Below are 261,814 nucleotides of genomic sequence, written 5' to 3' on the forward strand. Positions count from 1 at the left end.
AGAAAACAAACACCTTGCATTCTGTTGGTGGGAATGTAAATTGGTACAGCCACTATGGAAAACAGTATGGAAAGTCTTCAAAAACTTAGAAGTGGGACTACTATATTATCCAGAATCCCACTTCTGGTATATATCAGAAGAAAATGAAGTCATTATCCTGGGATATCTGTACTTCCATGTTCATTGCAGGATTATTTGTTATAGCCAAGACATGGAAACAACTGAAGCATATGTCAATGGATAACGAAAATGTTCACACAGACACACACACACACACACTGGAATATAGTTCAACCATAAGAGAGAAGGAAACCCTGCCAGTTGTGACAATGTGGATCAACCCGGAAGGCGTTATACTACATAAAATAAGCCAGACAAAAAAAGACAATGCCACAAGATCTCCCTTATATCTTGAATCTAGAAAAGTCAAAGTCATAGAACCAGAAAATGGAAAAGTGGTTATCAAGGGTTGTAGGGGACAGAAAAATTGAGAGAAATGGGTCAGGTCAAAGGGTACAAACGTTTAGTTATAAGATGAATAGTTCTGAGGGTTTAATGTATCACTTGATAACTGTAGTTAATAAAACCATATTGTAAACCTGAATTTTGTTAAGAGAGTAGATCTTAAGTATTTTCACTACACACACAAAAATGGTAACTATGCGAGGTGATGGGTATAGTAATTAACTTGGCTGTGGTAATCATTTCACAATGTACATGCCTATCAAATCAACATGTGGTCCACCATTTTTAAAGACCAATCACTGTAACTATTCAAACAATATTTTTTCCCATGGAAGAGTCATTCCTCTTCCTTTTGAAGTTGCTATTCCTTCTCTTTGAGGAAAATGAGAAAATTCTGATGTCTTGGAGATAAATAGCTACTGTGTGTTGAGTGCCAACTTTATACTAAACATTTTATATACTTCACTTAATCTTGACATCTACTGTGCAATATTATCCTCATTTACAGGAGAGGAAATAGGGACTCAGAAAAGGGTTTCTAGATTCAGGGTATCTGATTAGTAAGTGCTGGAAGCATGATTCACAAGATTGTCTCACTTGCCATTTGTTCATGTTCCTGCAGGCCATTTCCACAGAAACACTTCAGGTAATGGCTACCCCTAAATCCTTGGGAGTAAGATGTGATCATATTAGAACCCTCCCCATCCCCCCCCCCCCAACAAAAAAAAGCATTCTGGGTGGCTCAGTCAGTTAAGGGTGGGACTCAATTTCAGCTCAGGTCATGATCTCAGGGTCATGAGATCAAGCCTCACGTTGGGCTCTGTGCTCCATGCAGAGTCTGCTTGAGGTTCTCCCTCTCCCTCTATTTTCTGCCCCTCCCCATAGGTGCACTCTCTTTTGCTTTCAAAATAAATAAAATCTTTAAAAAGATCATTCAGTCTACAAAAATAAATGGAAATAAAACCAGAATAATAGCTTTCTAGAATATAATTATAATGCAATGCTTACTAATATATCATACAGCATTTTTCTAAATGCTGTTGAAAACGTTGAAGTGTAGAGTTCACTTCCTTGTATGCTTTTCTGCGAACTTTCATATTTATTCTGGAGCGCTTCTAGGACCAACCCCAAAGCTCGGATGTTTGTGACATTCTGAGGAGACTAGCAAGGCCAGCGCTCAGGAGCAGGCTGATTCTTCTGACCCGTTCTCACTGTTTGGCTTTCCTGCCCCCGCTTCCGTTTTTTCCCTGATACATGCTCGACTTCGAACAGAGCACTTCACCTTTTCCACTTTCTGTTTCTAAATTGTAAAAGAGAGTGAAAATTATCTTTAAATTTTCTGTTGCTCTAACATTTGGTAAATTATAACTTAAAGTTCTTTTTTTTTGTTTTTTTGTAAGATAGGTATTTATGTCTTAGTTTGGGTTGAATAACCAGTGATTCTGAAAATTATTAGTGAAGTTCTAGCAATCATGGAGCAAATATGAGGATTTTCAAATTGGTTGTTCATTTCATATTTTAAAAAGTGGTTATTCAAGAATGTAAACTGTATATTATTTAAAAACTAACTTCATAATAACTACATAACATGGGCATTGGGTTCCAAAGTCATTTTCCTAAGGTGAAAATCACATATGGATAAAATTACCTGTGGAAGTCCTTCAGCCCATAAAGAATCATATGCATCATTTTATATATTTAAAAAAATATATATATATATACACAAAGTTAATTTTTAATGTAAAATATACAATAAACAATAGTATACGATATCCATTTCTCAAATTATTAATTACATACAAGGGCACATATTTATGTATTTTAATTTTGTGGGAGAATTCACATTATTTGTATAACAAATACAAACATGATTCTGCTCCTCTGAGTGAATTTCATGACATCCCTTGGGAACTACAGGTTTTTGTAACCCTATATAGTGGGAAAAGAGGTCTGGGGTAGTTTTAAAGCTTATCTGAAGTCTCAAAGCTAATAAGTGACAAAGCTACAATTCAAATCTTTAAAACTCAGGATCCAGTTGTCTTTCTACTGCCTCATAATTAGCTCTATGTTTATCTTACTGTCCTGCTAAACTATATAAACTCTTTTTCAACTTCATGGAATTTTGCAGGGTTTTTTTTTTTTTCACTCCAGTTAATTTTCCCAAACAGAATTCTTTTCTTTGAATTGTCCACTTTGCTGATAATTCTGAATGAGAAAAAGTGGGGGAGGAAGGGAATAAAATGCTATTATATTTGATATGAAAAGTCTGTTCACTAGACTTAGTTGAACTCACCCATGTAGTAGCATTCTAAATTTGCTATTAGGCTACTTTAAATATGGGAGACTTTATTGGGAAGAAGTTTTATCCATTCTGTGTCTACTTCTGAAGAGAGAGAGGGTAAAATAGATATTTAACTGCAAGTAGGGAGGCCATTATTTCCCCTTGTTGACTCTGGCCCAAAAAGAAGTTTAAAATTTCCAAGAGAATTTGGATTAGCTAGTATTAGTAATGGTGATTAACCTCTTGATTCTTGCCTGTGGATACAGGAAGCCTCCTTTCAAGGGCAGCTGTGATTTAGCTTTATACTGGATCTTGTATAATAGCATTTTTTTTCTGGTCATTTGCTTGCTTCTATTGCTGTTTCTCTTAGAAATAACAACAGTTTATGCTTTGGGGGTGCACACTGTACGTAAGGAGATGTCTCATGAGGACAACCAATTTTGATCTGCCCAATGACCAAGACACAGGGTTACAAAACTTGACCTCAATTCTTACCCAATGAGTAGTCTGGATGGGCACCTAGATATAGTCACACCCTAACTTCCTTAGCCATATCTTCTATGTAGGGAATAGCATAATGGCAGACTTGAACATGTAGAATAAATAAAGCAACTGTGAATTATTAATATGGAATTTATAAGTACATCCATTAATTGAGTACATATTAGAAATCAAGAAATTGTTTATGAAATTTTTCCTGTTCCAACAGATTGCATCTTGCTTTTCCAAAGCAGAGAGAACTACATGCTAAAAATAAGCCCTTACTACCTTTTCAACTTCTTCTCTTTTTAAATGTTATCTTTCTACACACTGAACCACCTAGACCATGTTAGACTTGATATTTGTCTCAATTCATTATTTTTTAGAAGAGGAGCTGAAACCTCTCAATGACTTCCCCAGGAACATTCAGAACTGGGACTAGAATGAAATCTTTATTCACTGAATCATAAAACAGTATTAACAACCTATTGCATGTGTTCTTCTCCCCCACATTTCTCCTACAACAGTCAGGTAGGAAGATAGTTTAACTGGAAATGTGAAATAATAAATAAGCATATGGTATAATAGAGTGTAGTGTATCAGAGATTTCAGGTCTTGGTCAATGCAAGATTTGGGTGATTTCCACAAAGAATTTTCAAGAGTTGACTTCCAAGCTGCCAACCTGAGAGGGCAAGGATAGATGGCAAGCAAGGAGATCTGGGCCAAGTAAACCTTCACTGTCTCACCATGTGTTTCCTTTGGAAGAAAAGAGACACTTTCCCAAAAGGTAGGCAATTAAAGGAAAAAGAGAAAAGCATACAATGAGGTACAGGGATGATAAATTGTGTCCTCTAAGGGCTGGCTTCCTAGGCAACTGACCTGTGTAGTTGCACAGGACCAGCATATAAAGGGAGTCCCCATATGCAATTTATCAAATCTGCAGTCGCCATCTTGGAAATCTTCAAAATTTCTCAACAAGAGGCCCCAGATTTCCACTTTTCATTGGGCTGGGTAAATGATGTAGTCTTCTGTGCTCCTACTTTTCCTTGCAAATTCTGTTCTTCTGCCTCCTTCACAACTCTGTTTTCTCACCCTCTCCCTAACCCCTTCCATACAGACTTCACTGCCAGGACCTCTTACTTGTATCTGAACTCATCCTTAATGTAGATTTGGTTTGCAAAATAAATTCTCCCCTTGAAATTTAACTTCTGGTTGAATTTGGAATGAAAGAATGAATAGAAAGAATTTCCTATTTAATAATATTTTGGGGACATGTGTTTATATCAGGAAGTACATCTGCCCTGATCTTTTTTTATACCAGTAAAATCTGTATGTAGCCCAGATGATACCCCCCTCACTGGGGGCTTCCTGGCCCCTAGAGATCTGGTTAAACTTGGTCCAAACACCAATTCCACAGTCCTGTCAGACCAATCCCATGGTTTCTGCTAGTTCCTATACCTACTTCTTCAAGGTCTTCATCCTCATATTATGTCTTGGTGCTACATTCAGGATGAGGGTCTGGTTTTTTCATCAGGCTCACAAGATGTCCAGTAATATATGTTTTGTGATTTGTGTGTGCATTTTACTGAAGATCTGAGGAGACTGGGACTGAGGGCAGAAGTTCATGACAGGGTATGGCAGTTGTTTGCAACCCAGATGATCTCGTGTTCTCTCTCTCTTCTCCCTTTCTCCAAAGTAACAAGTAAAGTTTTGCTCTTGTTTGACATCAAAATTTTCATCAGTATCAGGACCCTGTTAAGGACTTACATTTTCCTTGAAGCACTTTCTCAATTAAATATATTCCCATCCTAAGACAAACATAGGTTAAAAGCTTTTTACAATAAAAAAAAAAAAACACTTTTTACAATAGTTAAAATTGTTAGCAGTGGTTTTCCCAGAAAGGTGAAATTAGAGAGATATTTTCCTGATGATTTACATTTTATGATTTGGGGGATTTTTATACAAAAGGTAAAGTGACATCACAGTGACCTACATTTTTCAAACCAGTCAAGAATATGTATTCCAGATATTACTACCTCATTCTAAGATCCTTTGTTTTCTTTTGATTTTTTTTTTCTCTTCTCAAAATATTTGTTTTCTTAAAAAAAAAAAAAAGCTCTTTTTTTCTAGGTCACAAAGAAACATATTTTTAAATTTATTTTTGTTTTCATTACCAAAATATAGTTGATATACAATGTTATATTAGTTTCAGGATACAACGTAGTGATTCCACAATTTTATACATTAATCAATGTTCACCATAATAAGTGTAGTTACCATCTGTCATCATACAACATTTTTATAATATTATTGACTATGTTCCCTATGCTGTACTTTTCATTTCTGTGACTTATTTTTATAACTTATTTATTTTATAAACTTATTTTTGTTCTTTTAAGAAGAGTGTGAATGAATTTCTGCATTTTTCAATATTAGAAACTTGGTAAAAAAAAAAAATTAAAGTTCAAAACAATATTAGAAAGCCCTTAACTTTAACATGAGTTCTCATCATAACATGTATATTTGTTGAATATATTTCATAAGTGCTTCATATTTTGAAGAGATGCTTTCATGAGCTGACAGTATATTTCCAATTTACTAATCACCTTTGCACTGATTTATTTACATCCCATTGATATATACTACTTAATTAAAAATATGCATTTGATGATGTATGGGTTTGATCTCATTATGCAAATAACTCCCCTAGCACAGTTGTTTAGGAAAGTCAGATGGTCTGTTGAGAGTCAGGAGAAATAATTTACATACTGCTCTGCGTTAACCAATATTTCATGCATGGCCAGTCATTTCCCTCTCTTAATTGGAAACTAGCCAATTAGCCCATAAATAATTAGTTTGCATATCAAGCAAATGAACTATTGAATGAAAACAGTGTATAACAGTACCAATTAAGGATCAATCTGCTGGAGTAAGGGAGTTCACAACCAGCTCCCCACAACTCCAAATAAAAAGGAGAAATAAAATATTTTTTAAAATATGGTTAAAAATATGCAGGAAACTTACACCATATCTAAAAATTAAAATAGATCATAGACTTAAAATTACAAAACTTAAAGGAGAGAAAATCAGGGATTAGTCTAAGATTTCATAGGTATAACAACACAAGCACAATCTACGAAAAAGAAAGTTTAAAAACTGGACTTTGTCAAAATTTTAAAATTCTAATCTTTGAAAGACATTTTTAAGAGAATAAAAAGACAAGCCATAGAGTGGGAGAAAATATTTGCAAACCATGTAGTTGATAATGGACTAGCATTTAGAATATATAAAGAACTCTAAAGTCCCAATAATAAGAAAACAATCTGATTTTTAAAGAAGGGGCAAAAGATTTGATTACTTTACCAAAAACCCAAAAAAGTATACAGAATACAAATAAGCATAAGAAAAAATGCTCAGCATCATTAGTCATTGGGAAAGGCAAACTAAAACCACAACAAACTACTATTACGTACCCATTAAGGATGTCTAAAATTAAAATGCAGCATTTATCTGTGGCAAAACCCTTCAAGAGCATTGTGACTAGTGTGCTGCAAGGAAGTTCAACATCTAGAATTTTTCCACCCACATGAGACAAAAGCAAAATCTCTACCCCAGAGTTCTCAACCTGAGATCTAAATACTCCTGCAGGATGACTGACTGGGCTTTGAGGGGTCTAAAAACTGCCTGAGGTTATCAATAAAATGGTTAAGTGCTTATCTGTGTAAGTATTTCGTGGAGAAAGGAAACAGGGACATTATTTTCAGTGAGGTCATTTAACAAAAACAGCAGCAAGGACAGAAAGTGTTAAGAATCCACTCTAACCAGTAGCCTAATTAGGCCAAACAATACAGAAAGCTGAATAAGGCAACTATAAATCCAGGGGATCTGGAGAGGTGTGGATAAAAGTAAGGTCTTTCGCAATTGAGAAACTTTTGGTAAGTAAATTGATGATTGAAAAATTATAAAGCACACGAGGAAATCCTTACCATGTGAGACAGTCAAAAGATTCATATGTAAGAAGAATTCATGAATGATAAAATGCAAAAAAGACAGCATTCTGCATTTAAAATAAGTATGCTTAAATTTCTCAAAAATATAGAAGTGAAGAACACCCTGGAAATAAGAACATAAAGTTCTCAAAGGAGAGTAGGAACATATGAAAACAGACCAACTATAAATCATAGAAATGAAAGCACAGTTACTGGAAGTAGAAAGGGTCTTAATATGAAGCAAAGAGTAAACTAGATGTAGAAAAACAAAAGGAGTGAGTAAAAAGAGAACAAAAGGAAGCTCCCAGAACACAACACAGGAGGAGAAGGAGATGAAAGTTGTGAGACATACCCCTACCCGCACCTAAAGCTGTTTAACCAATTTGTGATTTATAACTGACATTCCACAGCTTACCTACTCTGTGTAGAGCCTCGGACTAAATAATTGAGTAGGAAGAAGAAAGGAAAATAAGAAGAAATACAACTATGATCATCACTAACCTCTAAGAAGGAACATCTATTCTTTGTCTTGGATTTATTACCTGTCAGAGAGAGCGAGGCCTGACTAGAGCCTATAACTGCTTATCTTTGAGAACTTCCTAACTTTTGTACCTGGTGGTTCTATGCCTAGAATTGACTGATTGGTGTCAAAAATGCAAAATAAACACTCTCCTTTCACCTTCACTGAATAGAAGGGACATCATCCCGGGGATAAAAGAGGATAATTTTTTTTTTTTTAATAAACCCAGGATAATTGTTCTTATAAGCCCAGGAGAGAGAATAACTTTATGATTTTAGCAGTTAAAAGATGGAAAACCAACTCTTTATCCATTTGGGGAGGAAAAAAATCATGATGATTACCTCCTCTGATTTATTTTGAAATCTACCAAAAAATTTAACTTTTTTTTCTTGTGCAGCCCATAGGAGATAAAGCATCAAGCTGCTGGTTGATTGCCCCTCGAAATGCATTTGAGTCTCTGTAGGATGACAAGAAGACTGGTGTCCAGGCGGGGATTGTTATCTGTTTACAAGTCCACTGTCAAATACCTGAAACCTTTGAAGCTGGGAGTGTTTCAGGATGCAGAGTTTGTCATTAATAGGAAGGTGAAATGGGCATATGGTAGACACCTTCTTCCAGATCTGGGGTACCTACCCAAATTAAGCACATTCATATTTCTGTTAAGAACTGAATAAATAATTCACACTGAGTGGGATAAATAAAGATTCTAAACAGCTTCCTATGTATTTAGATCTGATTTTGCTGCCAAGAGAGTTCCGATCGGATATTGCCACCAAATGAGTTCTGAAAAACTTTTGGTTTTCAAAATTGTTGATAAAGAATTGTGAATCTATATTACCTTCAGGGAACTGGGGTTTTGGGTGAAGAGAGCTCACACATTTTTCACTTTGAGCAAAATTAGTCCTTGAAATTCCTGAAATAAATATCAATTTCCTTCTTATCCTAAAATAGGCCCTCAGTGTATTAGTGGAAGAAAGTCAACCAATAATTTAATGATGCTATTTTGTGTCTAGTTTATTATTACAGTTATTATCTAGCCATGAATCACATGTTAGTTCTCTTCTGACTGCTTTCTATTGAGTAACATAAAACGAAAACTAAATATTGGTATCAATCTGCCTTTTCCGTAAGGCTACAGATCCACTTGCCCATAGTATTTGATGTGTGCTCTTCTGACCTGCTTCCCATGTTGGTTTTCCTTTACTGGACGAGGTGGGAGTCACATCCTAGCCAGATTCTTCTGGATCTTCATCACATGCTCCTATGGGCTCAGCAAAGTGTCAGATGGACACAGCTGTGGCATACCTGTGCTCATCAGCTCTTGGTTGATAAGGTAGTGTGAGACCCCAGCCAGACTACCCTCAACTTTACTCCTATCTGCAGTGGGAGGATCTTCTCTAGCCCAAGCTCTTCTCTCTAAGAAGAGCATCAAGTCCAGTCCTTGTCATTGGTCAAGTTTTGAGAATTCTCTTTGTGGCACTGTCTTAGGTCCTAAATAAACTTAAATTACCCTGCACTGTGCAAGCCTTAAATTCCAAATCCCTTGTAGCAGAGAACATGCATCTCTTCCAGCCAGGCATTGTGCTAACAGAGGGGAATGACCCGTAGGTACTTGACAGTTTGTGACAAATCACAGTGGGTTACATAGAATAACACAAGTTTATTTTTATCATGAACTTTTTCATTATATTATCTTTATATATTTTTTGTCTTGCTGGTTGAAGGTCTTAGTAGAGTAAGCGGATTATGAACTCAGCGCTGAACGAGTCTTCCCTAAAATGAATTATTAATGTTTTAAATACCAGATACACTTAAAAGGGTTTTGTTAACATTTACGTTTTTCTTGATAAAACATGTATACGTTAACTTGGTGTATTTATTGTATTAACTCTTATGGGAAATGACATACAGAAGAATAAAACATTGCATGTCCCTCAGGAGATTATTCAATCTAGAGGAGCAAAAGACACAGAAGTCATTATAATGTTTCCACTTAACTGTCTAAAATGGTAGGGCTAGAAGGATGGCATTTGTCCCTAAGGTATAGAAGGGAAGGAAGGGCGTTAGGGACAGGAGGAAGAGTGTGGGCAAAGCACAGAGGCATGGCAGTGCAGTAGGATGGCAGTGGTGGCTGGAACATGGAGGTTGGAAGGCTGCACTTGAGCCTGAAGCTGAGATGAAGAATAAAGGAATCAACTGAACAGGTACACAAGTGTGACCTTAAGCAGCCCGAGGTCATGCGGTTAGAAACTGGCAATTTCACTGTGATTGTCTTTCAGACTTGCAAATAAGCTAAAAGCGGATGAAAATGCTTTGGGTTGACCCAAGTATCTTTAGTGGCCTTTGCAATAAGCACCTGGTTAACCAAGTCTGGGAAGTAGGAAGCATGTGCAACTTATGACTTTAACTGATAACTGAATAGCATTGAGATTATGGGTGAAAGACTCCTGAGCCAGGCTGCTGGTGTTCAAGCCCTGGCCCCCAAATGTATCTACTGTGGGACCAAAGATATTTATTTAACTTTTTTTGTACATAAGTGGGTTCATCTGTAAAATGAGAACAGCAAATACAACTTTTTCAGGGTTAAAATATATAAAGTACTTAGAACTGTGCCTGGTATATAGTAAGCCTGAGAAGGGGAGAGAGACGGGAGGAGGAAAAAGGGAGGGGGGTGTAAAGCCAATGAGTTATTTAAGAAAAAAATATATATATTCCCTGTGAGTGGTCAGATAGGTCTAAAGGGATCACTTACCCTTTTCCCAAGCAAAGCCTGAGAGCTGACCAGGCCATAACAATAGCATCCCGGCTGCCCATGAGCTGTATGGACAGCCAGCATAAGGCAGTGAATCTAACTCAGAATGTAAAAGCTCAGAAGTAAAAAGTAAAAGTAAAAAGCTCAGAATGTAAAAGTAAAAGCTCAGAATGCACGCGGTGACTTGCTCCACGCTCCAGAAGCAACTGCACTTCCTGTGTGTGCCCTAGGCCAGCAGCTCAGTCAGACTGCCCCTTCCTTTTTGGTAGTGCTATTCTTGGAAGTTTCAAAGATTTCCCTTGAAAACATTAGAGGAAAAGAAAGAAAAGAAAGGAACCGTGCATGCCCTTAGTGGCTATGTTGTGTTGTGTTGTGTTGTGTTATGTTATGTTTTAGAGCTAGAAGGCCCAGGAGGGCAATGCCCTCATTTTATACAGAGTAATACTGGGGTGGAAGGACTTGAGTGCTTCTGACCCAGCTGGTGGTGAGGAGATTTGGAACTGTGTCTTTCCCAAATGTTTTTGCTCATATTTATGTTTGGGTTTTATTGAGTCAAACAGAAAGTTAAGCTCTTGTTAACTTGGGAAAAGCCATTGTTCTCTGATCTTTGATGTTTTTAACTCACATAATGAAAAGGAAGTGGAAACAGCATATTGAGATGAAAATTGAGATTTCATTGTTTGGGGCTTTAGTAATCTTTAACAGCTTCACTTCTGGAGTCAGTGTGATTCTGTTGTGTGGACATAACACTTTAGGTCAGAAATCAGGGTTTGATTCCAGGAGCTGCTAATTATTAGTCTGGCCTTGTACAGGCTCCTCAACTTCTTAATTAATAGGTGTAATGATATCTACCTCTGAGGATTTTGTGAAGATTAATCAGTTAACTAGAGGAAATAATGAACATGAAATCCATGGACCATAGTAGGGATTCAGTAAATGCTAGCCTCCACCCATGCCTGCTCTCTCCTCAGAAGTGAGATTTTAATGAGGACACCACTTAATTTTAACAGGCAGGCAATCACTTCTTTCTTAATCATTTCCTCCTAAAGCAAAAGCTGACACAGAGCTCATTTTCGCTCTCTAGATCTGCTTCCTAATTTGTGAAGTGAGGCGGTTGAATTATGTGTCCCCTCCAGTGTCCTTCAGTACCTGGGTATCTATGGCTTCTTCCTAGCCTTCCTTTGTGTAGGAAAATCCAGTTGAGGCCAGCCATCAAATTCTCTGCTTTGTTGAAAGAGAGAATAAGTTGAAATGCTTGTTGAGTGAGTGGAAGGAAAAGGTCTCACAATTTCTCTTCTACAAAAGCATATATTTTTCCACTTTTGTTAGCCATGAAGAATGATACAATCATAAGATTTATTATTAATATTGTTATTGTTTCTTCACTCTCACTATTCTGCTTTCTCCCTCCCCCAAAATCAGATAAGAAAAGTATATACTTTGTAATAGGATAAACATACAGCTAGGTCCTTCAGAAATTAGATGTGTGTATATATATCCCCACCGATTATACTGATCATGGTTTATGTTCCATCACAGCTCTACTCGGCCCTGTATCCTCAGTCTCTTGCTCTTCCATCCGATCAAAGGGGCAGAATTGATGGCTCATATTCTGCCTGTGGTCGGAAATTCTGGCTGCTGTGTCTACCACCACCATAGGTTTGGGAGCCCCATGGGAACTTCTGACTGACAAGGAGAACTCCCTGTCCTGAGGCACTGGCTGGATCTCACTAGAGAAGGATCTGGCTTTCCCAGTGGTCACCTGCAATAGCTGAGGGAACAAATGTAGAAGTATGGAGCAGACTTGGACCTGTAGGAGAGAGGAAGGAGCCAGGAGATAAAGTGCTCTGTCTTCATCTCCTCGCTCCATTTCCATGGTCAATTCTGAGATGCAATTCTTTCATACAGTCTCTCTATTTGTCCTATAAAACTTGAACAACCAGTTATGTTTGGCGATTGATGTCGTAATCTTGGTAATATACATCTTTGTGTTTGATCTCTGTCACAGATTGTGACGGAACAAAATATAGTGTGCTGCATCAGGGAAAACTTTTGGGATCAATGCCTAGAGAAGGGAAGGGAGACATAGTTTGAGCAGAAAAAGAAGCCTGGTTTTTATATAGTCTCAATGAAGACATCAACCATTCCTACAGATAGCTTTGAAGCTTTGATGGCCCACTAGAATTATTCCAAATTGGTGCCAGGGGACTGGGCACTCTTCATCCCGCATCAGCCAGTCATTGGGTGGAGGATGTCCTGGGGTGGGAGCATGACCTTGAGAGAAGCAAATCCTGAAGAAAGTTGACAGTTGAGGGCTCTCTTCTGACACCAGCCCAGCAGTTAAGGGAATAAGTCCACCATTCCTGAACAGGCATGTGAGAGGTGAATCACAGCATCTACTTCAATGTACTCCTATACTACTCAGATCCAATGCTTTGTATAAGTACTGGGAGCAGCTCTTTTAGGACTCTGGTGAGCCTGTTTTTCTGGGAGAAACCTGTAAGAAGAAGGTTAATAGGGTTGATGATAGCCACCATTGCAGCAGCTGGTCTCAGGACCTTGATTGATACTCATTATCTCCCTTTTGGTTCCCCTCACCTTCGGCTTGCACCTCTGCTGGTCTCAATGGTTAACTCAGCAGCATGACTCAGTCCCTCAGCCCTGAGCAATCTGAGCCCCTCTAGCACCATGCCCTTTACCATCTGAAGAGACATCCAGGTGGATAAACTTGAAGGGGAGGGAAAATGTATTTCGTCATATCTCATAGTATAGCATTAGCCTGACTTCAGTTTCGGTTAATCCCTGACAGGATGGTAACGCTGAAGTGCCCCGGCAGCAGCCATAGCTTAGAGGTCAATGTGACCCTTGATGTCCTCTGGTGGAAGTATTCCTTCTTTGGAACCAGAACCCCTAGAAACACAGAGGTCAGAGTTTTGAGGATGGGAAACACAAAATTTCCCCAATGGTTTCTTGAAAGTGATGGTAAACAGGCCACTCCTGCTTCTACTCCTTGGTCCTGGACCCATGTAATCTACTAACTGGGAACATACCATACAAAGTTGTTGACTCCAAGTGTATACTATATCCTGGAGGAAGGTTTTCCTTTCTGGAAAGTTATCACTTCTGAGCTGATGCTTCCATTGTACTTTTGTCAGGCCAATCCATTGCTCTATCAGGCCAGTACCTTCTGAGTGGTAAAGCCCACAGTCGGGTCATGTGCCTATTTTTGTGCACCTTTTGGTGTAAAGTAGGTCCCTTGGTCTGATGCAGTATTATGTGGGATCACATGCTAGTAGATCAAATACTCTGTAAGATCTTTGGTAGTTTCTGTGGGCAGGAAAGGGAAGCCCATGCCTGGAATATGTATTGTAATTGAGTGAATTGCTAGAACATCCAGACTGAAGGAGACTAATGTCAGTTTACCACCAAATGGCTTGTTCAGTGATGATGTTATATCAGGGACATAGAGTTGATGGCAGGTTGGACTTTGGCGATGGCAATAATAGATCAGCCAACATAAGCAGAAGTGAAGACCATTGGGCTCCTATTGTTGGGCCCTGCTACTGTGGTTACTCTAATCATGAACTCACTATGCCAACATTAAGTGGGCAATGACAGAAGGTAGTTGATGTTAACTCTCTGAGTTACTTTCCATACATATGGTTTAGTGCTTCTTCTGTGACAGATGCTCTCTAGCAGATTTTGCATGTAATACAGAAATCTTCGTATATTGTGCCCATTCCTACATGTTAATAATCCTTACAATCTTTCTCCTTCAGGACCCTTTATCAGCTGGACAAGACATTTTCCATTGCCCATGCATGTGGGTATATTATAACCTTGGGCAGGTTCTCTTTGTTCATAGAGTCAGTTAATCAGGGACACCAACCAAAGTGCTGCCCACTGATCAGACTCAAGTCAGGCTGTAAAATAGCCTCCATTCACTTTTGAGTTATACCTACGTACCAAGCCATTCCATCAGTGAACCAAGCTGAGGATTTTCCTCTATCTGCTGGGCATGAGATTCTCCCTTGCTGCTGTAAGAGTGGACTCAGGGAGAGGACCTGGAACAACAGTGGTTGATGACATGACGGGTCTGGGCCACAGGTTAGGCAGCTTGCTTGTAGACTCTGGTCTTGCTTGGGCTCAGGCTGGGATGCAACTCTTCCATCTTGAGGTGGGTTACTATTGCCCTCCTGAACCAAAGGCCTAGTGAGCTGGACAGAGTGTTGCTCATGATGGCAGTCCTGGCCCCACAGTCACTTAATGTCCCATAGTCAGGTATTCAATCCCTACCTAGTGGTAGGATAGAAATTGGTTTTTAATAAGTATGTAATTCTTCTCTACATATGACATGACCTTAGTAGTCTGTATTATCATTCCCGTTGGGGCTTACTATAGACTCCATGTGGTAACTTTCCCACCATTGATGCCTTTAATACTATAGGGTCAGCTCATTTGTGTGGCCCAAACAACAGGCCTGTTGCCTGTACCAGCTGAAGAGCTCTTTCCTATCCTAAGCCCCAGACAGAGCTGGAAGTCTCTCGTGCCCCCTAATATAGAGCAGTATTCCCAACAACTGAATAAGCTACCTCTTAGGTTCTGAGGAGGTCTATTAGACGTAGTGATTCTTTTTTGGTAGTGGGAGATGAAAGATACAATAATTTCCTTTTTCTTTGGAGGAGATTCCTACAGCACAGGACACCTAAAGTCCCACTAATGTAATAGGCCTTTAAGTCTTTGTAAGGGTTATCTCCCACCTGCTAGGGCATTTGTGTCTTACCAAAGCCTGAGAAATATTTACCACTTCTCACTTTTATGGTCCAATTGGCATGACATCCTCAATAAAATGGACTAGTATTATGATCTGCAGATGATCCAGATCTCTTTGGACATCTTATGACAGAGGGGAGGAGGGTTAACATAGGCCTCTTACAAAATGTTAATGCATATTTTTACAAGTCGGGCTCCTGGAGAAGCAGAGTAAGTCAGAGACTAACATGCAAGAGGTTTTTTAGGGAGTGATCTTGCAAAGGGAATGAAACAGAGGTGGGTAAAGAAAGATGGGCTATGATGAGCCATAACAAAGGCATCATCTGACTCTAGGGGGGAACTCTGGAACTGAGATGAGCCTTTGAAATTGTCTCAGATTGGGACAAGAGGGCCAGGATTTTATGTTGCTGCATTGACCAGTCATTGGGAAGAGAGTGTCGCTAAGAGGAGGCATCGCTCTTCAACCAAGGCAATTCCTGAAGAGGGTTGACAGCTAAGGATTACCCCCTAGCAGCAGTTCCAGCAGCAGGGGGAATAACCCTACATTCCTGAAGTGGGATCCAGGTGCCAAATCACAGCATCCACTAAATTTTTTTCCCTTCCCTCCCTCATTTCTTTCTTTCTGTAACTCTTAATTTCCTGGGATACACCCCTAATAAAGTGGTAGCATGTAAGGTTTTGTCTCAGGCTCTGTTTTCTAGAGAACCTGGGCCAAAAGACCAAAGAACTATACGTGTTTGTTTTGGCTTCTATTTCAGAGGCCTAAGTGGACCTACTCCAAAATGGAACTCTCTACTGTGAAAGGAATGTGGAGAATTAATACCACACACATACACACACACACACTTAGGACAAGATGGATTACGAGGCAGGATGCTAGTGGAGCTCAGTTGTTGATTTGTGAATATTAGGAGTGTAGGTTGGTCTCTCAGGTTTCGTTTCTAATTTAATATAACGGACATAATAATGTCTGATGGTCCTAGCCTATAATGATGTCAAGAGTCTGGAAGAACATGATGTATGTCAGAGCACTTTGCAGATATCACAACACAATATCTCTAGTAACAAATTCTTATCCTTCCTATCATATTCTCTAGAAAATGTACTGAACAATGTGGCAGTGATGCCATCCATGAAGAATCATTGCTAGGGCATATGATACACAATCCCATACAAATGTAGTTATACTCAAACACTGGGGAGCTACCAGTTCAAATGTTTCTCTTGTCCCCTGACAAATTTCCTGATGCTCCACTTACTGGAGAGTGAGCTTCTTTGGCCTCAAAGACTTTAACATTTAAGTGGCAGCAACAGAGTCATCGTATTACCCAACTCCAGACACCACAGCCAGTTGAACCTCTAAATGGGGCCTTCTGGGGTTACACTATGTCATGGCATTGTTGATAAGTAACTAAGGGCAAGATAGGTACCTTCTGGGGTACCTGGGTGGCTCAGTGGGTTAAGCCTCTGCCTTCGGCTCAGATCATGATCTCAGGGTCCTGGGATCGAGCCCCACATCAGGCTCTCTGCTCAGCAGGGAGCCTGCTTCCTCCTCTCTCTCTGCCTGCCTCTCTGCCTACTTGTGATCTCTGTCACATAAATAAAATCTTAAAAAAAAAAAAAAGATAGGTACCTTCTCTGTGGGAAGAAGAGCAGAATGGAAGGGGAGACACTGGGAGTCAGGCCAATGAAAAAGGGAACTGAAATAGGATGTCGGGGGAAAGGACTTCTTATATTTTTTTATTTCAGTATAGTCTAGCCCTTGTTAAATCTATAGTCTAGGTCTCTACCAAGGACCACAGGAGTAATACACTTAGGGACACACCTGGGTGGCTCAGTTGGTTAAGTGTCTGACTCTTGATTTCAATTCAAGTCATGATTTCAGGGTCATGGGATAGAGCCCAGCATCTGGCTCTGTGCTCAGCAGGGAGTCTGCTGGAGACTCTCCTTCTCTCTCCCTCTGCCCCTCTTCTCTGCTCTCTCTCTTTCTCCAAAATAAATAATCTTAAAAAAAAAAAAAAAGTTTAACACACTACATGACATAGGATAGCTAACACCAGAGCTGTATCACTTTTGCCTGTGATCCCTTCTTTTTCCCCTTTGCCTCCCATCTCCTTCTCTCTGAAATCATTAATAGCTTCCCTCAATGGGATTTGTACACGTTTCTCTTTTGACCTATGTATGAAAGGGTGATGTTCATAATTATTAAAATAAAAATTTTAGTCCCTTAAGCCTTACAATTAAAAAGACTTTCATTCTGACTGAGAATGAGAAATTAGAACATGACCCACTCTCACTTAATTAGCCCCCTCTTTTTCTGCCAAGATTTAATTCTGCAAATCTTTTGAAATGCAACATGTTAGAAATGAAATAACACAGAATCCTCAAGCACTCTCAGGGGAGGGAGGGTAAAAGTCTTTTCTAAAAAGCAGAAAGTAATGAGAAAATAATTAAAGGAAACATCTCTGACATATTAAGAATAAAACAAACCATATGCTGTGGTAAAAAAAATTATTTCCTGTAGCCCTAGATGAAGGCTTAACGGGGAGGTTCTCCTCTCCCTTTTTGAAGATGGTGCTTTGGCTAGCCCCTCGTGGAATCATGGGGCCTGACTCCCTCTACCCCTAGGGCTCTGGGTAGCTGTCCTGTCCCTCAGTATCTGCCACTAAGCCTGCAACAGAACCAGGAACAATTGCTGAAATGTTGGGCAATGACCTACTTTCTAGTTTTGTGAACCAGTGAAACTAATATAGTGCTCTCTTTTCCAAAGCACAAACTTCATTGATTTTTCAGCAGATCAATGCCAGCCACCCTAGCCCAAGGCAGGATTAAACAGTCCCTAAGCAATCCTGCTGTGGTGAAGTGAATTGCTTAGACAGCTGAATATGCGCATCAACAGTGTATTCTTTATTGGATATACGCCTTTACTCTGAAATGAAATATTTGTAGGTGAATCAACAAAATTACAATGGGCCACTTCCAACACATCAGTTGAAAGGAAATGGCAAGATGCCAAGAAGCTAGGCTGGGTCTTGTCAGTGTTAGCCAATACTTGGCTACAAATCTGAGGTAATTTGAAGAACACCCAAATAATAATTCTGTACAAAATAGAGAATCATAAAGTGTCACAGATGGAAGGGTCCACAGAAATAGTCTACTTCAGTTATCTTCAACTGGTGGGTAGGCTGTAGGAATGGGGGTGGGCCTTGTTCATCAGAATTACAGGAGAGCTTTTTCAAAATATGTACACAGATTGTGTAGAACCTTCTGACTCAACCTGAGAGTATATTGAAGTCTGGGAGGTTTATGAGATGGTTTCACAAATATTTTAAAGTTCTGATAAGTGATTCCCCACTTCCTTAGAGAGCCCACTATTTCTCTAGAAAAAGAAATTGAGTCATATGCTTTAACAAAATAATAAAATGTGCATCTGAGACCACCTACCCAGATTCTAAATCTAAGACACTACAAATTTACTTCATTCTTTTTAGAATATGATTAATCTGTTGTTAAATTTAGAGATGACATGCTATAATCTTTTGTTTCCTTCACCTCAGGGCCCAGCTGAACTCCTTACAGGTGGTACAAATTGACTGTCTTAATTTGAAAACAGAGATCATAAAGTTTCTTCAAATATTAAAATTTTATATTATGTATAAATCACCAATGGCTTCCCTCAGTGAGATTTGTACAAGTATCTCTTTTGACCTATTGTGAGAGGGTTTTACATGTATGAGTGGGTTTCTTAAAGACAGTATACAGTTGGGTTTCCTTTTAATGCAATCTGATAATCTCAACCTGGTAATTGCAGTGGTTATACTATTTAAATTTCATGTAATAATCAGTGTGGTTGGGCTTAGGCATACCATTTGAACTGTTTCTTTGTTTTCTTCTTCTGCCTTTTGAGGAGAGGGATAAGGAGATTAATTAAATAATTTATGTATAATTTTATTTTTCTCCATTTTCTTCTTACCTGTGTCTCTTTGCTGTTGTTTTCATTGCTTTTTAGTGGTTACACTAGGGTTTATTTTTACTTTAGGCAGTCAATTACCTTTTAAAGCAAAACATTTAATTAGAAAAAAGTATTTTATATTTACCCATATATTTTTAATTTCTAGTGTTTTTCATTTATTTATGTAGATACAAATTTTCATCCTTATCATTTTTCTTCTACCTGAAGGAGTTCCTTTAATATTTCTACAGTGCAGGCAATGGTGTGCTGGAGCCAACTCACATAGGCTTACCAGAAAAAAATTATGTGCATTTCTTCCCTACTCTGTGCTCAGAGATGACTGGTTGATAGCTTAAAATTGGCCATTGTTGGGACGCTTCCCCCCACCCCTTGCTGCTCTGCTTACTTGTGATCTCTCTCTCTGTCAAATAAATAAATAAAATCTTTTAAAAACTTGGCCATTCTAGGATTGTTTATTTATTTGTTTGTTTTAAAGATTTTATTTATTTATTTGACAGAAAAAGAAATAGCAAAAGAAGGAACACAAGCAGGGGGAGTGGGAGAGGGAGAAGCAGGCTTCCTACTGAGCAGGGAGCCCAAAGTGGGGCTCAATCCCAGGATGATGGGATCATGACCTGAGCTAAAGGCAAATGCTTAATGACTGAGCCACACAGGCTCATTGTAGGATTATTTAGAACATGGAAATCAGAATATGCAACAAATCTAGAGGGTTTTTCCCTAGAAATCTATTTTATAAACATATGCCATTATATTACATTACATTACAACTTAGAGCAGACCTGGTTGGCAATAGAGTCTGCCAGCTCTAATATGTCTGAAAATCTTTATTTCCTTCTAATTTTTCAAAAAAAAGCAAAAAAAAAAAAAAAAAAAAAAGCTCATGAGCACCTAAAGGAAATAACATCACTGTACATGATATTCAAGCTACTAAAAACTAATGATAAAAGGCAATCTTAAGAGTTCCAAAGAGGGGAAAAAGACATTATATAAAGAGGTGCAAATATAAGAATGACCAGTAGATTTCTCCTCAGAAGCATTATAAGTGAGAAGAAAATGGGGAGACACCTTTAAATTATTGAGAAAAGTAAATTCTCAATCTAGAATTCTATACCTGGCAAAAGTTTCTTTCAAAAAGTGAAATAAAGACTTTTCAAATATACAAGAGCTGAGAAAGTATGCTAGTGTCTGGAGAATTCATAAATGTCCTGGCAAGTTTGGATAATTAAGTCATCCTGCAGTCTGTTTGCAGGAGGGACTGAGACATCTTTGGGTAGGAAAGGCACCTTAAGAAAAATGAGAAGCAGGGCACCTGGGTGTCTCAGTGGGTTAAGCCTCAGCCTTTGGCTCAGGTTATGATCTCAGGGTCCTGGGATCGAATCCTGCATCAGGCTCTCTGCTTGGTGGGGATCCTGCTTCCTCCTCTCTCTCTCTCTCTTCCTGCCTTTCTGCCTACTTTTGATCTCTCTCTGTCAAATAAATAAATAAAATCTTTAAGAAAAAAGAAAAGAAAAATGTGAAGCAGATTGACCCTTTAAGTTCAGTGATAATGGGTGCAGGAACAGTAGTATTTTGAGTGCAGTATATAGTCACTTAGATTTTGCACAGGGCCCAGTACCCATGGGACTCATATCTGAAGCCAGTGATGAAGACATAAACCTAGCTGTAATTAAAAACTAAGACTTGTCTTACATGTGGGCATCTTATCACCTCATATCATCTTAGAAGAAGGCTGGAACAGTGAAATACAAAAATGCTGAACCTTCAAAGCCAGCTCCTGCGGAAGAGAGGACCTGGAAGCTGAGGTGGATGCTTCATAGAAGGTCTATGAATTGCAGACCAAGCAAAGGAGACATGGGCAAACCTGGAACAGAAACCAGCAGGTTCCAGCCATTCTAACAGTACTTGGTGGCCAGAGAATCAGCAGTAGGAAGCATGAAGCAGAAAATGACCTAATCCTTGAGGTCTGATAAAGAAAACAAAGACACAGCCAGGAGAGACTGAAATAGATGCACCTACTTTCAAGCCTAGGCCTTCAGAGAGAGTCAACTTGGCTACATCAAAACCTCAAATCAAGGAGGAGGGAAGATGGTGGAAGAGTAGGGGAACTGTGTTTCATCTGGTCCCTTTAATTCAGCTAGTTATCTACCAAGTCACTCTGAACAACTGTGAATTCAACCTGAGATCTAAGAAAAGAATTGCTGCAGTTCTACAAATAGAAAAGCAACTTTTGGAAGGTGGAAGTTGTGGAGATGTGAACCTGAGGGGATATATCGGTAGAGGAACCTTGGTGGTAGGGAGGCTCTATAAGCGGGCTACTGGAAAGTGATATAGCAGTGGAATGCAAAATCGGAATTTTTTAAAGTCTGCTCCTGTGAGGGACATCCCTGTCTGAAATACACTCAGGTGGCCAATCAGGGTGGTATCCTAGATGGAACAGTGTGGTCAGAGAAAGAACATGGTGCTTCAGTGCAGCATCATTGAAGCTGAGTCACTGACTACAATTAGTGAGCCCCAGAGCAGCCTCTTAGCAAGGTATTGCCATAAATGTTGAACCACCCTCTGACTGAGCTACCACTCTCCAAACAGGGGCCCAGCAAGTGACAACCAAAGAGAAACCCTCCTCCTTCCCCCAGGCAGAATGGTGCAGGTGTGCACACAATCAGGCAACCGTTCCCCAAGCAGGGGCCGAGCGAGCCGCAGAACCATGGTAAACCCCCCATCCCCCATCCACTAGGAGGATTTGTGCAGGTGTGCACCACAGATCTGTGGAGTTTGGTGCACACAAAAGGGATTGACTGCTTTTCCCTGAGGGTACACTGAAGAGTGGGCGTAGCGATCGTTCATCTCCAAGGCTGGAGATCAGGGTGCTGCCATTTTTACTTTTTTCATCCTCTAAATGGGCACAAGAGGCCTTCAGGGAACAAAAGGCACATAGAGCTACCCAAAGCAGCTTACACTGAGCTTGGCCCCTAGAAAGGGGTGGTGCAAATCCACCCAGTCAAAGACACTTGAGAATCAGCACAGCAGGCCCCTCTCCCAGAAGACCAGCAGGAACACTGGGCAAATACCAAGTTTATGGATCATTCAGAACTGAAAAACTCCTGTGCTAGGGGGAAAATAGTATATAGAATTCAAGGTTTATTCTCATGATTCTTTAGTGTTTCAGTTTAAATTTTTCTGTTTTCTATTTTTTTCCTTATCAACTAGTTTCTTATTTTGTCAACTCTTTGTTTTGAAGTCTTTTTTAATTTTCAGTTTTACATTTGCATTTTATAAATATATTCTTCATTTTTTGCTTCCTTTCACTGTATTCAATTTTATTTTTGTGTATATATATATATATATATATATATATATATATATATGTTTTCTTTCTTTATAATTTTGGGATTTAGTGTCTTCTAACAAACAGACCAAAATATAGCAAGGACCAAATGGATCACCCTGTTTTGTTCAAGATTATATTCTCCTTTTTCCTGTCTTTTTTTCTTTTCTTGTTTGGTTACTAACTGCTTCAGATTTATCTAGTGTGTATTTCACTAGGGTTATGGTTGATATTTTTGATTTTGCTCTCTCATTCATCTATTCTTCTCTGGACAAAATGACTAGCAGGAGAAATTCACAGCACAAGAAAGAACCAGAGGCAATACTCTCTGTCATAGATCTAATTGATATGGATATAAGTAAAATGTCAGAACTAGAATTCAGAATAATGATTAAAAAGTAACCATATGGGCTTGAAAAAAAGCATAAAAGACACTGCAGAATCTTTAGTGCAAAAATAAAACCTACTCAGGCCAAAACTGAAAACGTTTTACTGAGATGCAGTCTAAAATGGATGCTCTAACAGGTAGGGTATATGAAGCAGAAAACAGAGTCAGTGACATAGAAGGCAAAGTGATGGAAAGGAAGGAAGCTGAGGAAAAGAGAAAACTAATGGACCATAAAGGGGACCTCGATAAATCAGCAATACCATGAAGCAAAACAATATTAGAATTATTGGGGTCCCAAAGGAAGAAGAAAGAGAGAAAACAGGACAGAAGGTATATATGAGCAAATCACAGCTGAGAACTTCCTAATCTGAGAAAGAAACAGACATTCAAGTCCAGGAGGCACAGAGGACCCCCCTCAAAAATCAATAAAAATAGATCAACACCCCATCATATAATAGTGGAGTTTGTAAATTTCAGAGGTAAAGAGAAAATCCTGAAACCTGCTTGAGACAAGAGGTCCTTAATGTACAAGGGTAGGAACATTAGACTGACAGCAGACCTATCCCCAGAGACCTGGCAGGGCAAAACGGCTGGCCTGATATATTCAGGGTACTAAATGAGGAAAAACATGCAGGCAAGAATATTTTATTCAGCAAGACTGTCATTCAGAATGGAAGGAGAGATAAAGAGACAAACAGGACAAACAGAAACTGAAAGAATTTGTGATCACTAAACCAGCTCTGTAAGAAATATTAAAGGGGATCCTATAAGTGAAGAGAGAGCCCAAAAGTAACATAGACCAGAAAGGAACAGAGACAATACACAGAAACAGTGATTTTACAGGTAATACAATGGCACTAAATTTGTATCTTTTTTTTTTTTTTAATTTTTTTTTTTTATTTGCCAGAAAGAGAGATCACAAGTAGACAGAGAGGCAGGAAGAGAGAGAGGGAAACAGGCTCACCGCTGAGCAGAGAGCCCGATGTGGGACTTGATCCCAGGACCCTGAGATCATGACCTGGGCCGAAGGCAGCGGCTTAACCCACTGAGCCACCCAGGCGCCCCAAATTTGTATCTTTTAATAGTTACTCTGAATGTAAATGGGCTAAATACCTCAATCAAAAGACACAGGATATCAGATTGGATAAAAAAGCAAGACCAATCAATATGCTCTCTGTAAGAAACTCATTTCAGACCCAAAGACTACTCCAAATTTAACGTGAGGGTGCCAAAACCCATTTATCAAGCTAATGGATATCAAAAGAAAACTGGAGTGGCAATCCTTATTTAAGACAAATTAGATTTTAAACTTAATACTGTAATAAGAGATGAGGAAGGACACTACATCATAATTAAAGGGTCTATCCTACACGAAGATCTAACAATTGTGAATATTTATGCCCCAACATGGGATTACCCAATTGTATAAGCCAATTAATAACAAAATTAAAGAAACACATCAATAATGATACAATAATAGTAGAAGACTTTAACAGCCCACTCACAGCAACGAACAGATCATCTAAGCAGAAGCTCAAAAAGGAAGCAAGGGTTTTGAATGACACACTGGATTTGATAGGCTTCACAGATATACTCAGAACATTCCATTCTAATGCAACAAAAAACATATTCTTCTCCAGTGCACATGGAATAGTCTCCAGAATAGATGACATCCTGGGTCACCAATCAGGTCTCAACTGGTACTAAAAGATTGGGATCTTTCCCTGCATATTTTCATACCACAGTGCTTTGAAACTTGATCTCAATCACAAGAGGAAATACAGAAGGAACTCAGATATTTGGAGGTTAAAGAGCATCCTACTAAAGAATGAATGGAGGAAATTAAAGAATTTTAACAACTCATGGAAACAAATGAAACTGAAAACACAACTGTTCAAAACCTTTGGGATGGGGGTGCCTGTATGGCTCAGTGGGTTGGAGCCTCTGCCTTTGGCTCGGGTCATGATCCCAGGGTTCTGGGATCGAGCCCTGCATCAGGCTCTCTGCTCTGCGGACAGCCTGCTTCCTCCTCTCTCTCTGCCTGCCTCTCTGCCTACTTGTGATCTCTGTCTGTCAAATAAATAAATAAAATCTAAAAAAAAAAAAAGTGGTTCCCCCTGCTATCCTCTCTCAGAGCAACTTACACTTTTAAAAAACAAACAAACAAACAAAAAAAACCTTTGGGATGCAGCAAAGGCTGTCCTAAGAGGAAAGTATATAGCAAAACAAGCCTTTCTCAAGAAATTGGAAGTCTCAAATACACAAGCTAATCTTACACCTAAAGGAACCAGAGAAAGTACGCCAAGTAAAGCTTAAACCAAGCAGAAGAAGATAAATAATAAAGATTAGAGCAGAAATCAATGAACTAGAAATCAAAAGAACAGATAACAGATCAACAAAACTAGAAGCTGGTTCTTTGAAAGAATTACAAAGATCAATAAACCCCTAGCCACACTTATCAAAAATAAAAGAGAAAGGATCCAAATCAATAAAATCATGAATGAAAGAGGAGAGATCATGACCAACACCAAGGAAATACAATTTTAAGATCATGTTATGAGCAACTATATGGCAACAAATTAGGCAATCTTTTTTTTTTTTTTCAAATTAGGCAATCTTGAAGAAATAGATGCATTCCTAGAAATGTATAAACTACCAAAACTGAAACAGGAAGAAATAGAAAACCTGAATAGACTCATAACCAGAAAGGAAATTGAAGAAGTAATCAAAAATCTCCCCACAAACTAGAGTCCAGGTCTGGATAGCTTCCAATGGGGAATTCTACCAAACATTAAAGAAGAACTAATATGTATTCTGGAACTGTTTCAAAAAATAGAAATAGAAGGAAAACTTCCAAACTTGTTCTATGAAACCAGCGTTACCTTGATCCCCAAATCAGACAAACACCCCATCAAAAAAGAGAATTACAGACCAATATCCCTAATGAGCATGGATGCAAAAAGGGAAACAAAGGCAAAAATGAATTATTGGGACTTCATCAAGATTAAAAATGGATAAAGAAGTGTGGTATATATACACAATGGAATACTATGCAGCCATCAAAAGAAATGAAATCTTGCCATTTGCGACAATGTGGATGGAACTAGAAGGTATCATGCTTAGTGAAATAAGTCAATCGGAGAAAGACAACTATCATATGATCTCCCTGATATGAGGACGTGGAGATGCAACATGGGGGGTTGGGGGTAGGAGAAGAATAAATGAAACAAGATGGGATTGGGAGGGAGACAAACCATAAGTGACTCTTAATCTCACAATACAAACTGGGGGTTGCTGGGGGGAGGTGGGGTTATGGACATTGGAGAGGGTATGTGCTATGGTGAGTGCTGTGAAGTGTGTAAACCTGGCGATTCACAGACCTGGACCCCTGGGGATAAAAATATATTATATGTTTATAAAAATATAAGAGACAAATAAAAAATTAAAATGTTAAAAAAAAAAAAAAGCTTCTGAGCAGCAAAGGGAACAGTCAACAAAATTAAAAGGTAGCCTAGGGAATGCGAGAAAATATTTGCAAATGACATATCAGAAAAAGGACTATTATCCAAGATCTATCAACAACTTATCAAACTCAACACACACACACACACGAAAAAAAAAATCCTGTCAGAAATGAGCAGAAGACATGAACAGACCTTTCTCCAAAGAAGACATACCAAAGGCCAACAGATGCATGAAAAAATGCTCCATATCATTAGGCATCAGGGAAAAACAAATCAAAACTACAGTGAGATACTACCTCACACCATTCAGAATGGCTAAAATTAACAAGTCAAGAAATAACAAATGTTGGTGAGGATACAGAGCAAGGGGAACCCTCCTACACTGTTGGTAGGAATGCAAGCTGGTACAGCCACTCTGGAAAACAGTATGGAGGTTCCTCAAGAAGTTAAAAATAGAGCTACCCTATGACCCAGAAATTGCACTAGAAGATATTTACCACGAAGATACAAATGTGTTGATCCTCAGGGGCACCTGCACCCCACTGCATATAGCAGTAATGCCCACAAAGGCCAAACTGTGGAAAGAGCTGAGCTCTCCATTGAGAGATGAATGGATAAAGAAGATGCAAGATGGGGTGCCTGGGTGGCTCAGTGGATTAGGCCGCTGCCTTCGGCTCAGGTCATGATCTCAGGGTCCTGGGATCGAGCCCCGCATCAGGCTCTCTGCTCCACAGGGAGCCTGCTTCCTCCTCTCTCTCTGCCTGCCTACTTGTGATCTCTCTCTGTCAAATAAATGGATGAAATCTTTAAAAAAAAAAAAAAAGAAGATGCAAGATATATATGTATACATATGTATATGTATACATATATGTACATATGTATTATCACGCACACACACACACACACACACACACATACACAGTGGGATGTTATTCAGCCATCAGAAAGGATGAATATGAATACTTACCATTTACATCGATGTGGATGAAACTGGAGGGTATTATGCTGAGCGAAATAAGTCAATCAGAGAAAGACAATTATCATATGGTTTCACTGGTGTGGAATATAAGAAGCAGTGCAGAGGATCATAGAGGAAGGGAAGGAAAATGAATGAGAAGTCATAAGAGGGGGAGAAAAACAATGAGAGACTCTTAATTATAAGAAACAAAATGAAGGTTGTTGGAGGGGAGGTGCAGGGTTGGGGAGGGGGTAACTGGGTGATGGGCATTAAGGAGGACACATATGTGATGAGCACTAGGTATTAAACTATTGAATTCTACATCTGAAACTAATGATATACTATATGTTGACTAATTGAATTTAAATATAATAGATGTTTTCTTAAAAGTTCTATGAGAACTTGGGGAGTAATCAAGACCATGTTGACATTCTTTAATAGAGTATAGCATCAGAAGTGTTGAGGACATTATGTCCAAATTTATCCCCATGTGATAATAGTGTAAATTTTATTTATGAGCATGGATGAGATTTATCCAGAAATCCCATGATATATTAAAGGCTTCTTTGCTAGGGGCTGACATCCCACGTTAGCTGAAGGAAAAAGCAAGTAAAGACATTTCAGTTGTTATGAACCTTTGTCATGAATGTGACCAGTATCTTTTTAATGCTTTTTCTATTATTCGAAGTATTTCCCTTATTGCGTCCCATATCCTTAGAGTTGAACCCTCTCCCAGCCTTTCTTGAAGCTAGGGTAAAAATTGTCAGATGTATTAGCTGATATTTCTGTATAGAAAGAACTGAACATGATAAAGCCAGTACCAAAGAGAATCCATTAGAAAGCATAACCACAGAGATAATCTGATTTACAGAGAAGCAGTGACAGAAGTTCTAGAATCAAGTGCCAAGCAACAGTGAGGCAAGTTGTATATCTGTGCTGAGTAGCAACAGCAGTAGGGTCTCTGCTGGATTAACCTCAGTGTATGTTGTGGACATTGTTCTTGACCATTCTCTGACCTCCCAGAGTTTAGGAGCTACCTAATATCCTTTAACACATGCTTTTTACTGTAAACTAGCATGGTAGGGTTCTAGGGTTCTATTGTTTTCACCTAAGAACTCTAGCTGATGTGTTCTCTATTGTATCCTGATTTTCCTAGACATAATCCCAAATGTACCTCCCCAAACATTCCAACATTCTCTTATACTCCACAGAACTGAATTTTCAGAATTCTGACTCTCTAGACTCACATGTAGTCAAATGGTGGATAAAATGCTTTTTCCTAGTGTATTTCTGACACAGCTTTATAGAGCCTTCTAAATCCCACAAGACCTCTTCCTGGAAAGAACTGATATATCTTTCAAGGAGCACTAGAGGAATGTTGAATAAAAGACATATCCTTAGAGGTACCTCGTTGGCTCAGTTGTTAAGCATCCACCTTCAGTTCAGGTCATGCGTCCTGGGATCCAGCCCCATGTCAGGCTCCCCGCTCAGCAAGGAGCCTGCATCTTCCTCTCCAGCTCCCCACTGCTTGTGTTCCCTCTCTCACTGTCTCTCTGTCAAATAAATAAATAAAATCTTAAAAAAAAAAAAGAGAGACATATCCTTAAAAATCCTCTCCTTAACAAAAAGAGGAACCCTGGTGGGAATTATATTGTTCTTTTGTACACTCAAGTTGCATACTCAAAACCCCCATGCTCCAATACGAAGACTCTGCCAAACATACCTGGAGGAACACTGAATGTTTTGGTCACCTAGAAAGCCACTGTCCTGTCTATAATGTACCCTTCACAGAAAGAAGAGCATACTTCATAAATAAATCAACCTGGAGTCTCACTGCATGAACAAGAAGGAATTTTGACCAACCAAGAAAATGTGTTAAAAGAAATTGGCTAGTCAAGTATATGATACCACTTAAACTCCTCCTCTGTTTCTAGAAATAAAACAAAATGCTTGAATATGCAGGTTTTCCCTAGAATATTGTTTTTTTTTTTTTAATATTTATTTATTTATTTTATTTGACAGAGACCACAAGTAGGCAGAGAGGCAGGCAGAGAGGGGGTGGAGTGGGGAAACAGGCTCCCTGCTGAGCAGAGAGCCCAACATGGGGCTCCATCCCAGGACCCTGAGATCATGACCTGAGCCGAAGGCAAAGGTTTTAACCCACTGAGCCACCCAGGCACCCCTCCCTAGAATGTTTACATAAGTTTGTAATTTATCACGAATTAATATATGTAGTTGGTACAATAACTGAAATTAATATAATTCTGGCCTTTAACAGACTTTATCTCCTACTGCTCCCCTGATGGTCTTTCTCCAGGGGCTCCTTGGCTCCACTCATCCTTCTTCCCTTTCCAGCACTTGCTGCACCTTCTGTCCATCACTCTCACTGTCCTACATCAAGAGAACAGCATTTGTATTCACACATACATAGGTGATTGATAATATTTAATGACCAACTCTCTGATGGCTGTTTGCATTTCAGCTTTAAGCCCAAGGATGGATTGATATGAGAGTCTGCTTCTGGCTTTATTGTCACATCTAGATTCATATCCCTTGTGAAGCTGCCAACAGCATTCACAGCCAATATCTAAGGCCTGAATTTACCTCAAGGCTAGGTGGATATTTACAGGCATTCCTCAGCAGAGAAGAGCTGATAGCTAGTCTCTGAGGCCTTCTTGCTAAGCAATATGGGCAGGAAGGAGCAAAGATTGAAAAAAACAAAAATATAAAACCAAGTCTGAGAAGTCATGATAATGCCTATGTGACATGCCATTCTTGCACACAGCCAGGATGTCCCATCACTGTGATGTGACTTGCCTCCTGTAGGAACTGGACCTACTGCAAAGAGCATTTGCCTTCATGAGTGGTCTGATTGCTCTCCTTGATGAGGTCAGTGGAAGACTTGGTGGTCAAGAAGGCTCAGCAAACAGCTTCAGGAGCACAGCCATTTTGTCCATCCTGACTTTCGGTTTGGCCTAACAGGTATTTATATGTGTTATATCACCTGATAATTTGCAAGCACTTTTATATGCAGCAGTTTCAGGAAGATAGCCAGAGAGGAATTATTCCCACTAACACTTGGGTCTCAGAGTTAAGGGAGTTACTCAGGCGACACATCCAGGAATGCTAGGAAAGGGACTCAAAATAAAACGAGCACTCTTTCCACCACATCCATCTCCTTATCATGCAGCTTCAATGGAGGACACACACGTGCGTGCGCACACACACACATGCATGATAAGAGGTTGATGAAGACTGAACTAGCCCTTGTACAAAAAATTTGCTTATAAGGAGCTGCAGAGGTGTCATACTGTGTTGGTAAGACAACAAAACTCTTCTACTAGTTGGGAAAAGATTCAACCCTTTATCCCACAAATATGTATTGAACACCTACTATGCTAGGCACTGGACTAGGGACTGAGATGCAACAGTACATAGGGTTGATAGGGTCTTGGCCCTCCTGGAGTTAATCTAACCATTAAGAAAATGGGAACAGTTGATGATTTTAACACCTAAAGTTTAGGTTCATGATTGTTTCTGAGAGGAGCTGTTGCAGCCATCCCATTCTGTCTTATGCTGTAATGTTCTTATTAAAAATCTCTTCTCTAACGGGCTATAAATCCTGGGGGGAAAAGATCACACATTTTTATAACCACCATGTCACAATTCAAGGAGGGCAAGGGAGGCTAAAGTGTGAAAAATTCCAGGGATAGCTCTTAGTAAAGGGAGTTGATGGTCATTGGCTGTATTGTTAGTTTTGACCTCCCTAAATCACTCCCCCAGGCCCCACAAGAGTCATGTGTTTTATTTATGTAAAAAGGTTTGCCCACAAAAATGTAGGGGGGTGAGGAGAGCATTCCAAATGTGTTTGGGTCTACTAACATTGCCTGAACAAAGTATTTGAGTTATTCATCCTATGTAGGCAAAGACATGAATATCTGGTAACTACTACCTCAAGTTCCCTGCATGCTGCACTGAAACCGTAGGTGGAACATTCGGGCACCTTGTACTTATCGAAAAGTGGGTGAGGGCAGAGAGCCTCCAGATGCATAATTGAGAGGGAGGGCTAGCTTGGTTTTGCCTCTTTCTTTCTACCCTATTTGCAGCGTCCACCAAATTCATGTCCTATAATGAAATAGGAAATCACCTGATAGGAGCGTTTTACACTTTTGTATTTAAATTCGGCAAACATTTCTGCACACCAACCCTACGCCAGCCGCCATAACACTGATTGCGTTTCCCAGAGAGCTTCTAATCTGTAAGAGAGATGACAGATGTACACAGAAAGGTAGAGCTTCCAAGTTACTAAGTGGCCAGAGGCACATAGGGAGTGGATAAAAAAGAATCAGAGGCGGGGCACCTGGGTGGCTCAGTGGGTTAAGCCACTGCCTTCGGCTCAGGTCATGATCTCGGGGTCCTAGGATCGAGTCCCGCATTGGGCTCTCTGCTCAGTGGGGAGCCTGCTTCCCTCTCTCTCTCTCTCTCTGCCTGCCTCTCTATCTACTTGTGGTCTCTCTCTGTCAAATAAATAAATAAATAAATAATCTTAAAAAAAAAATAGAATCAGAGGCATATGCCTTGAGTAATTAATAGATAAGTGATTAATTTGTTTATTCAACCAATATATATTTATCCCATGTTTCAGAAACTTTGGTAGTTGCTGGAGCTACAGAAGGAAGAAAGCAAAATAAGCTAACTCCTGCACCTGATGAAATTTACATTTATATTTGAATGGGAAATATAGATAAAAATAAACAAATAATGGAGTGGTATCATACTGTTCCTCTCTTCCCATGTGCTCACCTGTGCTGCATGCTGTGTCTCTCCTGAACTCCCAGCTCTTCTATAAATGAGCCATTTTCATTCATATTTCTCAGATGTTCTTTTCCTTACTTAGAAAAATTTCCTTCCCTTCCGGTCTGATTTAGAAGGTGCCCTCCCGTCCTTCAAGACTCAGCTCAAAAGTCAGCTCTTCTTCCAAACCTTTCCTGCTAATCCCAGGACATGTTAACATTCTCTCGTATGGCTTGCCATAATGCTTTATACAGTGGACCTCAATTTTTGCAGGTGTAACCATGAAGTACAATCAAATGTTTATATGTCTTTCCCCCATTAGGCGAGGATTTTCTCAAAAGAAGGGACCATGGCAGACTTATTCCTTTCATGCCATGTGCCTAGGAGATCGCCTGTATATGGACCTGAACTATGAATAATATTATCAACCACAATGATAAAAATGGTGCAAGCTACAAGTGCCAGCAATGTGCCAGGCAGTCTGCTAAGTGAGTTATTTCCAAACAGTCCTTTGAGTTAAGTATTTTATTAGTATCTCTATTTTATAAATGAGAAAACTGAAACCCCTTGAGGTTACATGATTTATCCAAGTCAGAAAGCTAGTAAAGGATAAATATCTCATGAATGAATAAATAAATTTCCTTTTATTTTATTATGTCAAAAAACTCTGTGTACATGGACCCATCCTTAAAAATTAGATATTCATAAGGCATACATACCTGCTCAAAACTTTTTTAAAAACTTGAAAGATATTGATCTTTATCCTCATCATAACAGCAAAATTCAGTTACATATCAAGTTTCATGGACCTGAATGAGGTATATGGTTTCAAAACTAAAGAATAAATGATCTACATGAAGGAAATTTGATACATACAATCCCCAGAGGAACATTTGAAAGCCTTGGCCTTTATTTAATCTTGGACACATATTCTCTCCAATTTCAAAGACAGCTGTTAGAAGGAAATGAGGCAAGGGATTTAGGGGCAGTCATGAGACTTAAAAATAGAAAATTGCATGGAGAGAAAAAAAAATAGAAAATTGCATTTTTTTTCATCATGCACTGTCTCCTTTCCTTCTATAGCACAGTATACCACGTCTGGGACTGCATAGCTGATACTCATTGGCTCTTGGAAAATCATTATGGACACAGTAGTTCATTTTCATAGTTAGCACAAAAAAACTATCTCAGAAACATTCACATTTTGATGACTTTCGATTTGTCCGTATTATAAAATCTCAGGATTCACTAGCTTATCGTGCACTCTCTTGCTTGTTGAGCTTGAATGCGGAAAGACAAAATGTGAACATGTCATTCCCGTTGGTCTGAAGTGCTGTGATACTAAATTTGTCTGCAAACATTTTGAGTGTCATACAGTGAAATAGCATGAAAGGGTAGAACCCTGCCACATCTCTATTTAACAAAGTCTTCCCGGTATTCATTTCTTTGCAATAGAATTATCTTTCTTGATATAAGATAGGAACTAAAAAAGATTTTGACCATTCTCTCTAGGGTCATTTTAATTTGCCTGGCATTCATTTCGAAGTTCTTTTCAGTCATCCTAAATAAATGAGGTGTTAGAAATCCAATCAGTGATGATGAGCTTGGGTGTGATAAACAGTCATGCCTTGAATCTTGATATTTTAAAAAAAAATATTCACATTATTGAGCTAAAAAAAACTGTTGTCCTATGAGCAGTATGAAACACGTTAGAATTTAAAAGCCATATAATCTTGCCTGTCAGCCAAAGACATGCCATCTCTCAACAGAGAAGAAGACTGGCCACCCAAGACAAAGAGTGAGGCACTGTCACCCTTCTGTTAGTAGAAGGCCCTTGAGAAAGGAACGATTAGTAGAAGGGGTGTTTGGTGAACCCCTCCCTCAAATAAATAAAAGCCCTGAAGAATCTTGTTTCTTGTTTCTTAAAATGGCTTGTTAACATTTTGCAGCCCGGTGGGAATGTTTGTAAAATTTCCGCGTTGGTTGCATCTGTTATCCCATTTGTTTTTTTACTCTGAAACTGTTAAAACTAGCGGGAGGCATAAAGAAAGGTGGAAGGCTTTCAGAGAGAGCACGTGGTGGCCGCCATTTTGATGGTGAGGAAGGAACATGCCCCAAATCCACAAGGCAGGCAGACTGGAAATTCTTGAGCAGGGGCTGATGCCGCTTCCCCAGGCAGGATCTCTTCTTCCCTGGGGAAGCCTTGGTTCTGCTCTTGAGGCGACGGATCAAGCCAGGCTAGGGGGAATTATTGAGGTCATCTCCTGTATTTAAAGTCAACTGATGGTATATGTTAATCCCATTGACAAAATCCCACAAGGTTTCTGGAGCCATTGTGTAAGCAGAAACACTCCCTGCTTGGACTGAAGGTGACAGAGAGAGGACAAAGTAAAAGAGGGCTATCGCACTTCCAAAATTCTACTTAGGGAATGAGCTGTTTGAGCAACTTGACTGCAAAGATGTGCTACCCTTCAAGACAAAGGAAAAATGACTTGGAGGACAGTGGCATGGCCTGAGGCAGGAGTTCCAGGCACAGAGGTCCAGGGCTGTGGTGGCCTCAGAGGACAGAACCTTGAGCCACAAAAATGAAATGGAATTTGCTTGGCCTATTTGGAACTTGCTTCAGGCTGGTTATTCCTTTATTCTTTCCCTTTGCTCCCTTTTGGAATGGGAATTTTGGAAGCAGATGCCTTCTGTTCTAGTTTCATAGATCCACCAATGGAGAGAAATTTTGCCACAGGATCAATAACACCCAGAATCTCACCTGCTTTGGCTGATGTGGCTGATGTAGATGTGATTTGGAACTTTTGGGCCTGGTGATAATTAGATGAGGTTTTGAACCTAGACTTGATGCCATAATTGGTTAAGATATTTGGGGGTGTTGGGATGGGGTGAATGTATTTTGCACTTGGGACAGATGTGGATTTTGGAGGACCAGAGAATAGACTATAGTGGGTTGAATGGTGACTCCCCCACCCCCCGGAGATATGCTCACATCCCAATACTTGGAACCTGTGAGTGTGACCTTATTTGGAAAAAGGGTCTTTGCAGACATAATTGAGGATTAAGATAAGATCATTCTGGATTATCTACCTGGGCCCTAAATTCATTGGCAAGCATCCTTATAAAAGATACCCAGATGAGGGACACACAGAAAAGAGGAGAAGGGTGTGTGAAGTCGGAGACAGAGAGGAATGACATTCACAAGCCCAGAAATGCCAGCAATCACCACAACCATGAAGAGGAAAAGAATGTCATTTTCCTAGAGCCGCTGGAGGGATCATGGCCCTCCTGACACTGATTTTAGAATTCTCCACTCTATAACGATGAGAGAATAAATTTTTGTTGTGTTAAGCCGCCAAGTCTATGGTAATATGCTACGGCAGCCTTAGGAAATGAATAAAGTCACCAAGCAGTAGAAAATGTGTATGGGGTTCCCTAGTGTGATTTTTTTCAATCTGCCAAAGTATGCACAAAAGAATGATGTCCTGTTTTTAGAAGTCACCTCAGGTCTCAAAAATATTATACTGAGTGAAAGAAGCCAGGCTCACTGGTGACATACTAGTTAATTTCATTCACAGAACATGCATTTGCCCTGGAGAAAGCAGGCAAACCGTCATGCCAGAAAACAGATTAGTAGTTGTCAGGGGCTTCAGAGAAGGGGAATGGAGTGAGTATTCTCTCCCAGGGCACAAGGGAACTAGTGAGGAGATAGTCAATGGGTATAATCCATGTCTTGATCTCTGTGGGAATTACACAATTGTGTACATTGGTCAAAACTTAAATTGTACATACACCTAAAAAAGTAATAGTTTACTGAATATAAATTATACTTCACTAATCCTAAATTTAAAAAGTGCTATAGGTTTATGTACCTCTTGGTTTAAAATGTGTGGAGCAAATACTTTGGAACCTTGTGGATATCAGTTTCACAGTGATGTTTAGTGGCAACTGCTGCTGACTTGGTTTTCCATGATTTTTTTATTGTTTCCTGATATCAAGTCCTTCTCAAAGGATGATGATGTTTCTACCATTGAAGATACACAAAACACAAACAAGACACTACACGTTCTGCCTTTAGTTCCTAAAGAAGAGTTGGAAAAGTGTTTCGCTTATTGAAATAAGTGTATGACATCCAAAAAGTGACTACTTGTTTAGTCAACTTAACAAATATTTATTTGATTTTTTGTGGAAGACACTATATACCAGGTATGGGGCTGGTTATAGAGATGACGGAGAAACAATTCTCCTCTAGTTAGAAAAAAATATAAAATAAGAAGCAAGTAACTCTAACACCAAACTGATCCAAATCAGATGTTTTGGAGTCTTAGAAGAGGAAACAATCATACCCAAATGGGAGGATATCTTTCAGATAGATGAGATGAGATTGAAAACAGAAAATGGATGATTATGGATTTCAATAAAAAGGGAAATCCCCTGTGGAACTGCAGGCGTAAAGGTGAATACCATGCACTGCATGCCTGTTCTCCCTCTCCATCCCCCATTCATATATTGAAGCTTACCCCTTTGTTGTGATGGCATTTGGAGATGGGGACTTTGGAAGGCGATTAGGTCATAAGGGTGGAACCCTCATGAGGAAAAGTATTGCCTTTGTAAGAAGAGGAGGCCATCTCACCCTCCAGAATGATGAGAAATAAATGTTTGTTGTTTAAGCCACCCAGCTGATGGAAATTTGCTGTAGCAGCCTGGACTGAGTAAGTACAGAAATAGAAACAAACTCAGGGAGCAATCAATAGTCTCTGACTAGAATTAGGGTACATGCAGAGGAGTGAGAGAACAACTAGAAAGGGAATTTAAGATCGTTTTCTGCATCTCTCAAATGCCAAGTTGAGAGATTTGTATTTAATTCAGTGGTCAGTGGGGAGCCATTAATGCAATGCTTGAGAATTTTGAGAATGCAGTAAAAGTTCTGGATGCCCTTCCCCGAGAAAAGTGCACATGTGTGCAAAATGATGCATACCATCTCAGCAGTTTCACAGACGTGGAGAGCTCCTCCAGGGCCTTCTTTCCCTGGGAACCCCTGGAAGGTTTCAGAGGGAGCCTTACACGAAGGGAATGACTTCGTTTCATTTTAGTTCATTCCTCCATACATGGTAAGAAGAGAGAATTAGACTGACACAATTTATGAACTAAAGTAGGTTTCCTTAAAGTGTGATCTATAGTAGAATCACCTGTAGGGCTTATCAAACATCCATATTCCTAAGCCCCCCTCAGATATATACAGGGTCTCTAATGGTGGGGCCAGGAGATACATTTTCAGCCAGCACCTACCTAGCTGATTGTGATGGCCGCATAAAGAACTGCTGAATCTGTGATGAAGAGGGGATAAAAGTAGAGAAGGTCCACTCTCTGCTTTTGACTTCCCAGCAAAGCATAGGAGAGATAGAAAGAACATAAGAAAAAAATATAAGAGATTTTTCTCAACTCTGCCTATTCTCAAGACATTCTCTGCAGTCAGTACCGATTTAGACTAAGCACAGGAACATGCTTGGTTATTGTGTGTTAGGACAGCATTTACCCTGGAGAAAGTTGGCTCCTTTATATGAGCCAGAACATTTAAGAGGAATATTAGCAATCCTATAGTCATAGTGTTGAAAGCTACCGATGGATCCCAGTGGATGAAAATAAATAGTCATCCTTAACCTTAACCTTAAAATGATCAGCTGCCACAGCAGCTAGAGTGGTTTCTGTTCTGTGTCTGGATCTGAAAAGATCCAAGGTTTCACTTACATATCAGTCCATCTTTCTAAGAAGGACTTTGCAAAATGACAGTAATTGGCAAAGTTCTGGAATCAGTAGGGTCTGTTGCTTATCAGTTTTATGAGATTCTGACATTTTCCTTTCCCGTCTGTAAAATAATCACTATAACTGTATTCTCAAAAATGTTATTTATCTCTGAAAATTTGTTTTTTGATTCAAACATTCCACACATTCATTCCTGGTTAGGAACACAACATTTTACAGTTTAATATTAAACTACCAAATCAATGTGTTACACTTCCTGATTATTTTTTAACAAAGGAACAAAAATAAGTGTGAGTAATAGGTTGATTGAGAAGTTAATGGTTAAATGAAGCTATCATTTTCATTTTCCTGACATTCCAAACCTGTTCATGGAATATTTATGTAGCAAGCACATATGCTACTATCTATATTCAAGTTTTCAATTAATCTAAGCACAAACACTCATAGTACTGTCATTAAGAGCTATTTTTATTCTTTCTTAGGTACGGTAATATCTATTTATTGTTTTTGTTTCCCAATAGCAGCCCCTCTCCTTTCCAGGAGCCCTCCTTTCCCTACTCTAGTTATAACACTTTACTGGGTGCTCTCAGTCACGGAAATCAATTCCTAGCCCAAGCTAGACCAAGCACATCTCCTCACCTCATCAGGGGGCCACCCGATTGGCCTGGAAATAGGCCCAGTCACAGTTCTTCCCAAAGATTTCTTGAACTGGAGTTGGGTTACTTAAGAGAAGAGCAATAGGGAGAGGAAAAAGAGTTCTTCCCTCTCTGGTGGTGAAGCTATGGGTGTATGAGTCCAGAGAGGCTGGTAGCCATGGGGCCAGGCATATTGAGAAAGCAAATCAGAAACAAACAAAAATGAAGCTATCGTACAAAAGCAGAGGTGGTGGGGCATCTGGCTGCCTTGGTCAGAAGAACATGTGACTCTTGAGCTCAGGGTCATGAATTAGAGCCCCATGTTGGGTATAGAGATTACTTAAAAAAAAAAATTGAAATAATCTGAAAAGCAGAGTTGGTTTTAAGCAACTCCTCTGATTCTAAGAATCACACTAATGTGCTTCAGTGCTCTGCTATCTAATATGATAGCCACTGGCCACATGTGTCTTGGGGTCACTTGAAATATGGCCAGTCCAAACAGAATTGTTTTATATGGTTTGAAATAATACTGATTTCTAAGACTTGGCATAAAAACAAGAATGCAAAATACATCATTAATAATTTCTTATAATGAATACATGTGAAATTATAATAAGTTGGATATATTCGTTTAAATAAACTAGATTTTAACATGAGTTTTACCTCTTTTTTCAATGCAGCTTCTGGAAATATTTATATTACATAGGAGTCTCAAATTATATTTCTATTGAATAGCGCTGCTTACTTATGAGTCTGTGTTTTTGGTTTGTTTGTTTCTTGTTTAGCTACTCTGGGTGGAGTTTGTGTCATTGGCAACTGAGAGAGCCCTAATTAATGCCAAATTTTGTAACTGGAACAGAGGCATTGAGAGGGATAGATCCAAAATGTGGAACTGGCTATGTTCAGGTGCAGAGGGGGCAGGGAGATTTTCCCCATCGTGAGTTAGGAAACTTAGAAGCAAAGCAGTTAGTTAATTATTACAGGTTATTTGTTGTTATTCAGGGTAGGGGCCTATCTTTACCGAGCTTAGAGGTTTACTGAACTTGGTGGAAAACAAAATGGGATTTGGAGGCGTTGGCTACTTCTTGCAAACTTTGGTAAGGTGTTGCAAGAAAAAAAAGGTGTTCCAAGCAGAGCCATCTGAAAGTGGAGCAGGGGTAGTGGCCTAGCACAATTGTATAAAGAGATCCCCTTCTGCCACTAGGCAAACTCTGGATTCCAAAAGGCATCCCTCTACACCAAAATCACCAGCCAATACACATCCAGAATGAAGAAGCCAGTTCCCCTAACTATTCACAAAGAACTGCTACCTGGCAAGGGTGGTTCTTTCCCAAAGTAACAAAGGATATTGGGAGCACCTGGGGTAAAGGGACATTTGGCCCTGCCCCAACATGGCAGCCCACCCAGCAGACACAGAGACCTAAGTAAGATGCACTAAAATTGGTTGGGAAGGGTGGGCAGTGCCCCTTGAAGAGTCACGAAAGGACTGACTTTGGAGGGGGTGAGGAGCCAGATTCAAATACCTTGACATGTCAAGATTACTGGCTTTATTTACTAGCAAACAGGAGTTCTAAACAGGCAACCTACTAGGATTTCAAGATGGTTCTGTTATCACTAACATCCCCAAACAAAGAAAGAAAACATAAAAACAAGCCTGGCTTAAAGGAATCCGACTGCCTACTGCCTAAGGCATTTCTTCATGCTCTAAATCACCAACAAGAAATGCACAGCTAAGGAGGCCCCAGGGCAAAGACACTCAACTGTCCACCAAGATAGTGTTTTCCCTTTAAGCACACACCAAGACTCCCCTGCAGTGAGTTGTGGTTCTTTGACTAAATATTCTCCAGTGAAAAATGAGAGGATGTGATATGTTCCTCTCCAGTCCCGGCTTGTGAAAACCTACTACACATACATCTCCATGTTCTTTCCCTCTGTCTAGTTGATAGAGGGGGAGAAGACCACAAGGACAACCTCGGAAACTGCATGTTGCACATGGCAACACTGGAACTTTCCTGGGCTATTACATAAGCAGGATAGAAACTTCCATCTTATTGTGCTTCCGCATGTTTGGTTGGTTTTGTTATCAAAGACTAATTTAATGTATCTCCCAATTGAAAATTCCTCCCAGATGTCCCTGATGACCAAAACCATATAAAACACTGAGTACATTAAAACTTTCTGATAACAGACCCACTTAGCTGACTCATCTTGTAGATCATCCATTGCTATAAAGGAGACTGTCCCAGCAGAATTAACCTGCTTCCTTATCCAGCAAGGTAAGGCTAGTGCCATTGTGCACTACTTCCCTGCCCCCTATTCCTATGTAATCATCTTTTTTAAGTGGAAGGGGCTTTTGGGGTTTTTTTTTTTAATTAATGTTTCTCATATTTGTATGTTGGATATGTTAGGGGTGGTTAATTTTCTCATTTGGAACATAGTAGCAGGGATCACAAGCCGCCCTATCAAGACTTGATTGAGAAGAATGGATATTAAACAGACATTATAGACTCAGAGATGGCCACAGTAACTGGGAAGAAATATGGGATGTGTCCCAGTGTGGAAAAGGTGAATATATATGGAATTGTTGATGTAATCATTACAGTAAGTTAGAAGATAAAATTTAGAAAATTATTTTGAACTTTGGGAGACCATAGTTATATATTAGACATTAAACTACACAGAGTCCAAATTGTAGAGTTTGAATCAAAATCTACATGAAAATGTTTAAGCACCATCAAGAAACTAGGTTTAGGGAAACCATAAAAGGAGTAATCAAGATTGAGGATGAATATTTTAACCAAATGTCCTTTTTTAAAAAAAGATTTATTCATTTATTTTTAGAGAGAGCATGTGCAAAAGCATGAGCTGGGGGAGAGGCAGAGGGAAAGAATCTCGGGCAGGCTCCCTGTGGACTGGGGAGCCCCATGTAGGGCTCAATACCACAACCCTGAGGTCAAGACCCAGCTGAAGTCAAGAGGTGGATACTCAACCAACTGAGCCACTCAGGCACCTCCCATTTGTCCTTTTTTAATGACCGGAGTACAACGTGCCAAAGCCTTTCATCCAGTTCTACTCCAAATGGCATAGCACTTGGTAAGTTATACCAAATAAAATAAAAGGTAGATATGCACTTCTCCTCTCCAGCTAGTCCTGTCAAGGTATTAAGACATATTTAGTGAATGTAGTGAAGAAAATCACAGTATCACACTATTGACAAGGGATCATTATAATAGAGGATAGTCAGAAGAAAGGCAGGCAGGGCAAGGGGCCCGGTCCTAAGAGGATTATTCCACACCACCCCTCGGAAGGAGTCCTCCACACTTTCCCACGTGAACAACTACCTGATAGGTAACTGAACACACGACAAAAACCTGATTGGGTGACAGACACATGGAGGGTTAATCAGATTAAAACAGCTGCCAACAAGGCCATTAAAAATCCCTAGATTTAAATGCCAAAAAAGCTCCCTCTTTGGGAGCTCCTTACTATCAATAAACTTTGCTGTGCTGCCCACCGCTCTGCTCTTCATTTGGTCTACCGCTTCATTCTTTGAAGAGGCAAGACTAAGAAGTCCCGGCATTCCAGGAAAAGAAAACCTGAAAGCACTGGAGGCATCAAGTCTGTCGGTTCAATGATGCTATCTTACGCATGGATGTTACATTGAATTCTTTTAATTTAAATTCAATAGCCAACATATAGTACATCATTAGTTTCAGATCTAGAGTTCAGTTATTCATTGTTGCATATAACACCCAGTGCTCATTACATCACATGCCTTCCTTAATGCCCATCACCCAGTTACCCCATCCCCCCACCCACCTCCCCTCCAGCAACCCTCAGTTTGTTTCCTATGGTTAACAGTCTAAGAATCTCTCATGGTTTGTCTTCCTCTCTGATTTCTTCCCATTCAGTTTTCCCTCCCTACCCCTATGATCTTCTGTACTGTTTCTTATATTCCACACATGAGTGAAACCATATGATAATTGTCTTTCTCTGATTGACTTATTTCACTCAGCATAAAACCCTTCAGTTCCATCCATCCATGCAAATGATAAGGTTTCATCTTCTCTGATGGCTGAGTAGTATTCCTGGGTGTGTGGGTGTGTGTGTGTGTGTGTGTGTGTGTGTATCACATCTTTTTTTAAAAAAAGATTTTTTTTATTTATTTGTCAGAGAGAGAGAGAGCACAAGCAGGGGGAGCAGCATGGGGAGTAGCAGGCAGAGGGAGAAGCAGGCTCCCTGCTGAGCAAGGAGCCTGAGGCAGATGCTTAACCGCCTGAGCCACCCAGGCATCCTAACGCCTCTTCTTTATGCATTCATCTGCACTGAATTTTTAAAAAAATAGTGATGTATATTGTTTCACTTTGAAAACAGCTTATTGTAGTGAAAATGGCATCAGAGATAGTAAAAGAAAACAAATACACTATGAAAAATTGCTAGACCAAAAACACATAGTATTTTGAACTTGGATTTCGACAAAAAATAAGCCTTTCCTATGCTTGAAGTCAAGTCAGCACCTTTCCTTGACTGGTATTTCAGGATCAAAGGCAGTCTCTACATATCTAATTCTGCTTTTCTTGGCTTTTTAAAGTCTTGGATATAATTATTAGGACCGCTGAACCAAGAAACTTCTGTTTTAAGAGTAGTTAAATAAAAAGGATAATACTTTTGTGATCAAGCATCTCTAAGACTCCTTACTAAATTAACATTCAATCTGCAGTAGAATAAGGAAGCCAGTGTAGAACTATAAAATCAATGTCAGTGCAATGCCAATTGCTCCCCCATTTTCCAGCCCTCTCAATTTGACTTCCCCAGATTCTGCTATAGGGGGCAGTTTCTGTTTGACCATCCTGGCTGTGATACGGTAGAGAAGAAAGAACTGAACAGTCCTTCTGATTCTACCTTATACTTTGGGCAAGAACAGTTAGCCTTCATGTGCACATTTATTCCTCTCTAACGTAGACAATCATTTTACCCTACATTCCTCATAAAAGTTAGTAGGATAAACATGAAAGTTACTTATCTAAGCTGTAGGTTGCTATATGAGAATGAAGTCTTTTTATTATATAAGGAACTTTCTAGAGATATTTTACTAGTAGACACAGTAAACAGAAGGCACATAAAAAGAGGAGGCATTATAACATGAAATAAACATGAGCTCCTGCACAGCTGTCCCAATTGGAATAACTAAAATTCTGGATAAACTATAAAAAAGAAACATCACTGGTATACCTGGCTGGCTCAGTCAGTAGAGCATGTGACTTTTTTTTTTAATTAACTAATTAATTTTTTTTAGAGGGAGAGAGAAAGCATGCAGGGGGAGGGGAGAGAAAGGTGGGTAGAGAGAGGGAGAGAGAGAATCTTAAACAGGCTCCACACCTAGCATGGATCCCAACTCCAGGTTGATCTCATGATGCTGAGATCATAAACTGAGCTGAAATCAAGAGCTGGATGCTTAACCAACTGAGCCATGCAGCACCCCCTTTTTAAATATTTACTTATTTATTTATTGTTTTTTTACAGAGAGAGAGAGCAAGCCTACAACTTTTGATCTCAGGGTCATAAGTTCAAGCCCCCATTGAGCATAGATATTACTTTTAAAAAACTAAAAAAGAGAAAGAATTAAAGAAAGAAAGAAATATCACACAGATACCTGGAAAATCCCCAATTATTCAGAAACTAAATAGTAGACTTCTAAATAACCCATGGATCAAAGAAGAAGTCTCAGGGTGAGTTAAAAGTATTTTGAACAGACTGAAAATAAAAATACAGCACATGATAATCTGTGGTTTACAGATACTTAAAGGAAATTTTGTGTCAATAACTCTTATATTAAAAAACAACAAAGACTCGGGGCACCTGAGTGGTTCAGTCAGTTGAGTGTCCAATTCTTGCTTTTGGCTCAGGTCACGACTCATGGGTCATGAGATTGAGCCCCACATTTTGAGCTGGGTACTCAGTGGGGAGTCTGCTTGAGGTTTTCTCTTGCTCTCTGCCCCTGCCCCAACTCACAGACACTCTCTCAAATAAATAAATCTTAAAAAAAAAAAAAAAAAAAAACAGCAGAGACTCAAATCAATACTCTAAGCTTTCATTTTAAGAAACTAGTAAAAGAAAAACCAACTAACCACAAAGTATACAAAAGGAAGGAAATGATAAAGCTAAAAGCAGGAATCAATGAAATTGAAAAAAGAGAAACAATAAATGTCAATTAAACCAAAAGCTGTTACTTTGATGAGATAAATTTGATAAATTTCTAGCCATTGATCAAGAAAAAAAATATACACATTATAAATAACAGGAATAAATAAGATCTTGCTATAAACCCTGAAGACGATATAAAAAAAATAAGGGAATATAAGAACAATTCTGTGCCCCAAAATTTGATGACTTAGATGAAATAGCATTTCTTTAAAAGACATAAATTACCAAAGTTAGTTCAAATAATTGTATATATTAAATAAATTTAATTCACAGCTGCCTATCTTCCAAGAAAGAAAAATCCAGGCCCAGATTATTTTCCTGGTAAATTCCATTAAATTTAAAGAAGAAAAATCAATAATTCCACATAATCTCTTCCAAAAAGCAGAAAAGGAGGAAATACTTTCTAAATGATTTTATGGAGTCAGCATTGACTTTTCCCTACAACCCAGCCATCCCACTCCTGGATGTTTTATTTCAAGTGAAATGAAAACCAATGTTCATTCAAAAACCTACACATAAAAAAAAATAATAAAAATAATAAAAATTTTTAAAAACCTACACATAAATGTTTATAGCAAGTTCATTTGTAATCATCAAAAACTAGAGACAACACAAATATACCTCAACTTGGAAATGGACATATAAAGAGTGTTACATACACCCAGTGGAATTCTATTCAGCAGTGAAAAGAAAGGATGTGCAAGAATGTGGATGAATCTTGAATGTATTATACAAAGCAAAAAAAAAAGCAGACTCATAGGCTAGATACTGTACTATTTCATTTATATAACACTCTGGAAAAGGTATAACTGTAGGGACAGAGTACAGTTCAGTGGTTTCCAGTGGACAAGAGTGAGATGGGATATAACCATACAGGGTTACCAGAGAAGAAATGGAGAATGGGGGTTGGGTAAGATATGTAATTGTTCTGTGTCTTGATTGTGATGATGGTTACACATCTCTATGCTTTTGTCAAAAATCATACAACTGTATGCTGAAAAAAGTGTGAATCTTACTATATGTAAACTGCATCATTCACACCAAAAAGTGTGAAGCTTGCTATTTTAAATCTAAAATACATGTAATGAAAAATCAAAAATATCAATCAATGTAATTCACTACATTTATAACTTACAGAAGACAAACCATATGGTGATCTAAATAGGTGCAGAAAAACTGTATTAAAATGCAGCAAACTTTTATAATTTTTCTGTTTTTCCAAACTGGAAATAGGATAAGATCTCATTAATCTAAGGAAGCCCATCTGCAAAAAGTGTATCACAAAAATCATACTTAATGATGAAGTCAAAATAGTTCCTTTTAAGATCAGGAAAAGGGGCGCCTGGGTGGCTCAGTGGGTTAAGCCGCTGCCTTCGGCTCGGGTCATGATCTCAGGGTCCCGGGATCGAGTCCCGCATCGGGCTCTTTGCTCAGCAGGGAGCCTGCTTCCCTCTCTCTCTCTTTGCCTGCCTCTCTGTCTACTTGTGATCTCTCTCTGTCAAATAAATAAATAAATAAATCTAAAAAAATAATTTTAAGATCAGGAAAAATACAAAGATGCTCACTAGCACCTCACTTGCAAATATCACAGCTGAGGCCTTGGTCAGCAGAATACAAAAAGGAAAAAAATGTATTAAAATGTTTAAGAAATGAAAGGTGTATGACAACAAAGAAAATCCAAAGAGAACCATGTAAGTTTGCTACATAAATAAAAATGAATGTGTAAAATTTGAATGCATTTCTTATACATTAGCAATCAGTAAGAAAAGTGAAATTTAAAAACTACATCCTTTACCAAAGCAGTAAAACATAAAGTACCTAGGAAAAAATACAGTAACTATAAGAGAAAAACTTTTTTTTGGAGAAAATCGTAAAACTTTATCAAAAAATATAAATAGATGGAGCTATAGATACTATTCACTTGAATAGGAAAACACAACATAATAAAGATGTCAGTTGTTTCCAAATTTAGATTCAGTACAATTCCAGTCCAAAGCTCAATAGGACAATTTCATGGAAACTGATAAACTTGCTTTAACATGGAGTTGAAAAGGCAAAGGATGAAGAATAGCCAAATACTCCTTAAGAAGAATAGAACGAGTACAAACTTACTTCACCAGATACAAAGACTTAGTATAAAGCTTTAGTATCTTTTAATGTGATATTGCAACGTGGTTGGAAGAATAGAGAGGCCAGAATCAGACCAGAAGTACATAAAACCCTTGATTTGTGGCAGATCAGGCTTCATACATCAGTGGGAAGAACTGATTATTTAATAGGATAGTGCTGAAACAACTGATTATCCAAACAGGAAATTGAAATTGGATCCTAGTTTCATGCTATACACCCAAATTAATTTGAGTGTGTTAAAAACTTCAAATAAAAATGGCAAAACTTTTAGAAGACCATTTAAAAATAATTTTATAGCCTTAAGATAAAGAAGATTTCTTTTTTTTTTTTTTTAGGGTTTTTTGTTGTTGTTGTTTATTTACAGCATAACAGTGTTCATTGTTTTGGCACCACACCCAGTGCTCCATGCAGTACGTGCCCTCCCTATTACCCACCACCTGGTTCCTCAACCTCCCCCCCCCCGCCCCCACCCCCCGCCCCTTCAACACCCTCTGGTTGTTTTTCAGAGTCCATAGTCTCTCATGGTTCATCTCCCCTTCCAGTTTCCCTCAACTCCCTCTCCTCTCCATCTCCCCATGTTCTCCATGTTCTTTGTTATGCTCCACAAATAAGTGAGACCATATGATACTTGACTCTCTCTGCTTGACTTATTTCACTCAGCATAATTTCTTCCAGTCCCGTCCATGTTGCTACAAAAGTTGGGTATTCATCCTTTCTGATGGAGGCATAATACTCCATTGTGTATATGGACCACATCTTCCTTATCCATTCATCCGTTGAAGGGCATCTTGGTTCTTTCCACAGTTTGGCGACCGTGGCCATTGCTGCAATAAACATTGGGGTACAGATGGCCCTTCTTTTCACTACATCTGTATCTTTGGGGTAAATACCCAGTAGAACAATTGCAGGGTCATAGGGAAGCTCTATTCTTAATTTCTTCAGGAATCTCCACACTGTTCTCCAAAGTGGCTGCACTAACTTGCATTCCCACCAACAGTGTAAGAGGGTTCCCCTTTCTCCACATCCTCTCCAACACACGTTGTTTCCTGTCTTGCTAATTTTGGCCATTCTAACTGGTGTCAGGTGGTATCTCAATGTGGTTTTAATTTGAATCTCCCTGATGGCTAGTGATGATGAACATTTTTTCATGTGTCTGATAGCCATTTGTATGTCTTCATTGGAGAAGTGTCTGTTCATATCTTCTGCCCATTTTTTGATATGATTATCTGTTTTGTGTGTGTTGAGTTTGAGAAGTTCTTTATAGATCCTGGATATCAACCTTTTGTCTGTACTGTCATTTGCAAATATCTTCTCCCATTCCGTGGGTTGCCTTTTTGTTTTGTTGACTGTTTCCTTTGCTGTGCAGAAGCTTTTGATCTTGATGAAGTCCCAAAAGTTCATTTTTGCTTTTGTTTCCTTGGCCTTTGGAGACATATCTTGAAAGAAGTTGCTGTGGCTGATATCGAAGAGGTTACTGCCTATGTTCTCCTCTAGGATTCTGATGGATTCCTGTCTCACGTTGAGGTCTTTTATCCATTTTGAGTTTATCTCTGTGTACGGTGTAAGAGAATGGTCGAGTTTCATTCTTCTACATATCGCTGTCCAGTTTTCCCAGCACCATTTATTGAAGAGACTGTCTTTTTTCCATTGAATATTTTTTCCTGTTTTGTCGAAGATTATTTGACCATAGAGTTGAGGGTCCATATCTGGGCTCTCCACTCTGTTCCACTGGTCTATGTGTCTGTTTTTATGCCAGTACCATGCTGTCTTGGTGATCACAGCTTTGTAGTAAAGCTTGAAATCGGTAACGTGATGCCGCAGTTTTGTTTTTGTTTTCAACATTTCCTTAGCAATTCGGGGTCTCTTCTGATTCCATACAAATTTTAGGATTATTTGCTCCAGCTCTTTGAAAAATATCGGTGGAATTTTGATCGGAATGGCATTAAAAGTATAGATTGCTCTAGGCAGTATAGACATTTTAACAATGTTTATTCTTCCAATCCAAGAGCATGGAACAGTCTTCCATCTTTTTGTGTCTTCTTCAATTTCTTTCATGAGTGTTCTGTAGTTCCTCGAGTACAGGTCCTTTACTTCTTTGGTTAGGTTTATGCCCAGGTATCTTATGGTTCTTGGTGCTATAGTCAATGGAATCGATTCTCTAATTTCCCTTTCTGTATTTTCATTGTTAGTGTATAAGAAAGCCACTGATTTCTGTACATTGACTTTGTATCCTGCCATGTTACTGAATTGCTGTATGAGTTCTAGTAGTTTGGGGGTGGAGTCTTTGGGCTTTTCCATATAAAGAATCATGTCATCTGCGAAGAGAGAGAGTTTGACTTCTTCCTTGCCAATTTGGATACCTTTTATTTCTCTTTGTTGTCTGATTGCCATTGCTAGAACTTCTAATACTATGTTGAACAAGAGTGGTGAGAGTGGGCTTCCTTGTCGTGTTCCTGATCTCAATGGGAAGGCTGCAAGCTTTTTCCCATTGAGGATGATATTTGCTGTGGGTCTTTCATAGATAGATTTTATGAAGTTCAGGAATGTTCCCTCTATCCCTATACTTTGAAGCGTTTTCATCAGGAACGGATGCTGGATTTTGTCAAATGCTTTTTCTGCATCAATTGAGAGGACCATGTGGTTCTTCTCTCTTCTCTTATTGATTTGTTCTGTCACATTGATTGATTTGCGAATGTTGAACCAACCTTGCAACCCAGGGATGAATCCCACCTGGTCATGGTGGATAATCTTTTTAATGTGCTGCTGGATCCTGTTTGCTAGAATCTTGTTGAGAATCTTTGCATCCATATTCATCAGTGATATTGGTCTGAAATTCTCCTTTTTGGTAGGGTCTTTGCCTGGTTTGGGGATCAGGGTAATGCTGGCTTCATAAAAAGAGTCTGGAAGTTTTCCTTCTGCTTCAATTTTTTGGAACAGCTTCAGGAGAATTGGTGTTATTTCTTCTTTGAAAGTTTGGTAGAATTCCCCAGGGAATCCGTCAGGTCCTGGGCTCTTGTTTTTTGGGAGGTTTTTGATCACTGCTTCAATCTCATTACTAGATATCGGTCTATTCAGGTTGTCAATTTCTTCCTGGTTCAATTTTGGGAGTTTGTAGTTTTCCAGGAATGCATCCATTTCATCTAAATTGCTTAGCTTATTGACATATAACTGTTGGTAATAATTTCCTTGGTGTTAGTTGTGATCTCTCCCTTTTCATTCATAATTTTATGAATTTGGGCTTTCTCTCTTTTCTTTTGGATTAGTGTGGCCAATGGTTTATTGATCTTATTGATTCTTTCAAAAAACCAGCTTCTAGTTTCATTGATACGTTCTACTGTATCTCTCGTTTCTACCTCATTGATCTCTACTCTAATCTTGATTATTTCCCTTCTTGCATGTGGAGTTGGTTTGATTTGTTGTTGATTTTCCAGTTCTTTAAGGTGTAGAGACAGCTGGTGTATTCTGGATTTTTCAGTTTTTTTGAGGGAGGCTTGGATAGCTATGTATGATACCGCCTTTGCTGTATCCCATAGGTTTTGGACTGAAGTGTCTTCATTCTCATTGGTTTCCATCAATTGTTTAAGTTCATCTTTGATCTCCTGGTTGATCCAAGCATTCTTAAGCAAGGTGGTCTTTAGCTTCCAGGTGTTTGAGTTCCTTCTGAACTTTTCCTTGTGATTGAGTTCCAGTTTCAAAGCATTGTGATCTGAGAATATGCAGGGAATAATGTCAGTCTTTTGGTATCAGTTGAGTCCTGCTTTGTGACCCAGTATGTGGTCTATTCTGGAGAAGGTTCCATGTACACTTGAGAAGAATGAGTATTCTGTTGTTTTAGGGTGGAATGTTCTGTATATGTCTATGAGGTCCATCTGGTCCAATGTTTCATTCAATGCTTTTATTTCTTTATTAATTTTCTGCTTCGATGATCTGTCTATTTCTGAGAGAGGTGTATTAAGATCTCCTACTATTATTGTATTCATATCAATATGACTCTTTATCTTGATTAATAGTTTTCTTATGTAATTGGGTGCTCCCATATTGGGGGCATAGATATTCACAATTGTTAGATCATCTTGGTGGATAGTCCCTTTAAGAATTATGTAGTGTCCTTCTGTATCTCTGACTACAGTCTTTAGTTTAAAATCTAATTTATCTGATATGAGAATCGCTACCCCGGCCTTAAGATAAAGAAGATTTCTTACATCAGACCATAAAAAGTACAAATCAACAGGAAAAAGAGTGACAAATTTGACTGCCTCATAATTAAGAACTCAGTTCACCAAAGGGCACAAAAAGGAATAAAAAGACAAGTCACAAACTATAAAAGATATTTTCTTTACCTATAATCTGAGGATCATGCTCTAGAATATATTTTTTAAAATCTTACAGAACAATAAGTAAAAGACAAGCAATCAATGGTGGGGGTGGGGGAGAGATGAGCAAAAGACTACCACATCTCAACAGAAGGAATACAAACATCTTATAATATCGACAGTCTTTATATTATGTAATATATGAGACATTTATATTTGTGTATAATACATAAGACATACCCACTTCATTAGGAAATTAGGAAAATGCAAATTAAAATTTATTGGGAATCTATTTCAAGCCCACTGGATTGAAAAAATGTTTTAAAATTTCACAATCTCAAATGTTAGTAGGGATGTAGTGACAGGTATAATCTCACCTACTGCTAATGTTAAATGGTACAACTCATTAGAAAAACAAGTCCTATAATTTATACCACAGTTCTACTTCCAAGTATTTTTACCAAAAAATACTGCTGTAAATGTGCACTTGAAACCATAAATAGATCATCATTCATATTAAAAGAAACCACACACAAATGTATCAGAATTTGGAAGAATACATTATCTGTGGAATATACACATCATGGAATATTATTCAATGAAATGAAAATTGTGCATTATCACAGATGAGTCTCTAAAATATAAATTGAGCAAAAGTAACAATTCCCAAAAGATTGACATCATTTATATAAAGTTCAAAAACTGGCAGAACTAAATAATACGTTATTCAGAGTTGTGTTAGTGACACAGTATCCACCACAGTCCTATGTACCTACTGAGAACTTGAAGTCTGCCTAGCTCAACCTGAGAGGTATTCTAAATATAAAATACACATCAGATTTTCAGATCTTGAAGTGCAAAGAAAAAGAGAGAATATTAAAAAAGAGAATTCTTTAGATACATTTTATGTTGATTAGATGTTGAAATAATATTTTGTATATGTTGGGTTAAATAAATATAAAAACTACATCTATTTTTAATTTTTTAAATGTAGCAGAAATTTTTAAATTACAAATATGGCTCTTATATTTCTAGTGGACAATACAGATTTAGACATATCTATATAGATTTTTAAATTATAAATAAAATAAGAGGGAAGCTTAATACGGATTTCAGAATAGTGGTTCAATCTGCAGTAGAAAGAGAAGGATGTAATAGGTGGGGACACATGGGGACTTCCAAGTTCTGATCATCTAGTTTCTATGCAGACTGGAAGTATTTGTCATTTTATTATTAGTCATTCCATTTTTCACATACACACTTTTATGAAGAATATATTTTATAATAAAAATTCAAATAATCAAATTTGGAAGTTAACATGAGCTTTGTTTGAAAAGAGACCCACCTGGGTTTAAATCCTTTTGCTGCCCGAGCTGTTATTTGGTCACAGATAATAAATGAAAGCTCTCTGAGCCTCATTTCCTTATGGGGTTAATAATATATTCCTCTACACACACAAAACACAGGGTTGTTGGAAGATTGGTAAGAAAATATAAAATGCTTGGCACATAGTTGGTGCTCAATAAATACTAACATTACTAAATAGTTATTTTTTACATAGTTAATAGCATACAATATATTAACAATAATTAATAACTCATAGAGAGTTAAAATGTTCTGGTGACAATACATTTTCCAAAATGTTTTCTATAATATTAAGAGTGGATTTGGATGACTTTGTTATTATTCAATGACTGAGGAATAAAAAGATGATTTAATACAGTTCTATGAACATCCAAAAATTCATGAGGCTAATAACATTGCGTGAGCTTGGAATATTACATAAAGAAAAATTATGTCTAGGTAGACTGATAGATGAACATCAGATGGTATGAATCTTTGTTTTATTTCTATATTTATTCTAATTCAGACTGTTTTGAACAGTAACTTTCTTCTTATTTTTAAATTTAATACAACATATTCAGTGTCAAACTTGAATTCAATTGATCAAGTACCAGAAAATTTAGACTCTGATGCTATGCGTGAAATGCACTTTAAGTTTTTACCTATTTCCTTAGAAAGCACATATAAAAGAAACACTTCCTATCACATCACCCTATTTCCTGAACAGTCTTTTTGTTACCTATAATTGCTCTTTTAATCTAGTTGTCTGTTTGGGTATTATTTGTGTCTCCCTCAACCGCATGGAATTTAGAGTTGGGGTATAAGGGTCTGGAAACTTCCGCCTCCAGTCCTGGGATGGAAGGGAAGTGCAAGTTACGTGCACTGGTTTCTGCTGTACATGGGTACTCCCCTTTCCTGAAATATCAGTAAGGTGGACAAATGGGAAGAAATTTGAGAAATTTGGCTCAATTTTCCCCATCTATGTATATTACCCAGAGGAAGCACATTAGCCCTCTTCCTCTTCTTCTTCCTCTCTCTCTGTCTCTGTCTCTCTCTTGCTCTCGCTTTCTTTCACACACACACACACACACACACACACACACACACACACACAAATACAGGAAAGGGCAACATGTTCCCTTTAAGCAAAGTATCAAATGAATACAACAGGTTTACATACGAATTATTTTTTAATGATACCAAAAGCCCATAAGAAGAGAATTTCATTTTCTTTTCCATCATTGAAAGGCTGAGGAATTGACTAACTGGTAATGAATGATCTATTTGTAGACTCTGGGATCAATTATTAGGAATAGCTACAAGCCTTTCACCTGAGTATTTGAGTCATTAAAATTCCACATTCAGATTTATTTTTCCTTTTTATTTCCAATAAAGCAGAGACTCACAGCTTGAGACAGAAGAAATCAAGAAGAGGCACATCGTCATTTTTGTAAATACTTGTTGAGAAGTCATTGTGTGCCAGGGCTGTGCTATGGACTTAATGTGCAAGCTTAAGAGGTTTGAGAACTGGTGTACACAGCTAGGAAAGGTCAGGGTAGCATGCCCAGATCAAATACTCTATGGCCATAGACATCTCCACCACCCTACAGCCATCTGAAAATACCAGTAACAATGACCTTAAATGAGGCTTGCCGTTTTTTAAGTAAATAGAACTTTAAAGAGAGCCATGAACTTGAAATTTGCATGCAAGGCTCTGTTTTTCCTTCTTTCTGATGTTTTTGAAGGAAAAAATTGCAATTTATCAGTTTGCACCATAAATCTGCTGTACCCAGCTTCACTTGTTGGTTTCACTGCAAAGATTTATAGCACCCTTGTTTGCATTATCTGTATTTGAGTCTGAATCTAAATTCTCCCAGCTAAGATTGCAATTCTAAATTGTATGAACACAGTTCCATCACTGTCAAAAGCTTTTCTAAGCCTTCCCAGTTTGATGCCACAAATTGCCAGACAGCCCGCTCCTAGAGTCTAAATAGATTACCTCCCTTTGAACTCCTACAACATCCAGTTAAACAGTAATGGTACAGCAATGGAGCACAGAAATAATCCTGATAGGACAAAATGCTATCCATCTCCTATCAGCCACCTACATTCTACTAATCATCTAGGTATTTCCAAACATCTGGGGTGCTAACACAATGTAAGGAATATACCTGGACACTTTAAAGCGAGGGTCAACAAACTATAGCCCATGGGCTCAATCTGGCCCACTACCTATTTTTGTAAATAAAGTTTTATTGGAACACAACCACACTCATTCATTTATATCTTGCCTGTGGTTTCTTTCATATTGTGACAGCAGAGCTGAATAATTGAGACAGAAACTGCTACACCCACAATATTTACCATCTCTTCCTTTAAAAACAAGTTTGGCAGTGCTGCTTAGCCTGAAATCTCTCTCTCTCTCTCTCTCTCTCTTTTTTTTTTATGTTGTTTCGTTTGTTATTTCTCAGTAACATGTTTAGGAAGTAGAAAAATTTCCCTCCCTAAGTCCCTTCCCTTGTTTTGGGGGTCCTTCACCCATCTGAATAAGTTATTACATATCACAAACTAGAATCAGCACCTCCAACTGTAAACCTCCTGCTTCATGAAGTAACACGTAAAGAGCGATGTAACAATGGGAAGTGTGTAATTCTTGCTAAGCAGAGTATGAGGACTTCAAAAGGAGCTGGAATAATTTTTCATCTCACAAAGGTTAACTGTGCTTTGGATGAGGCAGGCCACAAAGGGTTACAGGCAAGGTCTTAGAGTCAGATCCGGGTTTGAGCTCTGGATTTACCAGTTAAGAGCTGTACGACTTGCCCTCTGCCAGCATCAGACAGTTACATGGAGATGGTAATGATAGTATCCATTTCATGGCAGTGTTAGGAGGATTAAATTTCATTAAAATGATGGCTTCATCTAGTGCTGGCACATACTAAGTCCTCACATCCTGCCATCAGCAACTTGAGGGAGCTGAAGAGATTTAAGAAGGGAATGAACCAGGAGGGAAGAAAGACTGAACTAAAACCACCCAAAGAATGGGGGCATTCTCCTGCCTTATTGCCTTACACTTCCATTTCTGGAGTTAAGAAACAGTTTTCTATTTAGAGACAGGAGCAAATGCTTCAAATATGAGGTTCCTTTGTAACTCAAATTATTTTAAATCTTAAGATTTTGCTTGTTAATTTGTGCAAAAGAAATTGGTGGAACCTACAGATGTCTTACACTTGGGGCTCGTTTCAAAGCTCACAGATCTGAATGAGATGGGAACTCATCCTCAGTGCATGTGTACACATAAGCAATAGCAGATTTCATGAGCTCAGGAAGCATATTTACTTTCAGCAAGAAATGAGCTCTTGCTTGGAAAATTGGCCTGAAAACCCATTACTGCAGTGGATTCATTTTCATTTATTTCCCAACAGGTAATAGAGTTTATTTGGAGTATTGAGAGATAGAGCTTCTCTGAGGCTGAGTATTGTCTCATTTACATGCAAATATTTTTATCTTCATCTTAGATAGAAATATAATCATGCTCTATAAGGCTTGTCATACACCCAGAATTTAATTAATGATGCGTCTGCACAGAATCAAGAGAAAAACTGAAACAGAAGAAAATTTGGCGTCACATGGTTTCAAACCCTTGATGGCTTTAGTAATTTCGCTCATTTATTCATTCCCTTATTCATTGCTTTAACAAATATTTATTGGATTCCTGCTATGTGTTAGACACCTGAGTGTGATACAAATACATAGATGGAAAACACAATTGCAATCTATAGGAGAAACAGAGGCAAAGAGAAAGGAGTCTTCCAGTTATGAAATAAGGCCTATGTACATGGACAGCATGCGATTTCAGGGGGAATAAGTTTCCTCACATGAAGGTAGTACTTAACTGAGTCTTACAAAATGGACAGATAAATGTTACAGGCAAAAAACAGCATACAAGTCAGGCAGTGTGTAGACCACAAGTATTTGGGGAAACTGAAAATGTCTCAATATTCCCAGTATGTAAAGTGTTCAGTGGGGAGAGGACAAGTAGAGGACAGACAGGGATGGAGGTGGGACAGAGTCCTGTAAGCAAAACACTCCCAACCCAATTTATCCGAAGGCAAACAAGCCCTTGCAGAATTCTGAGCTGTTTGAGGGAAGGATCAGATTTTCACATTAGAAATGTCACTTTAGCAGCTTTATGAAGGATGGGAAGGTAAGGCGAGAAGTGGGACAATCAGAAAGGGGCCTCTTATGAAGAATGGACAAGTGACACCAAGGTCATGAACTACATAGGTGACCCTGAGGGCTAAAAGGAGAACTACTTAGGAGGCAAGATACCTGGAACACAGGGATTGACAAAATGTGAGCTTTAAAGGAGAAACACTAACCTGGGTGATACCCTCATCTCTAACTTGGGCAGCTGAGTTAAGAAAGTATCATTTATAAGATAAGAAATGGAGAAAAGATATATGCAGGCAGCATGTAGGATCACCAGAAAGAGGATGAATTCTGTCTGCGATGCCATCACTATGAAATATCTAAACAGAGATGCCTGATGGGCAAATAGAAATGAAAATTCAGAGCCCAGGAATGAGGCCTGGACCAAAACTATTCATCTGGGACTCAGGGACCTTTAGGCGATATTTGAAGTTATGGTGATTAATTTTGTGTCAACCTGATTACAATAAGAGCTATCAAATAGCCAGTTAAACATTTTTTCTGGGTGTGTCTGTAAGGGTGTGTCTGGAAGAGATTAGCCTTTGAATTGGTAGACTGAAGAAGACCCTCTTCACCAATGTGTGTGGGTATCATCCAACTGGTTGAGGGCCTGTAGAAAATAAAAAGGTAGAGGAAGGGGGAATTCGCTCTCTGACTGAGCTGAGGTATCCATATTCTATTCCCTTTGGACATCAGGACATCAGGCTAGGACTTCAACCACTGGGCCCTCTGTTCTCAGGCCTTCAGACCAGACAGAATAACATGGCCATTATTCTTGGTTCTCTAGCCTGCAGGCAGAAGATCACAGAACTCTGGGCCTCCGTAACTGTGTGAGCCTATTCCTAGAATAAATCTTCTCATATTGTCTATATATAGCCTATTGGTTTTGGTTCATACCCTAACTAATACAGACATTGTGAGTGTAAATAAAAACATACAAAGAAATGTAGCCCGAGGAGGAAAGAGGAATTAAAATGGAACTCTGAAACAATTCTGAAAAACACAAATAAGATTGAAAAGTACTTGAAGGATAGCATCTGGGAGATCATTGTTGGCTTCCTGGGGGAAGCTTATAGTGGGAGGTAAATCAGATTGCAGAAGAGGGGAGTGGTTGCAGGGTGGAGTAGGGAGAGCGAGAAGCTGGATGGTGAAGAGGACACCAAAGAGGACAAAGAGGGAGCAGAGGGTTTTAGATGGAAGAGAAAAGGCGAGTGAAGAGGGAGAGGTGGAAGGCTGGGAAAATCAAATAGCTATTTATTAGGTCAAGTTCTATGCATTTTGTTTAACCTCTTTTCCAAAAAATAGATGAGTCTAATTTGAAAACAGACAATTTCACGGAAAAAAATTAATAGGTGATTCTGCTTGATGTTAAGTAATCATATTGAGTACATTTGACTTTTAACTAGAAGTTTTGCCTCATCTAAGTACCATTTTATTTATTTATTTATTTATTTTTTTAAAAGATTTTATTTATTTATTTGACAGAGAGAGATCACAAGCAGACAGGCAGGCAGAGAGAGAGAGAGAGAGGGAAGCAGGCTCGCCGCTGAGCAGAGAGCCCAATGCGGGACTCGATCCCAGGACCCTGAGATCATGACCCGAGCCGAAGGCAGCGGCCCAACCCACTGAGCCACCCAGGCGCCCCTAAGTACCATTTTAGAGTTAGTTTTGCTGTGATGGAAATGAGAGCGTCGATCTGCCAAACACAAGAAACACTGGAATGGTGGAGTCTGAGCTGAGAAGGAAGCAGATGTGTTCTTTCTGGATCTCATAAACACACTTCACGTACCACAAGATTCATCATAACCTTGTCCGTGCATGAAGAACTTGCTTTTGAGTAATGGGTTGCCCTTTCATGAAGGTGTTGTTCTCTGTGTGGGGGGCTGCCCAGCTAACACTGGAGGCAAGGTCTTGAATGAGCAGCTCTCCAGGCCCTGTACCTCTAAGAGAAAAGATGCTGGGGAATCTGGTTGCTCAGCTCAGCTGCTGCTGCTGCGACAACCAGCTCAGTACTGGTCTCACTCTCGAAGCAGAGGCACTGATGGTTCAGAGCCAGACAGAACCCTGGCTAGGGCCTCCCCAGTTTCATGTCCTAGAGGGCAGTTTGAGCTGGCCCTAGATGAGTTGTGGTAGGTTCTAGCAGACAAGGAGGCTAATATAGAAGAATGAGTTTATGACTTCTAGGGATCAGGAAGAGAACCAAGCCTGTTGCAGAAGATGAGGGAGGATAAAAGATCAAGCAGAGTCCATTTCACTGTCCAGAACTCACCAGAAACCGAGTCAGCTGTTTTGCCAGGTACCAAATAAATACAAACGCCTCAGACGCAGTTCCCAGCCTAGAGGACAGAAACAATTTACACTAGGAAAACATACCTAAAATTTTAAGTACCTCTCCATTTATTTGCTCAGGGTGTGATAAAATTCTATGACCAACCTAATGAAAACAGATTGTCATACTAAATAAAGGACTCTATGTATTTTAAGATATCCTTTATGAACTTAATGTTTCTGGTGATACCTGTCTACAGTACCTGATGACTTCTATTAGTCATTTCAAAAATAATTTACCATAAGTAATGGAATCTGTTCATATTATGGAATCTGTTCATATTTTAAACCAAGTTGAATAAATATTTTCTAATAAAATCTTTTATATGTATGTTATTTATGGGAAATTCAGTTAAGATTTAAAGAGATTCTCAAATTGCAATCTCCTTGATATTATAATTTGTTGTATATATATTATATTTATAGTTGTTGTTACTGCAGGAGTGAAAAAAGGAAAATATCAACCCAAGTGAAGATTCTAGAAGATTTTTACCTTGTTTCTTTTTAAGGCTGATTGAATTCATTTTTTTCTCTAAATTGAGTTCAAGGATATGACAAAAATATGAAAAATCTTTAGATATTAAGAGTGGGTTCCAAGTAATAGAACAATCAAATTTACACTCCATTTCTGTATTTATGGAGCCCAGATGGCATATATTATTTCAGGGCTAGAAATGCAGAAGCAACTAAAATGGCAACTGAGGTTTCCTAGTCCTAGAAAAACTCATTTGAACTGTTCACATCTATTTTTTTGAAAGCCTGGGCATGAAAACAGAAAAAAATATAAAAGGTCTTTGCTCTCTACTTCTGAACATTCTGTGCTGCTGCAATAAATCATATCATTAAGACATTTCTCTTATTCATACTCTGACAATTTGAGCATGTGGAGAAAATCACTCTAATTAATGGGACAACTCAGAAAATCACAATAATGTTAAGGGTAAAGATGTAGGTTACATATGCCTCTGTGTTCTCACAGATTTATCAGACTCAGAAGAGAAAATGAAAAATATTCAATTAGAGATATGTGTAGCATTTTAATTCTCATCAAAGGTCACTCAAGCAATTTATAACGCCGGCACGTCGTGTTTGCTGGATTACCTGGCCATGTTTCTGGGTATGTCAAACAGCCTTCCTGCCCTTTTCCCTTCCACTCCGAGTATGTTGAATGGAGAGCTGCACTTGCCTCTTGTTTTCCTACTATAGGTATTTGCTTCTTTCCCAAAATGTGCCTGCATGTACCTCTCCCTCTCCAGCATGTGGCCTAATAGTACAATCCAGTTCCCTCAGCAGGGATGCTCCTGAGTGGAGATCGAGGGGTTTCAACAGCAAAGGGTTCAACCAAACTGTATTAATTTGATCTGATTCACTGACCAAAGCTGCTTGTCTGATTGAGTGTGACCAACTGTAAGCTTTTCTTGGTGTTATAGAGACAAAGAACTGAATAAAAAAAGGGAGTGAGGGCAGAATAACCATCAGAAAAAAAGAAATAAAAAGGAAGGAGAGAAAAAAAAATGCAGACAGAGGAAGACCATCCATCCCCCCAGAGCAGCAATGCCTGAAACCACTGCATTGAACTCAGAGTACGTGCACCTGTAGGCATCATCATGCAGCATAAAACATTTTGAGTCCTCACGTTACTCATGCCATGTGCCATATTTTGGGCTACATTTAAATCATGACTAGTGGAGAATTACACCGTTGTCTTGGTCTAAGAGAAACTAGCTTCCACATGAAGAAACCAGCCCTTCTGCAAACAAAAATGCTAGCTCTGATTACAATAGAAGAGCCCAGTGCAACTTCAGCCAACCTGTCCCCTGGTCAGCCTTCCAAAATAGCTGTGTGGTTTTGAAATCTTACATCTACTTCACAAGTAGGGGTTATGTGTTTTCACTATAACTAATGCAATTCTGCATTATTACATTATTACTGGCCAGTTGAAAATAATATTAAGAATGAGTTGGTTTCTGATGACACCAATTACTGACAAGATATCAAAACCTCATTTGAAAAGAGGTTACCACACTTAAACAGAACGAAATAGATGAGTACCAGGCCAACAAGTTAGTTCTGGGTTTTCCCACTATTGATTCAATAGATTACATTTGTGTAGCATTTTATGACTTATAAAGTAATTCCCCTGGTATGATCTCATTTGCATTTCACAGCAGCCCAGTAAGAGAAATATTATTAAGCCCATATTCCTTATGTGGACATTGAGGTTCAGAGGGATAGGCAAGCATTCATACGTGGAAAAACCTAAGCTCAGACCTGTTGCTTCCCAATTTCATTCCCAGTTGCCCCTCTCTCTCAGCAGAGCTGGCTGGCCCAAATGCCGCAGCCAGATAACTAGAGGAAGCTTGGGCATGGGTCACGTGAATCCTTAAAATCACGGGAGCATGTTCTGCTCACTTCAGGGACCCTCGGTCTTTAGAAATTGAGACATTGTACTTATAATCAGTGCATCGTGGAATATCTTTAAGTGTGGAAACACTACATGGGGCTATGTTTCCCCTGTCACAAACGGCCATTTTCCTCTGGGTTCCCCATTGTGATGTTTTCTTGCCTCATCGTGCAAACGAGAGGCCACAAGGCAAAATTTCCTCTGGGGGATGTTTCTCAGACTTCACCTGGATTTGTTCTGCTTTTTCAGGTCTGTTGGTCTTTATTGGCAGCTGTGGGACAACATGGGGTCGAGGTAGAGAGACATGAGAGGTTGAACATCACAATGTAGTGACGGGGCCTCCTTCTCTGCAGAGCTATCACATGTGTAAAGGAATCCGGGGAGGTGGGAGAGGCGGGGGTGTGTGGGAAGCACGACATCGTGGCCAAGCAGGGGGCTGTGGTACGGATCCCACCCAGGGGATGCTTTATGATTTCGAATGCTGTGTACCCTGTTTTGTTTCTGCAAGCTGGAGGGCTGCAGGAACAATACAGGTCCCCTAGGTTTCCTGGCTCCAACGTGATGATGAAAGCTCACACAGCCACAGGGGTCTATTTTTTTCTTAATACATGTTATTTAACTTTTGCAGTTTGACTACTGTAAGTAGATGCCATAAAGGAATTTTCAAAGATGTGAGTGGGAGCTGTGACTACTGGAAACTAAAGAATCAACTCACATGCTTAACAATTCTATTCTAAACAACCGAGAAGGTGTTTGGAAAGGAACACATAGCTCTGCTTTTAAATTGCCCAATTTTCTATAAACATATAATTTTATTAATAGTCCACATGACTGGACTGTTCTAGCAACAATTGCAACCACACTGGGCCTGACTCTTCCCCTAAATGCACCGCAGTCACCGAGCGCGAGACTTGGGGAAGAAGGAAGAAAGATTTCTCTGTGACTGGGAAATCTCTAGAAATTTTTAATCCTTTCCAGGAGCCCCTTGGGGACACAACCTACGAAACCATCCCAAGACTCCTCTCTTTCACGAAGAAGTATGACAAGATCTCTGAGCTAAAGGAAAAGAACTGAGGTAGGCAATGCAAAATAAAGGCACTTCTGGTGATTAGTGCTTTTCTAAAAAAAAAAAAAAAAGTCGATTAAATATCAGAAATTGTGTGTGTGTGCATGTGCAAGCATGCACACAAGCAGCAGACGACTTATTATAGAGAAAGCTTTGGTTAATACTGAGCTTTTGTTAATACCGAGGGTCTTTCGTGGCACCAAGTTCCATTTTTCTGTTTTGAAAATTCATATTTATCTGAATTTCTCTTTTCTTTCCCATTGCAAAGATCCATTTATAACTGTGTATCCCCACTAACAGATGGTAAACCTGAAGGACAAAAGGTTACCTGGCTTGATTTAGTTACAAACTTGCTGCCACAGTCCTTAATTTTGTTGTCAGTTGGGGAATTGGTAGGAGGGCAGTTATCTGGGCCTTGTCCCTCGCGCTTTCTGTCCCACTGACATGGCGTCTGCATCGTAGCGGAAAGAGTGACCCTGAAGGATAAGGGTGTTTTCTCCACCTCGGTGGACTTCTCATTCCTCTAAGAGCACTAGTTGCATGCTAGCTCGTCGGACCGCAAAATGTTGAGGAGGCAGCACAGCAGAGAGGTCAGGTCTGAGAGCTCTGGAACCAGGTATCCCAAGATAAAACTGGTCTTTACTCCTTGTGAGTTGTGGAACCTCGAGCTCATTATACTTAACTTTCCTAAGCCTCAGTTTCTTAACCTTGAAAATGAGGCAAATAATAGCAGCTACCTTATCAGGTAAGATTGAATAAGGTTATTCATGAGGTCTTGATGCGGTCCACTAAGCCCTACACACCTGACCTGAACTGCTGCTATCCCTCTGTGATCTTTTCTCCTACCATAGTTCTCCTCTCTCACTCTGCTCCAGGCATGCTGGGCTCTTTCCCATTCCTTAAGCAAGCCAAGTCCACGCGCTTCTCAGGGCCTTTGCATTTGCTGTTCCCACTGGTGAGAACCCTCCTCCCTGAGACCTGCATGGCTCAGGAGAGCTCTCCCGAGCCTCCTTTGGGATCCATTGCTCAAATAACACCTTATCAGAGAATCCTACTATAGTAGGAAGAATAATACCCACCCACCCACCCTCCACCCCACCCCCCCACAAAGATGAAGTGGCAGTACTTGGAACCCACAGATATGTTACCTTATGTAGCAAAATAGACCTGTGGCTAAATAGACCTTGCAGTTGTGATTAAGTTAAGGGTGTTGGGACAGGGAGATTATCCCAGACTCTCTAAGGGGACTGACTATAATCACAGGGTCCTTATAAGAAGGAATTGAGAGAGGGAGAGGAAGGGGATTTGAAGATGTTGTGTTTCTGGCTTTGAAGATGGAGGAATGAATCAGGAGCCAAGGAATGCAGGTAGCCTCTAGAAGTTGAAAACAGCAAGGAACTCGAGTCTCATGTAGAGCACCTAGAAGGAATGCAGCTTTGCCAGTCTATTTTTTACTCTGACTTCCAAAACTGTAAGATAATAAATATGTGTTGTTGTATGCCACCAAGTTTGTGGTAACTTGTTACAGCAGCAATAGGAAACTAATAGACATCGTCTCACTCTCTGCATAAGATTGCTCATGTCTCTGCCCCTATAACCATTCCTTGCTGTTCTGCTCATGCTGCTGGATTGATTTTCACAGCCCAATTATCACCTGATACAGGTCTGGTTGTCTTTTTTCAATCTCACCTTACTGGAGTGTAACCTTGAAAGAGGGGTTTGTGTTTTATTCACGATTTTGTGCTTTGATTTGAAAAATGCCTGGAACATGGTGGGTGCTCAATAAATAGTTCTTGGATGAAAAAAAAAAAAACCCTCCCATGAAATCATCCCTCCACAACTTTTAGAAACTGATAACACACCTGCCAGTGTAGAACTTCTAAACAGTGGGCTGCATCCCCATTGCTACCTCTCTAAGGAGTTCCAGTGTGCCTGACATACTGCTTTCCTGGGCCCCCCAAGTTGGCAGGTGAAGTAGCCATGCTTTTTTATTCAAGTATTCAAGTATGTCATGCAAATATTATCATGTTCTTTGTGTGGCATGATGGAAAAGGATGTCATAAGGCTTATTTGAGGGCCTTGACAATGACTACATTGCGAAAACCAGAGCTCCTTTTTTGAGAGCCAAGAAATCTAGAACATAGTCATATACTGAACATGAAGCAGGTTTTAGTTTAAAGGAGATGTCAAGAGATGACCGTCTTTTAATGTGAAATCCACTTTCAGGTTGGGAGTGACTTCCTAGAGTAGAATCCTTACTACAAATATTAAACATGAACTCAAGAGATAAAACTTGAACCACGGCTTCCATTAGTTTCCATGAGGCTTTTGGGTTCATGCTATACCCTTAGACTAAGCTCCCTGACCTCTGCTATCTCCTCACTGGAATGTCCACATTTCTTGGCTTGCAAGTCCTTCCTGTTTCACTTATATTGACCAACTATTTCAAACAGATTCCCTGTCACCAATGTATGGATTTTTCTTCTTTGATTTTTTTTTCTTATTACCTCAAGTGTCGCAAGATTATTGCTCATCAGTCATCTCATTGTTCTAGTCTTACTACTGTCTCAAGAAAAGCTGACTGCTCTAATAATCAGACCTGTTCATTCCTGGAATTTGCTGAACCAAACATCTATGCTGAGGGTGAGTGTGCTATTGGAGAAATGGGGCTCATGGGATGAAAGCCATTTAGTGCTGGCCTTCTGTTTCGATTTGCTTACTCATTCACTGATCTATTAATTCAATCAATAGTTACTAAGAATAGCCTACATGCTGGGCCAGAGGATAAACAGAAACCAAGATAGACACGATCCCTACCATAATTAATGTAATAGCCCAGAGAAAGAGTTAGACATTGACAAGTAATGACAAACATGTTGAGTCTACAAAGGAGAAAACCAAATTCTAGATGGACCTAGAACCAACTCAGCATTCAACAATTGTTTAATGAGTAGCTACTATGTATAAAAGCCATTTTTTAGGTACTGGGGATTCAACAGTGAATAAGACTACCATAGTCCCTGGCCTGGTGGAACTTAACAATCTAGTAAAAGAAAGAGAAACTACAAATAAAAAGATAAATAATATAATGTCGGTGAATGATAAATACTATGAAAAGGATAAGAAAGAATAATGAAGGAAATGGTAAGTGGGTAGTTCTAGAAAGCCATTCTGAAATTACATTGGAATTGGCTTCCTACTTCTGGAAGGAACCTTGCCTTATCAGGCTTCCTGGGAAACAGGCTTTGGAGCAAGGACATACAAGGATGTCCCCAAATCTTTAGGTAGCCTTGCAATGCCAGGGCCATTGTCCATTTATGACAGGTTTTCTACCCAACCTAGGAATACTAGTTTCCAATAACACTCTCTAGGAGTTTGTTGAGTCCTTTTCTGCCCACACAGTAATTACATAATACACAGTAATTCAGCTACTACAAAGAGCTATGTATGGGGTAAGTTTTCAAAAATCCATAGTTATCAGATTGCTGGTAGGAAAGCATAGAAAAGCTAATTCTGTGGGGGAAAAAAAAGAATTAAATCTGGGTATATCGGGGGTTTAAATGAAATGCACAAGGTTGACCTATTGGACACCCTCCAGCTTAAGCAAATTTTTCTCACACCCATTTGAGGATAAAAGTGAGGAATCATTGGCAAGAGGGCATGATGATGGATGAGCAGTGGGTTTAAGACTGACCAAAGAATAGATATTTACTGAGTATCTACTATGTGTATGGCTGTAGGCTATAGAATAGAACTGGAACCAGGAGGCCTTTTCTCTTGTTGCTTTTCTCCACCTGAAATGTATTTTTTTATACCTTGTACCTCTGGCTAGTTCTACTTATGCATCAGAATCCAAGCTAGATACCTATCCTACATCCACCCTTCTCAGAACAATGCCTCCTCAACCAAAGTAAGATTCATTCCTCATGCTACGTTCTAAGTTCTACACACTGTATTTTTGCTCTTACCATCATACTTCCAATTATTTGATTCATATCTCCTTGAGAGGAGGACTTTGTCTTCTTCATCTCTGGATCCTCCATGCCTTACCCTGTTTTTCTCAAAGTTCCCCAAAGGCTAGGGGTACTTGATAAATTATCTGGATCATCTGGCCATTTTCTAGAAATTCTGATTCAGTAATTCTGGACTAGGGCCTAGGAATCTGCTGTTCTAGCAAGCATTCCAGCTGATTCTTATCATCAGGTAAGATTGAGAAATACTGGCCCAACATACAGTTAACACTAAGAAAATATAATTGAGTGAATTAAAGAACTACAAATGAATAGAACTTTCTCTTCTCCTTTAGATCGAATAATCATCACATAAACACAGTATTCCAAAATGATTTGTGAAGTTCAGTTCCTAATTTTGATGAAACTGGGAAAAGGCACATATGATGAATTGTTCCAACTCCTTGAGATGACATGAATGGAGTAAACTAAGAAATAAATAAACTGATAGTTGCTGCTGATAATGAAGCTATTGATCAGTCCTTTATTCACAACTTGGTAACTTAAGCAGTGCTTCTCAACCAGATAATCTTACCTTCCAGGGATTACTGGCCATGTCTGGAGATATTTGATTGCCACAACTGGATTGTCACTACTAGCATCTGGAAGAGAGGTCAGAGATGCTGCTAAACATCCTACAGGGCACAGAAAACCCCTCCTCCACAAATAATTGTCTGCTCCCACACATCAATCCTGTTGAGCTTGAAAAATTCTGCATTAAAGTCCTTGAAAAAGAAAATCCTAATACCCAGGCCACTCCCCTAGACCAGTTACCTCTGAATGTCTCAGGGGAGGAGCCAAGCATCAGCACTTTGTGAGCAATTCCAATGATCCCAGTATGCAACCAAGGCTGGAAATCATTGAGAGTTTAATAGGATGCCAGAAGGAGGAGTGGATTCAAAAACCTGGGTTTAAGTCCAAAGTTTGTCACCTATTAGCTGGGAAATTAGGCATGGCACCTCCCAGTTTGTTTCTTCATCTGTAAAATAAGAATAACACCTACATCAGAAGGTTATTAGAGAGATTAAAGAGATAACGCATGCGACAGTGCCCTGTAACTAAATTTTCAAAAGTAAGGTATCATTACTGTTCCTTGTTCGGGCATCAGTCTAAGTGGCAGAATTGGATAATTTACTTGCTCAACACTGCAAATACATTCTTCCATGCATTCTCCCAAACATCAAATATAAAATAGTTCTCTGTGAACCCATGTCTGCTTGGGTTTCTTGCTCATCTCAAATGGATTCAGACGGCTGCCAACTGAATGTACAGGAACACTTTCAATTTGCTTCTCTTTCCTTTGCTACCTCTGGGTTTTTAGCAGTCATTCCACGTCAGTAGGTAATGATCTCGGAGTTTTCAGCAAAAGTTTAGTCAGAAGATAATCACTATTTATTTTTGCTAGCCAATCCTTTGAAACATGTTATTTCTTTGTTTTCATTATCCAGAAAAATACTTCATCTGGCAATAGAAGGGTTAATTCACGAGAGGCAAAACTGGTTTCTTTGTGCTGAGAAAGCTAGCTGGCTCATCCTTCTTGCTGAGAGAGGCAGTTACTCAGTATATAAAGACCTGTGATTGATGTGGCAGAACTTCAAAAGGTACGTGGTTTCTTCCTCCATGGAAGAGCCTGTTCCCTGAGAAGCAGGCCAGGAGTGGGGCTGCACCCTCTCATCTGGGCCTGTGGCCCGCCATGTTCTTTTTATGTCAAATCACATGTACCCCATAGTCCTACCGCTTCTCCTGCTTCAGATTCTCAGTATCTTCTCAAGACCGTGTTCCTGTTGGTGGGGCAACGTGTTGTAAGCCAACATTGGTACCCAACACTCAGACTCACTTTAAGTCATCTAGGGATTCTTTTCAATGAATCCTATTTCACATTTTTTCAAAAGTGTCCCTACGTATGCAATCATGTGAGTTGTTACAAATTATATGCAGTCATTCAAATCTCCACCTAGGAAATTAAAGCAAATGTTCAATTACTTGGTAGTCTGTTTGGAGAAAGAATCATTCTGATGTGAGAGAAAGGCATATATTTCATCTGAAAAACCAAATCTGAAAATACTTCGCTCAGAAGGGAGAACACAAAGCCCTAAAGAAGAGTGGGGAGAAAAATAAGATTTACCTTGTGAGTAATGAAGTGCTAAAAAACAGATTAGAGCTTTTAAAAAGTCGGTTAGGGGGCCTGGAGAAGATTTTTTTTTTTATTTAAGATTTTATTTATTTATTTGACAGACAGAGATGGCAAGTAGGCAGAGAGGCAGGCAGAGAGAGAGGGGGAAGCAGGCTCCCTGCTGAGCAGAGAGCCAGATGTGGGGCTCGATTCCAGGATCCTGGGATCATGACCTGAGCCGAAGGCAGAGGCTTAACCCACTGAGCGACCCAGGCGCCCCGAGAAGATTTTTTTTTTTTAAAAGTTCCAACCTCTTGAGTTCCTTAAGAATACAAACCTCTGTTTAAATTCCTGGCTAATCCACATTTTTTGAAACTATCATAAGCTGACCTGTTATGTGATGTGATATATGTGAATTGCAGTTCTTACAGTCCAGTAAGATCTCAGCCTCTAAAAAGTTAAAAAAAAAAAAAAAAAAAGAGAGAGATGTAAAAATACATTGCATTTTAAACTCACTATCTTTTGTCTTATAAATAATGGTAAATGTACCAAAATGTATAAGCTATCACCTAAAGTTATAGTTGTGTTTGGCTTAAGGGCCCAGTTTCATTACTGTAAAGCCACAATTCGTGTAATAGTTTTAAAAAATTATTTAAATTCTATGAGGTCCTTTGAAACATAGTTGAAATAAAAGTGTCTCTTTTGAAGACATCTACTTTTACCTAAAAGAGACTGTCTTTTGGAGAAGATACTGAAGAGAAAATACTGCAGTCTTGCCATCAAGAACTAAGGATTCTATCAGGAGGACATTTGGCCTAAGGAGAACATAATTTAGTTTTTTAAAAATTTAGATTTTTATGTGTCTATGGGTGCAAAAATATGTTTTCAGAGAAAGGAGGGATCATGGCGGCTGGAAGCTTCAGAGCATGCTTAACAAAAGACATGGAATGTGAACTTGTACACTGGAAAAATAATGAGTAGGATTTGGCATAAGAAGAGAGGGAGGAAGCATTTTACAAAGTGGGGAAATCATGTGGGAGAACATAGAGATAGACAGGAGCTTAATGTCTATATGGTAGACCCCAACATGGTTTTCTGGCCCTTTGTCCTTGTCTGCCTCTACTTAGGACTCAGAGAAGGGAAATAATCCCCAAGCCTCCTTTGTGTCTAAAGGAGGTCATGTGAACATGAAACTTAGTTCTGGGTAATAAGCCACATGAATAGAACTCCACTTGGGGTTTCAGGCATACTTTTTGCTTTGTTGATGAAAGGGATAGCTATGGTCTATACTAACCTCTCCCCTTTCTTTCTGCCTTGAATATTAAATTTGATGGCTGGTGCTGCAGTAACTATCTTGTGACTATGAGGAAAAAGTCTAGAGAGTTCAAGAAATGCAAGGCCCTGGGGGTGCCTGGGTGGTTCAGTAGGTTAAGTGTTTGCCTTCAGCTTGGGGCATGGTCTTGGGGTCCTGGGATCAAGCCCTGCATCAGTTCTGACTCCCTGCTCAGTGGGAGTCTGCTTCTTTCTCTCCCTGTGTCCCTCCCCCCGAACTGGTGTGCTCGTTCTCTCTCTCTCTCTCTCTCTCTCTATATATATATATATGGCCAAATTGTTGAATTTCTAAGTCAAACGGTTGCCACTCCCTTCCCCATTTTTTTTGTTATTTGGGAGGAAAAAATTAATCCTTATTTGCTTAAGCCATTATAGTCAAGTTTTCGGTGACTTAAAGACAAGTGCAATTCTTCCCAATACAATAGATGAAGAAAAAAGTGAAAATTCTTATGTGATTGACACAGAAAGAATGTTATGGAGAGATAGAAAATAATATTGTCTTGGAGGGGCCGGTTAGATTATGGAGAATGGAAGATCTGTTTGATACCATGAGCATTGAGAAGCTAGTGAATGTTATCAAGGCCATAGAGACTATAGAAGAGCTACTAATTAGAAGTTTTACCAATAAATTGAAAGAGTATTCTGACAATAACATGCAAGATAATTTGGAAGAATTAGAAGCAACAGAGCCAAACATTGAAGATGCATCTCATAAATGGTAAAATGTAAGGTCCTCTTTACTCCTCTCATTCAGAATTTGAAATAATTAGATGAGGCATTATGATTTCACATCCGATGTGTGTGTTTTAGTTCAGGCTGCTAGCACGAAGTATGATAGACTGGGTGACTTAGAAAGAACACTAGTTAATTTCCCACAATTCTGAAGCCTGGAAGTCTGAGATCAGAGAGCCAGCATGACCAGGTTTTTGGTGAGTGGTCTCTTCCTCACAGATGGTTATCTGCTCTCTGTGTCCTCACAAGGCAGAAAGAAAGTCAGCTAATTCTTTGGTCTTCTCTTGTAAGAGCGCTAATACATTTCATGAGGGATCCACCCTCATGACCTAGTTACCTCCCAAAGGCCCCATCTCCTAATGTCATCACACTGGGATAAGGGTTTCCACATACGAGTGGGTGCTGGGGGAGCAGAATAAACATTCAGTCCATCACAGAGTGGTGCATATAAATACCGGTGTGTTAAGATAAAAATTGGATGTAGTTAAAAACCTATGGACTATCCTAGGATTCAAAGAACAAAGCTTTTTGTGTTTGTTTTACGTTTTTGCTGTGGTCTTCCTTTCCTTAGTGTAGTGCTCAGCAATCTTTATCCATAAAGGGCCGGAGCACAAAGATTCTAGCTTTTGCAAACTGCCCGGTCGCCATTGTGGCCACTCAGTTAGGCTGTTGAAGAACTAAAGCAACCATAGACAGTACATAAGTTAATGATCATGGCTGCGTTCCAAGAAAAGTTTATTTATAAAAACAGGTAGTAGGCTGGGTTTAGGCTTCAACCCTTGACCAAGAGCATTGGAAACCAGTCTTCTTTAACATGGAGGCCTTACTGTTTAATTTGCATAACATAGATATACGTGAAAATAAACTACTGTTTACAATACAAATAGCTTTATGGATTTGCTGTATTGTTTAGGACCTTATATGATGCTAAGTTGTTCTATCTAGGATCAGTACCAAAAGGTTTTAAATCTTAAAGAATCATTAAGCTCACTTTCAACTTCTAAGAATTTATGGTTTATATAATTTTTTATGCAATCCAAGATTATGATTCTCCTCATTAACATAGTTCATTATTTTCAGGTAATGAATATCACAGAAAGTCACAAAGCTGCATTTCTTTTAAAATATTTTCTAATTCCAATTTTTAATTGTATTTTATTTTTATAATTTTTCCTAGTATGTTAAATATCACATTTCTTTCTTTCTTTCTCTCTTTCTTTCTTTATTTTTAAAAAAATATTTTATCTATTTATTTGACACAAGTAGGCAAAGAGGCAGGCAGAGAGAGAGGGGGAAGCAGAGAACCCGATGCGGGGCTCTACCCCAGGGCCCTGAGACCATGACCTGAGCAGAAGGCAGAGGCTTAACCCTCTGAGCTACCCAGGCACCTTTCTTTCTTTTCCTTCCTTCCTCCCTCCCTCTTTCTTTCTCTTTCTTTCTTTCTTTTCCTTCCTTCCTTCCTTCCTTCCTCTTTCTTTCTTCAAATTGTTTATTGCTGGGATAGGCTCTGATGATACTGTGGTAATAAATTACTCCCCACATCTCACTTTGACACAACCAACATGTTTTTTTACTCCCAGCAACTCTTGGAGGCAAGGCTCATCCAGGTGGTGATTCAACGATATACTTTGTAGCTATGCCAGATGGAGTTGTTGATTTCTACATCCTTGATCAGGGGAAAAGAGATCATAGTTGTTCTCTGTGCTATGGCTTGGATGTGTTGTATGTGTCAATTCTCTTTATACCCAAGCTACCAGAACTAGTCACTTCACCCCAAACTACCCATCAGGCTGAGAAATGCCATCCTCCTGTGTGATCAAATGGGACTTAGAGAGCAGAGCATTGCCTCTGCCACACTTTTATTCTATTTTGTGAAAGGCCATAAGAGAACTAGTTTATAGAACTTGGTTGAGATCAAAAATTTATGTAGGCTAAATATCCAGCATAACATATAACAGCACATGGAGACATAATATAAACTCTATAAAAGGTCAAAGATTATTAGCCTGTTTTGTTCCTTAGTTTAGACAGCTATTGTAAAATACCTTGATGAATCATCAAAAGGATTGGTTTAGAATTAGGAAACCTGTTTTGTAGAATGAGAATTCTGCTCAGACATTATGTTACTTGACCACCACAAATGATTTATATTCCAGTTCATTCCCTATAAGGATTTAAAGATCTCATTGGCCAGGCATAGTTAAGAGAATACCCTTTGTTCTGGGTCATCTTTTTGTTTTACCTCAATTCCATTAATCCAGTTGGAAGTCTCCCACCACTACCATTATCACTGATCACAGCAGTGTGGTGTTTTTCTTTAAATGAGCGTCTTTATTGTTATTTGCTATCTACATATGAAGTATGTAAAATTGGCTGCCTGCCTTGTGTAGGACTCCAGAAGTGGCAGAATGTTACCATCATCTGTCTGTTCCCTGGAATCTGAGCCTGGGTACTCTGTAAATTTACCCTGTTTTTGCTGGCAGTGTTGGAGTTGTACTCAGTTCCTTTAGGCTCATGATTCTCACCAGGGAAGCCTGGATTTCTGGCCTGGTAGGTGGAAATTAGGATTTCCAAGTATGGGCAGTGTGTGTAGTAAGAAAAAGCATATTTAGCATAACAATGCAATTTTATATTTTGAAAAATAAGTGTTTTTATGCTGAAACTTTTACAAGTAAAATTCAACCATCTCCTGCTGGGAATATACAAATGTTGGCAACCTTCAGCAGGGTTGGAGTTTTCTGAATCAGCAGGGTATTGGAGTTTTACATTTATTAAAAAGCACATTGGGGGCGCCTGGGTGGCTCAGTGGGTTAAGCCGCTGCCTTCGGCTCAGGTCATGATCTCAGGATCCTGGGATCGAGTCCCGCATCGGGCTCTCTGCTCAGCGGAGGGCCTGCTTCCCTTCCTCTCTCTCTGCCTGCCTCTCTTGTGATTTCTCTCTGTCAAATAAATAAATAAAATCTTTAAAAAAATAAAAATAAAAAAAAAATAAAAAGCACATTGGGTTTAAATGTGGAGACTTTTTTCTTTTTTTTTTTTTTTTATGATGGGAAAAGCTAAAAATAGATCCTCCACTGTGCAGAAAAAAGAAACCCATGGCATGATTGGGAGATCTGAGGGCAAGTAGGTCAAAAGGTAAGAATTCAGAGCAGTGGGAAAGGAACTAACATCAGGGGACCAAAAATACCTCTAGGAAATCCTTAGAAATATAGAAAAGGGCGCTGGACATACCTGGTTGTATGGGACGAGAGCTCACATTATTTCATTTGGATGTTAAAAGAAGGTGGACAAAGTTGTCATCACTAGAATTAAATTTGTTTGAAGCATAACATGTGACTTTTGCATGGCTAAAATCACAAGCTGATCTGGGCCTTGATTTACTTTTGTTTTTGAAATTCTAGTTAATATAAAATTTGTGGGGGGGGGCTTGGTTTTATCTATAAAGTTACAGAATGGATGAGAGCCAAGGTCTCTTCCATTCAAAAATTCTCTCATTTTCTGAGACTTCCCCCTGCACACACACATAAAATCAAACAGTCACCCAACATTTATCAATCTCATTTAAGGATCAAAACATTAGTGTTATAAAACAGGATACAGACTTCCCTATCTGCAAGGAATTTACAGTCTATTTGGGAGGACAAGATATAATTGTAAATAATGCAAAAAGTACATACTTTTCTATTAGAACAAAGATAAGCAAAATATTGGCTCATAGTAGAACAACTCTGGCCCAGGCTCTATAGCCACTCTCACACTGCACAGGGCAGAGTTGAGTGGTTGCTACAGTATATGCCCAAAAGCCCAAAATATTTACCACCCTGCACTTTATAGAAAAAGTTTGCCAACACTTATATTAGGATCATCAGATAATGTCACAAGGCAAAATAGGATAGAGTCCAAGCAGATAACAGAGAGGACAGAGCTAAACGAGTTGTGATAAGAGGACCAACCTGGGAAAGCTTCAAGGGGTCCAGCAGTCCAGTTTATTGAGACGGAAACTCCAGTTTCTATTAAAAAAAGAAGGTAGAGAATGGGAGATCCTGATAATTAGTAAGAAGATGCTAAATGTCACTATATATTGTTTTTATTATATCCTTTTCTTATCATTTTTACTCTGCTGGCCCTCAAAATAATTAATTTAGGAAAATCTAAACCTTTAAATATTCTTTAGTGTTGTTCCAAAATCAACTTTGATTAAAAATTCACTATCCCCTCTTGAGAAGCAGGAAATATTGCTGCATAGATACTTCTAATAAATGAAAATTTGTGATTCACTCTAAAGATAATTAGAGGAATACATAAATGAGTTTCAAGGGAAATTAAGACAAGAAAATGTGGAGTTCGAAATAAGATTTCAATATTTATTGTATTTTGATTGAGAGATTTCTATTACTATCTGTCCTTAATTCATAGATATATTTTATTAACCACTATAATTTTAAGAAATGAAAATACCTGAAGATAAATGGTAATTGCTACATATTCAGAGCCTAATTATTTTCCAGTGTGTCGAACTTTGCTGTTGTGGTAAAACAGTTACAGTTACTCTGATCCCTTTAAGCGTTTCTCAGCACCTCTGAGCTCTTTGGATGCTGTGGGAATCATACATCGACACTCATCCAGACCTGCTCTCCCCAGAAAATGTCCCATGTTCCTGAATTTTTCTTGCTCTCATCTTCTGCCTCAATCCAAAGTTATTTGCTTAGTCTACTTAAGGACAATTAGATGAAAATGAATTAATACACCTTTTAGTAAATATCTACTAGTGTTGTGATATAGCCCTGGGATAAGGAAGAATTCATTCACTCCTAAAATTTCCCATGCTTGGGGCACCTGGGTGGCTCAGTGGGTTAAAGCCTCTGCCTTTGGCTCAGGTCATGATCTCAGGGTCCTGGGATCGAGCCCTGCATCGGGCTCTCTGCTAACCAGGGAGCCTGCTTCTTCCTCCCTCTCTGCCTGCCTCTCTGCCTACTTGTGATCTCTCTCTCTGTCAAATAAAAATAATAAAAAATAATAAAAAATAAATAAAATAAAATAAAATAAAATATGTATTTTTTAAAATTTCCCATGCTTGATAATGTACGAGGCCCAGGGGCACAAAGATGGATATTGTCTCATACGTAGCTTGTGGTCTTCAGCAGCATGCTCCAAAAGGTGGTCCCTGAGCAATCTCCAAATGAATCTCCTAGGATGCTGGTTAAAACATGCAGCTTAGCTTCCAAAAGGGCCTTATTCAATAAGGATACCTGTGGAGGCTACTCAGAATGCACATTTTAGCATGCTTCCGCTTTTCTCTCCTTTAAGACTGGGAGGAGATGATTCTTGGATTCAGGGCATCAATCAATCAGAACACTGGCAGCCATGGCCAGATTTGACTTGCAGATATGTCTTAAAATTGGAAAATTTCACATAAACATTTGATTTCTTCCGTCTCTTGAAAAAATGAGAAGCTCTGACATTGCTGCATTTGTGTTTCTTGGTTCGGCTCAAGGAAATATTCCCCTTTAGTTGGACAGAGCCTGTGCCTTTCTATTGGCTCAAGTTCCCCATCATTCTCTATTGCCTTAAACCCTTGGCCACCCTTATTCAAATAACCCACATATCTGGCTTTTGGTAATCATATGAGTAAATGGCCTATGATCTAGATTCTAGCGGATAGTTACATGTTAAAAAAAATTTTTTTTTTGGTTAATGTTATCCTAGTATATATGTGTTCCAAATAATATTAGGCTAGCACTTTATTCTATGCAGACTTCTGGGGAGGCCGTAGGAAGTGGATGTTCTAGGTTCTAGAGCAGAATGGGCAAGATAGTTGGGACAGTTGTTCCCTTTCTGTCTTCCAGCCAGAATAGGTTTGGTTTAGGCTGTTGAACACAGGTAGCAGGAAACAGAATTGAAATCACCTTGTTTCTTTCTAAATCTAGCATTTCTATAGCAATTGTCACCATGGTATCTTGATGTGTTCTGACAGGGGAAATTTTACTCTTATTAAAAAAATGTGGTAATAAGGGAAAGAGAAACTCCTTCCAGGACTTAACCCTGGAGGTATTTCCTTAACGAAGAGCTCAGAAACACATGTGTACAGGACGGAACCTCCACCATGGTCTGACCTAGCCAAGGGCTGCTGGTATTTCTTAATGATGAGGCAGCAGATGTCCGGCTGAAAGATCCTTGAGCCTGTGGGCTGGAAGTTTCCTCAAAATCATAATACTCCTTATGTAGCTCTTTTCAGCATCTGAGGCACTTGTACATGTTAATCTCTTTCAATCCTCACCATAACCCTGTAAAGTAACTATTGAAATGCTCATTCCCATTTTATAGTGAGGAAAAGACAGTCACTTGCTCTAATACAGTCTTCTAATACCAAGGACCTGCAGCTGAAATGACAGCCAGTGTTTTTAACTCTTATTCAGCCTAGACCACTGGAGGAGTGGAGCCCCCTGGAGTTGTGCAGTATGGGCAGTTCTGAGCCAGCGCACACTGATGGAAAAGTTGCATACAGGGTACACTTCAGACATAAATAAGACACATGGCAAGCTTTGTGCAATTCCTGGCGAGCTGGCAATAAGTGCTCTTGTCGAACTCATTAAAGCATATTCAAAATCTCATGAATGACCTTGAATCTGATCTCATTTTTTAGTAACCCCACTACCTTCCCCCCCCAAAAAAAAGAAAGAAAAGAAAGATGCAAACTTCAGAACTATGCCTATTATTAGGGACAAATTACTTGAAATTACAGGTTGACAAGCCCGGATATTGGAACATTTGCACTGAGACGCACCAAGGCATTCCTCACTGCTTCAAGTCTGTCCATAACTTCTTGCCCTAGAGATGTGAGCTTACTCCAGAGATGACCTGGGTGATGTAAAGTCACTTGTGGGAGAGCTCAGGAAGAATGAGTTCATTCAGAACAGATGCTGTATTAGTTTGCTAGGGCTACCATAACAAAATACCATAGACTGGATGACTTTAACAACAGAAATTTATCTTCTTACTGTTTTGGAGGCTAGAACTCCAAGATCAAGTTGGCAGCAGCGTTGGTTTCTTCTGAGGCCTCTCTCCTTGGTTTGCAGATGGCCATTGTCTCCTCTTCCAGATGGTTTTCCTTTGTTTGTGTCTATGTCCTGATCTCCTTTTATAGGGATATAAATAGACATATCAGATTAGACCCCCTCGCCCAACCTCATTTTACCTTAATTACCTCTGTAAAGGCTTTCCCAAATAATCACAGTCTGAGGTACTAGGGTTTAGGACTTCAACGAATATATATATATATATATATATGTATATATATATATATATATTTTTTTTTAAGATTTTATTTATTTATTTGACAGACAGAGATCACAAGTAGGCAGAGAAGCAGGCAGAGAGAGAGGAAGGGAAGCAGGCTCCCTGCTGAGCAGAGAGCCCAATGCAGGTCTCGATCCCAGGACCCTGAGATCATGACCTGAGCCGGAGGCAGAGGCTTTAACCCACTGAGCCACCCAGGTGCCCCTCAACAAATATATTTTGAGGGGGGCATAATTTAGTTCATAACAGATGCTTATATTGACATTTTTCAAAGAATTTCTGAATTGTTAGTGTGCATTTTGATGGTGGATGGCAAGATACCTACATTACTAGATCTTAAACATTTTTTAAGTCCAAGTTTCCTCCACCATTTTGATTAAAATGAATAAATACATACAATCTTACTGGAATCACACAAACTGCAATGTTCTGACTTAGGGATCACGAAGTTAAAACCCTATAGAAAAATAAGAAAGTAATGTAATTATGGGAAACAAGAAAGTAAAGTAGAATGAAACAGGGCAGTGGAGATTCTAGACAGCTGGAGAGAACAAGGCTGTCTCAAAGGGACTCAGCGTGAGCACAGTGGTTTCAGTACTCTTAAACTTCTGAGAGGTTGAAAGGCTGAATTTTTATATGAAATCCTCCAATTTTAAAATGTGAGCAATTATTCCCTTTAAAAAAATAACATTATGTGAGTTAAACAAAACAAGAAATTAGCCCATCGGCTTAGATTAGGCTGAGTTTAGATCTAATGGCCTGGACCAGTTAACTAATCCCTAATGATATTTTTGGATCAATACTAAGTATTATTTAGTTAAAACACTTCCTTATTGAGTAAAAAGAGGTATGCTTTAAATGTAGCAATCATCAGTTTGGCGAGAACTGACTTATAGGATCCAACCCACATTTCTTGACTGTGACTTTTGCAAGAATTTATGCGGAGTTTTTACTATTCAATCTAAAATCTTAAAAAATTTAAGTTTATACAAAAGAGCCTGTTAGGACTGTTGTGTAGTTGTAGAATCATTTTAATAAATTCAATAAATTATTTCTGAGATGTCATGTGCATAAGAGTGACTGTTTATTCTTTAACAGGTGTATGCAGAGCATGAAAATAGTAATGAAGGAAAACTTACTAGGAGTTTATTGGGGGCCAAACACTGTACTAAGTGCTTTAAATGAATCACTCAGTTTAATTCTCCCAACAACTCTGTAGAGGCAAGAGCCATTATGATCGCCACTTAACTGATGAGATAACTGAGAAGAGCACTTGCCCAAGGTCACACAGCTAGAAAAAGGCTCTTAATCATGGAACCCTGCACTTAACAACCGCTCTGCAGTATGTGGCCTGAGCTGTTTTGTTTTGTTTGGAGGATGAGCAGGAATAGCATTTGGGAATCTTTAATCCTTCTCGGCACACCCTACTTGGCCTAATACATCAAAATTTCCATTCTTCTCCACCGCTAAAAAAATATATATATATACACACACACACACAAGTTTATATAAATATAAATAAATAAATAAATAAATATATATATATATATATATATAAAACTCACTAAAAGTCTCAAATTGGATAGAAATTTTTATTTTAACAGGTATGAACTCTCCTTAATATCTATTGAGTGAGCTTCTTAAATGATAGGATTTCTCAGTAGAATTCCATGGGAAGTCCATGAAAATTTTTTTTAAAAATTTAATTTCCATGTTCACTCACTCTCGCTGATTGTTAACATTTACTTCAATTATGAATTTAGGCAATGGACCATAATAGACCTGGGAGTGCCTATGACTTTGTCTCAATAGAAATCACAGATATTTTTAAAATCTCAATATAATCATTACAGAGATCTTAAAATATCACTTACATTCATGGAGACTTCAAAATTTCATTATTTATGGGTCTACCACTATACCGTCTTATTTCTTTATGGAAGAGAGAAACACCTCTATTCCTATGTTACAAAATTTTCTTTTTTTACATGCAGAATTTTGATCACTGGATTTGAACATAAGTAATTTTCTTTATGATGCTCTCTTTTGTTTTATGCATTTAAAATTTTTTTCTGAGAAGGAATCCCCAAGTTTCACCACAATGCCTAAGGGGCCAATGATACAAAAAAGTAAGTAGGTAGTGATATTTACTCCATCCATTTATGCACCTAACTTTCCATTCTTCCACCCATTGGTTCCATTGAATTAATTTGACTAAATAGTTATTGACTTCTTGTCATGTGCTGGCTCAGTGTTAGGTATTGCAAGCTTGGAGTTGATGCTCTTCCATACCCACCAATATTTATTTGACTTCAAAGTCCAGAAAATCTGCAAAAGTTTTCCAGAATGTACAAGAATCTTCACATTTGAGATGTTTGTTCTTTGAAAGATGTCCCTTTGACCATCAGTCTCTTAACTAAGGGAAACCCAAGGCCAGCCTCACTCTATTCTTCCTCTCCTCTTTTCAATCTCTTGTTTTTCTTTTAATTTCTGAAAGCTGTCAGGCATGCTACTCCCTAGAAATAGGAGGCACATTGCTACATTTTTAAGACTGGTAATAGAATTTATATGTCTACTGGTGCAACGTCATCCTTGATTTCCAACATGGTTTTTTTATGTCTGACTCTGGATGAGGTAGCAGATCAGTGCCTGGATTCTGTTTGTCAGTGGCAACTGGAGACTCTCAGCTGGGTACCCCCAATCCCAGGATGAAAAAATAAATAATACGATCCTGGATACAATCCAGTTAGGCAAGGGAACATTAGAAAGTTTTTTTCTTTATAAACATTCCTTCTTAAAGTAAGCACATGTGGTTTTCAGTTCTAGTCATGACAGGGTACTTAGTACAGGGTCAACCCTCCTATTAAAAACAACAAAAAGAAGTGAAACAACATACATATGAAACCACTGGTAGAGGGATTGGCAAGTCATACACGCAGACAGGATTTGAGGGGCTATGATTTTTGAGTGAACGGGAAGGATGGGGGTAGGGAGCAGTTGGAGAAAAATGAGTTTTACTGGACCAGAGAGATAAAGGTCAGAATTTGAAGGTTGCCAAATTATGTGGGATTTGAAGGACAAAGTCCCAGAGAAGAAACTTAAGAGTCCAAAAAAATCTGTACATGATTTCCTTTCAAATTTTAGGCTAAATTCTAAGCTGAGCATGTGCAGGATGAGACTCCAAGAAAGCCAACACAAAACAGCATCTGGAGGGCCAAGGAGCTGAGCAAAGATTTCATAAACAGGACGTGAAACACAAACCACACAAGAAAAAAGATTGATAAATTGGATTGCATTAAAAGTCAGAACTTATGTTCTGATTTACAAGTTCATGAAAATATTTTCCTGTTAGAAGCTTTATTGCTTCGCCTTCCACATTTGAATCTATGATTCCATTTTTATGCGTTTCTCTAGCTCTCAAAATGATTCTTTACAGGAAATTGAGCTATACAATGTTGTTTTTCTAAGCAGGGTGACTTTACTCACTGCTCAGACTCAGAGCATCTGGAAATGCTTCTGTTCAACTTCTCCCTTGCCCCTGCCTCAGATTTTAAATTCTGGAAAGGGGGTTTCCTATCACCATTCCAGTTGGCATCTATGGCCACATGGGGTGGGGGTTGAGAGCAATCCAAGAAGAATATGTCCAGCAAAGGTATCTCATGACCCAAATGGCCTCATCCCTTTTGGATAGTCACTAATCAGGAAGTAGAGGCTGAAAGCTGACAAAGTAGGGTCCTTAACAGATCTGAAGGAAGGAAAAATTCCCAGTAAAGTACTTCCCAACTGAATTGATTCTTTTTTTTTTTTTTTTTTAAGGATTTTATTTATTTATTTGTCAGAGAGAAAGAGAGAAAACAAGTTGGGGAGAGAAGGGAAGGGAGAAGCAGCCTCCCCGATGAGCAAGAAACTGGATGCTGGACTCAATTCCAGGCCCCTGGGATCATGACCTGAGCCAAAGGCAGACACTTAACCAGCTGAGCCACTCAGGTGTCCCCCAACTGAATTGATTCCTAACAATGAAGAAGTTAATGCTGAAAATTAAATGCAGGAACGTTAAAAGATGATGTAATGATAAAGGGATGTTGAGTCTGATAGTAATGGTCAGTATGTGGTTATTTCTGATTTTCCATAAGGAAAAAAATATTGTATTGCTAGCATAAAACTACTTCAGTGGTTAAATTTCTTTAATTGTGAGAATAAAACATTCCGGACTATTTAAATGTTGCTTTGTCAGAAGTATTTTTCTTTATTCTGTAAGTGACTTCCCCTTCCCTGGAATGAAATAGCTACACTGATGTTTCTTTTCTCTTTCAGTGCTTGAATCATAAATATAATTAAGGCTTCAAGTCTAGCCATGACATTGTTTTATAAATATTCTGAATTAATTTTTTTATATTTGTTGGTTAATTGAATAACTTCTGCTACATATATTTATTTTATTTCTTTTCAAATAATGGTGTCGGGGTGCCTGGGTGGCTGAGTGGGTTAAAGCCTCTGCCTTCGTCTCAGGTCATGATCTCAGGGTCCTGGGATCGAGACCTGCATTGGGCTCTCTGCTCAGCAGGGAGCCTGCTTCCCTTCCTCTCTCTCTGCCTGCCTCTCTGCCTACTTGTGATCTCTGTCTGTCAAATAAATGAATTTAAAAAAATCTTCAAATAATGGCATCATATTTTCAGGCAATTTTAAGTGAGCTCAACTGATTTGAATCTACAAAATGTGGTAGACAAAAATTTATTATCAAGTGAGATTTTGGATGATGTAAGATGGAATTTATGTGTCAAAAATTCCAAAGGGGGGTGCCTAGGGGGCTCAGTCAGTTACGAGTCCTACTGGACTTAGGTTGTGATCTCTGAGTCCTACAATGGAGTTCTGTGTAGGGCTCCGCGCTCAGTGCAGAGTCTGCCTGGGATTCTCTCTCCCTCTCTCTCTCTGCCCCTCCCATTCGTGCTCCCGCTCTCTCTCAAATAAACAAATCAATCTTAAAAAAAAAAAAAAATCCAAAGCCTTTTGAAACTCTATTAACTTAGTGTACAGCTAATTGATTATGATTGCCTGGAAAATGTTGATGTATGTGGCTTATTTCACAATTTTGTATGGGAGAATTATACATTCATGGCTTTTCTCCTGTATTTTGTGTCATAAGTAAATCATCACTGAGTGAATCATAAACACCATCTGCATATTTATTAAAATTGAAGGGCATCAATATTTTGTTCTTATTAATTCTTCAAACACTACATTTCCTTTTGAATTGAACATTACATACCCATAGTGAAAAGAAAATGTCAGCTTTGGTTTTATAGCTAGCTCTACGCTCCTAATCAGATGAGAAAAGGGTCAGATCTCACAACCTATTTATATAGTTTTTAAACTTTCTAAGAAAAATAAAGCTTGTTATAATTGATGTCCAATGGTATAAACACCCCTGCTTTAGTGGTTGCCTAGTAACTACTTACTGCAGGCTTGTGGGGTTGCTAATGAGGCTGAATAAATGGAAATTTTCAGATCCATTTCCAGTTCAGGTGGATGAGGGGCAACAGTGGGCCAGATTTCTTTGTTAAAATTGTTTTTCCATAATGGTTTTGCACTAAAACATCTTTTGCATTAGAACTTAGTTTAGTAAATGACTTCTGCAGATAAGAGCTGAAACTAACAAGTAATGGCTTAACATTTTAAAAACATTCAACAGAACTGAATCAACATTGCTTCATTGTACTCAATGAGCCCGAGTTTCTGTTCTGAGTGACCAAGTTGGGGAATAAGGTTCTTACCGTACCTTTAACTCTTTGATAAAACCTTCTATTTGGACATCACTTTAGCATTGAATGGCCCAATGCAGTTTCCAGCTAAAGGTGGTGTTAAAAGGGGCTGGGAGTGATTATAATGATATATTTATGTTTGGCTTTGGCTTGCATCCTACCTAGCAGATTTAATTTCCTAATTATGTTTTGCTTTAGCTTAGGTAAAATTAGCTTGTATCCCCTTGGCACACACCAGCTGCAGTTGGTGAAGGAGGCCTTCCAAAACCATAGGTTGTTGACAAGAGTGGCTAACTAGATTAGGATTAGATTTACTGAGTAAAATCCACAAAGAGCCTAAGCACATGTAGATAATGACAAGTTGACTAGGAGGGAATGTAGTTAGGTCAGATGGAAATTCATTTCTGGCAATGTCTTGGTTTCAAAAAACATGGGATAGATACAGAGGACTCAAGGTCATCGGCTCTCTTTTATTAGAGTTCCCAGTGTCAAGATCTGGGTCCTTCTAGGTGGCTCACCATGGTGTAGACAGGGATACACGTGGTCTGGAATATTTAAATTGTATAACTATAGCCTTGTGAATGCAGTCAGAAATGATTTGCTACTTGGTAATTTTGTCATTTGGCAATACTAAGACATGATAACATATGGTTTGCTCTTTGGAGTTCGCATAAATGTTGTCATTTAACTGAAATAAAGAATTCTCTTACTCTATCAGGGAAACGATTTTGGGCTATGTGTCTGTTCCTTTATCTTCTCACATGGAAAGAAGAATCCCTTTGCATTGCTATATATAACTCTCTGGGTTTTTGGTTTAGTGGGTTGGAGGATGTGGCTGGTGAGGCGAAGGCCATGGTTTCATCAGAAAACCACTTGGCTCCCCAGCCACAGTCTGCATTTCTTGCTGCAGCAACCCATTTCACTGGTCTTAAACGAGAATCTTGGAGTATAGCTCAGCACAAGCCCCTCTGTTCTAGGGTTCAGAACATAAACTATTCTAATCTGACAAAATAAATTCATTTGTCAGTGGGTCAGCCACATCGTTATGTTCAGAGAAGAAGACAATATAACTAATAGTTTTCTGTTTGCAATGTATTCAGTTATATCTCCTTCCATTTTAATGCTGAAAGAAATTTACTGATTAAAAATCATGACTTATTTTTGCTATAGGGATTTCTTTTCTTCCTGCATATACACTTCCATATCTTTTCCTTTTCCCTCCTTTTCAGAAATTTTCACTCTAGCCCTGGGATGTCTTTTTTTTTTTTTTTTTTTTAAAGCTATTTAATGAAGCCTCAAAAGATTTAATTTCTAGAGCCATCAAGTCACCACTCTTTCAGATCGATTTGGTCTGACTCTAGCAGAGCCCGTCTTTGTGCAAAGAAAGTCTTTCAGAAAGAGTTAATTTGCAGTCTCAATAGAGGTTAATTCTCAGGAGAGAATTTAAACCAGCAAGTGTCCTCCTGGTAGAGAAGCAGCCCCAGACCAGGTCACGGTGAGGGAGTTAACTCCTGGTGTGCTTTTCTGTGCAGTAAGGTGGGATATTCCTTCAATCCTTGGCAGTAGGCAATGGCAACTTTAAGGCAGGGACAAAATGCTATTTATTTTCCTTACTAGGTCTTGGATTTTGGCCCTTAGAAAATGTGCTGTTCTGTGATTTTTTTTTCCAACTGTTTATTATTTTTTTTTATTTTACTCAAAAAAGGTAGGGGAGTAGAGTGGGAGGTAAGACATCACTCAGGGTTTGAATCTTTTGTGACAATTCTGCTTTAATTGCATTTAGACTTATAGAAGCAATTTCTTCCCAGTGATATATTTTTTTTAATTGAACTGCATGTATAAAATAAATGGGAGTTGCTTCTCAGGGATATTGTCATGTCATATCCTTAGTTCTTTTTTTTTTTTAAAGATTATTTATTTATTTATTTGACAGAGAGATCACAAGTAGGCAGAGAGTGTGAGAGGGAAGCAGGCTCCCTTCAGAGCAGAGAGCCCGACGTGGGACTCGATCCCAGGACCCTGAGATCATGACCTGAGCCGAAGGCAGCGGCTTAAACCACTGAGCCACCCAGGCACCCCCATATCCTTAGTTCTTAACACCTAAGTGAAGTTTATTATTATTTTTTTTCCCTTAGAAGGGAGCCAGTTAATTTCTTTGGTGGTAATTGAACATCAGTACAAGTATCAGTGTCAAGAAAATTCATTGCCTTTTTGATGTGTGAAAATGAATTTGGAAAAGAACAGGAATTTTTTTGGTTCAAACTTCAAGTTTTTACTATCCATTAGGCACTGAAGTTTACAGTCAAATGCTTTTCTTTCATTGGATAAAGAGTCTAGTTATTCTAATATTGAGCAATTTCAGAGAGAATGTTTGAAAAGAAGTGATATAATGAACAGAGATGGAAATCAGAGGGTTCAGAGAAGGACTAGCTACCAGAATAAAGTCAAAGACAATACATAAATGATCATCTCTGCTTTACAGGATAACCTGGAGGTGATTTCTATGCCTGTGACCCTTAACCCCAGGGTTCCAGGTGAAAGTTCTAGATGTAGACACTTTCTGGGAAGGAACTTTACAACTTATTGATCCACACTTTTCAGGTCCTTGAAAAGATATTCTCTGCCATGGTTTGTATCATAGTTAGATCTACTTTGGAAAGTGAGGCAATTAAAGTGCCAAAACCTTTCATTAGGAGTCTGCCATTTAAAAAAAAAAAATGAGCTTTGTTCTGTTAACCCTTGGACTGAACATTCCAGGCGTTCATCTTCCAGAATTTTAAGTCAGGATTTGGTTGTGGTTTGAATTTACTTTTTTGAGACACAGCTTGAATGTGATTTGATTTTGTGCTTTCAACACATTTTTGGTATCTGGTGATTTGGGAAGGCCTGTACCATATGGTCTTGATAAGGTGATAGATTCATAGATTTTCACATCCTGGGAATTGGCAGGAAAGGGTAGGAATGGAATCAGATGTGGGAAGAGAAAATTAAGAGTTTGGGTCTAATTCATCTCATCATATATCTTGAGACTTATAATTCCCACAAAATCAATTTTTAGGAAAAAATTATGTGTGCTGTCCCCACCTCATGGAGGTCTCTTAAATTCTCTTAAAAGTAGAGACCTTCCTTTTACAAGAATGGCACTAAACATATTTCGGTTAGCCCTTCAAAAAGTACCCCACTCTTGGGGTCAAAACACAAAACAAAACAAAAGGCCCTGCTCCACCTTTCTTGAAAAAGAGGCTGTATAAAAAGGAATAGGCCAAGGGGTCGGGTGCCACGGAATAAAGAGTAGCAAAACACATTATGATCTGGGAGTTGATCGTTTTCGGAGAAGGACTCAAGGCAAAGGTAGAACAGAACAAAGCCTGATGTATACACCAGTAGGGGAAACACGCCCTTGGTGGCAGTCTCGCAAAACAAAACAAAACAAAACAACAAAAAAAACCAACCCCAAAACAACAACAACAAACAAATCCAAGAAAGAAGAAAGGAAGCCTTAATCCCAGCGGTGGGATAGAGGGGACAAAATGAAGGCTTTCCCTTCACGGTACAGAGAATTCAGAATCTGGGAGGCTTTACGTTTCATCGGGTTGTTCTGTACACAGCATGGTTGGTGGGGACTGCGCTGGGAGATCACCTACTGGGCTCTTTCCTGCACCTCCTCCAGGGCTCTGGTTCCCCCTTCTTTCCGCAGGTTCCTAGCCGGGCCTGGGCGCGTGCCCATTTCCCGTACCTCCCTCCACGCGCCGCTGATTGCGGGCAACCGGGCGCCGGCGGCGGGGCGGGGACCGGGCGGCGGGCGGTGCTCCGGCGCGCAGCGGGTTAAGACGGCGGGGGCGGCGACGAGGGGAGGAGGGAGCGCGGCAGCGGCGGTGGCGGCGGCAGCGGGAGCGGCGGTGGCGGCGGCAGCGGCAGCGGCGGCGGCGGCCGGGCTGCAAGCGCCCGCGTCCCCGGACCGCAGCGGGTTAAGCGCCGCCCGCGCCGAAAGGGCTGAACCCGGAGCCACCGCTCCGAGCTCGCATTCGGATCCGCTAGAGCAGGAAGATGGCGACGGACGGCGCGAGCTGCGAGCCCGACTTCTCCCGCGCCCCAGAGGACGCGGAGGGGGCCACGGCGGAGGCGGCGGTAACCGAGGTCCCCGGGTGGGCGCGGGGAGAGCATAGACGAGGGCTGGGGCTCCGGCTGGACCCGGCTTGCTACCCGGGGCGCTTTGCAAGCCCGGGCTCCCCGGGGTGCCCCCTCCCCTGGGTGCCCCCTCCTTGCGGTGCCTCAGGGCTGGAGCCCGGGTCGAGGAGGGTGAGGCGGCCTCCTGGGCTCGGGATCACTCCCGTCCTTCCCTAGCCCTGCGGGAAGCAGTCCTGAGCCGCCCGGTTCTGGGGCTTCCTGTGTGTATCCTGTGCGACCCCTTTGCCCACTCCCTCAGCTTCTGTGGGGTTTGGTCGGGGGCGGGGGCTGGCGTGCGTTTCTAGGCGAACTTGACCCCCCATTGTTTGCCTCTTGCTGCGCGCGTGGTGGTGGGCGAGTGTTTCGCGGCTGCCTGGCATCTCTCAGCCGACCCAGGAAGGCAGCTACGGGGAGACGGGTCATCGCCAGGCAGGTGTGGGGATGCCCATTGTGTGTGTGTTCATGTGCCTGAGGCCCCTTTAGAGAGGCCCGGTGTCCGGCTTTGGGCGCTGCTGCCTCCCGCTGAGCGTCGGAGCCTTGGGTCCTAGCTGCATGCTGCCCCATCACTTGGTGATGGGGGGCCGGGGTGGGAAGGTGTTCTCGTTCTTCCCAAGAAGGTGCCCAGGCAAGGTGGAGATTCAGCACCTAGTGTCCACACATTGTTCTTCGCTGGAATCTAGAAGCCTAATGAGTTTCCATCCAACGCTGACCCCACTTTCGGCCCCACAGTATCCCTGTGCACGGAGACCGAACGGTGGTTTCCAGTCCCTACCTCGGGGGGGAGGGCTGGACCCACATTTCCTGGGTGGAAACGTTTTCGGAGTTGAAAAGCTGCTTCGCAGGGGCTGCAAGGATCTGCAAAGAAAGGCAGCCCTGGGCGCGCCTCCCACCTTTGGCGCGGTCCGGCTGTTGTAGCGGGAGATCCCGGGTGGTGTGGACTGAGAAGAGCCTGGACGCCCCTCAGTTCTTTCCTGGACAGAGTCGGGGCACGAGCAGCAGAGGGAGGGCCAGGTGTGAATCATCTGGGCAGTTGGAACTTCTTCCCTCACTATTGGGACTGGAGAGGGAGAGGAGAGATGTGGAGGTGGAGGAGGCTGCTTGAGCTGAGCCTGGGCAAGAAAAAAGAAACGGGGAGAGAGTAAGAGGAGGGCTGTTGATTTCCACTTGTGAAACGTGCAAGTTTTAATTTGAAACTTTTAGGAAATTTGGTTTTTCATTCTTTGCATGGAAAACGTGAACTTAAGATTTCAAATGAAACCTGCTCCCTTGTGATGCAGTGAGTCAGTTCCCTTTTGTGAAATTCGATAAGGATAAGCTAGCTATTAAGACAACACAAACCTCGCTGGGAAGTTCAAATGATTGAGTACCTTCATCCCCATGAGATGCTAAAGGGAGGGGAGAGAAAAAAGAGGTAGGGGTGTGTGTGTGTGTTGCCCAAGAAGGCTGAATTTGGTTAATCGACTTGGAACAGCCTTTTTTCTATTACCCTCAGTCTTTAATCACCTGACAATTAAACCAAACAGAAACATCTGATTTATGGTCTGTAGCTGATGTATAGTTTTATTTGGTTAGATTGCAAACAGGATCTTGGACGCCGGACAGATTTTTGTGTTAACAAGACCTCTATTCCCTTTCTGTTGTTGAGAATTTTCAGGAGTCTGACTTTTCACTGCACATAGGTGGAGATTTTGTAATTTCACCCTGGTTAATGATAGCCATGGAAAAATCTGTGAAAGTAAAACTTGTTACTTCTGTAGAATCCTTGGAGGATGCAATAAGGACACTTAATCTAATAGTTTTTTTTAAATAACTTTTTAGCAAAATTCTGATGCTAGCTTATTATGCAGTAAACTAGGCATTTTACTTTTAATAACATATGGTCCTTCTGTATCAGCCACTTGACTTACAGCTTGATATTTAAATTAAAGCTGCATTGAAGAATGATACTTGTCATTTAAAAGCTTCTTACCTAATGATTAAAAATCAAAGACATTTTTATGCATTTTGGATTCATGGCAACTGAGGACTTAACTTTTTTTTTAATTTTTAGGGAATAGGTTTTTTTTTTTTTTTTGCATTTTAGAGATTTATTTCATTTCAAATTGGTTTACATATTATGCATTTTTATATGTACATTTGGCAGTCATGAGCCAATGGAGACTCCAAAGCAGTAGGCTATTTTTGAAAGTGAGTGTTTTCACTAAGTTTTGACTATTTAGATTGTTGCTTAGAGACAAGTTTAATTTATAGTTTTCAGCTTAATGTGATTTTCAGTGGAGTGTTTTAAATTTAGTTTGTGATCCTTGTTCTTAGCTGTTTAAATCCTGAAAGCATCCCAAGTGTAAAGCTGGGTAACAGCTACAGTATTCAGTAGGATCATATTAATAGTCTTTGCTGTGAACCATGCGGAGAAACCTGGGTTATTTTCAGTGCCTGAACCAAATGTGGTGACTTTTATAGGCTATATTGCTATTTCTACTCTGAAAATAACTCCTAATGGATAAGGCAGTATGGAAAACAGAAATCTTCCTGCTTTTTTTTTTATTGTCACCAAAGAATTTAAGAGTGAAAGGAAAATGGAGATCTCTTTAGAGCTGTGTTTGGGAAGCTGATCAACATTCTTGTCATTCAGGACTTTTCTGGAGCAAATAATATGCAAAAAGTAGATAAAAATTTTTGTTGTCATGGTGATAATGACAAAAAAACTTGGACAGTGCTTTTATTAAATGCACAACAGGAATATTAAATTAGCAGCTGGTACCTTGGAAATTTTTGTTTCCAGGTGACAATATTGAATGTAAATGCAAAGAAAAACATTTTCTTAGCCAATTTTGCTAAGCTTTCTTAAAACAACCATAGTTATATGGCAGCTAAAGAATATTGAAAGTTGGGCACCTGGATGGCTCAGTGGGTTAAGCCTCTGCCTTGGGCTCAGGTCATGATCTCAGGGTCCTGGGATCGAGAGCCCACATTGGGCTCTTTGCTCAGCAGGGAGCCTGCTTACCGCCCTCCCCCCGCCCCCAGCTCTGCCTGCCTCTCTACCTGCTTGTGATCTCTCTCTCTCTCTCTCCCCCTGTCAAATAAATAAATAAAATCTTAAAAAAAAAAGAAAGAAGAATATTGTAAGTTTCACAGCATAATTTTAAAGTAAGGAGTAATTTAGATTTAACACATTACCATCCACTTATCAAAATGGTGGCATCATGAGTAACATCTTTGCTGCCATAAAAAGTAACACATCCCATTCCAATGGTGGAAACTGATAAATGGCCAGGAATCAAGTAGACATGATGATGTCATGAAAGGCACAAATAATTAGGAGTCTCGAGAGGAAGAGTCATGGAAAGGATCCCTAATGGAAGGACCTGGAAACATTCCACAGAAGGATGGCATTTGAGTTGGGCCTTGAGATGGAAGGACGACTTGGAAGTCAAGACTTGCAGGAAGCTGTGGGCCATGTAGCTTGTTCTTAGGAGTCCTTGAAAGGTGGCCTGGGGCACAAATGAGGGGCCTTCAAAGATGAACACAAAGGTTTCAGCTTTAGTTGCAACAGTGTATTTTAGAAAAATAGGTTAGAAGTTGAGGAAATAGACTGAAATACAACTGATGCTTTTCAACATGGTGCTTTTCACTCTTTTTTCATCTTAATGTATATTTCTGTGCCTGTTTTTTGACTTCTTATTGGTGTTGGTATCATTGCTGTTACATTGCTCATAGGAGCAATTTTGTTTAGAGAAAAGCATTTATCTTCTCTGTGATTGAATCCCTGCCTAGGCTAGATTGCCAGTTGGTTCTTTCCTCTTGTGTTTCATGTAACTTTATGAGGTGAGAAAATGTTTCACAGACTGAGTACTTATTCAGCCATTTACAAATATCTGCTATTGATCTTATGGACACAGGACTGGAGCTGGAAGAGAGCAGACTTCTTCAAGAAAGGCTGTGTGAGTTTTGTTTCTAAAAGAAAGCAAGGGTGCCTGGGTGGCTCACCGAGTTAAGCCTCTGCCCTTGGCTCAGGTCAGGATCTCAGGGTCTTGGGATCTCACATCAGACTCTCTGCTTAGCAGGGAGCCTGCTTCCCTCTCTCTCCCTGCCGCCTCTCTGCCTGTTTGTGATCTCTCTCACTCTCTCTCTCGCTCTGTCAAATAAATAAATAATAAAATCTTAAAAAAAAAAAAGGAAAGAAAGAAAGGAAACCAAAGGTTAAGCACTTTGCCAGGCAAATACATGGTAGGTGTTTCACCAATATGGAATGAAGAAAATGAATACTCACCAAGAGGTCATGTCCTAATACTTACTGTTGTTTGGCTAATTGGGAAATTTACTTTGTGTGTTACTAGAGTGTAATGAAACTATTGGCCTATGATTTGTAGTAATTAACATTATAGATGTTACAGAGCTTTTCTTGTTTCTGAAAGATGACCCTGATTTTCTGATTTTTTTTTGTTCTTATTTTTATTTGTATATTGTCTCTTTCCAAGCTGCTTTTCTCAGTGACATTTCAGATTCACAGGTGGGTTTTTTTTTTTTTTTTAAGATTTTATTTATTTATTTGACAGAGATCACAAGTAGGCAGAGAGGCAGGCAGAGAGAGTGAGAGGGAAGCAGGCTCCCTGCCGAGCAGAGAGCCCGATGCGGGACTTGATCCCAGGACCCTGAGATCATGACCTGAGCCGAAGGCAGCGGCTTAAACCACTGAGCCACCCAGGTGCACCAGATTCACAGGTTTTTAAAAAAATTAATTTCCAACACCATTAGTTTTCCCTTTAGATTATCTCTCTTCAGAATCATGGCTGAGGCTGGGAATGGTAACTACATCCCTCCCATCCTGAATTCTTCCTATAATTGAGCCAAGGTCAAATCACCCACCAGGGTGTGTAGGGAGGGGATGATTGGGGCGGGGGTCAAGGCAGAAATGAAAGGGAGTTTGGAAACAGGAAAAGGGAATAAAAGGGAAGACTGGACAGGAAGACAGGCAAGGCTTTGGCATAGTCTGCTAATGCTCAGAAATCTGGGACTAGAATTCAACTGAAAATGTGCCTAGGAAAGATGGAGCAGTTTCTCTCCCTTTCTGCCCTCATATACTTTGCCACCTAAGCACATCTGAGTGTTGTTTTAGAAAAGACTATTTGAATGCACTCAGTTGTATTATTCTCTACTGGGGCTCCTTTGCAAGACTTGTATAATATGGAAAAGGAAGCTTGTCTCTTAGATATTAAGTTAAAAAAAAAAAAAGGAAAACTGGTATGAGAAAGATGATGATGACATTGAAATCAAAGGATTTTTGAAGATGTATTCATCTTTTATAAATAAGTTGTATAGGGGCGCCTGGGTGGCTCAGTGGATTAAGCCGCTGCCTTCGGCTCAGGTCATGATCTCAGGGTCCTGAGATCGAGCCCCGCGTCGGGCTCTCTGCTCCGCAGGGAGCCTGCTTCCTCCTCTCTCTCTGCCTGCCTCTCTGCCTACTTGTGATCTCTCTCTCTGTCAAATAAATAAAATAAAAATCTTAAAAAAAAAATAAATAAGTTGTATAAAAATAATGAGATCATATTAATGCTGTGCACAAAACGATGCCATGTATGGAGAAATCCTGATTTTTAGGGAAGAAATTACACTTGAAATTGTTAGTTAGTAACCAGGTAAATTAAGGATGGTGTTAAAAGGTTTTTTATAGTAAAAGCGATATCACTAAATTAACGTCACTATGCAGAAACGAATGCTTGTTCATAAACGATTTGCTTCTGACACTTTTATATTTCATTGAAAAGGTAAAAAGATGATTCCAAAGACTCGAGTTATTCCACAGAAGGCCTTTGTAACGGTAAGAATATCATCTAGCCATCTGTGTCTCAGCCTCTTCATTTGAAAATCAGCATGCTGCATTCGCCCCCTACAGATAATCAAACTGATATTCAATGCAGGATAAGCTTCTTTAAGGCAATTATTGGATCTGGATGCTAGTTCCCATGTGGAGGTGTCCCATGTAGGCCTCCTAGAACTTGGAAAAGCTGAGTTAGAATGGAAATAGGAATTTGTTTTATCTGAGATGTGGTCTTTTTCTTTTTCTTTTTCCAAAGAGGAAATGGAGACAGACAGGAGATCTGAAAGGAGGAAAAGGGACGTAGCCACATTTAATTATCAGAGCTTGTCACCCCTGCCCAAGCCATTTCTCTGCTTTTCATTCCAGTTTTCTTGTACGCGAAATTAGTTATATCCACTGCCAGGTTTCCTTCCCGACGTTCTATTTACTTGTCAGTTCTGCCTCTTTCCAGTATACTCAGTTGCTTGTCTTGCATGAAAGACCTCGGGCAATGGGGTTGATTTGAGGTGTAAGGCCCTGGAGAGCTGACCCTAAGTTCTCAGTATGTTGCTTTTAAGTCCAACACCAAGTGGCCCCAGTTTAGATTGCTCTAGGTGATTCTTGAAAACGATGAATGAAGATGATTGACCAGTTACTTAGTTGGCCTAAGAGTGGGGCCATAACCCTGTATTTTAGTAAGACAGGTGTATCCTTTATACATGACTTACATGCTTTGTGTGTTCATACTGTGTGAAATAGGTGTTTTGACAACCGTGGATGGGCGTGAATGTTAGGTAGAATCATGTGAGGATTTAATACTCTGACTGTTCTCCCATTTCTAGTAGGGGTGAAAAAAATAGAGCATTAAGATGGACAATATGAGGAAATACACAAGGCAAGACATGATTAATTGCCAAATGAAGTACTAGAACAGACAGTAAGACTGAGTGTAGAGAAGGAGAGATTTCTGGAGTCCATAAAGACCTATGGAAGTGAGATTTGAGCTATGTCCAGAAGAAAGTAGGATTCCCATGAATTAGAGGACAAAGGATTAGGAAGAACAAAATCAAAGATATGCAAACCTTGTAAGTAAACCTCTTAATAGATGAAATCGGGAGGAATAATCTCAAAGCAGGATGTCATGTCACAGATTTGAAGTAGGTTTAGAGCATGAAAATGTACTTTTTTTTCATGAAAATCCATATAATTGTGTGAATTCATATTTTAACATTGCAAATGTTCTGTGTACCTAGAAAGTTGGATTTTTTTTCATGTCAACGATAGTCTTCAGCTTTTTATTTTCTCCTTGTAATTTCAAGGTGGATTTCATTGGTTTCCCCTTCTTTACAGCCTCTTACTCATCCCCGAGCCATAAATCTTGCTTACATAGGAAGTTCTAAATGTGCCTTATTAATTATTAGCGTGCCCTATTAGACTGGGAAGAAAATACATTTCTGTAACTTCAGAGCAAAGAGGCAAAATCAATTTACCTCAACTGTTTCTCAGAGGCTTCATGGAATGACCTAAATTTCCTCAGTGCAGTAGTCCAGTTAGCCTGATAGTCTGTGAAATCAGAATGTTTGGGAGCTGGGGAGATTTTAGGGATCACTTAGTACAACATATTTATTTTACTGCTGAGAAACTTGAGGTCTAAACAAATGAATTAATGCTCTTCTAGCCCACTGGCTTTCTCAGGTACCTCACCTCCTTCCCATGTGGTAAACTCACTGATCAAATGTAGAGTAGCCCACTAGATTTGAAACTGGAAGAGGTGCTCTTGGTGTCTGTGGGAAGTACCAGAGAACATATCTGGCTCTGTGTTCGATCACTAGATTTGACCATAACTGATAAGTTTGGACAAAGATCTGGGAGGTACTTCTGCCACTGTGACGCCTAATCTCTTAAATGCTCTGGCAACCATCAGTGTTCTGACCCCTTTAATTCTGAAAGGATATGGGTAAGGATCTTCTGGCCCTATTGGGCTGTGACTGTTGAAATTCCTTATGTAAAACCCACTATTTTAGTTTTTGTTTCTGTTTTTTTTTTGTTTGTTTGTTTGTTTTCCCCCAGAGGTGAGGGTATGGAGTGGTAGTGGAGGAAACTGGTATGGTCTATGTGTAGTTCTGGCAACTGAAGATGACTTAACTCAGCCAGGTTTTATTTTGTCTTCTCCCTCTCTCTCTGAGCCTGTATAAGAAAATCTGGAAGAATGCCCTCCCCATGCCACTGCTAGTGATTTAGAGCTTGTTGAAGACTTCTGTGTTGAACAGTACGAGTTTGGGGTTGTGTCTCTTCTTTTGTATTATGTCCCGAAGAAGGCTCTTTGTTTGATGACCAAACTCGGGATTAGTTTAAGCTGCCTCTGTCAGATTTTTAAAACTAGGTGTTTAGCACTGTTCCTGGACTACTTTTCCTGGCAACCATCAAACATGACAGGCAGAGGGGTGGCCTCTAGAGTTGCAATCTAGCTGGGTTTTTTTCTTTCTTTCTTCTTCTTTTTTTTTAGTACCTTGCTTTCCCTTAAAGATGAGATCTGAGTTTTTCTTTGTTTCGGAAAACAAGTGCCCTAATAGTAAAGCTCGGTGTGTGAACATGTCTGCTGTGATTTTGTTGTTGTTGGGGCGTCTGGGGGGTCATGTTTTCATGGATGTCCTGATAAAGATCCTAATCTTTTATATGAGTGGTGGCATTTGGATCTCTCTTGTCTTCTATCTTTTTTTTGAAAATTAAGTTATCAAGTTATTTGGCCTCTTAAAAATATAAAATTTATCAAAAACAAAACAAAACAAAACAAAAACCACAACAGGTAGGAAGAAACTTGGAGGTGATAGATTTGTTTATGGCCTATATTATGGTGATGGTTTCCTGTCTCTCCAAACTCATCAAGTTGTACATATTAAATACGTACAGCATTTTGTATGTCAGTCACACCTCAATGTGGTTTAAAAAATAAAAGATTTAGAACAATTACTTTGTTCTTAAACCAAAGAACGTTAATAATTCTTATATATCTGAGTACTTTTGTACCATACATGCATCAAGTCAGATAAATGCCTCTTCATAAGAAACTGACATACTATTTTCTTGGGATTTTTGCATTTGGGCTTTTTAATATTTCTAATAATACTAACATGCTTCAGATTTATTTGTAAAGTAAGTGACCTCTAACATGGTTTCATATACTCTGTTTTGCCGGAATAGTGGACAGAAACATTGGAGAACATTGGAGAATGACAGTTTGAAAATACTATGATAATATTCTTACTCTTGAAGGCCAGGAGGCAGTAGTGTTTTTAGTGAGGACCCAGGGGTGAGAAGCATAGGGGAGAGAGAGTAGCTGGCGGGCAAACAAACTCTATATTTGAAATAGTGCATCACTTAATACACTGTGATGGGAAACACTTTTTTTTTTAAACATTCTGTGTAACCTAATCAGTGGTTTAGCAAAAACCCTTATAACTGGTTTTTATTTTAATGAATTTCCCTTTTTATTGATGGTGATATATTAAAAAACAGAAGTGTTAGTTGCAGGTCACATGTAATGTTGATGATGATGGAACCAGGGCAAGCACTCCTGACCCTGATATGAATCAGAATCTTGGCAATGTCTTTCATAATTTATTAGTATTTAAAACAGAGTGCTTTGCTTATGAAGCTTCGGGGAAACAAGGACAATAAAATACACAATTAATTAAAATCTTTAGAACAACCAGCAGTAGCATTAATAAAACATTACCTTCTAAAGCTCATAAGAATTGCAGCTTACTCTCCCATCTCAGTGGGAAAAAGCAGAATAAAAGAGTCTGTCTTTCATCACAGTCAATAAACTGAGTTTTTATTGCACTTAGGCTGGTAGATACTCAAAGAAATAGGCTTATAGCCAATAGCCCACATCTCCCTACATAAAACATCTGGGTGCTCTCGGCTTGAATAATAACAAGCACCTCTTTTATTTAGCACTTACTTCATTTATGTGTTCTTGTTTAATGCTCAGAAGAACTTTGCGGGGTTGGTGTTAGGATGTGCATTACATAGATGAGAAAACACATCAGGTAAGATACAGAAATGCCTCTTCCAGGTATAGTCCTTGAACCAGCAGAAGCTACAGGAGCTTGTTATAAAGGTGAATTAAGGCTCCCCCGCAGACCTGTATCAGAAACTCTAGAAGTGGGGTCCTGCAGTCCCTGTTAACAAAGTCTCCACAGAATTCTTATGCTTGCCTGCCTTTGAGAACAATTGGGTTAAAGACCCATGTGACACAGTTATGTAGTGGGAACAGAATTTGAGCTCCAGTTTATTAGATTTTACTATTTATAGGCAAACTCGATTTTTTTTCTTACCGATTTATTTATTTATTCCATAGAGTGCAAGCCAGAGCACAAGTACACTCAAGTGGGGAGGGGGTTGACGCAGAGGGAGAGACTCCAGCAGACTCCATGCTGAGTATGGAGCTCCATGTGGGGCTCAGTCCCAGGACCCTGAGATCATGACCTGAGCCAAAACCAAGAGTCACAACCTCAGCTGACCAAGCCACCCAGGTGCCCCAACAGGGAATATCTCTTAAGTTAACTTTCTAAGCAAGGGCGTCCTAGAAATAGCTTCTCCTTTAGGTTTTGCTGTAGGTTTTTCTTTTTCTCTCTTTCCATCCTGAGCCCCTGCCTTTCTAAATAACTTCTCTAATATATATGCAAAAAGAAACAATTTTAAGAGGAAGATCCTTCTAAAATCTTTCTTTGGAGAACCAGTTAGTTCTGGTCTCTTTCCCCTTTGTACTTTTATCTCCTTCTAGAAGGTGTCTTTGAAACTGAGAAAGAGCCAGTTCTGGTTATGCCTGTTTGAAAGTCCTGGAATCATTTATGGGCTTGCCATGTTTACTTCTATGTCATCACAAGGATAATAGAAGGTCATGTATCTAGGTGCTAAGCTGGTTCTTACTAGCTGATTGATAGGATGCCACTATTTTTCATCTCAGGAATGTTGTCCCTGTGCTGGTAAAGTGTGTAGACAGGTCATAGCACTTAGGTGTAGTTTTGTCATTTTTTGGCTGAACAATGTGGTTATGTTATCTGACTTCTCTGAGTTGTGGTTTTCTTATCTGAAAATAGAGATTATATCTTACATATTAGACTTGGTTCCTCTCGATTACTTTGGAAACCATTGGGGTGCTATGCAAATGTGAAATAATGTTCTGGAATGGCCTCAGGAGTGACTTCTGAGGTTGGGTGTTCTGAGGCATTTGGGAATGAACATGGGTTGCCCTCCTTCTGAGGGTGATGGGTTTATCAAAGGAATCCCTGCACAGACGGGTAGCGTGGACTGTGTGTGTAGAGGGAGCTCCACCTGTGGATTCACCCAAGCTGAGCTGTGAGCGCTCTGGTTGAGCTTCTCTAAGATGGCTGCCAGAAGACCTCATAAAGTTGTCAGGAAAGGAGAGGGCAGAGTTGGAGACCAAAGTATTGGGCATCAGTGGTACATCCGTGGGATTTAAAGAGGAGAGATTCGATGCAGTTACCAGGGAAGGAATGTAGCGAAGACACTGGAACTGGAAGAGTGATGAATGAGAATTGTGATCTTTGGGTCATGGTGCTGATACCTTGTGGTGGAACTGAGTCTCTGGAAAGCTTGTTTACTCCAGCCTCGGCCTACTTTTGGAATGACAAGAAGCTATAGAGGCATTGCTTAAGAAAGCATTTGATCACCACATAGCAGGTTCCAGACTCACCTGACCATAGGCGCAGTTGACTAAATGTGAGTGGTGGGTTAGGCCTCTTGGAAGTACACAGGCCTGCCCTGTGTCTGTGAGAGACCAGGAGAGCAGGGCAGCAAAGGCAAGAGCATGTTCCTTCTAAAGGGACTGCTACTTGGTTCTGTAGATGGTTGCTGTGTGAGAATGTGAATCTGGGGTTAACCGGTCATCTCTGTTCTGAAGAGAAACCAGAAATCTGTATTTTTTGGTGACATCTTCAGGTTCTTTTTAAAAATGCTGGCTGAGTAAAAAAAAAACAAACAACGCTTTGAGGCCCAAGTTACACACATCTGTAGGCCAGATTTGGCTGTAGCCTGCCAGCTGGTTACCTCTGCTGCAGTGTTCTATAAACATGACCTGTTATTATTGGATGTCCCAGAATTTATAATAACCTCCCAGGAGCCTCTGCATTGGGGCCCTTCTAGGAATACATTCTCGTACTTTCTTTGCTACCCCTGCAACTTTTCCTGAACATATACTAGGCCTGTTTTGATAGAAACTCTGGAGACTTTAAATTACTGTCACAATTTGAAGAGATCCTGAATCTAGGTGTGCAGGCAGGCTGGGAAAATAGATTTTCTTAATGAAGAGATTTGGGACTTTGGCCTTAATAGTTTTTACCCCTCCTAGAAGGTCTGGGCATAGATAATCTGCTGCTGAAGAGGGCCCCTGTGCTTCTGAGATTTGCTGAGCCACTGAGATAAAAAACAATCCATTGTACGCCTTTAAGATGTGTATTGTCCTATGAATAGCTTTTTCATTGCTTTTTAAATATTTGTGTTACAGAAAAAAGAGTTTGACGTGGACACCCTCAGTAAATCAGAGCTTCGAATGCTCCTCAGCGTGATGGAAGGGGAGCTGGAGGCCAGAGACCTGGTCATTGAGGCCCTGCGGGTAAGGAGCTCCTAGGGCCCAGCCCTGTTCTGTATTGTTTCCTTTTTTCGAAGGGCCAATGACGAAGCTGCTTTTCTTAATTTTTGAACCAGGTAGATTTAAAATGTTACATCTGGTTAAAATGTGCCACTCACTGCAAATGCCAACCCATAATCTTTATAAACCCAAACACTGAAGTCAGATGGTCCTTCTAACGATGGGGATCGAGACCAAACTGTTTAATGTGGGAAACTTGAGACTTGAGCTGTATTGTTTCATGTGGTTATTTGGTAATAAGTGTTTAGAAAATTGGAAATTTGGTATCATACATGTATGTGAGGTCAGGGAGGAAAAATCATGAGTCATTTATAAAAGGTATTACTGATAATAGAGCTTCCTATGTAAATTATAAATGACTTATGTTCCGAAACTTCTAAGAGTTGAAAACTAATCTATATCCCTCTTAAAAGCTACGTGTATATTTTCACGTAGTGTTATTACTTTTTCATCTGATCTTCTAGGAATTTTGAAATTTTCATAACTTGTGAAGTATATCTTCTAATATATTACTTGGATACCCAAAATTCTGTAAAAATAATGTTTTCTTGATGCACAATCTCATAATTAGTTGTTCTTAATCTTGTACTTGCTTTGGTATATTAGCCAAACCTAAGCATTTTTTTTTCTTTTTTCTTTGATATAAAATACTTCATATATAATCAGTTGTCTCCTGGATTTTGGTCATTTGGCCAGGATGGCTATATTCATTATATATGAAGTGTGGACTTGGTCTCTCCCCTCGTCCCCGCTATGGAGTATGTCCTCAGACTTTGTCTTAGGAGGTTGTTTTAACATAGGAAAACCTATGGATGTCAAATTGTTGCTGCCTATGGGTGCTAATATAGTGGGGGAAAGAGGTAATACTAATGGTGGATGGTCAGACATAATGAAGATGATGGGCATGCTGAGAATTCAGTTGTGTGGAGAAGGGGTGGCTACAGTTCATTTTCACAAACTGGAAATTGGTACAGTGGAGATAATGATTACTCCTTAATCTGATGACAGAGAATGATTGCCACTGAAAAACGGGAGTAGAGTTCTACCATCTGCAAGCCAATAACAAGTTGAAGGTGGTGCTTTCTGAATGGCAAACTTTGCTAAGTAGACTTGTGCACAGTTTGGTTGTGAGAGGGACTCCTCTCATTCCCCATTGGAAATATTTGCATTGCTTGCCAATGTATATTTTCCTGACTAGTGAACTTGGTGTGGGAGACATGCTAAGGCAGTGGATCATTAACATGTATTCCACTCCACTTCAGGAGAGAACAGGGTCCCCCTGTGAGGCCAATAGTGTAGACTCTTGAGACCAAATGGATATGAAAGCTCCAGTTCTCCCTTAGGGATTTTCTGTCCCTCTCTGTTAACCTGTAAAAGGCATCAGCTTCTGGGGCATTTCCCACTACCTGCACAAATGTTTGAACCTTTAGCAGAGCCTGTGTTTTTGTGTATCACCTGAGCAAGCCTATTTATTTCTCTTTTTAACTTAATTGCAATACTTACAAATATAAGTAGAATTAAAGGCCTGCTAATGATGAGGGCTTGCCAAACTGAAAGTTTTTCATAGAATCAAGGAATGTTGGCGTTGCGAGGAGCCTTACTACGTAGTCTAGGTCAGTGGTTTGCATCCCTCCAAATCTAGTGGTGTGTTTTGTTTTGTTTTGCTTTTTTTAAAATAAAATGTTTTATATTATTCTTTTACTGTCCTGCAGTGAAATGTATGGATTAGTGCATATGTAAGTAGGTTATGTTAAAAATAACCAGTGCACTGCCCTAATTGTGACATAAAATAACAGGAAAGTAATGTATAACAAAACACACATTTCAGTATATAAGTGGTCAGGCATATCTCGTGGAAGACATGATAAAGGAAGCAGCAATTGGTGCCTGTTCGTAGCATTGCCCGAATGCAGTCATTGTGAAAGAATCCTGATCCAGGCATGCTGTACTGGGACTCAGACACAGTGAGGGGGTTTGCTGTACATGAGGTGGTTTTTTTCCCGAGATGGTGAATGACTCTTGGTAAAGTTCCAAACAAAAGTGCATACTTACATGGAAGCGGAGTCTGTGGAAAATTCTGTGTTTGTTAAAACTAAATTAAAACAACTTGTTTGTATGTAAAAAGGAGTTACTCTTTAGCTCAGGTCATCATTCTGAACTGAAGGTTCTACTGAAAGGAATGACTAGAGGGACATTTGAAAGTTCCAGGGGACTTGAGACAGTTCCTGGATGTGGGGCACACCCTTAGCCCTGCCCCTTACGTGCCAGTCACTGTGCTAACAGATCGCTGTCTAGGGTGCTGCCCCTTTGGAGAAGCACTGTCTTTGTTCATGTATTAAAATCCAAACAAACACAAAGGAAGCCCAGAGAGATTGTGACTTAATCTCAGGTCGAAAATGTAGCATCCTTGAAGTTGGTAAGTTTGGAGATTCTTAAAACTTTTTTGTTAAACTTGAGAATTGTGATTGATTTATTTAGGTGATTATGTTTTTAAGAATAGAGGATATGATTTTTGTATACCTGTCATAGACTCACTGTGGTCATTTACTGATTATTCCCTCGAGGGCATTCACTGGAACTAGTGAAACTGGGGAAATACCTACTTGGGTCCAGATGTATCGTTTAGTTGCCATTTCCTTCACCAGTGGAATATAAGTTAGTGACTGGCTAAAAACTGGGAATAGAAAGAATGTGAAAATTTTAATTTTATTTCATATCCAGAGATAAACATATTCCTGAATTTAAATTCAAAATCTGTCCAATCAGTATGTTGCTATTCAGTTGGGAGAGAAATACACCTTGTTTTTTAAAAAATGTCAAAAGTAATATTTCTCTGAAGGTGGGAAATATTTTTAAACTTAATAAGTACCATGAACTGTATGAAAATTCAGAAATGATTGTATTATGAGGCATTTAAATCCTTTAGAGTTTTGGAATCTTTAAAAAGATATTTCAGGGGTGCCTGGGTGGTTCAGTTGGTTAAACATCTGCCTTCAGCTCAGGTCATGATCCCAGGGTTCTGGGATCAAGCCCTGCATTGGGCTCCTTGCTCAGCAGGGACTGTGGTCTGCTTCTTCCTTTGTCTGCTGCTTCCCCTGCTTGTGCGATCTCACTCTCTCTCTATCACATAAATAAAAATCTTCAAAAAAAATATTTGGACCAAGCTTTTTTACTTTGTTTAATCATGCTACCTTGATGTATTTTTTTTGAGAGAGGGAGAGAGTTTCAGTGGCCATGAAGGAAGAGAGAAAATCCAAAACATGCTCAGTGTGGTTCCTGATATGGGAATTGATCTTGGGACCCCGAGATCGTGACCTGAGCCAAACATAAAAAATTACATAGATTACTGGATTAATGGCAATAAGCTTTTCAGAACAATTCATAGATATAATTGGGGTGAGGGTATTATGAAATTATAATACATATCTTGGTACATTTACTATTTTCATGTTTAAGGTAAAAATATTTCCTAGTAAAACTCCTTGGCTTTATAACAGATGTAATGTTCAGGAGATTCATTTTTATTGGTGGGGGGGGATCGTATTTTAAAAAGTACATTTTTGGAAAATATGAACTGCTTAATTGAAATATGTCTTAATTGCATAGGAAATATTCTATGAATGATACCCCCTCATCCACAAAAAGTAGGAATAAATCTTTGACTAAATAGATACGCTGAATGACATTTAGAGAAAAATACTGTGAAGTTTAATTGAGAATTGCTAAATTTTCTGAAAACCACAATAGATACAGAGCTTTTTGAGTTAAATTTAATTAATTAACCTGTTAAGAGATCATCTATTTTATGATAATTGTTTAGTTTGTGGAATCTCCTGGCTTTCACCTCTTTTTCCCTCTTGCTTCTAGAGTTTTTACCAGTATCTTAGACAAATGGAAACAAGGGCAATAACATGAAAATGCTCTAATTATAGAATTTTAGGAGTCCAAATTGTGTTTTAGCTTACATTTACAGGATCCAGCTGGCTGTTATTACTGTGAATTTACATACATATTACATCACTGAAACAATGAATTCCTTGGGCAATCAGATCCAGATTTCTTGTATGCCTTCTTTTCCCTTTTAGATTGATAAATGAGAATTAATAGTATTATTGACGTGGCATTTCTTCCTCATAACCTGTAGTTACTCTAAAGTATGTGATACAGATTTTTAAGTATTATTTGCACTGAAACTGTAGCAATTACCAGTTTATTTCTTTGGATAGAATGTATTTATAGTATTTAATATAATATGGGATATCAAATTAGAGAATTGTCTTGTATAAATGGCTGCAGCAAAGAGATCCAAAGTATGATAGATTAAATATCAAGTTTATTTCTCCTACCAATCTGGAGGTGAGTCACTTGTGCTGGGGAAGTATTTCTAAGCCAAGTGGTCATTTTACAGCCCAGATTATATCTATCTTACTGCTCTCCTTAGGGAATTTGCCTCGTTGGTATGATTGAAACTGTCAGTAACATGCCTACATTCCAAATCTATGGTAAAGAGGGCAAGAGAGGAAATGAAGGAGAAGCATCATGTGCATAGGGGAGAACTTTGTGGACACACCTAGCAGAGTTCTGGGGAATGGTCCTGGGTGGCTGACTGGCTCCCTGGGAAGGGAGGACTTTGGAGGAAATCTAATAACCTAATACACTCCATTATCTTGGTTCGGTGTTATAAAATATCCTAGGGTATGGTACAAGAAGATAGAGCCTTCCTTTCCTCCTTCCTTCAAATACTTGTTGAGTACCTACCGTATGCCAGGTACAAAAATGAAAGTTCAGAGTGAATGTAAGTGGAGATTAATTATTATGCCAGAATTGGGTTCATTTAGAACATTGTATATACCTTTTATATGTTTAAAATTAATTGTTCCAAGTAGTGTCATTTGGGGCCATGTTTTAGTTTTCTCAGACTCCGACTCTATATGTTCAGATTTTGTCTAGAATGATCTTCCTTTCTAAAAATCTTAACTGTTCATTAGGTTCAATATGGAATTAAAAAATGCTCTGAATGGTTTTGCTTTGAAGCAGGTTTTCTCCCTTCAGTGACATTTGGGACTGGGTATTTGTTGTGGTTGTTGTGAGAAGAGGGGCTATCTTGTACACTGCAATATGCTTTGCAGCGGCCCTGGTCTGTCTGCTCACTAGATGCCAGTAGCACCTCTGTAGGTGTGGTAGCCAAAAAGGTCTTTCCTTGGGGGTGGGGGGTACATAAACACTTGGGAAACACTGCTGTAAAGTAATACTGGTCAAGAAAATGCTGCTCAAATACATTTCATTGTAAGCACAGCATCCATTATTGATTAAAAACTCTTGACAGTGTAGCTTTAGAGGGAACATACCTCAACATACTTCATATGAAAAACTGACAGCTAACACCATAGTCAGTGGTGAAAAAATTAAGAGCTTTTCTCCCAAGATCAGGAATGGGACAAGGATGTCTACTCTCACTGCTTTTATTCAGCATAGAAGTCCTAGCCATAGAAAATCCACCGGAAAACTACTAGAACTAATAAGGTCAGTAGGGTCACAGGATACGAAATACAGTATACAGAAATCTATTGCATTTCTATACACTAATAATGAATTGGCAGAAAGAAATTAAGAAAATCCTATTTACAATTGCACTAAAAATAATAAAATACCTAGGAATAAACTTAACCAAGGAGATGAAAAACTTGTACTCTGAGAACTGTAAAACCTTAATCAAAGAAACTGAAGACAACACAAAGGAGAAGCCCTTTCATGTTCATGGATTGGAAGAATAAATACTACCAAAATGTCCATACTACCCAAAGCAATCTACAGATTTAATGCAATCTCTACAAAATACCAATAGCGTTTTTCACAGAACTAGAACATATAATCCTAAAATTGGTGTAGAACCACAAAAGACCCTGAATAGCCAAAGCATTCTTAAAAAAGAACAAAACTTGGTGGTATCACAGTCCTGGGTTTCAAGATAGACTACAAAGCTGTAGTAATCGAAACAGTATTATGGTGCTGTGGTACCTGACTGGCTCCATTGGAAGAGCAGGGTATCTTGATCTCAGGGTTGTAAGTTTGAGCGCCACATTGGGAGTAGAGACTACTTTAAAAAAAACCCAAATAGTAAGGTTCTGGCACAAAAATAAACACATAGCTCAACGGAGCAGAATAGAAAATGCAGAAATAAAACCCACAGTTATGTGGTCAATTAATCTTCAACAAAGGAGACAAGAACATGCAATGGGAAAAAGTCTCTTCAATGAATTGTGTTAGGAAAACTGAACAACTATATGTGAAGGAATGAAACTGGATGACTTTCTCATACCATACGCAAAAATAAGCTCAGAATGGATTAAAGACCTAAATGTGAGACCTGAAACCATAAAAATCCAAGAGGGAAGTCTGGCATTGGTCATAACAGCATTTTTCTAGAAAGGTCTCCAGAGGCAAGGGAAACAAAAGCAAAAATAATCTATTAGGACAACATCAAAATACAAAGCTTCTGCACAACAAAGGAAACAGTCAACAAAACTGAAAGACAACAGAATGGGAGAAGACATTTGCAAATAACCTATCCAATAAAGAGTTAGTATCCAAAATATATAAGGAACTTAATACAACTCAATGCCAAACAAAATCTTATTAAAAATGGACAGAAGATATGAACAGACGTTTCTCCAGTGAAGACAAACAGATGGCAAAGGGACTCAAGAAAAGATGCTCAACATCACTCATTGTCAGGGACATGCAAATCAAAACCACAATGAGATACCACCTCACACCTGTCAGAATGGCTAACCTCAAAGACCCAAGAAACCAACAAATGTTGGTGAGGATGTGGAGAAAAAGGAGCCCTCGTCCACTGTTGCGGGAATGCAAACTTTAGAGCAGTTACTGTGGAAAATGGTATGGAGGTTCTTTAAAGAGTTAAAAATAGAACTACCATGTGATCCAGTAATTCCACTGTTGGGTATTTACCCACAGAATACAAAAATACTGGTTTGAAAAGCTATGTGAACCCATATGTTTATAGCAGCGTAATTTACAATAGCCAAATTATGGAAGCAGCCCAAGTGTTCATAGGTGGATGAATGGATAAAGAAAATATGGTGTGTGGGACGCCTGGGTGGCTCAGTCAGTTAAGCGCCTGCTTTTGGCCCAGATCATGATCTTAGGGTCCTGGGATCCAAGTCCTGTGTCAGGTTCCTTGCTCCTCAGGGAGCCCGCTTCTTGCTCTGCCTGTCACTCCCCTTATTTGAGAGCACGTGCTCTCTCTCTGACAAATAAAATCTTTAAAAAACATGTGCGTATAAACACACACACACACACACACACACACACACACACACACACACACACACACACACACACTGGAATATTAGTCATAAAAAGGAATGAAATCTGGGCTGTTTGCAACATGAATGTATCTAGAATGTACAATGCTAAGTGAAAAAAGTCAGAGATGATTTCACTTATATTCAGAAATCAAAATGAACAAGAAAAAGAGACAGAAAACAAACTTTTAACTAGAGAGAGCAAACTGATGGTTATCAGAGGAGAGGATGGTGGAGGGATGGGTGAAATAGGTGAAGGGGATTATGAGTACATTTATCATAATGAACACTGAGTAATGTGTAGAATTGTCGAATCACTGTATTGTACACCTGAAACTAATAAACACTGTATGTTAACAATACTAGGATTAAAAATACATTTTCTTATGAAACTAGTGATTTGTCTTTGAACTATTTTCCTTCAAAACTAAATATTTAATAATGCCCATTTAAGAAATTTCATGACTCTTTCAAAACACACCACATTTTTTAAAAAATTGCATTATAGTTTTATGTGCAGGAATGAAATGCTTTGCTTTTTCTGTTAAAAAACCTGTATGGTTGCACGGCTCAGTGTTGGAGTCTTCACATAGAACAAAGGCGAACTCTTCAAATAAAATAAAATCATTAAACAGAAGAATGCTTCCACTCTGGGTTTGAAAGCAGCCACTGCTGTACTGCAGAGTATTGTGAGCTTTTCCTCATATGACATGTCTGTTAAATCATGATAAAAGAGGAGCATTCTGGTTTCAGCTAAGTAAAACATGCAGCCTTTTGTATTTCAGAATTCTCCTATGACTTCAGGCAATTGATTGACCAAAACATACCCTTTTTTGTTCCTTTTAATTAATGAATGATTTAATTTGCTGAGCAGAGCTGAATTCATGAAAACATAAATTGTTTCCTTTTCTGTCCACTGAGATAACGCCTTTGTTCCATGTCTAGAGAAAAGGAAGGGGAGTTGACTAGACGGTGTTTTGTTTTTGCATGCAAATCACTTCTCATAAAATAGAAATAGCTGATCATTCCTAAATAGCATTTTATTTTGTCCAGTAGGACAGACATAGGAAGTGTTGCTTTTGATTCTTCTGAGAATTTTATTTTCCCTGATGAACATTTACTACTAGTGAAGGGAAAAAATGGAATACCAGGCAAAATAGTGCTTTTTTATATATTAAGAAAGGAAGATCAATGTGCTGTGAAAGCAAAATGTTTATCAATATTATGTAATAAGCAACTGAACTCAAGCAACATTTTCTTGCAGATGATTATTAATAAATCATTAGGACATCTGTGAGAACAAACTAAAGCACATTGTTCAGCTCAATGATGTACCATTTGTTTTACACTGGGTTCAGGATAGATGGCAGGAAAACAGGAATACATTTTGGAGACTGCAGATTATCATAATTTTGGGGACTGTTCACTTAATAGTTCCTTTTAAGAATTACTTCCTTGTGATCTGAGAATACAGAATGTTCCTTGGAGGCCTTCTGATAACACTTTAACCACCTCGTGTTATAGTCAGTGGCTAAGCTACAGGTCATGTGTTCTTACGGGCATTTCATTTGCTATATTTATGACAAACATGGCCTTGATTAGAAGAGGAAACAAGGATCTAAGATATTATTCAAAGTTCTGCCTTCTCTCTGGTTGTGATTATTTTGGAAAGAAGCATAAGAGGTTTCATCTTCTCCCTTTTGATTTTTGGAGTCAAAATGTAAATAGGTATTGAACGCAGAGCAGTATTTCTATCTGTATTGTCTACGTGAAATGATCTTTGAACATGGTGGGGATCTTTGAGAAGAAGGCAGGGGGATTGGAGGATCCATGTATCCATTAATTCAACAGATGTTAGTATCTTTAGGTATGTCTTGGGTTTCAGTGGTGGTGTACAAGGAGCATGAGTTTTCTTAAGAGTCCAGTGGGAGAGAGGGACATTAAGATAATAAACCAAAACACTGAAGCTCACATTATGATTACCAAGGAAAGAATGCCATGAGAAGAGAGAGTACTCTAGATTGGGTCAAGAAAGTTCTCTCTGAGAAATTGACACCCCCCTGAGACTTGGAGGGATATCAGGAATCTAGTTGGAAGAAGAGTGTTCTTACAAAGGGAACAGCACATATAAGGACCCTAAGAGAAGAAGGAGCTTGGCAATTTATACGAACTGCAAGAAGTCAGAGAACAAGAGAGAATGGCACAAGATGAGATGCAGAGCTAGGCTGAGGCCAGATCATGCTGGAGAGTGAAGGCTGTGATAAGGTTGGATTTCATTTTATGTCACGGTAGCCATTGAAGTGTTTAACCGTGAGAATGCCAGCGATTCAATATGATTTTCCAAAAGATTCTAAAAGAATAATTATATTGCATTTGATTTTTTGCATTAAAATTTTAATTTTAACTTATTAAATGTGAATATTTAATGTAAATATTTAAAATTTATCACCATTGTCAAGGGAAAAAATTACAAAGGTCATCCTAGCTGCAAGACAGGCGAAAGTTTGTAGGAGAGCCAGAATGAAGGCAGAATGTCATAGGGGTTGTCTAAGAAATGTGAATATCTCAGATGCTTATAATTATTGCCCTTTAAGAAGGCATGGAAAATGTTCTTGCTTGTCACTTTTGTAATGTAGCAGTGAACAGTGTCTTTCTTTAGACTGTTAAGCTGATTACGGTTTTTAAGGTGTTGTGCACCTAAAATAGAATTGATAAGGTACGTTCTCCACGTGAAATTTTTTGAAAGGCAAAATTCTGTCTTCAGTTTTACTCTTTCCAATCCAGTTCATCTCAGTTCAGTTTAGATTTTTACATTAAATGAATTTTATAGTTAGAAGCCCTCTTCTTTCAAGATTATTATGCATTCCTACAGGCATATCTGTTCTAAAATAAACTTCCTTTTTAATTTTTTCACAGAGGATTGGGTAGAGTAGCTGAAGACGGCTTCACATGGTGCTAAAAGCAACCTAGCAACAATAAAAGTGTTTCAAGAGTGTCTGAATTTGTCCTGCTCGGATGTGTCCATTTTGGCCTGTCTCAAATGGACCATTGCGGGGCCCATGTTCACATGATTACACTGTAGTGTAAAAGACTTCCCCTTAAACTTTCTCCTTTTCTTTATACTTTGAGGTACAGGACAGATCTTGGTCATCTTTGTATCTCATAAAATGGGCGGTGCCTTATTCTCCAGGGTAGAACTCTTCAAGGTGGAGGGCGCCAGACGGGAACTAAGGCAAATCTCTCTATTAATCTCTTCTGCCAGCAAGCCTCAGGCTAGTGGGAAGATAGTGGCTGCTGCAAGGCCTGCAGGGTTTGGTTTTGAGAGCAACTTGGAGAGAGAGATGTGATGTGTCAAGTGTTATCCAGGCAGAACTACTGCCCTCCCTGCCCTGCCGGGAGGGGCTTAGGAATTTGACAAGCTTTTAAGCCGCTGCCTTCGGCTCAGGTCATGATCTCAGGGTCCTGGGATCGAGTCCCACATCGGGCTCTCTGCTCGGCAGGGACCCTGCTTCCCTCTCACTCTCTCTGCCTGCCTCTCTGCCTACTTGTAATCTCTCTCTGTCAAATAAATAAATAAATAAATAAAATCTTAAAAAAAAAAAAATTTAAAATGTAGGGAATCAGATACTATTGTATTATTTTTAAAAAGTGACTTTTTACCTGTGTGGGAATGGCATGATAAAAATACCAGCTCTACAGATTATAAACTCGTACTCTTTGGTTTGCCGGTTTTAACCCCCATCTCGTATGTAGACATCGTATTCTTTATAATATTAAATCTTTGATTTTTAGTGGCGTTAACTTCACATGAATAATTGTTTGCAACCACCTCTGTTTGGAGTCATGTAAAAGTGAAAGGAGGTCGGTGGTTCAATATTAAACCGAAACAGTTTCTTTTCCACAGCCTCCTCCCTCCACTCTGTGATTGTGGGTTACGCAGCAGTCAAACTGAAATCCAAAGAAGGGGCGGTTGGATTTGGCCTGTGTTGCTCAGGAGTGGCGAGGTTTGCTGCTGTTTACTGTAGGTTGAAGTCAGAACAGGACATGGAGATGAAATGGGATTTAACATTGTGATGTTTTTATCACGTGCTAGGCACTTCCCCTGTATTCTCTCCTCTGGTCTCTGTGACATCCCTTGAAATCAGTGATTGTGCCCCCCCTTTAGGAATGGAGAAACATACTGAGAGAATAAGCCATTTTCTGTCTGACTCCTAACCTCAACTCACGATTCCTTTACTTCAAAGGCAGCATTCATGGAACTAGAGCTGGTTGACATTTGTGGGTTCTTTATTTTAAACGCTATGAATTCCCAGAACATTTCCCATGCACCTGTAATCAATTGTAAATATCAAAAGCTGCGCAGAAATGGTTAGGCAATCTTCAGTGTGTAATCATTCATTTGCTGTTCCCTCCCGATTGACTGCAGGTAATTACAAACAGAAGTAAATCCTGCAAGACTTCTAAGATCTTACTGAATGGCAATTATGATAATGTAGAAAAGCATCATTGATTTCTTAAAATGTTTTCCTCTAATTATCATCCCAAGTGCAAAAACGTTTGTATTTTTCTGTAATTAGGATAGTCTCATCTTCTGGATGAGAACATGTTGGAACATTTGAATGCCGTATTATCCAAATTTACTCTAGGAAAATGAAGATTTATAAAATGGACAAGAATGCGATAGTTAGGGAACTGCCGTTTCTATTCTTACCGTCCCACTTCTTAGTCATTATTAAATCTGTTTCTTGTAGTTAATTTTATTTCATTTTTTGGACTTTTTTTTGCTATTTGATCACCTTGTTTTTCAGTTTTCATTTGCATCTAAAAAATAGCAGGTGGTAAGTTGAGTCGTTAAATAGAAATTTAGTTTGGTTTTCATGAAAGGGTGTTGGACTGATTTCCTTGAGTTATATAATCTTTTTTTTTTTTTTTAAGATTTTATTTATTTATTTGACAGAGAGAGATCACAAGTAGGCAGAGAGGCAGGCAGAGAGAGTGAGAGGGAAGCAGGCTCCCTGCCGAGCAGAGAGCCTGATGCGGGACTCAATCCCAGGACCCTGAGATCATGACCTGAGCTGAAGGCATTGGCTTAAACCACTGAGCCACCCAGGAGCCCCAAGTTATATAATCTTTTGATTCTTTTTTCTTCCCCCCAATCAGTAGAACTCGTGAATGCAGGGAATTCGTGAGAGTGTGTTATGTAGGCAGGTAATAATAGATCCACTACCAATAAAGAGTTCAGTATTCTTAGTAATTAGCATGTTAAAATGCAGATACATCATTGACCTTGTTAGATTTCCTTTCACAGAGGCTAAATCAACAGAATCATATCGTTTTTAAAAAGATCATTTTAGATAAACCTCTAAATAATCCCTAAAAATTAATTTGGAGTCGACAGTGATTTTTCTGTTGATGGGTCTTTTTCCATGAGCGACTGGGAAGAAATCTTACATAGACACTCTGGAAGATGCATTGGACTTCGTTCTGTAGTATCTTGACAAAATAATAAGACCTCACTGGTGTATTGAAAAGAAACCTTCCATCATCGTCTCTGCTTGGCTGGATCAGAGGTTCCATGAATTTCTGTGCCTGTTGTGGGGGATAGCAGTAAGATGTGAGTTTGTTCTGGAAGGATGATAGGTGGCACAATTAAAGGAAGAACTTTAGAGACCCTTCATGGGAATTGTTAATATGTGAAATTCTTAATGAGTTTAAATTTCAAACAGTTGAGGATCGAAATTCACTGTAGGCTCTGAAGTAGGAAAGGATATGACAAAAACAGTGTTTAAGGGAGATTATGTTAACCACTTTTGAACGGAGATTGACTAAGGGAGAGAAGGGATCTGAGGAAGCAATTACAGTTGACATTTATTAAAGTACAGGTTCTGTAAAACTCTGAATTCTGCGAGATGGCTCTAAATGTAGGTGATACGCTATTGGGGAGTATTATAAGGACTTGAATAGATTGAGAGGAGATTGTGAATAAAAATAACTCCTCCAGGATAAGAGCACATTATTTTCTAACTCGTGACAGCAACCAGTAATTTCAAAAGCAATTTCAGTGTCAGGGTATAAACCCTTTTTATTTTTAAAGGATATTGTGTTTGTGCCCCATGTGAATTCATACTTAAGTAATTCGGCATCAGCTGCAGTTCTCCCAATAGCTTTTTTTTTATAGCAATAGTGCTAGTCCTTCAACGGTCATCAAACAAATATTTATTGAATATATTCTGTCATGCCAGGTGCAGGGCACTGGGAAGAGAGTAGCAGCAAGGCAGTCCCTGCACTCATGGGACTTACTGTCTAGGACAGGAGACTAACCATGACTAACAAATCCCATTTGTGACAAATGCAGCAAAGGACAAGTACTGAGCACTAAGATTATGTCCCATAATTCTGCTGTTTTTCTCAGACTCACCATGGAAGGCCATGTAAAAGCAGGGTCAAAGTAAGCATACTAATCGTTAAGCAAAATATTAACATTTTCCAGTGTATTTAATAAAAGGAAAAGAGCTATGCTTCCCCAGTTTGCTCCTTACCTATTATGTTCCCTAGATCGTGTGCAACTCCTCCCCAAAACTGTTTATTTTGGGGTATCTCCTGCCGTGCTTTGTCTCCTCCTTTCTTAGATGTAGATGGTGGCTTCCTACATTTCTTGCTTTTCAAAGTGGGTGCTAGTCTCCCCTATTTAACATTGTTACGAGATTACAAAGCAGTACTGCTATTTGTACTACTGACTTGAGAGAGATTTTTTTTTAAAGTCCCATTTATTACTTACATATATCCTCTTTTCAGTTCCGTAGGATTCTGCCACGACTCTGGTGGTGGTTAGGCAAGATGAAGATTAAGGTATTTCGCTTTAAAATGAATTCTTTCTCAGGGAGTCCCGTGTTTACTCACAAAAAGAGTTCCTCTGGGAGTATTTTCTATCTAGACAAGTTTGAGTCTTGCGATGAACACTCTTTAAGGTTCTTACCTGCCGTCCTCCCTGCTAGAGAGGAGAAAGGATGCAAAGGTAGTAACGTGCTCCCACTTTGTCATCCATTGCTATGCTCCAAACCCACCCCAAGACTTAATGGTTTTAAGCAACATCAGACATTTATTTTGCTCACAAATCGACAGTTTAGGTGGGGTTTGGGATGGGCAGCTCACAGTCTGCGTCTCAAGTAGCAGTGGAGGGGGGAGTTGGAGGAGGGGAGGATCTCCTTCCAGGATGGCTCCCTCATGCCAGCTGTCTGCTAGGAGCTCTGTGGGGACTGTGGCCTAGGGGCTTGGGTTCCCCACTTGGGCTTCCTTGTCACAAAGTGGCTGGGACCCATCAGTGAGCAGCCTAAGAGGCAAGAGATAGAATCTGCCAGTTTTTAAACATCTGGGTCACAAAGTTACTTTGCACTCCATTCGCTCTATTAAGCAGTTACAGGGCTGAGATTCCGGGGGAGGAGATACAGACCTGACCACCTGGAAGGAGCATCAAAGAATGCGATAATGTTCCAGAAAACTGCTACTTGTCATTTACTGAGCCGTATCTGTTAAAACTGCTATTTTGCACTCAACGTGGATGATCTCATTTATTCCCCACAGGTCTCCCTTGAAGGAGATAGTATTGTTATCTCACTTTCAGACTCATGGTTAAGTAACATGTTCTCTGTCACACAACTGACAAGTGGGGAGCCAGAACTTGGACCCAGGCTTGCTGACTCCCAAGTGCTTCTTTTTAACCATCTTCCTGAGTAATCTAGGGCAGGAGAGCAGTGTACTTGCTACCAACTCGAATGCAAGACAGGCTTCTATGTAAGAGTAAATCACAGATGAAAGAGTTCTAATGAAGATGAACTGTGAATGCCTTCTGGGAAGAGGTGGCATTCCAGGAGTCTTTTGAGGAATGAGTACATTAATAACTAGCAATGAGAAATGGATATACGTCAGAAGAGCATCGTGAGCACAGGGTCTGTGTGTGCTCTGGACACAGGAGGTAAGTTGGCCTGGAGTACAGGCTTATGGGCCAATGGAGCAGGAGATAGGACAGGTTGCATCAGGCAGGTTTTGAATGTCAAGCTGATAAATTTGTGTGCCTAATAGGATAGGCAGGGCAGAGTTTAGGCAGGGCAGAGTCCCTCAGGATTTTTGAGCAGGAGAATGGAATAACTTGAGGCATTGGTTCTTAAAGTGGGTTTCCAGACCAGCTGCATCAGCATCCCATAGGAACCTTGCTGGAAATGTAAATTCTTAGACCCGCACCTTAGACAGACTAACTCAGAAACTCTGGGGATAGAGCAATGTATTCTGTGGTTTCACCCACCCTCCAGGTGGTGGTGGGCTTCAGTTTGAGAACCACTGGTGTGAGGGATGGATGGTCATTTGTTGTGAAGCCGGTGTGTTTAGGTAACATAATATCAGGGTGCATTTAAAATCCTGCTGATTAAAATCCCTGAAAGCTGGAAAGACTTTCTGCTCAGTAAGCAGAATGGGCAGTGAAATTGGTGGCTGATGTTGGTTCTGGTTGTAAAGAGAGTTTGATGAGGAAAAGGCAGCCAATGGCTAGTCTCAGGGCAACTTCTCCAAAAGCCATCATTAAGTGCCTCAAAGTGACTCTGTCCAGACATGTTCTCAAAGAAGTCTGTGGAAATGGTGCTCAAGGAGCTTTCTTTAATTCTTGGATTTAAATAAAACATCAGTTATGAAGACATTAAGAACTGTGTGCAATAACTGTATCTTATTACAGTTGTTGTCATTTTTATTTACTTCTTATATCCCTATGTGTTCCACAGGGGATTTGAAGTGACTGACAAGAATATAAAATAGCAAAATAGAAAAATAGGAGTGTGTGAAAATCAAGATTTTGGAACCAGAACAGCACTTTACAAACTTTGGAGTTACAAGACGCTTTCTCCTAACAAGATGTTACTTGAGGGGCAGTATATTGAAAACAAGCCGAGCCACTGGGTGGAAGCAGAGTTTGGGGCTGTAAGCCTCCTGAGAGGGAAAATCAAACAGGAATAGGACGACAGGATTTGTATTGTTCATAAGGAAAACTGCCTGGCAGTTACTTCCTCGGGGGAAGGCAGACTCCTGGTCTTGAGGTCTAAAATTTCTCTTGTGCCTCTTCAAATTGGAGGTGTTGGGTAATGTGCATTGTTTTCAGCACAGACCACATAAAGTGTGATAGCTGAGGGTGTATTATCCAGGGACCTGAGTGAGAGGCAGGATGAGGGAGCTGGGGTGAAGGTGAAGGGGGTTGGGTGGCAGTAAGGGCTGGCCAGGACAGTGGGGTTTTAAATGTACAGCTTTCTGACTCTGCTGGGGATGAGGCGTGCATTAGATCCTCTAAATAAACAGATGGGCTGTGTGACCTTCAGACCATTTGCCAGGATGATCTCATACCATTTGCTGGTGTTTTTGTTCAATCAGTTTACGTACACGCTTTTCAGACTGAACAAGTCTATCTATCGCTTATATTCAGATATGGTTAGGCTAAGCAATACCTGTAAAAATTTGAACATGGGATCAAAGCAAATACTTGTATGTGTTTCCAAAAGAGAATGAGAGTCAGTGTTAAATAATTTTGCCTTATAACACTTTTCCTACAAATTTATGATGTCTGGCTGTGACAGACATTGTTTATGTTTGGATTTTATGAATATACTTTGTGGTTTAAGTACTGTTAGTTGACATTAAGCATTTTCCTATAGCACTGTAATAATTTTGCAAAACAAGGCCTTTAGTCAATATACTTCAACTGGGAAGTTCATCAGTTTGAAAGCTTATCAGTTTTCAACATGTTTGGTTTTGGACTTTGCAGCTCTCTTTGTTCTTTATGCTTTGACAACCAGTTTCTGCCACACCTGGAACAGCTCTAATGGTTTAAAGTGTTACCTGTGTTTTGACAGCCCTGTAACACACAGTGTTGTTACTCATTTGTTTCTTCCTGCCCAGTGAGTTGCCTATTGATTTTCATCCCCTTTTTGCTGCTTTCTGTGGTGTCATTGAGTGGATAGTTTGTTTTTAAATTGTAGCTAAACAAGTATCACTTATGATAAACATTCACTGCCATTTTTGCTTCGTAGCAAGTAAGGCTACCCCCTTTACAATGGGACTGTTTTTAGTTATGAGGCAATATTAAATTATATAAACATCTGTTTAAGTAAAAAAGTCACTGTATAAGAAACTACCTTTTATCTTGATACATGTAACAGAGGAGTGAAGATAACCAGATATAATAATGGAGCAGACTTTTAATGGTTTTACTAGTAAAAATAATTATTTATGAGAATTGAGAATTTATATAAGCTTTGTAAAATGTAACAGTTTCCTCTGCAAGCTGTTCAAATGTCTCTTCATTGGTCTTTGTCTTAACTATGCAGGTAGCATTATGTGATGCTTTAGTCACAGCTCTTTTTTTTTTTTTAATTTTATACATGATTTATAGGATCCACAGGATTACTGTTTTTCTGCGGCTGTTTTTCTCAGTAATAATTGGGTTTTAATCCATCATGGACCAAAAAGTTATACTACTTTTACTTAATGGAAACCTGTACCACCATATTGTTAAATTCTTTTTTTTTTTAATATTGTTAAATTCTGACTTAAAAATTTACCCCCAAATATTACCATCCTAACATAGATATAACTAGGTTATTTCAACACTGTTTCATGTTCTCCATTTTTTAATCAAGCATTTTAAATATTTTCCATGTTTCTAGTGTTCATAAATTGTAGCCTTGTTGACTTACAATATTTCATATGGTCGAAGAACTACAACTTAATTACTTTTCTGTGTTCTCTCATCTGTTGTTTTTCTGCTAGCTATGTAAATGGGTGATTTTCAGCAGAAACCACACAGGCACTATGAATCAAAAAGGATGCCTAACTAACCAGGACAGATGACACCCATTACATCATCTTGACGCATACTGGCTGAACAAGAGCCTTTGCCGTGGGTATCTTTTAGAAATGTTTTAGCTTAGTAGGAGATGTGCAGCCTGTTCAAATGCACTGGCTTGTGAAAGTCAGTGTCCTCTTAATACACGTTAGTAACACCTGCTAATGATTTCGGGATGACCTGTTCGTATAGAATGAAATCTATAGTTTAAGTGGGAACGGTTTTAAATGACATAATTTACAAGGAATTTTAACAGTTTTACTATTTAACATGTATAATTTCTTCTAATTATTAAAGCAGTAAATGTTCTTTGTAGAGTATCTTAAAAAGGCACAAAATGATATTTTCATCATTCAGAAGTAACCATTTTTCTCTGCATTAATGAACAGATATAATCTCTCTCTCTTAAAATAGGATCATGGTCTGCATAGTAATTTGGGGACCTGTTTTCCTTCACTATCTCTCTCTCTCTTTTTTTTTTTTTTTTTTGGTAAGATTTTATTTATTTATTTTAGAGAGAGTGTGAGGAGCAGGAGGGGCACAGGGAGAGGGAGAGAGAGAATCCCAAGCAGACTCTGCACCAAGCATGAGTCACTTGTGGGGCTTTATTTCACAACCCTGAGATCATGACCTGAGCTGAAATCAAGAGGCAGGCATTTGGGGTGCCTAGAGTGACTCAGTGGGTTAAGCCTCTGCCTTTGGCTCAGGTCATGATCCCAGGGTTTGGGATCGAGACCAGCATCAGGCTCTCTGCTCAGCAGGGAGCCTGCTTCCACTTCTCTCTCTCTCTGCCTACCTCTCTGCCTGCTTGTCAAATAAATAAATAAAATCTTAAAAAAAAAATCTTAAAAAAAAAAAAAAGGCAGGCATTTAACCAGTTAAGCCACCCAGGCACCCCTCAGCAACCTGTTTTCCTAATATATTGTGAACATATTGCTAGATACTCTTCAACATTGTGATTTTTAATTGCTGCATATCATGGATTTAATAAACCTCAGTGGTCCAAAATCTACTCATCATCTTATATTATATGAGTTATTGCTATGGCTCCTTCTTTGAAGGTACCCCCAATTCCCTTGGTCCTTTTACTTTGCCCAGCCACTTGGCAAAAACCCGATGCTTACTAAATTCAACTTTCTGCCTACTTCATGCCCACACAAGTAGGGTTATGCAGGCTGGAGAAAAACCACCCAACCTTGCTGACTGGTCTCACTTTAAATTCGCAACAGTATTCTCTTCTGGACACTTTATGCTGGTTGGCATTTTATCACATTTCTTAACACTTGGCTCACCTGTTCCCCTAAATTCTTTCACACTTCTGCCTTCTGAGATCTTCCTTCAGCATGTCCTCCCTTTGCTTCTTTCTCAGCTTCTTTCAATTTCACTGGGAGCCGGAAGCAATCAGAACTTGCATAGTCTGTCAATGTCACGGTACTCCGTTCACTGGCATCCGCACCACATACTCACATCTCCTGTCACTGAGGGCAGACTGTCCATGTGCTGGGCTCCGGTTGAGCTGGCCATTGTGCATCTGATTCTGTGCCTTCTCAAATATCCAGTTACATCTTCAGCAATTATCCCACCCTGTGGGTCATCGAATTTTATCCTTCATTTGACTCTGCCTTCCCTCACTCTACAGCTGCATTTTACCCCTCTGTTACAGCAAAACTCCTTGAAATAGTTGTCTGCTAGTTGATGCTATCCCTTGTCTTCCATTCTTTTTCTTGGTCCTGTTCTAGTCAGGCTTTTTCCAGCATTAGCCCAACCAAAAGTCAGTCCATTCTTGTAGTTGCCAGGAGAAGAAAACAAAACAAAACTTAGAGCAAGACTTGGTTCCTCTTTTTCTTCCCACCGTCATATCCAGTCTCTCTGCAAATCTCTTTGGCTCTAACTATAAGATACAGTCTGACTGATGCTCCCATTTCCATTGACACTTCTCTGTATTAGTTCCTGTTGTTGTTTGTCTAGGTCCTTTTGCGCTGCTGTAACAAAAACGCCACACAGATTGGGTGACTCTAAAAACAAACGTTTCCATAGTTGTGGAGGCTGGGAAGTCCAAGATCAAGACTCCGTGTTTGGTGAAGAGCCCATGTTCATGTCCTCACTTGTTGGAAGGTTCAAGGGAACCCTTCTGTTCCCTTAAAGAGACTCCCCTCTTGACCCAGTCACCTCCCAAAGGCTCCATCTGCAGATGCCATCACCTTGGGGCTTAGGTTTTAACGTATGGATTTTAAGGGGACACGGACATTTAGGATGGCACTGCTATAACAAAATAATCACAAACTTAGTGGCTTTAAAAATAACACAGATTATTAACTTCTATTTCCAAGGTCAGAAGTATAAAATGGGTGGTCAGGGCTTGGTTCCTTCTGGAGGGTCTGTTGGAGAATATTTCCTTGTCCTTCCCAGCTTCTAGAGGCTGCCTGTATTCCTTAGCTTCTGGCCCCTTCCTCCGTCTTCAAAGCCAGCTGTATAGTAAGTAGTTTCTCCTCCCTTCTCTCCTTCCATAGTCTCATCTCCTTCTGACACTTCTGGTTCTCTTTCGAGGACCCACGTGACTATATTCAGCTCCCCTTCATAATCTTGGATACTCAGTGTCCTTAACTTAATCACATCTGTGCAGTCCCTTTTGCCAGGTAAGGTAATATATTCAAAGGTTCCAGAGATTAGGATATCTTTCTAGGTAATTATTCTGTCTACTGAAATCCTCTTGCCTGGATTATTTCAGTAGCCTCCTAAGTGGTCCCCACTTCTACAGCTGTCCCAGTATAGTCAGTATTCTCCAGAGCAGCCAGAATGGTCTTACAACAGAAGGCAGAGCATGGCATCCTTCAGCTCACAACCTTTAGTGATCACTATCTCTTGGCAATATGGTCTCCCTGACTTCTGTCTCCCTACTCCTTCTCCTCATTCTTCCACAGCCCTGCTGGCTTCCTTGCCTGTTCCAATGGGCTTCTTCTGGACACTTTATGTTGGTTGGCATTTTATCACATTTCTTAACACTTGGCTCACCTGTTCCCCCAAATATCTGTTGCCTAATCGTATGTCACATAAGCTCTAGAATACTCCCAGCATCTGTTTCTGTTGCCTGGGAAGAAGTTTTTCTGAACGCACCTGTGGCTCTTTCTCTCACCTCTGTAGGTCTTTGCTCAAATGTCATCTTAATGAGGCTCTCTCTGACCATCCTCTTTTAAAATCTCACCCCTGTCCATATCACATGTAACCCTCATCCTCCTTTCTTGCTTTCTTTAGTTGCATTGCATTTATTGCCATTTAATATGCTATATATTTTTTATATTACATGCTTAACATATATAAGTTTGTGTTTATTTTCCCAGTAGAATAAGCTCTGTGAGGGCAGGGATTTTGTTTTGTTCACTGCTCTGTTGCATCTGGCTCAATGGATGGATTTCGATTGACTCCAAATTTCTCCTGTCAAATAGAGATGCATCTTCATATCAGGAAATTAGATCGATGAATATGGCATAGCCAAAGACATATGCTATCGTAGCCTGTTTTGTATCTTTTTCATGTTACACAGAAATACACATTTTCTGATTTTCAGGTAATACCTTTTTTTTCCTGCCTCTATTTTCTTTTTCCATAGAGGACCGTTTTGATGTACTACTTTGCGGTGTTACTTGAGTGTACATTTCTAGGGAGACTGGAATACTTTTCTATACTTTATTGTAGCTTTTTGTTTGTTCACCCTATGACATAAATCAGTGTTTAGAGGGGTGCCACAAAGCCTGGAGGAGCTTTTGGGAAACTGTGGCCCAACCAGGTGTTCCTTTTCCCCATGTTCTCCCTAAAGCCAGGGGAACTGTGGTTTCTTTTGTTTCTTCTCTGCCATTTGCTGTTCTGGTTGTGGGTTCTCATGGCAACTACTTCTAGTTGCTACTGTTCTTTCTTTCTTTCTTTCTTAATGCTTTGACTTTCTGTTCTTTTTAGTACCCCATGATTTTTTAACCATCACAGGAAAAGAAGGTGGTCTTTTATCTGACCACACCAGTTGGTGTCTCTAACCTTCTGCATGTGGCAGGCAACCGTGTATTCATCATCCTTTCCTACCTTCTTTTGGATTCTATGCATGTGATTTTTGGTGGAAAGAAATTCTACCAAAAGGCCCTAGCTTTGTATTTGAAATCTACTTTATCTTTGGAGAGGTGTAGACCATTTTAGGGTCGCGAGCCTACCAGCACCTTGATATGTGAGGGTTGTTATTCTCTCATTGACTTTCTGGCACAAGAGGGTATAGAGGGCTCTTCATTCTCTGTAGTAAAACTGATACAAGGAAGAAATGTTCGAGAGGACTTAACAAAAGGGTGGAGATGAGAGTAAAATGAAGACAGTAGTAGAAGCTAGACCAGCACCTCCCAAGGTGTGATGCTGTGTCCTCAGAATCCCCAAGACCCTTCTAAGTCCAGGAGATAACAATTTTTATAATAAGTATAGACAGCATTTCTTTTTTCACTCTAACCCTGTCATGAGTCTAGAGGGGAGTATTCTAGAGCTTATGTCACATACGATTAGGCAACAGATAAAATGAAGAAGCAGATAAAATAATCTGGCTATTTTTTATTATGCTAGACATTAGAGCAGTTTGCACAAATATAGAATAATGCCATTTTTCTCACTTTGGTTCGAAAACTATAGTGATTTTTTTTCTTGTAAAACATGTTTATGTTAACATGCCTTGGGTTTGTTGCTTTAAAATAAATGAATAGATTTTAATTTTCTCAGTTTTAATTGCTAGTAAGATCAATGGCAACAGCTATAACCCACATGAGCAAGTTATTTGGGTCTTTAATAATTTGAAGAGTGGTCCTGAGACCAAAAAGAGAACCACTGGTAAGATAATTTGGCTTTTGAAATATAACTTGCTCATGTTTACCTGCGTCTCGCGTGTACCCATTGTTCCTTTGGACCCCACGCCGAGCAGTCTCTTTTGATTACCTGGGGTTTGCCTCATCATTCAGAGATTGGACCTTATTTCTTCTTTGGATAGAAGTAGGATTTTTATTAAGTTGTGTGGCTAACGTGCTCCTAAGAGCACGTTAACAAGATACCATTAAAATGAATAATGTGCTGGTATAGTAAAAATAATGGTTTGTCTCATTGTAAGTGTGTTGAATTTTTCATTTATTATGATCCCTTTAGTGGTTTCTAGAGGATTTTTGCTAACCCTTTAGATGCACTATTAAGGCAGTTCTGTGATATTAATACAGGACTTTGGGACTAAGTCCAGGCCTTTGATAGCTGTGAGACTTTAGGAAATGTATTCCCATAGCTTAGATCTCATTTACCACTTTGATAATAGAGTATAAATAGCTATCTTAATGTGGCTAGCAGGTTTTAATGAGGCTACGTATGTAAATTCTTGTAGTAATACCTAACAGTTACCTTGCCCTCATAATGTGTGTAGGGAGAGGGGGCAGGGAAGAAACTGTGAAAAAACGACTAATTTGACAAGATTTTGTACTAAAAGAATAATAGGTAGGTTCCTACTTTAGATAAGGTGATTAGAGAAGGCTTTTTTTTTTTTTTTAATATTTTATTTATTTGACAGAGAGAAATCACAACTAGGCAGAGAGGCAGGCAGAGAGAGAGGAGGAAGCAGGCTCCCCACAGAGCAGAGAGCCTGATGTGGGGCTGGATCCCAGGACCCTGGGATCATGACCTGAGCCGAAGGCAGAGGTTTTAACCCACTGAGCCACCCAGGCGCCCCTAGAGAAGGCTTTAAAATGAATTTCCATGTTTCTCTGGGACATGGCCATGAACCTATGGAAATTACATTTTAGAGGATTTTTTTTTAAAGATTTTATTTATTTATTTGACAGATCACAAGCAGCCAGGGGCAGGCAGAGAGAGAGAGAGAAGCAGGCTTCCTGCTGAGCAGAGAGCCCAATGCGGGGCTCGATCCCAGGACTTTGAGATCATGACCCGAGCTGAAGGCAGAGGCTTTAACCCACTGAGCCACCTAGGTGCCCCTAGAGGATTTTTTTTTTTTAAAGTTCCCATTTAGAACATTCATATACATTACTAAACAAAATGTGGAAAACTCTTTAAAGAAGTGAAGAAATTCTAAATAATAAGATGGTACAGTACCTCCCCGCTGTTACATAAATGCTTATTATTAAAAAGATTCATAAGAAAAAGCCTAGAGAAATGATAATAAGTCCTGAAATCTTTATCTTACTGCAGAATTATTTCATTATTTTATATGCCACTGTTTTCATTAACATTTTTTAAAGACAGAATCAAAGGTGATATATAATTGTTGAATCCCTGAAATGAAATAGTACATTTTTGGAGAATTTCTGACTCAAATATTTCAAGCTAGATCACTTGTTAGACAGCTATCATTTTTGGGGGGGTGGGGTGGATACTGAATTCAGATCTATAAATCCTTTTAATAGAAGAGTTTTCAAAGATTGGGCCTGTGACTAATGCAGAGTTAATATATGTTAATGAATTTTTAAAATTCTTCTCTCTGAAATGATTAAATAGCATATGATAGAAGAATTGCCTGTAGTCTAAGTTATGCCCTCAAAGAAGGCATCAGATATCATATAAGGCCCTTCAATAATAATGTTAGCATTACAGACCGCACTCATGTTTTGTGCTATGCATTCTTTATAACATGCTCCATTTACTAAATGGGAAACTGAGCTCGGTGTGTTAACTCTCCAGTGGTCTGAGTGGCAGAACTTTGATCTTTGGGTTCCAAGTCTGGTTTTTTCCCATCTCACTATGATTGTTGCTAACACCAAAGGTGATTTCTGATGCTTGGAGGAGTTGTAGAAAGCAATAAGCTGTGCAGTGTTACTGAGCATCTTGTTAACATCATACTTACCCCTAGGTGGAATCAATGTATCTCTCCTCAGGAGACTATTCCTTTTTTTTTTTTTTTTTTTTTTTAAGATTTTATTTATTTACTTATTTGTCAGAGAGAAAGAGAGAGAGAGAGAGTGAGCACAAGCAGGCAGAGTGGCAGGCAGAGTTAGAGATAGAAGCAGGCTCCCCGTTCAGCAAGGATCCCAATGCGGGACTAGATCCCAGTACCCCAGGATCATGACCTGAGCTGAAGGCATCGGCTTAACCGACTGAGCCACCCCAGGCATCCCAGGAGACTATATTCCTTAGGCCAGTGTTCCAGTTATCTGTTGCCACATCACAAGCTACACCCAGAGTTTCTGTTTTTAAGTAATGATTTGTTCCTGTCATGGTCTTTGTAGATTGGCTGCCTTCACCTGGGCTAGTATGGGGAATAGGGTGGTAGTGTGAGGCTGAGAGGACAGAGGTCAGAGGAAAGAGGAATGGCTTTAGGTGGTGGGTGCCACTTTTCTGGGGCTCTAGACCATCCTTTGTATAGAGGTGTTTGGTATTTCCTTAACTGGGAGAGATTGGGTAGGGCAGATGACAAAGAGTAGGGAGCAAAGAAGGCGTACCAGGAGAGGAGAAGCAGGAATCAGAATCTGAGAAGGATACTGTTATTGAGAATTAGTGGTGGTGATGAAAGCAGTCAAAGTTTATTAGGCTCACAGATATTAACAAGTAAATATTTTTTTGTAAAATTGGTGGTATTGTTGTTACAAAAGTGTGGAATTTAGTGCCTTGTTACTGAGAATTGTTTTGGATGCAAATGACAGAAACCAAGTATCTCCCAAGAAATAGATTGGCTCATGTAACTAAAAATCACAGAAGACAGTCTAGCTTTTAGGAATGGCTAGCTGGACCTAAGGACTCAAATGACCTCGATGAGAGCTCCGTCTCACTCTCGTTTCCTCAACTCCGATTTCTTCAGGTTAACTCTTCTCAGGCACAAGACTGGCTCTGGTTTCTCTGAAAAGTCCGGTGCTGCTAGAACTGGCAGATTAAGGTGTCTTTTAAAGTATCTTCTAGAAGAATTTACATTTATTAACCCTTGCAATATTCTTAAAGAACACTCTCCAATTTTATAAAGAGAAGTATGTGAAGAAAAAAAAACTCCATGAAATGATAAAAAATTTAGCCGCACTGCATACCTGTTAGAATGAGCAAAGGATGTGGTGGCTCAGTGGGTTAAAGTCTCTGCCTTCGGCTTGGGTCGTGATCTCAGGGTCCTGGGATAGGGCCCTGCATTGGGCTCGCTGCTCAGTGGGGAGCCTGCTTCCCCCTCTCTATGTGCCTGCCTCTCTGCCTGCTTGTGATCTCTGTCTATCAAATAAATAAAGAAAATCTTAAAAAAAAAAAAAAGGAAAAAAAAATGACTGAAGTCCAAACAAGGATAGCACAAAATGCTCATGAAGATGGGGAGCAGTGGGAGCTCTCTTTCACTGCTCCTGGGAATGCAAAATGGTGCAGCCACTCGGGAAGACAGTTTGGAGGTTTCTTATTAAACTAAAGATACTCTTACTGTACAATCTAGCAATCACATTTCTTGGTAGTTAGCCAAAGAAGTTGAAAGCTCATGTCCACCCAAAAACTTGCACAGCAATTTATAGCAGCTCTGTTCATAACTGCCAACATTTGGCAACCAAGATGTGCTCCAGTAGGTGAGTGGATAAACTATGGTACATGCAGACAATAGTGTATTATTTAGTGTTAAAAAGAAATGAGCCTGCCAAGGCATGACAAGATGTGGAGAAACCTTAAGTGCTTATTACTAAGTGAACAAAGCCAATCTGAAAAGGCTACATACGGCGTGATTTTAATTCTATGACATTATGAAAGAAAAACAGAAACAAGGGATCTGTGGTGTGGCAAGAATGGGGAGGCGGGGGAGAGGGATGATTGGTGGAGTGCAGAGGATTTTTGGAGCAGCAAAACGACTCGATATGATACCATAATGGTGGTTGTATATTATTCATTTGTCCAAACCCAGAGAATGCACAAGCCCAAGAGAGCCCTAAGGTCAACGGTGGACTTTGGGTGAGGATGTGTCAGTGTAGGTTCATCAGTTTAGCAAAGGGACCACTCTAGTTGGGGGGGGTGGGGGGGTGGGTGGTGGTAATGCAGAGGGTGTGCATGTGTAGGGGCAGAGGTAGATGGGAAATCTCTGTACTGTCCTCTTATTTTTGCTGTGACTCTAAAAATGCTTTTAAAAATAGTCTTTAAAAAATGTTTAGCAGTAGCTCCTTAGCTTGCTAATCCAAAGATACGACTTGTGCATAAAACCTGAAGTAACATGAGGAAGTGGGAACATCAGTCTTGGCAATGAAGCCCATGATCCAGCCTAGACGTAGCCCAGGTAGTTTATAAGTGGTGTGCAGTTTACCTTATCTTCTCTTACTGGGAGTGAGAGAACTGAACACTGGTCCTTGCGTCAGGCAGGGTGCTAGGCACAGTACATTAATCATTTCCTTAAGCCTTTCAACAAACCTGTGACCTAGGTATCATAATCTCACTTGATCTTAGCCAAAAGGCCAAGAAGCGATTCATAAGCTCTGTTTTACACATGAGAAACTGAGGCTTAGGGGGGTTAGCAAGAGCCAGAATTTAAGTCCAGACAGTTGGAAACCAGAGTGTCCATTCTGGACTGAATTATATGGCTTTGCATCTTTAAGATCTCCAGTCTCTTTGCAGATGTTCAACCAGACCCTTTAGCTTTAAGCAGTACGAGCCGTGTGAGTGAGTGTACCTGTCTTTCATGCGGACAAAAACACAGTGCTAACACCTTGGGCTGTCCTTGGGCCCAGAGAGAAGATTGCCCCTGCAAACACCTCTCAAAGCAACTTTCAGCTGCCCTTCTGTGGGGTTTGTGGGTTAGAGCATCCGTCTGTGAGTGGCAGCTGGCCTGGTTAGGTTCACAGTTTCACCTAAGGAAGTGAGCATCATAAGCTGTTTTTTCCTTTATTGATGCTGGCAATTACGTGAAGAGAGTAGGAAAGTTGGAACGCTGTTGCATAACTTTGAGGCATTTCCAAGAGGCACCTCTAAATAAACAAAGCGTGAACCTTTTTTTGCTTGTGTAGCTTTTTTGAAGGGCCAGAATTACTTTGTTTTGAAAGCATAAGTAAACCCAACTTAGCAGGTTCCCCGTGGGCCACTGAATTAGTCTGTGTATTCCTGTTCTTGTGCTCAGAACAAAATAGAACAAGTTACGCAAGCTCATCACTTCTTGAAAACAGTAGACTTAAATGGTCTAAATGAGATTTCTCCAAATATTAAGATGGAGAAACTTAGGACCGACGCTTGAAAAAGTAGTGAAAGGTAATGTTTGTTCATTTTTAAATATTAATTTAATAAATTGACACAGGTAAATACTCTTTTCCTCAGACTATGTCCTTAGCTTGAATTCTACTAAGCAAGCATTGAAATTTTAAATTGCCTTTTGTGAGGAAGAGAAGAAAGACCAGTTTGTTTAGATCTGTGCTTTATATCATTTCCTAACTGGAGGGAATTATAAAAGAATCTTAAGTAGGGAAATAAAAAGGAAATTAGCACAAGTTCCCACTTCTGAATCAGACTGGCTTTCTTGGTTTTTTTTTTGAAGGTACTGTATTGTTGATTCTAAGGTTATATCACATACCCCCCTAGCAAATATATGTTTGAAAATACATTCCAAAGTCAATACATTTGGTTGGGCCACCATTAAGATGTTACTTCTATTTATTATGGCGAGGGTGTAGTTTAAATGACTGAGAATAAATTATGTCTAGATTTATTACTGATTAACTTTGTTTCCTTCTAGCTGGAAATTCTTAATTGGAAAGCTCTATTTCAAGCAGCAAAGCTGGTCATTAGCATTAATCAATACTAATTAATTAATCAATACTGTTGATGTACGTTTAAATTCATAAAGAATTGATTATTGGATATTAGGCTCAGTGCTCTTGATAAACTTGAGTATGGCCCAGTCTCCTAGGCATTGGAGGGGAGATGAGGGAGAGAGAGACTTTGAAGCAATTAACCCCATTGTGGTGGAACAGAAATATTCAGGCAAGAGCCACAGACAGCATAGAGCAGAGGTGCAAAGAGAAGAGGTTCAACACTGGGATGGTCAGAAAAGGCTTTGCATAGAAGGACAAACTAGAAACTGGCTCTCATGGGAAGAAGTCAGCTTACCAGCTATACGTCCAGAGACCTAAAACAGCATGGTGAATTCAGGACCTTATACATAGTTTTGTAGTTGAAATTTGTTTTGCTTTATTCACATATGGTAAGACACACAAACGTGGAAATGACTGTCATGGAGGAGTAAGTTTTGCTTTGTTTTGTTTCGTTTTGGGGAAGTTTTTATACTCTGATCTCTGGAAGTAGGCACAGCACTGCCGCACAAGACCACATGGGCAAGGAAGCACCAGGGTCAGTCTGGAGATAGAGTGCGCGAAAGCAGGGGCAAAAGCCTTCATTGTGGTTTAAATGGGAAGGAAGGGGTAAGGCAAGGTAAGCAGACTTTAGTATTGGTAATTTGAATTATGTCAGGAGGCCCCAGGATGGAGAGACTGCCCCCTAGTTGTTGACTACCTGGCCTTGGCGGGAGATGAGGGCTGGGAATAGTGGCTGCCAGTCAGAGTCTGATAAAGGAGGTAGACAGAGGGGCATGGGCACTGCATTGGTTGGTTTGCATGTGAAAATCACATTCACAGGAGAGTCCTTGCCTGTTTTCAAGAACTGGCTAGCCTTGGGAAGGATTTCTTTCCCTAGCGAGTGAGACTCAGATGCCAGAATGTGAAGAATGCAGAAAATAAGGAAATGTAGTTAATACAAAGCTTAGGAGGTCAAGAGGAGGAGAGTAGGTGTTGGTATGTAAAATAATGAGAGTAGAGATCGAATAAGGGGTTAGATCATCGAAGACCTTGATGAAGATTTGGGCTTTGTCGTTAAATAGTAAAGAGCTCTTGACAGAGTTTGAGCAGTGCCACAACACCTAGACCTGCATTTCAGGGTAATCCCTAGCAGTGAGGATAAGATTGATTGGAGAGGTAAAGATGTGGAGGCCAAGCAGGAGGTTGTTGCTAGTGTTACGTGAGGAGGACAAGGGGCTCGAGAAAGATGGTGGTGGCTGGGGTAGAGAGGAGGGGATAAATAGCAGTAATCCAAGGTAGCAATATTGAGCCTTGACTGATTGGCTGGACGTACTAGAGGAGTGAACGCAGTTCTCTTTTGACACTCAAGTGAGTTGTAGGGTGGTGGTACCACAGCCCAGATAGGGAAGATGTGAGATAAAGTTGTCCAGTGGAGAAGATGAAGAGTTCAGTCTGGTACTTAGTGAGTTTCCTGGCCTTATTGGAACACCAGGGTGGGTTATTTAGCACACAGTTAAATTTAAGGTCCTGGAAGAAATAGATTTGGTTGTATAGGACCATTGGTAGCAGCTTAGAGATAAAAGGAAGTAGAGAAAACGAGGTGTAGATAGATTAACAATTTTAGAGAGGCAAAGAAACAGTCTCCTTTGACAAAGGGAGTAATGGATAATTTTGAGAGTATTGGGAAAGAAGATCACCAGTATGAAGAGGAAAGCCAGGGTGAATGTCACAAGGAGGAGAAGGATAAGTGAGGAGCCTAGTGAAGGTTTGGAATGTCCACCATGGAACCAGGGGCACATGGGAGGGTAGGCCTCCTTCTTACTTGTATGATTCACTGAACCTCTAACGGTCTTGGCTTCTTGGGCCCAGGTGAGCTTGGAGACTAGAAATGTGTACTGGCTTTAAAGCAAGCTGTTAATGTGCTTGAGCACTGGTTAGCATCCCGAGAGAGCACACGTGACTGATGCTGGATAGACCCAGACTTACTGCATTGGAAAATAAGTGTTTGAAGAAATTGAAGCATCTGGAGAAATACGAGCTCTACACTGGTTGGACAAAAACCGTGTTTGGGGAGTGGGAGATGAACTACGGGAAAAGGAGGTCTTTGTGTAGTCATGATGAAGGCCAAGGATACAAGGATGTCGAGGGGGGAGTTCTGATGAAGGCTGTTGGAGCCGAGGATATTAAGAAGTTGTGAGTTCTGATCCCTTTGCTTAACCATATGATTCATGTACTCTGGGTTACTGGCAAAGTTCTGAGTGAATACAGGGGATTAAACCTTAAATAAGCCACTTTTATGTTTTCTCTTTTTCTGAGTGTTTGAATTGAAAATGAAAATGTAATAACTAATAAATATTCCATTCACAGTTGGACTTATACTTTACTTTTCAGTTCATTACCATACACACACACACACTCTCTCTCTCTCTCAAAGCTTATATGTGGAAACATCAGTAGCTTTTTTTGAACCAGTAGGATCATTTGGTAATCTAGACTCATCATCCCCAAAGGGTAGTTCAAATGTCAATTCCTATTAATACCTTGTGAAACAAAACCAGTCATTTTTTTTCAATTAACTCAGACTGGGAGGTGTTTATTTCTTGTGAGGAGCTGGCACTTTCCAGCCGTATAGAGTGGTGTTCTTTCTCTGACACGCCTTCATGATGAAGGAAGAACAAAATGATCAGCTGTTTGGTGGCTCTAATGCCTTCTTGGGTCCCTTCTTCCTCCTGATAATGGATCTGTTCTAAAGACAACATTCCTGCCAGTAGCTGGCTGTCTGTTTGGATTTCTAAATTCTTGACTCTCATTTCCAAATCTAGTTCTTAATGAAGAAAGAGAGGAAAACACTAGGAATACAAGATGCAAGATGTGTTCCAGTATGTCTCTGGGCCTTTCACCCAGATGGGGTCAATGGCTTGATGAATCCTAGGGTAGAGTCTTAGTCTGCCATGGTGCTGATCAATTTCTTGAGCTTGGAAGGTATCCAGGGAGCACTTGCTATTGGCCTCCTAACATGATATTGTGGTTCAATATGATCATAGCAAAAATACTATAACATAGATAACCTTTACAAGTGCATTTATTCGATTATCTTCCTTGAAATAAAGAAAACTTGGTTGCATGTTGTGTACTCCATATAAGTTGTTTGTATGTTAAATCTGTCAAAATCATTTTAATATTGAGAAATAGTGATAAAATTAGGAGCATTACTAATACTGAATCAGCTTTGAAAAGAATTATTTTTGGGATATCTGGGTAGCTAAGTTGGTTAAGTCCCTGCCTTCGGCTCAGGTCATGAGCCCAGCATCCTGGGATCAAGTCCCACATTGGGCTCCTTGCCAGCAGGGAGCCTGCTTCTCTCTCCGCCTCTGCCTGCCACTCTGCTGCTTTTGTGTGCTCGCTCATGCTCTTGCTGTCTGTCTCTCTCTCTGTCTGTGTCTCTCTCTGACAAATAAATAAATAAAATCCTTAAAAAAATTATTTTTGAAGTGGGCTATTAAGGTTTTTCTTTATAAAGGCTGATTTTGTTGTCATTTTGGTGGACTCCTTGTTGATACTATTATTTATATGGACTAGAGTAGGAATTGTTTCTGTGAATGCCAGGCTTAATCTCAAGTACATGCTATCCTTTACTTTTCAAACACAGCTGCAAGGATCCATGTGCCTTGTACCAATATTTAAAAATAGACTTCACAGGCAAAACAGTCTGTACATCCACTGGCAAGCACAAGATGATTTCAGAGGGATCTTCCAAATATATGCAGTTGTATTGAGTCCACTCAGTTATCATGATGCCTCATAGGTATCCGACAGCCGCCCTTTTATAAATTCTGGTGTGTCGTAAGGTCTGTTGGTTTGAGCATGAAGCTGTTGTGACCAGGGCTGTGGTTGTGATTCCTCTTTGGGGAATTTACTGTAGCACAGACACAGTTAAATTATACTCGAGTCCTTCCTGCTGGCCAGCCAGATGGGGAGACAGGCACTCACGGGAACGTGGGAATGAGTGTGTGTGGTGGCCACATTCCTAGTCCAATTGCTCCTATGCACATGTATCTTTGGGGAAGTTTCATAGCATCGTCATTTTGTAAAATAAAATACAAATATAAAGCAAAGACATTCAGATGAAAAGGACATGATCACCCTTAATATGAATGGTACTGTTGTTTGCTCTGAGGGACTATGATCACGGGCTTTAGTTCCATCTAATCAACTGTTCTCTGTAAGTGACCAGTGTTTTAAGAACTGATGTGTTTTGGCAGAGAGTGATGACCTCAGTTCCATCCTGTTACTTTTGCTATCCTTGTGTTCTCCAGGAGTACTAATCAGAGACTGAGGAGTGAAAGGACAGAAATGCCTTCAGTAGCTGGTCCAGGATAGAGGGGGTGGTGACGGCAGGGTCCTGGTCTCCTTTCTGCAGCAAATTCCAGTGAGCACTGTCATGTGCCACCTACGCAGATGAGTGCTGTCATCTGCTCTGAGGCCACGGAGGCTTCCAGACTCATGCTCCACTTTCAGTGAGAAAGTGGGTGGCTGAGCTTGGAGAAGAGAAAATGGATTCTTTTTTTTTTTTTTTTTTAAGATTTTATTTATTTATTTGACAGACAGAGATCACAAGTAGGCAGAGAGGCAGGCAGAGGGGTGGGGGAAGCAGGCTTCCTGCTGAGCAGAGAGCCCGATGCGGGGCTCAACCCCAGGACCCTGGGATCATGACCTGAGCCAAAGGCAGAGGCTTTAACCCACTGAGTCACCCAGGCACCCTGAGAAAATGGATTATTAACCAGAATAGACTTTAAACCTATAGTTCATATCTACTTGTTTCAGAATTTGACCACAGCCAGTCATAAATTGTGTTGGAGACTGAGGATATGTTTGTCATTCGTCTTGGTCTAAACTCTGTTGGAGAAGATGCTACAGTTCACTGTTTCATAATGTGTAGCATGTATCTACAATTTTCTGTAATTTATTCTCTACTACAGACTGTTTAAGACACAGTACCCCCTTCCCATTTTGCTCACAAATGCCCAGTGGAATAAGACAAGGGAAGCTGGTTGCTGGAGAAAATTGGCCCATACCTAGACAAAACGTGAACTCTCACTGAATAAATGATGTAATGTAAACCAAAAAGTCTAGCAGAAACATAAGTAATTGAGCATTTTCACCAATGTGAACCAAGATGGATAGGCCTGTGATGAATGACCTATTTGATTTTATGTTACTATGAGCCAATGCATGCACCAGAGTCGATGGCTTATACAGCATTTTCACAGCTGTTCTTGCATCAAATACAATGAAAACAAAATTACATGATCCGAAATAGATTTTCAGTGTTCCTGCAAATGACACTTGTCCTGTTGCAGTCCGTCTGTTTCTTGAACAAGATCAGGTCTTCCAAAGGGGAACCCTCTTACACTGTTGGTGGGAATGCAAGTTAGTGCAGCCACTTTGGAGAACAGTGTGGAGATTCCTGAAGAAATTAAGAATAGAGCTTCCCTATGACCCTGCAATTGCACTGCTGGGTATTTACCCCAAAGATACAGATGTAGTGAAAAGAAGGGCCATCTCTACCCCAATGTTTATTGCAGCAATGGCCACGGTCGCCAAACTGTGGAAAGAACCAAGATGCCCTTCAACGGATGAATGGATAAGGAAGATGTGGTCCATATACACAATGGAGTATTATGCCTCCATCAGAAAGGATGAATACCCAACTTTTGTAGCAACATGGACAGGACTGGAAGAAATTATGCTGAACGAAATAAGTCAAGCAGAGAGAGTCAAGTATCATATGGTCTCACTTATTTGTGGAGCATAACAAAGAACATGGAGGACATGGGGAGATGGAGAGGAGAGGGAGTTGAGGGAAACTGGAAAGGGAGATGAACCATGAGAGACTATGGACTCTGAAAAACAACCAGAGGGTTTTGAAGGGGCGGGGGGGGGGGGGAGTGGGAGGTTGAGGAACCAGGTGGTGGGTAATAGGGAGGGCACGTACTGCATGGAGCACTGGGTGTGATGCCAAAACAATGAACACTGTTATGCTGTAAATAAACAAATAAACGAATTAAAAAAAAAAAAAAGATCAGGTCTTCCCCTCCCCGTTGCATAGGTCCCCGTGCCTCTGACTTAAGAGTCGCTAGACCTATCGGACCTACAGTTTGCACATCTGCCACGGGTCTGATGGACACACATCTTCATTGTGGGCCGATGACGAAGTTACCCTCCAGGGATTCTGCTTCCTCCCAGGGTTGCCCCGAGATCTGTGTGCTGATCCTTTCCTGGCAGCTACAGTGGTTTTCTGGTTTGCTGTGGGAGCAGCAGTAGGCACACACATCCTCGCAAGGGCTGGGGAACATCCAATGGTGTTAAAATTACTGGCAGCTCAGCAATCAGACAACAAAAAGAAATTAAAGGCATCCAAATTGGTAAAGAAGAAGTCAAACTATCACTCTTCGCAGATGATATGATACTATATGTGGAAAACCCAAAAGACTCCACTCCAAAACTGCTAGAACTTGTACAGGAATTCAGTAAAGTGTCAGGATATAAAATCAATGCACAGAAATCAGTTGCATTTCTGTACACCAACAACAAGACTGAAGAAAGAGAAATTAAGGAGTCAATCCCATTTACAATTGTACCCAAAACTATAAGATACCTAGGAATAAACCTAACCAAAGAGACGAAGAATCTATACACAGAAAATTATAAAGTACTCATGAAAGAAATTGAGGAAGACACAAAAAAATGGAAAAATGTTCCATGCTCCTGGATTGGAAGAATAAATATTGTGAAAATGTCTATGCTACCTAAAGCAATCTACACATTTAATGCAATCCCTATCAAAATACCATCCATTTTTTTCAAAGAAATGGAACAAATAATCCTAAAATTTATATGGAACCAGAAAAGACCTCGAATAGCCAAAGGAATATTGAAGAACAAAGTCAAAGTTGGTGGCATCACAATTCCGGACTTCAAGCTCTATTACAAAGCTGTCATCATCAAGACAGCATGGTACTGGCACAAAAACAGACACATAGACCAGTGGAACAGAATAGAGAGCCCAGAAATCGACCCTCAACTCTATGGTCAACTCATCTTTGACAAAGCAGGAAAGAATGTCCAATGGAAAAAAGACAGCCTCTTCAATAAATGGTGCTGGGAAAATTGGACAGCCACATGCAGAAAAATGAAATTGGACCACTTCCTTACACCACACACGAAAATAGACTCCAAATGGATGAAGGACCTCAATGTGAGAAAGGAATCCATCAAAATCCTTGAGGAGAATGCAGGCAGCAACCTCTTCGACCTCAGCCGCAGCAACATCTTCCTAGGAACAACGGCAAAGGCAAGGGAAGCAAGGGCGAAAATGAACTATTGGGATTTCATCAAGATCAAAAGCTTTTGCACAGCAAAGGAAACAGTTAACAAAACCAAAAGACAGCTGACAGAATGGGAGAAGATATTTGCAAACGACATATCAGATAAAGGGCTAGTATCCAAAATCTATAAGGAACTTAGCAAACTCAACACCCAAAGAACAAACAATCCAATCAAGAAATGGGCAGAGGACATGAACAGACATTTCTGCAAAGAAGACATCCAGATGGCCAACAGACACATGAAAAAATGCTCCACGTCACTCGGCATCAGGGAAATACAAATCAAAACCACAATGAGATATCACCTCACACCAGTCAGAATGGCTAAAATTAACAAGTCAGGAAATGACAGATGCTGGCGAGGATGTGGAGAAAGGGGAACCCTCCTCCACTGTTGGTGGGAATGCAAGCTGGTGCAACCACTCTGGAAAACAGCATGGAGGTTCCTCAAAATGTTGAAAATAGAACTACCCTATGACCCAGCAATTGCACTACTGGGTATTTACCCTAAAGATACAAACATAGTGATCCGAAGGGGCACGTGTACCCGAATGTTTATAGCAGCAATGTCTACAATAGCCAGACTATGGAAAGAACCTAGATGTCCATCAACAGATGAATGGATACAGAAGATGTGGTATATATACACAATGGAATACTATGCAGCCATCAAAAGAAATGAAATCTTGCCATTTGCGACGACGTGGATGGAACTAGAGCGTATCATGCTTAGTGAAATAAGTCAATCGGAGAAAGACAACTATCATATGATCTCCCTGATATGAGGACATGGAGAAGCAACATGGGGGGGTAGGGGGATAGGAGAAGAGTAAATGAAACAAGATGGGATTGGGAGGGAGACAAACCATAAATGACTCTTAATCTCACAAAACAAACTGGGGGTTGCTGGGGGGAGGTGGGATTGGGAGAGGGGGAGGGGGCTATGGACATTGGGGAGGGGAGGCGAACCATAAGAGACTATGGACTCTGAAAAACAACCTGAGGGTTTTGAAGGGTCAGGGGTGGGAGGTTGGGGGAACAGGTGGTGGGTGATGGGGAGGGCACGTTTTGCATGGAGCACTGGGTGTTGTGCAAAAAGAATGAATACTGTTACGCTGAAAAAAAATAAATAAAAAAAAATAAAAATAAAAATTAAAAAAAAAAAAAAAAAATTTAATTTTAGAAGAAAGAAAAAAAAAAAAAAATTACTGGCAGCGTTCGAATAAAGGCTGCTTTCAAACCCTTGACATTCCTTTTCCCTTGATTGTTGTTGATACGGAGTGAGTCATCTTCAGCTGTTAAGAAGGTGAGACTATTAAGAGCTTTCTGTTTAAGTTTTCCAGATGCTTAGCAGGTTCTTGCATTTGCTGAGTTATTCCTCAGTGTCCCAGGCTGGTTCCGTTGGGAGTTGGGAGGGGGCGCAGCAAAACTGTCTCCACCATTCTCTCTGTGTCCTGGGGAATTTTATTTTTAACCAAGCTAACTTAAGTTTCCTGAAGTTATGAAAAGGACTGTTTAAAATGTTTAATTACAGCCACTGCCCACAGACATTATCTGTTACATTATCCCCAGCAGACAAGAGACTGCCTTTATTTCTTTGTTTTTCACTTGAAAATTTTATGGATGAAGATGCTTTGTTAGCAGCGTTCCTACCCCCCACCCCTCCACCCACGGCTGCTTCCACATTTCTCTTCTCCAGTCGCAAATAAATAGGTATTTCTGGAATTATCCTATTGGAGCACTGCATTATTCCTGAAATATTGGAATATTTCAAGGAAGCTACCTTGGATCCTTTTGAGATTGGGTGGTCTGTTTGGATAATTGTTTCTATGTTCATTTTAGGAAAGATGTTTAATGCTGGGTTTTTTGTTTGTTTCCCCTTGTTAGGAGTCAGAACCCCTAGATGACTAAAGTCTAATGAGAAAATGCTTTTGGGCAGTCATGACAATGTGAATAATATGAAAGTGGGGGAAAAACCTGTTTGGGAATTTTCTGAAACAGGAATTTGATCCAGCAGGTATGAAGTGGGGTGGGGAGTACCTGTAGAAGTCCTGCCAGTGGCCTTGGCACAGGAATATTGATTGTCCCCAAGTGGTTAGTTGCTTCTCGGGACAATATCGGACTACTCTGCTGAAGCTTGATTTTTCACTTATTTTAAAATCAATGGCCAAATGAAATTTTACTCTTTTTAATCATTGGAAGTCTATTTTCTTACAGATGTTCTAAGTTGCCTTTTTACCAAAGGACTATTTTGCTAGTCCATTATAATGTCAAAAGACTTAGTAAGTTTTTTGATGGGATTACTTATTTTGTTGGAAAAGTCTGCCAATTTACTCAGTATCTAGAAGCTTTAGAAAACTTCATGTAAAGACTGTGACTTAGAACTTCAACAAATGAATGGCTTGTGTAGATTTGTTACTTTAGGGCTGCAGGTTGGTGTCTAAATTTACCCTGAAAGCTGAAAAACACAGCCATTAATAAAGGCAAAGCTTATAAATTTTAATGCCATAGCCGTCTCTCCGTTCTCTAAATGTAGTGCTTCCGAACACATCATCTGACTTACATTAGAACTGATTTTTTTATGTTAAAGAGTGATGTTGAAATAGGATTCTGCTGTATTTTGTTCTGAGTCTTTGCTTTTTGCTCTGTAATCCTTTGAAACAAATCTCTTAAAAGAATTTGTTATTACTATTTGCTCTGCTGGTGGGGTGTCTTGTTTATTATGTGTGTTTCTGTACGGGTTGGATAATGATGAGTTCATTTCCATCCAGGAGCGTGTTGATTCTCTTTTACCTCATGGGCCGTTTCGCCTGAGTATGCCCTCACTGCTTGGCCTTCCACATGCACGAAGGGGGCTCTAGATTCATGGACGGTTAGGAGCCCAGGTCTTTTTCCTGAAGGAGTGTGATGCGATAGAAGAGATGCAGTAGTTGTCAAGCTGTGGAAACAATCACCCAGCTGCCAAGCATTCTAGAGTGAAAACTTGGGCACGTTGGCATCTGACTCACAAATTCCCATTTCTCTAATGAGATAACCTAAGTGATGTAAAAGGAGGCAAAAACGAGAAAGAGATAATTATGTCATCATTATTAAAATGATAGTACTAATTATTAGATGTTTACTGGTTTTTAGGTACCCAGCTAAGTGCCTTACATGCATTATTTCATTAATCCTTCCAAACAATAACAACAAAACCCTGGATTGAGTTCTCTGTTATCCTCTCATTACTGGTGAAGCCCCAGGGGAATAAAGTAACCAGGCCAAGTGTACGTAACCTAGAAGTAGAAGAATACATCAGACCTGTTTTGTGTGATCTCTGAGCCCGTCCTCTCCACTACTGTATTACCCATGTCCTAAAACATGAAGGTATACCTGTTAGAGGCAACGTCTGTATGACCAGACTGAGGCATAAATGAGCATTGACTCACTTCCTAGAACCCGGTGATGCTCTCTCAGGAGGCAGAACTGTAACTTGGAAAGAGCCAGCCAAAGGGTACCTTCCTGGATTTGGAGAGGCAAGGGCAGACTGTGGGATAGGTAGGGAGTTGCTGTTTGAAACACATTTTATGTGTGTGAGGGAGAAGCACTAGAAAGCAGCGTTGTTGCAACTACCAGAAAGGTATCTGGGCAGCAGGGCCACTCCCTGATCGTCTGCCAGCCCAGGGGATGGCATAGACATGTTCCTGTCCCCAGTGGCCACGTGTAGCTGGAGAGGCTCTTTGTCCCTGACACGCAAGGCAGCAGGGAAAAACCCAACAGAAGAGCCTGTTTCTCTCCTAGGGCTGTGGCTCTGATTACTTCTCCCCTCTGAGCAGAAAGGAGCTCTCCACGTAAATTAGCATCAGTCTGCTCACTCGCTCCCCATATTAGAGAAGCATTTTAATGGCAACCAGCTGGAGACTAAAGGTACTCTGAGAATCTACCTGCCCTGCTTATGGATAAACACCAGCACTGAGTTGACTCCTCCTGGTCCAAAGATGGAGTAAACAGAAAAAAAGAAAAAGTAAAAAAGAAAAAAAAGAAAAACCCACACGGCTTGTGAAAGATTTTGTAGCAAAGAAAAGGGAAGATAACCTAACACTTAACATGCAAAGGAACGACCTACATCTGACAAAATTATTATGAGAAACAAGTAAATTTTAGAAAGTAATTTTTAGACACCATCTGCTTTGTGTCTTAAAATTCAAGGAAACATAGACTTTGAAGTGAGGCTGAATGGTGGATGAGCCCAGACTATGATGAAGAGTGAACTGGCAGCAGAGCTGGGGAACAGAAAGCACAGATGTGGGAGGCAGATTGCTGGCCTGGGTCCTGGCTCCCCCGCTTCTAGCCCTCCACCTGGGTCATAGCCCTTTCGGGTTTCTCGTCTGTAAAGTGACGATGACGATACCAACCTGATATGCTTGTCAGAATTTAAAAGGCACTAAGAGAATTAAAGCATGTATTAGAAGCAATGGTGAAAAATCTGTGTTCTAAAAAATCGAATCCATAACAAATTTAAGAGGTTCTCTCAGAGCCCAGAGGAAAAGATTACAGTGATAAAGCAGAAACAAAGACACGTGTATGTGGAAGACGGAGTGGAGACCCACCAGTAAAAAAACTGACGTTCCTCAAAAAGACCAGAACAAATAGAATGGATGCTGTAAAGGAGATACAGCAGAATCTTTAGGTCAGAAGGGCTTTAGGGCAGGAAAAATGCCAGCCTTAAGCATTGGAGAAGGAATTATTTTAATTAGGCAGAAAAGTAGAAGTTTTCCCTTGAAGGGAGAAAAATCGACCTGGCCTTGGACTTGTTCCTGTGCACTATTGAACGCAGGAGGTGATGGAACCCTATCCAGTGTTGAGGGTTACCACCAAAGAACTTTTTCCCCCAGACATGGTGGTGTTCACATAAGAAGGAAATGAAAATTCTCGTTTGGCAGAGAAATAAAATATTCTCATCCAAAAGCTGCTTTGAAAAATAAATGCCCTAAAGATTTGCCTAATTGGAAATAAGCATCAAGCGTCAAGCATGGAAATAATGGTATAAAATTGTAACAAGAAACAAGAAATTGGTCCTCCTTATCCTTGGTTGGGGCGTTGAAGTACTTAGGGGAATCTTGGTAGACTCCTCGTTGAACGTTGTCCCAAAGCCGAGTGTTCACAGTTACACATGGTTCTGATGAGCAGCCTGGATTGAGAGTCCTGTTCCAGAAGTTTAATTAGGGTAAAATATGTACAGAGATAATTAGGAAAGTGCAGATATTGCCAAAAATATGGAAAAGAATTTCCATTTTCTCAAATTTATGCTAATTGATTTAAAAATAGATAACTTTTATAGGATACAACAGCAAATTTTAATAATTGAAGAGACAAGATTACTTTTCAGCAGCAAGACTTGATTTTATGAAAAAGTCCTCTTTTTTCAAATGTATATCTAATTTATACATGATACCAATCAAAATTATAATTTTTTAGGTTTATTTTATCAATTTTTGAATTTCGTCCAGAAGAATAAGCTGGTAGCATAACAAAGTTTTAGAAACTGATTTTGTGAAGGAAACTTGTACTACTGGTTGGTAGGATTTAATAATACAAATTAAAACATTTGTACTGGCAAATTCTGAATGGAAAGATAAAGGAAACAATAGAAGGTTCAAAAACAGACCCAGTATTGTAGGGATAATACAGTTCGTAATGATAAAAGGGACAATTCCTCACAAAGACATAAATGTTTATATGACTAGTAACAGAGCCTCAAAATACAAGACACAAAAACAGATTTAAAGGGGAAAAAAAGACAGTTTCAAAATTATAGATTTAAATACCTCTTTCAGTAGTTGATAGAACTAGTAGTTGTTAGGAGAGAAAAAAACAGTAAAAACGTAGAAAATATGAATAACACTATGAACACCTTAATTGACATTCGTAGATTATATTCAGTAACCTCAACAGAGTTAAATGAGGAACCAATAAGGATAAGCTATTTAGGAAAACTCCAAGTATCTGGAAGCTTCTGAAAAAAAAAAAAAAATTCATGTGTCAAAGACAAAATCACAATGAAATCACAATAATTTGAAGTGAATGACAGCAAAAATACATCAAAGTATTTGAGATACAGCTCAAACAGTACTTAGATGAAAATTTAGTGCTTTAAGTGCTTGATGGAGAGGGACAGTGAGAGAGGGAATACAAGCAGGGGGAGCGGGCTTTTTCCTGCTGAGCAGGGAGCCTGACATGGGGCTCGATCCCAGGACCCTGGGATCATGACCTGACTGAAGGCAGATGCCCAATGACTGAGCACCTAAGCGCCCTAGAGTATGGGACTCTTGATCTCAGGGTTGTGAGTTCAAGCTGCGTGTTGGGCATGGAGCTTACTTTAAAGAAAGTGGGGGGAGGGTTAAGAGAAAATGGACACATTCTTAGCTAAAAGGAGCAAGAACACAAAAGTAGACAAATAACCATATTGGGAAGGGAAAAAGGGATTATCACTACAGATTCGACAGACATCATAGAGCTATTAAGTGAATATTATGAACAACTTGAACATCCTACATGAAGTAGGCAAATATGTTGTTAAATACAACTTGCAAAATTGCTGTGAGAAAGAAAAAAGCCCAACAGCTTCATATCTATTTTAAAAACTCATTAGGAAAAATCTTCCCCAAAGGAAAACTCCAGGCCTGGATGATTTCGCTGGTAAATGCTATTAAATATTCAAAAAATATATTGTTAATGTACACAAACCTTTTCAAAAAATACAAAAGGGGGCATCATGGCCTATTTCATTTTATGGGGCTAGCAGTACTCTAATCCCCAAACTGAAAAAGATATTTAAAGAGTAAAGAAGGGAATTATAGACTGATAGCTCTTATAACTACAGATGCAAAATAAACAAACAAACCCAAACAAACTACTGGTGGTGGGACTATAAATTGGCAAACTCTGAAGAGGAATTTGGTAATTTCAGAAGTCTTTAAAATATTTTTATTATTTAATCCAGTAATACCACTGCTATAGATTTACTCTTATACATGTTCCCACAGGTTTACCTCCAGGTGGGTTAGAATGATTGAATACAAACTCAGTGAGAAACAATGAGATTTTAAAAATACATTAGATTTGTTTATGCAGTGCTGTGAAAACTACTGATATAGGGGTGCCTGGGTGGCTCATTCCCGTTAAGCTCCAGTGCTTGGTTTTGGCTCAGATCAAGGTCTCAGGGTCATGGGATCAAGCCTTATGTTGGTTTCTGCACTTAACGCCATCTGCTTAAGATTTTCTCTCTCTCTTCCTCTGCCTCTCCCCCTCTCCTCCACTTGTGCACTCAGGTGTGCTCTCTCTAAAATAAATAAATCGATGAAATCTTTAAAAAATACTGATATAGATTATTGAAATGGGAAATAGCAAATTAAGTGGGAAGGCTACTTAAATGTATTCCCTTAAGTCCTTGATGATAAGTATGTTTTTAATACATCGTTCAAAAAAATACAGAGTACAAGGCAAATTAAATGATGACTGCCTTTCAGTGATTGAATTATGGATGGTAGTTTTTTCCCCCTTTAACAGTATTTTCCCACATTGGCTGAAAAAAAAAATAAATTAATTAAAAAAAATTAAAAAAAATAATGATAAAAAATATATAAAATAGCTCAAATATGCTTATAGATTTGAATAAATACACTTAGTTTTTTATTACTGTTGAAATAATAGTGCCTTTCTCATGAAATTTAAAACTCTTGCTTTTTTTTTATATGAAAAGTTCATTTAGTCATAGGCATGACTTATCCTGGTAATAGAAGACCATTACTTCTGTTAACCTTAAATAACTAACTGGTATGTGTAGGGTACACTCCTAGTTGTTCTTTAAGTTACAGAGGTGTAAAAGTCATTGTTTTAACTATCTAGTATTGATAAAGATGTAGCTGATCATAGCAATTAAATGTGTAGAGCCGCACTGGCAGGTAAGTTGATGGGTGTTCCAGTTCTGATTGATGGTTGGTGGCTGCCTGGAGAGATGAATTAGGACAAATTGTGAGGCTGTTCCTGGATTCAGCTTCAAGTGTGCTGATAACTTAATCATGTGTACTCTGAGCAAGAGGACAGAACGGTGCAGCCCTGTGTGCCATTCTTGACCAAGTTAGGGAATAAAGGTAATCTTATTTTTACAGATGTGCGTGGCCCACATATCTGGCCGAGATGGATGTGTGCAAGGCTCTAAGTGGCATATGAGGTCAAAATAAAGGGTTTGGTAATAGATTACTTCTGGCTCCAATTTCAGTGAAGCCAAGCCATTTCATGGATTTTGTTATAATGGTCTACATTTTTGAGAGAAAATTAATGGTTTATTGAAGTGTGACTTCTCGATTTTAGCCTTAAGAACCAATAGTTCTATCCTGATACATGATTCATAATATGCATTATGTATATTCCTGGCATGACAGTTTCCATACATCCAGGTGATCATGTTCCTGAGCAACTATGACATTGTAGGTGGCGGAAGGTTGGGGAAGCGGGGAGGAGAAAAAGCAGGGAAAATGTGCCTCTTCTCTGGCTGACTAATCCAGCCAGTATGACAGGCAGATCATGGGATGCCATGACAGCCCTTCATTTCTTTGCTGTGTATGTCTTGCCACATATGGTGTCTGAAATGTATTCGCTGAAATGAACTTTTCAGACTTTTTGGCATTTAATTCATATTCCAAGAAGTTCTCTTTTGTTCCTGGCTAGTGAATTTCTAAGATTTTGCAACCACTGAAGGGCAGTGACTGTGCTCCAAAAGACTATGTAATTTTTACATTGCTTTTGTACCCTCTGTTGTCTATATTCCCCCTCCTTGTGTGTGTGGGGGTGTGTGCACGCGCATGTGTGGACATGTGTGTTGTATGAACATGTAAACTGGATCCTAGATTATTCTACCCCTCTTAGAGTGAGAATGATCTCTGAGGACAATGGCTTATCTCTAGTTTTCCCTTCTCTTTTATTTACAAGTAGGATTTTTTTCCTTCTTTCTTAGAAGAGCTCATGTTTTTGGAGGAAGGGTTGTTTGCTTAATCTTGGTCTATTTGAACTCTTTTCCACTAAGACAGAAATTTAGAGCTAGATAGGTAAATTTTTATGTTGACTGTTCAGAAAAATCTCTGTTTTTTCCATCCCTCTTGATTTTAAATAACCGTTTTTTAGGATTTGAGAGGAGTATAACAGTTTAGAACCCAGGGACCTTACTGATTTTTAAGAGCCCTGTCAGCCACATGTTTTTTCAGCCTCTGTTTGCAATACAGTCAGACACAGAGACTTCACCCCAGCCCAGTGCAGCTTATTTTATTTCTAGAACAGCTTTTGCCCTTGAAAGTTTTTTTATGATTATGGCTCTAATTCAGTTGTTTGGGAGTCATGTAAATAGTCCAGTACCTCTTTAAACCCCAGATACCTTCAGATACTGAAAGAATGCAGTCATGCCTCTGTACGTCTTTTCAGCTCTCCTGTTTCCTTCTGCTCTTAAAAATTCAGTTTTTTGGGCACCTGGATGGCTCATTTGGTTAAGTGGCTGCCTTCGGCTCAGGTCATGATTCCAGGGTCTTGGGATGGAGCCCCATGTCGGGCTCTCTGCTCAGCAGGAATCTTGCTTCTCTCTCTCCCACTGCCTGCCGCTCTGCTTACTTGTGCTCTCTATCTTTCTGTTAAATAAATAAATAAAATCTTAAAAACAAAAAAAAAACAAAAAAAAACCCCTCACTTTTGTGCTCAGGCTCTTTTTTCTGTTGATCATTATTTAAGTATTTCACCCAGAAGTGAGCCCAGTAGTCCAGGAATTGTCTAGTTCTGATACCTTTTTTCTGTTAATTAATGCACCCTGGAATTGAGTTTCTGGTTTGAGGTGTGGGGGAAGGACCGTTTCCATTTCATTGTTCATGCCTTGAAAATAGTGTTGACTTCAACCCTGGCTTTTTCGTACTTGCTTCTGTGTTTGTACTCAAGAGCTTACTTGTATTTATTTCTGAGAAAGTCCATCTTGTCAGATTGGGCTCATCACTTCAACCACCCGTTTTGGTTTTATGTCATTGGCACCCAAGACAGTGACAGAGTAGGGTAGAGCTGAGGACAGAATTTCTTAGTCTTGCAGTTATAGATCAGTATTAATGCTTTAAACATACTTTCAGTTGATGAGTAAACCATTTTTTCCTGTTGAATTGTTTTTTACATTTAAATAATACTCTGTGAAGAATCTTTTTTTTTTTTTTTAAGATTTTATTTATTTATTTGACAGAGAGATCACAAGTAGGTGGAGAGGGAGAGGGAAAGAAGCAGGATCCCACTGAGCAGGGAGCCTGATGCGGGGCTCGATCCCAGGACCCCGACACCATGACCCGAGCCAAAGGTAGACGCTTAATGACTGAGCCGCCCAGGTGCCCCTCTCTGAAGAATCTTAGGAAAAGAACAAAACCCTTAAGTTTTATTAAATTTTATTAACCATATGGTCAGTAACAATGAAAGTAAATATAGAGCATTGAGAATACTCTTAACTTCTTGAAATATGAAGGCATATTTGTGTCTTTTAAACTTCATTTCTTTGTACTGGTTTGAATAGTGTTGTAAACATTACTTATTTTTGAACCTTTTTTAGTGTTCCAAAATACTCTAGTCATAATGATCTTTTATTTTAATTTTTTTAATTTTTTTTAAAGATTTTATTTATTTGACAGAGCAGAGCCAGAGAGGGAGCACAGGGTGGGGGGTGGGTGCAGAGGGAGTAGGGAGCAGGGAGCCCAATGTGAGGGGCTTTATCCGAGGACTCTAGGAGCATGACCCTAGCTGAAGGCAGATGCCCAATAGACTGAGCCACCCAGGTGCCCCCGTAATAATCTTTTAGTGCTCAACAGCGTGGGCTTTGGAGTAAGACTGGCTGGGCTGAATAACAGCTACAGTTGAAGTGACCCTGAGAGTAAGTTAATCTTTCTAAGCCTCAGTCTGCTTGTCTCTAAATTATGAATTAAAGTAAAGGCTATCTCTTGGACTCTATTTTTAGGAGAAAATGAATGTAAAACACCTAGCAATAATAGTAAGGTCTCACTAAAAGTTGCCTTTTATTAGTATCATTTTTTAAAGTATTACAGAATCATTTTGGCTTTTCATAAGATAAAATAATTTTAGCTATAAGTTTTAAAATGTGTGTTAAACACACAAAAATAGACTCAAAATGGATGAAAGACCTCAGTGTGAGACAGGAGTCCATTAGAATCCTTGAGGAGAGCATAGGCAGCAACCTCTTAGACCTCAGCCACAGCAGCAGCTTCCTAGAAACATCCCAAAGGCAAGGGAAGCAAGGGCAAAAATGAACTACTGGGACTTCATTAAGATCAAAAGCTTTTGCACAGCAAAGGAAACAGTCAACAAAACCAAAAGACAACTGACAGAATGGGAAAAGATATTGGCAAATGACATATCAGATAAAGGGCTAGTATCCAAAAATCTATAAAGATCTTATTAAACTCAACACCCAAAGAACAAATAATCCAATCAAGAAATGGGCAGAAGACATAAACAGACATTTCGGCAAAGAAGACATCCAAATGGCCAATAGACACAAGAAAAAGTGCTCCACATCACTCGGCATCAGGGAAATACAAATCAAAACTACAGTGAGATACTACCTTATATCAGTCAAAATGGCTAAAATTAACAAGTCAAGAAACAACAGATGTTGGTGAGGATGCGGAGAAAGGGGAACCCTCCTATACAGTTGATGGGAATGCAAGCTGGTGCAACTACTCTGGAAAACAGTATGGAAGTTCCTCAAGTTGAAAATAGAGCTACCCTATGACCCAGCAATCGCACTACTGGGTATTTACCCTAAAGATACAAATGTAGTGATCCGAAGGGGAAAGTGCACCCGAATGTTTAGAGCAGCAATGTCCACAATAGCCAAACTATGGAAAGAAACTAGATGTCCATCAATGGATGAATGGATAAAGAAGAAGTGGTATATATATGTGTGTGTGTGTGCACACACACACACACACACATATATATAATGGAATACTATGCAGCCATCAAAAGAAATGAAATCTTGCCATTTGCAACGACATGGGTGGAACTAGAGGGTATTATGCTAAGCGAAATAAGTCAGAGAAAGACAGTTTTCATATGCTCTTGCTGATATGAGGAATTTGAGAGGTAGGGCGGGGGGTCGTGGGGGCCAGGGTGGGAAAAATGAAAAAAGATGGGATCGGGAGGGGGACAAACCATAAGAGACTCTTAATCTCATGAAACAAACTGAGGGTGGTTGGGTTATGGGAATTGGATATGTGCTGTGGTGAGTGCTGTGAAGTATATAAGCCTGATGATTCACAGACCTGTACCTCTGGGGCAAATAATACATTATACATTAATAAAAAAATAAAGAAAAATAAAATGTGTGTTAAAATTAATTGGTGGTATGTTTTAATTGTGACCCACAATATAAGTGTTAGATTTTTTTCTAAGAAAATTACATACTCTAGGAAAAGTTGAACATTTAAGTATTTTTCTTTTTTTTTCTTTTCTTTTTTTTTTTTTTTTAAAGATTTTCTTTATTTGAGAGAGAGAGCATGAGAGTGGAGAAGGTCAGAGGGAGAAGCAGACTCCCCATGGAACTTGCAGCCCGACACATGACTTGATCCCGGGACTCCGGGACCATGTCCCTATTGAAGGCAGTTGCTTAACTGACTGAGCCAGGCACCCAGTATTTTTCTTTTTATCGTTACTAATTAGGTCCAACCTACTTAAGTTGATCTGGTTGAACAATTAAAGCCCCAATTAGGAAATCTATATTTGTCAGAACCTCTCTTTGTTATGGCATGGTTTTATTTCTTTCTCAATAAGATCTTATAAAACTTCAGATTCTGATTGAAATTTCATTTCTATCAATGTAGCTAGGTTTAAGGGTTCCTTTAAGTCTGTTTTCATAATTATAGTCCGTGTCTTTAAAATGACTCATTTCCCTGAAATGCATTTCATTCTCAAGTAATTCTGATGCATAAACCAAAAAGTTATCTGCACATTCAGCTCTTCCTTTTTTAAGGGAAAGGCCCCTTCAAACCCAGTATGATAAACATCAAGTTGTTTTTTGTTAGGCGATTTCCTTAAATATTAAAACTTGTATGTGTTGTTGATCTGCCCTTGCCAAAAGTAATATAGTATATTAAGAATCAAATATTCTTGTTATAAAGTAAGATGTCCTAAGAAAGGTAAACATTTTTTCAAGAATGTTAAAAGAATAAGCAATAATAGTTGAAAAGTAGGTAAAATTAGGGGATGTCTATTGGCTTGGGCACGTGTTCAGTTATAAATGCTTGCCTAAATCCAAATTAAGCTAAACTCCGAATCTTGTGGGATGAGCAAAAGAGGAGGAGATGGCAATGAGGGTTAGTGGTCAGTGGGAAGTTATACAGGCGAAGGATGGGAGGGTGTCCTGGCCTGCCAGCATCACATGGACAAAGGTATGGGGGGAGAGAGCGCTTAATAACTATGGGAATGTTGAAGGCCTTTACGCGGAAAAGTGACTGAGGTTTTCTAGGAAAGGTATTCTGAGAACTCTGGTAAGCAGAGTGCCTCTATGATATACAATCTAGGTTTGGGGTGTGAGTAGTGCAAAAATAATGAAGCATGGAAAGTATCTGCTACCCCTGTGGTTTTCCTGAAAATGCTCTTGCCTGGTTTTAGTTTAGGGAGTTAATTGAGTCCTTCCTGGGATCCCCTAGTTCTGACTCAGTGGGTAAACTAATACTTGGTCATCCTTTTCTCAGGAATGAGCTCTGCATAGAGGAGTCTGACATTGGTCTAACTTCTTCCCCAGTTTCCTGTTAAGGTTGGTCCCTTTGTGAGGAAACTTGGCTTCCTCTAACAGAGAAAATGGCCCGAGCTCTTTCCTTAGGAGGCTCTGGGTTAAAATTACATTTTCCTAAGGCCACTGGATGCTACATTTATCTGTGCAGCAAGAATACATTACACACCCATTGTGTATTTGGTGGGTTGGCAGGATGTCAGCTGAATAAAAGTGCCCCTACTTTAAAGGAGCTCAAAGCAAAGGTTTAGGAGAAGACAGTCCTGCCAGGCCCAGAGTGACTGGACTCTTCCCATAATAGAGATTGCAAACTGGGTTTCCTGTCGTCTTGCATTCCCCGAGTTATGTTCAGATGAAGTTTCATGAGTGTTTCCAATACACTACCTTGGGCCATAAGCACCGAAAGACAGGAATGAGTTGATTCAGCTGTTGTTCAGTAGAGAAGTCTAGAGAACGTGGAACCTCTTCTGACAAAAATCAGGTTCTAGATGCTGCGTAAGGAGTGATGCAAGGCTAGCTTCATGGGTGTGCAACCTGTGCATTGGCAGAGGGCCATGCAGTTAGGAACCTCCCCTGCTTGATTAAATGGTATGCTGTCACCATCTTGAAATTTTAAATTTTTAAACAAAGGGCTCTGTGTTCTCATTTTGGACCAGGTCTTCCAGATTATGTAGTCTGTCCTAAATTTATGGTCTGCATTGAGGGAAACTATAGATGAAGAGACCCCAGCAGTGGGACAAGGGGGTGATGGCCCTTTAAAGTCACCAGACACTTCATAGGGAAACAGTAGGCTTTAAATATTCACCACTCTCAGTTGGTAAGGCTAGTCTTCCAACTAAACCAGTTTGGTAGAATCATCCTGCTTCCCTCACCTCTAGGCCCTTCTAACCCAGAGAGAACAGAAACCACTTAGAAAGAGGGAAGAAGATTTGTGTAAAGAGAGAGGTGCTTTCAGAAACCCTCCTTTCCCAGGTGGTACGTATTACCCCACCACAGATCTTTGCTGGGGAAAGGAAGCTGTCCTACATTCAGGTTGGATATTCTAATCAAATTGAGACAGGTTTATGTCTTAAAATGACTATAGGACTTGTATTTAGAAAAAAGTAAGAGGGGAAAAAAAAAAAGAGAGAGAGAGAAAAACCATAGGGGTTTCTCAGGTTTTCATCCAGGGGTGGGAGATGAATTATTACATTCAAAAAAATAAAGAGAGAAGTGAAGGAAGGCAAAATGTACTCGCTTTTGAAATTGCATCTTGAAAGTGATGCTTACTCAGTGTATTGACTACTTAATTGAACTTGAAGAATCTAGAACTCTAAAATGCCTTTTGATTCATAAATCATGTTGACTTTTAAGTTTAAAATGATCCTCTGAGATGATTCTAGCTTAATTTTCATGGTGAAATTGGGCTTTTTGTAAACTGTATTTCTTCATCTAACTTGGTAATAGGAAAAGATAGTTAGAATTGCCCTTTTGTCATTTGCTCTTGTGTTTATCTAGTTGTTGGCTTGCTCACAGTGATCTAAAAATGGAAAAGTCTAGTTGTTCAATGCAGCTACTTTTAAAGTGAAGAAATTTATGTAATATTTCTTCAGAAAACACATTTAATATTTTGGACAATTGGCTTGATTCATTGTGAAGTAATTTAGTTTTTCCACTGGCAGCGACATAGAATAATTATTTTCTAGTGGCTAGTCCACATGACCTGAGTTCTGAAAACATTGCTAGCTTCAATATATTTCTACTATTTTCTGTTTTATGCAAAGACTGTTGTAGGCTAATTATAGAAAATTACATTTAGTGACATGTGGATGTGAAATTAACTTTGACACTGAGGGACTGACACTGAGAGTGAAATGAGGTTACATTCTTTTCTGGGACTCTGTGAACTCTATTTTCATGCCCTTCAACAATGAGATATTTGCATCTTCTTAAATTTTCTAGAGATTTTTTGGTAGTTTAGTCCAACTTCACAAAATATGAATGTTGTGACTTTTTGACATGAAAGTTTCATCAGGTATTTTATTCTTTAGCAAATACCCTTATAAATTCTTTGTGGCTCAACTAAACTTGTAGGAGGTTTATATTTTGTGACTTAACTTGATAAGTATTATGTGAAAAAGAAGTTCTATCAAGATAGACATAATTTTATTTTTGAACTTTCGCTAGAAGTTATTTTAATAGTTGGTATTTCTGCTTTTGTTTTAAACTAGAAGAGACTGTACCTAAAACACAGATCGTTGAAGAAGGGAGCATCATGGGAAAAAACTGTATTTGCATCATTTGCAATTTAAAAGACATTCTTTAAGGAAGAAAATTTGAAAGTAGGCTGAATGGCATGCCAGGCTAGTCAGGGATTGGGGTCACATTCCCTTCGCTCCTCACTCAGCGTCTGACATCATACGTAAGCCATTACTCAAAACAGTTGTGAATATCATTTGGAAAAGTAATCACAAAACCTTCTTATAAATATCTTTCTGTATATTTTTATTTCTTTCTTCAATACATTCCTCTGATTTTGTTCTAGGCTCGCAGGAAGGAGGTATTTATCCAGGAACGGTATGGGAGATTTAATTTGAATGACCCCTTCTTGGCACTGCAGAGAGATTATGAGGCAGGTGCCGGTGATAAAGAGAAGAAGCCAGTTTGTACCAACCCCCTTTCCATCCTTGAAGCAGTCATGGCCCACTGCAGGAAGATGCAAGAAAGAATGTCCACGCAGCTGGCGGCTGCTGAAAGCAGACAAAAGAAGGTATTGAGACTTTCAGTCATTTTTCCTGTATCACAGTGTAGGATGAAGATGCCATTTCTAGGCTTGTTTGTTCTTAAATGGGATAAGTGTCTCAAAAGGCAAAATGCTGACCGATCCTGGTGGCCCTTTCCAAATATAATTCAAAAATAACACTAAGCTCTAAAATGCATATAACAAAGAATTTATGTTTCCTATAAAGGTTACTTTGATGCTTCTTTAAAATACGCTTTTTTGGGGGCGGTGGTGGGGAGGGGACCTTCCCTTTTCTAGTGCTGTAAGACATGCTCTACTGCCAGGCCTGTGATCCAGTATTGCAACCAGGACACTGATCAGATGGTGACGTCCCCAGCTCTTGTCTCAAGTATTTCTTTGCAACTAGAAATTACTTCTGTAAATTATGTCTTTGGAAAATGAAATGAGCATGAGGAGAATAGAATGAAATTTCTGTGGTAGATGTAGTCTCACAACGTGTCATCTTGAAGTCCTGGTTAGTCTCAAACTCGCCACTGGGGTCTGAGGACTGTGTGTGCTGCAGACCTCCAGGCTCCTACTCACATGTGTTTCATTTAAACCAACCTCTTCGCCCTTTCTCACCTCCCCCACCAACACACACATATTTATTATTGTACTTGAGTACATGCTTCCAAGAGTCCTAAGTGATAAAAACCCACTTACTGCCATCAGCCAAAAGGAAATAGAAGTTCAACTTTTGTCCTTCTGATGGGCTGCCCAGACTATTGATTCCATTTATTACAAGAGAATGAGGAAGTCAGAGAAGTTAATAATGTCTAGTGTAACTGGAATTAAAAGTAATCTGTTCTTCCAACCATTCCTAAAGCATACATTTCAATGTTTCTTCTATTTGTCCTTTCCAGAGAGCTTGTTAGAGTTCACATGTAACACCTGGTTGACGGTGAACCCGAATGCAGAATTACTGTAAATATTTACGATACTGTCATTTAATGCGTGTGTTTTTGCCCCTGTAATTATATCCTTGCATTAACCAATGTGTGCCCATGTTCTGGTATAGGTGTTGAATGAAAGCAAACCTCTTCTTCAGTATGTCACGTGGTAGAAAACTAAAGCACTGGGTAAAATAGCACAGAAGTCTAGAAGACCTTCCATGGGTATGGGGCAAAATCAAACAGTTTTACTCTGGACTTTGCAAACCCTTTTACAAAGCCCTGCAGAGCAACCACTGACGTCCCTGGAGGTTTCCAGAAATCCCCTAGGAACCGCAGAAGCAAGAGCCAGTATGTTTCAGCTGATGTCACCGAAGCTCATTTGTATTTCTTGGATGAGACACGTTTCAATTATGTTCTTAACGTGTCAGATGCGCTATTTCATAATAAAGTATGCGGCTGGCTTTTATGCTGCGTTATCAAAAGTAAAGAAAATATTTTTTCTTTGGCGTTGTATTTAATGTATAAAAATGCGTGCTTTCCTACATTTTACTTCAGTTTTGCATTTTATCTGTCATTTCTCTTGTAGGAGAAAAAGGAAGGAACTCATTTCAAGTTGAATCAAAGATTTTATTATCTAGCTGATTTTTTTTTTTTTTTTAATCAACTTACATCCTGTTTGTTTCTGAATGACTGGGTCATTTCCAACCTGGCTGGGAGTGAAAGGAAATTGTTTCTGTCCTATGGGTCCTGAGAGGCTAATACAAAATGAGCCAGTGATCTGTCTCCCACGTATAAGGGGGATACAGGAGTCCTTTATGGCCAAATTCATTGGCCTGTGTAGTCTCAGTGAAAGGTTGCTCTGATAAGCAGTGCTGCTCTTTGTCCATAAAGAATATTCTCTTCGGGTAGATTGTAGCATGTGAGAAGTTAGATTTTGTAGTCTTATCCTGAACCTTTCCTTAAAAAGAAAATATCACATCAGCTGATAAGAGCAAAAACACCAAAGTCACCTGTCACCTTTAGTCCTGAAAGTAAATATTTTAAATAAACATCTTCACTTCTCTTGCATGTAGAATAAATTGAAGCTCTAGAAATCTAAAATCAGAAAGATGAAAAATCCATTATTTTAAATGAGTCCAGTTCTTTAAATTACTGCCAGAGCAGAAGTTGGGGAAAGCAGAAGTCCTATTATCTACAATTCATGTATTTATTATCTGACACTGGACATAGCTCTTTGGTAATTCGAAGACATTTGGCCTGAGCACTGCTCTCATTGGCCTTTCAAGGCGGGAGAAGAGACTCCATGCTCATTCATGCATTGATTCCTGCTGAGACTACTAATAGGAGGGTTAACTGTTTGGTAATTTGTGTGCCAGGAAAATTTGGGCAAGAGTCAATTTGGCAAATGGACTAAGCCTGTAAAGCCACTTTGAATAAGCTAATGAGTAATCATCATGGGGAACTTTGCCTCCAATAATCTACTTTCTGTTTAGAGCCAGTAACCTAGGGGGGAATGATACTTGGGTTTTTAGTATTTATCATGTGCCTCATATGTTAATGGAATTTCTATTCTAATTTATTTTCAATCATGTATTCATACTTATAAAGTATAATTTCCAGCCCTGAAATAGGAAAGACCTTTTAATTTGAACAGAGCCTCTAAAAGTCAGAAACCAAAATAATTACTAGGAAATTCATTCAGAGGGGAGAAATTTATTTTTTTTTTTAACCAGTGAAAAAACTTACAGCCATTCTGTGTATGAGCTATAACTTCTTCTAGGTGGCAGCTTAGTAAAATGAGCATCAGTTGAAAGGCAGTAGATGTGCGAGGCAGGATTCTTAGTTGTGAGCTGGTAAAGCCAGTATTCGTGGAGTTAAGCAAGAAGGTGTTTGAGTTAGCTTACAGCATGGTAGCGCATGGCTGGGAAAGCTAGGGGAGCAGGTCTTAATCAGCCAGCATCACTGACAAATGATCACTGTCCATCTAGTCTGCAGTGGGTAAGGCTTCTGCTGATGAGAAGTGAGTACTGTAGCTTGCTGACACCAGACAGCATGACTACCGTCACGCTCTGGTTCTTGAGTGGTGCCTCCCCTGGCCCTGCTTTTTGCATCACTCATTTCCAAGTTGAAGCCGAAGAGCAGGTGCATTTGGTTGGCCAGGCTTAGGCCCACACCCTCTGTCCGGCTATAGAGAAGATCAGGAAAGCAGCTGTTGGGCATGTTTTGCTTCAATGGGGGGAATCATAAGGTGGAGAAATCGCCTAACATAAGAAGGAGTTTCAGGTGCTAGACAACTGAAGAAATGACAAATGGGTTGGAAAAGAACAATCAAATTATTTGTTCTAATTTATTTCATATGCCTTTTCTTCCTATGATGAATAATTGTACTTGGTTCTGCCATTTGTATTCAACACTCTCTTCTTCATTGTATAATATCATTATATCAATATATATCATTATATATGCTTTATAACATAGAAATGGAACTTAATTTAAGGTGCTTTCTAGACTTTCAAGAATAACATGCTAGAGAATCAGCTAAAGTAATATTTTTTGAAAGAGTACTTAGGACACCTTGTGCGAGAATGGTTGTTTCTTTAGCTCATTCATGAATCTTTCTTGTATAATCATTTTGACTCCCCAGGAACGTTGTTAAGGAGGGAACTGGAGACTGAGGTCTGCGGCTCTGAGCAGAGATTGGGAAGAGAGGGTCATTTGATCCATGTCTTGCCTTCCCTCTTTTGAAACTCTCGATGAAGAAGGGTCAGATGAGAACTGCGGAGCATGACTGATAAAGAAGATATTTTAATGCATCTCATCGTTAGATATTTGTTGACCAGGGTTGGGCATTTGAGTAGAGGTAACCAGGTGGAGAAGGGAACAGGATGCACTGAGTATTGAATGATTTGGGGGAGCAATGAGGAATATAGTTAAATGTCACAGAAGTATTTTGTGGCTGTGACAAACACGCACTCTGCTTTCTCATTTTGCAGTTGACCATAATTGCTTTCCTTTCTGCCTTCCACTTTGAATTAGAACTAATTGCCTTTACGTTTCGGGTCTGCTCCCACCTACATAGTTTTCCCTTTCATTCTATAAAAACAGTTGTTTGGTGTTTCTTCATTCATGGCTTCCAGTCTGGGTGCTATTCTTGGAGCAACCACCCACTTTCTCACTACCAATGAAGCTGTCCTAGTTCTCCTAAGCTCCTCCACACAATCCAGTGCTTTTTGCAAAAGGGTTTGGTGATACTGCTCATGCAGAATTCCCGAAAATTCGGCCACTACTTGAAAATGGTTGTGAGTAGATACATATCGGACCATAATATATCAAAGTCAACCAGAATTCCATAATCTACGTATGTGGGAGACAACATTCCTTTACAATTATAGTAGTATGTGGTTGAGTTGGGGGTGGGGGTGTCCCTACCTGACTCATTAGGTCCACAGCTCCTAGATCACTGCTCAAAACTGTCGCAGACTGCGCCAGTGAGAGCCCTTTTAAGCTGACTCCTCCTTTGAGTACTTCCTTACCTTCTGGCAGCAAGCTCTTCCAGGCTCATCTTGTGTTTTTCCTATCCCAACCTCTGGAATTAGCTATTACTCCCAGGACCATTAGTCTCTTTTTTAATGGAAAATGGTGTTTAGAAACAAATGTAGAGTAGGAAATTATGCACATTTCCCATAATCACATATATTTTTATAAACACACATATTTGTATTTTATTTATACGTATCTCTATTATCAACCGTGAATTAATACTGATACCTCTGAATCTAAACCAAAGCCACAGAGGATGTTCTTGTTTTTTCTCTATTTAAAGCTAACTTCTCCAGTAGTGAGAAACGTGTCTCCCATTATTCTTCAACTTATTTACGCATTTTCTCAAGTCTAGAGCACACAGAGTAGTTTCAGAATTGTTAATCCATAGTAAGATAAAAAAACAAATATACAAACCTGGAATTCCCCATTGTTTACTGCTCTTTAAGGATACATTTCCATGAAGTGAAGTTTATACAACTTAAGTATACAATTGATGAGCTTAAAAAATGCATATACTTGTGGAATCTGTACCTCTTATAAGATAGAAAATATTTGCATCACCAGAGAAGATTTCCCAGAATACTTTCCCCATAAGTTCCTTCCCCAGTCCAAGCAATCACTGAACAGTCTTCTGAGTTTTTCATCATGAATTGATCTTATCTATCTATATACCTGAACTTCAGGTAAATGATGACTGTAGTTAAATAGTAAGCCTTAAGTGCAGGAACTGTAAGTCTCAATTTTTACTTTTTTAAAAAATTTTTTAACATTGAAGTATAGTTGATATACAATATATATTAGTTTCAAGTGTACAACATAGTGATTGGACAGTTCTGTACATCATACAGTGCTCACTGTGATAAGTGTAGCTACTCTCTGTCACCATACACTATTATTACAGTATTTTTTTAAAAGATTTTATTTATTTATTTGGCAGAAAGATCACAAGTAGGCAGAGAGGCAGGCAGAGAGAGAGAGGGGGGGGGAAGCAGGCTCCCTGCTGAGCAGAGAGCCCGATGCGGGGCTAGATCCCAGGACCCTGAGATCATGACCTGAGCCGAAGGCAGAGGCTTAACCCACTGAGCCACCCAGGCACCCCATTATTACAGTATTATTGACCATGTTCCCTCTGCCGTACTTTCCATTTCTGTGACCTGTTTAACTGGAAGTTTGTACCTCTTAATCCCCTTCACCTGTTTCACCCACCCGTTGGTCAGCCCCACCTCAGGCAACCATCAGTTTGTTTTTTGTATTTATGTGTTTGTTTCTGTTTTGGTTTTTTTTTTTTTTTTTGTATTTATGTGTTTGTTTTTTTAAATCCCATATGTAAGTGAAATCAAAGGGTATACATGGAAGGATCTAGAGGGTATTCTGCTAGGTGAAGTAAGTCGGGTGGGGAAAGATTAACTTTGTTTTCCTTTATTAAAATTGTTTTGCCTATTTTCATACAAATTTGAAATCAGTTTGTTGGTTTTTCCAAAAGTTTGCAGGGACTGAAATTTTACTGAATCTGTACACTAATTTGTTAGGCATGGACATGAATGAGATTGAGTCTTCTGATTATCATAGTGTATTTGTCCATTAGTTTTTGATAATTACTTTTAACAATGTTTTATTGTTTTCACCGTAGTGTCTTAAATGTCTTTTGCTGGGTCTACTCCTAAGTATTTTGTGTTTTTGATGCTATTGTAAATCACAGTGTTTAAAAACATTTTTCCAAATATTTATTGCTAGTATACAGGTATTAACATTGGTTTTGTATGTTGACATTGTATCTTGTGATCTTGCTAAACCTGGTTATTAATTTTAGCAGTTGTTTTGTATATTATTTAAGATTTTGTAGGTAAACAAACACATCACCTGTGAATAGAACCCATCTTACCACTTCCTAAGTTGCCTGCCTATCTGCCTCCCTGTCTTGTTCTCCCAACACCCCCATCACTGCACTGACTAGAACCTTCAGTGGTGTATTGTTGAATAGAAGTAGTGAGAGAAGACGTCAGTGTTTTCTCCTTTTCTCAGGGAGGAAAGAGTATATTTCATCATCAGGTATGACGTTAGCTGTGCTTCTCTATAGATGTTCTTTATGTCACTGAGATTTTATTCTTTACTGAGAAATTTTGTCATGAATGGGTTTTGCATTTTGTAAAATGGTTTATCTGCATCTATTGGTGTGGTCATGGTTTTTCTCTTAAGTCTTTTAAGGTGGGGAATTACGCTTATTTTCAAATACTGAAACAACTTGGATTCCTGACGCAAACTTCAGAGGGTCACTTTTAAATTTATTATTGGATTTAGTTTGCCTATATTTATGAGTGATCATTTTTATGTAAATTAAGGAAAATACTTGACTGGTTTGAATTGAAGGTAATTCTGGGATCATAAAGTGAATTGGAACATTTCCTTCTCTATTTTCTGAAAGGGTATGGATGGGTTTGGCACTATTTCTTTAATGTTTGGTAGACGTCACAGGTAAAGCCATTTGAGCTAGAAATTTTCTAGGGGAAGTTTTTATTTGTGGATTCATATTCCTTAAAATGTATAAGGCCATTCCAGTTTTCTTTTTCTTTTCTAAGATTTTATAATTTATTTGACAGAGACAGAGAACCTACAAGCAGGGGGAATGTGAGGGGGAGAGTGAAGAGCAGGCTTCCGGCTGAGCAGGGAGCCTGATGCCAAGGGTTCAATCCCGAGACTCTGGGAATCATGTCCTGAGCCCAAGGCAGATGCTGAACTGACTGAATCACCCAGGCGCCCATATTCCAATTTTCTATGCCAGTTTATATAAATCCTGAAAGTTACATGTGTCAAAGGAATTTGATTTGATTTGTTGAATTTGTTGACACAAAGCTATAAATTATTCTTTAACATTCCTTCTGTAGTAATATTCCCTCTTTTAGTCCCATTATTTATGATTTGTGCTTTCTATGTTGCTCAGTCTGTTTTTTTCTAAATGTTTAATAGTATCATTGGTCTTTTAGATGAAAAAGTTTGGCCTTGTTAATTTCTCTAGTATTTGTCTCCTATTTCATTGATTTATTACCTTTGTTATGTCTTTCCTTTCACTATATTTAATTAGCCTTACTTTTTTGAACTTCTTAAGTTGGAACTTAGATGATTGATTTGAGAAAATGCTTCTGATATATGCAATTAAAGATAGAAATTTCTCTCCATCCTCTGCTTTAGATGTTTTAAATTCTCTTCTTTCACTGCATCCCACAGATTTTCATATGTTGTGTTTTTTACTTTCATTCAGCGCAAAATATATTCTAAATTCCTTTGTGATTTCTTCTTAGAAATATGTTATTTTTGAACTTTGGGCTGTTCTTCATATCATACTGTGACTTGTATATAATTCTGTTGTCGGAGAAGATTTTAGTCACTATCTGTAAATTGTTGATGGTTTTCAATAGCTCAGCAAGTGCATCTAAAAGACTGTATCTTATATAGTCTTGGGGTATTCTGTTCCAAATAGAGATAATAATTCAATCATAATTTATATTATAGTTTCTGTATTTATAATGTCTCTTTTTTTCCTTTGGCTGCTTTCAAGATTATTTCTTGTCCTTGTTTTCAGCAGTTTTAGTATGATGTACTTAGGTAAGATTTTTTTTTTGTAATATAGATATATTCTGCTTTAGGATTGTTGAACTTTCTAGATTTGTTTTTTTACCAAATCTGTGAATTTTTTTGACTATTTTATCTCTTAATATTTTTTCTTCCCTGTTCTCTCTCCATTTTGGACTCTAGTTATGTGGACTTCAGACCACTTTATACTGTCCTACATGTTTATTATCTATAAAGAGCAGTGTTATAACTGATGGAGCAAGTCTCAAGTGACAGGAGAGAGTGAAGTTAATTGTTGAAGAAAGCCTGACCTTGAACAGATAGAAATCTTCCTCTCTCAGAGTGAAGGGAAATTGGTGTGGTTATTTAAAAAAAAAAATGCTTGAGGAGACAGGATATAGAGGGACTGAGTTTTCTTGATAAAAGAAAATTAGGGTAGACTGAGAGTTAGTTGAGTGGTAATTGGGTGATGTTTTGGGAAGAGTGGCAGAAGTTTAAATCTTCCCTGAAGTGTAAATGGGGGAGGAGGCTAAACAAAGGGAGAGGGATAAATGACTGGGGCTCAGAACTCACTGTGTTTGTAGGTGCATTGGTTAGGTGGCTTCCTTTGTGTTCTATTCCCTATGGACTTATAAGGTCTGAGTGATGGAAGAATAAAGATGCAAAAAAATAATGGGTGCTTTTATAGTACTATAGTTTTCTGTATAAATAATGTGAGATTTGTTGAGTGGATCTCCTGTTAGAAGTCTTTCTTCGGTTTGATTCTCAAGTATGAGATATAAGTCATTTAAAAAATAAAGTGTGATGACCCCTAGAGAAGAAGTAACGTGGGCAAGATGTACGATGTGGTGAGAAAAGCTTGAGACAAGTGGAACCCGGAGTTCCACGATACTGACACTGATTCAGTAGATGACGTTACTGTGTGAGATCACTCATTTGGCCTCTAGTTAGTGGTTATGTAAAATGAAGATAGCCCTTAAAGTTCCACAAAACATTTTTTTTTTCCTGGCTTCCAAGGTAAATTATGGAACTCATATTTTTAAAATAAACTGAAAATTGACCTACTTTGACTTTTTCCAACATTGCTATAAGAATTTGGGACAGTGGTGAATACAAAATTTAAAATTTTCTTAATAGTTCTAACTTTGCGTATGCCTTCTGCAGAAACTTACTATTTGATGCATTTAGAAGAGTTAAATGTCTTTTGACTATTTAGAAGTCAAATTTTCTGTGACGCATCTAGATGACTAAAATATGCATATAAATATTGTTATATGATAACAGTATTTTTCCCCACATCTTACCTAATCTATTTATGAAGTCACCCCTAAAATTGTATATGTAGAATAGAGTGTATGTGTATAAACAGTTGTCACTAATTATTCTTGGGGAATTATCTGTATTCCTGATCACATATTTATAGGACCCATGCAATGCCATTCAACTTTTTCAAGGCAGGAAGCATCCTAGAGTAAATGAATAATATCTCGGATTCTAATGAGCCATTCTGTCCTTTTGGTTTCGTGACTGACTGTGAAGGTAATGGATTTTCTCAGCAGGGTGAGGAACAGGAGCGCATTCTCACAACTGATGGATCATCTGAGCATCTCCTTCCTCTGTTACTGATGACTAAAAACTGACTTACCGACTTAAATAATTACTGGATCTTGTGAGAGTATATTTATATTTAGCATCTAGGCTGGTGGTCAGTAGGGGGAGTCCTTTCTGTCTTGATCAGGTAGATCTACTTTAACCTTTATGAATCATAAGGCCCTTGGGTGGACTGCCAGTGGAATGCTTTTCTAGGTGGGAAGGTGAAGCACGTGGGTCTCCCTCATTTGTCCTTCATGAGTATCTCATGGCAGTAGGTGCTCCTCTGGAAAGAAGTGAGAAACCTGTATAAAGATGTTACAGTAGGGCATCTCAGAGGTACCCAGAAAGGCCATCAGTGTGCAGAAGTTCGTTGTTTCTGTGAACTGCATTAATTTCATTCATCCAGTCAACAATTAGTATGTGCCAGATACTATTCTAGGTCTTGGGAATAGCAGCAAAGAAGATCTAGTCCCTGCCTTCATGGAGTCACATTCCAGTGAGGGCAGGTAGGTGCTAAGCAAAGGGTTACCAGTATAGGGCTGGGAGGGACCACTGTTTTTCCCAGGACAGTGACAAGGAAGCCTTGGTCAAGGTAGCAGCTGAGCAGAGGCCTGGAGGAAAAGAAGTGAGACTTTGGTGCTTTGGGTGGTTTTGTGCATATTTGAAAACCCCACCTGGAGATACAGAGTTGGTTTTTGTTTTTTTTTTAAAGCTCCTCTCTGCATTGATCAACTAGAAAAATGTTTCTTTGGAAAGCATAAATCCTAATGGCCTATGGCTTGGTGAGCAGACAGGGTCTTTTTGTGAAGGGAAAGGTGCGCTTCTTTCCAGGCAGATGCAACCCCATGCCTGGGCAGACAGTGGGTGAGTAGACAGGGCTGGGTTTGGGCTCCCACTCGCCTCTCCAGCTGGTCTTCCTTGTGCAGCGCATGAACTGCTTAGCCTAGGAGCCCTGCGTGAAGGTGTGTGGTGGAACTCTGGGCAGAGAGAACGGGAAAGCCAAAGACCCTGAGGCAAGACACTGTGCAGGAACCAGGGAGGCCAATGTCGTGAGAGCTCAGCAAGCAAGTAGGATTGGAGGAGATGGGGTTGGACTTCGGGTTCACTGATCAGTATCAGTGAAGATCATAGTTCTAGTAAAATATGATTCAGATATGATTTCTACAGCAACTCGTGATAAGAAGCTTGAAATTTAAAAAAGTTAAGTAATACAGCAGATACAGAAGCTTAGAATTTAACTGAAGTCCTCTGTTTTCAGCACTTTTTTCCTTATACTGTACCTCAGAGATTCATTAACAACCTTATGGCATTAAACCTTAAAAAAAAAAAAAATCAGCTCCCTTACAGAGTTCTATTTTTACAAAAACAGAACTTTCTGAACTCTGTGTTGTGTTCTGAAGTATGAGGTTCCTATTCATTTTCTGTAGTTTAATAGGTTTTTAAAAATTCTCTATTGCTGTGACTTAGATGGTTTTCGCTAAACCATTTATACCTATTTTCTCATTTAATGAGTACCTAAAATATTATCTTTCTTATCACAACAATTTTAGAAATGTGGCCCTTCTGCTAACCAAATCACATAGCTGTGAACACAATTAATAAAAATCTCTCAAGAAGCACTTCTTTGGCTGAAAGGATTCCCTGCGTGTTACTCAGCGCTGTCCTGTGGATTTCTTTCAGCTGGAGATGGAGAAGCTTCAGCTGCAAGGCCTTGAGCAAGAGCACAAGCAGCTGGCGGCCCGCCTGGAGGAGGAGCGCGGCAAGAACAAGCACGTGGTCCTGATGCTGGTCAAGGAGTGCAAACAGCTCTCGGGCAAAGTCCTAGATGAGGCCCAGAAGCTGGAAGACGTGCTGGCCAGACTGGAAGAGGAAAAGAAGAAGACAGGTGCGTTAGAAGAGGAGCTCTCCGCCGAGAAACGAAGGAGCACAGAAATGGAAGCTCAGATGGAGAAACAGCTCTCTGAGTTTGACACGGAACGGGAACAGCTTCGTGCTAAACTGCACCGCGAAGAAGCGCACACCACTGACCTCAAAGAGGAGATCGACAAGATGAAGAAAATGATTGAGCAGCTGAAAAGGGGAAATGACAGCAAACCAAGCCTCTCTCTCCCCCGAAAGACGAAAGATAGGCGTTTGGTGTCCGTATCTGTGGGGACAGAAGGACCTGTGACAAGGTCTGTTGCTTGCCAGACTGACCCAGCTATCGAAAGCATTGACCATGTGAAGAAGTTGCCTTTGACTGTGCCTGTGAAGCCTCCCACAGGGAGCCCCCTAGTTTCCGCCAACACAAAAGGAAATGTGTGCCCCAGTGCCGCGCTGGGCAGACCAGGTATCGACAGGCAGGCTTCCCACGGTGACTTGATTGTCTCCTCTCTGCCTACTGTCCCACCTCCAAGTGCAAGCAAAATTGAGGAGAACGGACCAAGCACTGGCTCACCAAGTAGCACCCCCCCAATTCCCAATAGCACTGCCCCTCCCACCGTGCAAACGCCAGGCGTAGCTCCCCAGAGCCACTCACAGGCAGCACCTGGGCACAGTTTACACTCACCGTGTGCCAATGCAGCTTTGCATCCAGGTCTAAACCCTCGAATCCAAGCAGCTAGATTTCGATTTCAGGGCAATGCTAATGACCCAGACCAAAATGGAAATACCACCCAAAGTCCTCCATCCAGAGATGTCTCTCCGACGAGTCGTGACAGCCTAGTGGCCAAACAGCTAGCTCGGAATACTGTGACCCAAGCACTGTCAAGATTTACGAGCCCTCCTGCAGGAGCGCCCCCGAGGCCTGGGGCGCCCCCTACGGGGGACGTTGGCACCTGCCCTCCGGTCGGTCGGACCAGTTTAAAGACTCCTGGTGTAGCGCGAGTTGACAGAGGAAACCCTCCTCCTATCCCTCCAAAAAAGCCAGGGCTCTCCCAGACTCCTTCTCCACCACACCCCCAACTCAAGGTTATTATGGATAGCAGCAGGGCCTCCAGCGCGGGGGCCAAAGTTGATAACAAAACTATGGCTTCGCCTCCTTCCACTTTGCCACAAGGGAACAGGGTAATAAATGAGGAGAATCTCCCTAAATCATCTTCCCCTCAGCTGCCACCAAAACCATCCATAGATTTAACTGTGGCACCGGCAGGCTGTGGCGTTTCAGCCCTGGCCACGTCTCAGGTGGGTGCCTGGCCTGCTGAAACCCCTGGACTGAGCCAACCTGCATGTTCAGAAAGTTCCCTTGTCATTCCCACCACCATTGCCTTTTGCTCTTCCATAAACCCTGTTAGTGCCTCATCTTGTAGAACAGGTGCCTCAGACAGCCTCCTGGTAACAGCATCAGGTAAAGGGATTGAAATATTATACCCTTTTTTGAAGAATGTGGCCTGTCTTCTCACTTGCCTTAATTTCCTTCACATTGCCTTGGAACTTTTTTTTTTAATTTGATACTTTTTTCCCTGTTTCTTTATCTCTTTCCTCTCTCTCTCCCTCCCTCTCTCTCTCTCTTTTTTTTTTTTTTTTTTTTTTTTTGTATTTTTCTTTAATGGCTCCAGGGTATGGTGATTCATCTTGCTACATGAATTGTGGTTTCTTGATGCTAAGGGCTTTCTTTTTTAAAATAACCTGAAAGTAGTGGTTTGGAGCACATGGAGACCATTAATTTAGAGACACTAAAGCATTTCCATGGGAAAAAAGACTGTTCCTTCTTGTTAAATATTTATCTCACAAGGCTTCAGTATTAGGGGGTCATCACCAGACAATCTGTGCTCAGTTCTGTCCCTTCAGAGAGAACGTTAAAAAATCTTTTCATGTGGTTATGAATGCTTCAGTCTACCTCGACTTGTCAAATTGATCAGATTTGCTCCGTAATTGGTATGTTCTGAGTTTTAGTAGTGGCTTGGTATTCTTTTTCAGCCTCAAAAATAGAGTACGTAAAATTTAAGTCTCCGTTCCAAGTTTATTTTAAAGGCTGTTTATTCCGTCCCCAGCAGTTGTCTTCCAGCCCCCAGCACAGATGGATAACATCACATGTAGGTATAGTGGGGAAGGTTTTCACTGCAGATGTGCTTTGTGAAGTACCTGACTCTTAAAGGAAGGAGTTGATAAGGAACTGGGCTTTTCCCTTTCGTTATGCAGTGCTAGAGAAAGCATCGCTTTTTATTGACATGACTGGATTAGTACTCCCCTGAGCAGATGTGGCTCTAAAATAATGTTAGAGTGTCAAAGATATGTTGAAACTTGACAGCAGTCTCTCTTACCGTGGAGTCTTAGTGGCTACCAGAGACCATGGGTTCTAATGAGAGGGAACTTTAAGAATTAAATGAAGGTTTGAGTAATGTTATTTATATTTAAAACTCAAGAGTGTGGGGAGTGGGAATGAGAAAAATAGGGAGCACTGTTCTTCCTAATTGTCAGGTAATGAGAGCAATATGCCAGCATTTACTTACCTAATTATAAACTGTTCCTTGAAATTATGCTCATTGAGAGGCTGCTACTCGTATTTTGGTGCATAATTGGGAATTGGAAACAGGATGGCCTTTGCTGTCACTGAGACCAGCGCTGGAATCTAGGCCCTGCAGTTTATGGCTGTGTGTTTTGGTGATTCTCCTGGACGGAGCAAATTTTCTCATTCTTCCTGTTTATGCTTCTCATATGAGGTAGGGTGGCTGTTAGGATTAACTACCGTAACATGCATAGAGCTTGGTCTTGCACTTAGAGCAGCATGAGTGATGAATAAATAGAGGTGATACTCTTGCTTCATTGATATTGTTGATTAAAGCATTTTCGAAAATTTGCTTTAGAATTGATGTCACTGTTAGTACTTTGTGATGTCTTTACAGCATTCAGCCTTCCATATTTTTTATTCAAAACGGTGTCACTGAGCTGACAGCACTTCCCATGGCATAAGGATGATGGTAGCTGTTTTCCAGAGCTAAATCCACATTCAAAGTAGGAATTTTTGCTGCCATTCAGGAGAACCAGAGAATGTACCATAAGGTCTCAGGGCTGTCTCAAAGCAGAGATTTCAAAACCTTTGGGAGCCGCACCGGTGCGGTGCTGTTGACATAAAGGCAACTGTAAAACGGAAAACACTTGCTGGAATATATAAACTTTGTCAGCTTTTATTTTATTTTATTTTTTAAAGATTTTTATTTATTTATTGGACAGAGACACAGGGAGAGAAAGAACACAAGCAGTGGGAGAGGGAGAAACAGACTTCCCATTGAGCAGGCAGCTGGATGCGGGGACCCCAGGACCCTGGGATCATGACCCGAGCCCAAGGCAGACACCCAACAACTGATCCACCCAGGCACTCCTTGTCAGCTTTAAAAAAAACTGTAAAACCATCTTTGCTTTGGACTGTGATGCTTTGCCAATTATTGCCTCAGTTGTGACTGTGCTCCGAGGTTCAGCCTCAAGTGTCTTGGTTTCAGTGGAAAAGCTTTAAAATCAGCGTTCATAACTGAGGAACATTTTGTTAGCAGGATCTTAAACTTGGTAGACAAGAGAATTCCTAGACTGTTATATATTCGCCAGAATGACCTAGCTAGGATAGAGTGGAATTTTGGATAAAGGCGCTATGATCCCTCTGAAAAATGTCCTTTGCTTGTGTCTAGAGAGCAAAAGAGGATAAATGATGGAGCCAAAGTAGCAGTAGCCACTGAAGATAGGTGAAACTAATACCTCATTTTCTGTTCTCTGATTTTGCAGTTTGGCCAAAATTATCTCAGGATTCCAGAATTACCCAGTGGGATGATAAGTTTCTAAATTACTTGGTTATGGGGAGGAATAGTCATTCAGCAAGCTTTCCCTGAGCATCTAGTCTGGGGAATAAAAAGGTTATTACAGTGACATAAGAAGGGTGATTAAATCAACTGTGGTTGCCTAACTTTTCCAAATGAGATACAGGATTTCAACTGCTTTTCATTTGGGTTGCCCCTATGTTTGCCGCTATGCCCCTTGCAGCCAGGAAGCACCAGAGCTCCTTCCGTCTTGCTTCTTAACCTATCTGTGCCTGGGTGAACTTGGGCCTCTCCAGATCATAAGCTCATTGAAGGTTATTAATCTTCTAAATAGCCACTGGCCATTGTGGTTGGTAGGAGCAGGGCATGAGGACAGAGCACATCTGCCAAATCCTGGTAGATAGATGTCTGTTCCAAATTCAGTGAGGAGAAGAGCTCTGGACTGAGCCTAAGAAGAAGGCAGGATTAGTCTACTTCTGCCTCTTTCTGGTATCACCCTAAAGAGCCCGTTTGTTCTGAGCCATTAGCTTTTTCATCTAAAAAATGAAATCAGGGGCGCCTGGGTGGCTCAATGGGTTAAAGCCTCTGCCTTTGGCTCAGGTCATGATCCCAGGGTCCTGGGATCGAGCCCCACGTCCGGCTCTCTGCTCCGCAGGGATCCTGCTTCCTCCTCTCTCTGCCTGCCTCTCTGCCTAGTTGTGATTTCTCTCTGTCAAATAAATAAAATATAAAAAAAAAAAGTTGAAAAATGAAATCATTGAACCAAAAAAAAAAAAAGTTTCAGACCAGAAAGAGTTATTAAACTTGCCTGTTGAATTTTTCAAACAGCAGTACACTACCTCTCCCTTCCTGGAGAATCACTAGATCCCATATCTTTAAAATTCTCAAATTCTGACTTTCTATATCCGCTTGTATCTGTGATAAACAATTACGATGTAGCTAAAGCACTCCTGAAGAGAATTGCAGTGAAAGAAGATACCACTTTAACAAATTATGTTGTAAATTTCTCTATTAGCAGTTTTTATGGCCAAACGTTAAATTTTTAAATAGCATTTTAAATTCTAAGTGAATTAAAATTTCTTGTTCCTCCTGAACTTATCCAATGAATGCATTTTAACTGTTAGATGAATAGAGGTCGAAATCAGAAATCACCCTAGGCAACTGAGTTTTCATACCCTTGGAAATTTGTTTCTGGTTTGTTTTTGGTTTGGGGAGGTTTTTTTGGTGGGGAGAGGGTAGTGGTTTGGTACATTTTATTTAATTTGGTTCAGGCATTTTTTTTCTTTAAACATTTATTTTAAAAAAATGATCCTCCCTGTAAGATTGGCTTAAAGTCTAAATCTGAAAATGAGACCTATTTGAGCTATGACATTAACCTTCTCCACACTCTGAAGCTGATGCCAGAAGCTGTTCTCAACTTCTGTTCCCTCTTGCATTGCATGTTCTGTTCCCTTCGTCACCCACCGCATGTTCTGCAAGATGCTCACCTTTACTAATGTTTGCATATGATGCTGCCAAGCTGAATGACCTTTTTCTAACCTCATTAAAGTAGCTGTATGATGCAGGTCTGTTCTGTCATTACCTAAGCAGTCAATAAATATTACCGTTTTTATCATTGTTGGGAATTTCAAATGAACAATAAAGGCCCATGGCAAAGTTTTATTTTATCCCATATGGTTGGAAGGATTCATTTAAATAGCTTAAGCTATTGGAAATGATAGTGGGGATAAAAGTTTTATTTAAACTTTAAGAATACTTGGTACTTATAGAGCATTTTTCCTTTTAAAAATATATTCCACACCTCTTAGAAAATTTAAAAAAATATTCGCGTATATTCCTCTGTTGTTTTGTATGACAGAAAACTGATTCTTGAGTGGTATAAAGATTGAGAAAATTTTTGAATAAATATTTTCTCGTTCAGATAGCTTAGCATTGACAATAGAGTTTCCCAGCTTATTATATCCCAAGTTTCCGTAGAAGGCATTTAGAAATATATCTGTATTTAAATTGTTACCCAAAGCCTAGAATTGCATTGGAAAAAAAAAAAAAATGAAGACAAAATCTAAAAGAAGAGCAAACCATTTGATATATAGGTGTTGATATTCTTTATAGAATATCAATAAAAAAGACTGTTTGGAGGAGCTAGAGAAGATGGGGGTAGCAGGAAGGACAGTGGGGGTGGGGGAGGGAGAAGGGTTGGGAGAGAGCCACCAGGAGCTCAAGGGGAGAAACTCACTGAGTTGTGAGCCGCACTCCCTTCTGTTCCACAGAGGACCACCTTGCAATGCCTTCATGTTACTTTTGTGTTTGCTTTGCAGTCAAGGTGTCATACCTTGGTGTTTATAATTTCTCTGTTTATCATCCATTTCTAATAAGTACTGATTTAATTTTTGTGGGCTTGTTTTTTTGTTTGTTTTTAAGAAAATACAAAAGGTAAAATGTACCAGAGAGGAGCCTTCTTGTAAGTATGAAGTAAAAATACTACTTTTGTAAGAAGAGCTAATGAATATCAATGGGGAAATACCATAAAGCTTAGATAAATATTTAATTTTATGAACATTCGAATTTTGTTGGTCATTGCAGTCTAACAGGGTAGAAACAATAAATTTTTCATGGACCCAAATGATTAATTATGAATATGTAATATCCAGCTTTTAATAAACAGACTAGTTTTATATGTATAAACTGCTTTTTTTTTCACAAATAATTTTTAAAATACCAAGAAATCTTTTGATTTTAATATTTGTTAAAGTAATTCAGGTCTCAATTATACAAATTTATTACGTATTAATGTAATACCCACCATATATGTAGAATATTATCCTGATACCAGGGTGGAGGAAACATAAAAGATCATCTGTTGTGTCCCACTACAGAGAATGTTACTGGGTTTATGCAGAAAGTGTACCCTGAGGAGTGAGTATGTGCACATAGGCCCCTGCGTATACACCGTATACACTGGGATTACTTTGAGGTGTTTGGGGCTTCAAAAGGAAGAAAGTACAATGACTTATTTTGAAAGTTAATTGTATCTAAAACACATAAAATACCTATATATCACGTTAAATAAACATTTTTACTTTACTGTTTTTACAGCCTTTTGACCAAGGAAGAATTCAGAAAATTTTCCATGCTATATGCAGCCGACTTCACACACTTAACAGATTCTCTTCTAAAGCTGCTAAATACTGATGAGAAATATCTAACTATGATAACTCTTATGATTCTTATTAAAACCATATGGTAGAGTGTCCTGTTTTGTTGGCTAGTAAAAGTTTCTGGTACACACGTTGTAAAGATGGCGAGATGACAAAGTCTTCAGAATCGTGTCTTGCATATTTGTGCTGGTATACAGTATTCTAGATTCGATTATATATGTTGTGTTTCTTTTAGCTCTTGATATGACGAGCACTTGGGTCCCTTCATTATTTTTTCCCCAAATAAGGGAATTCAAGGAACGTAAATAGATTTCTTGGCAATATTTGATCCCTCTTAGTGATCTGTATAAATTTTTAGTTAAATACCATGGAAACATGATTGAAAAAAGAAAATCTCTATTTCTTACAATTATTTCTATACCTAAAGATGTCAGTTCACTTTTCAGATTGATATTGAAGTTGAGGAAATATGTACATAATTTTAAAATTCAAATTGTTTTGAAACGTTGATGTGGAATTTGAACTTTTAAAATGAGATAGCCATCTTAGTTTCCTAAAACCAACCACTACTTTAACATTTCTATGTGTAAGACTGACAACTAAAAATAATATGTCACCATGTATGTTAATTTAATTAGCAGATACAAGATTGAAATAACAGTACAGGTTTGTGCTAAGTAAATATTAACAGATTGATAATGTTAGAAACCACATAATCTTCTAAGGATGCATATTCATATGTCTGTGCGCGTGTGTGTGTGTGTGCGCGTGTGTAATTCAGAAACAAGTGGGTAATATCTGTCTCTTGTCCTTGCTCCTACTCTAACTGGGTCACTTTAACCCACAGGCTGGTCACCCTCCCTAACCCCTTTGCTAATGAGTGGTGGTCCTGCCCCCCTGGCTGGCAGGCCCACCCTTCTTCAGCAAGCTGCTGCCCAGGGAAATGTCACTTTATTATCAATGCTGCTTAATGAAGAAGGACTGGACATTAATTACTCCTGTGAAGATGGCCATTCTGCCTTGTATTCTGCTGCTAAGAATGGACATACAGGTAAAGATGGCAAGATCTTACCTTTTGCAAGAGAATGGGGAATCAAAAGCACTGGGAACCATTGCTATGAGCAAAAGGTTCTTTTGGTTTTGATTTTCTCTTACAGGTACTAGTGGATAGTTTTTTGTTTTGTTTTGGTTTTTGCATGATTTAACGATTTCGTAAATATTGTGAAAAAAAAAATCCAAACTGTAGTTTTGTAAAAATGTGAAATTTCAGAGGCACCTGGATGGCTCAGTCTGTTGAGCTACCGACACTTGATTTCCCCTCAGGTCATGATCTGAGCGTTGTGAGATCGATCCCCCACTGGGCTCCAGGCTCAACGCAAGGTCTGCCCTAGATTCTCTTTCCCCTTTCCCTCTGCCTGTCCTCCCATGCTCGCTCACTCAAATAAATAAAAATCTCTTTTTAAAGTAAGATTTTATTACAGCTAGCAAAAAGTGATCTTTGTTTTATGCACAGTGGTATGTATTGTGTATGTCAAAATTTGGGGTCTAGTGCTATGAAGCACATTGTAGAAGAAAGCCTTCCATCTATAATCACTTTAGTCAGGACAAAATAGCTCTAATTTGTCTGTTAGAATACGGGGCTCAACACATGCTACAGTGAGGGCAAGTTTTAGAAGTTAGAGGTGGTCATGGTTCTGAAACTTCTGTCATTGGAACAATTTATAGTTATTTGGATTTTTTAAGAGAACTGAGGAGTTGTACAGCTATAAACGACATATTGATGAAGTCTGGGAATTATTCTTTTTTTTTTTTTTTTTTTTTAAAGAATTTGATCTTTTTTTTTATATATATATATTTTTTATTTATTTGACAGAGAGAAATCACAACTAGGCAGAGAGGCAGGCAGAGAAAGGAAGAAGCAGGCTCCCTGTGGAGCAGAGAGCCCGATGTGGGGCTCGATCCCATGACCCTGGGATCATGACCTGAGCCGAAGGCAGAGGCCTCAACCCACTGAGCCACCCAGGCGCCCCTGGGAATTATTCTTGTTTCTCAAGTCTTGTGGTCAAATTTGCTAAAACATACGGTTGTGCAGAAAAAGATAATTTGACTGCAAATCCAGAATCATATAGCATTGCTCATACAAGCTGCATGATTGTTGAGTACTTTGGAGAAGTTTTCAGAGCTTCACTGTGTTAAGTGGACTAATTGGAAGAATCCAGTGAGCTAAGAAGATAGCTCATGATTTTAAAAGTACTTTTGGATTCTTCTTTACTTCAAAAGCCCTGTGGGAATTTTCTTTAATGTCGGGAAATTAAATCTAGCATGAGGAACCCGAGTCCTAGATGATAATTATGCCAGAGTCAGGTGACTTTATGTGGATTTACCTTAGCCATGGAATTACGTGTAGGATGACCATCACATGGAAGTGTTTCAAAGGTTAATTCTCACAAAGTAAGAATTTAACTCTTGAAATACAAGGAATGGTATTTCAGTTTGGCAAGTAGATTTTGTTCTCTACCCAATAACATTATCTCCTGGTATAGCCTGGTGGAAAAATCTGGTAAAACATTTTCTGATATATAACAGTCTTTTCTCTCATCAGCAACTCTTCCCAAAGCAACACACACACACACACATACACACACACCAACGTCTTACCTAGTTGGTGAGTCTGGGGCGTTAGCGGGGTCTCATCTCCACCATGCTAGAATTGTCAGGTGGACTGTGCACGGGAGAGGTCCTTTGGGTTTAGCATCATGTAGAGCTTGTTTAGAATTTGGCTCACCATAACTCTAAATGGGGAATTCAAATGGCTTTCTATTAAAATCCACAGACTGTGTGAGATTGCTGCTGAATGCAGAAGCCCAAGTCAATGCTGCTGATAAAAATGGCTTCACACCCTTGTGTGCTGCAGCTGCTCAGGGACATTTCAAGTAAGTGGTGCTCTGAATTCTTCCTTTCCCCCCCAGTGAAAAGAGTCTCCATAATCTGCACACATATTTCAGTTCTGGCTGAATGTGTAAGCTAGTGCTTAAAATCCACTGGCAAATAAATTCGCTAAATATATCTGAAGATTTAAATGAGAAGTAGGATCCTGAATTTGCTTTTCTTCTTTAAAGGGGAATAGTTGTGTATGAGGAACGTGAAGAAGAGAAATGGGTTGTGTGTCGACCTCACATGAATGAACTTGCTTCTGAAGAAAATCGATTTATTGTCTATCAGCATATATGCAGTGATACATACACTATTAAAGACTGTAATTCACTGTTAACCACCCCCCCCCCAACAGAAGAAAGCTTTTTCACTTGTGATGGCATTAAAAATAAATTCTAGAGTTAGATCAATTACGAGAATCTTAACTTCCGAGTGGCACTTCATTCAGTATTAAATCCCGGTGTATTCACCTTGTTTTATCATTTTAAAAATTGAAGCAGAAACTTTTCATACTAGAAGTAATTAGAGCACAAACCCAAAAGAACCTACCAACTGAAATATGTGTATGTTTAACAGTGATTTCTTCAGGAGGCCACCAAGTCTGTTGAACACAGACATGGCTTTTTAAAATTAAGAGTCATGGTTTAATAAAATAGAATGCCACTAAGCTGCTTTCGCTTCCTGTGCTGAAATGTCCTGTAGGGAATGCAAGCTGTTTATCTAACTATCCTGATAGAAACGTTCTTTTTTTTTTTAAGGTTTTTAAATTTTAAATTAATTAATTAACATATGATGTAGTAAAAGTTTCAGATGTAGAGTTCAGTGATTAATCAGTCTTAAGTAACACCCAGTGCTCATTACATCACATGCCCTCCTTAATACCCATCACCCCGTTATCCCATCCCCCCACGTCCCTTCCAGCAACCCTCAGTTTGTTTCCTATGATTAACCATCTCTTATAGTTTGTCTCCCTCTCTGATTTTGTCATGTTTTATTTTTTTCCCTTCCTTCCCCTACGATCCTCTGTTTTCTTACATTTCACGTATGAAAAAAAAAATCACGTATGAGTGAGATCATATGATAATTGTCTTTCTCTGGTTGACTTATTTCATTCAGCATAATATGCTCTTGTTCCATCCTCGTCATTGCAAGTGGCAATGTGGCTGTTGTGGACATTGCTGCTGTAAACATTGGGGAACAGCTGCCCCTTCAGATCACATTTGTATCTTTGGGGTACATCCCTGTGCGACTGCTGGGTTGTAGGGTCGCTCTATTTTAAGCTTTTTGAGGAACCTCCATACTTTTCCCAGAGTGGCTGCACCAGCTTGCATTCCCATCAGTGGTGTAAGAGGGTTCCCCTTTCTCTGCATCGTTGCCAACATCTGTCGTTTCCTGACTTGTTAATATTAGCTATCTGATAGAAATATTCTTAACATATTTCATAATTCCTATAATACGGGTTTTAAGGTTCACACCAATGTTATTGATTCTAATTGTCAAGTTTTAAATATTCAAAATGCATCTTTAAAGCGTACTTATTTTTTTTCTGTGTGTCTGTTGCAGACCTCATGAGTGTATTGTTGAGGACCATAGATATTGTACCTATGTCCTGAATCCTCCAGAACGGATTTCTTCATCAGGCCTAGGCTTTTACATTTATTGTCACCCAGCAATGAGTAGTGCCACTTACTTGGAAAGTCTTAAGAGTACCAGGAATGCAGGCATGGGTTGCTTTGCCAAAAGGAAGAACCATGGGCGTTGATTAGTTTAAATGTATAGGAGATACAAACACATATCAATATGTAACTTATTTTTAAATATATATAAACTAAAAGTTTTCAAGAAAAGTCAGGGGAAAAAAAGCATATACCTGAAGTGAGAAAATGAAGATGTTGTAAATTGCTTCTTTTTTTTTTTTTTTAATTTTTTATTTATTTATTTGACAGAGAGAGAGATCACAAGTAGAGAGGCAGGCAGAGAGAGAGAGAGGGAAGCAGGCTCCCTGCTGAGCAGAGAGCCGGATGCGGGACTCGATCCCAGGACCCCGGGATCATGACCTGAGCCGAAGGCAGCGGCTTAACCCACTGAGCCACCCAGGCGCCCCTGTAAATTGCTTCTTAATTTGATTATGATTTAACCTACTTTTCTCCACTTATTTGCATCTCATTGTACAAACACTTTGCACAAATGCCACAGAATCTTGAATTCACCTGTTTCTTTCCTCCTTGATTCTCAGAGTAATGAGTTTCTGCTTAGCCATCTTTTTCTTTATAAATAGCCCCCCTTCAGGAGGCAGGATAGCCTCTGCTGTCTGTTCTCCCCAAGGCAGCCCTTTGCTCAGCCTCCCTGCTGCCTTTTATAGTGGAGGCACATGGTGCCCTGCTGTCTGAGCTATTTATAATTATTTTCTCAAGTGAAAAATCTCAAAATGACTCAGCAGTCTGACTTTTTTCAAGGTTTAAGCTATTTTGAACCACAAATAATATGTATGTCACATATATATAAGTTCACTGTTCAGCCATTCATCCCAATTAGTTAAATACATTGCAAGGACTCCACGTTTACAAGTTGGTTACAGAAAAGTGTCAAAACCAAGTTTTAGCACTTGATCAATGCTGCTGTCTTAAATTTTCATAGACGTAATTAAATTTATGATAAAAATATATCTTCTAGCCTTGCTACAAAACTGTATCCATATAATAAGACCCACAGTAGTTGATACGTATATAAGTAAAAACAGTTGATGTAGAAAGATACAGAATTGCTTTAGCATTATTTCCTTTATTTAATATCTGGGTCAGGTCCTTCCGAAATCAAACTGGTTTTAGTCTGATTAATTGTAATCCCTGTGTTTAGGTGTGTAGAATTATTAATTGCATACGATGCCAACATTAATCATGCTGCTGATGAAGGACAGACACCTCTATACCTGGCCTGTAAAAATGGAAATAAAGAGTGTATCAAACACTTATTAGAAGCTGGAACAGACCGCAATGTAAAAACCAGAGTAAGTACCAGTTTTTTTTGGAGGGGGTGGGGGGGTTGTCCTATAATTTACCCTGTCTGCCAACTCTGTAGCTAGAAGAACAAAATATATTAAAATAGAGGTTGCTTTGTTTTTCTTTGCTTTTAGGCTGTCGAATACGGACAGTGTCTGACCTCTGACTTCTGTTGGAGTGTCTGCTATGAAAAGCCTTGTCTGTTAGCCTAACCAGTCCTTTATCCTCTGAATCTCAAATTACTCATCTGTAAAAGAGAAAAATGAGTACCTGCAGCCTGGCTATTTTCCGAATCAGGGGAGATAATAGAAGTGTAAGTTTTTAATCATTCGACAAGTATTACCTGAGCACCAGCTGTCCTCAGGATGGGAGAGACAGCAGCAAATGAAGCAGTTTACATCCTCATGGATCTTACATCCTGATGGGACGGGAGGGGTGACCATAGGCAAGTAAGTAACCAGATAGTGACTGGATGTTTTAAAGATCGGAGTGCCTGGGCTGGGGGAGTTCCTTCAGTTGGTGGGGAAAGTCTTCATTGAAAATGTGACATTTGGGCCAAGACCTGAAAGAAGCCAGGGTGTGGGCCATGAAGAGATGTGGGGAGCAGTGTGCCAGGTCGGAGGTGGGAGAGCTCTGGTACCCTCAGGTCACCTCAGGCAGGCCATTGTGGCCAGAGGCCAGCCACAGAAGGGCTCGTGGGCCATGGCGAGGACTTGGAATAAGGCCTTTGGATGGATGGTTTTGAAGAGAGCAAGGACATGAACCAACTCATAATTATAAGAGCCACTTTGGCTGCAGGCTTGAGAATAAAATGTAGGTGGGGCAGAGCAACTGCAAGGGAGACCCAGAGGAATCCGTTGTTTCAATCCAGGGAAGAAGTAATTGTGGTTTGGATCAAGGTTGAGGGGTAGAAATGGTGGTAAATTGGCTGATTCTGGATATATTTTCAAAATGTCTATTTTATAGAAGAGCTGCAGGAGGATCCCCTGTTGTGGTAGTGGCAGTAACAGTGATCTAAAATTACTGCATAATGGCTGAGAGATCAGGCTCTGAAATCAAACCTTTGAGGCTCAAACCATCCCTTCACAAAGCTTTGTGAGCTTAGGCAAATTATGTTACTTTTCTGTGCCTTGGTTGACCCCTCTACAAAATGAGTCTAATGATAGTAGCCATGGTTAGGGGTATTAAAGTGAAATGAGGTAATCCGTATAACATGGTTGGTATGGTGCCTGGGAATTGTAAGCAGTGAACAGATGTTCAGATGTTTGTGACAAGGTAGTGCCCATTGCCAGAGGAGAGTTATCTGTGCTCACTCTCCCCCCTATGACTGATGTTTGTTGTTGTAAGATTGTGTAGTACCTCATAGAGTTCAGGGTCATTGTCTAATTTGCCCCAGAACTGGAAGCACTATATGCAGAAATCCACTGTGGACGCCAATTTGCTGTTGACTGCATCCCACACAGCTCTGATGTCTCCTGTACAAGGTGCACAGATAAAGTCAGTGATTTTGAAAGTGAAGATAATTAGAAGAGTCTGATGCATGGAGGAGTCCTTGGATAACACTTCTGGCTCAGCCATGCACAAATGCATTTGAATTAAAACTTCTCAATTAGCCCTCTCAAATTTGTCTTCATCAACCTGTTGTGAAACATTTGAAGACCAGGGAATCAACCCTGTGCACACTGACATGCATTTCTCAGAGGGTTCCCTCTCTGGGCTGGAGGAGTTAAGGAGCTTCCATCACCTTTATTATTCTGGGAAGCTGCAAAACCAAAAAATAAGGTAATTCCTGAGCTCAGTGAGGTGTGGAAGCTCATGCTTCCATCATAGGAAACGTCCTTAACATTCCCCAGGATAAAAAGGCACATTTTCTATTTTATAGGTCACCCTTAGATACTGGATTGTTGTTGTATTTATGTTTTCTTTTCTGTTTTCGTCGTTGTTGTTGTTTTAATGACAAGTGTACTCCTTAATCCCCATTGACTATTTAACCCATCTTCCCCCCGCCCCCCACCTCTGGTAATCATCAATTTGTTAATTGGGGCTCTGTTTCTTGATTTCTGTCTCTTTAATTTTTTCCCTCTGCTTGTTTTTTTTTTTTTTTTCCAAAAATTCCACCTATGAGTGACATCATAAGGTTCTTGTCTTTCTCTGACTGACTTCACTAAGCATTATATTCTCAAGCTCCATCCATGTTGTTGCAAATGGCAACATTTCATTCTTTTTATGGCTGAATAATATTTCATTATATAATAGATTATATATCTCACATCTTTATTCATCAATCGGTGGATGCTTGGGCTGCTTCATATCTTGATAATTATAAACATAGGGGTGCATGCATCACTGTGAATTAGTGTTCTTGTATTCTTTGGGAAAATATCCAGTAGTGTGATTGCTGGGTCATAGGTTAGTTCTATTTTTAACTTTTTGAGGAACTTCCATGCTGTTTTCCATAGCACCTACATCAGATCGTGGATTTTCATAAATAATTTACTAAAAGAGAACCAACAATTAATGTTATAACCAGGGATAAAAGCCAAGTATAAACATTTTCCATTGAGTCCTATTGCTAGAGCTTTTAAAAAAAAAAATCCTTTTTACTTATTTTTTGAGAATCTGAGAAAATAGTCCAATGTTATACTTAACTCATTTAGTTTATACAGTTTAAGAAATCTGTGGTATTACACATATTTAATATAAAATTCTACCTTGTATATAAAAAGTGAATGAATTTCACATTACCAAACTGAATGAAAAGTAAGTAGTGCAGCATAAAAATAAAAATGTAAGTCACGTCCTGTAAGAGAACACAGAAGTCCGTGCTCTGAAGCTACTTGTTGATGAACTGAACAAAATAATTGCAACAATAGAGTCTCCAAAGTACAGAGGAAAACGGTATATTTGATAGAAGAACTTAAGGGAATAATTATTTATTATGATTTTTAATAAGAAATCAAAGGGGGAATGGAAAATTGAAAGTTTTTCAGAAATGATGACACAGCCTTTGTAATGTAAAAATTAGGAAAAAGTCAGGAGGTTTGACTAGGAAAGGTCAGGAGCACTTACACTCACTCTGGTGCCTGATTAAGGCTTACCCAAGTGAAGTCTAAGCTCAACAAAGTCTAAGCCATGAAATGCTTTGCCTAGCGGGAGTGTATGCCTGAGAACTCTAAGGTATTCCATTTACTACCTAGCCATGGTCTTGTCTTAGCCGAGTCGACTTCACTAGTGTGAAGTACAGAACCAGACCAAAAAAACCCACTTCATCAAGAGACGGCTTTAGCAAATGATCAGAGACCTCCTCTAAATGTACACTGTTACCACTTACTGTCTTTCCTTGTCTTCTACCCTGTTATTTTTTTTTTTAAGTGTGCTTTTAGTTCACTTAAAGATACTTAATATAGCAATACGAACTACCCTGTGAAAAAAAATTGGCCAAAAAGGAAAATAAAGTAAAAAATACAAATCAACAAAATAATTCTGTTCTTTTATGAAAGTCTTAAAACTGTAATGAAGACTGGTTCCAGAGTGGAGGGAAGACCCTTGAGAGATAGAAAGGTTTGCCCTGGAAAGGTGCTTGTCAGACTTCTGAACATCTGAATCCCCCGGATGGCTGGGGAGGACACATTGCTGGGCCTCCCCTCCATAGTTTTTCATTTCGTTGGTCTGGGTGGAGGCTGAACAACTCTCATTTCTAGCAAGTTCCCAGGTGATGCTGCTGCTGGTCTGGTGACCACCCTTAAGAACCACTGCCCTAGAAAAGAGGTCTGAATTTACTCTGTCAACAAGCTAAGTGGATAATGAAGACCTCACAGTAACATTCTAGAGAATGGGCCCAATAATTTTAGTTGGAACGTTTTCTAAGCTTGCATTTATGTTTCCAACTACAATCAGAGAGCTCTCAACAGAGGTCCATAGACATTTCACAAAGTGAAATTGGCCTTGCTTTTCCTTTATGTCCACCTTTTCCATATTACCTAGATTTTTTCCTTCAAGAATCACTAGCATAAAATTTTAAGATCACCAGTTAGGACTTTGCCTTGTATGTAAAACTGGCTTATAGCCGCATTCATTTAGTACATTACTAATAATACTATACTTGGATATAAATACTGAAAAATCTTTATGCTAAAATTCATTCTTTTTTGTACTATTAAACTCCAAATGGCTGTTAAGTGGAAATTCTTACAGAAGAGCGAACAGGAGTCATAGCAATGGGAATTACGGTAATTGACAGAGGTCTGAGAACTTGACTTAGCTCATCAATGATATTCAGGATTGGAATGCCTGCTTTTCCCAGCTCACTGGTTCATGCCCAAGAACATTTAGAGGTGAACTTTAAATAAGACTGTTCTCAACATTAATGTTGTAATCAACCCTTTTCTTCCTGGTCATTTTATCTTTAGGATGGCTGTACACCAGTTCACGCAGCTGTGGATGCTGGTAATGTGGACAGCCTCAAGCTTCTTATGTATCATAGAGCACCAGCTCGGAGAAACTCTTTGCATGAAGAGGAACCCGAGTCAGGTGTCTTTGATTTGGATCAAGGAGAAGAGAGTCCTGAAGGCACATCCAAGCCTGTCGTTCCTGCAGACCTCATTAACCACGCTGACAGAGAAGGCTGGACAGCTGCCCATATTGCTGCTTCAAAAGGTTTTAAGGTGTGTCTGGTAGCAGCTGGCGTCATTACCCGGTTGTAATTTGATGAGTGACACAGTTGTCTGCTATTGACTGAGTGTATTTCAACGGAATGATTGGAGATTGAGTGATACCATTGCAGGAGACAGTCAACTACCCATATGAACTGACCTTTTTCCAGACCAGTAGTACTTATAGTCAACTGTACAAGAGACTTCTTTTTTTTTTTTTTTAATAAGATTTTATTTATTTGTGAGGAAAGAGAGTAAGAGAACGTGTACAAGCAGGGAAAGGGGCAAAAGGAGAGGGAGAAGCAAACTTCCCGCCTGTCCTGTGGGGCTTAATCCCAGGCCCCTGAGATCATGACCCCAGCTGACGTCCTATGCTTAACTGATTGAGCCACCCAGTCACCCTGAGACTTCTATAAAAATCATACTGGAGGGCGCCTGGGTGGCTCAGTTGGTTAAGCGACTGCCTTCAGCTCAGGTCATGATCCCAGAGTCATGGGATCGAGTCCCACATCGGGCTCCCTGCTCCTTGGAGAGTCTGCTTCTCCCTCTGACTTTCTCCCCTCTCATGCTCTCTCTCACTGTCTCTCTCTCAAATAAATAAAATCTTAAAAAAAAAAAAATCATACTGGAGTTTGTTAGCAAATGTGGGAGTAATTTCAGATATATATATATATATTTTTAAATCTTAATGTAAAATTAGGAGAAGGAGTTTGGTGTTGATTTAGTCAACTGGAATGTTTGATTCATGGACCAAGGCCATGCTACTGGTAAGAGGGAGGGCCAGGATGGAAATGCTTGCTCTCAACTCTGAACTACCTCACTTACACTCTTGCTGGGCTGTTTTACTGGTAGATAAGAGGGCTCAAGATTTCACTCATCAGTTAGAGTAGAAAATGATTCTGATTATTAAGGAAATAGTAGGCCATTCCCTCATGCTTTTTTCTGTTTTGATCAGTTTAGCAATAATTAATTCAGCAATAAAAAACTTTTAGGGAGCTCCTGAGTGCAAGACACTGTGTAAGCTGACATCTGCCCGGATTATTTACACCAGCAACTAACTCCTAGTTCAGTGGCAAGAGAACAGTGTACAAGACAAGTGTAGACAAGAGAACACAACAATTAAAATAAGGGTAATGGTCATGTGGTTGGAACAGTATGAAAATGCAAATTTTATTTTATTTTTTGAAAAAAGAGAACATACCTGTTTCAGAGAGCAGAGTCACAGGGATCTTAGGCTCAGAAATGGCCCTTTCAGGAGGCAATGGAAGTGATTCTGGCCTTGCAGAGTAGGTTACATTCACCACTTCTCATTGGGATTGGCAAGTAGGTGAGATTGGGCCCCGGGAGGAACAGAGACTGGAAGGAGGGAGGTGGGCAACAGCATCGGCTAAGCTGATGAGAGGTGGTGAGAAATAAGCTGGAACTAGGGGTTTCATAGTACTGCATGGGCTTCAGTGACGTTTTAAGGAGTTGGGACTTGATTTACTGGTCAGAGTAAAGCCAGATGTTTTGTACGAAATGTTTTGTACGAAGGAGCAAAACAATCAGTTCTATAGGTTGAATGATTAATTTAGCAATAACATATAGAAGATTGAGAGTTATGAAAAAATGGGTGGCAGGAAGATAGAGTAGGTGAAAGATGAAGAGAATGGCAGAAATAATGAGAGACATTATAGACCAGAAGTGTCCTCGGGTTGCAGACAGATTAGATGCAGAAGAGGGAGACAAGAAGGGGTGCCGTGACGTTCCCAGAAAGAGAAGAGGCGTCATTGTGATCAAGAAGACGGAACGTGGGTTTAGACATGCTGGATTTAAGTGCTGAGGTGTTCATCCAGATGGAGATATCTGGGAATAGCTAGAAATTGCATTTGGAGCTCTTGGTTCGGTAACTTCCTATTATTATGACCTAGAACAGAAGCTGTTCATTTTGGACTTTTTTTTTTTTAATGAGCAAAAGGCATGATTTAGTTAAATGTGGAGGTTTTGCTTTTTAGTAGTTTGCTCCCATTTTGTCCTTTAACAAAAAAGTACAAAAATTTTGTGAGCTAGATATACATGTCTTGCTTTGAATGGGATGCAATATGTATGAAGTAAAAGTTTTTAGGAGACAGAGATAAGCGCTATGAAAAGTTTACATTGGAAAACGCACAGTTAATCTAAGACTGTGAATCTCATTTGGTGGTAGAAGGGTACATTGAAGGGGTTCTTTTCAACCTGTTTTACCTCTCAAGAAAATCTCTGAGTATAAGGCAAGATGTTACTGATAGGAGTGGGTTGTGTACACTCAACCCGAAGGCCAAAAAATTAAAAAAAAAAATTAAAAAATTAAAAAAAAACAAAAGAAGCATCATTGATCTAGACTGTTCAGCTGCTGAGCGTCTCATGCTATGCAGAAGAGAAAGCGCTGCCAACGTGGGTTACCCTGCAGTGTAGGGCACTTGTGTTGCTGCTCAGCTCCTTATTATGAACTCCTTCTTGGTCGGGAAGGACCAAGGTCGGGTGCCTTTTTTTTTCTTGAAGATTTTTTTTTTAATTTATTTATTTGTCAGAGAGAGAGAGAGAGCACAGGCAAACAGAATGGCAGGCAGAGGCAGTGGGAGAAGCAGGCTTCCTGCTGAGCAAGGAGCCTGATGGCAGGACTCGATCTCAGGATGCTGGGATCATGACCTGAGCCAAAGGCAGCTGCTTAACCAACTGAGCCACCCAGGCGTCCCTTTCTTAAAGATTTTATTTATTTATTTGACAGATAGAGATCACAAGTAGGCAGAGAGGCAGGCAGAGAGAGAGGAGGAAGCAGGCGTCCTGCTCAGCAGGGAGCCTGATGTGGGACTCGATTCCAGGACCCTGGGATCATGACCTGAGCCGAGGGCAAAGGCTTAACCCACTGAGCCACCCAGGTGCCCCCCTGGTGCCTTTTTGTAATCAAGGATGATATCTTCATGGATCCTCAGGCCCTGGGCCCACATAGATGCTCGGTCATTGTTGAGTAAAGGGAAATACGACCACTTTCTCTCATAGAAAATGCCTCTCCCTGTATCTTCTTTAAGAGGCATAAGATAAATTTTGAACAAGAAAAGAGAGATTTTTAAAAGTGATCGTGACTGACAACTTTGGCACACTGCTGAGTAAAATCATAGATTAAAATAATAGATTTTTTTTTTTTTAAGCCCCAGAATGAATACTTTATCTTCCAGCTAGCCTCTTCATTTTATGATTAGGACATTTAAACCCTGGAGGGAGTAATAGAGAGAAGTTGGGAATGAAGCCCAGATTGCCTGATTTCATTATCTTCACCCTGTACCATGCTGCCTGCCTTCCTAGTCAAGGGTATTGGAAAGTTCTTCTGCGTCATTTGCCTAATACAGAGTTCATATCCTGGCTGAGATAGTTCTCCAGAGAGCTAATCCATTTACAACTAAATTCCTAAGACTAATTTTCTGGGGAAAAAAAAAAAAGTTTATAATTCTGAGTTAATTGTTTTGTGGGTGAAAAATTCTACCCTGACCACAAGCCGAGCTTAAAGAAAAATGAGTGTTTCTTCTCTGCCCAGCAGCATCTATGTGTCCGACCTACATAAGACTGCGGTACATCATTACCTGTTTCCATGTGGTTTTCAATAAAAAATTGTGATCTCAGAGCTCGAAGGTATATAGCTTATTGAGACCAACCTCCTCATTTTGTAGATGAAAAAATCAAGTCTCGAGAATAGTGTAACGAATTCCGCAAGGTCAGTTCATGGAAGATCAGATTCCCAAATCAGTGCTGCTTCTCCCACTTCCATCTTGGTCTTTCTCCCAGTATGCAAGTCACCATTTAGTGTTTGGGAAAAGGAGTGTCTCTCTCTAAAGCCGGCCTGTGACTTATCATCGAGTGTGAACCTTTGTTTTCATCATACTGTGAATAGAAAGAAGAGCTTCTTAGTGAAACTGTGTTGTGTCGTGAGACCTCTGACATGCCAGGTTTGTGCAGCAGAAACATTAGGGAGATTTTCTGAATTTGATATCTCTGTTGTTAAAGCTCTCGTACAAAGAGATTCTTTATTTTGGAGGGCTGTGTGTGTTTCTGGCTGCAGGACTAGACTATAATTCTAGTTTATGTGCTATGACCAAAGCTGGTGGCTTTCTCTCACTCAGGCTCTTACGCAGTCTCTCTGGGTTAACGTGTTGATTATTTCATGCAGACTCCCTCCTCTGCTTTCAGACCCTGCCTTATCCTCACTTCGCCTCCTATTTCAAGGGCCAGGCTTTCTCTTTGTTCTTCTGGTTTTTCTCTTTTGTTTAGTCATAGCAGCTCCCACGCCCCATTTGCAATTGGCTGTCCTGTTTTTTAAGAGTTTATCCAGTCTTTCGGCTTGAACTGTGGCTTCTACAGTAATGCATCTCAAACTTCAATCTCCACACCTGGCTTTTTTACCTGTCTTACAGACGTTTCTTTCCAGCATCCTGGTGGTCATCTCTGGGCAGGCTTACTGCCCCCTGATCAGGCGGTGGCCCTCTTGTGACCATCTTTAGGCCATTCTTGCATTGTGTTAGGACTGTGGTCTGCCTGGTACATAATTATCTTATAGCCAGGGCGTGGCAGGCTCGTCCTCTGGCACAGTGGCCTCCACCCCAACTGGGTGATCTGATGAGGGTGTGTGTCTCAGTAAGGCCCACAGGGGGACCCAAGATTTAGATTTCCTCTCCCTGGGTCATGACTGCAGAGAATAAGATGATGGGAGTCGCTCAGCTTCTTGTTACGTGGAATTGGGTAACTGGCTGGAAGAGGAGAAGGATAAGATACCTGTGAGGTTGGACCAACTCTTTGCAAAGAGATTGATCATGATAAATAGAAATCTGTTCTTGGGAATCTGTTTTGTGTTTTAGATTCTCCATCATTATTTCTTTTTTTTCCCTTTAACTTTTTTTTTTTATTATTAACATATAATGTATTATTTGTTTCAGGGATACAGTTCTGTGATTCATCGGTCTTACACAATTCACAGCACTCACCACCAACGTCCATTACCCAGCCATCCCATCCCTTCCATCCCCCTCCCCTCCAGAAATCCTCAGCTTCTTTCCTGAGATTAAGAGTCTCTTTTTTTTTTTCCATTTTATTTATTTTTTCAGCGTAACAGTATTCATTCTTTTTGCACAACACCCAGTGCTCCATGCAAAACGTGCCCTCCCCATTATCCACCACCTGTTCCCCCAACCTCCCACCCCTGACCCTTCAAAACCCTCAGGTTGTTTTGCGGAGTCCATAGTCTCTTATGGTTCGCCTCCCCTTCCAAATTTTTTTTTTTTTAATAAACATATAATGTATTTTTATCCCCAGGGGTACAGGTCTGTGAATCGCCAGGTTTACACACTTCACAGCACTCACGATAGCACTTACCTTCCCCAATGTCCATAGCCCCCTCCCCCTCTCCCAACCCCACCTCCCCCCAGCAACCCCCAGTTTGTTTTGTGAGATTAAGAGTCATTTATGGTTTGTTTTTTTCCCTTTAACTTTTATGAAATTGTTTTTGAAAAGGCCAGACTGACTCAGCTGTTAGTAAACAAAGGGAAGGCTATTATTCCAGAATATTCAATGCAGAGCATTGCATCCTTGCTTAATTTGAGCAGCAGTGATTAACGGACAGAATCCTAAAGGATTCTGATCTAATCTTAGCCAACCAGAGTCCTGTTGCACTCCTCACCCAAGATATGGACTCTCCTTGTTTTCCGCTAATACCTTTTATGGATCTGGGTTTGATCTTTTTCCTCCTTGCCCTCTGTACTTTTTCCCTTGCCTGATTTTACTGATCCCCAGTTTACAACCTATAGAGATTCCCAAAATGTTATCTGTAGCTTTACTTAGCCATTTCCTGACTCTACCCAAGAACGTGCTATTCAGTAGGCCACAGTTTATAGGGCATCTCCTTGAAAACTAGAGCAGCAAAATTCCTTTGCCCAGTAGAGCCATTCTTTATGCCTGTCACCCCAGTGTAATTATTAACAGTACCCCCCTTTTTACTCTTAAAAGTGGACCAGTTGGGGAATTGCATGGAAACCCCATTGACGATCATATTCACTTTGGCTTCCGTCAGAGGGCTCCACCTGGCTGCGTCCTCGGGCCCCGTGTTTGTGCCCCTTAGCCGGTCTGCCGCATCTCTTGGTCCTTTTGAATCCAGTACCATCACCGGGCATTTGTGTTTACTTGCTCCTCTTCCTGACTTAACGAGTTCAAATGATTGGTATAACTCTAGATTTTATTCCTTCGCATATGGAGTTTGACTATGTTGCGTCCTCCATATCCCGTGGGCACTGCCCCTGGGGAGCCCTCCTCGTCTGCTGTCTGGATTCCTGCAGGTTCTGCTAGCTCTTCATCCGTGTCTCTCTGCCCCCTCAGCCCGCCATGAGAGGGGCCTTTCAGACCGGGAAACTTGGTCATGTAATTTCCCTGCTTAGCATCTTTCCAGGGGTCTGTCACGTCTAGGATAAGTGCCAGGCCTATATGGTGACAGACAAGTCCCTTCCTGATCTGGACTCCGTTTACCTCCATAGGCCCACTTCCTGTCTCCTCCCCTAATGCCTTCTGTGCTCTAAGCAGGCACTGCTGGCTGCTGCGCCAACACCCTGTGCTCGCTCTCCCCTCCCTGTCTTTGTGTCTGTTGTTCCCATTACCTCAAATGGCCTCTTCTCCTCTCCTGACCCTTCCTTGCCTGGAAAACATCTCAGCTTAAGTCTTGGCTTCCAGAAGCGAGGTGTTCCCAGGGCACCTCTCCACACTTCACTTGAGTGCTTCTACTTTAATTGTTTGCATGCTGGTCTCTCTCTCCATCTCCTCCAAAAAAGATCACTTTTCCATTTTTCTATGTGCCGTGTCCAGCAGAGTCTCTGGCCTGCGAGTGCTGTTTGATGAACTGATGAGCGAGTGGACTGTTACTGCTCTTCTTCCTAACTGAGCTCCTCCGTTTCACCTTCCTTCAGGACACCTTCCAAACGTACCAGTTGCTTTTCAGAATCAAACTTATCATGGCACTTTGCTACCTGAATATATCCTCATGCCTGCAGAAGACCTATCTCCATGCCAACCTTAGAATTCAGCCCTTCACAGCTAACTCCAGCTGTCTTTGTCTTTGGCCATTCCCCGCTAAATCTACCCTGTTGTTTATGCCATTATTTCTCATCTTAACAGCCTTCATCTCCCTGTGTTGCAAGTCCACGGGCACACCCACACCCCAGGGGTGTTCACCCTGTGCATTTGCGGACTGCTTTCATTCTCCCTCCCTCTGCCCCGTGTCAGACTCTCGGCTCCCTGACCTGATCTTGATCTTGTATCTAACTCCTTGGACTTGGGGTTTCTACTTAGTCTCCCTGGCCCTTCTACCTTGCTTCTCAGCTCTCAAAGGACCATGGCAGAGGTGTCTCTCTGACTTTCAACATCTCTTCCCCCCTTCTTCTGTAGTAATGGATTCTGCAGAGTTCTGGGCCCATGACCACCCAATATAAAGATCACATTCTCTAGACTCCTTGGCAGGTCATAAAGTCACCTACCTAAGTTCTGGTGAGTGGGATGTGAGTGGAAATGAAAGCTTAAGCTTAAAACCTCTGCTTTTCAAGTCTCTGTTGGAGCAAATGTATTTCTAGCACGGTGAATAGGACTTTGGTTTAAACCCACTCGTCCAGATCTCTTGCTTTGTGTCACTTGGGTAGAACACCCTGGCTGGACACCCATGTTGGACATTCATTTCCAGAAGCAGTGACTGGCATCATGGCATTTACCCTCTTCATATATTCCACCTATCAAGGAGAGAGCTTAGATTCCTCTCTCCACCTTTCCTTCCTCTTCCACCTAGTGCAACTTTGGCTATCACTTGAATGCATTTTGCCCGCGTCTCTACTACACTTCACATTCCTCCCTGAGATGCAGGACTGTGGTCTTGCTCATCATCACAACCCTCAGTTCTAGCAGGACCTGGCAGAGTGCTTAGTGTCTCTTAAAGTTGTGGGGGTTAATGAACACTGAATACTTAGAAAATGTTAGAACTGTGCCTGGCACTTAGTGGGCACTCAGATAGCGGTAGCCGCGCTTGTTAAGTGTCATTTGGGTGGAGGTTTTCACCTTCTTCCTCTTCCCCGTGGAGCCCGGCATGGTGTGGAATTCACACTTGTAGCATGAATACACATCACCGTGGTAGCCTCCTGGGGACCGACATTGCTTGCTTCCTTATAGAGAAAGTCTTTGCTTATATTATTGCCCACTGACCTACTTGAGAATAATAAAAATTGTATACTTTGAAGGTCAGAGGTAAAAGAATCTTGCAGATTTAGGTTGGATCTTTTATCATTTCTGTTGCTAATTTGAAGTAACATCACCTAGAATTATATTGAGATCATTGACATTGGTCGATGTGCTATAACTCCTCACCAACTAATTGAATATTTGGGCTATTTTCTAATTGGTGATTATGTTGATTATGATAATAACAGCTAATAAATATTGAGAGCTTAGTACATGCCGAGAATGCACTTTTAATGCATCTTTTTTTTTTTTCTTCAAGATTTTATTTATTTATTTGACAGAAAGAGAGAGATCACAAGTAGGCAGGGAAGCAGGCTCCCCGCAGAGCAGAGAGCCTGATGCAGGGCTGATCCCAGGACCCCAAGATCATGACCTGAGCTGAAGGCAGAGGCTTTAACCCACTGAGCCACCCAGGCACCCCTTTTAATGCATCTTTTAAGTCACATAACAACCCTGAAAGTACAGACATTTAAACAAAGATAAGGAAACTGAAACAAAAATGTTAAGTGATTTACCTAATGTCATAAGTAAAATCATTTACATTGGCAGAATTAAGATCCAGGTCTGTTTTGGCTTTTCTGCTTTTGTTGCAAGTATTAACTTGCATAATAAAGGTATTATTTTTATCTCTTCCTTGGGAATTCACTGAGTTTAGTGTTCGATTGCATTCTGGATAATTCCCCATTAGAGTTCATTTCTAAATCAGTGTTTCTGAAGTTCTCGTCTACTATCTAATGCATTTATTGGTATTACACCAATTAGTCAAAACTGTTGGGTAAGAACTGTTATTTATATATTTGACTTTGTTTTCAGTTTATTTCTTGGCTTAGAGAATTTCTGAATTTGAACCCCAGACCTATCTACAAAAAAAAAAAAACAAAACCAGACTTTGATTATAGCTGTTAGAGGAGATCCCTCCAATCTGAGCAGGGGCAGTGAGAAACCAGTGTTCCAGTCAGTTTCCTTTTCAGGCAAACCTCTGGTTCAGCTCCTCCATTTCGGGGCTCCAAAGACCTAGTCTCTCATCCCCCCAGCATCTGAAAAGATTCCCTACATCCGCTTGGCCCTCACAGCAGCACTGGCTTCCTGTTCAGATTTCATTTCACTGGTGGTTTTTGCTTACTTACTTTCTTTTTGACCCTTGGGGATTTCCTGTACTTCCTTATGAACTCACATATTAAAGTCTGTTTTGGAGGGAAGTTTGAAGCAACTGGAACTCATGTACTCCTGGTGGGAGTGGAAATTGGTATAGCCACTTCTAGTAAGCTCTTTGTAGTATTACTGACCTAGAACAACATATGCTTAGCCTGTGACCCAGCAGGTCAGCTCTGAACATAACATCCAACAGAAATGTGTACATGTGTCCATCAAAGGACGTGTACTGGAACTTTCATAGTAGATCCCAATGTCCATTAACAAGAGAATAGATAAGTAAGTTATGATGTATTCACAAAACCATACATGGAAGACCACACAGTACTTAAAAAAAAAAAGAAATTATGATTAGTTTCAACATGTGGATGAATTTTATGGACATTATGTTGAATGAAAAGAGGCCAAATATGAAAGTGAAATTGCAGTATGATTCCACTTATAGTAAGTTGATAAATGGGTAAACCAACAACTGTTACTAGAAATCATCACAGTAGTTACCTGTGGGGGAAAGAGGAGGAACTGGGTGATTGAGATGGAACATAGAGGAGGCTTCCAGAGTACACCTTACGTAGTTATGCTCACTTATTTGTCGACTTTTCTAGAGGATAGTATATGTCAATAAAAAAATATATAAATAAAAAACACAAAAAATGGTATTTCTGTATTTTACAAAACAGAAAAAGATGTTTTACCCCAAGATTTTCAGACTACCAGGTTTAGTGTTGTTAGAAGTGAAAAGATGAAATCTGTCCAAAGCCCTGTGTGTGTGTGTGTGTGTGTGTGTGTGTTTAAGGGAGAGATGGAAAGGATGTTGCTTGTTTGTTAGTTCCTTTTTATGGTTTCTGGTCTATTCGGTTCTGTGCTTATTCTGGTGGGAAATCAGTAAACAAGTCATCAAGTATTAAAGGTTAGTATAGCAGAGGTCCTTGGCCAATATCCTGATGCTCTATCCTATCATGCAGTTACTTACTTGAAAACGTTTGCACATATATTGTCTTATTTTGACTTTGTTATGAAAAATTTTGGAGAATTTAGAGGTTCCATTTCATAGGTTCCTGACACTTTTTTGGGTGGGGATTTCCTGAAGCAACATAGAAGAAGGTAGAGCTGTGAAAGAGAGGACACATATCTTCAGTATCTGTTGGGAAAATTTTTCTAAAAACTCAGCATGGTGTTCATATTTTTCAAATAAAAATAGGACAGCGTAAGATTACAAATATGAATGTGCTTGTGGCGGGCACTCAGAATTGTTAAAATTGGAACCCTGCACTTATGTGACCAGGAAAACAGTTCATCATCTAGAAAATAGCCCAGAGCACCAGTTGTAGCAAAAGTCTGTTTGCTTTATATTGTCAAATTACCATAAAAGGATACTGCCTGCTGAAGTCAATTTCCTTCTTAATTTCACTCCACAACACGAGTGATTAGTAAGCTTTTTTTCTCTTGAGAAAGGCTGTTCTGTGGAGCGATGTTGTGGTCCTGTGATCACATTTGAATGAAGCCCTCCTTGCTTTCCATTTTGAGCCGGTGTTTAGATGAATGTATTTGGGTTGCTGGAATTGAAATACAATTTCTAGCTGAGAATTTCTGATTTGCTCGTTCCAGGCGAATGACTTTTCCCTTGAATTTTTCATTTGAGTTTATTCATTTGGACATGAGTTAATAGAGCTTTTGCCTTTACAGGACTGCCTGGAAATCTTGTGTAAGCATGGAGGGCTTGAGCCAGAAAGGAGAGATAAATGCAATCGGACCGCGCACGATGTCGCCACTGATGACTGCAAGCACCTGCTGGAGAATCTGAGTGAGTGCCATTCGCAGCTTTGTTCACCCCTCCTCCCCCTGCTGGGGCTGCTGGCACCATGGGAGGATACTCATGCAGCTACGGTTTGCTCATTCGCTTCTTAGCTTTCTTTGAGCCCTAACAACTACAAAAACATTTTATGGAATATCAATGTGGTAATTATATTTTATTGATTATCAATGTGGTAATTATATTTTCCATGCAGAACGGCTTTTTAGAGAATTAGTTGCTATTCAACTAATGCTAGATCTTCTTTGTATTTTAATGACTTCGGATAGTATTGGAATAATTACTGCTCTTTCCTTCTGGACTTAGATTTTGTCTCTCTAAGACATGAGATGAATAGGGTATGAACAATCATGGCTGGGTACTTTGCCATTAGCTGATCATATAAATGTAGGAGAGTTACCTCTCAATGCCTGCTTGCTGACCTGCCTGTGAGGATAACTGATACACTTTGGGGCCTCTTCCAGCTCTAAGAATATGTGTTCCTCAGCCCATGTTCTAAAAGGTTCACTTGTGGGTTTATGGAATATGGAGTTTCAGATCATAAAAAATATTACAACTTCTCATATCAAGATCATCTTTCAATCTACCCAATCAGTCAGCTGTATCAATATTTCAACTTACATTCTAACACTGAGACAGAAAATGAACAATAAACATAATTTATTGCATGGTATCTGAGACGGTAACTTGTGCTATGGAAAAGACTCAGGAGGATTGGGAGTGTGAGGATGGGTTTCAGTTTTTTAAAGTGATGGTCAGAGTCACCTCACTGGTAAGACATTGAAGCAAGCATTGAAGGAGGTGAGCAGAGCAGCTATGTAGACCTCTCAGGTAAGAGCTTTCCGGGCAGAACATCATCAAGTGGACAGAAGCGCTCAAGCAGGAGTAGACCTGTTGTGTCTGAGGAGCTGTAAAGAAGGCAGAGTTGGAATGAGCGAGGGCAGAGAAGTTATAAGATGGGATGAGGGGGTGGCCTGATGTGGTTGGAATCTGTAGGCCATTGTAAGATAACCCTTTCAATGTCTGAGCTTCGGAGTGACAAGATCCGCTGTACATTTTCACGGTTTCTGTGGCTGCTTTGTTGAGAATAATTGTAGGAAGTCCCAGGACTGAAGTCAGGGAGACTTGTTGGGCCCTTGTTGTGTTCCAGCGAGAGACCGTAGTGACAGCTCAGTCTAGGATTGTCACGGATGTGGTGGTGAGAAGTGGTTAGGTTCTGGATGCAGCTGAAGGTAGAGCCAGCAGAACTTCCCGATGGACTGAAGCCGAAGCATGACGGAGGGGTGGGGGGCTTCATGTATCACCCCAGCGATTCAGCCTCAGCGACTGGCAGGGTGGAGTGACCAACACCCCTCACGGGAGGGCCGTGGCTAGAGCAGATTTTGCTAACGAAGATCAGGAGTTCCGGTTTAGTAATATGAATCTGAGATGTCTGTTCGGGGATCTGTGTGGAGATGCCAAGTCAGCAGGGATTCTGGAGATGAGTATGAGTTGGATACGTAAATCTGAGAATCTGCAGTTTATAGATGGTATTTAAAGTCATGGGACTGGATGAGATCACTAAGGAAGTGAACACACACAGAAAAAGTACGAGAAAGGAGCCTTGCAACACTCTATGGTTAAGAAATCTGGAAAATGTGGAGGGACCAGCAGAGACTCATTACAGAGTGACCGTTGAGGCATGAGAGAATCCTGTGGGAGTGGATCAGAGAACAGAGAGGGGTCAGTTGTGTCAGAAGCTATTGACAAGGTGAGAACTGAGAATTGGTGATAGTTGGAAAAATAATCTAGTAGTTTGTTAAGAGAAAAAAACAATTTAAGAATGGAATCATAAAAATAGACTTTTTAACATTATATTTTCATTTTAATCCTGCAGATACTTCTTTCATTAATTTTCAGGTGAAGGTCTTTAGTATGGTTTTTCTGACTGAAGTTCCACATATTCTTATTGGAAAACCACCTCTCTCATGTCTCATCTATGATCTCTAGTGTTTGAGAACTTAAACATACTTACAAACTAAAAGCAGTATCTGTCTAAAGATATTTTTTTTCTAATTTTATGTAGTTGTCTCCTCTATACCCCATTAAATGACTTTTTAAAATCCCTCCTCTGTTCCATGATCTCTAAAATGTCCAACTTCATTTTTATAGGACTAAGAAGTCATTTCATCAGTTTATGGAATATTTAATTTACCAATTATAGTAATGAGTTCAATAGACCTAAAAGATTAGAGAATAAACACAAGTGACTCCTGGTGAGCGCATAGTTCAGTTCATGAGAACGGAAGTGCATTGGAGACTGCCCACCTCGGTGGGGCCTCAGTCAGCTGGTGTCACAGAGAGATTGGAAAGATCACTTAAGCTTCTACTGCACTGTTTACTATTTATTAAATACTCACTAGCATTTACCATGTCACTGACAGTGTGTCAAATTCATTTCAAACATGAGTTCCTTTTCTCTAACAGCACAGTCCTAACATTTTGTAGAAGGAATTGGGATGTAGAGAGATGAAGGTAATTTACCAAGTACACGTGGCTGGTAGGAGGCTGGTCCTGAGGCTCAGACTGAGGTCTGCAGGAGTGTGAAGCCGCTGTCAGTGACCTCTGCAACAGGGACCTGCCTAATTCATGATGATATTGATGAAGGCGGGGAGAAAGGGCAATGTAGGGAATTCAGGGTCAAGAGAACTTCTTTTTTTTTTTCTTTAGAGTCTTGTCAATGAACTACAAAAGGCCAAAGATACAAGGAACAATAAACAAATAACATAAACATAAACAAAGAAACTGTGAAGTTTGGGAGACCACAGTTTACTGCAGTAGAAGAACACTCAGTTAATTGTATCTCAAGAAATATTATAGTTAACCTTTGCTTTGTTTTTGAAATGTTTGTATCTGCCTCTTTATATAAGAGTTTTGCTGCGTTTTCCTATCAAGGCTTTCCCCCCTAATTCTTCTATTCTTCCAACAGACGCTCTTAAAATACCTGTAAGGATTTCAGGGGGTGAGATTCCACCAGGCAACTATGGTTCAGATGACTTTGAATGCGAAAACACAATATGTGCTTTAAATATCCGCAAACAGACATCATGGGAAGATTTTTCAAAGGCAGTGAGTCAAGCTCTGACAAATCATTTCCAAGCAATCTCATCTGATGGATGGCGGAGTCTGGAAGACGGGACATTTAATAACACCACCGACTCCTGCATTGGCCTCAGTTCGAGCAGTGTGCGATCCGTCATGCTAGGTACCAGCCATCCTGTGATGAAGAGAAAGTTAAATTTCTGGGCTTATGTATGTTTATGGGCTCCATAACCTGAACTTAGTTCATTGATTAAATACATTCAAAGCTCACTTGTGACAGCTGCTGGTGCCAAGAAACTTGGGTATTCACAATGCAGCCATTATATAACGTTGCCTTGTGAGTATAAAAAATGCTTTTATGCCTTCGATAATACTTAGAGTAAAGAACAAGAAAGGCCTTGATGAGGCTTTGTGATTGCACTTGCTAGGCTGATAAATGCAAGAAGCTAACCACATTGCAGCTGCTTACTGATGGACAAGCTCTGAATGCAGCTCCAGATTTGTACTTGGGCTGTGCTGGGGATGCTCGTAGTGTAGTTAACAGCTCACCTCTGGGACAGGAGCCCTATGACATCTAGAGTTAGAAGAAGCACTCTTCATTTGAAGATACAGAGCTCCCACATGGGATGAGTCATGGTGATAACTGGTTATTTCTGTTTGATAGGCGCTATGAAGCAGACTCCAAAGAACTTAAAAAGATAAGATTTGTTGGGGCTTCTGGGTGGCTCAGTCGCTTAAGCGACTGACTCTTGGTTTCAGCTCAGGTCATGATCTCAGGGTTGTGAGATCAAGCCCCACATTGGGCTCTGCGCTCAGCATGGAGTCTGTTTGGGATTCTTTCCCACTCCCTGTGCCTTCCCTCTGCCCATCCCCCTGCTCCCTTGCTCGCTCTCTCCCTCTCTCTAAAATAAATAAAGCCTTTAGAAAAATAAAAAGGGGGTAAGATTTGCTTTCTGGTAAGCATAGTAAGTACTCTCTAAAAGTCCCTGGTTAGTGTGTTTCCTCTTGAGCCAGCAGAACTAGCATCTTTGGGGAACCTGCTATTATTTCAGAACTGTGTTGGGAGCTGTATACACAGTGCCTCAACAAGTCCTTAAAACAGGCTCATTTTACAAATAAGTAAACTAGTTACGAGATGACTCACCTGAGATCACAGAACAAAGAAGTAAAACAGGCAGGATTCAAATCTCTGTCTGTCTGGTAGGAAGGCCTGCATATTTTCAGCAGCAGTATGTTGCAAAAGAATAGTCAAGGTTGAGGAAAAGTGTGAGTTTCACCATGCTTTTAATATATTCGCTTATTAGATCAGAAAGCGTTTTATTCTGTTAACTTATATATGCTAAGTCACTTTAAAAATACATATATTTCAGGGGCACCTGGGTGGCTCAGTGGGTTAAGCCTCTGTCTTCAGCTCAGGTCATGATTCCAGAGTCCTGGGATTGAGCCGTGCATCAGGCTCTCTGCTCAGCAAGGAGCCTGCTGCCCTCTCTCTCTCTGCTTACTTGTGATCTCTGTCAAATAAATAAATAAAATCTTTAAAAAAAATACATATATTTCAGTAGTTTTTGAGGCAGATTATTCATGGCAACTTAATCTTATGAATCTATGGCAAAATCATTAAAATAATTATTACAGAAGAATTACTGTGTAGTTAAGTAATTACATCAGGACAATATGTCATAAATGATTCTCAGTAACCCATTTTGCCCACACAATGAACTGTTATTCAAGGTGTGGGTATGCCCAGAGGTCTAATAAATGAAGTCAGCACAGACTTGTTTGGAAGAAAATGGCCTTTCATCATCAGCCCTCTTGCAGCTAATCTGGAAACAAGCGTAAGCAAATGGCTGTTTACCTCCATCAGAGAGATTTAGCTCTGTGAGCAGTGGATAATAAGCCCTCATGGTTCCAGCGTTCATGCTTGTCTCTGACAGGTGGGGAGCCCTGGTGGTTTCAGATCTAAAGATGATTGAGTTTTTCTGTGGGTAAAGGGCTTAGCATAGCGTCTGGCTGTAACTACTTGAAAGTTAGCAACTACGATAAGAGTTAATAATGTGTATATATATATATAAGTGACTTGACTCTATTGATAACCCAAGTAGGTTAAAGGGACCCCAGTGAGTTTATAGGTAGGGCATGCATACATGGTAGGAATATTTAAGGATTTAAGATCTGTGGAAAGGAAGGAATGGGACAAGTACCTCCTACGCGTCCCTCCCTAGGGCAGGCCCCTGTGACGTGGGACCTCTTCTGAGCCAGAGTGAGCAGAGGGCCCAGACCATGGGGTGGCTTGCTGTATTCTCAGTTCCTGAAGTTACTGTTTTTTCTGGAATCTAAAAATTTGTTGGGAAGGGAGCGGATCAGAAAGGACCTGTTACCTCATCCAGACTGCTTGGACCTTGTGGCGCAGGTACAGCAAGGGCCGTGAAAAGTTATCATCAGCTTTGTTTCTGAAAACTTAACCATAGAAGTATTTAGTTGTACTTCTGCTCCCCAGTTTTCTCCCTTACTCCGGAAGACAGCCCTGGGGAAGCCTGTAGGTGGAGGGCCCTCCTTCTGACCTTCGATAGACGTGTTTGGGAGTTCACCCCTGTGACCCTTGACCTATTCTGTGCATGGCTTTGACAGTTTAAGCTCTGGATTCGTTAGGGTTCTCACACAGATTGCACATTGCCCCTTACAAGAAAATTTACTTTTAAGCTTCTTTGACATTTTGTTTTGTTTTTTTGAACTAGGAAGTGTGCCATGGTCAACAGGTCAGAGCTTCTCCCAGTCCCCATGGGACTTTATGAAGAAAAATAAAGCAGAGCAAGTCACTGTGTTTTTATCAGGTAAGGATGGTCCAGACTGGGGGAATGTTGACACAGTGTTTGGCTTCATGATCATCTCACGATGCTCGTTCTTTCATCGGCACGTTTCTGCCCTGCATTCTCTAGCAATGCATGTATGACTCCCTCTGCTAAGTCATTAGATGTTTTTTGAAACATTTGATAAAGGAGAAGAAAGAAAGCCATGTTTCTCACACCTGTGGTGATACCCATCCTGATCGTTGATTGCTGCAATTCCTTTATTTTTCTTTTTCAAGATTTTATTTATTTGAGAGAGAGAGAGTTGGGAGAGGAGGGAATGGGAGGAACAGAGGGAGAGGGGGGCAAGCATACTCCCTGCTGAGTGGGAGAACCTGCCATGGGACTGGATCTCACGACCCTTTCCCTGAGATCATGACCTTGGTCGAAATCAAGAGTTGGATGCTTAAACGACTGAACCATCCAGGCACCCCGCTGAGATTCTGCTCCCTGTCTCACTAGGAGCAAACCAGAGGTTAAACCTAAGGTGCTAAGAGAGTGGCAGAGACTGTGTTAAAAATAAATGCCTTCCATTACTGTCAAGTCCACTGTATGATTCATACAATTATTATAATCGTACGAGGTAATGTTTAGTGAGCACCTATTATGTGCTAGGCCCTGTGGTTTACAGCACACTCCAAGTATAAGTTCATTTCATCCTTATACCAACCCAAGGAGATACGTATTTCTGTTTACCCTCATTTTGTTAACGAAGAAATTAAGGCTCAGAAAGATTAATTTTCTTGTCTAAAGTCGGATAGCCAGTGTTACAAGAATCCTCAATTTCTCAGCCCTTAACTCTAAAAGGGATTTCATCATATATTGCCCATAGTGGAGAATGGAGTCTTTAAAAGTTCAGTTAGTAAAGTTCCAACTAATAAAGTTGTATTCCATTGTTTGAACTACTTACTGAAATGAGAAAAAAGAAAGTGTGAGACTATACCAGAAAATTCCTGCAGGCTCAAGCACTGTATCGAAAGGGTAGCAGAACTTGGGAGGGAAATGAAGGAGATAGTTTGGGAAAGAACGTAAAGGATAACCCCCAGAACTGCATTAATGCTATCCCAGTCTAGAACTTTCAGAGGTTGGGATTGCCTCTGATAACGCTTATAAATAGGAAAATATTGAAACCAGTGATCAGAGTAGTTACTAGCCATAGTATTTGAGCTAGGACCTCAGGCCCTGGCTGTGGTTGACAGGAGGTGAGGGGGCTTCCCAGGGGAAGGGAGGGCAGCTGGGGAGCTCTGGGGAGGCCAGGAGCAGGGGTCATTTACCAGCCAGTTCAACGTGTGACGGTGTTTTCACAGTGGTAAAGAGACAGAGGTACCTGTTGGTCAGGTGTCAGCTCTGCCTAAATAATTCAACAAACAAGCGAACATTATTGTATTTTGATCATTTATATTTAATAAGGAAGAACCAGGGTGCCTGGGTGGCTCCATTGGTTCAGCGTCTGGCTCTTGATTTGGGCTCTGGTCATGATCTTTGGGGTTGTGGGATCGAGCCCCATGTTGGGCTCACACTGGGCGTGGAGGCTGTTTGAGATTTTCTGTCTCTCTCCCTCTGACCCTCCTTTCTCTCTTTCTCTCTCTCTGCCTCTCCAAAAAAAAAAAAAAAAGAACCAATTTTCCTTCTATGTATTGCTTTCTTATAGGTCCTCAAGAAGGCTGCCTCAGCAGTGTGACTTACGCATCAATGATCCCTCTTCAGATGCTACAGAACTACCTCAGGCTGGTAGGTGGATGCTGCCAAGTAGAGTCTCAGACTCCCATCTCTGATGCTGGAATATACTGGTTGGCTCATTTTCATGTTTGAAGGAGTGTGAGCCCCCACTCACCCTGTGCCCTAACTCTGTGACCTTCCCCAGCAGCCCTTTCCCTATAAGACCGCTGGTCACTTAATTCTGGATTTCTGTCACAGTCATCCGTGCACTCACTGCCGACTACCTATTACCGGTGATGTGTTGCAGTTGGAGCAGGAGGAGATTGTCTTTCCCCAACATGAACTCGACATCAAGTCACTGGTCATCAATATGAAAGAGAACGGTTATAGATGCTTTACTGTAAACTTCTATAATTTAAAACGAAGTTAAATATGCTGGCATTAGTTAACATATTGATTTGGTCACTTCAACAGAGACCAAATGGTTATAGCTTAAGCAGTATAGAGGTTTATTTTTTCAAACAGAGAAATCCCAGCAGGTGAAAGAGCCAGCCAGGGGACGTGAGGCAGGGTGACCCTGGCAGGGTGTCAGCACCTTCTCCCTCACCCGGCCACTCTGACCTGGGGTGTTGCATATGTGGGTTTGGCCAAAGAGAGTCACCAGGTTCTAGCCTGAGGGAAGAGAGCCTGGAAGGCAAGCGTCTTCCTTTCTGAGGAGTTGCACACACCATTTCTACCCACAACCCACCAACCAGAATTGAGACACAGGTTCACACCTTGCTGGGTTATGTGGTCTTTTGCTGGGCAGCATGCACCCAGCTAAAACTAGTTCTGTTATTAAAGGGAAGAAGAATATGATTATCAAGAGAGTAGCAAATTCTAGACCGTGAATAACTATAATGCTTTGCGTTTGTCTAGTCCTTACTACGTGTAAGACGGTATTCCAAATGCTTGTATGTGTCTTATTTATTCCTCAAAACATCCCTATGAGGTAGATAGTGTCATCCATTTTATGGATGAGGAAATCGAAGCAGAGGTCACATACTGTGCTCAAGGCCACGAGGCTAGTGAGTGATTCAGCTAGGACTGCCCAGTCCCTGTGACACGTGGGGTCTCTGTGATCTCTATCTAATCTAAAACTAATATTGAAAGTATAAAACTTTAGCAAACATTCATTTTGCTTGTTGCCTTAATTTGGAAAGCTTTTTTTAAATAAATGGATTTGCCTAGGCGCTTTACAAAAATTGTTTCTATTAACTATCAGTTGGTATCTGGAACTGACATTTGCAGAAGTAGCCACAACGGTACAATTCAGAAGAGGTGGGATCTTGTAAATCTGAGACTTTCATTTGTCTTCTATGTTTTGTGTTCCTCTCTCCCTGTGGCTCCAAAGTAAGCCTGAGGCTTACTCTGGAGGGGAAGGAAGGCTGTCTTCTTCCTGTGCTTTAGTGAAAGTTGAAGTTGGTTTTCAGGAATGTGAATGGTTTTCAGGAATGCTCCCAGTAGAATGAGCTCATAGAACCACTTTCTTCTCTCCCTTCTCCCTTCTCAGCTTCTCTGTACCAGGCAAGGTTCTGGCTTAGAGATTTTCATATTCTCAGATGATAAAATAGAAAGGTGGTGAAACAAATTACAGCTGCACATTAGGCTTGACTGCGTAGGTCTGTTAAATGAAATGTCTATTAGGACATTATATCCAGAATATTGCAAGTACACTTATATGTGTGCCTCCTAATGCACAAGACATGGGGACCACAAAAGACCAACAAACTAGGGACTTAACTAGCTGTCCTGTTCTCAGCTTAATGAGTGTACACAAAGGGCTTTTTAAAATTCAACAATTAACCCCTGAATGAAGATAGTAAATATTTATCATGCATTTTAGCAATCACTTCAAAATTTAAAGTGACTCAGGCCATAATATAATACCGTGGTTATGAATGTTTCGTCTTCATATGAGATTATAACCCCCTCTAATGAGACAGATAACATGTTAACACATTTTTGTATCCTGTTTGGTTATTTAATTCAGTTGTTTGACAAGTATTTATGGAGAGCCTTCTAAATGCAGATGGTGTTTTAGAAACTTAGGATATGCCATTGTGTAAGATGCATTCCCTGACCTCATGGAGCTTACATTCTAGTGAGGGAAGACAAATAAGAAATAGATGGATAAATGCATCTGTAATGACATGGCCAGTCAGTAGAGAAGTATACAGGAAAGTATGCAAGTATAAATGAAAACAAAGCACGTAAGGAGATAAAGAACTAGTGGGAGGGGTGGCAGAAAGAACTTTTGGATGGAGTTGTTAGCAAAGACCTCTCTGTAGAGACACAGAGACAGAAAACTAAATGAAGTGAAGATGGCGGCCTTATGAAGGGTCTTGGAAGCAGATGGAACAACAGGTACAGGAGTGTCTATCCTGGCAATGAGGTCTGAGAGATGAGAAGCTAGATCTCTTGGGATCATGGCAAAAACTTTGGATTTTATTCCAGGTGTACTGGAAAGCCACTGATAGGTTGAGCTGGAGAGTGACCTAGCCACCCAGTGCCACAGGAATTATAGGCACATTGATAGGTCTTTGAATTGTTGAAAATCTGTACAGCATGCAAACCTAGTAATATCTGATTTTATTGAGTACTTATTATGTGCCAAGCTCTGTTGTAAGATCTATAGATTGTTTCATTGAATCATTCCATGAGGGTACATAGCTATATCAGTTACCCCCATTTTACAGGTGAATAAACCAAGACTGAAGGTAATTTGTCCAAGGTTTGCAGCAAGCAAGTGGTAGAACCTAGTCTGTCTTCCATTCTCGTGCATGTAATGATAGTTTATTCTAGTTATTAACCTGTTGGTTAAGAAGGAATCGTAATCACCAGTTTAACTGTAGATGTAAATGTATTACATAGAATGCATATGTTAAAGCCCTTATGCAAAAAGCCACATGAATTGAAGACTTTAAATCAGATTTGTTTCTTTTTTTAGTAGTGTTATTTTTCAATACTTTCATTGCATAATTAAAATATACAAATCTTAAATGTCCATTCTGACAGTTAATAAGGAAACATTTAATGTGATTGAGTTTTGATTTGCTAATTATTCATTATAATAGCGTTAACTCAGACTTTCTTAGCCAACTGCAGTTTTTATTAGTTACTTGCAACATTCTTTTTTAATATTTCAGTGACTTTGAGTAATTATTATATTAGAGAAACACTTAAATAGATTATCCTCATCTGAACACTCCTTTAAAATGTAGGACTCTGGGGGCTGCCTGGGTGGCTCAGTAGGTTAAAGCCTCTGCCTTTGGCTCAGGTCATGATCCCAGGGTCCTGGGATCCAGCGCCTCATCAGTCTTTCTGCTCAGCGGGGAGCCTGCTTCCTCCTCTCTCTCTCTGCCTGCCTCTCTGCCTACTTATGATCTCTGTCTGTCAAATAAGTAAATAAAATCTTAAAAAAAAAAAAAAAGTAGGACTCTGAATCCCCTAGGACGTAATTCTTGAGATTTCCCCCGGCCTGGTAGCCGTCCAGCCACTCCACTATGTGCTACACTAACCATCAAGAATCACGACTAGAAAATTCCACCTGCTCTTCATAGAGTCCCAGATAAATCTGCCATGTTCCCATAAAAATAGTATTGTAAATGATGGTGGTTATGTATCTAAGGCCACACATCTCGATCAACTCCATTAGCAGGTGGCTGGCTGGCTCTAGCCTGATCTCTGTTGGGCATGGAGGGGTAAATGTGGGTAAAGTCCTAGCAGAAGGAAGAAGCCAGTTCCCTGGTATGACGAAGCGTTGCTCCAATACCAGTGGATCTTTTGGCTTCCACGGAGATAGTGGAAGAAGATTCTGGGCAACAGGGCAAGTGTCAGCCCGAAGGAGGTCTGGAGCAGGAAGATTCATGAGTGTTAGAGGCTGGCTAACAAGGGAGCGGTTAGATCCAAAGTTATATATCTTATGGTTGTTTGTTTTGGGGGGTTTTGTCTTTTTTTTAATAACTACAATATCAAATTCATATGTCTTTGTTACTAAATGAGGACCTGTCTTTATGTGAAGTTCATAACCAAGTCTAAGGTTGGCTTTTTAAAGTTTCAGTAAGCTAATTTTTAAAAAAAACTTGTGGTGTGTCTCTATGAACTTTATTTTCTTTTGAATTCCCATTTTTTTATACCTATTTCTTTTATTTTTATTTTATTTTATTTTATTTATTTATTTGACAGATAGAGATCACAAGTAGGGAGAGAGGCAGGCAGAGAGAGAGAGAGAGGAGGAAGCAGGCTCCCTGCCAAGCAGAGAGCCCAATGCGGGGCTCGATCCCAGGACCCTGGGATCATGACCTGAGCGAAAGGCAGAGGCTTTAACCCACTGAGCCACCCAGGCGCCCCGTTTTATACCTATTTCTATAAAGAGGGAGCTCGGCATATGGCTAAAACCCTCTCTCTATACCATGGAGGACTCTAGCTTTTTTGTCGCCCAGATGCTGGATGTGCCCGTATTGTTTTGGGGGATTGTATATGAATCAGTTGGCAGGAATTGTGTGGTTTGTGGCTTTAACATCCTACATAAGTTCTTTAAAATCAGTGTAGAAGAGGTCAGAATGAAGGCCCTAGCTCTGAAGCCATCACCCTGGGAGCTACAGCCATCTCAGATTTATTGGCTCAGTAAAAACCTTTAATTTTTTATTCCTTTTTGAGTTCAGCATCTTAGCAGGACCCCGCCTAAAACCAGGTCTCAGCAGTGGAAGCATTCCCTCAAGATTTTGACAAGTGAAATTCTGAACAGCAGTTGAGGTTTATTGTTTGAAAACAGTGCCCCAATCTGAAAACACAGCACTGGTGGCCAGTTGACAATGGGGGACACAGCAGCCCCTCTGGGGTATTCGAGCCTGCAGAAAACACTGTGTGTGTGTGTTGGGGGGGTGGGAAACAATCAAAGGATGGATAGGCCTTTGTGGAGGTCATTGTTTTGATTTAATCCAGAATTCATTTGCGTCACAAAGCACTAATTGACATGTGATAAGAACTTCCTGAATGGGCTGTGGAGAGGCCAGAATAAAAGGGATTGGTACTGATTGTGATAATAAGGCCAGTGTCCGTTCAGGAATAAGCAAAAATGTTCCACTGTAAAGGCACACTTAGAAGTAATTGTGGTGAGTCTAATTCACCTTCCGGAAGTTGAGTTTTGATTTTCTTATGAAAGAGCAGATCTCCTTTCAAAACAATTAAAATATTTACTTTCCACCCCCTCCACCCCCAATCTTGTCTGCCTGCCTATCTTCCTATCTTTAGAGCCCTCTGCTGGCACCATGAAGCGTGTGTGTTTATAATACCTTAGATCTTGCTGTTTGGGGAAATGTAATTTTTAGCTAGAGAAGATAAATATGTTTTCTTTGCATAGCTTTGTAGGTTTGCCCCAGTCTCCATAGAGAAATTGGCTCCTGTAATTACTTTGTTGTTCAGATCTTAAATGGTAACCAACACAACTACACCATTAGATGAGATAGAACAAAATACCATTAACAAAAAATCGATAATATCTGAAGTGAGGAAAAACCTAATGAAATGCCTGTATTAGAATGTATGAATGATCTGGAAGTTTGTGCATTTGTTTTTCCATTTATTTCCTTATTGATATTTTTTCTCATTACAGAAAGTATATTAGACTATGTTAAAACAAAATGCTTACTGCTAGTGAATGGCCTTTTCAAGGAAATTTCAAATGGAATGTTTCCTGTCTGTATTTTGTAAGAACCTACAATCTGAGAACAAATGAGGTGTTGAAATTGAAGACAGCTTATCTATGAAATTGGGTCTCTTGCTGTTACGTGATTCCAAAATCAATCTTAAGACAGTGTAGGCAGTTTGACAGGAGAGCTGTAATGAATAGAGTGCTCTTGTTTTCAGAAATGAAACAAGATTAAATAGCAGTCCTAGTTGAAAATCTCAGGGGTAGAATATTCAGTAAATCTTGAAAATCTGTATCCTGTTTCACTGGTATGAAACAATCCATTCCTTGTGAGAGCATTTCTACTCAATAACTCAGGCAGTTTGGGATTGATTTGGAGAGTACCAACTTCTGGTTGAAAATTGCACTTGGCCGGCAGTACCCAGCAAAATTTCCCACTCAAGTGCTTTTGAAAAGTAACAGTAACAGAGGAAAATAGAACTGAGGTCTTCCTTTGGCAAGAACCTGGAAAAATTTTCCAGTACCTTTAGGTGTAAGAGAATATTAAACCCACTTACTTGAGGCCTACCTGAAATTAGGTAGGAAAGCACTTCTGTTATTTTCCTCCTACCATCATAGTAATGATTCAAAAAGGCAAGGTTGATAGCAGTTAGAAAATTGGAGGTATATACCTACCGCATAGTTTATGCTTTTGACAGCTCCGTGACCACCTCCTCTATCTCCTGTCAAGATAGGTCCTTCTGCATTCATTCATTCAGAGACCAAAGCTGGAAATACCTGAGCAGGAAGTTGGTGGGCAGGCACTGGGGAGGCTGCTCTGTCTGGGAGTATGTCCCAGAAGCACCTCCAGCAGGATGGCTGCTGGAGTGCCCTGCTGCCTGGGACTGCAGTGTATCTCACACATTCGTCTGCCATGGTTGACCGCCCAGGGTCACCCCGCAGCAACCATGGCCTCTTAGGGGAGTGTAACCCAAAAGCACAGGCAGCAGTCCCCCATCCAGCTGTGACCTAAGGTGGAGTTCAGCTGAGAAATTAGCGGAGAGCGAGTGAAGCCAATGACCGTCCACACAGCCTGCTTTACTGTGGATTCTGTGGTTTCACAGAACATAAATACCGACAGGTTAACAACAACATACCTGTGGAAGAACACTGCGGCACAGAATGGAGTCATCGTTCTGAAAACTCAGAATGATAACACCTTTTAACATTGTGACACAAAATGGAAAGGAATTTGGAAAATGATGTCCTTTCTCTAGAGAATGCCAGATCAACTGTGAAAGCAGGGCAAGAAAGCCATGGTAGAGAGAGGCTAAGCTTAAAGCGGAAGTGTTGGCAAGGAGGTGTGTGAGGTAAGAAACTCTAAGAACTGAAAAATGCAATGACATCATTGAGCTTGTACTTGGACGGTAAAAAGCGGAAGGGAGATGGTGATGATTCTCTTCAGTGCTGTGAAAGACTAAACTTAAGGACCTCTCCCGGAAGCAGACGCAAAGGACAAGAGTTAGGATAATGATGAGAAGACAGATAACCTCTCCAGTGACATAGAGGGAATGTAAGCAGTATTGGTCTTCCTTCAAAATAAAGAAAATTAGAAGAGGAGAAATTACCAAAACCATAATGGAAGAAAAAATTTCTAAGCCAATAAAAGTTCTGACTGTGGATTGAAAGAATTTATCCTGTTCCATTTAAGATTGGGAGAAAGAGGTCACAACCGGACAAGTCTGCATAACTTTTTAAAATTTTAAGTACAGTCCCTGTCCTAGTCTTGGTCCTTGCTGGCACTTCTACCATTGCTTGTCTCACAGATGCTCAGAACCATAGAAGACAGCCCAGGCCATGCTGAGTTCATCCTGTGGCTTCAGGATGCTATTCCTTGGGCAGCTGTAGCCACTGTCCTGTTTCTTTCAGGTGTATTATTCTCCCTCATGCTGCTCTAGCCCCAGGGGAATCCAGCTGTAGTGAAGGCTTAACAATAGTGGAATAATACTTGTATTGAGAGAAAATCACTGGTATGTTGTCTTTCAGAGCCTAAAACCCAGTCCCAAGTCCCACAGTAGTGGTCCCCTTCAAGAACCACTTCCCTTGGGGTGCCTGGGTGGCTCAGTGGGTTAAGCCTCTGCCTTCGGCTTGGGTGGTAATCTCAGGGTCCTGGGATCTAGCCCCACATCGGGCTCTCTACTGGGTGGAGAGCCTGCTTTCCCCTCTCTCTCTGCCTGCCTCTCTGCCTACTTGTGATCTCTCTGTCTGTCAAATAAATAAATAAAATCTTTTAAAAATCGAAAAACAAAAAAAAGAACCATTTCCCTTTTTAGCTCATGGTCTGACACCCAGTGGTCAAGCCTGGTTTTCCTGTTTTCCAGGAGTTAACTCTCAGCATGTCTTTGTCTCTTTGGAGGCCAAAGCTCCAGCCCTAAAGGCCCCAGGAAAAGTAGGAGTTCCCTCTTCCTTCCATGCTAACAGCTTTCCCTCAGCTTTTCATATCCCAGAATCGTTATCTTTCCTGTAATGATGGACTGGTGGCCTGTTTTCACTAGTCTACCCCAACCACCCTCAGGGATGTGGCCTTCCCCTGGGACTTGAAAGGAACAAGCTCATCAGAGCACAAGAGAGCAACATAGATGTTCTTAAACTTGAACAGACCCTTTCATGTTTAATGTTTCTCTGAGTCTGGTGACTCAAGCTGGACACATGAGCTACATCACGGGTACTGGTTAGGATGCCACTTCACCTGTACAGATGTCTTCTATAAGGTCTTTCCAAAAAGAAAACTGCTCCCAGGCATGAGGCTGGGAGTGGGAGCTCAGCCCCGGGATGAGAGAGGTGGGGGGCATGACTCCCTCCACAGCTCACTCCACACATCACTCACGGTCTTTGCCCCAGGCAGATGGTGACTGGCTTTCCATCCCAGGGCACGCTGCATCTCCACATGTTCGCAGGCAAGGTACCCACACATGTGAGGGAGAAAGAGGTTTAAAAAAAAAAAATCCTGTAGGCATCCAGGCAGTTTCTCTTTTGTACAAGGGTAAAATTGATCAGTTCTCTACCCAGGTTTCTTTGAAACACCGAATTCCAGAATGGGACAACATACATTGTTGACCCGGTAATCTTACAGCCATGCAGAGTCTTTTACGTAAGAAATCAAGATGTTCTCTGACATGCAACAGCTGTAAAGAGATTACACTCCTATAGCCCTCTAAAAAAATACATAAATATACATATTCATACACATATACTATATGTGTATATAGTGTATATATATACATACAAATATATATATATATACTATACAAAGAAGAAAGCTCAAAAAGCATAAAATACTTTTTTCTTCTTCCAAGATTTCATTTAAATTCAAGATAGTTAACATATAGTGTAGTATTCGTTTCAGGAGTAGAATTTAGTGATTGATCACTTACATATGACACCCAGTGCTCGTCATTATGTGTGCCCCCCTTAATGCCCATCGCTCATTTCACCCATCCCTCCATCCACTGCCCCTCCATCAACCTCCAGTTGGTTCTCTATAGTTAAGAGTCTCTTACAGTTTTCCTCCCTCTCTGTTTTTGTCTTATTTTTCTCTTCCCTTCCCCTATGTTCATCTGTTTCGTTTTTTAAATTCCACATATAAGTGAAAGCGTGTGGTACTTATCTTCCTCTGACTGACTTAATTCACTTAGCATAATACACTCTAGTTCTATGCACGTCATTGCAAATGGCAAGATTTCATTCTTTTTGATGGCTGAGTAATATTCCATAATGTGTTTATCCCTTTTTTTTTTTTTTAAACTATTCATCAGTTGATGGACATTTGGGCTCTTCCCATGGGCCCTTTAAATCAGTGCATGTGTCCCTTCAGATCAGTATTTTTGTATTGTTTGGTCAAATACCCAGTAGTGCAGTTGCTGGATCATAGGGTAGGTTTAGTTACTTTTTGAGGAACCTCCATACTGTTTTCCAGAGTGGCTGCACCAGTTTGGATTCCCACCAACAGTGTAAGAGGGATCCCCTTTCTCCACATCCTTGCCAACATCTCTTGTTTCCTGACTTGTTAATTTTAGCCACTCTGACAGGTGTGAGATGGTATCTCATCATGGTTTTGATTTGTGTAGTTCCAGGATGATGAGTGATGTTAAACATTTTTTTCACGCATCTGTTAGCCATTTGTATGTCTTCTTTGGAAAAATGTCTCTTCATGTCTTCTTCCCATTTCTTAACTGGATTATTTATTTTTGGGGTGTTGATTTTGATACGTTCTTTATGGATTTTGGATACCAGCCCTTTATCTAATGTGTTATTTGCAAATATCTTCTCCCAATTCATAGGGTACCTTTTAGTTTTGTTGATTGTTTCCTTTGATGTTCAGAAGCTTTTATCTTGAAGAAGTCCCAGGAGTTCATTTTTGCTTTTGTTTTCCTTTCCTTCAAAAACATGTCTAATAAGAAGTTGCTATGGCCTGGGTCAGAGAGGTTACTGCCTGTGTTCTTCTCTAGGATTTTGATGGTTTCCTGTCTCATGTTCAGGTCTTTCATCCATTTTGAATTTATTTTTGTGTCTGGTGTAAGGTGGTCCAGTTTCATTCTTCTGCACGTGGCTGTCCAGTTTTCCCAACACCGTTGAAGAGATTGTCCTTTTTCCATTGGATATTCCTTCCTGCTTTGTCGAAGATTGGTTGACCATGCAGTTGAAGGTCCATTTCTGGGCTCCCTATTCTGTTCCATCAATCTCTGTGTGTTTTTGTGCCAGTACCATACTGTCTTGATGATTACAGCTTTGTAATAGAGTTTGAAGTCTGGAATTGTGACGCCTCCAGCTTTTTCTTTTTCAACATTACTTTGGCTATTCAGGGTCTTTTCTGGTTCCATAAAAATTTTAGAATTGTTTGTTCTAGCTCCGAAAAATGCTGTTGTTATTTTGATAAGGATTGCATTGAATATGTAGATTGCTTTGGGTAGTATAGACATTTTAACAATATTTGTTCTTCTAATCCATGAGCATGGAATGTTTTCCCATTTCTTTGGGTCATCTTCAGTTTCTTTCATAAGTGTTCTGTAGTTTTCCAAGTACAGATCTTTTGCCCCTTTGGTTAGGTTTAGATATCTTATGATTTTTGGTACAATTGTACATGGGATTGATTTGTTGATTTCTTTTTGCTGCTTTGTTATTGGTGTATAGAAATGCCACAGATTTTTGTACATTGATTTTATATCCTGCAACTTCGCTGAATTCATGTATCCAATCTAGCAATTTTTTGGTGAGTCTTTCAGGTTTTCTATATAAAGTATCATGTCATCTGTGAAGAGTGAAAATTTGATTTCTTCCCGTCAATTTGGATACCATTTATTTCTTTTTGTTGTCTGATTGCTGAGCCTATGAAGGGAAGCATAAGTGTATTTACAGTGGTTACTTCTCGGTGCTGAGACTATCAGTGGTTTGTATTCTACTTCATTGTTTTGTTATATTTTCCAGAATACACTGAAATAATGTAATTCATTGCTATTTTAAATATCACTCAAAAGTAAAATAAACATAAGGGAAACACAAACTAGAGAGCATCTGCAAGAAATAATAAAGAAAAACATTTGTAAGGGACAAAATACACTTAAGAACCATGTTCCCAGCCTGCGTACTGAACCTCAGTATGGAAGATACAGGGAAGAAAGAGTGTGCTCCTTAACCCAGTGTCCGCTCTTCCTATAAATAAATACTACATAAAATACTATATAAGTATATAAGTACTATATCTGCCAGTATTTCCGATTAAAATGAAAGACTTCAAGTGCCCAGTGGATAAAAATACTATTTTTAATGTTTTTAAAGGCTGAAGACTGTCAGAAAGGGAAATTTCTACTTGGGGACCACTCTTTTTTTTTTCCTTTTTTTCTCTTCTTCACATTTCCTCTTGGTTATTCGTAGGTCGAGCAATACCGTAATGTCATTTTCCATGGCCCGGAAGGAAGCTTGCAAGACTACATAGCACATCAGCTTGCTCTCTGCATGAAGGTAGCCACTACCTGTGTACCGTCTCCTTTTCTCAGAAAAATTTGAAAGCATGTAGAACTAATCCCTGATTTCTTATCACAGCACAGACAGACGGCTGCAGGATTCACCTGTGAAATAGTGAGAGCCGAAGTGGATGCTGATTTCTCCAAGGAACAGCTAGGAGACCTGTTCATCAGTAGTGGTAAGACCATCCCAGCAAACTGAATTTCGTAACCGAAGGGCATGATCTTCAGTGATACCATTGAAAAGAAATAAGCTTTCTTCCTGGAGGGTAAATTTAACATGACTTTTTAAAGAATTTAACACCCCAGGGATGAAAATGGGACCTAGCTGAGTACTTGCAAAAAAGTATTTTCGTGTATCTGTCATTGCATTTATTGTTCATCCTGTGCCTCCCCCCTCCATCTTTTGCTTGTAACTTGCGTACTATGTAACTGGCACCAGAGGGATACTAAGGGAGCACGTGTTGGGAGTCGCCAGCCATCCTAGCAGGACTAAGTCTTCTATCACTGACGCTGTTTAGAATTGCATAATGATCATAAAGAGTAGATAGATTTTTAGTGAAGTATTTATAAATTCGCTACAACCAAAACACCCCTTCTTGAAAAACCTGACATGAACTTCCTCCACCTAACCCTTTGGTGCATCATTGAGCGGCGCTGTGCTAAACACGTTGCACACATTAACGAACCCCTATAATCTCCACTACAGCCCTGTGCGGGTGGGTGTCATGTCTGTTCCAACGTGGGGAAGCTGGCACAGGGAGGTTCAGTATCTTGCCAGAACAAAGGGTGGTAGAATCAGGTTTAATTTGTTTATTAATAGAGCTTTTTTTTTTTTTTTTTAAAGATTGTGTTTGTTTATTTGACGGGAAGAGACAGCAAGAGAGGGAACACAAGCAGAGGGAGTGGGATAGGGAGAAGCAGGCTTCCTGCTAAGCAGGGACCCCGATGTGGGACTCAATCCCAGGACCCTGGGATGATGACCTAAGCAGAAGGCAGACACTTAGTGACTGAGCCACCCAGGTGCCCCAATACAGCTTTTTCATGAATTTTCTATCTCAGGCTTCCAAGGTTACCATACCAAGCTTCACCACAGGGGGCGTTAGTATACCCTGCCTAGCACAGCATACTAGCCACTCTCCACACAGAACTGAAAGGGACCAGACTCCAGTTTCCAAGGACCCAAAGCCACAGAGACCCCTGGGGAGAGGGTGCAGGGGGCACGGAGTTGGAAGATCAATGACAGATGAAACACAAGTGCCCATCCTCGAGGTGTTTCACATCTTTGCAGCCACCATCAAGGGAGATACCTTGTAGCTATGTCAGCCTTAGGAAGAAGCTGATTTTAAGTCAAGAAATAAAGTTAAGAAGCAGGTCTGGGGAGGGATTAAGGGTTCCACAGACCTAGATGCACATTTCTTTTTTAAGATTTTATTTATTTATTTGACAGAGATCGCAAGTAGGCAGAGAGGCAGGCAGAGGGAGAGGGAGAAGCAGGCTCTGTGCTGAGCAGAGAGCTCTGTGCTGAGAGCCCCAATGTGGGGGTTCAATCCCAGGACCCTGAGATCATGTCCTGAGCCGAAGGCAGAGACTTAACCCACTGAGCCACCCAGGCGCCCCTAGATGCATATTTTAAGGACAGGAAGATCCCACCAGAATCTGAATGTTACTATGGTGCATGGGTCAGCCTTTGTTCAGAAACTAGTGGAAGTCAGCAGCAGAACGCTGTTTTCTCTGTGGCTGTTACTAATAATCACTAACATTTATTTAGCTCTGACTCTGGTAGGCCCTACTGTAAGCACCTTGGTTTATAAACATGAAAACATTTGAAACAGAAGGTTGGAGCACCCTGACCAAAGAATGCCCAGCAAGGACACAGTCCAGCAGGACTCAGACTGCTACCGAGCCTGCCCTACACCACTGCCGGCCACAGCCCCTTAGAAACTCGCCCGTGTCGACATTTCTGTATCCCTGCAGGGCCACTACCTTTTTTCCAGCTTTCAGTCTTGTTTCATCTCAAGTAAGAAGGTGAACTATTTTGTTCTCACTCTGTCAGAGCAGATAGCAATTATAGACTGAGTTCTGCTCTCCACTCTAAGCTTAGAGAGCTAAGAAACCAGTGATTCAGGTCGGAAAGGATGCAGGTGTGACCAGCACAGCATTTCTAAACGTGGGGGTGGAGGGTGTAGCATAAGAGTTCCTCTTCCTATTTCCCAGTTTGGTGAGTGGCACAAGTCTCTTGGCCTCTCCCACTTGAAACTCTGGTCTTGTCAGCAGACTTGACAACCTGAATGTCTAGAGCGCAAACAGGCCACATTAAAGGGTGAGGTGGGGGAGTGGGGGACCCTATCTCCATCTACCGGAGGACGCGGCTCTCCGCTGTAGCTGCTGATGGCAGTGAGATCCAGTGGCAGGTGCTCTTGTGACTTTTAAGAAGTCAGAAATCGGGGCGCCTGGGTGGCTCAGTGGGTTAAAGCCTCTGCCTTCGGCTCAGGTCATGATCCCAGAATCCTGGGATCGAGCCCCGCATCGGGCTCTCTGCTCAGCAGGGAGCCTGCTTCCCCCTCTCTCTCTCTGCCTGCCTCTCTGCCCACTTGTGATCTCTGTCTGTCAAATAAATAAATAAATAATCTTAAAAAAAAAAAAAAAAAAAGTCAGAAATCCCGGGGCGCCTGGGTGGCTCAGTCATTAAGGGTCTGCCTTCTGCTCAGGTTGTGATCCCGGGGTCCTGGGATTGAGCCCCACATTGGGTATCCTGCTCAGCGGGGCCTGCTTCTCTCTCCCTCTCCTACTCCCCCTGCTTGTGTCCCTCTCTAGCTGTCTCTCTCTCTGCCAAATAAGTAAAATCTTTAAAAGCAAACAAAAAAAGTCAGAAATCCGTTTTTTTGTGTGAAAATGTAGGATTTTCTTCTTTCAGTGTTGTCAGTTATTTCGATTTTTAAAGCCATATGAGGACTGGGTAGAACTCCCAGATCCTCTCATTCATGGACCCCTCGTCTTTGTCCCACATAGTCCATAGTCATGTCCTGCCAGATGGGTCCCAGCACGCCTTTTCCATCGTCCCATTGGTACCATCCTACCTTGTGCCCCCTTTCCTATGTCTCGTCTACTTTCCTGTGAATGGCTGCTGTGCCTACTGCTTCTCCTGCTCAAACATCTCTCACAGGCAGTCAGACCCTTCGTTAAAAGCTGTGATTCCTGCCCCACACATTCCTCTATCACTCATGCAAGGCCTTCCATTAAAGGACATTGATCCACCTGATGGGCTTCTCTGACCCTTTATGTTTTAAATTGAGATATTATTGAGATATACTATTGTGTGAGTTTAAGGTTTACAACATGTTGATTTGATACACTTCTTTATTGCAAAATCATTACTATAACATGAGCTAGTACCTCTATTACCTCACACAATTAAAATTTCTCTTGTGCTGAGAATATTTATGATCTACTTTCTTAGTAACTTCCAAGTACATAACACAATATTGCTAACTATAATCACCCTGCAGGACCTAAGATCCCCAGAACTTACTCATCTTATAACTGAAATTGTTTGTCCTTTGCTATCTCCCCATTTCCCTCACCCATGCCCCAAGTCGCTGCCAACCACCATTTTACTCTGTTTCCATAAGCTTGGCTTTTTTAGATTCTACATATAAGTGATATCGTACAGTATTTCTTTCTCTGCCTGACTTAATTCTCCTAGTGTAAGGCCCTCAAGGTGCACCGTGTTGTTGAGAATGGCAGGATTTTCTTTCTCTCTGAGTGAAAAATACTCCATTCATCTGTTGGCAGACACTTAGGTTCTTTCCGTCTGTTGGCTATTGTGAGTAATGATTCAGTGAACATGGGAGTGCAGATGACTCTTGGAGATCCTGGTTTCGTTTCCCTTGGATATATACCCAAAAGTGGGATTGCTGGAACATCTGACATTTTGAATTTTTTGAGCAACCTCCGTACTATCTTCCATAGTATGGAAATGTACCAATTTATATTCCCGCCGTCAGTGCTCTAGGGTTTCCTTTCCTCCTCAGTCTTACCAGAACTTGTTATCTATTGCCTTTCTGATGATAACCATTCAGACCCGTGTGAGGTGATATCCTATTGTGGTTTTGTTTTATATTTCCCTAATCATTAGTGATGTCCTCTATCTTTTCATGGACTTGTTGGCCATCCGTATGTCTACTTTGGAATATCTGACCCTTTTAAAATAGATGTCTATGCTCCAAAAGAATATGCTATTTCTTCTTTACATGTCCTTTTCTTTTCTACTCTCTGAGTCTTAGTTCATGCTACAGCTCTCCTTAAGAATGCTAGAGTAAATACACAACGCCCCTCCCCCCACACACATATGCTGTGACTACCAACCTCGCAGGTACTTTGCAGAATATTATGTTGTACAGTACTGAATAAAACAGATATGGTTTTTGACCTTCTGGAAATGACAGAAAAAGCCCCTGTTAAAAGTCTCTAAGGACACCTCAAGTGAAGGTTTCTCTGATCCCTCCAGATAGGGCTTCTCCCTCTGGTGAACATCAGTAAATTTTGATAACTGTGCCCCACCTAACTATCGGTCAAGGCAGTGAGGGTATTATCTGAGCTTTGGCCTTGGCCCACACACACATTGTGAACTCCTTGAAGCCTGGTACTGTACCTTACTCTTCCATTTTTCCGGGTACACTTAAAGCTCATAATTATTGGCTGACGAGTGGGTGAATCTCCTGACAGAGGAAAGAGACATGCAAAGACAAAGGGAATGCTTGTCATATGTCCTCTCCAGGTGTCCGCAGAAAGAGCCTGCTTAGTGTGCATGCGGGAGGTCGAAAGAGGAGAGGGCGCAAAACTTGACAGCGGAGTAGGTGATGAGAGGGCGTAAGGATAAAGTGATCTGGACTTTAAAAATGAAGTTTTTGAGCAGACTGAAGCAAGGAAAAAAACAGTCTCCATTTTAACCACCCTCATTATGTAAGAAGTGGTCTATCACCTTTAAATGGTACAGGATTTTTATTCTCTCTTCAGCTCAGCAGCTTATAATTATGAAATACCTTTTGTTCTCTTTTTAATAACAAAGGTAAGGCACAAATGCAGGTTTGTCTGCCAAGGCCTTTTTTTTTTTTTTTAAGATTTTATTTATTTATTTATTTATTTATTTATTTAGAGAAAGCATGAGTGAGGGGGAGGGGCAGAGAGAAGCAGGCCCTGCTGAGCAGGGAGCCTGACTGAGGGCTTGATCCCAAGACCCCGGGATCATGACCTGAGCCAAAGGCAGACACTTAACCAACTGAGCCACCCAGGCCCCCTCATCTGCTGAGACCTTGAATGCAGTGGCCCAAGGTAGGCACCTGAGCATTGTCATACATTCCTCAGTTTGCCTTGTTCTCTGTGCCACGTCAGCCCAGAATTCTGCCGAATCTGGTCCCTGCATCTCATCTCTGCCTCCCTGCTATTGCCATTCCACCTGTCGTTTCTTGCTCAAGGGACTGTGGAGGTCTCGTCTCTGGTAATTCTTGTTTCCTCCGGTAAACCCCTCACAAGCCTCTGTAGCTCTCACAGGGTTCATTCTACAGTATAAAGCTGCGCTTGTCATTTCCCTGCTCTTACACTCGAGTGGCTGTGGGACAAACACTACGGTTCTCTGATCATATGTGGAGAAGTTTATGGTCTGGACCCTGATATTCCCTTGCTGCTCTCCGTGCACATCTCCTAAAATTCCGTGCACTGTGTCCATCATTTCCTCCCTAGGACCCACTGCTATTGACTGGAGACCAGGGGAAAGATCACGGGGGCAGTCACGTTCTGTAGAGAGGTGGGGCCCCAGGGTTTTGAGCAGGGCAGGGTCCCATCCTGGGAGCCAATGGGAGGAGTCATTGATGGATGTGGTGTCACTTCTTTTGTAGTGCCGAAGGCACATAACAGGAAATGTTCTTTTGGTCAGGAGGTGATGGGAAAGGGCGGAGAGTAGAGGAGGCAGGAGTTTGGATGAGGGAAAGCGTATTCCTAGGCTCTTCCACTGCAGATTTTAGAATAACGTTGGAATAGGAATTACTTGTCAGTTTTTCTCTTGCGTTTTTACCAATAAATTAAATTGATCAAATTATATTAGTATAATTGAGGAATAAACTGATTTGTAAAGAATGCCTTTATTTTCTGATTTTAACCTTATTTGCCTCACAGGAAGAGATTTAAGCTACTTGGAAGAGGCTGGGCTAGGATGCTGAACTGTGAGCTTCCACTGTGCACGCACATAGATCACCTCATGGGCTTCTCTCTCTGACTGCAGAAGAAAGCCAGCAGGGAGAGTCACAGAGAATGAACAAAAGAAATACACGAGCAGAGTATCTAAAAAGGAAGAGTAGCAAATGTATTTTGAATTATTAGGTTTAAGGGCATATGGGTAGCGCAGTCAGTTAAACGTCTGATTCTTGATTTTGGCTCAGGTCATGATCACAGGGTTGTGAGACGGGGGCCCCTGCTTAGGGCTCTGCGCTGGCGTGGAGCCTGCTTAAGGTTCTCTGTCTCCCTCTCCTTCTGCCCCTGCCCCCTGCTCATACTCTCTCATGCGTGTTCTCTCTCTCTCTCTCTCACAAAAAAAAAAAAAAAAAAAAAAATCTAAAACATATGAAGATTAAAATAAAAAGGTTCCCATGAAGAAAAGAATGTAGAACAAAAGAACACATTAAAAAAAAATTACCAAGGGTTATTTTGTGTTTATTTTAAAATAGTGTCTTCCTAAAATAAAATTAAGAAAAATACTTTCCTTTTCATACCACCTTCTGTGAGAGGTAATCACAGTATATGGCTCTGTTGTTCGGTGAAGGCGGTATGAAGGTGTATTAGAATTGGATCAGATTTTGCCTCAGGGTAAGGTATGTAGTTAGGTCAGCAAGACAGATAATTTTTAAAATTACATGTGACAATAAGCATTAAAAAAAATTTTTTTTTGATACTTAGATTGGTATTTTAAAGTAACACTTTGAATCCTTGAGAGAACTTTCCTTTTTGGAAGTAATAAAGATAGAATTACCATAATCCTATGGTAGTCGGAGAATATGGCAATCGGAGTCCCTGTAACAATTTACCTCCTTGGACCCCGCATTACTTGAGGCTTTCGGAAGGTTTGTCCGTTGCTTCTCATCCGGACTCAGGGCGTCATCCCTGCACAGCCTTGTTTTAAGTGGACTGTAACAGCCAGGCTGCTTTCTATCCCAGGGGGGAGATTATCTGGACTTGTGGTCACTTTCGACACAAAGAAGTGAGGATTTAACTATAAATATAGTAGGTTAATTATTTTTAAACCATCGACTGTTGCTCTAGAACTGAATCTCCAGAACTTTGAATATAAGGACATGCAAAACTGGGCTGTAGCCCTGAACCCAGCCCAGGAAGTGTCTGATTAAGATCATCAGTCTGCAGGAGAGGAGCGGGGCTGACACAGCCTATAAAGTTGGAACAAAAACAGACAGAAAGAGTCGATTCATTTCAGAAATAGGGCTTTGAAGTAGCCTAAGGCGAGGGACTCTAAATGGCTAACTTTCTGGCAGCAGGTTAAAAGAAATCTCCAGCTCTCGCATGGGGTGCGTAGCCTCTCTCATCTCTGTAGAACCTGAGCAGAGGCTGGTTCATCCTTCAGACTGGAAACTTCCTGCTCCTGGGCTTGGTTAGACCTGAAACTCGCTAAATAATCTGAAGGAGGCACATGCTATTGAGCACATAAAATTTACCTTTGGACCAACTTAGTTTAGGGTGTTGAACTTGAGTAGTTAGAGAAGTTGGTGTGACTTAGTAAAGGAGGTCCTGAGACTGGCATTGTTGAAGACAAAGCTTTTCATCAGAGAAGCCCTGTCTCCCCGACCCTGGGTCGGTACCTGATGGGACACCAGGATAAACCAAGATGAGGGGGGACCCCAACCCAGCTGCTTTGAACCGCAGCCCTACCCCCTTTTTGTCTAGGGCACAGATTGTCCGTTTAAGGGATGATGAATGGGTGAGCCAAACAGCCCTTGTTTGTGGGCCTAAGAGAATGTTACACAGTTTACAAAGGATCTCCGGCACTCCCCTGAACGTATTCATTTTATCCCCAGCCTCAGTTCTCCCTGGTTGCTCCCGTGCTCAGGTCCCGCCACCTGCTGGACCTCTCCGACAGGATGCCTCCCTCCTCCAATCCATGAGACCTGACACATCCCCCACGCCCACACCCCACGTGTGCTCTTCTCATGAGCGCTCAGCCTCCCCGAACTGTACAGCCTCTTCTCCAGCGGGAACACCAGAGCTGTCTCTTGACATTTCCTCTCTGCACCTCTCTCAAGACAGCCAGCCACTCAGCTCTCCTGACTCCATCTCAAACACCTTTGATCTGTACCTTGGCCTTGGACTCTTACCTCCTGCACTCAGCTCAGCAGTTAGACCCCTGTAAGTGTGTTTTCCTTTTCTTTCCTCTCCAGGCGTTCTTGGCACCAGAGTGAGATTTCAAAACCGAAATCCAGTCCTGTTTATCCTCCTCCTCTCAGGAGGAGGAGGCTTCCCAGAGCCAGTGGTTTCTCCCTCCCGACACAACATTCTAGTTCTTCCACTTGTCATCTGGGGCCACATTGTGAGGCTGCATATCCTCAAGTCTCACCCCAGGCTGCACACAAGATGCCAGTGGCCCAGCCCAGCCCAGTGAAGTCAGAACATCTAGGGACGCATCCCGGGATGGTTCCCTGCAGCCCAGGGGGGAGGACATGGTCGCTGCAGGACTGACTGCTGCCCACAGCTGCGGCTGCTTGATCCGTACCACTGATGTGACCTTACCACAGGCTTCTAGCCAGCCCTGACTGGAGCTTTTTTTATCAGCTTCAAGCTCACCGTCCTGCACTCTTGCATCTATTCTGACCTTGACCCGATGGCTTAGTCTCTTCCTGCCCAGTTTCCATTCTCTGCTAATGAAAGCCTTCTCCTGACTACCTAGGAAGATGCTATTCCTTGAAAAAGATGCATTTTAAAATGCCACCCCTCCCCCCCAGTAGAACCAGTCCCCTCTGGTATGCCACAGCACTTAGCCTAGGGCAAGGGAGCCATGGGTGAACAGTTGTGGAAATGCAGATACGTGTTCCTATGGAGAGTCCGGCTGGAGCCACGGCTTCAGGCCACTGGAACTAGCTGTACCCTCGACACAAATCCAGGAAGGATGGAGGCCTTTAGTCCTTGGTTATAGGAAAGCAGATCCTTGTGCCATTCAGCCTGCTCTGGTTTTTATCACCACGTAGAAAAGGTTTGTTGGTTTATCATTGTTGAAATGAACTGTAGATTCATCATACTTCCACAGTCAGTGTGTTTCTGAAAGAACGTGTGAATGCGGAGAAGCACCGTGCACTGAATAGCTGTGTTGAAGGAGATTGAGCGGATGCTGGTCAACAGCCCCCCCAAAACGACTGCATCGAGAGGGGCTGTTGCTGTTTCTAGTGTTCTAGTTTTAAAGCTTCACAGTGTGCCGAGAAGCTATTTCAGTCTCAGAAGAGACTCATTTACAATGTTCAAGGAGTTCTTTTGAAAGTGAAAATGCATTTGTCTAGAGTAACACGGGGGACTAGCGTATAATCTATTATAATGAATATTTGTGAAAAGTGGACTACATGAAAAAATTACTTACGTATTTTAAATTGATCTCTTTTTCTCAAGGTTAATTTGGCTAAGACTGAGGCCTCTTAGAATCTTAAAAATTAAAAATGTTATAATTCACTGGTATGTGGGAAGTAGTAATATGTTTTAACTACACCGTTAACATTGGAGTGCTTAGTAGGCGCTAAGCACTGTTTCAAGTACATTCCGTCTATGGACTTACTTGATTCCTATATATAATCACAATCTTCCATTTACTTTCTATCTTTTGTTCTGGGTCGGTAGGCAATTGAATGCCCCCTTCATAAGGGGGATCACTAAGGCAAGGTTCAGAAGTCCTGGGATGTCTGGCTGGCTCGGTCATTTGAGCATCCAACTCCTGATTTCAGCTCAGGTCATCATCTCAGGGTCCTGGGGTGGAGGCCTGCACTGGGCTCCACACTCAACATGGAGTCTGCCAGATGATTCTCCTTCCCCCATCCCCTCTCACAGGAGCATGTGCACACCCACTCTCTCTCTCAAATAAATAAATAAGTCTTTAAAAAGGCAAAAAAACCCCGAAGTCCTAGTCCTTCCTTACAACTGTCATGAAACCCTAGTCTTTAACCTCTCTGAGGTCTGTAAAATGAAAGGATGGATTTGCTTCTCTCTCTGAGGTCCTAGCTTCGTAATTTTATGAATATTTCATGTAGGTGTAATTTAAACCTCACTTAAGGGTTTCTGACCTTTTTTGTATTATGAAATATACATTCATAAAATACATACTACCCATATTAAATAGATCAGTGAATAATTTTAAATAAAGTAACCATTAAGTACCAAACCAGGCCAAGAAACAAATTATTCCCAGCTTCCTGTGGCCATGTGCCCTCTTCACAAACCCTTCTAGAGCTAACCATTAGTCCATCTTTTGTGATAATCATTTCTTTGCCTTTCTTTATCATTTTACTACCTTTAAATCCCTTTACTACTTTTACTCCCTTGTGAATTCCTACATTTTATATTCAGTATTGCCCGTGTTTGAACTTCATGTGTTGAAATTGTATTATGTGTGTACTTTTGCGATTTGCTTCTTACTGAATTGTTTGTGACCATCCATGTTAATGCTTGTGGGCTTTGTTCACTCTACTCTCCAATCTAGGAATACACTCCTGTGTATCTGTTCTGCTGTCAGCGGGAATCAGGGTTGATCCTAATTGGGATCTATCGTGAAACTAGTAGTGGATCATCGTATGTGTACACTTGGAACTGTTATTAACCAATGCCAGACTCTTCTCCAGAGTCGTCCTACTCCGCCAGCAGTTAAAGAGCAGTCTGATTATGTCACATCTTCGCTAACACTTTCTATCTTCAGACTTGGATTTTTTTTTTTTTTAAGATTTTATTTATTTGACAGACAGAGATCACAAGTAGGCAGAGAGGCAGAGAGAGAGAGGAGGAAACAGGCTCCCTGCTGAGCAGAGAGCCCAATGCGGGGCTCGATCCCAGCACCCTGGGATCATGACCTGAGCCGAAAGCAGAGGCTTTAACCCACTGAGCTACCCAGGCGCCCCCAGACTTGGATTTTTAACCAGCTCATAGCGGTTTTGGTGAAAGCTTTAATCACTAAATTTTGGTGTTTTTTTTTTTTAATTTTTTAAAATTAACATACAATGTATTATTAACTCCAGGGTACAGATCTGTGAATCGTCAGGCTTACACACTTCACAGCACTCACCATAGCACATACCCTCCCCAGTGTCCATAACCCAATCACCCTATCCCTACCCACCCCCGCAAGCAACCCTCAGTTTGTTTTGTGAGATTGAGAGTCTCTTGTGGTTTGTCTCCCTCCCAATCCATCTTGTTTCATTTTTTCCTTACGTACCCCCCAAACCCCCCACGTTGCCTCTCAGGGAGATCATATAATTGTCTTTTTCTGATTGACTTATTTTGCTCAGCATAATACCCTCTAGTCCATCCACGTTGTCTCAATGGCAAGATTTCATTTCTTTTGATGGCTGTATAGTATTCCATTGTATATATAAATTTTGTTTCTGACCACAGCTTGTCTGATCCCTGTGAAACAGTCTCCCATGAATAAGAAAGTCATCATCGTCTTGGAGAATTTGGAAAAATGTTCATTGTCTCAGTTACTGGGGGACTTTCTGGCCCCTCTGGAAAATCGCAGCACCGAAAGCCCCTGGATTTTGCAAAAAGGTAAAGGGAGTGGCAAGAGCTTGCCCAAAAGGAAGGCTCTGTGGGATTCTAGCATTCTGTTGTCCAGAGTATGAGTTGTACTTCATGTTCTTCTTTAGGCTCGTTTGACTTAGTCTCATCGTATGGCTTGCTGAGGTTGGGTCATTTGATTTGTTTTAGGAAATGGAACGTCTGAGTGTTACTACTTTCACGAGAACTGCTTTCTGATGGGAACCATTGCCAAGGCCTGTCTCCAGGGCTCTGACTTGCTGGTGCAGCAGCATTTCCGCTGGGTTCAGCTGCGGTGGGATGGCGAGCCCATGCAGGGCCTGCTGCCGAGGTTCTTACGAAGGAAAGTCATGAACAAGGTAAGGAACTGCAGCTGTAGCCTCTTGCCAGGAGAAGGGGTGTTAGTGTCAGGGGGCCCAGGCTGGAGTTCTACCACTTACTGACCATGTGGCCTCAGCAAGGCAAGTTTTAGATATCCCAGAGTTAAGTAAGATAATGTATATAAAACCTGAAACAGTTCCTGGACTATGTTAAGTATTAAAAAAAAGGGAAAGCAAATAGGTTTTACTGCTGTTACTAACTGTTCTCAAGGAGTCTCTCCAAGTTCCAAATGCTATAGAAGGGGATCTAAGAAAACTGATCACTTGTTTTAAGAATAGCTACTGCTTCCTTGGGGCCTTCAAAACATTATCCATCCACTCAAGCTAGTTTTAATGTGTGACTGTTATTCTGTGCTAGAGTAAATATTAAAAAGTCACATGGAAAATTAAAATTCTTTAGCTTTTGACACATTTTCAAGAGCGGTTATGACTCCTGATTATTTTGGAATAAAATATTCTGTGTCCTCCCAAATAACAAAGTAATGCTGACTAGACCTAGTACATCGCTAGTTAATTAACATTCTGAAGTCGAGTCAGGATCTGAGCATCAGGACTGACTGGAAACATTGGAGCTTGAGTCAGTAAGACTTTGTCCCGTAATCCGGCACCACAGGCCACACTGGAGGAGACGGTATCTTCTATCACAATAGTTTGAGCTGTAAACAACGCAACACGCACTGTGTTACATACTTCACGAAAAGGCATGTTTCCTCCCATAATCCATGTCTGGTGGGAGGTGTTGCTGACATCTGTTCAGCACCGTGATGTCAGGTTCTGGGTCTGGGGGAGTCTTCTGAGCTCCCCTCAAGGTTGCAGGGTCAGCAGGACTTGAGACACTACACCTGCACCCAAGCATGTTCAAAGGCAGGAACACGGACGCCACTACAGGGGAAAGAGGGCTTTGGCCTTCTCAGTGTCCTTATCAGGGAAGAATGTATTTTTTTCTGAAACCCCCAGAGACAGAAGACTTTCTCTGCCTGTTTCGTTAATCAGAACTGGTTCTCTGCCACCCCATTGCCCCAGATCGTAGCTAGACTTACATTCCCAAGATGGAAGTGCTCCCCCAAGTCCTTGAACAAAATTCTGTGTCCGTTGTGTTAGGGTATGTGGATGTGTGTGCAGTTATGGGTGTGGGATCACAGGAGGAGAGTGGGGGGGTAATCGGGAGTGGGAATGGTTTTGGTATTTCAGTAAACTACACTTTCCATTAGTGATGTGAATTAGTATCTGAAATTCCTAATCAGAGAAATCATCTAGCCCAAACTCTGTAAAGTCCGTTGGCTGGTCATAAATGCATGCTTTTGACCAAAGCTAGGCCATCCTGTCATGTCCACCAGTAGGAAAAATGTATGTAATGACAGTCATAGGTGTGTAGCTTTGCAAATTACTGATGCTTCCATTAGTATTATCACTAATACTTAAAGTCTCTTTGCCCAAAAACAAAACAAAACAAAACACATAAATAATCACAAAGGATACTAGCTTTTTTTTTCTTAAAAACTTTAAAGAGCAGTTTTAGGTTACATTAAAAATGAGAGGAAGGTACCCAGATTTCCCATATACCCCCTGCTTCCCTACTTGCATAATCTCCAGCACTTACCAGAATGATATTTTTTTTTCACCAAGGATGAACCTACATCGATAAATCATAATCACCCAAAGCCCATAGTTTACCTAAGGGAAAAATGTGGAAGGCCTCATGAATTTGCATGTTATATTCTGAAAAGTCCCAGTTGTGTTCTGTAGATGTGACACTATTTCAGATAAAATGGACCTCCCCACGCCAACTCACTGGTACACATAGTTTGTAAAGGATTTATTTTACTTATTTTGAAAAGAAAGTTCCACGCTTTAAGCTGTGCTCTTTTCTCCACTGTTTGAGAATGGGAATGTGGGGTATGCTATGAAGAATAGGCAGAGGGGAGGGATAATGCCTTTTGCTTACCGAGAGTCACTTCTAGTAGGTTAGTAAAACAGATTCCTTGGGGTACATGTGCGGTGGGAATGAATGACTCCTGCAAAACCTCAGAAATCTTGTAACTTTAGAACAGAATCAGAGCTTTGGGGGGCACTCAGATGTACGCTGGCCCTTGGTCACAGTTTCTTCCTCCAGTTCCTGAAAGGAGTATCAGAGGCCTTTCAGGACAATTCCAGGCATCCTACTAGTACTTAATAATAATTGTAATTTTATTAATAAGTAAATAGTCCGCTGTCATTAATTGTAGCACAGGATCTCATTCTTGCTGGAAGAATATCAGAAAAAAACAATTACTCCTCTTTTGAAGAGAAGAGAAATTATAAGAGTGCCCAAAGCCTCATGTAACATAGTAATACTGTTTCAACAGAGCTGCTGGAATCGCTGAACCACACTTTCATTTTGAGTTGTCTAAATTATATCCCTTCAAGTAGGATATACCCATATTCATAAACTACCCCCAGTCTTAATATCATAATTACTTGGTAAAACCAAGATTTATAGGAATCCCTTTCTGGTAAAATACTGAATTAACTGCTATATCTGACTTCTAAATAATTGAAGAATATTTCTCCTAATACTAAAGAAATCTTTGTCCTTTTGTGCACCCTCTAAACTACAGAAAAGGGATTGATTTTGTAGAACATAATTCTGAAAAGAATTGCTACCATCAGACTATGTATATTACATACTAGCATTTAAAATTGGCATGTTTAAAAATTTGAAAACGAATCTCATTATGCCAGCAGAGCTCTGTACATTTTGATGAAGTTATTAGCATTTTAGCTGAGACCTTCCTTCTAGGGAAATTTAAATTAATACAAGGTGAACACACCACAGAGCTAGATGGACCATCTTGCCACTTAACCAAATATTGAAATATTTAAGGTCATTCCTTGTTTCATGAAATCAGAATCCTTTTGTAGCACCTCCTCTGTGCAAGGCCCTATGAAGTGCTCTGTGTGCACGTGGGTAATAATGTCTAGCAGAACTGGTATTTAAGAATTTGTGTAAGGTTTCTTAGTCTTCATACTGCACTTTCGTGTCTGAATGCTTTCATTTCCTGTGACAAGCCACAGATCTGTATCCCACGGAACACATAATTCTGTGTATTAGCTGTCCCTCCTTCAGCCACCTTGGGTGGCTCAGATGCAGCTAGGGTTTTGTTTTATAGTTTTAAATGTTTCTGTTTTTTATTTTTGACCTGTGAAAAACAAAATGAAAAGCACTGTTCTAAGCCAAGCCCCACGCCTGGCCTCTCTGTCTCTGCAGTTCAGAGGTCAGGTGCCCTCTCCCTGTGATCCCGTGTGCAAGACTGTGGACTGGGCCCTGGCCGTCTGGCGGCAGCTCAACTCCTGCCTGGCCCGCCTGGGCACACCTGAAGCACTTCTCGGGCCAGAGTATTTCCTGTCTTGTCCTGTAGTCCCAGGACATGCCCAAGCGACCGTGAAGTAAGTGGCATTTCTCATTTACCTATTTAAAGTAGCACCATGGCCAGTTTGGGATGTGTGAGAGGGAGGAGCTCTGTGCTTCCTGTCAGAGGAGGACCGTGACTCATCCGTTGCTAAGTAGGTCCAGAGGAGACTTCTTTCTGAGAACTAGTAAGTAGCAGTTTCCATCTGTTACGGAAGTTTCAAGTCCTGTTCAACATGCAGTGCAGTATTCTCCTGGGAAAGATTTTCATGGGAAAGTCATCGAGGACCCTATGACAAAACACAAAAACTTCCATTCTGTTGCTGAATTAAAAAGCTTCCTCCTTGGGGTGCCTGGGTGTCTCTCTTGGTTAAGCATCTGACTCTTGATTTCAGCTCAGTTCATGAGCTCGGGCCCGGTGCACTGGGCATGGAGCCTGCTTCAGATTCTCTCTCTCCCTCTGCCCCTCCCCTCTGCTCACTCATTCAAAAAAAAGGAAAAGAAAAAATCTCCCTTCCTTATTAATGAGACTTAAATACTCGCCGTGTTTTCCTTTATAACAGCTTATGAGAATAGACGTATTAGCAATAAAGTTGATGAAATAGAAAATCAAGAAGAAAAAAATGTGTCACACTCCACCTTAGTAAGTTCTGTGATTAACTGTTAGCATTGATTCTGTACTTTCTGGCATCCTGGGCAGAAGTCCATTTTGGAACGCAGGGCACACAAATTATCTTCTCTATTGTAACAAATGGTCAATTTCATAACAGCTAATTGGGGGAAAAGGAAGAATTACAATATTAAGATAACACGGCATTTTCTTGCTAAAGAGCAGGAATACATTTATTCATGTGGTCACTTCTTTTTTCATCAGTATTATGATTGAATTTAAGGCTTTTTCACATCCAGAGTCTCAGGATTCTTAGGATCTAATTTGGGCCTTTCCTGTCTGGAGCTCAGTCATTGCCAGCAGCTACAGAGGCTCTGCTCGGAGACATGTGCCCTCCTTGCAAGCTGACAAGGTAGGCTGCTGCAGATGCGGATGCTGGGTTGGAGGCCAAGGCCTCCCTCACTCCGGCGCAGCCCCGGCCTGTGCTCCACATGTACACTGGTTCTCCTAGCATCTCAGGCCCGGGGTTGGGGGGTGACGGATGCTGGCTTTGTATCCCAGCCGCCGAACTCAGAGCTTAAGAATCCCCCAGGCTCCTAAAGGGGGTGCTGGCAGATCTGCCCACCCTTGGCCCTGGCAGGAAAGATCACTTTCATCATGCTAGTAAGGAAACAAATCTGCCTTCTGCTCCAGGAGGAGACACTGTCTCTCTCTTCCAAGGCTGTTTGCCATACTAACTAACATCCTTGAAAAGAGAGTTGAGAACCGAGGTGAACACTCGATATGCACACATGCATATTGTCTCCCCACAGCCATATTCAGGAAGCGCTATTTTTTTTTAAACTAAAGCTTACCATTTGCCTCTTAGTACCTTTAGGAGTACCTATGCAGGTCTGATGCCTGATTTTTGTCTATATTCCCCTCTTATAGTTCCTTTTTCCTCTTGAATTACATATCATTAGACATTAGAAGAGAAGCTTACAATACACAGATGCTTGATACCTGGGTAAAAGTTTTAACAGTCTTGGGCGCCTGGGTGGCTCAGTTGGTTGGGCGACTGCCTTCCACTCAGGTCATGATACTGGAGTCCCAGGATCGAGTCCCACATTGGGCTCCCAGCTCCACGGGGAGTCTGCTTCTCCTTCTGACCTTCTCCTCGTCCGTACTCTCTCTCTCAAATAAATAAAATGTTAAAAAAAAAAAAAAGTTTTAACAGTCTTGAAAGGCTTATGCCAGTATGTAATAGCTTTGAAAACTTCGTTACAGCAGGAGATGTGGTTTAGCTTCTACAGCCTTGAAACTAGTGTTTTTTTTTAAAATGTTGCAACAAAGGAATTTTAATTGCTGTTGGATGCCCCAAACTTGGGTAAAGTCCCACTGCTACAGCTGTTACTACAAAGAGTCCATCTGGGGAGACAGCTGGTGACCCCATCCCCGCTCTGCAGAGCTAAGCACACCCACATGCAGACACTGAGCCTTTGCCTTGGGGTGGACAGATTTCATTTGCCACAGAGTACAAGATCTACCCCAATTTCAGAAATATTAAAATATATGCATCTTAGTAAGGACATAGGGCAAATAAGTTTAAGCTATGTAGACATCAATTTCCAGGAAATCTTTTTTCTAGACCTCTGCCTATAAATTTACTTCCCTTCCATGTATTTTATTTCTGCATTCATTCAACCTACACTTAAGCATTGATTCCTGCTCTTCATGATCTTAGAAGGTAAAAGGAAAGACATGTAAACACTTTCCTTTGTAAAACATATTTTTTTTTCAAGATTTTATTTATTTATTTGACAGAGATCACAAGTAGGCAGAGAGGCAGGCAGAGGTGGGGGGGGCGGGTAAGCAGGCTCCCCACTGAGCTGAGAGCCCGATGTGGGGCTCAATCCCAGGACCCTGAGATCATGACCTGAGCTGAAGGCAGAGGCTTTAACCCACTGAGCCAGCCAGGTGCCCCTAAAACATATTTTTGAGTCAAAGTCAAACATCTTTGATACTGGATAATTTCACTTTTTTATTTGAAAGATGTTATTTATTAGAAAGAGAACACAAGCCGGGGGAGTGGGAGAGGAAGCAGACTCTCCTCTGAGCAGGGAGCCCGAAGCAATGCTCAATCTCAAGACCCTGGGATCTGAGCCCAAGGCAGCCGTCTAACTTTGCCACCCAGGCACCCCAATTTCGCTTATTTCAAATCTACCTAGGAAAGTTAGTTAGCATATCTGTAGAAACACTTATGTTTTTTCCACGTTCTTCAAACCTGTCCTTTGTGGTGTGAGCGGGCCTCACTGCCAACCGCCCTTCTCTTGCAAGGTGGATGGCTAAGCTGTGGAATGCTGTCATCGCACCCAGAGTTCAAGAAGCAGTATTGTCAAGAGCCTCTGTGAGAAGACAGCCGGGCCTGGGACTGACAGCCGCCAGAAACCACCCTAGCCAAGGGCAGCTGGCTGTGGTTAAAGCTGCTCTCAGCATCTTGCTCAATAAGGCGGTGCTGCATGGCTGTCCCCTCCAGAGAGCAGGTACTCAGGCTGGTGCTGGGAGGGGAGGGAAGGAAGGTCACTCTTACGTAATACTTGTTTGAATTCATTCTAAGAGAGCTCTTCTTTCTCTCTTCGAAAGTAAAGAAATTATCTTGACTTTAATGTACATTTGACACCATTGTCCCAGAACTTAAAAAATTTTTTTTTACTTGCCTTTCCTCCAGAAAATTCTTTTATTTAAATTCAGGTAACATATAATGTATTATTAGTTTCAGATGTAGAGGTCATTGATTCATCAGTCTTGTATTACACTCAGTGCTCATTTCATCACGTGCCCTCCTTAATGCCCATACCCAGTTACCCCATCCCCCCACCTCCCCTCCAGCAACCCTCAATTTGTTTCCTATGATTAAGAGTCTCCTATGGTTTGTCTCCCTCTCTGGTTTCAGCTTTTCCCCCTATGATCCTGTTTTGTTTCTTAAATTCCACATATAAGTGAGATCATAGGAGAACTCGCTTTTTTAAATTATTGGCTCAATATTTCCAGATCTCCAAGTACAATTGGCTGAGTCACATCCCTGCTTGGATAGTAAGCACAGCCATGATTTTGAAGAATCTTTCTTGGGAATTGCAATTGTTCTGTTTTACTTGACTGTGAAACCACAGGATGGCTGCCGCCTTTTTGGCAAAACACAATTTGTGTTGTTTCAGAGCTGGACCAGCACGTAACTGATTTCAAAGGAGGAGGTTTCTCTTTGTCTATAGTCTCAAGTTACAACAGCTGTAGCAGAAAGAAAGGAGAGAGTGGTGCCTGGAGAAAAGTGAGCACCAGTCCTCGCAAGAAGTCTGGCCGCTTCTCTCCACCGTCCTGGAGTAAGCCGGGCCCGGGCGAGGAAGGTAAGTGGGGCGGCTGTTCTGCCAGGACGAACGTGGGCACTCTGCTTTCGGAGGGCAGGTGTGCTTGTACTTTTCTCACTATGCGTTCCACAAAGTTGAGTTTCTCAATACATATTTTCATGGAATGAATAGGGTAGTAGGTACATTTCCAAAAATATTTGGGAGCCCCATACCTGGGAAATAATCGTTGGTTTGTGGCATCCACCATCAAATCTATGTAATACAACAGTTGTACTTCAGCATCGTTTTCTCCTTTTCTGTGTCCTCTCTGAGCCAACCTTAAATTTTTTAAGGTATATATAGAGAGATGTCTGATCCCAGTGTAAGGCCTTCGAGAGTGAATCCGTTTTACACATTTCTTTCTCCTGTAAAGACAGCAAACACAAAATCCCTGCCCTCTTAGGATTTACAGTCTCCTAAATTTTTAAACTGATTCAATATAATGGAACATCCTCTCTGAGAAAAGGTTTTTATTCCAACAAGATATAAAACATTTATCTCTGATGTTAGACCTATTCCTTTTGGCTTTGTTAATAGGGTAATCAGTTACTGTTATGAATTGTCTTCCCTAAAGGAAATCCATATTTGAGTAAGAATGAAAAGATGTTCCAAGCTCATATGCTTTGTACATTTATTTCTCCTAGATGTAATTTTGGTTCTTCAGGAGGCCCTCCCACCCCCAACGTACCCTGTTATGTATAAGTTCACGCCCACTTTATAGTAGTAGAGTTTCTAAAAGAGAATATGCCTAAACATCTTAAAACATGAAAAGTTGCTTTTGTTCATTAATGCGTCTTCATATTTAAAAATCCATAAAATGCAAGCTTAGTATTAACACATGCAGTTTTGTAATTACCCCATGCGTGTGAACTGTGATTTTTTTTTTTTTAATGATTGAATGGAAAGTCACTGAACGAGAGCTTACTTATAAATACATAGCAGTCACCTTTAAAAAGTATAATAGGATATATTCTGATTCTAAGAGCTTGTCCTGACTTCCCAGAGGTAGAGTGTTGGATTGAGGGAGTAAAGTCATAACGTGTCAGCCCCCTCCTAGGGCCTGGAGACTCCCAGGGTGACATCTGCAGCGAGGATTGTACCTTCCACTTATTTGTTTATTCCTCTGTGTAGTGCAAAAGAGCTCTCAGGTGAGGATTAGCGTCTCCATTTCCAGGTAACAAGACTGAGGTTCAGAAACTGTTGGCTCTCTGTCCCTAACACCTCTCCTGGCACCACGGGGATCCACCATCCATGTTTTTGTTTCTTGCAAGTCTGATGCTGTTTTCCTCCATTCATGCCCCTCTAATGCCATGGTACACGGACTAATCCATGAGCACTCAGATATGGGAGACCCACCCAGGCTCTTCACTGTCATTTCTGAGTTTATTACAATTGTCTATAGGGTTTAAGACCAGTCTCTGGCTTGAGCCAAATAATTATCTAAACAATATGCATTGTCAGTGTATACACTAAGGTTGACAAAATCAATAAAGTGAATGTGAATTTACAACAATATTAAGTCCAACTCAGAAAACTTATGTAAAATATTCAAAAGTTAAATTATTGAATATAAATATAAAATCATTTATATTTTAGAACTATTTGATGTATCAAATAAACTCTTAGAAATATGAAACCACATTCAAAAGATAAATAAAATTGTATGTAACTGGGATATTTAATTTTTTATAATGGTAAGTTTTTATCCCAATAATTACATTTGATATTACAGTGTTTGGATTGGTACTGGTTTGACACCATTATTTATCAAAATAGAAACCACTTTGCATTCTACACTGGTAACTAGGGGTTATCATAAAGTTCCATGAAGACAAAGCCTCTTTTTCTCCTGACCCAAAACAGAAAGGCTATGATGATGGCAGGTCACGGGCTTCAGGAGACAGGGACCAAGCCCAGGCACCTATCGGGTCATTAGGGAAATCTGCTAGCCACCCTTTCTGACAATGACAAAAGTATGGGCAAAGAAACTAGTATAGAGATGGTCTCTGATGATCTCTTCCTGAAGATATATTAAAATCAACTGTTCAGAACCATTCTTTAGAGATAATTTGTGCTAGTAACATTCATGTAATTTTAGAGGAGGGACCATTTATTTATAAAAGCAATCCCTATGCAGGGAGCTCCATCCAGCACCACTGCCCTGAGGAGAAACTCCTCAAGAGATGGATTCAGTCCCAAAACAGTATCAAACAGAGTCCAAAGTCTGTTTCTTTTAAATACAGAGTTCAAGATGCACAGGGACAATGATTGATTCTATTGAAAGTGATGACATTTTTTCTTTAAACAGGCATCAAAATTAAAGCTATATCTCAGCTGAATTATAACAGAAATGCTCCTCTGTCAAAACAAAAGTAAGTTTCCCTTTAACTTGTACAAATAAAACCTGTATTGTTTGCTGTATCTATAATGCTGTTAATATATATATATATATATTTTTTTTTTTTTAAAAAGGTCTTTCAAATGCTAGTGTTAAACTGAAATCTAATAAATGAATGTGTAATGGTGGGAAAAGTTTCCCTTGTAGGTTCTTTGGTCTAATAATCAAACTGACATATAAGACAAAGTGCCAAGAGAAAAATGAGTTTGAGTTCCTGGGTCTGGGAGTCCCAAAGGTAAGAGACTCAAGGGTGAGTCAGGCAGTTAGTTGAGGTTTGTATTCCCACCCTGAGCTAAGGAATGTTATAGGGGTCTGGGGTTTCAAGGCAGAGGGGCTGATCCATGGGAGAGTAAGAGCAGATGCTTGGCCTGCCAGACAGGTGGGTATTTCAGATAAAAAAACTTAGCTCTGGAAGTAGCTCTTTATAAATTCTAAATCCTCTTAAGTACTTAAGGGAGAGGTAAGTTTTCCTTGAGTCATCTGGATCTTGATTGACTTCAGATCAAAATAACCCACAGGCCAAAGTGACACATTTTGGGATAGTTTATTCTCCCCTTCATATCAAATCTAAAAAACATATTCTTTAAGCTTAATATAATTTAACATAAAGCTTTTTTTGCTTTTAGTTTGTTGAAAAGGTTAGAAATACTAAATGCTGTTGACACCACCTTTGGGATTTTGGGTCACTGATTTCCTGTATTTGGATCTCAATTTTCACAGCTTAGAGACTATGACTGTATGTATTACACAGGCCAAATTTTCTTATAAGGAAGGTTGTGGCTGTTTCTCTATAACACGAGTGCTATGGTGCCCTCTTATGGATAGGTGACTTTTATACCCACAATAGAGAAAACAAAAAGGGCTTCATTTTTTTTAATCAAACTTGATTATTAATGCATTTGACATAAAGATACGATAAAATCCTCCATTTGTGAAGTTTTATAAACAGGTTTTAGATGACCAGTATTTTAAAATGAAACATGGTTTTAGGTGCTGAGTGTTTAAAGTGATCATTTTATTACGTTTCTCCTAGGGAATTATTTCAGCTTACAAATTTTGAGGTGCAAAGGATGATTTGATTAATCATAGAACAGAAATGTTTGGGCACTGTTTAAATAGCTCTCCATTGTAACCCAATAAAGTGTGTGTCCTGTCACTAGACAGGTACCATTTAGAACCAAGTTCACAGAATTGCAGAAGGGAGAAGTGTAAAGAGAGAGAAGGTAGATAAAAGAAACCATAACACACCAGGTGCACGGCTGAAGCCATTCTAGAGGGCAGACTATGTAATTTCCCCAGTAATTCCATCATATAGATTACCCAGAAACTGAAGTGTTACAGGAAGCAAAGAAAAAGAAAGAAAATATGACCCTAGCCATGTTGCTAGTAAGTGGTAGAGCCAAGTTTGTTCTAGGGTATCACACTGCCCTCTACTTCCCCAGTGTTTCATGTCTTAGTTTCATCTAGACTTGGAGAAAGGGAAGGAAAGGAGACTGGGATGTTCTAAACCAAGTAGATTTCTCCATGAATAAAATTTTGAGCGGGAGATGCCAAAATCCTGTGAGTGAATTTTGCCATCAAGTGACAGATTCTTTTATAGGATTTTTAAAAACTCTTTTCTGAACTTTGTATTAGGTCTTTAGAGAACGATCTATCATTGACATTGAATTTGGAACAGAGACTCTCTCTGGGTTCAGATGATGAAGCAGATCTTGTCCAGGAACTGCAGAGTATGTGCTCCAGCAAATCCGAATCTGACATAAGCAAGGTAAGCAGCCCAGAGGGGTTAAGACACAGTTTGGCTCCCCGACCAGGAAAGAGATTCCTTAGAGCCACACATTCCCACCCAGAAAGAAATTCCTGATTGACTAGTATTAGTATGGCTAATCAAACCCTCCTTGCCTTGCTTAGGAAAGCCCTTTTTTCCAAAATATCTTTTATATAATAAAGAAATTAAGTACAGCCTGCGTTCTGTAACTCCTCTGAAGACCGGAGGTTAAAGTTGCATGTTGATTGCATTAGCTCAAATTACACCTTCCCCAGGCTTTTCTTCCCTTTTTTTTTTTTTCTCTACTGTGGGTATAAAAGTCACCTATCCATAAGAAGGCATCACAGCACTCATGTTATAGACAGAAAAACAGCCACAACCTTCCTTACAAGAAAATTTGGCCTGTGTAATACATATAGTCTCTAATCTGTGAAAATAGAGGAATCAGTGGCCCAGAATCTCAAAGGTGGGTCAGCAGCATCGAGTTCAACTTGCTTTGGCACTCTGTTAGCTGTAGCAAATTGAACCAGACTTCCTTGATCAATGCCTTTTACTTGATAGGAAAGATAAGAAGGTAGTTACAATGTAGAGGTTCCACTGAAACTCTTATATCCTAATCTCTGACACATAGGTGAATTGACAGCCTAGTATAACCTTGCCAGAAATGAGCTAAAATATTTACACAGTGGAAAAATAAGGTAATGATTAGAATCTTATAATTTTGCCAGGACAGATTTTTTTTTTCTATAGGGCTCATCTGGTCATCTTCTTTTGATTTAGAGATGATTTCTTATGCATTTTCTTATAGTTTCACTTAAAGCCTTGGAGTCTTTGTTGTAAGTAGTATAGGCCTTGAGGGTATGCTCACAGAGCTCCTGAGGGTCAGAGAAAAAGGTAACACTTACAGAGATTTTCTGTAGTGACTTTAAGTTGTCCCTTGAGTGTGTACCTGTGACTTGATAATTGGTCTGTTTTCCAGATTGCTGATTCCAGGGATGATTTAAGGAGGTTTGATAGTTCAGGGAACAGCCCTGCCTTTTCAGCAACTGTTAATCCAAGAATGCCAGTGTCACTGAAGGTAAGTGCCCATTTTCCTGCAAAATGAGACAAAAAAGGATTGCTATGGAATGGACTTCCCAAATCTTCTTTCAGTGTGAATAACGAATTACATTTCAACCACAGCTGTGAAAAGAAGTAAAGGTAAGTGTATTCAGTAGTTAATCAAGGTTAGAAAGATCACTGTTTATTAGATAATAGCTTGAAAGAATGATGTAGAAAAGTATAATGTGTGTCAAAAGTAGATATAATAAGACTTCTGTCTTGGTTCTTCTATTTTAAAATATATTCATTTGAGAACCTTTAAAATTTCCTGCATTTTAGAATTCTAATAGGCTAAGTAATGTAAAGTCCTTTTAGAGGTACCTGGGGCGGGGGGGGGGGGGGTTTCAGTCAGTTAAGCATCTGCCTTTAGCTCAGGACCTGATCCCAGGATCCTGGGATCAAGGGCTGCTTTGTGCTCCCTGCTCAGTGGGGAGGCTGCTTCTCCCTCCCCCTGCTTATACTCTGTCAAATAAGTAAAATTCTTTTTTTAAAAAAAGTCCTTCTTCAAAAAGTTCTGTGTCTTAACTTACCATAGCATGCATTGGTTTCCATGAGATACTTTCCTTTAAAAACAAGTCAGAATGGCAAGTGGCAGAGCCAGGATTTCAATAGACTTCATGAACTTCTCAAAATAACTTCTATGATTGGCTAATCAATGCCAAGAGAAGGCCCAGCATGGTACTCCTGGGTGAACAGAAACAATATAATGACTTCTTACCCAGTAGTAATTTTGTGAGAATGCAGATTTTGTAGAGGCATTTAGTAAGAGGTGGTCTGTTCACCCAGTCACGTGGAGTGTGTGGTTCACATCCTGTTCTCAACCTCTCCCGTGGGGGCTTAGGAAGACCTGGGGTGGGGAGGGTTGCAGAGGGAAGAATTACGAAGTGAGCATGCTGAGACTGCTGAATTACTCATCAGCTGCTCACCACAGCCCCTGTTCTCCCACTGCTTCATGAGCTTCCAGTCCCAATTAGTTACATGTGAGCGGTAGGTTTTGGGGGAAGAAAGGTGGGAAGCACTAGCAAGGCTGAGATCCCAAATGAAAAATATATAACATGATGATCTGTGAAGAAGAACATCACCTTCCTGGTTCACACTATCATCATGTCTGCCTCCCCGACTGGAAACTGTTTAGAAAGCACAGCAAACACATAATTTGGAGAGCATGTAAGGGACAGTGACCTAAGGAAGGGATGTGGGGTCCCCATGTGAATTCTGGCTGGAAAACCTTTTGGTCAGGAGCTGCCCCTCCTGAACACATTTCTTGGGCCTCCAGAACCACTCTTTAGGGTTCTTGTGGAACAGTCAGTCCATGCAAAGGCCACAAAGGTGTGGAAAGAACCCCGAACTACTATTTCTCCACAGGGCCAAGTGACTTTCCTATATAAAAATGTTGACTGGTAGTGACCAGCTGCCATTGTTTAAATATCTAATGGAGACAAGGTTTCGTAGCCCTGTTTGTCTGTCACAGGACCTTACTTGTTGCCCCAAGAAGGTACTGTCCACAAAAAAATAGTACTGAGTGGGATATGCTCAGGGCAACTCAGGACAGCATTGTTTTAAAAGAAGCCTTTAAAGACACGTGACCTTTTACACCGCCTGGGCTCTTATAAAGGCATCCTGGTGGGGCTGAGGGACAGCTCCCTCTGCTGCGCTGCACCCTGAACAGGTAGAGGGGCTCCTCTAGGGCGAGGAGGTGTCCTTCTCAGAACCTGCCAGCAGAGGGCAAAGTAACACATTTGACAGCCTTCTGAAACTTGGCAGGCTCCTTTCTTTTCTGTCCTGATAAACTCAGCTAGCATTTCTTGGTTAGATGCCCGGTTTCTTCTGTTATCAGGAAGTAATTTGTTTAAAAGAGCTCTCTGGGCTAGGTGCAATCACATTCAACAGTCATCATTTCTCACAACAGAATTCCTTACTGCTCCAACAGTAAGGGAAGGTAGTGGGGTGTACTAATCTGGTGGCAGGTTAGCCTTCTAAATTAAAAACAAATGCCCATATGTAATCACGAATACGACAGATGCTGATGTTTTCTTCTCATGGAAACCAAATGACTCCCCGAAAGCAAAAGTTCCCATCTTTGCATAATGAAATCCACTTGAGGATTTTGTTTTTAACCCCCAGTGACCAGGTCATGCTCCCTACCCTCTCTGGAGGTTCTGATGTAATTGGTATGAGGTGCAGCCTGCACTTTGGGGTGTTTAAAGGTCACTGGTGGTCTGAGGTGCAGCCAGTGCTCTAAGACAGCTTTGATCTGGCCCTCCATTTTGTCCAGCCACTTTGTTTCTAAATATGTCTTTAGATGGGTTGATAGACCTTTATGTAACTTATTTTTACATATAATCCACTATTTCTACCCCATCCTCCACACCTTCCTGTCTTCACCCTCTCTCTCTCGTTCACCTGTCACAGCCATACTCGAACTCCTCAAAGATCCATCTCACTGCCATTTTCTCTACAGTGTTTCCCATACTGGCCCCGACTTCCCCAGCTAGAGAGCAGGGATTATAGTATCCTCCTAGTTTCTAGCCGTGAGTCAATATTGAATGAATTGCTCTAATTTAACAATATTACTTTAAAATTTAATTTAGGTACAGTACCTTTCTATACAAACTAGTAGTTGTCTTTGAACTTAATATGTACAACATTGATAAGTAACATTCTGTGTTTAATAGAACTTTTGAGTTGTAGTCCAGAAAGTATTAACACCCTGAAGTCTCCTAGTCCCAGGCTCTCGTACTGCTCAGCCTTAGGGAGAACACCTCAACACCTGGGCTTAGCTGCTCCAGGGCAGGAATGTCCCTCTGTGTTTCAGTCATGGGCCCTCTTTTACAGTCCCAGCCTTAATGGTCCCTGGTCCTCAAGAAGGCAGAGCAGTTCTCAACACCCCAGGCACGTTTAGCTTCACGGGAAGCTTCTTGTTTACTTCATGTCAGCATTTCCTGTCTCAGACCATGAAGCTACGCCACCCACCCCTCGCCTTCATGGTGCAGACGATGAGGTGAACCAGCAAAGAATGCCACGTATCAGCTTTTCCCTCTCTGAGCCCTGACACTTCAAGATTTCCCTCCCCCTGCTCAGAGATTCTGTATACCACCCAGCTGGCTTTACTACAATATGCCATTTCTTCTAAATATGTTGTATGTGTTGAGTTTCCTGGTATTTAAGACCAAATTATAAGCTGGGCTTGGTTTTACTAGGCCTAGGGCTAAGTCCCATTTTCCAGATTTAAGAACATACCCAGGAGAATGCACCTGCCAGGGGAGTGCACACAGTTACTTTCCTTTCTTACTTACCTTTCCTTTAAAATCCACATTAACTGGGGGTGCCCAGGTGGCTCAGTGGGTTAAGCCTCAGCCTTCGGCTCAGGTCATGATCCCAGGGTCCTGAGATCGAGCCCCGCGTCAGGCTCTTTCCTCAAGTGGAGAGCCTGCTTCCCCTTCTCTCTCTGCCTGCTTCTCTGCCTACTTGTGATTTCTCTTTCTGTGCGTCAAATAAATAAAATCTTTTTAAAAAAAATCCACATTAACTGTTTTGCCTGTTAAATTCCAGTTTTACATTGTAAATCTTTTAATGGTTACATTACTGTTTAGTTGCATTGAAGGAGAGAAAATCAGTAATGAACTGCTTGAGAGGCCTGGGGAGCAGCTCACAGAGGATGCCTTGCCTCATGTGCGTTGGTTGGTGGAATTTTAGACACTCTAGAGGGCAAACATCTTGAGTGCAAAATGGGAGCCTGAGATCCGGCCCAGCGTCATTGCTCTGAGACTGGGGACAAATCAGGTCACCTATGCAGCTCTGCAGCTCTGGACGAGCCTTGACGCCCTAGAAGGGAAGCCCCACTGTCAGAGCACGGATGTTCTCTGCTCTAGGAGAAACCACCAGAGCAGGGCTCTTGTCTTGTAGCTCGACTGCTAACGCATATTTTTTGAGCACTTACTGTGTAGTGTCGAGGAGACCAGAAAAGTTAGGTGACTCACTGGGGGTGATAGATTTCAGTGTTACACAGCTCCCTGCAGAGACAGCAGCTCTGGTCAATCCAGTTCGGGGATGTTTTCGGGGCTAGGACTTGAGGAAGCTCACAGACTCCAACATTCGATTCGTGGAGTCTTGAGGCCATGAAGGGCCTAAATGAAAATCAGATGGTGGGTCTGGAGGAAGCTAATCCTTTAGCCTCTCCTCTCCGTAGGCTGCTGTTTGGTTTTGCAGGAGAAACTCCTCCGTGCTGGGGCAGAGACCCAGAGCAGGAGGAGAGAACTGCTGCTTGCCGTTGGTAGCCAGGTCAGACATGACGGGCTTGTTCTGTTCTCTTCTCTCCAGGAGGTCAGTCCTTTCAGCAGCCACCAACCGACCGAATGCAGCAACAGTCAGTCAAAGATTGAGTTGGGTGTTTCAAGAGTTAAATCTTTTCTTCCTGTTCCTAGAAGTAAAGTCACCCAGTGTTCCCAGAACACCAAAAGAAGCAGCAGCAGCAGTAATACAAGGCAAATAGAAATCAACAACAACTCAAAAGAAGAGATCTGAAACTTCCACAAAAACGAACAAGTAGAAAAACCAAACAAATAGGCCTGCCTACAATCGTCTCACTCTTAACTTCTATATATTTCACACAGAAACCAAGGACAAGATGTAAATACCTTTAAATGAAGGCAATGTTTTCACTGTAATATAAAGTATGAGTGCGGGACCACTATTCAATTCTTTTTGTAAAGAATGTACTTATAACCAATGTTTTTGTTTTTTGTTTTTTTCTTTCCAATTCTGTAGGATTGAACTTCAGTACCAGGAGGTGATGCCAACTTTTCAAGTAGTTTTATAATAGAAATATTGTAATAGTTTTAATCCACAAGTTCAGGGGTACTAGAACTGCCAGTGTACTGTATATGTATATATATGTATATATGTATATTTAACAAAGTCCAGGAACCACATTGCATACATGTTATAAAATGTATATTGTCTTTTAAATAGAGATCATAACTATGTTCACTTGAATGACTAGAATGAGGCAATAACAAATCATTTCTAAACAGTTACTTTCCATTAAAAGCCATATTAAGTATTTTGCCTGTTAAATTCTAGTTTTACATTTTAAATCTTTTAATGGTTACATTGCTGATTGGTTGCATTATGTATATTTATGCTTATGAGTTTGCATTATGACTCCTATAAAATATGAAATTATATAATGCAATAAAAGTGTTATCTTTCTTACAAAAGTTTTGTACCTAAGTGAATATAAAACTGCAAATGCTTCAATAAATTAATTTAGAGTTAACTCCCTCTTCGATTTAATTCTAGTAGCACAACTGGTAAAAGTTGATATTTTCTGGAAGTGTTTCTTCAAAAATCACTAATGAAATGACATATACAACTCAAAGTTAAAATGCTTTGACATCAATAAAATATTGAATTAGTGAAACAATTTTGCTGTAGTTTCTATCTATAGCTCTTAGTAGTTTATCCATGCAACGGAGATTTGTGTTCAGGTACAATCTGTGTTCTCCCTGTTGGTATTTCACTAGCTGTTCACAGAAAGGCCCACCCCTGTTAGAAAGTGTTAAATAAAAAGTTTAAGTGGAGGTCTAAGAGTTAGGTGTTCAGTGAACAAAACATCTTTTTTTCTCATAAATACCCCCCAAAAGGTATGATTTTGTACCAAAATCATTGGTACTCTCTTGACCAGGATGGCTACTTATGTTGAAACACACACATATACACTGATACTACTGAACTTTACAAAAAGATCTGCAAGTATCTTAATTGGTGGTTAAGATTATGCCGCAAGGGGTGAATCAGAGAAGATCTGTCTAACAGGGAAGAACTCAATTCCAACATGTGTTGGTCTTCTGCCTGGGCTTTGTCTGAACAGGGTGAATCCTAGGGGTGTTCAGCTCTGACCTCTGCTCAGGGAAGGGTGCAGGGTGGAGGGGTGGGACTAGAGCAAGGGATGGGGTTGGGGAGAAGAAAGAGGCCAGGGGAACTAGTCTTAGGCTTCAACACACTAACTCACTAACTCCTTTGAGCTGGACTCAAATTCTTAGTGCCGTGGTGGCATTTGATAACTACTCTCATGTTTTCACAGACACTGAAGAATGCTCCCCAAATCAGAGACCAGGATACCTAGATGGAGGTGGCTTGGAGGAGTGTTTCCTCCGGCTTATGTACACCTGCTCAGATTACATCCATTTTGAATTCCCAAGTATTCTGTTTAATCTTAGGACTTCTCTGAAACTAAAGATCCCATTAGAGTACTCAGGCACCAGAGAAAACAAAACCAAATTCAAAATGCGTGATGAAGATAGCGTATAGTGACTGATCCATACAGCTTCGATCTGTCAGTAACACTCAGCGTGCAGACTGCAAGAGGTCGAAAGAGGTCGTTTAGCTCAGGGTCTTTCAAAATACAGGTAGAGATCTAATGGATCATTATATCAATTTAGTGAGTCACAACTAGCAGTTTTTAAAAGTAGAATGGAAACTGTCAGTACGTCATAGTGTCCGTCAAGCCAAGTAAAAACAGTTTGTGACGCTTTTGTTTCCATGACGTACATGTAAACATGAATGTGCTGGGCTGAGATGTGAGACATAGTTTCCTGCGGGTCATGGCCACAAATTTTTCAAAGTCAATACAATATAAGGGAGCCTACTGGTGGGGGGTGGTGTGGGATAAGAAGGTCTTTGATGATCTACTGCCCTGGGGCTGAATCAAGCACTGCCAGGTCTTGCCTGGCTGGTCTAACTCAAGTTACTTAATTTCTTTAATGCAGTTTTCTCAGTAGGAGACTAGGGAGGGTCATGACAACACTGCAAGTTGTAACACAAGCAAGCGTTCCTACTCCCCTCCCTCTTCATAAAATAAGGGATCTTACATCTCCTTGTGGCATTCCAACATCTTTTCAAAGTATAATCAATTCACAAATACTGAGGGTTTAAAATCTGATGCTCACAATAGAGCTGCAAGTATATGAAACAAGTGAGAGATATGTAATTGGAAATTACTAACTATAAAATACACTGGCAATTTCCATTTTCCTTTTATGTGAACCTGAAGGTGTCTCCAAAATAGACTACCTTATTTTGCAGTTGCTTACATAAAAGAAAACAAGGAGGGGCGCCTGGGTGGCTCAGTGGGTTAAAGCCTCTGCCTTCGGTTCAGGTCATGATCCCAGCGTCCTGGGATTGAGCCCCACATCGGGCTCTCTGCTCAGCAGGGAGCCTGCTTCCTCCTGTCTCTCTACCTGCCTCTCTGCCTACTTGTGATCTCTGTCTGTCAAATAAATAAATAAAATCTTAAAAAAAAAAAGAAAACAAGGAGAGACTTCACAAAAGCTGATTAAGTAGCCGATTTTGAGAGATACAAGGTTGAATTTTCAAAAATGCAATCTTTTTTTTTCTTTGCAGTTAATACCTAATAACTGAAAATCAAGTCCAATTGGCTAGCCCTAGCCATCACCTGACTTAATCACCTGTGATGAACAATTATGACCCAGTATAGCAAAGTCAGTCTCTGAAGTTATGGGATACTTTCTGAATTCTATGCTGCCCCTTTTACAAGATCCATTTTTCTCAGGGAACATCCCACAAATACCAAAAGAGTAAATCAGTGAACAGATATACTTTGTTTGGTTTGGACTATAAGTAAATATGTTTAGTTGCAGACTAAGATGTCTGTTGAGTGTTAATTAGAGGGGACTGTGGAAATACATTGAGAACAAATACGCAGTTACACATTATTCTACTTTAATGGTGAAGGTAACACTGAAATATCAGGAGCCGTGTCCTCAAATTCTGGCCACAAAGCTAAGATGACACTTTTTATCTCTAGGTTTCAGTACTCTCAGTGGGGAAAAAAAATTAGAGCTTTTTCTTATTCCCCAGGAGAAAAGCACAACAGAAAACCAGAAACCCTGTTAGTTGTTCCCATACATTTTGATACCTTAAAAGAGTATTAGCTAACCATACCCTGAACATGGTTTGGTTTATATTTTAAGGAAATCAAAAATATATTTCTCCTTAGCTAATTCAAAAGTAAGTTTGTTCAGAGTGGCTTCAGATCTTCATTCATTAAAGTAATACTAAGTGCTTGGGACCTGGGATAAAGTGTTAGGATGTGCTGGAAGCCACTCAACTTGGAGCTTATAGCCTATTGGGGTAAGACAGTGAGTAAATACATAAAACAAAATAACTTCATATTCCATGTGTTCTGTAAAGGAAACCAGTAGAACAATGTGACAGCATACTCGGGAAAGGTCATGGCGGAAGGATATCTTTAGGGCAGACTAGTTCAAGGAAAAGTCTTCAAGGACCTAACATTTACTCTGACACCTGAAGAATGAAAGGGACCTAGGGACGTAGGAGTCATGGGTTATGGAACTGGCAGCTGCCCTAAGGAAGTAACAGGAAGGAGCCTGAGGCTTGAAACACATTCCACCAAGGGAAGAACCAAAAGGAATGAAGGTGGATGGTACTGCAGCGAGTGTAGGCTCTGCTAAGAATCCATAGCATAATGAGAAGTCATTGAAGAGTTTTAAGCTAATGTCAGGCATTGTTTTATGTTTTTAAAAGACTGTTTAGAGAGATCGGTGCTGCCCCCCAAAAATGTGATATTAGCCAAAAATGTGAACCACATACATATTTTTAAGCTTTCTAGTAGCCATACTTTAAAAGGTGAAATAATGTTTATTTAACCACTACATCCAAAACATTATCTTAAAAAGTAATCAATATAAAAAATTATTGAGATATCTTACATTATTTTTTCAATCTAAGTCTTTGACATACAGTAAATTTCATAGCAAAAATGAATACAAAGTATTTTTAGATGAAAAAAAAACCCAAAAAACAAAAAATGAAACAAACAAAAAAACTTGCTCGCCACTCCAAGAAATACCAAAGGAAGGTTTTCAATTGATTCCTGATAAAAATGTGTGACTTATCCCCCCAAAATGAGCAATGCTAGAAATGATACACATGGGAAATGAAATTATTTTTAAATTATCTAAAAGATCATTGCTCAAAAGGAAAAAAGTAACAATGAATAGAGTTTAAAACCTAAATAGAAGTAAATATATGACGAAGCACAAGAGATGGGACAGGAGAGAAATGGAAGTAACTGTGCTAAGTTTCTTAGATAATCCCTGAAATACTGTAATATTATTCAAAGGTATAAGGTAATAAGTTAAATATGCACATTGCCAACTAGAAAAACTGAAATTAAAAACTTTAAAACTAAAAATGAAGTAAAAACTAAACTTAAAAGACTGTATGGTTCATGGATTGGAAGAATTATTGTTGCAATTTCCAAATCATCCAAAGCCATCTACAATTCAGTACAATCCCTAACAAATTCCAATGCTTTACAGAAATATAAAAAGAAAAAAAAAATCTAAAATTTGCATGGTACCACAGAAGACCCTGAGAAAGAGAAAAAGCTGAGGCATCATACTGATTTCCAACTATGTTGCAAAATTACAATAATCAACACAGTACGGGAATCTGGTTCCAGATGGTGATGTAAGAAGATCCTGAACTCGCCTCCTGACATGGATTCACTGAGTCTACAGCTATATTTGGGACAATTTCTTCTTTAAGAAGGAAAGAAAGAAAGAACGAACAAACAAACTGGTGGTGCAAAAGGTCTGAGGCACAACCTCACCATAAACTCCACGCTTGGCAGAGTGAACCAAAATTGAGACGGAACTCAAAAGCCAGATCTTCTCCCTGAGGAATGAAGGAAGAGAAGAGAGGAGTTGGTGGCTGCCATCTCCGTGCTCTCCTCTGCCTACTCCAGCTTGGCGTCTTACAGAAAGGAGCGGAAACCCTTTTTTGGTGCCTTGATTTTTATAGCTGCTGCCAAAGAACACCTTTACATTGCCTGGTGCTGGGGACCCAGTGCAGCTTATGCTGGTGGTTCCAACAGGACTGTAACTGAATGCAAAAAGGGTTCTTAAACAACTACCATCCTAGGACACAGCAACAGGAAACAGACCCTGGAAGATTTTAAATTTATCACAGCCTCAGTCTTACAGGCAGGCTTCTATCTGAAAACACATCCAGGGGCTGACTGTAAACCTTTCCTGAGGCCTTGGAGGCTGGGTGATATCTCCACACTCTCATTCCACTGCACTCTAAAACACCAACATCGCGTACACTGCACATAGTGCACTAGTTTGTGGGGCTGCAATCCAGGAGATACTCCTTGATCACCAGGCTCTGGTGGCCAGGGGTCTGGTATTCCTGGTTTCCCAGGACTGTAACAGTTCAAGAGACCATTCCTAGCAGGTTACTATTCCCAAGGCACAGCATGAAGAGCAGAGTGAAACATCCCCAGCCTTTCTGAGAAGTCTACTTCCTAGTCCTAGAGCTTTGGCCTTAGGGAAAAATTTCAAGATTGGCACACACCTAGAGACTACACAAGTACTCTCCAGGTGTGTAGATCAGGGGAAACGTCTACTGGGAACTATTAAAAATTAAATAGGCTGCTTGTACAACCACAAAGTTCTGAGAGTCAACCAAGAGCTAGGGCAGACAGTTGAACAATAAGGTTTTTCTTCTACATGAGACCAACTCTTCCATACTGAGAGATGTCTCTGTTTCATCCAACACATAGAAACCAATACAGGTAATAAGACAAAATAAAGATACAGAGAAATATGTTTCAACAAAAGAATAAGATAACACCTCAGAAAGGTGAAGGAGTCCGCACCACTACACCAGGCTTACAAGAAATGTTAAAGGGTTTTCTTTAAGTTGAAGCAAAAGGATGTTAATTAACAACAGGAAAACACATAAATGAATAAATCTCAATGGTAAAGGAAAATACATATTAAAGGTAGTACATTAATCACTCATAAAACTAGTATGAGATTTAAAGATATAAATAATAAAAAGAACTGTAAATATAATACTCAGTTTGGGATACACAAGATACAAAGGTATAAAATGTGACATCAGAAATAAAATCTGAGTGAAAGAGTAAAAATATAGAGCATTAGAATGTGTTCAAACTTAAGCTTTATCAACTTAAAATAGACTGTCATAGAAATAAGTTATGTAAGTTTCATGGTAATAACCAAGCAAAAACCTATGGCATATGTGCAAAAGTTAATAAGAAATGAATCTAGGCCTATCACCAAAGACAGTCATTAAGTCGCAGAGGAAAAGAAAGAAGAAGAAAATAGAAACAGGGAGCTATAGAATAGCTAGAAAACAAAATGCCAACAGGTACATACCTAACAATAATTACTTTAAATATAAATGGACTAAATTCCCCACTCAAAAGACACAGAAGGAATGGATTAAAAAAAAAAAAGACCCAATTATATGCTGCCCACAAGAAATTCAATTTAGACATAAGGCCACATATAGACTGAAAGGGAAGGAATGGAAAACGATATTCCATGAAAATGGAAGCCAAAAGAAAGCTGAGATAGCTATATTTATATCAAGCAAAATACTTTAAAACAAACACCAACAATAAAGAAGGGCATCACATATTGATAAATGGGTCAACCCAACAAGAGGATACAGCATTTGTAGGTAATTATGCACCCAAAATAGGAATGCTAAATATATAAAGCAAATATTAACAGACCTAAAGGGAGAAATTGAAGAGCAATGCAATGATAATAGGGGAATTTAATATACTACTCACATTCCTAGATAGATCATGCAGACAGAAAATAAGGAAACACTGGCTTTAAACAACACTTTAAACCAGATGAACTTAACAAATACATGAAGAACATTCTACCCCAAAGCACCAGAACACATATTCTTTTTTTAAAAGATTATTTATTTAATTTCTTTCTTTGAGAGAGAGAATGAGAGAAAAAGCATGAGAAAGAAGAGGTCAGAGGGAGAAGCAGACTCCCCACTGAGCAGGGAGCCCAGTGCAGGACTTAAACATGGTATGCCAGGATCATGACCTGAGCCAAAGGCAGTCGCTTGACCAACTGAGCCACAAACTAGAACCCCAAGAACACCTATTCTTCTAAAATGCACATGGACAGTCTCAAGGGTAGATCATATGTTAGGTCACAAAATAAGTCTTAACACATTTAAGAAGACTGAAATCATATCAAGCATCTTTTCTGACCACAAGGATATGAAACTAGAAATCAATTACTAGGAGAAAGCTGAAAAAACTCACAAGTATGTGGAGAGTAAACAACATGGGTTGTTCAGACTAAACATGGGTCAATGAAGAAATCAAAAGCAATTAAAAAAAATATCTTGAGGGGAGGAGTCAAGATGACAGAGAAGTAGCAGGCTGAGATGACATCAGGTAGCAGGAGCTCAGCTAGATAGCTTTTCAAACCATTCCGAACACCTACAAATCCAACAGGAGATCGAAGAGAAGAGCAGCAATTCTAGAGCCAGAAAATCGACCACTTTCTGAAAGATAGGACTGGCAGAGAAGTGACTCCAAAGCGACGGGAAGATAGACCGTGGGGGGAAGGGCCTGCTCCTGGCAAGTGGCAGAGCAACGGAGCACAAAATCAGAACTTTTAAAAGTCTGCTCCACTGAGGGTCATTGCTCCAGAGGCCAAGCTGGGGTGAAGCCCACATAGGGACAGCATAGTCTCAGGTCCCACAGGGTCACAGAAGGATCAGGGGTGTCTGAGTGTCACAGAGCTCACAGGTATTAGAGCAGGGAAGCTGGCTACAGAGACGGAGCCAAGGAGTGAGCTCTCAACTCAGGGTTACTTAAATTGTGATCCGTGGCACAGGCCCACTGCTCTGTGAGCAGGGACATGACATAATCCGGGGAGATCCCCCCTGGAAGACTCAGGGATCTGTGGGGGTTTGAAGACTCCAGGCGGGGCTATGTGCCAGAGACAGAGACGCTTGGGCACAGGCTGGGTGAGGTCGGAACGCAGCCGGAGGCCAGGGAGATGGGAGTGATTGAGCGCTTTTCTCCGAGGGTGCACTGAGGAGTGGGGCCCCGAGCTCTGAGCTCCTCTGGGCCAAAGATGGGGAGGCCGCCATTTTCATTCCTGTCCTCTGGAACTCTACGGAAAGTGTTCAGGGAACAAAAGCTCCCGAAAGCGAACTCAAGCAGATTACTTAGCCTGGTCCCTGTTAAGGGTGGGGCAATTCCGCCTCGGGCAAAGACACTTGAGAATCACTACAACAGGACCCTTCCCCAGAAGATCAGCAAGAAATCCAGCTAAGACCAAGTTCACTTACCAAGGAGAACAGCGGAATTCCAGAGGAGGAGAAAGCAAAGTATGCCAAGTATATAAACCAATTAATAACAAAATCAAAGAAACACATCGACAATAATACAATAATAGTAGGGGACCTTAATACTCCCCTCACTGAAATGGACAAATCATCCAAGCAAAAGATCAACAAGGAAATAAAGGCTTTAAATGACACACTGGACCAGATGGACATCAAAAATATATTCAGAACATTCCATCCCAAAGCAACAGAATACACATTCTTCTCTAGTGCACATGGAACATTCTCCAGAATAGATCACATCCTGGGTCATAAATCAGGTCTCAACCAGTATCAAAAAATTGGAATCATTCTCTGTATATTTTCAGACCACAATACTCTGAAGCTGGAACTCAATCACAAGAGAAAATTTGGAAAGAACCCAAATACATGGAGACTAAAGAGTACCCTTCCAAAGAATGAATGGGTCAAACGGGAAATTAAAGAAGAATTGAAAAAATTCATGGAAACAAATGATAATGAAAACAAAACGGTTAAAAATTCAAAATCTGTGGGACACAGCAAAGGCAGTCCTGAGAGGAAAATATATAGCAATACAAGCCTTTCTCAAGAAACAAGAAAGGTTTCAAATACACAACCTAACCCTACACCTACAGGAGCTGGAGAAAGAACAACAAAGAAAACCTAAACCCAACAGGAGAAGAGAAACCATAAAGATCAGAGCAGAAATCAATGAAATAGAAACAAAAAAACAAACAAAAAATAGAACAAATCAATGAAACTAGGAGCTGGTTCTTTGAAAGAATTAATAAGATTGACAAAACCTCTGGCCAGACTTACCAAAAAGAAAAGAGAAAGAACCCAAGCTAATAAAATCATCAATGAAAGAGGAGAGATCACAACCAACACCAAAGAAATACAAATAATTATAAGAACATATTATAAGCAACTATATACCAGCAAATTTGACAATCTGGAAGAAATGGATGCATTCCTAGGGAAAAATAAACTACAACAACTGAACCAGGAAGAAATAGAAAACCTGAACAGACCCATAACCAGTAAGGAGATTGAAGCAGTCATCAAAAATCTCCCCACAAACAAGAGTCCAGGGCCAGACGGCTTCCCAGGGGAATTCTACCAAACATTTAAAGAAGAATTAATTCCTATTCTCCTGAAACTGTTCCAAAATATAGAAATGGAATAAAACTTCCAAACTCATTTTATGAGGCCAGTATTACCTTGATCCCAAAATCAGACTAGGATCCCATCAAAAATGAAAGACAAATATCCTTGATGAACAACAGATGTGAAAATTCTCACCAAAATACTAGGCAGTAGAATCCAACAGTACATTAAAAGGATTATTCACCACAACTAAGTGGAATTTATCCCAGGGCTGCAAGATTGTTTTGACATCTGCAAATCAATCAATGTGATACATTAATAAAAGAAAGGACAAGAACCATATGATACTCTCAATAGATGCTGAAAAAGCATTTGACAAAGTACAGCATCCTTTCCTGATCAAAACTCTTCAAGGTGTAGGGATAAGAGGGTACATACTGAGGTATCATCAAAGCCATCTATGAAAAGCCCACCGCAAATATCATTCTCAATGGAGAAAAACTGAGAGCTTTTCCGCTAAGGTCAGGAACAAGGCAGGGATGTCCATTATCACCACTGCTATTCAACATAGTACTAGAAGTCCTAGCCTCAGCAATCAGACAACAAAAAGAAATTAAAGGCATCTGAATCGGCAAAGAAGAAGTAAAACTATCACTCTTTGCAGGTGATATGATACTATACATGGAAAACCCAAAAGACTCCACTCCAAATCTGCTAGAACTTGTACAGGAATTCAGTAAAATTTCAGGATATAAAATCAATGCACAGAAATCAGTTGCATTTCTTTACACCAACAACCAAACAGACGAAAGAGGAATTAAGAAGTCGATCTCACTTACAATTGCACCCAAAACCATAAGATACCTAGGAATAAACCTAACCAAAGAGGCAAAGAATCTATACTCAGAAAACGTTAAAGTACATGAAAGAAATTGAGGAAGACACAAAGAAATGGAAAAATGTCCCATGCTCATGGATTGGAAGAACATATATTGTGAAAATGTCTAGGCTACCTAAAGCAATCTACACATTTAATGCAATCCCTATCAAAATACCATCCATTTTTTTTTTCAAAGAAATGGAACAAATAATCCTAAAATTTATATGGAACCAGAAAAGACCTTGAATAGCCAGAGGAATATTGAAAAAGAAAGCCAAAGCATCACAATTGTGGACTTCAAGCTCTATTACAAAGCTGTCATCATCAAGACAGTACGGTACTGGCACAGAAACAGACACATAGATCAGTGGAACAGAATAGAGAGCCCAGAAATAGAACCTCAACTCTATGGTCACCTAATCTTTGACAAAGCAGGAAAGAATGTCCAATGGAAAAAAGACAGTCTCTTCAACAAATGGTGTTGGGAAAATTGGACAGCCACATGCAGAAAAATGAAACTGAACCATTTCCTTACACCACACACAAAAATAGACTCAAAATGGATGAAGGACCTCAATATGAGAAAGGAATCCATCAAAATCCTTGAGGAGAACGCAGGCAGCAACCTCTTCAACCTCAGCCGCAGCAACTTCTTCCTAGGAACATCATCAAAGGCAAGTGAATAAGGGCAAAAACGAACTATTGGGACTTCATCAAGATCAAAAGCTTTTGCACAGCAAAGGAGACAGTCAACAAAACCAAAAGACAACTGACAGAATGGAAGAAGATATTTGCAAATGACATATCAGATAAAGGGCTAGTATCCAAAATCTATAAAGAACTTTTCAAACTCAACACCCAAAGAAAAAATAATCCAATCAAGAAATGGGCAGAGGACACGAACAGACATTTCTGCAAAGAAGACATCCAGATGGCCAACAGACACATGAAAAAGTGCTCCACATCACTCGGCATCAGGGAAATACAAATCAAAACCACAATGAGATATCACCTCACACCAGTCAGAATGGCTAAAATTAACAGGTCAGGAAGTGACATATGCTGGCAAGGATGCAGAGAAAGGGGAACCCTCCTACACTGTTGGTGGGAATGCAAGCTGGCGCATTCACTCTAGAAAACAGCATGGAAGTTCCTCTGAAAGTTGAAAATAGAGCTACTCTATGACCCAGAAATTGCACTACTGGGTATTTACCCTAAATATACAAATGTAGTGATCCAAAGGGGCACGTGTACCTGAATGTTTATAGCAGCAGTGTCCACAATAGCCAAACTATGGAAAGAACCTAGATGTCCATCAACAGATGAATGGATAAAGAAGAGGTGGTATGTATGTATGTATGTATAAATATATCTATATCTATATCTATATCTATATCTATATCTATCTCTCTCTATATATATATGTATATACACAATGGAATACTATGCAGCCATCAAAAGAAATGAAATCTTGGGCGCCTGGGTGGCTCAGTGGATTAAGCCGCTGCCTTTGGCTCAGGTCATGATCTCAGGGTCCTGGGATCGAGCCCCACATCGGGCTCTCTGCTCCGCAGGGAGCCTGCTTCCTACTCTCTCTCTGCCTGCCTCTCTGCCTACTTGTGATCTCTCTCTCTCTGTCAAATAAATAAATAAAATCTTAAAAAAAAAAAAAAGAAATGAAATCTTGCCATTTGCGACGATGTGGATGGAACTAGAGGGTATTAGGCTTAGCAAAATAAGTCAATCGGAGAAAGACAACTATCATATGATTTCCCTGATATGAGGAAGTGGAGAAGCAATGTGGGGGGTTTGGGGGGTAGGAAAAGAATAAATGAAAGAAGATAGGATCAGGAGGGAGACAAACCATAAGAGACTCTTAATCTTACAAAACAAACTGAGGGTTGCTGGGGGGGTAGGGAGATGGTGGTGGGGATATGAACATTGGGGAGGGTATGTGCTATGGTGAGCGCTGTGAAGTGTGTAAACCTGGCAATTCACAGACCTGTACCCCTGGGGCTAATAATACATTATATGTTAATAAAAATTTTTTTAAAAATACCTTGAGACAAATAAGAGAAATACAGCACACCAAAATGTATAGGATGCAGCAAAAGCAGTTCTAAGAGGGAATCATAGGAATAAATGCCTACCTCAAGAAACCACAAAAAGAAGAACAAAGCCCAAAATTTGTTGGAGGAAGGAAATAAAAAAGACAAGAGCAAAAGAAAATGCAATAAAGAATAAAAATACAATAAAAAAATAACAAGAGCTGCTTCATCAAGAAGATAAAATTGACAAAACTTCAGCTAGATTTGCACTAAGAAAAAAAAAGGGGGGAAGGCTCAAATAAAATTAAAAATGAAAGAGCAGACATTATAGCTAATACCACAAAAATACAAAGGATCATAAGAAATGACTATGAACAATTACATGCCAACAAATTGAACAAAAAAAAAGATAAAATTCCTAGAATCACACCTTTTAAGACAGAGTCATAAAGAAAATAGAAAATCTGAACAGATCGATTACTGCTAAAGAGATTGAATCAACAATTTTAAAACTCCCTACTTAGAAAAGTCTAGAACCAGAGAGCCTCACTGGTAAATTCTACCAAACATTCAAAAAAGAATACCAATCCTTCTCAAATTTTTCCAACAAACAGAAAAGCAGCAAACACTTCCAAACTCATTTTGCATAGTCAGCATTACCCCGATACCACAACCAGACAAGGATATCACAAGGAAAGAAAGTACAGGCCGCTATCTAATGGACATAGATGCAAAAACCCTCAACAAAATATCAGCAAACCATATTGAACAATACACTAAAAATATCACATGATCATGTGAAATTTATTCCACAGATGCAAGGAGGGTTTAGCATCTGCAAATCAATAAATGTGATAGACTACACTGAAAAATCCAGGACAAAAATATTATAATCATCTCATTAGGTACAGAAAAACATTTGACAAACTTCAACATCCATGTATGATAAAAACTCTCACTAATCTGGGTATAGAGGGAATATACTTCAACATAATAAAGGCCATCAATGACAAATCCAAGAGGCAATGTCATCTTCAATGGTAAAAAAATTTTTCCTCTAAGATCAGAAACAAAACAAAGATGCCCACTTTCTCCATTTTTATTCAACATGCTGTCAGAAGTCATAACCAGAGCAATCAGGCAAGAAAAAGAAATATAAAAAGTATCCAAACTGGAAAACAAAATTGTCACTGTTTAGATGATGGTACTATATAAAAGACCCTAAGTGGCTCAGTTGGTTAAGCGGCTGCCTTCGGCTCAGGTCATGATCCCAGCGTCCTGGGATCTAGTCCCACATGGGGCTCCTTGCTTGGCGGGGAGCCTGCTTTGCCCTCTGACTCTGCCTGCTACTCTGTCTGCCTGTGCTCACTCTCTCTCTCTCTCTGACTAATAAATAAATAAAATCTTAAAAATAAATTAAAAAAAAAAAAGACCCTGAAGACTACCAAAAACCTGTTAGAACTAATCAGCAAATTTGGTAAAATTGAAGGATACAAAATAAATATATAAAAATCAGTTGTGTTTCTACATACAGATAGCAAACTATCTGAAAGAGCAATTATGAAACCAATCTAATTTATAATTGCATCAGAAAGAGTAAAATCCCTAGGAATAAATTTAATCAAGGAGGTGAAAAACCTGTGCATGGAGTTATATATAGCTGCATGTAGTTATCAGACAGTGATGAAAGAAGTGACACAGATGAATGGAAAGACATTCTATGCTCATGGATTAGAGAAACTGATATTGTTAAAATGTCCATACTATTCAAAGCAATCCAGATTCAAAGTAATTCCTTTCAAAATTCCTGTGGCTTTTTTTTTTAATAGAAATAGAACAAACAACCCTAAAGTTTGTATGGAGCCACAGAAGGTACTGAATAGCCAAAGTAATCTTGAGAAAGAAAAACAAAGCTGGAGGCATCATGTTCACTGATTTAAAACTATATTATAAAGCTACAGTAATCTAAATAGTACAGTATTATCATAGAAACAGACACATAAAACAATAGAACAGAACAGAGCCCAGAAATAAACAAAGAAGCCAAGACTCCACAATGGGGAAAGGATAGACTTTAATAAATGGTGTGGAAAAACTGGACAACCACATGCAAAGAATGAAACCAGGCCACTATCTTATACCTTATAAAAAATTAACTCAAATGGGTTAAGCACTTAAATGTAAGACATGAAACCATAAAACTCCTAGAAGAAAACAGATCGTAAGCTCTTTGGCATTGGTCTTGATGATTTTTTGGATTTGACCCCAAAAGCGAAAAAGACAAAAAATAAACAGTAGGGGACATGTGGGTGCCTCAATTGTTGGGCATCTAACTCTTGATTTTGGCTGAATTCATGACCTCAGGTTGTGAGGTCAAGACCTACATTGGTCTCTGTTCTCAGTGGGGAGTCTTCTCTCTCTCTTTCTCCTCTCCTTCTCCCCGTTTGTGCATGAATGCACAGCCTCTTTCTAAAATAAATAAATCTTTATATAAACAGGTAGAACTGCATCAAACTAAAAAGCTTCTGCACAGCAAAGGTAACCATCAACAAAATGAAAAGACAATATGTTGAATGGGAAAATATATTTACAAAATATACGATAAGGGGATTAAGATAAAAAAATAAAGGATTCATAGGACTTATTAAAACAATTTGATTAAAAGATAGGCAGAAAATCTGAATAAGCATTTCTCTAAAGACATAGAGATGGCCAAAAGGTACATGAAAAGTAACTCAAAATCATTAATCAGCAAGGAAATGCAAATTAAAACCACAGTGATGTATCATCTTAGACCAGTTAGAATGGCTATTATCAAAAAGACAAGAAATAACAAGCACTGGCAAAGATGTAGAGAAAAGAGAACCCTTGTGTACTATTGCTGAAAATGTAAACTGGTCCGGACACTAGAGAAAACAGTATGGAGGTTCCTTGAAAAAATTCAAATAGAATAACCATACAACCCTGCAATCCCACTTCTGGTGATTTAGCTAAAGAAAATAAAACACTAACTCAAAAAGATATCTGTACCTCCATGTTCATTGCAGCATTATTTACAATAACTAGGATATGGATCCACTGCCTCCACCATCTGCTCCATACTGGCTGTGGGCACCAGGGTCCCAAGTTCCATTCTTGGGAGGCCCCTGTGGTGCAGGAGGCTGCAACATCAGGCCCCAGTGGGGACTGGTGCATGCCCATGGAGGCAGACAAGGAAAGGGAGAACGTTGGCTGCAGGGAAGCAGAATATACTGCCATCATCTCCACATTGAACCAGATCAACTCCTGTCTAGACAACCTTGACCACATCCACAACTACCTGCAGGACCTGCTTGAGTACAACAAGTAGACATATCTCGTGTTCTAACAGCAGCTCAGGGAGGCCTCTGGTGATGCCAATCCCTGGACTCTGGAGGCCCCCAACCCACCCTAACCCTGCTCCCTGGGCTAGGCTCTGACCTGAGTACTCACCACCTGGCTTAGCTCCCTTCACAAGTGCTGGCCTACAGGTCACCTTGTGGGTCTTCCTGCCTGGGCCACCTTTCTGGTACTCCCCTTGGCTTGCCTGGGTCAGCTCCAACCACCTGGTCTCCCCTCCTGGGGTCAGGTGTGGGCCTGTGACCCACCTTCCTGGCCCACCTGTCCAATCGTGGAGCACTTCCCACTCTACCTAGGATGCTTCGGGCATCCACATTAAATGGGGCTCCAACAATAAAACAACAACAACAAAACAAAGAAACAATAACTAAGATATGGAAACAAGTTGTGGTCATCAGTGGGTAAATGGATAAAGAAAATGTGGTATATATGTACAATGGACTTACCAAGTTATAAAAAAGAAGGAAATACTGCTATCTGGGTTAAGGTGGATTAAACTTGAGGGCATTACGCTGAGTAAGTCATACAGGGAAAGAAATACTATGTGATCTCATGTATATGTGGAATCTTAAAAAAAAAAAAAAATCAAACTCATGCACAGAACAGATTTTTGGTTGCCAGAAGCAGGAGTTGGGGTCTGGGGGGAATGGGTGAAGACGGTTAAAAGATACAAACTTCCAATAAGAGAGGTAAGTTCTGGGGATGTAATGCATAGCATAGGGACTACAGTTAAGAATACTATTTGTATACTTCAAAGTTGCTCAGAGTATATATTAAAAGTTCTTATCGCAAACACAAATCGTAATGATATGAGGTGATGGATGTGTTATTTAAACTCACTGTTGTAATCATTTTGTGATACATGTATACTAAATCATGATGTTGCATGCTTTAAACTTATACAATATTATATGTCAATTACATCTCAATAAAGCTAGGGAAAAAACAATCAATACAATTCAGCATATTTACCACATATAGAAGGAAATCATAGGATCATCTCAACAGATGCAGAAAAGGTGTGATAAAATGCAATACTCATTTGTGACAAATAATCCCAGCAAATGAGGAGTAGAGGGAACTACCTCAACCTGATAAAGGACATCTAGGAAAAACATGTAAGCAACATGATATTTAATGTGGAAAGACTTAGGCATTCCCCTATGACCACGAGAAGTCAAGGACATATGCCCTCACCATTTTTTTTTAATGTCTATACTCTGGGATAGAAAAAGTTAAACTGTTATTATTTGCAGGTGACAGATCATATACACAGAAAATCCTGAGGAATCTACAAATTGAGTTACTACAACTAATAAGTGAATTTAGTAAGGTCCAGGATTTAAGATCAGTCTACAAAAATCAACTGCATTTTTCACCCAGTGATTTGGGACTTTTTTTTTTCCTTTTTAGGAGGAGAAAACAGACTGATCAAATTCACTTGATTTCTGAACCCCTGTGTCTTCAAGGTGCTTAAACAATCCATGTTCTACTTCCTTCCTGACAAATCCTTCAAAGGGTATTTAAGTCCAAATACAATAATATTTTCACTAAAATATTTTCTTAAAGCAAAAGCAGCACAAGTTGGTTTGGTCAAGCCAGTTTGTTGTTCACACATTTCTGATAATTTACCCTGCAATTTTCAAGACTGCCCTTGTTAGTTATGAAATAGGAACTAGTGAAATATGTTGCACCTGGGTGGGGTAATTTGAGAGGGAAGAAAGGATGTTCCTGCTCCTTTCTTCCTTGTTTCTGAACTGTCTTACTAAATGTGCTATATTGTGGTATTTTGTGCTACAGTAAATAGAGCACAGAAACTGAAATCAAACTCCCTGTTCTGCCCTTGAGTGACCTGTGTCATTGGCCTTATGAAACTTAACTTTTCTAGGCCTAGATTTTTTATTTGAAATTAAAGTACCTCTTAACTTCAGAAATCTTTCCTTCTGTAATTATCAGGTAACTCAAATTATCTCAGAATAGTTATTAGAGATTTTTATTTATTTATTTGACAGACAGAGATCACAAGTAGGCAGAGAGGCAGGCAGAGAGAGAGAGAGAGGAGGAAGCACACTCCCTGCTGAGCAGAGAGCTGGACGTGGGGCTCTATCCCAGGACCCTGGGATCATGACCCGAGCCAAAGGCAGAGGCTTTAACTCACTGAGCCACCCAGGTGCCCCTCAGAATAGTTTTTGGTATTATTATCTCCAGCTAAACACTGAGGGATGGAATCAGAATTCCCTGCTCAGCCAGCAGCCTGCTTCTCCCTCTGCCTGCCATTCCTCCTGCTTGTGCACATGCATTCTTGCTCTCTGTCTCACTCTGACAAATAAATAAAATCTTTAAAAAGAAAAAAACAAAAACCCAACTACTACAATGCCCTTGTAGTAGTTGTTAAAATTAAGGAAAGACAGAGACCAGTCTTAATGTTTCCTTGAGAAGACAAAACTAGTTTAGTCATGTAGGCAAAGCTTAATTTAGCTTATTTTACAAGACAACTGACAGAACAGGAGATGATATTTGCAAATGACCTATCAGATAAAGGGCTGGTCTCCAAAATCTGTAAGATCTTATCAAACTCAACACCCAAAGAACAAATAATCCAATCAAGAAATGGGCAGAGGACATGAACAGACATTTCTGCCAAGAAGACATCCAGATTGCCAACAGACACATGAAAAAGTGCTCCACATCACTCAGCAACAGGGAAATACAAATCAAAACCACAATGAGATACCACCTCACACCAGTCAGAATGGCTAAAATTAACAAGTCAGGAAAGGACAGATGTTGGCAAGGATACGGACAAAGGGGAACCCTCCTGCACTGTTGGTGGGAATGCAAGTTGGTGCAGCCACTCTGGAAAATAGTATGGAGGTTTCTCAAAAAGTTGAAAATAGAGCTACCTTATGACCCAACACTCGCACTACTGGGTATTTACCCCAAAGATACAAATGTAGTGATCCGAACGGGTATGTGCACCCAATGTTCATAGCAGCAATGTCCACAATAGCCAAACTATGGAAAGAATCTAGATGTGCATCAACAGATGAATGGATAAGGAAGATGTGGTGTGTATATATATGTACACACACACACACACACACACACACACACACACACAATGGAATACTATGCAGCCATCAAAAGAAATGAAATCTTGCCATTTGCAATGATATGGATGTAACTAGAGAGTAGTATGCTATGTGAAATAAGCCAGAGAGAGAGAATTATCATATGATCTCTCTGATATGAGGAATTTGAAAGGCAGCATGGCAAGTCATGGGGGATAGGGAGGGAAAAAATGAAGCAAGATGAGATCAGGAGGAAAACAAACCATAAGAGACTCCTAATCTCAGGAAACAAACTGAGTGTTGCTAGGGGGTGGGTGGGGAGGGATAGAGTGGCTGAGTTATAGACATTTGGGAGGTTATGTGCAATGGTGAGTGCTGTGAACTGTGTAAGGCTAAGA

General features: G+C 40.1%; 1 protein-coding gene and 1 long non-coding RNA gene across 6 annotated transcripts; one reads left to right on the plus strand and one right to left on the minus strand.

Annotated features, from left to right (window-relative positions):
* Positions 1-87,721: 87,721 nt before the first annotated feature.
* Positions 87,722-243,145, plus strand: CTTNBP2 (cortactin binding protein 2). Of its 4 annotated transcripts, XM_046021022.1 has the most exons (23): positions 87,722-87,931; positions 100,300-100,407; positions 153,097-153,321; positions 164,610-166,254; positions 172,661-172,864; positions 174,647-174,746; positions 177,604-177,754; positions 182,156-182,410; positions 193,508-193,625; positions 196,603-196,878; positions 199,451-199,546; positions 201,213-201,292; positions 212,823-212,909; positions 212,991-213,090; positions 224,555-224,707; positions 224,867-225,054; positions 228,323-228,501; positions 231,390-231,595; positions 232,268-232,453; positions 234,762-234,825; positions 236,487-236,619; positions 237,599-237,697; positions 242,041-243,145. In XM_046021022.1, exons 1-23 carry the CDS (start codon positions 87,851-87,853, stop codon positions 242,242-242,244), a joined length of 4,938 nt encoding a protein of 1,645 aa, XP_045876978.1. In that variant the 5' UTR covers positions 87,722-87,850; the 3' UTR covers positions 242,245-243,145. The 4 variants fall into 4 exon arrangements, with proteins under 4 accessions (XP_045876978.1, XP_045876981.1, XP_045876982.1 ...); XM_046021025.1 differs by lacking the exons at positions 87,722-87,931; positions 100,300-100,407; positions 164,610-166,254 and having other exon boundaries at positions 153,211-153,321; XM_046021026.1 differs by lacking the exons at positions 87,722-87,931; positions 100,300-100,407; positions 153,097-153,321 and having other exon boundaries at positions 166,002-166,091.
* Positions 226,559-233,084, minus strand: LOC123951901. Of its 2 annotated transcripts, none has more exons than XR_006820531.1 (4): positions 232,627-233,084; positions 229,103-229,233; positions 228,524-228,753; positions 226,559-227,318 (listed from the first exon to the last, which is right to left on the minus strand). It is a non-coding gene; the product is annotated as an uncharacterized LOC123951901 (long non-coding RNA). The 2 variants fall into 2 exon arrangements; XR_006820530.1 differs by lacking the exon at positions 232,627-233,084 and adding an exon at positions 230,076-230,931.
* Positions 243,146-261,814: the final 18,669 nt, after the last annotated feature.

The sequence above is a fragment of the Meles meles genome, chromosome 10, assembly GCF_922984935.1.
Source record: "Meles meles chromosome 10, mMelMel3.1 paternal haplotype, whole genome shotgun sequence".
Lineage (NCBI taxonomy): Eukaryota > Metazoa > Chordata > Mammalia > Carnivora > Mustelidae > Meles > Meles meles.

Excerpts from the sequence above, each read along its gene's own strand:
- CTTNBP2 (XM_046021022.1), top strand. The coding sequence starts at position 87,851 with ATGGCGACGGACGGCGCGAGCTGCGAGCCCGACTTCTCCCGCGCCCCA. Across the intron at positions 224,708-224,866 it reads CCCCTGGATTTTGCAAAAAG|GAAATGGAACGTCTGAGTGT; the intron begins GTAAAGGGAGTG and ends GATTTGTTTTAG. Across the intron at positions 237,698-242,040 it reads GAATGCCAGTGTCACTGAAG|GAGGTCAGTCCTTTCAGCAG; the intron begins GTAAGTGCCCAT and ends TCTTCTCTCCAG.